The 288,358-nt window shown below is 42.8% G+C and overlaps 7 protein-coding genes and 1 long non-coding RNA gene across 15 annotated transcripts; 3 read left to right on the top strand and 5 right to left on the bottom strand.

Moving 5' to 3' along the window:
• Positions 1–23,421: 23,421 nt before the first annotated feature.
• On the top strand, positions 23,422–61,857 carry CREB1 (cAMP responsive element binding protein 1). Of its 2 annotated transcripts, XM_032693404.1 has the most exons (8): positions 23,422–23,707; positions 40,806–40,927; positions 44,255–44,401; positions 46,308–46,408; positions 49,178–49,320; positions 50,687–50,869; positions 52,234–52,384; positions 55,311–61,857. In XM_032693404.1, the coding sequence occupies exons 2-8, from the start codon at positions 40,814–40,816 to the stop codon at positions 55,453–55,455; spliced, it is 984 nt and encodes a 327-aa protein (XP_032549295.1). In that variant the 5' UTR covers positions 23,422–23,707; positions 40,806–40,813; the 3' UTR covers positions 55,456–61,857. The 2 variants fall into 2 exon arrangements, with proteins under 2 accessions (XP_032549295.1, XP_032549296.1); XM_032693405.1 differs by lacking the exon at positions 40,806–40,927 and having other exon boundaries at positions 23,496–23,707.
• A 4,165-nt stretch (positions 61,858–66,022) lies between these two features.
• Positions 66,023–69,025, bottom strand: METTL21A (methyltransferase like 21A). The gene is made up of 3 exons (XM_032693406.1): positions 68,790–69,025; positions 67,508–67,619; positions 66,023–66,502 (listed from the first exon to the last, which is right to left on the bottom strand). The coding sequence occupies exons 1-3, from the start codon at positions 68,934–68,936 to the stop codon at positions 66,105–66,107; spliced, it is 657 nt and encodes a 218-aa protein (XP_032549297.1). The 5' UTR covers positions 68,937–69,025; the 3' UTR covers positions 66,023–66,104.
• Positions 69,026–79,216: 10,191 nt separating this feature from the next.
• CCNYL1 (cyclin Y like 1) lies at positions 79,217–112,880 on the top strand. Its single transcript, XM_032693403.1, has 10 exons — positions 79,217–79,665; positions 92,463–92,537; positions 94,780–94,814; positions 96,481–96,581; positions 98,002–98,037; positions 98,741–98,792; positions 101,346–101,465; positions 103,487–103,653; positions 108,161–108,323; positions 111,125–112,880. The coding sequence occupies exons 1-10, from the start codon at positions 79,428–79,430 to the stop codon at positions 111,239–111,241; spliced, it is 1,104 nt and encodes a 367-aa protein (XP_032549294.1). The 5' UTR covers positions 79,217–79,427; the 3' UTR covers positions 111,242–112,880.
• LOC116789509 lies at positions 101,621–135,416 on the bottom strand. The gene is made up of 4 exons (XR_004358064.1): positions 135,307–135,416; positions 123,381–123,563; positions 105,068–105,309; positions 101,621–101,763 (listed from the first exon to the last, which is right to left on the bottom strand). It is a non-coding gene; the product is annotated as an uncharacterized LOC116789509 (long non-coding RNA).
• Positions 116,202–120,748, bottom strand: FZD5 (frizzled class receptor 5). Its single transcript, XM_032693402.1, has one exon. It carries the CDS (start codon positions 120,712–120,714, stop codon positions 118,984–118,986), a length of 1,731 nt encoding a protein of 576 aa, XP_032549293.1. The 5' UTR covers positions 120,715–120,748; the 3' UTR covers positions 116,202–118,983.
• Positions 135,417–136,932: 1,516 nt separating the features above from the next.
• On the bottom strand, positions 136,933–223,741 carry PLEKHM3 (pleckstrin homology domain containing M3). Its single transcript, XM_032694070.1, has 8 exons — positions 223,377–223,741; positions 213,294–214,157; positions 200,703–201,638; positions 188,579–188,724; positions 184,034–184,227; positions 172,224–172,287; positions 155,043–155,200; positions 136,933–142,740 (listed from the first exon to the last, which is right to left on the bottom strand). Exons 2-8 carry the CDS (start codon positions 213,898–213,900, stop codon positions 142,563–142,565), a joined length of 2,283 nt encoding a protein of 760 aa, XP_032549961.1. The 5' UTR covers positions 213,901–214,157; positions 223,377–223,741; the 3' UTR covers positions 136,933–142,562.
• A 25,861-nt stretch (positions 223,742–249,602) lies between these two features.
• CARF (calcium responsive transcription factor) lies at positions 249,603–286,724 on the bottom strand. Of its 7 annotated transcripts, none has more exons than XM_032694072.1 (16): positions 286,577–286,724; positions 279,053–279,134; positions 273,328–273,449; positions 271,535–271,801; positions 270,301–270,421; positions 267,962–268,091; positions 266,283–266,367; positions 262,128–262,317; positions 259,087–259,207; positions 258,030–258,173; positions 257,345–257,578; positions 256,784–256,946; positions 255,729–255,804; positions 253,399–253,529; positions 252,058–252,421; positions 249,603–249,738 (listed from the first exon to the last, which is right to left on the bottom strand). In XM_032694072.1, exons 4-16 carry the CDS (start codon positions 271,748–271,750, stop codon positions 249,623–249,625), a joined length of 2,091 nt encoding a protein of 696 aa, XP_032549963.1. In that variant the 5' UTR covers positions 271,751–271,801; positions 273,328–273,449; positions 279,053–279,134; positions 286,577–286,724; the 3' UTR covers positions 249,603–249,622. The 7 variants fall into 7 exon arrangements, with proteins under 7 accessions (XP_032549963.1, XP_032549968.1, XP_032549966.1 ...); XM_032694077.1 differs by lacking the exons at positions 279,053–279,134; positions 286,577–286,724 and adding an exon at positions 276,125–276,170 and having other exon boundaries at positions 252,058–252,277; positions 252,365–252,421; XM_032694075.1 differs by lacking the exons at positions 279,053–279,134; positions 286,577–286,724 and adding exons at positions 274,350–274,468; positions 276,125–276,143.
• On the top strand, positions 276,214–285,614 carry WDR12 (WD repeat domain 12). The gene is made up of 13 exons (XM_032694078.1): positions 276,214–276,386; positions 276,469–276,563; positions 277,658–277,752; positions 278,397–278,503; positions 279,287–279,402; positions 279,787–279,941; positions 280,609–280,654; positions 280,819–280,904; positions 281,085–281,225; positions 281,337–281,442; positions 282,558–282,690; positions 283,487–283,559; positions 284,292–285,614. The coding sequence occupies exons 1-13, from the start codon at positions 276,346–276,348 to the stop codon at positions 284,367–284,369; spliced, it is 1,272 nt and encodes a 423-aa protein (XP_032549969.1). The 5' UTR covers positions 276,214–276,345; the 3' UTR covers positions 284,370–285,614.
• Positions 286,725–288,358: the final 1,634 nt, after the last annotated feature.

Below are 288,358 nucleotides of genomic sequence, written 5' to 3'. Positions count from 1 at the left end.
TCAGTCCCCCAGTGAAGCAAGATTGCCAAAAAGGGGGTTTCAGGATGGAGTAAAGCCCATCTGTGTCTCTCTGGGTGTTAGTTGCTCGAGGCAAATTCAGTAGGACTGTTCCCTGTGTACTAAAATACAGAGAGCATGGAAAGGAGCCTGGTTCATTACTAAATACATGGCAGGCATCAGTCCATCAGGAGGGATGCCTGTAGCCTTCAGCTGATTTTCCATCTCCTCAGACCACCAGTCATCAATATTCAGAGGTAAAGACAGCTGCCTCTGCCCCATGGCTAGCAGTGATCCCCCTCTTCACAGAGCTCGAGCTACCTGACCCCAGCACTGGCACACAGACTTCCTCACCTCTCTCCCTTTCTTCTGCCACCTCCCACCCTCTCCTCCCATCCCCTCCCTCTGGCCCAAGGACCCTTTGCTGCCCCTCTTTGCCACCCTGGAGCCCCATCCCCCAGCAGCGCCCACGGGCTGGCACCTGCCATGGCCATGCAGAGGCTTTGGTTTTGCAGGGGATCAGCCCCGCTTGCCCACACCTATGCACCGAGGAAGAGGCAAAAATCCCATTGCCTGCAGAAGTGCCATTGATACCTGCCCTAAGGGGGCACCGAGGTCATCTCTGCCCTGTCCCTGGGACACTGCCAGGGCTGTGCTGGGGCCTGCTGGAGGGGTTGGGCAGCACATGCAGCTACATGCCTGCACCCATGATGCAGCACAGAGCAGAGAGGAGCACTGCACACCTGTGCCCAGCATACAGTGCTCAAGACAGACAGATGGACAGGTGGATGCTCAGGTACAGCATCCCAAAACCTTTTTGTCCTGCAGGCTGTAAAAGCAGAGGAAGGACTTGTTCTCTGGCAAGGGCAGAATGGCAAAATTGTCCTGTAACAGCCCATTTTGGCCATCATGTTGAATGGTGGGAGGCACTGGTTCATTTGTTCCAATCCCCTCAAATACCCCCAGCCTCCCCTCCTCTGGGGCCAGCGCTGCCCAGCAGGGTCTGCACCTCCAGGTCGCACCCTGTACCTGGGGGTACTGGGCTACCCTCTGGCCTGACCCCCCTGCAAACAAGGAGGCATGTGCTTCAGTTTAGCAGCACGAGGAGTCCCACTGGGGCTAATTATAACTCCTAGGATTTTATCAACAATTAGCTCAGCACGGATGGTCACATATCTGCACAGTGCCAGCTGTTATTATCGGCTGGGCTGGTAGTAATGCTGGCTTCTAATTTTCCCAAGCATTTCCCATCATAAAGCCTTGCTTTTGGTCACTCACAGTGTTGCCAAACTTTTAACTGTGTACACAGACATTCTCCATCCCAAGAATCTGCCTTCAAGGAGGTTTTATTTATGTTTGGAAAGATCTGATTCAGTCTAAGAGAAAGAAATGGCTTTGCTAATGGAAAGCGTGCTCTGATTTTAGGCAGCTCTGGTCTTTCCCTACTTTGGCAACTGGATACTTTGTAAATGTGGTTTTTAGAGTGTGTAGCCCATGTAACTCACTGCTGAGCAATCTCATGGCTCAGAGGAACTTTGTTTTGTTCCCTGACAGAGCAGGAGGTGGTCACAGTGTCAGGTCACCATGACTTCTGGCTTGTTGCTTCTCTCTGGAGCCACCAGCACATGAGGTTTGCAGTCATTAACTGCTGTAATGCCTGGCTGCTTTTTTCCAGAACAGACTATACTGAGACAAACCCACCCCTGCAGTTCAGTGTTCTTATCTTGGGGGTCTGTACACTGCTAACGCAGGAGGAAATGCTGGCAAGGATGCTTCCTCTGTAAGAGCAGTGAGACACAGGAGCACCACAGGAGGTGTGCTGCAAAGCCCAGCGGCACTAAGGCAGAGCAGCTCTGGCTGGGGGGTCCACAGTAATCTCTGGGTGACGGGACTGGACAGACTATGAGGATGAGGGGAGCTTGGGCAGGGATGGGGGGTTGAGTTTCCACAGGGGAATTGCCTCCCCCGAAAGGTGTCAGGGAGAAAGCGGAGTATTTGGGCTGAGCAGAGATGAAGAGCGGTGCATTTCTTGGCACCACATCACTGCAAGCACCTCCTTGGAGCAAAGGGGTGAAGATGCAGAGAAAATTGGGAAAGAAAAGGGAAGAATTGATGGGGGAGAGCTAGCAAGGAATGAAAGGACAGGGTGGAGACATAGGGCTGGCAGGATGATTAGCACCAGATGGCAGGTATCAATTATTTACCATTTATGTACAGTAAAAAAATACAATTTAACGATGGGAAGAGCACGAAACAAGCTCAGTAGCGATTCAAAAGCATATGGAAATAAAATGCAGCAAATTAAGGGGTTGTAATAAATGTGCATCGTTGGTTGTAATGCCCCTGCAAGAATTACAAATGTGAAGCCTTTGTGAATTACACTTAAAAATAAATGTAACATAAAAAAGGAATTAGGTACACAAATAACTTTACATTCAGGCATTTATAAAATAAAATCTGTTTGCAGCAGCTAATTAGAAAAAGGGCTCTAATGAGCCTCACTCTTCTTTACCTTAGAGAAAAGGCTGAGATGTTAAAAGTGGATATATGTATGGTGGGTGCCATTAAAAACTCAACTTCCCTAACTTTCCAATCATTTCAGAGATGAGATATCTCTTTTCCAAAGGCAGGAGCTGAAACTGTGGTGCCATTAAATCTCTGCTGTGTCTGGAGAGGCCATCTGTACCTCCCTGCAGATGCCTTGGTGCTGGCACCGCCTTCCTTTAGTATTACCACTATTACTCAATCACTGTATTAATAAATTAATATTGACTGGTGGCAAAAGACATGACCATGTGTTGCTATAAGTGGTATTTTTTGGTTTACCATAGAATGGGTACTGTTGAAGTTGGCTGAGTGATCTTAGCACAGTAAGCAGGGCCAGGGCCACACAAACCACACGCTTTGTGTAAAACAATATGTCAGAAACAAAACAAGGTCAAAACAGATTACTCATTTCTAGTGGATTAGAAATTCTGCTTCAAAATATCATTAAACTGATCACTTCCCACAGAGCATTTGCTTGTCACTAAACAGCACTTTCCAACAGCTGTACAATGAAGGCAAATCAGCCCTGCTTTTTGGTTTGCTCCCCCCCCCCAAACTATTGGCAACCACTTCAAAGTTCTCCAAAAATAATGTTTTCAGGGCAGAGGCCTGGGGAAGGTTTGTTCATCACTTAAATTGCATTTTCCACCCTTCTTTCCTAAGGAGCACTGGTATCAAAGCAAGCAATTACCAAAAGGGGGCGGCCTCATGCCCTGAAGTTTGTCTGGTAGAAAATCATTTGGAAAGCAGGAACATGTCCCAGAGAGGCTGTGGGCAGCGATGCTGATAGGCAGGATGGTGGGCACAGTGATGGGCAGGGTGGCTGCTCCCAGCCTGGAGAAGCCTTACCAGGTGAGATGGCAGCAGCCAGGCTGCAGGACAGCAGTGTGGGCCACAACCTGACCCCGTGGATGGATCAGAGAGACACCACTTACCCTAAAGTTCTTGCATTCGCCTTGCACACCAGCATCACTTCCATATTTTTAAATATTTAATCTTTTCAGTCTGGTTGCCATGGGAACCTTCATGTAGAAATCTGACTTTGGGTTAATCAGAAGGATCCTTTCCACAGCTGGGAAGCCGGGTTTCCCCCCAGTGAGGTGCCAGCATGGCACTGTCCCTTGCCGAAGGGATTGGCTCTGCCCTGCTCAAGGGTATTTTAGTATTAGCCTCTAATACACTGTCACTGAAGCCTTGGAAAATTCTCTCCCTAACACACAAATAATTCCTACTGGAAGTCATGGGCTGACTCAGAGGACTTATTTTGGAAAAAGCTCTTTTCCACAAGCAGTCTAGGAAACATCTGTGGCAATTGGTCAGACACCATGGGATGGCTCTGGTTCCCCCTGCACATGCTGCTGAGCAAGAGAGCAGAGACCAGAGCAGCCTTTCACCTGCCAGAAGAAAAGGGCTCTGAATTCTCATGATGGGCTGAAGGCAATCATTCACTTGCTCATTTCCACACCTCTGTGAGCAGCAGAGGCTTGGGCTGAGAACACATAATAAAGCATGCAGGTTATCAGCAGGGCTCAGCCTCTCCAATTTGGCCAACATACACTGGTGTGTGTGAGAAGACAAGCCCAATTAGGAATTTTGTAATCCTTTCACAGATCACCTTTTTTGCCTTTCTTTATTTTCTGGTTTGTGGTGGAAAGTGCTCAGCGTGCTGCAAAGCACAAGCAACTGCACCTCCTGCACACTGGCAGTGAAATGCTTCCCTCTATTTGAGCCCCCTCCAGCAGACTGCTGTTCCCACACGACTCCCATGATTCATCTTCCCGCCGAGCTACTGGGAACTACAGTGTGACCAAAGTACAGACTTCGCATCCCATACAGCTGTCACAGATACCCCCCCAAACAGTCCATCAGCCACAGGAGGTGTCCAAGAGTGGGAGATGCTGGTGGAAACACAGCATTGGCCATGGCCACAGTGCCCAGGGCACAAGGTTTGATGGAGCAGAAACAAGCGTTACACAGTGTTTTACTGCTCATAATGACCAGTCCTTATGACCTCATCCCAAGCTTTTCATTTGGCATGGAGGATTTTACACTACTAAACCCTAACTGGGAGACAACTGGTGGCTCTTGCTCTATTTTCCTGGCCACTTTACCCTTGTGTCACCCAGGGAAGGCAAGGTGTGTCCGGTCACCCCTGCGCCCGACCTCTGACAGTGGTGGAGAGGAGGAGAGGGCTCCCTCTGCACTGCCGGCACTGCTCTTCCTGCCCTTCTATTTTTAGACATCTCCTCCCCCTCTTGTTTAAATATATTACCTAGATCTATAATATTTGCCAGCTGGGGGTAGTAACGCTGGCTCCCAAGATGCCTGCGGCATTTACACAAAATTAGGCAATGGAAGAAAACCATCTCAGCAATTACGTGAGAGATGATGGTGAGCCAAAAAGAAAAATGTGTGCAAAAGGTGTGCTCTCCTGCCAACAAATTAGTACTAAATTACAGAGTCCGTGAGTCTTCAAATAAGTTAAACATTGTATTACAAATTTAGTTTAAATTAATAGATTCAATAGGAAAACAAGCTTATTGCCTAGCAGCTATGGCAGGAGGCAAACAGTGATGACCTTCTCTCCTGTCACCAAACTACACAGGTAAAAAGAAAAACCAAATTAAACCTATTTCCTCAGTGGTCTCACTTTTCAGCCCTCCTCTGTTCCAAGTTGGCCCAGGTGCTGGGGCCAGCCAGTGGTGGGTGAAAGCCATACAAGCCTCTTCCCAGCTCCCGTGCAGCCCTGCCTGAGCCTTGGCACATACTGGTTATTCCATGACCTCCATGCCTCCTGACCAGGGCCAAGACCCAGCCGTGCTCAGCTCCACCACGGCCACTTTCAAGCATGGTGGCTGCAGGGAGCGAGGCCAGAGCCCCCAGGTTGGGTGCCGTGACCAGCAGGAACAGGTCCGCCCCGCTGTGTCCCCTCCGACAGTGTTTCAGCAAACAACTCGCTGCCGACTGCCCTTTTTTATTACTTTACTGCACAGTTTTTCCTCAAATTTTATGGCATTTCATTAGAGCCGCCAGAAGGTGATACTGCCCCCTTTCCAGAAGTGAAATAAATTCAAGTTTTATCGCTTCTGGAAATGCTGGAACAGCTGTCAGGACATTTGATAGATTTTCTCAATTACAGGACTTGTGGAGCATTTTATACTTACATCCACACCCAAGACTAATATACTGTACAAGATGTTTGTTTCCCCCCCCCTTATCTCTTTGCATCTCCCTTACTAATAATGGTCAACTTGTTATTTTTCTCCCAATTCCTTTCTTTACTGTAACCCTTTTCCCTCCCCAGTAATCATGTAGCATTTTCCTTTTTATTTCTCAATAACACTTAACTTCTCTATACAAGCAGGCAGTGACCCCAGATCTGGCAAATGCCCCTGTGGCAGCTTAATCAAGAGAGCACTCCCCCCCAGTTTTGTCAGCTTTCGTGTTGGATGTCATAGGGACAGAGGCTGAGTGAGGAGGACTGACTCTCTGGGCTGCCCTGTGCCTTCTGGTCACAATTTCCTTGGAAATAAATCCCCTATCTACCTTATTGATTTTGGAGCTTCCTGGTGCAGGCAACACTCCACGTGCAGAGACCCATTCCTGTCTGCAGGTTTTCCCTGTCTGGGCCAGGGAATGCAGAAGGCAGCCCGTGGCTGTCTCCACCTCCTGAAGACATCCCTGGCAGATGAACGTTCATTTCCCAGCACTCTCAAGGGACCCCTTCTCATCTGGGTTGCTCTGGGGACTGTTTTCCAAGTGGTCTACAAGAAGTAATTTCTCAGGCTCTTCTCCACCCTGTCGTGTATCTGACAGGCCGTATCAGCTCACGCGCCATCACGAACGCATCCTGTATTGATGGGGGCATTATCTCCTTGCTACATCTTTCGACCAGGATGCCCCACCAAGGCCCAGGGATTGATGGACATACATATTTTGCCAAGGTAAAATTATCTAGGCTCACCAATGAAATGCACACGGATGCCAAATTACACCTTTCCCTTCCTTCTGTCCGTAACCCAAAGTGGAGCAGCAACTCAAGGTCTGCAGCTCCCTGAGACAGTGAGCAGCACAGGGGTTTGGACAGGAAGATCCCCTTAAGTCCTGCCCCCAAAGTGAGGAGAGGGTTGGGGGCAGCAGAGCCAAACACTGTTGAAAAAGGCTACTACTGCTTTGTGTCATTTAAAATAAGTATTTTAAATCCGTGCCTTCCTCTGAGGCACAGGGAGAGGAAATCCTGCAGAAGCAAGTGCCCCAGCACTATGTGTACTGCTATAAAAAGTTTCAATGGTCAAAAAAGGCACATGTGTGTTTTGAGATTGACCTCATTTAACCCAAAACCTCATCTCTTTGAGAAGATGGGGGGAGCCAGGGTGAAGGAGGTGTCCACTCACTGTAGGAGCAGGAGCGAAATAGAGTTGAGATGAAGATGTAACCCATCCTAGAGGAAGTCCAGCATTCATACTCTCTCGTTGCAGAGATCAGGCACCACCTGGGTTTTCCACTTCCCCCATCCCCTGCCATCCCATCCATGAGAACTGACAGAAATCTGAAAGAGTGACTCCTTTAGAACACCACAGATCCACAGCAAATTTCCACAAGCCAAGGTGTGATCCCAGATTTATTCAAATTGGAACAATAAAGGCAATTAAAGGCAAAGAAGTGCTTGGGGAAGAGGGGAATCTACTACCAAACAGAATTGCTATTACAGTCTATCAAACTGACACAAAAAGATTAAAAAGCTGATTTACATTTAAAAAAAAAAAAAGAAGAAGAAGAATAAAAAGACTACTGTTCCCTAAAATAGATAACACATCCTGCTGAGAAAATCACTCCACACATACAAGAGAAGCAAAGGTGATTATATATAACAAAACTAATCTTCTCTATTGCTTTAATCACCTCAGACCATTTCACCTGCTTATTTGGAAACTGTTAAACCAAGGAAAAAATTATCGTGAGAACATCCTCATTTCCAGCGCTGTGCTCGAATGGGCTTGTTTTCCTAGATATCCACCCCTGGAGTCTTTAACAACAGCCATTGCTCTGCAAGATAAATGTTTGTTTAAGACTATTCTGTAGTTAATACATATATTCATGACTCCAGTGAAATGCAGCAAGGAAAGAGAATACTGGGAAGCCATGAGTGACCCACCACGGTCATGGCAGGAATCTGTCCTGCTGCTGCCAACAGCCAGCATAAAATTTTACCCAAATTTTACAGGTGCGTAGTCTGGGGGCCTGGGGGCTGGCCTGGGCACAGAGTGCACAAAGGCAGCCCTGCATGTTTTCTTTCCAAAATCCTGACTGACAAGGTCAGGATGGAGCTTACCCAGGGCTGTTCACAGAGCTAGAGATATGAGTGGAATGAACAAGAATGAGCTCTGGAATGAGCAAGATGAGAGGTCATTATCCCTCCTTTCATGGGACGCCTTCCACCCAGCAGCTCTGGGAGCTCCTTGCATGCCAAAACCACCATCCTTGGGACCCGCAGCTGGTCAGCACCTCATGCCCAGCACCAGAGAGGGTGAGTATTGCATGTGGTGAACAGTAAGAGAGGCCTTAGGTTGGCAGAGCAGATTTAGCCCCGCAGTGCTGTCAGCCGAGGTCAGTTCAGAGCAGCAGTGTTTGCGCACACCCGTGTGCACACGTGTAGATGTGTGTGACCCACAGCAGTGCCCAGGGGAGCGCAGAGCCCCTGTGTGCCCATGGCTGACCCCTTGCCCTGCACACCAGACCGACACACAGCCTGCAAGCAGCTGTGGCACAGCTGATGTTGACCTGGCAGCCAGGAGCTGGGGACTCGCTGCTGCATTCCAGGGGGTGGGAAATTGCAGTGACCAGCACAGGCAAAGGGTAAGATGTGATGTTAGAGCAAATGAATTTCATATGTTGATGCTCTGGCTTCTAGATGGGGTGAGCTGGGAAGAGCCCCAGCTTTCAGGTCCACACAGTTTATCGAGGCTGCCACCTCTGCACTGGCAGCAGGAGCTGTAGCACCTCACCAGGCTATGGGAACCTCAACACACTGTGTCCACAAAGATGAACGTGTTGACCCTCTACCACATGTGCATGGTTATCTTGATATTAATCGTTTTTGATACTGGGATGCAACACCTCTTTTGCCAAATCAGACATAGCACATTAGGTGACGGCTCTTTCTTTGCCCAAGTAGCAGCTTGGGAGATTTTACAGACAGTTTATTGTTATGTGTCAGATCTTCGGTCCCACTGAAACCCATGGAAACTCACCGACACAGCAGGTTTTTTGTCAGAGCTACAGCGAGTAAATAAACATGTGGACAGGAGGCTTCCAAGCAGCAGCAGCCTGGGCTGACACGGGGTGCTGCCACCCTCACTGGCAGCTCTGTGTTGTGGCGGTAAATTCTTGCAGGTCTCCATAACTCATCCCAAATGCCTCACTCGTTTTTCTAACAAATGCAGTTCCACCATGATCTCCAAATTCAGGGCTGGCATGAGTGATACGTGTTATCCTGGGATGTCAGCAAGGACAGGTAAAAAAATTCCCTCTTCCAGTTACTGCTTTACAAATCAGCTCAGGCAGGAAATATGTGCACTGCCCTTTCAGAAACTCATTACCTCCAAAACCTGGGATATTCAGAAGAGGAGAAGACATCCAGCCCGGGTGCACAGAGGGAATGGGAGAACAGCGAGCATCCTCCTCCGAGCCGTAAATCACAGAAATCAAATTAGATCATCTCAAATTGAGGGACAAAAAGCCAGTTATAGATCCATTTTGCAATGCCAGCCGACATGGCTTCCATTTGTGACTCGCTGAGTGACATTACTTATCCTGAGTGCTCCTCTGACAATATAAGCTCTTAATGTGAACACATGTGTAAAATTACAGCAAAATGAATGAAACCCAGGAAATTATGTAAAGTTTACGGGGTTGGGGTTTTTTTGCTTTTTTTTTGCTTTTTTGAGGCATCCTCTCAATTTCTGCATTCTAAATGAGGGTCTGGGCAATGCATCAGTTGACAGTGCCTGCCTAGAGCAACGGGCTTTTCTACTTTTGATGCATCTAAGCAACTTGAAACTAATACCAGCGTGCACTGTACAGCAAATAGACCTTCATGTTGACGAGTCAAGTCCTGCAGCACTTAAAAGCAATCTATGCTGAAGTGTCCTATGTATCTCCATCTTCAAAGTGCAGCACACTTATGGAAATTGCAGCTGCTGTGGTGCTATTTGTCTGGAAGGAGACATTACAGGTGACATATGAACCTGATTTCTCAAACAGATGAGGTCTGTGAGAGGATTAAGGAAACATCAATAAATTAAGATGCAGAATAAAGTTCCTGCTGTCTTCCTTGGCCTCTTTCTCATTGGCTTGAGAGTCAAGTGCTCACGACTGCGTACTTGGCAGAGCACCAGGCATCCCTCTCTTACCTACTGCTATAATGTAGGCAGATCTTATGTCATGATTCCCCTTCAGTAGAGCAGGCAAACCCCAGTCCCCAGGGCTCTCGGCAGTGACCCCTCCCCAGCCACCTGCCGCCAGATCCTGTGACCATGGCATCCAGCATGCAAAATGCAGATTTTTCTTGAAGGTTTTTTTCTGTTCTAGCTGTGCACTGCAAACTCACATGGTGCCTGTTCCTGAAATCCATCAGAGATAGCATGGAGATGTCAGTCTGTCCAGGAGCACAGGCATGCAGGCAGCTCCTCGGTCTTGGGGTACAGCCTGTGTCCCCATACCAAATGGGGGATCCCTAGGGAAGGCAGTCACCTCAGGTCAAGACCCACACGTAGATTTCTGTGTTTCTACAGCATTCTTTGTGCATGAAACAGAGTTAAATGAAAGGTGAGAAAAGTTTCTTTCTCTGCAGTGACCCCAGGAGCGATGTAATTAAACCTGTATCGAAGCCCCATTTGCAGTAGCCCCTCTCACAGCTGCACTTCCCAAAGAAACAAAATAGGGGAAGGGAAACCAAATTCCTGCTGCCATCTTCAGCTCTGCCCTGATAATGCATGTGCAGCAGGGCTGTGCGGGGACATGCTGGGTAACCCACAGCCCCCAAAACTCCCGCAGGCAGATCGCCATCCTGGCAGCCCTACAGGAGGAGCACCTCACACTGTGTCTGGAGTGGGTGCTGGCTGCCAAACCAGGGACCTGCACCAGACAGACACCACTCCAAAATCAGCACCCAAGAAAAAAATTGTTTGAATGAATCTCAGGAAGCTTTGCAGTGACAGAGCAAGGCATCAAAATATCTCAATTTTCTTAAAAACAGATTTTTTCGTAGTTGCATTGGATATAAATGGAATTTTTTTAGAAAGGGTGAAAAACCCCCAAGCCATGAGGATCTGTACCAGCCAAACAATCTGGACTGATCTGAACTACTTTTTCCTGACTTGGTCAGAAAATGCACTGTCGTGTGACTCCACAGACTGCAAGGGAAAAAACACACAGTAAGAAATTACTGGGGTTTTTATGAGCACAAATCCGGATGGAGAAGGTCAAGGGTAGGAAGGCAAATGAAGGGGACCTGGTCTGACCAAGGTTACAGCAGATGCTATCACCAGTACCCACGTTTGGTTGAAGCAGTTGGCCAGTGCTATCACCTCAGGACAGGACGATAAGACACCAGGAGTTAGGAAGGAGCAGGAGGTGAAGAAGGAGCAAGAGGTAAAGGAGCTTGCCTCTGCCTTTAGGCCTTCACCTTTCCTCACTGCAGTGAAAGCAGGACAGCAGTGCCTAGGCCCCAGAGAGCAGCCTCTGGGAAGTGTGCAGGCTGTGCTAGCAGCGTGAATCCCACACCAGAGCAGGCTGCAAGCCATTTTCCTTTTTGTGAGCACAGTCTGCTTCACGGGAACAAGGGAAATCTCCAAACCTGGAACACAACAAAGGCATCAAGCAAAGACACAAAAGTATTTCCATTTATTTCATTGCAGATAATGGGTAGCAGCTACCACTCTGAGATCAAGTCTTGCTCTGCTGAAGACCTCCAGCTGACACATCACCAGTCATTTTGCAGCCTGCCATTGAACATATACGGTCATTATACCTCTTTTCTCTGCTATTTGCAGCCTTAGGACTTTTTGCTTAGGCTGCACATAAGTTCTTGTTTGGAAGATTTAAAAGGAGAAAAAAAAAAACAATCTTGATCTCCCAGAAGCTGCCTCAGTGCTGGGGAGAGAGACTGTGCTGGTGCCCCAGCAGGGTGCACACTTAAAGAGAATTATCAGTGTAACTCAAGGTCATGCATAGTACACATGCTGGTGTTCCAAACCCCAGATACCTATCTCACCCTATGTACTTCCAGGCATGGTACTCCATTATTTCTGTTGCATCTTACATTAAGCCCATCTTAAGCAGGACTCAAAGAGTCTGATTTTACTTGCAGGTAGTCCTAGGAAAATCTAGTGATTAACCAAACCTTTTTTCATAGTAGTTTTTCTTACCTGTAGCAATAACACCTGTGTTTCTGTAGCTATGAAATATGTAATCCCAGAGGCACTACCAACCGTTGCTGATGGGCTCAGCTTTGGCTATAGTCAGGTCTGTCTTGGAGCTAACTGGCATTGGCTCCATCGGACACTGGGGAAGCCTCTGGCAGCTTCTCACAAAAGCCACCCTTGTAGCCCCCTACTACCAAGACCTTGCCATGCAAACCCTCTCTTCGCTCCAAAAGGCAGGACCAGATCTGCAGGGAAAGGTGACCCCTGCTGTGGTAAAAGCTGACAGAAGAGTTTTGGGACCGCTGGTGTTCCACAGACCACTCGGCAGCCACCTCTGCCCCGCACTGCACAGCAGCATGGAGGAGAGCTTGACCCAAAGTCTGCCTTTTTCCAATTGTATCCTTTGTTCAGATCAGAAATATCACCTCTCCCTACAAACTTTTCACCCCTTGAGACACCTTCCCACAGACATGTCATGAGAGAAATGATGGGGAAAGGAATGATCAAAGAACACTATTACCAGGATTTTTGGCTGCTGAGCTATCATTCCAAGTGGCAGACACTGCTCTGAAGCACCAATGGGCTCATGGCAGCATAGCAGCTCACGCTGGGTGGGATGTCCTTAGCAAGCAGAGATCCTGCACAAAGAAACCAGTGCTGGGAAAAAATAAATTTCCCCCCCCCAAATGTGTCTGACCTGGGGTAGTTCATGTGAGCCAGCCTAACAGAGCAGACACCATTGCCCAAATTTTTAACTTGGTTAAGTAACTGGCATCCAGCCCACTACCCTCTGCAGATGAAGCTAACCCCAGGTTATCTGGCTTCACAGCTGTTTAACCTGAGGTTATTCCTCTTGGACTGAGGTTTGCATGCTCTAATAGAGCTCTGGCTGTGCTTACAGAAACAGCATGTTTCTGTTAACTAGGTGTTAGTGCTGTAGAATGGTGCTTTCTCTTGCATTTTCGGTTTTCTGTGGCTCCCACTCTTCTGCCTTGCTGCGATTTTTGTGTCAGCCAACTCATGAAAATCTGGCACTAAAATGGTACTGTGTTACATTGTTTTCTCACTCTATAGTTCATGATCCCTCCTGTTCTTCTCAAATCACCGTTACCATAAGGGCTGCCAAGCCTCAAAGACAAAAGCAGCTTTGGGATATTTATCCCACCTTCTTGTTTGACATGTAGTTGATATTGTAGCCATGACAGAAGTGGCAGTGAATGCAAGCCCAGAGAATGAGAGAAGGATGCAATTAATTGCTTAGGAATACAAAAACTTCTGTAACTCGGGGCAGGTCTCATGTCCACCATGAGAACCTGTGGTGGGAGACATCAGGAGCAAGGTCAGACCTGGCTATGGCTTTGCAAAGGACGAAGTTCCTACTGTATCTCCATTTTGCAGAAATCAAGATTGATCCAGATGCAGTTCACCAGAAACTCTGTATTGCAGCAAGAAACTTCAATAGGCAGTGCCCAATTTGTTCCTTCTCTGCTAAAAGCATCCACAAATGAAATCAAATTGGATCTTTACATTGGTTTTAATTGTTTGCTTATGCTCTCAAAATAGCTAAATATATTTGGCAGACTGAGACAGGTGTGGTAGGCACAGGGCTAGAGATCACCCATGCCCCAGAGCTAAATAAACATGAGGAAATATTATCCACTAAGCACCCTCAGGTGCCCACATGCTGCATCCAAATGCAGCAGCATTCTTGCTGCTGTTCTACTTAATCTCTTCCTACAGATAGAAATGGGCAGGAGAGTTCCTCTCCTGGAATAACTTACTCTCCAGTCAGAGCAGACTCTTTCCAAGGTGACGCTATTCAAATTAAACCACAAATCTTCTCTTCTAGGAATAACACTCTGATGCCTTCCCAAACTTGTTCTCATTTTCTTTTGACATTTTGACACCATTAGCCTTCCACAAGCACTAGCACACACAGAGAGATAATTCTGTTAATTTTATCGTTCTTGGAAAGGCACAGAACAACCTAAACTCAGCCAAATGCTTGGCTTTGCCTTTTCCCCATCACATAATATCCTTTTGTATATAGCTCTGCATGGTAACTCATTTATATCAAATCTTACCAGTTAAGGGAGAGGGTAAAGGGAGGTAATCAATAGTTATCTTACCAAGGAGATCTGCAATCTGTAGCCTCCAGGTTTGCTGCGCGCAAGGCCAGCTCACAGCTCTGCCTGCTGCCTGGCCAGGGCACTGCTGAGGAGCCCAGGGCTCTGCACCCACCATCGGGCAGCAGGGACGGCCCACATGGACAGACAGACACCTGTGGAGCACCTCACAGCCAGCTTGGCTCTCTGAGCACCACCAGCATCGCGGGGCTGCTGGTGGTGGGTGGGTGTTTGGATACACAAAACCTTCATACCCTTGGGATTAGGGGGACTGCAGAATGGGAGGGAAGCATGTATTTCCACAGCTGCATGAACAGGGGCTTTCAAAAAAAAAAGGATGCTTTGTATTTAAGCTGAAGTGAGGAGCTGCTCTTCAGACACTAATTTCTCGTGCATATTTTCATGCAGACAGTCCCAGGGCCATTTCCCCAGCCCTCAGCAGCAGCTCACTGGGGCTGGCTGGGAGCAGCCGACAAGGCAGGTAAACATCGCAGCATCAGGAGCCCCTGGGCAACGCTGAAAATGCTGTTGAGCATGTTCCCAGCAGTGGCATGTGAGGGTCTCTTCAGTGGGACTGGGGGTCATCATCCCAAAGAGGGGGACACCAGGTCAGACAGGGACCTTGGGGCTGGCTGGAGGCCACTTCCCACATCAGCCCTCACCTACCCCCTGAGGATCACCCCCAGAGAGAGAGGCAGAGGGACAAAGCAAACATTTGTACCCCAATTAACTGACTAAGATTTTTTAAACTAGCAGATCCCTTCTCTACACACAGTTTTTTCTTCAAGTACGGTGTAGAAAAAAATCGATTTGTTTTTCTCAGTCCAATTCCCTTCTGTCTAATAGGTCTGTTGTAAACGCCAATTTTACTGTCATTTACACTGTGCCCATCTGAGCTATTTTATCAATAGTTAAATAAGAATACTTTAAAGTAATGTGATTTTTTATTTGAATTCCAATTTATGTTCAGATGGTTTGACACAAATCTAGTGAGGAAGGCTCACTATTTTCGTAGAAAAAATTAAATTATATGTTATATAGCCACACAAGTAAATATGTTACATCATTAGATAAATAAATACTTGTGATCAGATACAGTATCTCATTCTTACCTAACACATAATAGCAAGGCTATTGGAAGTATTGTACAAATCACTATGCTTTAATAGTTAGCAGTCCATGAAAATCAACCTGAAAGACAATAGGCAAGAAAAAGCACACACAAAAAAAAAGCTGAACCTCGTTGTCTGGACCAAGACTTCCTGCTTGCTGGTTTATCTCTGATTCAAAGCAGCTTAGACTCATTTTCACTTAAGCCAGTGCCTGTGGGCAGAGAGGTTAAAGTGTAATTAGTTGTGCAGAAGATGGCGGAGGTGGATAAAATGTGATGATGGACCCTGCTGGTGGAATGGATGATGGGGATGGAGATGGACAATGGCAGTGTGCCACCAGAAACTGGGTACAGTTAAAGCTGCAGAGCCCAAATTAGTACCTGGACAATCAAATGGCCAAAATCACCCATTTGCAGGGAGTTTGGGAGAGAGCATTGATCTCAGTTCAAGTTGTCAGATAACGCTTTCCTTCTGACTGTGGAAGAGAAAATCAGTTCTTTTTAAGCTGATAAACACAGCCCAGCTGGGACCCAATTTGTTGTTTGGATATTACAGGCTGAGAGACAGACTGGAGTCCTGGTATGTTTTAAAGAAATTGTGGCTTCCTCATGCAGCTAAATTAGTAATAGATAGCACACGCCTGTGATGGAAACCAAAGAGGGCTAATGGTAATCCTTCTTCTCTTCCACCCACTGTCTTTTTTTCCCCTCATTTTGCTTCTGATTACTGCAGTCTGCATTACTTTTTAAATGTTTTTACTCTTTTTTTTTCTTTTCTGAACAACCTCTTCCTCCTTCCCATAACTCTTGCAACATGAGTTTATAGTAAGCTGCTGAATGTACCCGGACATTTGTTAAACCAAGACTGTGAGATAGTGATCCTGAAACCAAGCACCACACACAGGCTCTCCTCTTTCTGCCACCACCAAAATTATTCACCAAATTAGTGTTTGCTAGCCTCTTGATGTGTAAGACTTATTTTTTCAAAGGTGCAAGTCAGTCTAAATAATATTTTCTATATGATAGGAACTGACTCAAATCCAGCAGGCTGTGCTGATAGAAATGGGCTATTTACCAGCAGAGTAATGTAGAATATACCACCCTCAACAGCCATCTTTGAGCTAAAATGTAGGCACTCAGCACCAAAGTTGAGGGTATTTCCAGGAATTATTCTATAACAATTTACCCTTCTCCTCCCTTTTCACTCTGATACCCTTTACTGTATTTGGTTTTGTTTCTCATTTCAGCTTTGATTTCTACTGTGCCTCATCCAACAGCTTTTTTCTCCATGTGCAGCAGATGAAATCCCGTTCCATTTTGAAAGGAAAAGATCTCCAACTGGTGGGTTACTGGCAAGCCCCAACTCCTCCTGCCTTATTCGGGGCCAATGTGGCCTCGTGACAGCAATTGCTTCATGGCATGCAGGGTCCCAGGTATATCACAACACCAGATCAGTATCCCATTCATATTATATTTGCCATGTCTGGTACTTTACTGAATGCTAACAATACCAGTCATCATTTTTTTCTAGCTCTTGAAGCAACGGAAAGTTTTTAAGTGTAGCTGGGCCCACAAGCCAGGAAGTATGTGATAAAAGGGCTTAATAGACATGAAAACAGTCACCACTGTTTGGAGCATTACCAGGTATTTACAGCATGTCTAAGCTCCTCTCTGGTCACCAATTCATTTCAGTTCTCCCTTCTGTGTGACAGTCTGTCACATGAAAACACAAGATGCTCTTCAAAGCTTATGTGACCTTTAGAGGTTCAGCCCAAAGCAGTTTTGCTGACATCTGGCACATGAGGGACTTTCCATGAGGTGGGATAACAATAATAACCATGTTTCTGCAGGGCCAGCATCTGTGGATCCTAAGGTAGGGAAAACTGCACAGAGGAGGGAGGCAGACAGGCCGTACCTGAGCTGGCACTGCAGACCTGAAGCTAAGTCACACCTTTGCCAAGTCACAGAGAGGACAAACATAGGGGCAAAGGAGGCAGCCTGATGGGAAGGAGGTTTAGTGAGAACACAATTCTTCATTTATCTTTGGATAAGGAGTGGGGGCCCCCAGAAGCCTGGGACTACGTGAGCCAGGGTGTCGCAACGAGAAGACACTGTGTGAATAATTTGCTCTAAATTCTCAGAACAAAGTAACCAAAATGAGAAATGGTTAAGCAGGGCTCGAGCACAGTGAGAAGGAATTCAGCTTAATGAGGAAGGCAAAGAAAAGTGAAGCTAAGTGGCAAGAAAACAATTACTTCCAGGAGGCACCTCTCAAGGATAAAAGGGAAAGCCTAGACTTTTCCCTGGTCTGCATGGAGCTGTTCAGACAGTGGGCTAGGCTGGGCTTGCGGCAGTGTGCTCAAGGAGCCAGAAGATTTATTTTACTGGCTATCCTCAGAAAACACAGCACATTGTCAAAGTGTCAAAAAGCTGCTTGTGCTCATCTGTTCCTACACTCCTGTCCTTGAAACATCTCCTCTGCTTCTGGGAGGGATGATATTTGATAACTCAGAAATGGGCTGTTACTTAGCACAGAACGTAACCAAAAGCCTTTGGAGCTCAGAAATTAATTGCTTCACTGGCCAGAGCGGGCAAGCCCTGCTGCAGCAACCTGCAAGCTGGGGAAGCTCCTCTGCTCCACACAAGGAGAGGTATGGTGGGGAACGACTGAGTCCCTGGCTCTGGACAGAGGATTTCCCTTCCCCAGCTGCTCCGTCAGTGGAAGGAACGTGATGCTGCTCCAGCAGGATGGTGCAGCAGCGGGGCTCCATATTTCAAACAGCAGGAGTTGAGCAAAGCGACCAATTTCCTTGGGCTAATTGAGCATGCAATCTGCCTGCTTGTAAAGCCTGTATTTGGCCAGGAAGATTTATTACTTTTAGCAATGATGAATGTCCAAGAGCAGTGAGGGCAGACCTGAGCTGCAGATCATTAGTGTTAAGTGGGATGATGTTGAAAAACCATTTCTATTTTCAGTTACTTTGTTCTGAGTTACCCGGGAATTTAGATCTACTTCTGTAATAAAGTGCTCAGGGAGTCCAGTGAATCTTGTTTTCTGTGGCAGATACTGAACCTGTAGGGTTCTGTCCATATCCTGATGAGTAAGCAGTTGTAGCTAGTCCTGAGAGGCTATGAAATGATAGAAGACTGCTCTGCATGGGAGTTTGAAGTTAAGTCTCCATCTATCTCAGAAGCAGAGACCGAAATGGAGGACTGACATGCCTTTGTCATTGGGTTTCAGAATAACACCTCTTTATTATCTTCATTGTCCTCAGAAAGTCATCACCGGTTCAGAGCTTTGTCTATGCTACTGAATAGCCACATCCATCACAGGAGTATGGAAGCACCCCCTGCCTTCTCCTACATCTGCTTTAAAATCAGTTGCTCAGTTCGTATAGGATGGAAATTGCAATGGAATACTCTGTACACTGAAAAGTGTTGGAAGCTTTATTGTCTAATGTAACATCTGTCCCACTCCACTTTCATTTTTTGCAAATATTCTCCCTTTCCTTGGGAGAATATCCATCAGTGAATGCAGCTGCAAAACCCCAGAGCACTGGGGTGCTGCCTTCTTTTCTCCCCAGCAATGCTTGTGCTTAATGTCATATCTGTACAAAACATACTCTCTGTGTCCCTGCTCTGTCAGACCACACTGGCCCTCTAGAAATTGTCAGCGAGTGTCTGATGCTGAAAGATTATTTTGTTATAAATCATTCCCAAAGATGGCCATGGCCTGTATAAAACTACTTTTGTGTTGCTATTTTTGAAGCTGTATGTAGACTGAAAATACATGTGTCTGTGTTTTCACAACAAATATTATCTTGCATGCTACCAGTGCCAGCAGCGTTGACTGCTCCAGACTAACTCATGTACACTGTGGCTCTGCCACACCGCACAGCCAAGCACAAACCTTCCTTGATCTACATGTCACTCGTGAGCCTCTACAAAGCCTGGGCCACGGGCAATAAACTGCAATGCTGTATGCACACCCACTACCCAGGGTAACCAACCTGGAGGCTGCAAAATTAATGAATTTGTCTCTGAGGTTTAATCGTAAGAAAAGTAATTAATCTTGCTGGGTTTCACTCATCATCAAGCAAACTTGCGCTGAAAAATGAGAGAACTGCTGAGCATTCCAATTCACTCCCCAAGTCAGCCTCTTCCTGTTGGGTTTTGTGGGTAATTAGCACACTGTTACTTTCCCATTTTCTAGATTCCCCAAGACACAATCCAAAAGGAAGGTGTCGATGTCAGGGAAGGGGGTTTTGCAGCTTAGGCTTTCACTCCCACTCCCAAAGAAGCTCCAGATTTGCTTAGTGCCCTAGTTTTGCTCAGAAGGGAAGAAGGAATATGCAAAACAGCTGTCAGAAGGTTTCACAGCAGTTGTCTATGAGATGTTCACCCAGCCCTCCCGCTGAGCAAGTATGAGTCAAGGATGAATCCAGTTTCCATCCATCTATGGTCTAAGCCTCAGTGATGGCACAAGAGGTGGAGATACCAAAGACACACAACATAGGGTGTAATCTCAAATCCCTTTAAGACATCTCACCTATCTGAGGCACCTGTTCTAGTCTGAGACAAATTGCTTTCTTGAGTAACTGTCTGTTACGTGGGGAGCCTACACTGGCTGGCAGAGAAGTAGCCACCGCTCAAGATGCCCTTTGCAAATTCATCGGTGGGCTGACAGACTTTCAGAGAAGTGCTGAGGAGTCGGCCAGGGAGCTGTGAGTGAGAGAAGAGCTGGCAAGAGTAAGCAGGGCACCAGAGCATCAGCCCTAAACAGGCAGCAGGATCAGAGCTGCACAAGGAGCTGTGTAGGTACATAAAGGCAGTCCTGGGGGCCTGGGGGACCACCAACGCCACTCTCATCACTCAGGCCAAGAGTGTTGCCCAGGTTTCTGATGGAAGCCATTCGCTGAAGCCCAGTTAGTGCACTTTGGTCTTTTTGAGGACCAGAGTTTATTCCCTTAAAGATTTGCTGTGATTCTTGCACAAGGGCAAGCAATCCAGTTCTGGGAAACATGCATGGGTGGAGAATAAACATGATTTTGCTCATTTATGGGAGCAAAAAAAAGCTGATGCATTAACACAAAGAGTGAGGAGAAGGATAGGAAAACAAACAAAGAAAACCGTGAGTCAAGCAAGACACTCAGATGGCTACATTTGTTCTTCTCATTATAAATATTTTCTCCCAGAAAGTACTTTACTCCTCCTAAAAGGAGCAAAAAGGCTGAATCATTACATTTTGGTCTCAGAATCACTCCTTGAAACACAGAAGTTTTAGCAAAATGTCCTAATTTAGATTAATTAGAACATATTTTTAATTACCTAGTTCAATTTATGTGTGTACACGGTAACAAAATGTATAGAAGATACTTTATTAAACATACATTACAATATTAAAATCCTGTGCAATGTGGCTGGAGTTCAAATGTCAAAACACTATCAAAAACAACCCTCTATCTCAGTATCTAGTGAAATGACAAGGACATGATGGTGACACAAACCTTTTGCACCTCTTCTGATGATTTGAAGTGAGAAGCTTTTCCATTCACCATCAATGAATAGACCAAGTTAGGAACACTGATTTTAGATTTCTCTCCTGTCTCAAAGGTTTAAATGGTAGAAACATTCTGCTCCCAATAGCAGTTGCGAAAGACTTATTTAGTGGATGGAGATTTTCATATCCTAGCAGAGTCAAAAAGGGAAATTAATTTCCAAAAATTATACCAGCTGTACACTGCAGACGGGATTTGGTCTGAGCCAAAGGCATGGCACAGGTCCACAACACCCGGGAGGAGAAGCGGATGGCAGCCAAGACTACACCGTGCTGCAACCTTGGAGCTCCCCTATCTGCAGGAAGGGCCGAGAGAAACAGTACAGCTGAAGCAGAAAATGAGCTGTGGCCCAAGCCATAGCATGTGTTGTCAATGAAACAATGTTTTAGCTGTTTCATCTGAGCTACCTTTTTTTTTTTTTTAAATATGAAAAGTGGAGTCTTTTCAATTTATTTTAGAATAACTGTAATCAACAAAATCAAAGGCAAAGTAAAGCTGTAATTGCTCTCTGTGCTATCTCTTGTAATTTTTGGTGGAGATAGTTGACACTCAGCATAAGTGAAATCAGTTCAATGTTCTTGAGAAAACAAGACTTGACATGAACTGAACTAAACAGCACACCAGTGCCACGTGACACGGTGCACCTGGCACCGGTGCAGTGCCAGGCCAGCTGCAAAAATGAACCAGATTTAGAGCTTCAAATCTTGTTATGTAGTGCCATCTTGAGGTCTTGTGAAATGAAAAGCAGCTTCTTTGGATATGGGTAGTTTTTATCTGATTGTAGTTAGGGCAGTCCATTCTTCAGAGTGTATGATCAAGTGCATTCAACTGTGTTTGTGAACTGGAGAAGACTGGGATGGACTCACCCAGCTGGAGCACCACTGGTTCTTTCCCTGCTCCCTGGTGGCCTCAACTATTTGAAAAACCTTTCCTAGAAACAGTTCACCTACCCAATGTTTAAAACCCCCACAACAGATATCACGCTGGCATTGCAGATGAGACTGAAGACCACAGCTCCTTTTCTCTGACAAGACACAAACCCATACCACGTCCCTTGCCCCGTGGTGACAACCTCTGTCTCTCCTAAGAGGTGACAAAGCAGAGGGCTGGTGCCAAGTGTGCAAACTGCCACCTCAGCCACAGAGAAGGGATGGGGTGGTTGGGTCTTGGGATGACACTGGGGGCCAAGGAAAGGGGTCTTCTCCAGCAGTGGGGCACCACAAGAGGGGATCCCCTTGGGCCTGGGGCAGCGGGTCCCCCGTGTTGCCAGTGTGTGTGTGCAGGGACATGCCAGGTCCTTTGACATCATTTCCCACAGCATACTCCTGGAAAAGCTGGTAGCCCACAGCTTGGACTGGTGCACTCTTTGCTGGGTTAAGAGCTGGATGGATGGCTGGGTCCAGAGAGTGGTGGTGAATGATACTGCATCCGGTTGGTGGCCAGTCACTAGGGATGTCCCCCAGGATCAGTGTTGGGCTCAGTCCTATTCAGTGTCTTTATTGATGATGTGGATCAGGGCATTGAGTGTGCCATTAGCAACTCACACCACCACCAAGTTAGGTGGGAGTGTCAATCTGCTGGAGGATAGGAAGGCTCTGCAGAGGGATCTGAACAGGCTGGATTAGTGGGCCAAGACCAAAGGCATAAAGTTCAATGAGACTGAGTGCTGGGTCCTGCACTTGGGTCACAATAACCCAGGTAGTGCTACAGGATGGGGGCAGAGTGGCTGGAAGACTGCCTGGAAGAAAAGGACCATGAGGTTTTGGTTGACAGTAGCTGAATATGAGCCAGCAGTGTGTCCAGGTGGCCAAGAAGGCCAGTGGCATCCTGGCCTGTATCAGGAATAGTGTGGCCAGCAGGACCAGGGCAAATATTGTCACCCTGCCCTCGGCACTGGTGAGGCCACACCTTGAGTACTGTGTCCGGTTCTGGGCCCCTCAATTCTGGAAGGATATTGAGGTGCTGGAGCGGGTCCGGAGAAGGGCAATGGAACTAGTGAAGGGTCTGGAGCACAAGTCCTATGAGGAGCGGCTGAGGGAGCTGGAGTTGTTTAGCCTGGAGAAGACGAGGCTCAGGGGGGGCCTTATCACCCCCTACAACTACCTGAAATGTTATAGCCAGGTGGGGGTCAGCCTCTTCTCCCAGGTAACAAGTGACAGGAGGACACAGTCTTAAGCTGCACCAGGGGAGGTTTAGGTTGGACATTAGGAAGAATTTCTTCACAGAAAGGGTGATCAGACATTGGAACAGACTATCCAGGAGGGTGGTGGAGCCACCAGCCCTGAAGTGTTTGAAGGAAGACCGGATGCGGCACTCAGTGCCACGATCCGGTTGACAGGGTCGTGTTCGGCCGTGGGTTGGACTCGACGATCTCGGAGATCTCTTCCAACCTAACCGATCCTGTGATTCCGTGGTGAACAGGGGCGGGGGGGCCGCGTCCCCGGAGGTCCGAGGGGAGCCGGGCGCGCGCTCGAGACGCTTCGGCCGCGCGCGCGCGCCCGGCGGGGACGCCCCCGCAGAGCCCCGCTCAGCGCTTCCCGCGTGGGGCCGCCCCGGGGCGGAAGCGCCGCTCGCGCCTTCCCGCCGCCCGCTCGGCTCTTTCCGCCTCCCCCTCCGGGGCGCTTCGTTCGTTTCCGCGGCCGCTCGGCTGTTTCCGCGGGGGCCGGCGTCGCGCTCGGCCGTTCCCGCCGCCTGCCGGGCGCTCGGTGCTTTCCGTGAGCGCTCGGCGGTTTCCGTGCGGGGCCGGGCGCGCTCGGCGCTTGCTCCCTGGCTGGCGCTCCTCAGTCGGCCGCTGCCTGCCTGTCGCCGGGCTGGGAGCGCCTGTGTGTGTGAGTGACGCGGCGGAGGTGTAGTTTGACGCGGTGTGTTACGTGGGGGAGAGAATAAAACTGCGGCGAGATCCCAGGCGCGAACGAAAGCAGTGACGGAGCAGCCTGGTAACCGGTAAGAGGAGGACGGCGCCCAGCAAACAGGGGCGGGGGGGAGGGAAGGAAATGGAGCCCGACGGGGACCAGGGGAGCCGCCGGGCGGCAGGACGCGGGGGCCCGGCCGCGCACCGCCCGCGGGAGGGGCGCCCGCCTTAAAGATGGAGCCGAGCCCTGCAACATCCCCGCCGCCGCCGCGCCGCGAACAAAGGATAATGGCGGATGGGAGCCGGCCCGGCGGCGGCCGCCACGGCCGGGCGGCGGCTCTGCCGGCAGCCAGCGGCGGCGCTCAGCGCGGCGGGGAAGGGGCGCCGCGCCCCCCGGCCCCCGGAGGAGGCGGCGGAGGACGACGACGAGGGGGAGCGGCGGCGGGGGGCGGCCGCGCTCCCGCCCGCGCCCCCTCCCCGCCCCGCCGGCTGCGCTCCGGCTCCCGCTCCCCCGCGGCCGCCCCCCGGCCCCGCCGGGCTCCGGGGACCCTCCCGCGGGGCCGCCGCGGGCCCCCCGCGCCCGCCGGAGCTCCGCTCGCCCCACGCCCTGAGCGCGCCGCACGGATAAACAAACAGACTCCCGCCGCGATGGACACGAGGGCGCGGGGCGCTCCCCGGCGCTGTGACGAGAAGCCTTTAATAAAATCTGTGCTCGGAAGCTGGGGCAGCGCTTGGTCTGGTGGTTCGCTGTTACTCCGTCTCCGGGAGGCCGCGCCGGGCAGCAGGGCTCGGTCACCCAACACCGCGCTCCGGGCAGGACCCACGGGCACAGCCCGAGCCCGGCGCGCAGGTCACGTATCAGGGATACGGTTCCCTCCGGCCGCGCCGCTTCTCCCCTGTCAGTATTTTTAACCCAAAGTGAACTTGAGCCTGGCCGCGGCTGGTAAATCTCGGTTTGGGATTTGCTTTTGCCAGTTTTCCACAGACTCGGGTGCTGCACAGCGAGCAGGATTTGACCTCTATCCCAGCTTTAGTAGCAAATGTCAGCTCAGCTGCCTTTTTCCACCTTACACCAGGCTTGCCTTGCTGCAGCTGTGGGGCCTTTTTTCCCATTTTCTTGCCTAGAGTAGAAGACAGTGTTTTGACTTTATTTCTACTTTCAAATCCTGGATGTCTGCATTTTTGTGTACTGTAGTAAGTAAAGACGACATGGCAGTCTTAAAAAGTTTTTAAGCAAAAGTTATTACACCTCTTAAACTTATACAAGGACAACAAATTTTTATTGGTAATATGACTTTTCTTCTTGAAACTTTTTTTAAATTTTTGTTTCTCCCTCTTAAATATTGAAATGCCTGCACATAATCTGCTTCTGGAATAACACCTGTCTTTTTTTTTTTTTTTTTCCTGGGGTTAGAAATGAGTTCCCTAGTTCTTAAATAAAGGATCAGAGACTTATTTAGGAATATCACATATCTCTGTTTAGTCACATTGTGACCACTAACCACTGTTTCAGAATACAGGAATTTTGAGACCCTACTTGCATCCTTTCCCTGGATCAACAAATGTGGATTTATGCAGTAAAATACAAAGTCACTGAAATAGGTTTTTATTCAGAATGAATATTTGTGATTCACATGTGTAGATAGGTCCATTTTCTTTGTATGTGAAATTCTATTTTCTTTCACTGCTTCTTTTGAAGTGAAGGCCAAAAGTGCTCTACATCACTCTGAATAATACCAACATGAGAAGAGGGTTTCTAAGTTGTAATTGATTAATAGACATCTAATGACTTTAGTAAGCAATATAGCTGTTTATAATGATTAAAGAGAGTATAAGCATTGATGTATTTCATTCATTCTTGGTTTGATGGATGCACTACATTTTAAATACAAAAATGGGACAGAAAATCCTTGGGTTTTTGTATTTTTAGAAACACAACATTTTATTTTATTTCGTAATTGAGAGGAAGACTCAGATCCCTATTTTCTACAGACACAGATCTCTGCATTTCCTCACCAGCTTTGTAACCTCACAGGTCAGAGAGAAAAGGGAACAGAGACTTGGTTGTGTATGTATGTGCTAAGTATCACTTACAGGTGACCTAAAATGAAATAGTTGCATGTGGGGAAGAAGAATGTAATGATTTTTAATGCTTTCATTTAGTTGATATAGCACCAGTCTTCAGATTACCACTCTCAGCATGGTGTCTGGATCTGTAATAAATGGTCTACATCTGATTTTTTTTTCCTCCCATACTTCTGGTCATTAAAAAAGAAAGAAACTAGCAAAAACAACAACAACAAAAAACCAAACCCAATGGTCTGAAAGGGGAGAGGAGTTTGCTGATATAGAAAATTTAGAAACATCTCATTTAGACTGTCAAGTCATCGAACTATCTGTTTCTTGGAAACCTGCACCAGTGTAGCTATTGCTGGTACTGATGTCAAATATAAAATATTCTGTAGATCTTATTCTGCAAAGTAACTGTTCTGCTGCAGTAAGAAGCAAACAGCCTCTTCATGCCTAAGTGCAGCTACAGCTCTGTAGGTGCGGATTTTGATAGCAGACCAGGCCCTCACTAGGAATTTCTGTTGGCACCCTTTTGAAACAAATGGGGTATTCACACTTCACCTCTATTTTCGGATCTCTGGAAGCAAGTGGAGATCAGTTACTCATGCCACACTTCTCAAGGCTTTTGTGCAGTGAGAAGGCCGTGCTAGCTTTCTGCCACTGATCTAACTAAAGTTAGTTTCATGGGACGTGACAGCGATCCTCATCTACAGAAACAACCCTACTGAATTTGGTTTGAGCTCCCAGGTACCCTGCCTACATACAGTTAAGGTTTCATGACTAGGCAGTGATTTTATTTTTTTTTTCCTCTGAATCAAAAATTGTGTTGATTCATCTGCAGTCTGTGAGGTCATATTTCTTGGTGATTATGAAACCTGAGCAGCCTGCCATTAATGATCTATGTACATCTCCCAACATTAAGACATTGATACCTATTTTGTTCTTTAGAACTTTTAAATCACTTGATTGTGCTGCCATTAAAAAGGTGAGTGAGAACAAATACAGCACCTTCCATTTTTCCACGTTTCTAAAACAGCCATATCAACTGTGCAGGAGGTGAAGATGTGCCAGGCTCTAGTTGGTAAAACAAGCACTTGAAAACAGCCAAGGATTTTCTCTTTCTTTTTTTCCTGCTGAATTTAGAGTATTATGTGTGAAGTGGAAAGAATAGAAAACTAGGCGGTGTAAGAGCCACTTAAAGGTGAGAGGGTAAAGAATTTGGAGGAAGCATGTTCGTGTTTGGGTGCATATATATGGTTTATGTAACATATAAACATACACATACATACAGGTTTAAAGCAGCACAGATGGTTGTTGGGTACTCACAGTGATTCTGAGCAAAATGTAGAGGGGTACAGGAGAGATTGTCTTAAGATAGTAAGCATTCCTATTTTTCTCCTGAGAATATTGTGAGATTTTATATTTGTCGTAAATTGAGGCCGTTAAGTGAAAGATGGAAAAATAGTTCCAAAGATAGGAAGGTCCTGCCAGTTGCTGTTCTAGATTTTGTTGCTTTTCAGTTGTTCTCTGACAGAGACTACAATAGCTACTTTAGACACAGTTGCAGGAAGCTTTATTTATAATAAACTACTTTGAAGCTACACGCATGCAGGAAACTGAAACAAAAATGTCTACCCTTGATGTTTTCACACTTTTTGGAGGGAAGAGTTCAAATGATATGTAAAAATCTCTGAGCCTGTAAGTGTTGTTCCGTTGGCCTGTTTGGTCAATGAGATTATTAGGAAACCTTTTTTCCCCTGCATTTGGAAGAGTTAAAGCTGGGTTGTATCTTCCTCTTTTGACAGAAACTTTTTCAGATAGATTTCTAAACTTAGAAAAGAGCAGGTAGACTGAGAAATCCAGGAATTTTTGATGCTTATCTACTGCCTGATGAACTGAAACCACAGTTCTATGTAAGATTTTTTGGCAGTAATATTGGCCAAAGGCATCATCCGTGTCTTTTCCATTGGACTGGCACAAATGCTTGGACTACTGCAAGGGGAAATGATGCAGCCGGGTGAGGGGTACAGAGCCTGGTTCTATTTCACTTGGATCATTCCCTCCTGTCATGCTGCATGGGTGTACAGTAGCTGTACCAGCATAATCAGGGAAAGGGATGGGGTGAATCAGCGGGGAGATAAGGGCAGCTCAAACAGATGTGCTGCTAAATGAGAAAATGCAGCCTACATCAAAATTTTTAAATTATTGCTGTGTTAATAACTAAGCTGAATGGCAGCAGATCCTGCTGTGGTGGCTCTTGCTGCAGAGCTGGATCATTCAGCTAAGTTTAAGATTTTACATGTGCTATCTATGAGCAACAGCTTCTCCCAAACTTTAATATCATATATTCATACTGTTCATTGTGCTACTTATTTACTTGGCTTAAGCACCAAACCTGTGGGGTTTTTTTTTTAGCAACTGCTATGTGAACTTCCTTTTTTTTATTCTTCACATTTTTTTTATTGTTCTCCAGCTGCTGTTCTCTGCAGCTCTTTGCTGCAATATTTTAGTCATCTCTTCAGAAACTACAACCTCCTGTGACATTTTGACTCCAGTATTTCATGCACTTTTCTGGTAGATGCTACCCTAAATCTCTTGGTCTCTACTGCTATTCTAATATCAATTGCATTTTGCTTTCCCTTGCATCTTTCCTAGGGCTTGAGTGTAAAATCTCATCAGGTTTGTCTTTTATATACCTCATGGAATAATGGATGGGAAGCGTTATTTTCTTGCCTTTTTTCTAATGACACTTTGGCTCTGTGTAGCTGGCCTGGCCTCAAACTCCGCTGGGCTCTGTCCGTTTCTCTAAGTGGCATGCAATATGAGCAGGATTTCTAAATTTATGCCTTTGTAGATTTTAGAGATATTTCTCTTGGAAAAAAAAGCTTAGGGCATTACTGTAGATGGAGTACCCCTGCCTGCTTTGTGAAACTCATCCAAATTTTTCTCTTGTGCTGATAGGAAAATTCTGGGGCATGCAAAGGGAGGGAAGATGTGAAAAGGGGCACTATTGCCACGGCATAATATCAACGAAAGTAGTCTGTTGCTGTGGTTTCATCTGAGCTGATAAAACTGTACGTAGGTCTCCAAGACAGACATCTTGGTCTCCTCTTCTGCTCCTAGTTGTGTGGTATTCAACCATCCCTCATGTTGGCCATAGTGTTGGTTGTACGTAAGATCTAGTGAGCCGGTTCAAATCACTAACCCAGGAGAGAACTGTGCTTTTTTGTTAGGTTAGTTTTCTTCTGAGTGAACTGAATTGGTTGGTGACTGAGTTGCTGTTAGCGCCAACACTAGTGCAAATTCACAGAGGGACTGTAGAAAAAGGAAGGATGGGGACACAACTTTCTCCCTTCAGCAGCAGAGAGCCGAGTCAGGAGACCCATCTTGGGGAACTGCAGCACCTCCAGGATTTGGAATGAAAGAAGAAAGAGTTGGGCTCTGCCCGTGGTGATCAGAGCCACATCAATTTGTCTTTGCAGCTAGGAAGCCTAGAACACAGTAAGTGTTTCAGTTGAAGAAAAAACAACAAAAGAAGTGAAAGGAAACACCCAAGTGAAAGGAAAGTTTCATTTTTTAAAAGCCTGGTAACATCTGTGTGGTTGCACTATCTCCTCCTTATCAGAGGCAGGTTTCAGTCTTGTGAAGAGGTTGGGTCAGTGTACCTGTACTTTTCGTTATGAGGAGCCCAGTCAACTGGGGAGAATTATGTAATATATATCTTAAACCAAGCCCAATTTAAATAAGAAGCTCCAGAAGGGGTCCAAGTCCAACGCTTTGGTGTAAATCCTGTCAGTCTGCCCAAGGCCCCTAGTCGGTGAGCTCACTGTAGTTTCACTGTTACTACAAACTGATAAATGCCTTGGCCTGTGTTCTGGATTTTGAAATAATAGTGGTGGCTGAAACTACAAGCAGGAAGGTTGTAGCGTAAGGTTAATGTGGTGTGTTTAACCAGTGCACATTATCCTGGGCTGGGTGGAGGAAGAAGTATGTTACTTGCTGCAAACAGCTGCTTTGTCAGCATTGTGGCTATCTGAAAAATGCATCTCTCTGCCCAATCCTCAGAAAGCTAATGTTGACTACATAAAAAATAATCATCTTAATTCCAGCCTCCCACTCTAAAGCAGAGTCATTGATACAACAATAATAATCAAATTACAGAATATAGGTGTTTTCCTCAGCATCTCTGTTGGCTTCCCCCAGCCTTGTGACACGGATACCCATGATTTGATCTACTTTGCTTTCATTGTCAGGCCTGGCTGCAGCAGGGTAGTCTCTGCCAGCCTTCCCCGTTCCCGCTCTTTTGCCAGTAGCACCAGTACAGCTGTCTGTGAGTTGGATTGGAGAGCTGGTCCGGGCTAGAAATCTGTTGAGTTTCCTTGTCTGCAGTGCACGTTGGTTGCCCAGTCCCATTTACTAGGCAGCCTCACAGACAGCTGTAAAGGTGTAAATAGGAAAGAGTTTAGAGGGAAGCAGAGCCTGAATTGGCAGCGCTGCCAGCAGAAATGCTTGCAAGACTGTAGTTGCAAGAAAGCAAAATGGAGATTTTCTTTTGTGTGCAACACAATGATGTAAAACATGGGTTCTGTTTCTTTCTCTGGCCCTTTCTGGTGCATCAGTGGCTCCTGTTACTCAGGGTCATTGCTAACCTTCAGCATTACCAGCAAATCACATCCCTGTTCTGTGGAGACAGATGTGCTGCCCACAGGTAAAACAGGTCTTAAACTCCAGTTAAGTATTTGAGAAACAAGTTATTCTGTGTTTGGAGCTGATGCTTTTGCAGAGTAGGTCTGCCTACCAGGCATATGAGAGATTTTTTCTCCTTTAATTGGCTCTCCTGCACCATCCAGGCAAATAAAAAAATACATGAAAAATAAACCAAAATCCACTCAGTTCATAAAATTAGTCAAAATTATTTTAATACAAAATTTGATCACTTTCGTTTCAGGTGTTTAGGGAGCGCGTGGGTCATAGATTTAATTGTGGTGCATTGAGCAAGATAATGTCTGCTATTGCTTCAAGACCGGTGCTAATTGACCAAGCAACGATGTTTTCAATATAACTAGTAAAGCCAGAGCAATTTTAGGATTTAAAAGTATTTCCAAGTCTGAGCCATGGTTTAAGACCCAAATCTTCTGGTTTTAATGTTGCAATCAATTTTGTGAGTAGGATGCATTCAGAAATTGGACAAGAGCAAGGTTTGTAAGGAGGTGCTGTTTTTCTTGTGCATACCTGGGCATACTCTACTGTAGCGCTCCAGCTGCAGAAAGAATTCAAAGGTCTTTACTTCCTTGAGAGCACTGAAGCAAAAAATAGTCTATCCTGCCTGTTCAAAAAGAAACAAAGCTATTAAATCATAACAAAACGTGTTGCTTGTACAGATACAGGTTATTTTGAATTTTTTCCAGACATTTGACTTGATATCTGGTAATTTGCAGCTTTGTATAAATAATTCAGTCTATCTTACTTTCAGGTGACTATTTCTAAAGATACTCTATTAATAAAGCAGTGAAAGCATTGGTCTGAAACACTTATTTTATTGTGTTTTCTTTCTGAACTCGTTAAAGTGTTCTGCTTTTTTAAACAAGACTTTCCAATATTTACCAAGTTACATAACTTCATACTCTTATGCTATGGGTTTAACTCTAGAGATACCACATATGTTCCAAGCATCAAACAGAATTGAGCAGTGTTTGGTTGAATAGTTTATACCTATAAAGCTTGCAGCGTAAATATGTGAAGTGACGTTTTTTATGAATTAGTACTTTAGCATTAATGCTTCTGACATTCAGAAGTGGGTTAGAAACAGCAATGGCACTGTCTCTTCTCGCCAACAGACAAAATCTCAACGCAGACAGACAAAATTCTACCAAAAATTCTCTTGTCAAGTTTAACTTGCAGCTGATAAACAACTAAAACTCCATGCTTGCCCTGAATTCTTTAACTGATTTGATAGTTCTCTGAAACAGAAGAATGATGTGAAAACAAGTGTGATCTGTGTCACTTTGGGGTTCTAGCATCTAACCCTTTTTAGTGTGAAGTGTTTTGCTGAGGTGACCTACAGTATTTAAACCTCAGAATACTTCTTTTATTATTTTTACATGAACAAAACAAATGGATGATGAAATTCAGATATCTAATTTAACATTTTAGACCATACAAAGAACTTCAGGTATTGACAGTTGCTCTCCCTCATTTTAGGGTGGAAAAGGAAACATTTACTTTAGTCATGGGAAAGTCACCTGAATATCTGGGACTTCCCAGAAGACTGATTTTCAGAATATAAATTTACATTCATATGACTTTAGAATGTCATCTTTAATCAGTGTAGTCCCTAAGAACCTTCAGTACAGTCTTAACAGTACCCTATTCTGACAAATTACTTTGGAATAGAAAGATTTCAGGTAATAATAAACATGTTTATGTGGTTGTCTGTCTTTATCACCTTCTTGCATATGCTTCCATTAAATCATACCTGGTATCTAACTTAAATTATACAATTAGGGAAACACCTGTATGGAGGTGATGGTTCCTTTCTCTGTATTTTTTGAGGGGTTACCTTTATTTAATACAAATGTGTAGACACTCTCCCTGCAGCTGCAGGCTGCCCCAGGTTTGGGATTGCAGCAGTTCCTCCTGCTGATGCCTCAGACCTGGGATGTTCAAAAGTTGCTTGGCAAGTGGACAAAGATTTTTACAACATGTCAAAAGGTTGTCAAATATTTGGGTGGTCCATATTCTGCCAGAATGAATGATGGAGCAGTAAAGGACCATAAAACATAGACACGCATATGGAGTAGAACAAATATGATGTGATCCATCGGAATGACTCAGGCAGGTTAAGCTCTGACAGCTCTAACCAGTGGAAAAAGGTAACACATGCACCTTCTTAGATCTTAACCTTGCTAACTTGATATCATTTTCTGCTTCAAATACTCCTTTAATTGTAGTGACACGGTCCTCTTTTGTCTCTGTCAGTGGGGAAGGAGAAGGTCTCTGACTGCTTGTGGAATTCTCTCTCCTTTCTGTCACTCTGGGCTGTCTTAGCTCTTCTGCTGCAACACCTTCACAGGGCAATGTGTGCTGTGAAGGGAAGTGGTTCAAAATGTTCTGCTTGTTGACCAGCACAGCAGGATAAATTATTTATTTGGATAGCTGGGTGGTACCAGAGAACTGCTCCTCACTGTGCCAGGTACAACCTACCTCCTTACACAGCTGCTCTGGTGTGGTGCTGAGCCCGACCTAACAACCCGTACTAAGAGGGAGGGTGTACCAGCTCGGGCACAGGGCCTCGTTAGCAGAAAAGATGCTAGTTTATTGTACCCATCACTGTACTCACCTGGGTTCCAGCTGCATTACTAGGCTTTTAGATGGGTGCTGGTTCACACCCAGAAGCTTTCACCATGGGCTGAGCAGGACCCCCTCTCTTGTTGTAGTACAGGTGTAATTATGTCATCCTTCGTGAAATAAAGACTGCCATCAAAATAAAGAGTGCCATCACTTTTAGCACCCAAGTTAAAAGGGCAGATATGTGAGAAGTGGGTGACTTCAGGTCACTGCTGTCGGTTGGGCTGAGGTCAGCTTCAGATCCCTGGAGTGGGAGCCACAGATTCCTCACTTTACCCACTGCTGTTCCAGTCAAAGGTAAAAGAATTTGACTAGGGGCAGAAATTAAAGCTCGTCGTGAGCGGCTGTGCTGATTACTGACTTGCTAGGCCTGTACCAGTTGCAGAGAGCTTGTTCCTGGAGTGTGCAGTGTATTCAGCAGGAGCATTAGCTCCCAAGTGGCATCATAAAAAATCATTTGGTGCCCATATTTTATGTTGTGTTAAAGGAGTCTGCCTACAGATGATACTGTTCAGATACACTGTTGTGATGGGGTTTATTAAGTAATCATCAGCTACACACGGTGAGGTGAGCCACAGTACTTTCAGCAGACAGGCAGAGAAAAAAAGGCATGTATTTGAACAATTTCATGTGGTTTCATTTTTGTGAAAGGAAAGCTTCCACAGTTAGTAGGAATTGCAAGAAATCAGCATAGGTTGAAAATTAGGTGCTTGTTATGTTCCAAAAGTAATGTCAGAGAACAGATGGTACGTAGTAAAGGGCGGTCAGTTTATATGTAAATGGACTGCATAAATATGATATTGGCTTCATATGTGTTAAGAACTACAAAATGGGCTGAATTCTCAGAAGTCTTTCTAAATATATTGAATATATTGCCCAGGACATCCTTAAAAATCTCTTCTTTCTCTAAAATTCAGTTTGCAGATAAATTTGGTGTGATTTGGTTTGTTTGGTTTATTACTACACATAAAGATGGTCATGAGTAATTTTCACAATTCTGTTCTGCATGCTAAGGATCACAGGCTTTCAATCATGTGAATTAGTCTTTTAATACCCTAAGTGCCTTTAATAGGAGCACAGAGCATTTATAAATAGAACATACTTATAGATTATGTTTTTAGTAATCATAATAGTTACCTAATGACTTTGTAACCTTTCTAGGATTTATTTTGATGTTTTGTTAGGTGTAAATGAAGTCTGACAGTATTTTGGAGGCATTTCTGAATGGGAAGGGGATAAGACAGTGGAAAGGCATTTGTTTGCTTTTCGTTGTTAATGCCTTAGGATGCATTAACAAATGCTTGTTCTGGTCTCTACCCTTAGGCAGAACTCATGTATTTACATAAGACCTATCCCAACTATTAGATAAGGTTAGGAAAAAGGTGTTTGGGGGTTTTTTTCAATATATACGTTATCAATAGAATTAAAATATGTAGTTTGGGGTTTTTTAAGCTGTGCAGGAGGGTTCACCCCTGTTTTTAGTGCCCAATTCACGGTCTAAAAGGGAAAGGCTGCAATTCAGTTAGGTCCCTTGATTCTATATTGAATCAGAAAAGGCAGTATAGATTAAACTTTAATTAAATTATGTGTATGTACCAAGTGCTTGCTGGATGCTCTTGTATTTATTCATGTAATCTGTGATACAAGAAACTAATTGCAGTTAATTGCTGTCAAAGTCTCTTTTCCTTTTAAAAAGCTTGAAGGCAGAACCACTAGATACTAGCACAATGCCAAAAGTGTGGAGTCAAATCAGGAAGATCTAGCAGCGAAGAGCGTTCAAGCAACTTTCACACACACACCTTACCTGTGCCTACTGATTCACCATCTGCCTGGTAAATGTCAGCTTGCTTGGGTTATGCTAACAAAACAATCTAGAGATCACTGATTCGGGTGCTCACTGCTGTAGCTGTGAGATTACATTTTTGGTCTGCTGCCCTTGTTTTAAAATCTGCCACTGCTTTTTGTTTAGTGAAAGGGAGGTTGAGCATGCAACACCAATAATTTCCAATACTTCCACCATTCACACATCTAAATCTGTTAAGTTTGAAATTTTCACCAACTTTGGAAGTACACTACAAGTTTTGTTGAAAAAGTCATGAGTCAGAAACATTTGTTACGTTTAATCAAGGCTTCTGGTTGCGTTTCTTCTGTGATCTCTGTGAAAATACTGCCTTGTTCACCTCTCTTGCAGTGGCTGTTACAGCATGTGTTCAGTCAGCAAAGAGTTTTCAGACACTGCTCCAAGTGTCATATTAATGGAGACAGAAGTGGGGCTACAGATATTACATTCAGCTGATGGAATGATTCTGCTTTGTGCAAGATATTTTTACAGTAAGACTAAATTTTTCTTGTATGTTCAAGATCAAACACCTTAATAACTTCAGTGACAAGAATTTTTCCAGCTTTTTATTCTTCAGTTTGTCAGATTGCCTGTCAGATTGCTCTGGGTGAACACAATCTGAAGACTCTTCTCCATTTTTGGCATTTTTAGTGGAGTTGGTTGTTGAGGCCATTCTCTTACCTGCACTTCCACAGCCCGCCCTTTGGGTTGCCCTGACCCAGAAGTGATCTTCAAATGGCTTTGTGGTGAACCCGTTCAGTGAAGTGATGAAAGGTAGATTTAAAGATGAAGCAGCAAATGTAGGTTGTGTTCTCAGTATGACGCACAGTCTTGTCACCGGAGGGAGAGGACAGGAGGAGCAAATGCCCAGGAGCAGTGGTAGGGACAGTGCCAGCTTGGGATGACAAAGAAGCCGTGGTGTAAATTACAATTCCTGAGCCAACCCTCTGTAGTCATTAGTGACAGAGGGAGATAATTATGGGCCTGTCTTGTCCTGTTAAGCATTTATTACTGGTTATTTGAGGTCCCGTGTGTGTGCTGTAAATAAAATTATTTTTCTCTGAACATTTTCAGTCTGGCAGCCACTGAATGGAGTTCATAAAGTGGCTGTTGAGCTGTGGCTGAAAGGGCTGCCACGCTGCAAGGTGACAGTGGAAATGTTTACAGATTGCATGTGAATGTTCTCAGTACTTATGATGGAGAAGTAAAAACAATAGTGTACCAGAGTGGTGTTTGATGACCTTCTCAGTGCTTTCATGGTGGATCTGTGGCTTTATAAAGCCACATGCAGTTAATATGGAATGAGTCAAATTCCTGGAACAATACAGGGCTTGGGAAACAGGCATTGCCTCAATTTCCCTTTCAGCTACCCTGATCCTTTGCTGCCATGAGCATCTGGGTGACTGGATATTGAACTGGATCAGGAACTTAATGTGCCGGTAAAGGTGGCCCCTGCAAGTATTGGCTGAGCGAATGTGTTACTGAATGTGGTATAAGTAAGGCTCAAAATGGACATGGGTTTGCTGGGTCTCTGCTCTGTGCTGGTTTTGGAGGATGTAATGGGTTTTTTTTCAAAATCTGGGTGTACTTCATTAAAATAAATCCAAAAGTCAGAGGAGGAGACTTTAAACATGTAACTTGGTAAAGCTGTGCTTGCTTGCGAGCAGGTGTGATAATAGTATGTCTGAGGCACAGAGTGAACCGTACTGCCTCAAGGTGTAGTTATATTGCATGGCCAGTAACTGTCAGTGTAAGCATTAACTTCTGACAGTGAATTGTCACCATAATGTTACTAAAGACAGAGAAGCAAGGCTTGCAGGGAGAGGTGGTGTGTTTTACTGTGGCAGCTGTACAACTGCAAAACATAGAAATCTTTGGGGCGTTCAGGACCTTCACGTATGAAAGTGGATGGGAAGTTTTATCTGCTGTAACAACCACAGCGTGGTATTTTGGTTCTGGGATTTAATGGTGTTTGGGAAAGGATCTCCACCTTTTTTAGTTGCTCCAGTCTGCCTTGGGAGACAAAAAGCAACCTGTCTGCAGGGCAGGAAAGCTCCACAGCTTGTGTGAGCAAGAAGAAACCAGGGAGCAGAGTCTAACCTTTAGGAGATGCTGGAATTCATGGGGGTGTTTTGGGCAGGAGACAGAAAAAGAAGTAAGAAAGTGAGATAGAGCGGGGAGACCACAGACATATCAATGAGTGGGTACTAAAGAGTGAAGAAGATGAGATGAAAGCTGCGGGAAGACAGAATTATATTTTTTCCTGGCTCTGTAAGCAGGTGGGAGGGGAAGTAACTAGCTGCTCATGCTCTGACTATACAGCATTGATGCTCACTTTAATTAACAGGGAGTGCAGTACTTAGCATTACCTGTAGCACCTTGTTCAGCATCCTGTCTTTAAGATAATGAAGATCAGTGGGTACCTCAAAAGACTACTGGAGCTTGCAAAAATTACAAAAATGCGACATGATCACGTGTGACTCTTCATGAAAATCTTTATTTGAGTTTTTAAAGATTAGAGATCAAATTTAAATCCTGACTCATGAGGGTTTTATCTTTCAGCTCTGCACTTTTTTTTGTACTAAATAACTGCACTAATTCAGGATATTCTTGGATATTCTTGTTGTCAAAGTGCATGTCTAACCCCCGTTTGAATCCTGTTAAATTTCTTATCATGAGTAGCATGATTGCTCTATTTATGCAGTACATTATATATCAATTTTCATAATTTTAATAGATATTTTTAATTTTTCATTTCTATACTTCTCAATCTGATATATTCGAGCTTAGCTGTTTTTATAGTCAGTGCATGTTTCTAGTTTACTTACTGTGTTAATAATTTAAATATATTTTCTAGTGTTTGAAGCATTTCTCTCCTTTCTGGGGTAAATAATAAAAATCTGTCTAGTCTCTTCATACAACAGGTTTTCATGGCCCTAAATACTTGCTTTCTCTGAACATCCAAATTCCATAGAACCCATTTTTAAGATGAATTCCCAACCTCTGCACTGTAACCCAGCTAATGTATAGGGTCCAGCTATACAAATTTAGTAAAGATTATCCTGTCTCTTATTATTGTTGTAGTCCAACACTTCAGCTTTTCTTATCATAGATGCCCGTTAAGCAGAAATCTGAAGTGATCTATCTGCAGTAGTCCTTAAGGACCCTTTCCTCCAGCTAAGGAGACAGGTTTATTTGGATTTTTCTGCAGTGTGCGTAGTTCAGTTTCCCTGCATTCTGCAACTGCTTGTGTTTATTCTGTCTTCTGCTGTCACAGTGTAAATTCAGCTGGTACAGTTAGTTATCTTCTGCTGAACTCTTTTTCTTCCAGTCCTGGTTTAGCTAAAATAAGTTACTGTGTGTCAGCTGAATGTTTCTCTATTTGGCTCTTCACCTCCAGAGTTTCAGATCGTTCGTAATTATGTTATTAATAAAAAGTATTAGTAAGTATAATACTGCCCCTTTTGAACTAATAGGGAAAATTGTGTATTACGTAAGTCATGAGTTAAACCGTCTCTAACCAGGTAGTGTCACCAGTTTTCTTTGCTGGTGTTCAGCATTCATAGCCAGGATGTTTTAGGCAAGCAGTCTCTGGTTTTCCAGCTCTGGTTGTTAAGATCTAACTGTTTTTTCAGTTAGTTTCATTTAGAATAACTTGGTTCAACTAGAGCAATTACTGATCTTTTCTCGAAGTGTGTGTGGGGAGGTGTCCTCTCTTGACAAGATGGAAAGTAGTGGGGAAGCAAGGAGAAATGAAAAGTGTGCTCCCTTTGCTCCCATATGCTGTCCATGCCCTGGACACTTGTTCCCCACCAAGACACTTTCAGATCACCGTCTCCAATTCATAACTCCTGGTGTGGTGGCTGCCAGGGAAATCAGTGCCAGGGTGGGACACTGCAGATGGGGCAGGAGGAGTAAAAGGATGGGACGGCAGGGTAGGCCTGAGCACCCACAAGAACAGGAAGACAATGGGGTACTGGTCAGCAAAGCTTGTCTAGACTAGGGGTATGAGGGCTTAGAACGGAGGTGTGAAGGTTGGCATCCATTTGTATGTGTGGGGAGGTTTCAAACCAAAGATATTTTCATCTGTTACACTGTAAATTGCAAGGACTAATAGGAATTGACAACCTTAATTTCAGCCATCGTGGTCTTACCTGTGCACAAAACTTAGTAAGTGGTTTATGTTCTAGGTGCATGGTCCTGTACGTCTTGGCAATCTTGATCATACCCAAACATAAAATAATGCAATCACCAGTGTATCTGGAATATGATACCATGATGCTCCAAAATCCAATTCCTCCTTTTTCTCACAAATTACTGTAAAAGGTAGTAATGAAGATGTTAGAATACAAATACTGTGATGTACAAGTGCATGGTAAATTGAAACAAGTTCAGGAGTACTTAGAACAGTCACTTTGAATACTAAATATACAGATTTTGATTTGTATACATTGACTGGCTTTCTTTTGATGTAGGATGCTGCTACTACTTTGAAACACTGTTTTAGCTTTGTTGATTAGCAATCCTTTACTGTAAGACAGACATTTCATGTTATGCTCAGGGTTGAGGTGTGACTACTGCTTTAGGCAGTATAAAGGGTGTTCTCTTACCTGTAATACTGAAGCATTGCATGGAAATGGCAGTACCCCTGACTTTGTGTTTGAAATTAAATGTCTTGAGTGCAGACATGATGCCACCAACTGCGTTGACACTTTTAAGTCTTTTGCTCGGTGGGGCCAGTAAAGCTGAGAGGGGCATTTCCGCTTCTTTCCATCTTTCTTCTGATCTGAGCATCCTCTGCCTCCAGGCCCTTTCCCAAAGCAGAAATGTTCTACCAGTTGTTTTACACCAGCTCCAAAGAGAGGTGTGCTGCCTTAAGGTAGGCAGAGGCCTGAGCAGGTTGGCAGCACAGGGTGGTACACAGAATTAGTGTTGTGGCTATGGAGGTAATACTCATTCTTAATATTTGGTATTTGGAGTTCTGTATATTACAGTGGTATTATTATATCACCATTGGGAACATTTCCTTGTATTTTGAAGGGGTTTTTTTATATCAAATGCTTCCATATAAGTAGTCAAAGAGGAACTGAAAAGTGATGTTCGCAGATCAGTGCAGAATTTTAACAGTCATTGCACTCTGCCTACATGCATGGATTTCAAAGTTATGCAACCTCTTTTTATAGAATTTTGTGTTCTGGTGATCTAGGTTTGCTAAGTTACTGCTTAGAAATATAAGCATATTAGGAGCTATAACTGATACAGAACTTAGGTCATGGCAAACTACTGTGTACCTCTAAAGATAAAAACATTTGCAGTAAAGTTCAAGTAGAAGTGGCTTCCATCTGTATGTATACTGACTTCAAAACTACTGGGTAGAAAAGGCTGAGTTGCTGTGATGTAGAGCCATACGCACTCTGGTGTGTATGGCATGGAGATGTTGCATATTTAGTTCAGACAGAAGGAAGACTGAAAACTGAGTGCCCAACACAGCAGCAATTGCTATTGGTGACCTGCAGACTGCAGCTGGGGCAAGAGGGAGGGCTGTAGCAGGGCATTATTGTCACCTTGGCACTGAGGGCGTGCCCTTCCTGACACACTGCCGGTCGTATTCCAAATTGCAGAGGTGCTAGGTCATCACAGTGTCATTGCTCAAGCAGGTTTTTTAGGATGAGCAAAACGCATTTTTTCTGATCTCATGGTTGGAGGAGACTGGGCCTGTTTTTTCAGAAACATTATACACAGAAAAATCAACCTGAGGCAGACACCTGGCATGAAAAATATTTGCCTCAATGCTAACAGTTTGGCAAGATTTAATAAGCAAATTAAAACAGCGTGTAGTGATGGGAATTCAGCTGCAGTGATTGCTACCAGATCCACCAAGAATAATGGACTTGCATACCAACCCAGACTTACAACAAATATTGTGATTGTAGGTAACTAAATGACCATGGAATCTGGAGCAGAGAACCAGCAGAGTGGAGATGCAGCCGGTACAGAGGCAGAAACCCAACAGATGACAGTACAGGCACAACCACAGATTGCAACGTTAGCCCAGGTATAAAAATCATATGGTGTAATAGTTTTACCTAATGGATAATATTTTTAAGAGGGATAATGTCTGCACACGGGCCTGAGAGAAGATTCCTTTGATACCATTCTGAAACAGGTGCGATGTATGGTTCCTTTAATATTTGTCTTCATATTTTTAAAGCAGTAGAGATTTTTAACTTCCCATCACACTAGGCTGTATTAGTTCTGAAGAACTGTGTGTGTGTAAATTGTGTAAATGTTAACACAATAACGAATGAAAATATTTCTAGAATTCTTTACCACAACCACTCCACTGAAAGGTATTTTTTTCAATTCATGTAATTTATTGTCTTTTTTATAGTGACTGGATTGTCTTGCTGTTATGTTTTCTGTTAAAAGCTTGTCTATAGTAGTGAGTTTAATTCTGAAGAAAACAAACTGAAAATACAGATAAGTAATGTAACAAGTACGACATCTTATCAGATAGGATAAGCATTATAATAAAGTGGAACAACCTGGCATTTGACAGCTCATGTTATCCTGTTGTCTCCAGAATTTTACAGAACTGTTGGCTTTTTAGAGGTACAGAAGTAGATCATTTGTTATCCCCAACTTATTTTGGAGAGACAATAAATGCAATCCCAGCTACATCTGTGATTCTGAAACCTAGTTTCATTTGTGGATACACTGATGGTTGGCAGAAGCAACTCCATTGTATAAATGAGTGCAAAATCTATTTGGCTCTTTTCTGTAACCGTTTAATTTTAAAACTATTTATAGTCTGCAGAGAACAAACAGGTATTTTAGATCTCATAGTTTGCAGAACTGGGTGTCTTTTAAGTGTCATAAATGTTAAATCACTTATCGTTTTATAAATTATTAGTGTCTTTTTAAAGTTATTACACCTTTTGGTAATCCAGAGATCGTACACTTCCATTCAAATGATAGTGTAGGGATTGGAGCTGTTAAAATGCACAGGGTGATTTTGTTGGGTGAAGCTGTAGTGTGAATTTACAAGCCACCAGCTGCCCTCCACCAGCTTGCCTCTTTGGGCAGTTTTCTCACTGTCTAACTTAGGCACAGGATGTAGGTGGTGTGAATAACACTTCAGTGTGAACTGAGTGGAAGTAGTTTATTTCTCTTGCAAAACCAGTAAACTGCTTCTCACTTGATATGCTTTGAGTCCAGAGAAGTAAGAATGTTTTAAATTTGTATGCTAACATACTAACCTCCAGGGAGCTGAACTTACAAGTATGTACTGGCTTGAATGCACTTTACTTGGAAAAAATTACCCCAGTACTTGAATGAGAATTTTTTCCAAGTAAGAAAAAGCTATACAAGTATGGTTAAAATCCATGTGAACCACTATGTTGTCATTCACTGTACTATTTGCACCTCAGTGTCTCCCCAGTTGTTTGTGGAGGTGATACAACAGTCTAAATGTAATTCCTTGTGTTGTTCACATCAGTGTTACATTATTATATTTTTAATATATGAAATGGAAGTGTTTGCCCTTAGGGAGCGCCCTCAGAGGCTTAGCCAAATCTAAATAACTAATTATGTCAATTTAATTCCTTCATTATCTCTTGTAAGGTCACCCCTCTTGGAAGCTTAGTTTAATTGCTGCATTTTCAGTGAGTTCAGCGTAGTTTCAGAGTCAAAAGGAAACTCGTCCCAGTTCCACAAGGTATGAGTCAGAGACATCTGCGGAAGTTACACTCTGCTGTGGGCTTAATCCAACCGCATTGGCCTCCCGTTGATCAGCTTTGCCAAGGACTGTTTAGTCAGACAAGCATTATTAAAAAGGTTGCTTGCTAAAGGAATATAATTTGCCAGAGGAAAGTGCTCGTGTTAATCCCAGCCCTGGTTTCTCTCAGATGTGAGTTAAGTACCACCATGTAATGCTGCAGCTGTTCTCCTGAAAAAGGAAGGTAAAAGCAAACGAAAATTGGTGGATTAGGGAGACATCTGTGGAGGAGAGAGGTCTACATGTAATTCCCTTTAATTTTGTTGTTAAACAAGATTTCATTGTAAGTGGTGAATGTTTATGGAAATTCAGATATCAGCTGTTGCAGCTTTTTGAGAACCATGTATTCACAGGGACAGCAGAGGATTTCCTTCTGCATTCAGTACATAGCAGCTATCCCTTTGAGATTAGGTAGGACAGCAGTGCAGCTCCTTCTCGCGCTGGAGCTACAGGGATTGAATATTTTTAAAACGCTGTTGAACCCTGGAGGATTGTTAAATTTTCCAAACTTGGGTGTCTAGAAGGCGGCTGGCAAGTCAGTGACCCGTGACGTGGCTGGGGCCTGCCAGAGCAGCTCCCACTTGCCTGCAGTCCTTCCCTGAGGGCTGCGATGTGTGAGGGTACGGCAGCCCTGGCACCCTCCTGTCCTTCAGGAGCCCCCAGCCCTGAACACGTGCATCATGGCACCAGACAGTTGCTCAGTACTGCATGTGCTGAGCAGTGGGCAGTGGTCCAGCCATGCAGCAGCCTTGGTGCATGGCACTCCAGCTGCCCATGATGGTACTTGTGACCTGCCAGAGTGAGACATGAACAGCTTTGTGTGGGTACCGCTGTGCTCGGAGTCCGAGCCCCTGCGCAGGACATGCTCACCTACCATGCTGAAGTCATTGGTGTATCCCTGTTGGCAGAGCTGCTATGGCTGCGGGTCTGTGCTGGAGAAACACAGTTGTGTTCAAGAACTGAGAGTTTAAAACATGGGCAATTCTTCATCAAACTCTTAAGACTAGAATTTGTATTGATCTGTTGCGCTGAATCACAATAACTGCCTACAAAATACTTCTTTCCACTGCAAACTCACGGGCTTTCTGTCTGAACACATGGTCGCTTTTCTTCATTTAAATGGACTTTACCAGCTAATCAATGCAGTTTAGTCTGTTGGAAGTCTGAAACGTACGATTCCCTAAAAATTTTAACTTCTGACATCTGGCAGACACTTCTCATTTTCTTGAGGGAGAACTTAAAATACCTCCACTCCCATATGTTTCTGCCTTTGACTCAGCAGTGTCTGTAGGAGTACACCCAAGTCCTAGCAGAATCCAGCTGAAGTAAATGGAAGATAATAATGTGTTTGTTTCAGGTTACCTGAAGATAGAAGCAGTCAGTGATTTTACAAATGATGTTTTAAGCCTGCAGAAATTCTGCATTAGATTAATTTGTAAAGTAGGTCAGGTGTTGGGCTTAGGCAGTTCAGGGGGTTTTATATTATGCTGAAACATTTGGGTCATCTAACTGGGGTCTAGAAGAGACAGTTTTTCACCAGAACATGTACTGAAATAAAGAGATTTTGCAATAACCTAATTTATGCTCAATGTCTCCTCTTTGCAGGTATCTATGCCAGCAGCTCACGCAACGTCTTCTGCGCCCACAGTGACCTTAGTTCAGCTGCCCAATGGGCAGACGGTTCAAGTGCATGGAGTAATTCAGGCTGCCCAGCCATCAGTTATTCAGTCTCCACAGGTCCAGACAGTTCAGGTACTGACTGAAGAAATTCCTAGTACGTGAATAGGGCCTTTGGAATAGTCCTGTCATTGCTCTGGTTTCTAATGTGTTTGTGTCCTGGATTGTGTTTTTGCTTATATAAAATTTAAGAGCATGTTGAAGGCGAAATCTGTACAGTTTTTGCTGCTCTGTGACTTTTTTCCTGTTCTGGTTTAAGCACTTTTCACTGTCAAACATTGCTGAGTTTCATTTATCTCTAGAATTTGTTTGGTGAGTTTAACAGCTTCATGGTTTTTCTTACAGTATTACTCTACTTTTTCTCTCTATTGTATTTTCATACAGCTTTATTGAGTAAAAGTTCATACTACTCTGAAGTGAACAACAGCATGGCATTTTTTTTTTTTTCATAATATAATCTTTAATCATTAATGAGGCTGGTATTCTGGGATGAGAGTCTTTGCTACACAGAAAATATTTGCATTGGTCTACAAAACAGATGTCTGTATGTTCATGGTGCTTAAAATACACCTATCAGTCCTTACATAGAAATGGTTTTAAAATGTGCCTGTTAAGCGTTTTGTGCTTTGTAAAGTCTTTTCCCTCTGGAAAGCAAGGCAGGTGATGCAATATGATGAAGTAACTTGAAGACATAAGAGACAAGTAGTCTGAAATCTTTAAAATCTCTAACTTTCTTTTTAACCACTTGAAGCTCAGTGTTACTGAATGCAGAAATTGTTTGGCATATAGCAGGTACACAGGGCAAGTGTTCATTTGCTATTAGTACACTGAGCTCAAAAAATGATTAAAGAGCAGACATTGTGACTTTTTGATACAGGTATTCAGCTGGGTATATTTGAAAAAATAAGGCATGCATAATTTAAAGCTAGGCCATTCTGATAATAATCTTTGTTTTTCCTTATCACCTTCAGTGCTGAGTTTGTGGCAGGCTCTACCCTCCTCAGCCATTGCAGTCAAAAGTTTAGAGTTCTAACCTATCAGAGGTGAGCAGTTTTTAGATAAGTGCAAATGTTACTAGCCCAGAGGTGGAAGATAAGAGACTGACAATGAAACAATGCTGGGAACTCACCTGGTTCAATGCAAATCTATCATGTTTTGATACTCAGAGCCCAGTAGTTCACAGTCAGCCTTGGACCTGTTCAGGCCTTCTATCTGATAACTGAGATGTGGGTGCCAGCAAGATTTTTGAGCCTCTAGGAATCTTCTCTACAGTGCATAAAATGTCAGGCTGCAAGCTCTGTTTCTCACACAGGCATCACTAGCTTTGTCACATGACTGTGGTCTTTTAGAAAACAGTATCTGTTTTTAGGTATTGGAGGTGGTTTTATACTTCTGGCACACTTTGAACTTAAAATTATTTAAATATGATTGATATAAACATTTTAGCTTTCTTGCATTAACATTTCTCCTTTTTCTTAGCACAGATGTTTAGAATTGCAGCACTACATTATTTTTTAGCATCAAGTATGACATTTTCCTGACAATTTCCCCCCCAAAAGGCAGTCTTTCTCTAAGATATATACCCCATTATTTATAATTTATGTTTCTCAACTTCAGTATTTGTTTCCAAACATTTCTGCTCTCTTAATTTGATTTTGGTTATTATCTTCCTAAATTTCTTTACTTACAATGGATGGAAACAAAGAATCATGGAAGGCAAAAAATGTATGGTATTACTTTTTCTATTTTCTTATTGGAGTATTTAAATTATAAAGGACATTCTCATGGGTAGATGACTGACTGACTGTGGTCATCCTTTACTGGATCTGTTACTAAGCCGTGTGTTCTTTATGTTCATTGCCTAGATAGAAGCACTGTAGGATTACTTGCATTGTAGTGTTTTTCACAGGATGTCGACATTTCCTTGATATAAAGACATTGGAAGTGTCTTGTTAAATTTGATTGCTGTTCTTATTTACAGATCTCCACTATAGCAGAAAGTGAAGATTCACAGGAATCAGTAGACAGTGTCACAGACTCACAGAAACGAAGAGAAATTCTTTCCAGACGACCCTCCTACAGGTACAGAGGTTAAAGCAGAAGCGTTTTGCTTGATGGGTGTGTTCACATGGGGAGACAAATGGTGTGATTATATGAATATTTTTAGGTTGACCATGTAACTGAAATCTTCTAAATATCTCCTGCAATGTCTTGGAATTGGAGTATGGAATATGTCCATGGAATAGGATGTAAAGAGATCAGCAGATAGAAGGAGGAGGAAGAAACCTCAGGTGGCACACTTAGTTAAGGCAGAAGTGAGCTGAGAATATGCTATTGCCACATTTGGGGAACACTGAAGTATCATTGTGCTAGGTGCCTTAGAGATAGCTTTAATGAGTACTTAATACATGAAATACACCAAAGCTTTGCAAGAAGTGGCTTCTGTATAATCTCTAGTCTGCAGAAAATCAACTTATTGTTGAAGTGCTAGGAGCAGTCAAACTTAGTTCCTTTCTTCCATGAGACTTTCAATGAACATGTCATGTTCTGTGTCTCAGAGAGAATTTCTGCTTGAGCAAAATTGTTTGTGTTTAAAGTTTAAGAAGTCGGGGTATGAGTTGAATGTAGTGATAGGCATCTAGTGTCTTTAGTTATCATGGCAAATACCTCTGCAGCAAAACCAACTGAGGTGCTCCTTCACATGGTTTTAGTCATATGTTACTTTATTAATTAAGTCTTTGTACAGCTTTTTGGGCCTGTACTAAATCCCATTTTCATTATTAAAATATGCTAAATAGCATTAAGGAACAACTCTGGAGTTCAGTAGGTTTTAAATGACCTGTGGATTCTTGCTGCTTCAGAAAACTCAGATGCTTCTTTTTTCTTTCTGAGCGTAGCCTTATAAAGTACAAACTAGGCTCTAGGCCTGAGCATATCTCAACCATGATATTTTTTTAGCACTTGGAGATTATTTTCTATCTTCTCCGGCTGTCTTCAAGGCTGTTCTGCTGAAGGTAGTGAAAATAATTGCTGAAGATCCCTAACCATGATGGATCTGGGAAAATATTTTTATTTGTGAGGACCAGTGTTGCTAACTTCAAGGCTGCCATAGACTCCCTGCAGTCTATTTCTTCAAGGAGACACTTGTTTTTACTATATATGGAAGAATGGCTGTATATGGTGAGACAACAGAGCTAAGTAAACAAGCAGCAAAACTGAGAAGAGGGTACTTGTGCCTGGTGACTTCTCTTTGAAATGGACTCCTTTGCATGCACTGATACCACAGCACAGCCTTTGTCTTCCAACCAGATCCTGGTGATCAGCAAAACTTTGTGACTGTAATATTTGTATAGACAGCTCAGACTCTGGCCTGGTGTAGGTCAAGTCAGAAAGGCTGATCCAGATCACTGCTGTGATCAAGCTGCTGGCCCAGAGGCAACATAGGTGCAAATATTCTCACAGAATTGAAAGCTGTATATACCTCTTCCTCAGAAACTTCACTGTGATTTTGCTACTAAAGCACATCATGTGTTCCCCGTGTCAGTTCATAGCTGCTATATTTTTAAAGCAGCCACCTTACCATTTGTCTAAATCCATCTTTATGATGGCAAAGGTAGGTTTTAACTACCAGGTCACACTGACATGAGCTTAAAAAGTGATTTTTTATCTTTTGAGGGTTTATTCTGCATCATCCCTGTTTGCTCCATATTTTTTCCTCTGATTCACTAGATTTTCTGGTCTAACACCTAGATTGCAAACTCTTCTGGGTGGGAATTTTTTATTTGTCCAAGTGGTGCTTGGCATAGTGGAGTCTTTGTGCAGTGCTGGGGTTCTTGCATGTACTTGCCACTTTTGCAGTGGCAAAGCTCTGTTTGTCAAGCTGCTTAGCAGAGTGACTGCTCTCCCCAGATAGCTCTGTACAGATGTTCTGGCTCCCACAGCTTTAGAAGCTGTATATAAGAAATTAGTGTTGTCTTGGAACTTGAGGTCTACAGCTGTGTTTGCTTCATCCCACTGTGAGTTCTAGTGACAATCCACTGGAAAACATATGAGGAGCCCTTTACCTAAGCAGCAGTTTGGCAGTGACATAATAGAAAATGCCAGCAGTGAAGAGGGCTTGACAGTCCTCTGAGGAGGGACAGTGTCTGATCTCAATGATGCAAATTGCAGTAACTGCTATGGTCAGTATACAGTCACGTTCAGTAGGGCTTGCAGCAGTGATGTTTTAGCAGTTTTGGCTTTGGATGATGAACTCATGGAAGTAATTAAACAGCATTTTTCTTTTCTTTACCCATGCTAATCTCAGAACTTTCTCAGGCAGGACACCTGTGAACATAACTGCATAACTGTGTGACTGGGTATTGTCTCCCAGGCAGGTGTTATTATGAACTGGTTGCTCACTATAAGCATTTTGCTACCTTCCTTTGTACTCAACTCTCTGGCTGAGGCATTTACTGTCTCTAAAATGGAGCAGTTCCCCTAATGTAAGTGAGGAGACAGGATTTTATGTATTTTTGCTTTCTTTAGATCTTTATGTAGCTAAAATCAGGAAACAAGTAAAAATGGATCAGAGAAACATATTTTTAAGAAAAAGGTAAGATTGTGATAGCTGTATCTTGGGGTTTGAGAAGCACAGCTGTTCTGTGCTGGCTCCCTTGCCCATCTGTGTTTGGCACTTTGAAAAATCCTCTCCAATAAGAATTTGAAGGCAGTGTGTGTTTTTCATTGTGCACCCATGTTTTCCTTGCTGGCTTACTGCACTTTACAGTTTTCTCCAGCATTGTATATCAATTAGAATATTTTTTTCTCCCGATTTTTATTAAAATCTCTACAACACACTGTCTTTGCCAGAAAAATTTTGAATGACTTGTCCTCAGACGCCCCAGGAGTGCCAAGGATTGAAGAAGAAAAGTCTGAAGAGGAAACAGCAGCACCTGCCATCGCCACTGTTACGGTGCCAACTCCCATTTACCAAACCAGCAGTGGGCAGTACAGTATGTAGTCTGAATTTCTCAGTGGTGCTAGTAAGTGGGGATGAGAAGATGAAGAACTATTATTTCTATAACTGTTTGGACTAGGAAAAAGCAGGAGGTGAAAAAAAGATGACTTGACTTTGACTGATAACCATGCCTTTTAAACACATTCCTATTGTAAGTATTTGAAAGGTTCAGTTAACATTCTGGGACTGTTTGCCACTTCGTGCAGCTAATGCATCCTGAAGCAAAATAGGAACTAACCATAATGCTATTATAAACTTCTTCACTTCGGGAACTAGATGAGCTTATTCAGAAATTTCTTTTTTTTTCTTTGCAGATTATTAATACTTGTTCACAAAACTATAACCTCATTAATAGAAATGGCATTACAGTCTGTAATTACATTTTTAGAAAGTCCTGAAAAAATAAGAACTTCAACAACTTTATTTGAAATATGTAATGAACGTACATTCTATGTTTTCTTTATTCAGTGGATTTAATAAAGATAGTACCTTTACCTAAAGGGTTGAGGATACATCAGTAAAGACAGAAGTCATGTGCTGTCTCACACAAACACCTACAGTATTAAATAGACAACAAGGAGGAAGAACTACTTGTTTCTATCTTTCTCTTAAAATATCTTTAAATTTTTCTATCTCTCTTTACTGCTTCACCACTTTGCCTAGTACCCTGCTTTATTTTATTGAAATTGATTTGGTTAATTCTAGATCCTGTAACTGTAATAGTTACAGTTAATTGTGCAGACACTGGAGATTTTGGTGTGTGTGTGTATATAGGAATACAGTGAAATTCTTTGGAATCACAAATGAGTGGTGATGTCCCAGTATACCTGCATATAACAGGATTGGGGAAAAGAAAAGAAAAAAAACCAGCAAAGTAAGACTGCTTGAAGGAAACTGGACCTTTAGGAATGAAAAAACTGATAAGGAGGGCCTGAGGAGCTTGTAGAGAAGGGGGGATGCAATCAGAAGAAAAAAAAATGACAAAGCAAGAAGAAAGTGAAACACGAGATGGGTAGCAATATCAGCAGGGGAGACAGAAGGGCATAAAGCATGGAAGAGGAGAGGAATTTCAGATGAGAATAAAAAAGTAAGAAATGAGAAAAAGACCTAAACCAACCAAGAAGAAAATCTTAACTAACAAATTAAAAAGTATTCCCTGGGGGAGGGTTGTAGGCTCACAAAAAATTGGAAACTTACTTTCAAAGCGTGATTTTTTTAATTAAAGCCATGTGTGTGATTTCAGGGTGTATAAGTGTTCAAGGGGTTTAACTCAGATCAGTATTCTTCCATATCTAGGTTTAATACTGTAAGTTAATGAGTAAATTAGTGTCTTAAATGCTGTGTTGATTTTTTGTCTGCAGTTGCTATTACCCAAGGAGGAGCAATACAGTTGTCTAACAATGGCACAGATGGAGTACAAGGTCTCCAGACATTGACAATGACCAATGCAGCTGCAACCCAACCTGGCACCACCATTTTACAATATGCACAGACCACAGACGGACAACAGATACTTGTACCCAGCAACCAGGTTGTTGTACAAGGTGAGAAACTTCACAGCCAGTCATTCTGTATAACATTTTCTCCATGCTGATACAAGTTGCCAACTTAACTCCTTCAAATGTGTCAGGAAGCAGATTTAACAGCTTTGACACGATAAGTCTCCAAAATTATTAAAGGAAATTCTGGACAAAGCTCTTTGTCACATTTTCTTGGAGCCTTTCCCTTTATATTGATAAAATTGTAGATATTTTGTGTTTACTTTTTCTAACAATATATTTATTTTGGGGGTTCCATGCTGTATTTCCTGTATTTTTTTATGTTCTGCAAAAACTGATACAGCTCTGAGTTCTCCCATGTCTGCAACAACAGGAAATTTAAAGTAAAGCATTAAAGATAGGAAAGAAGGTTGTTTGATTCTAAACTTAAATTTATTAGTAATTTTTTCCCCTTTTCAATTACAAGTCATACTTTCTTCCTATTGGGACTTTTGTAACTAGTCACCAAGTAGTTAATCAGTGAGTCTTGGAATCATATAACAATTCAGAAAAGTGCCTTGAGTGATCATTTGGTCTAGCCCTTCATTTGTCAGGGCTACTTTAACTTAGATTAAGTTGTGGGGTTTTACTGTGTTAAAATATATGGTTTGGTTTATTAAAAACAGGAGAGTTATTAAAATTTTTTAATTGAAAATAACAGAGAAAGTGTACCCCTGCTTTTATGATTGTAAAGCAGTTGATTTGAAAGTTATCCAGTGAAGAGTTTTCCAGGCATCAGTGAAAACAGCAGAGAGAAATACTATTGTTGCATTGATCTTCTGGGTTTTTGTGTTTTTAAGGACATGCGATTTCTTTAGGTGTTATCGTGGGTTTTTATGAGCTCAGGCAAAATTAACACATTCCTAGATTACAATAAAGAAAAAAAAGAGAAGCCCAAGACCTTATTCATTCTAGAGAAGTAGTGAAATTGAGTGCATTCAACTCTGTTGGGAGTAAATGCTACATTCCCCACCCATTTTTCTGTGCCAAATACTTACACATGCAGTTTCTCCTTTTGCAGATAGACATTTATAGCATAGCTAGAAATAGTGTTTACACCATTCTTCACTGGAACTGCCCGAAAACCAGAGAAGTAAAAAGAAATACACTAAGGGAGAAAGAAGCACAGCTATATACAGCCAGACAAAGCAAGTTATCAAGCACAAGTGAGGACTTCTTCAGCAGGAATGCCCAAAACCTTGCCTTTGTTAATAAGCTAAGACTGAGGCAGCAGTGATCACCCAGATGGTGGCCACCCCTCCTGTGCTGTGGCCCAGAGCGCTCAGTTGGATTGATGACGAGGTGCTGTTCGCACCACATGTGACAGTGCTGTCACCAAACTGACATCACGTTTCCCTGTGTCCCTTCAGCTGCCTCAGGAGACGTGCAGACCTACCAGATCCGCACCGCCCCCACCAGCACCATTGCACCCGGCGTGGTCATGGCGTCCTCCCCAGCGCTCCCGACGCAGCCGGCAGAGGAGGCCGCACGGAAGAGAGAAGTGCGCCTAATGAAGAACAGGCATGTACATTTAGATCACTTCCTTTTTTCCAGTCAGCTCTGCACAGAACTAGTGTCGAGCTCTAAGAGTCCCGATCTTTCTTAGTCGAATCATTTCTGAAGAATTTGCATTTATTTTAAGATGCAAAGCAAAGAGACACACATCAGCTAATGCTGTGTGTTGTGACTATGAAACCTTGACTAAAGGTGTCAGACTCATTCTGTGAGGTGTGTGAACTTTTTGTTGCGAAGGGAAAAAAGTAATTAGTGAGAGACCTGTACAACTGCAGATATGTTCTTACAAACACCAAGGTGAGTTGATTTTTTTTTAGTTAATACGTTAATGTAGTTTCCTCTCCTGGATTCTTTCCCTTAGCCTTCTGCATGCATTGTCCTTGTTGCCGGCCCACCTGTGCTCTTTGTGTTTTCTTGATGGTCTCACTTGTTCTCTTTAGCTCTTGCCCTTTAGGTTTTCTCCTCTAAGGCCAGAAAGGCTCAAGAAAAGGCTAAACGAGCAGCTACTCGCTTCTCCTTTTGACTGAAGTCTTGTGGAGCCAGTAGTGCAGCAGAGGAGCTGAGAGACAGAGACTTGCTTCTGTAGGATTTAATGTGTTAGGAGGAACAGCTAAGCTTATAGAGCTGAGAGTTGGTGGAAATAGCAAAGGAAGGGAGCAGTAGAGAGAAGTTGGGCATGATGCTCCTTAGGCCTGCTGTTATGGGACAGGGAAGGGATGGGCCTGAGCTTGAACAGTTCACAGCAAGCTTGAACTCTTATCCACAGAGCACAGATTTGAGCCTGTATGTCACACTGTGACACTGGGAATTGAGTGCTTCCCTCCCTTCTGAGGAGGGGAAGCCCCATTCAAGCCTTGTAAACTTCATCTGTCAGACTGAAAAAGCCCTATGGTGTTGTACAGGTTCGTTTATCTTCTGTAGATTGCTGTCCTGTGAACACAATAGAAACTTGCATGAGCAGTCCCAGTGCTTATATGCGGGGCTTTAATGAAGTAAATAATGCTGAACAGCAGAGTTCACTTTTTTAAAAGGTTTTTGTACAGATACTGATACCAGTGAATAGTAGATATCACCCTTTCAGGCTCTGCATTTGAGAAAAATTTAATTAGAATCACAGAATATCCTCATTTAGTCAGCAGTCTTATTCCATTAAAAGAAAGCTTTTGTGTTGGTGAAAGCCAAGAAAAACAATGGGGAATTACCCCACTTGAGTTAAATTGACAGCTTTTGCAACAGTATCACGTTGCATGTGGTGCTTTTAGCCTGCCTGCGTAATAGATCCTTGCAAATCTAGGCTCCATAGCAAAGCAGGGAAAAGAGATAGAGAGGCAGATGGTGAGGTGGCACTTATTGAAGGATTATAGTGTAAATATTCATAGATATTATTGTGCAAATTTTCTGTATAAATTTTACATTTTTAAAGCTCTCTTGTAATTCATTATAACTCTGGCTGTTCATAATGAACCACACAGCCTTGAGGTGGCTTAATACACAGACTAAGCTGGCACAAAAATCACAAAAAGAAAGAAAATGTTGTCACCCAAGGAGGCATGTTAATAGTTTGCAGTGTAAGGCAATTCCTGATACAGTAGTACTTAATCTTTTGGTAACAGCCCAACAGTACTTGAATTCTAAATATTACACATGACCCACTGAAGCATTGCAAGCATGTGAAATTGTATTTGTAGGAGTGACAAATGGATACCTGAATACTTTCAAGGCTTACAAACTGTGTTTTCTTCATCTTGTCTCATTTGTGGAGCTGAATTTCAAAAATTGCTTTAGAGGTTTCTTACCAGTTAGGTCCTGGAACACATTCTTTTTACCTACTAGTACCTAGTACTACAGCTACTGTTTATCTCATAAGGAGAAGAACTGGGTTCAGTTTTGTCCTCTCATTTCCCAGAACACTGACTGTATCAGTGTTTGCAATGAAGGGACACGCTGACTCTGATTTTGAAGCTGTTCTGCTTTGCACCTAAAGGTTCAGGGCAAACAAGTGTGTACATTTTCCTGTGTCTGCAGTGTGCTGCTTGAACAAGCAGCACTGCAGGAAGAGAGCCTTCTGTCTGGGCTTCCATCTGCCTGTGGTGTTTAGCCGTGTGCTTGCTTTGCACGTTGGTTTGCTGTTGCTGTGCAGGATAGCTCCTCCTTGGTGTTCCTGCCTTCAGGATGCTCAGCAGCGCATTAATACCTTTCAGCTGTTTTCCACTGGTGTTCTTAGTATGTTATCAAGTTACCTACAGGCAACTCGGTCTTTACAAGCAAGGCTTAAAAGTTTGACTTGAGATCTTGAGATCTGCTTTAGCACATTACCACTGCCATGTTCTTGGAACAGCCAACAAGGACTAAAGAATTATATGGTTCCTAGTGACTGGTTATTTTGTGATATTTTTATTTGAGTCTTTTATAATGCCATTGCAGTGATGCAGACATTATGATTAAAATGAAATCATTGCTCAAGAGCAAATACATGAATATTCTAAATACAGTGCTTTTTTACACCAGTTGAACATCCTGTTGGACTACAGCAAAGGGGGGAAGAGTTAAAGACTGTAAAAAGAATAATAGATGATAATAAAATCAATTAAATTATTGCAGCAGCAATTTGACTAGCCTAAAGGCTCTAATGTAGATCCTACAAGCAGAATTTTGTCATTGAGTAGGATCCTTTTCTCACAGAAACAGAATTTTATTGGTGCTGTCTCACTGGGATCTGCATGATGGAATGATATGTGAAGCTGGATTGTACGTGATTTGTGAGGAGCAATTGTTATGAGTTCAGTGTTTTTTCCTCACTTGCATTTCTGTATGCAGTACCTCCATATTCTGAAAATGGCACTACTAGGTAAAGGTTTGACCTGAAAACAGTTAAGTAGCTCATGTCTGCAAATGATTGTTCTGGATTTGAATGGCCTTTTTTGCTTTGCAGAGAGGCAGCACGTGAATGTCGCAGGAAGAAAAAGGAGTATGTGAAATGTCTAGAAAATCGAGTGGCTGTGCTTGAAAACCAAAACAAGACACTGATTGAGGAGTTGAAAGCACTTAAGGACCTTTACTGCCACAAATCAGATTAATTTTGGATTCTCATTTTCACTTGTCCAGAATGGGATAGAGACTGGTTCTGGCTATACCCAGAAAGACAAAGTAAACTTTTTATTTTCTAAACATTTCTTTTTTTCTATGCGCAAAACTGCCTGAAGCAACTACAGAATATACTTCATCTGTGCTTTGCATCAAACTGTGAATGTTCAAGTACTTGCCTCCACTTCTCCCCTTACAAGATGAATTTCATCATCAATCTCAGCGTGAAGAAGAAGAACAGGCGTCTTTCTCGTCTCCCCATCCTCTTCAAGGAGTAACAGTGGTCCCTTGGGAAGTTACTGTGGGGAGGGTCCTTTTGTAGTGATGTCAAGAATTTGTGCTGAGCTCTTTCCATTGCCTTAGAGACAGAACCACCCCAGCCTCCTGGTCCAGCACTCATGGTGCAAGTAATAAGCAATGGTTGCCAAATTGGTTTCACACACTCATTATGAACTACACAAATACACGGCTAAGCAGCATGCCAAATGAAAGGCTTCACTGGCACATACTTAGTGTGGAGATAACACCTTTTTCAAACTAGCCCAGGAGGGGGTTTGATTTGTAATCTGTTAAGCCCTCCTGGACTAGTAAAACCTTCTCCAGACCTCGGTAACAAATGCATTGAAATGAGCTTCACTGGTCGGTTGTTGCTTCTCATAGCTTATGTGTGCAAGTGTGTTCAGCATTCTGAATGCACAAAAAGCAGAAACCGACTCCATAGGATATAGGTTGGAAGATGATATTTGAATGGGAAAGGAATTCAGAATAAAAAAGATACAATAGTGATGTTCTGAAAACAGTAAGCAAGTGTAGCACATGGAAGCACTACCTATTTGTATGCAGAACAACTAAGAAGTTGAAGCCAACTCTACATAAATACTCCCTGATGACAGTATGGTCTGTGTCCCAAGTCCTCTCAAGCAATGAGGTTGTTTCTATTTCCCTAGCACTGTCTTATGTAATGGAAATTATTGTACTCGATGGAAACATCAGCCTGGTTTCCTAAATTCTTTTTCAAACTTGGAGGCTGCCTTCCATACGTAAATTAAATTGTGGTTATGACAACTACTGAGAAAACCTCAAATACTGAAGAGGACTTTAAACACAAATATTCATGCTTCACAAGGGACAATACTGATTCTTCTAACCTGGCCAGATTAGCTAAATTCTTAATTCATTCAGGGTGTTTTTTCATGTAAAGGGTCCGATTTACCGAGTAATTTATTCCTGCAACTAAAATTACTCGTGTGCCTCAGATGTTTGCAAGATCAGGGTTTTTGTGTGCACTGAGGAACTGTGATCTTTCCCAGATTTATGTTGCTAAAAAAGGTAGTTCATGTTTAAAAACAACTGTGTACTGAGCATTAGGACTTCAAAAGAATCATGCTCATAAAGAACCAAAAAAGAACGTCAAGAAGTTGTCAAAAAGAATGTGTAAAACAGAATCATGTGCAGTTGTTTACTGGGCCTTTGAAGCCAGTCTCTTGATATGTTAACTTGGGTCATTTGATGGAGTAAGTTTATTTTGCGCTTCTGGTCAAACTGTTATGTATAGAAACGTATGAATAAGGCTCTGGTCTGTACTAATGCCTTGCCTAACAGAGTATTAGTTAATATTTTTACCCATTCACTCTGTTTTTAAGTTAAATTTCACACACAAGCTTCTAAAAGGTTATACAATCAGTGTAATGTTATAAGAAAAATATTTGGAAGGCTCTGGGCAGTTGAGTCTCAAACACCTAAGCAGTATTAAAAGTTGATGATTTCTCATTTGAGAGCATTCCGTTTCAAAGAGACTTAATTTAAAAGGAGCAAGGTTAAACTTACAGCATTATTGTTAACTTCAGAGTTATCAAGAGTTTCAAATTAAATTTGTATTTCAAGAAGAGAACATAAGTATCAGAAATATGAAAGAATTCATTTTCATAGGTTTTGAGGTGTTTATAAATGGTCTATTTTTATCTGCCATAGAGAGTTGATTTTCATGTTTTTATTTAATGGGAGATAAATTTATTAGTTTAGCAATGCAAATTTAAGGAAGACCCCGAATTCTCAGCAATGCTTGTATAAAAATGATCTGATTCCTAAAGTGATCGAATAGAAATACATGCAACGGTTACATTTTCCAGAAATAGTGCTGAAGTAGAAATGTTGATAATGCAGGAGTCATTCTTCTAAAACATGAAGGTCACGGTGGCCTCATTTACAATTACGTGGAATGATTCCTCCAGCTTTAAGAAACGTGGAAAAGGCCGTACGTGTCCACATTAAGGCTGGGGTTTTTTTGTAGAACATCTGTTTGCAAAAACGTGAGGTTTCGCTGTGAACGGGAATGAGGCGAGCTGTGATCTGAGAGCTGTGTCTGGTGGGTAATGGACTCTGTCTAGTGCTTGCTGATGGTCACTGGGAGCTGAATGGACATGAGAGCCTAAAACGGTACCCAGATGGAGTTCTCCTAATACAGGGTTGGTGCAAATTTGTGCAGCAGTGAGAGGAGAACCGTGTTACCCATTCGTCTGTGTGTGTTCTGCCAGTGGCCTGTAGAGATATTAGTCTAGACCTCATTAGCAAATAATGTTTCACTAAGAAAAAGATGTTATTTTCAAGTACATAGGGATCTGCTGGAATCATTATTTTTATTTATGCTGCACTGAGGATTTAGGGATGTAAATTTATTTAAAGGAAATTTTAAGTGACAATAATAAAAAATTTATTAGACCAAGTACAGGGCTGGCTAGGCTACCCCCATACATGCTTTACTGTTTATATTGACTCAAAAAGGGAAAGAATATGACACAGGAATCCATTCCTATGTTATTTACCAAGTAGTGAGGTTGGGGTAATAAGCTTCTATAAACTAAGGCCATTTGGAAGTTTTGGAAGACGGAAATTATGCTGGCAGGGGGGAAGGGTTAGTTTTATATCTCACGATTGTGAGTTTTCAAGAACTGATAGCCTGTTTTACCTGAAGAGAGGGTTAGAAAGGGCTAGATCCATTATGTTCATAATAAACAAGAATTGGTTTGAAATATAGTTTTTGTAATGTCATTATTTTGCAAAACAACAGCACCAGTCAGGCAGTTAAGATATTGTCAAAGGTGCTCTTTTAATTTAGATATTCTTGGAAAATACATATGTATAATATATGTACATATATATATATATATACACAGTATATAATCTACAGCTCTGAGAGCTTTTAAGTCAGGAATGCTGAGTATTATAGTATATGGAGGTCAGAAAAAAATTTTTACTTTTCTGTGTGTGTCTGGGTGTGTGTGGATGATGTGTGCGCGTGTGTGAAAGCCTCCCCCACCCCAGGAGCTCTGGGCTGCGTTATTCTAGCGCTTATTACTGATCTGTTTTGTTCTGTTTCTCAGTTACCCATTATCAAGAATTTTATTTCATCTTTCATGGCTTTTGTGAGGTTTGTTTTTTTTATTGATGGAGATTTTTGAAATTATGTAAACAGTTGTTCCACAACAAGCACCACCACCCCCCCAGAATAATTCGCTTTTGTGCTTTTTCTCTTCGGCAGCTATATATCAAAGGCAAAACATTTGGAGAGGTTATTAAGGTGTTATTTTCTAAAGGAACCACTGGTAAGACTTCTGTTTTCCTCCCGAGGGTAGTGGCGATGCATTTTTATTTAAGCAGCAATTTCACCAGCATCGGTAGTTGCCGGCACCGTGGCTTGTACCCAAAAGCACAATTTTAGCCTGTCATGCTCGTCAGGACTGTACAGACACACCTGTAGGTTCTGGCTGTCCTGTAGTTGGCGTTTGCATTGTAGACCACTCTCTACTCCGGTACTTGTAAGTTGGTCAGAAAATTGGAGGGGTGTTTGGAACCATTAAGAGGCTCAGGAAAAAAAAAAAAAAAAGATTTACTAAGGAAAAACAGCCCTGATAATTTCTGACCTAAACTTGTACCACAGGTTTGTTTTTTTTAAATCTGGGCTTCCAGTAAACTGCAGCTGCAAGTAGTCATCTGTTAGCTAAAACTGGCCCCTGGTTTTTTATTTTGTTCGGGTTTTTTTTAATTTACAACAGATAGACAGTGCTTTTTGTGGGTTAAAAGACAAGTCTCCCCATCAAAGCAAGTTCAGTATCAGTGGTTGCAAGTCTGTGACAATTCGTAGAGGATTTCATTGGTTTTCTTAGATCTTGTTTTTATTATTTTTTCTTCACCTGAAGCTGGTTAGTGATGTAACATTTGCCAATGATCCAACCAAAAGGTCATGTATTTATTTTTGTTACACTATGTTCTTTGTAAATGTTTAATTAAAATGTGCACTTTTTAAAAACGAAACAAACCACAGAGAACAACAGAAAAAAATTGAGATCAATTGGGTTTGCTTGAGAAGCTTCCTGGCATAATTGGGCTGCCTGCACACAATTCACTCCCCTCCCCACAGCAGTTGACTCCTTGGCTAATTTAACTTGCGGATCAGCACCTGGTGCCCAGCAGGCATTGCTTCAGAATGGCAGCAGACCCGAAGGGGCAGCACTGAAGGCTGGAAAGAATCAAGTGTGTGGTGTCTCAGAGCAGTATGCACAGGATGGATGTGGAATTCTTTTTAGAGTAGAACTAGTTCAGTGATCCCATGTGGGAAAGGGAGGTTAATTTGGAAGAAAAGCTAAACTGTTTTTCAGCAACTTTATTCCCCTTTTCTTAATTTGAGATTTGTCTGCAGATTTCACAAGCTGCATTCCAAGAAAATAAATTGAAAGGCTTTCCAGTTCTCTGACACCAGGAAGTAAAGGTACATTGACAGTGTCACTCTGCTTTAAAAGAAAAGCAAAGCACACGCACCTTTCTTTTGCAGGAATGATGATAATTTAGCTGTAACCCTGAAATCTGTCACTGTGAACAGGCTTTAAAAAGCATACAGTACATTGATGGTTCTCTGTAGTCTGCCTGGAAACTCTTTTTCCTGAGCTGTGTAATTTGCTAGCTGTAAAAGACAATGATTTTGCAAAAGCCTGAATGTATCATGAAGCTCAGTTGGTCCGGAAGGAGCCAGACTAATGAAGAGAGGGTGCTGAAATCTACCTGCTGTGTGCTTGTGACAGATTCAGGTCTGTGGATGGATACGGCTTAAGTCTGTACATCTCTGGGGAAAAGGGACCAGATCCATTTGGTCAAGAGGGCTTGCATTTCAAGTGTTTTGCCTTGGAATGTGTTGTTTAAATATATTTAAGCTGTGGCCTGCAAAGAGGTGTGCTTGGACTACTTTGCATGGCACATATTGAAGATAGTGACCTGTTTGCTCTCTGGCACTGCAGGTGCAGGTTTGTGATTTGCTGTGTGGTGAGTTCAGGGTTTGCTTTCCCCAGGGAAGGGCAGGAGCTGTCCTGGCATCTGTGTGCTGGCAGGGCAGGGGACAGGGACAGGCTGTAATGACCCACGGTTGGTGCACTCCATAAGCTGAGCATTTACCGTGCTCATGACTTGGAAGCAGTTGTTTCACTCAACCTCGGCTGTGTATTTCTCTAAATTAGGGGATAACTGAGTGAGAGCACGGGGAAGGAAGGTCTTGAGACAGTTGTCTGAAAATCGCTGCTCTTAAGAACTAAGGATGTTCAGATGCTCTCCACAAGTTGTGTTTTAGCCAGGTGCCACTCCATTTTTTTTGTGTGTGTGTAATTACATTTATTTATATTAAAACATTAATTTTAAAAAGTTCCAGAACTTCAAGTTTGAATGAGATTTGAAACTGTGCTGCTTCTATGGACTTCTTGGGATGGGGAACAGGGCAGGAAGAGGTGCTTGTTGGCAGCCAACCCCTCCATAGACTTGTTCTCAGATCGGTTTTTCACTTCAAAAATGAGTTTTTTCTACTCTGGATTTATAATTTGAAATCGTTTTGGAACAGTGTTTTTCAGGGAAGCTTCCAGAGCGAGGGTTATTATTCTCCCTTTGTAATGTAAGCTGGAAAGAGTAAGTTCACCTCATCTGCATTTCTGATTCTTTACCCAGACCATGTCAGCACAGAACAGGGTATTTGAGCTTGACTCCCACATACTTGTGGAAGTTAAAAGACTAAATGAAAATCCATTATTGGGGGAAGACAAATTCTTTTTTACATCTCCCCAGAAACATCCCTGTTGTGTTCTGTTTTTGGTTTTTTTTACTTATTTTTTTGTGCTTTATCTGTGTTTAAAAAAAATTGTACTGGGTTATAATGCATTTTATTAACACTATGTACATATTAGCTGCTTTGTGTTTCAGAATGGTAGTAATTGCTTTGTATATTAAAGTGATTCTTGTGAATTTGTGAATTGTCATAAAGAAGTGCTTTTTCTTACTGTAACCTTTGTGGTATAAACTGTCATAACTCCCTTTTTACACAAACATTTATGTGCAGTCACATAAACATGCTTTAAAAAAACTCTACAAAGTCTCTTTTTTGAGCAGGGTGTTCTATTTACACTAACTTAGTGGCAAGTGGTAGCTAGATAGGGATGTGGTGTCCTTTCATGATCTGTGGCCTGTTCTAAGTATTCGTGAGGTATTCTCCCCAGGGAGAAGGCTTTTTTAATCTTGACTGAATTAGATGAGTGAGAGGTTAAGTCCTAAAAAACAAAGTTTCTCTTCCACTTCTGATATTTTTAAACCTGCTTTTAGGCATCCATGCTGGTGGCAGTTAGTTCTGTTGTTTAGTAAAGTCCGAAAGACGTACGCCTTTCACAGTTAAAATATGCTGCATTTCTCACTTTTAAGCGTTCCTGTAAACCATGCACTACTGATGTTAAGAACAGAACAGAAACAGAAGGCAGCAAAGATTGCAAGGATCGCAGCCCACTTATGTAATCTGCAAGGCTGGATCCAAACACTGGGATGAAAGCCAGGAGAACAAATTCAGCACTGAGGTAAACACACCTCCAGTGAAATCAAGGGGAAAGCGGTAAGGTCGGCTCATTACAGCTGGGATTTTGTGGTTTTCACAACTGAGCGTTTTCATAATGCCATTCACGTACTTGCTCAGAAATCTACACCTCAGTAATGAGGGAGAATCCCATACAGGGGTTAGTCCATGAGATAAAAATGCAGATTAGCTTGAATTTTGCACTGAAAACTGGGTAACACAGATCCCTGTGCAGTCAGTAGGTCAGCTGCTAAACCTGAGCCTTCTGACACTGCTGCACCTCAGAGTTCTTGGTCAGTAAGATACAGAGCTGAATCTCATACCATGTATCTTAATCAAACATTATTTTAGTTGCAATGAAATTTTAGAAAAATTTGTTCCCTGCAAAATGGCATGTTTCAGGGATGGTTTCTCAGTCTCACAGCATGTTCATGTCTTGTCTGGTCCTTCTCATTTGGCTTGAATCCACTCCCTAGAGTGAGTAAATTTCTCAAGAGACTTATTTAGTGTGTCACCCAGGGACCAGTGCCCAAACACATCCTCCCTATAGATGAGCTAACATCATCTGCTACCAAACAGGACCAATGCAATGGAACCACCAAAGGAGAGTGTGATTCTTGAGCACTGGGGTGAACAGGGTGACAGAAAGTGCTTGGGCAGGGTGTTGGTGTAGTTGCCAAACAGCCACTTGAGCATCGTCTCACATTAGAGCAGGAGCTCACCTGGTACCAGTGGGTTGGGACACCAGAGTTTGCAGGTGTCACTGCAGAGGGCTGCTCTCTGTGCTCACTCCCCAGCTGTTACGGTTCTGCTACTTCTGTCCTGCACCTCTGGCATGATTCAATCCCGGCCTGACTGACTCCTGACCTCTCCCTGAAGCTGAGTGTGATGGGAAATCAAAATGCCTGTGAAGTGCATCCTGGAACAACAGAAGGCACTGCTGGGTGCCTGGTACAGGTGAGTGTTAGCACTGCCCAGCCAGAATGGACATCAGGTTTCAGCTGAGTTACGTTCTCATGGTTGGTGCCTCCCCCTAAACACTAGCTTTAAAAGCAGCCTCAACTGATATGCACCCTCAACTGATATGCACGTGGTGGTGGCCTAAATGCAGTATTCCTGGATCTGGTCTCCTAAGTTTAGTGGAGCACCTGCACCCCAGTAGCAGAGGAGAAGGTGTCCCCTTGCAGAGGGTGCCACTTGCTGAGCTGGGAAGGGGCCACCGAGAGCTCAGCTCTGCAGGTCAGGGGCAAGGCACTCACCTGAGCTGCCAGTGTCATCTCATGCTTTTCTCCCCAAGTCTTCATTTATGGGCAGTAGCATTGCTTCAGCCTTCAAACATACTCCCTTGGGTTTGCATACAGCTGCTGTGTAACAGCAGCACAGCAAAAGAAGGCAAGCCTGGTCTCTATATGCCTGCTCTGTCAAGAAGGCTGTGGGTAAGAGGAGCCATGGAAGCAACAGGAAATCTGACACTGAAAGCTTAACTGAACAATCAGAAAGAGATGGAATTAAACTGATTTGTTTTAAAAGTACAAAACTAATCCTATTGTCAAAGAAAGGCCTAGGGCAAAGCCCCCTTCTTAAAAGCGTGTAGGTTGCTGCACTAGGCTTTATTCTGTGCTATTTAATCAGTCTTTTTAGCATGTCCCTACTATGGCAACAGGACAAGCTGTTACAGCTGTCACTACTGCAAGCTGCAGCCTCTTGTGAGGGCCAACCACTGCCACGTTCCCCATGGACCAAGTCCTGGGCACTCACAAGCCCAAGCACCAGCACACTGCTTTCTGGCAGCTCCAGCCCAGGGGGAGCCTACTGTACAGACAGGCCTAATGCCTAATCAGAGACGAGCTTGGAGACAAGGAAACACCAGTGGGGAGGAAAAGGAAGAGGAGTGGCAAGAATTTAGAGCCACACTCTAAAAACTAGAGCCAGAGAGAGTGGGGAGAGCTCATAATTCTTTTAAACCATTGCTCACCCAGCTCATAGGACAAAAAAAGCCACGCCTGGCACATTAAAGCTCATATCATGTTCTGTTTTAAGTCAAGGGTGCTGTCTCCCTTCCCTCAGACTTCAACTCTAGTTTCAGGCTGCAAATTCCCAGCCAGCTGTGTAAGTACTGTTTTAGTGACACCATGTGGCTTCTGAGGATACTGTTGTGTTTCAGAGCAGCAACTCTGAGGCCAAGTCCAGAGCCAAGCAAGGAACTTCGCTGAAAACATGCCAGAGATGTGCCAGGGATGAGGCACAAACCTTCGAGCCTCGTTCATCACAGCAGTGATGACAGATGTGTCATTTACAGATCACAGCACCTCTGGACCACTGACCCTCTGCATCTTTTGCAGTTAGGAAGTATGATGGAAGCAGAAGTGATAAAAAGCTCCAAAATGTCCGTAGCCCAAAGCAGCTGCTGGTTTTTGCTTTTGCCAATGCCAAAGACAAGCATATGCTTAAAGCCTGAACCTGACCTGAGGCTTTGTGAGTTTAAGTTTAAAGTAAAAGTTCCACATCCACCAGAAAAAAAAAAAAAAAGTAGTAAAGCAATTCCTGCATTTAGAAGTGTAGCTGTCTTCTGTTAGCCCATTGTTTTCATCAGTTTTATTCTTCCACCACTAGAAAGAGAAGGAAGTCTGCTGCTGGTGCAAGCAGGATTACAGGCTGCAGCACTTTCGCATAGAATCTTGTGGCATAAACACACAAACATGTTTTACAAGCTCAAGGTATGAAATCAGTTACTTAGAACAGTGTCTAACAACCACTGTGCACTGAAAGCACACTGAAATCTAGACACTGCCCCAAGGTCCCAAGTAATACAAGAATAACTATTTCCCTTGCTACAAAGACTTTACAGCAGCACCCTCCTCTCCTAAATAACAACTCTCAGAGACAGAGGGGGCACAAGCGAATGTAGAAAGCAGAAGATTATTTAGCAGTACTTTGAGAGTCAAGGACTGATTTGATATTTAAAGAACAGTTTGAATCTCCATGTTTCGCTTTCATGTGCATGTGTATCTCCTCCAAGGAGCCTTTATCTGTGTGGGGGAGACTTGCTAAGGACAACCCGTGAACCACAACTGCTTTGGTACTGCTTTGGTACTGCAGGCGTAGTCTGCAAGTCAGGTAAAAATACCACTGATTTCTAAGTTGGCTTACTTGGCAACCTTGATTCCCAGCCCCCTGATCCAGATCTTGTTCTTTGTTTCCCTATTCTTCAATTCAGCAGTGACAGCAATAGAACAACTTTATGGCAGCTGCCTTTGTTTCTTTTTGCCCTTTAAGTGGCTTCTTTTACAACCGCTTTTAAGACACAAAGGCCTGAAGAGTTAAAGCATTTAGAGCTGGAGGATTAGCTTCTATTTCATCCACTTTTACTTTTCAGAGTTAAGGAAGTGATAAGAGGAAAAAACCCCACTGTAACATATATGTTTCCCACAGGAACTAAGTGTGGGTTGATTTTAAACAACAGATAATAATAATTTGATAATAATTTTGATGCCTGGAGATTTCTGCAGCTTAAATCAGTTTCAAAAATTACATTTGATAAAAAGTCAGTGGAAGACCCTATACAACTGTATTCCGAAATGAAGCAGAGGTTCCATATGCAGAACAGAAGTGCAGCCCTTGCTGTGCCAAACCAAGTTATCAGACAAGACCATCAGAACAAGAAGCCACTGAAATAACACAACTGCAACTTTATGCTTAGGAATGAATGTATTGAGTAGAAACAAAGGGGAGAACTGAACAGCAGCAGTGGTTTACTAACAAAGCGTAGAGTCAAAAGTCATCCTTGTGACTACTCCTCTGTGCTTTGTAGATATGAACATCCTTACTGGAATCATAGTGGACCTCATACACGGAGAAACGGTCTCTCAGCATCTTCAAGAACTTGTGATCCCGTTCATAGCGGATACGACAGGCAAGAAGAATCACAGTTTGCTCTGAGCACAGGTGCTCCAGCGTCTGAAGCAGCTCTGCAAAAGTTTCTTCCAGATAAACGATGTCTGCACCCAGGACGAAGTCAAATGCTCCTGGAGGGAAGTTATCCAGGTCTTTTCCCCAAGTCAGCTCCTTCACCACAGCTCTCGGACGTAGTTCAGAGGGTAAATTAGCCTGTACGTTTGACTCCAGGAATTCCAGTGCTGCCTCCCTGTCTGTCATAGTAACACGAGCACCTAAGCAGTACAGTACATGGCTCAAACAGTCAGAGTCCATAAATACAGCACGCAGAATACAACGCTTTAAGTCGAGCAGGCTCCTTGTTAAACATTAACAATTCCCCTGAACTGCCTGATTAAAAACAAACAAACAAAAGAACAAAACAAGCAAAACCCCCACTATCTACATACCCTTCATCAGTCACTTAAGAATATACAGTGCAGATTAAGTTGGGTAGGGAAGAGAAAGTGTTTTCTAGTGCTTTTTCTTAGTGCATGAAAGTCACGGGAGTTACCTTCTGTCTTTCCATAGGCAACAAAAGAATGAATTAGAGGGGTTGTTACCATTAACCTGCTTCAATCCCGTATTTTTCAGTAGGAGACAGGCAGCTAGAGAGCCTCTTTCACAGGTCAGACAAAGTTTTGCCTGTGTGATTTTGCATGGCATGACTGTATTTTGTCAAAGGCTCTGTTTCTATTATTTCAGTAGGCACCTTGCACAGCCACTAGAGTTTTGAATTACAAAGTTAACCTGGGACAGGTAGCACAAATTTAACATAATACCCAGTCCCTGCTTCAGCCACAGACAGATCACCGGCAAATCACTTTATTTCTCCAGACCTTGGCTTGCCTGTCTGCAAGACAGGCTAACACAGCTTACACAGGCTCAGAGCCGTTTCTGTCTGTAGCTTTATCCGCATACGAGGACATGTGGAAGACGGGAAGCTCAGCACTTGTTCCCTGGGGGAGAATAGCTGCAGAGCTGACTGCTGCTGAGCTTCCTGCCATGGTAACAGGCATCAGCCTTAACAGGGTCCCGCCATAAAGTAAACTGCAGTGGCACTATCACTACAACAAATATCGCAGCAGGCTCTCAAGTCTAACGAGAAAGGAAGATGACTCAGAGAGGAACCATCAGAGTTCACATATGCAGCTTTGGTGCTCACACTATACCAGATGTAAAAGCACTAGTTTTACTACAGTTGTAAAGTGTTTTAAATGAGCAAACAAAAAAGCCCTTACCTAATAATGTGGCCACTATTCCCAACAATCCAGTCCCAGCTCCCAGCTCAATCACAGACCGATCCCTGAGATCAATGCCTTCCATCTCCAGATAAGCACACAGGACAACAGCCTAAGCCAAGAGACAAAGACAATTTAGCACAGGGCTCATTTCAGTCATACCAAACACAGGGTTTCTGGCTTAACCCAAGAGAAGATTATGGGAAGAGTCAGGCACTTCAGGTCTGCAGCAAGACTTCGTTCAGCCCTTCTCTGCCTCCTGTGTGCACATGTGGTCTTTTTATGAGTTTTATGGAAGGCTCTTGCTGGCAGAAAGAAAAAGGAACCATAGAGGTTACAACTCAGATGTGGTAAGTGCTTCATGAATCCCCAAACATAACAGGAGGTAGAAGGAGTTGCATTTGGAAAGGAAAAGCTGAAGTGGTGTCAAACACTAGTGAATGAACACAGTATTGCAAAAGACAAGAATAAGGCTTCATAATCTCTTATATGGTATTTCAAAAGGTTTCTGCACAACACTGGCATGCCATCAGGAAGGACAACAGGGAATGTAAAGAAATAACTCTTCTATCTGGTTGTATCTAATGTGTTGTATTTTATATCAACCTTGACAAGGAGCTCTCTCCAGAGCAAGTTCTGTCAAAGCTGATGTCCGGAAAGACCAACAGCCCTGTACACCAATTCATTTGAGGAGTTTGCTAAAACTGCTATGCTTGTTCTTCTAAACTAGAGGTGAAAGAGCAATTTGTGTGTGGACCTGAGACCCGGCTGACGGGAAGCCCTTGGATTTCTACAGTGGTGCTGTGAGCGACTGCCCTGCAGCTTTGGGCCTGCCACAAACCCCTCTGTTTTGGACTGTTCCTATCCCCAAGATAAAGTCTACCAGCAGTCCTCCTGGAGGCTACAAGCAGCGATCCATGCCGTGCTCTGAAGGGTGCCAAACAAACATCACCAGCAATTGTTAAGAAACGGGTGAGAGTTCTGTGAGTTATCCGGGATATTTCCTGTATTTGGCAATGGCCGTGCAAAATTTAGGTGGCCCATTTCCCTTGAAGTCCTTCAGGATCTCTTATGAGGGAAGAAAAAAAAAAAAGGTAAAGCAGAGTTTAATATTTTCTATCCAGGAGAAGGAAATAAAAAAAGAAAAGAGAAAAGAAAAAGGAAAAAAGCCTTCCCTTTACATTTTAACGTTAAATAATTTTATAAGGTGATCCTGAAAGCTCGGCAAGCGCCACAGGCAGCCGCGGAGCGCAGGAAAGCTCCGCTCGGCGTGAACACCTACCGCGTCCCAGACCACGGCCGCCACCCCCAGCCGCCGCCAGTCCTGCTGCAGGCGGATGGTGCGGCTGGCGAAGTGGAAGGTGGCCGAAGGGCTGTGCAGCTGCCGCGCTCCCCAGCCGGCTCCCTCCTCGTAGGGCACCAGGGCCATCCCGCCGCCGGCGACTGCAGGCCCCGGCTGGCCGCGGCCTCGGCCGCCGGCCGGGCCCTGCCCGAGCCCCGCGCTCCCCGAGCCGCGGGCAGGGGGTGGCCCGGGGCAGCCACCGGCAGAGCCCCGGGCCCTCGCCTGGGCCCGACCCGCTCCTCCCGAACCGCAGCCCCGGCGCTGCCGCAGAGCGCCCGGCCCGGCCCCCAGCGCCGCAGCCCGGGGCGGGCGCGGCCTCCTCGCACCGCCCGGACGGGAACGGCGGCGCCGAGCGGCCGAGCCGGGGGGCGATCACAGCCCGGGCACAGCGGGCTGCGCTGGGCTGGGCTGGGCGGGAGGGTCTCCGGAGCGCTCCTGCCCCTCAGACGCGACGGGAGCGGGCCGGGGGACAGGACGGAAGACGACCCGGGGGTGGTGCGGGGCTGTGCCCGTGGCCGGGGCTGTGCCCGTGGCCGGCGCTGGGGAGAAGCCGCGCGGTGCCTCCTGCGGGAGGCTGGGCCGGGAGGGGCTCCCGCGGACCTACTGCCACGCCACAAGGTACGGGGGGAAAAGGTCCCACGCCCTGTGGGACATTGCCAATGTCCCCGCAGCCTCCCTGCGGTGCCAGCCTTTGGCTTTTGTTTCGGGAGTCTTTGGAAGGCAGTGCAAAGGAAGGCGTTTGTCCAGCCCACCGGCCTCGTCCTCCATTGCTGGCACGGAGACCATTATCTCTGCAAGTGCTCATCACCAGCCTGGAAGCGCTCCCTGGGACTGGGTAACCATGGCAAAAACAGAGCAGTTCTTCTGCATCTCAGTGGAGCACTGACCAAGGCAGCACAGGCAAAGCTGCTCTGGGCTGGCGGTGCTCCCAGGTAATGCTCCTGTGGCGCTGTTTGTGCATGGGCTTCTCTTCACCTTTGGCTCCATTTAATCTCTCGTTTGGCAAAACAACACAGTGCTCCTCTCCTTTGTTACTTGAACTAGCTCCAAAGACTGCTAAAGGCCATGGGAGAACCAGGGAAGTGTCCTGGCAGCCCTTGCACTCTGGCTGCCCAGAGCAGTGCTGCAGGTACTCCATAGAAAGGCTCAGTGCCTCTAGCTGTGCTCCTCAGCCCCTGGGAGCAGGGCAGGGGAGCAGCACACCTTCTCTGCACCCATCTCCAGAGGCTCTGTGGCACCGTGGTATATCCCAGTGACACCACCGATGGGGCAAGGCCAGCCCTTCGAAGCTGGGGAGCCTAACAAGCTCCAGAAGACATCCTCACTCTTTCCCACAGGGAGCAGCAAATCTGACTGGCAGACAAAAGCAAATGTGGTTACATCTAAATACTGGCAATTTCCACAGAGTGGGTCAGGATTCGTGAAAATCTTAGTCAAGAATCATTACAGGCTGCATGGGGGTAACAGGAAATAAAGCTTGTCTTTAGGGTTCTGCTACTGTAGGAGAATGGAAACCAAAATTTCACTTGCCCCAAACCAGTTCATACTTGAATTATGGCAACTCAGACTTCTCCTCATAAACATGCCAGAACGAGTGTGATGATTCAGCTTACTGTGGTTTTATGTCCTAAAGTACTGGTCCCTTGCCACTATTGCTTTTGAGTTTGAAATTGCTTGTGCTATTATCTCGATTATTTTTTTAATTATTTATATAGGCAGTGTGGGAAAAGCAATGAGAGTGATTACACTTGAAATGAGAACTCTGAATGAGTTTTTGAGTCACGCTATGCCTAAACTACACCATCAGGCAAATAGAGGAAAACTCCCAAATGGCACAAAGCTTTGGCCTCTACCTCCAGAACCACGTCAGCCCTGGGATCTCCAACCAAAATGTGCAGGAGTGTGGTAGGGCTCCAGTGCTCCCAACTGCCTCCTTTCTGCCTCCAGATCAGTTTTCTTCCCCTGCAGTCATAAGACCAAGGGTCTGGCTGAAGAGCAACTGGAGTGAAAAGCTGTATGTGAAAATTTATACATTTGTTCTCAAAGATGACAATGCAGCAAGTGTTTTTATCCCAATAATGTGGGTTTGTTAGGATGCCCTGAATGTCTTTGGAGCCCAGCAGGTTCTCTACTGATCCTACCCTGCTTCCAGAAGTATTTCCCCTTCTTCCCTGATAAAGTTGCTTTGGCACTGACTTCCACGAACCTTAGACCGGAGATCAGAAATTACTTTCCAGATCATAACTGGATAGTGAAGCTTTAAAAGAGAACCAAGTCCACTAGAATTTCAGTCTGGGCCCCAATTCCCCATATTCATTCTAAGCCTACATCTACCTGCTCTTCCCTTTTCCGTATCCATTTTCTAAGAAGATGCAGCAGCTGGGTATTACAGTGGCAGAGAAAGACACTTGGTTTCTTCTACCTTTCCTGACAATAGAAGGATAAGAAAAACTCAACAACACAGAATTATGGCTAAAACAGATGCCCAGAACTGAAATGCTTTTTCTCCCAGCAGGGCTAAAGCTCAGCACAACAGTAAAATTGCGAGAGCATAGCCTGGTTCAGCTTTTAAGCACTGCAGAGGGCTATAAGGATACCTAAGCTGCACATAATCTTGCAAAGTAGGAAACAGCTGACTTTAAGGTAAGCAAGAATGAGTTAAAGTTTAAAGAAACACTGATTCAAGTCCATTCTTACCTAATTCAACTACTTGGTAGAGCAGGCATAATGTAGCCAACTATAAGTAAATCCTGCCACCTCAGATTCGAGTAAGCTGCCCAGGGTAATTAAGACAAGGTGTTTAAGAGTGATGGTCCTTGTAATACTTAGAAGATCAAAGAATCAAGTAGAAAAGATAGAAACGAGTACAAATTACTTTGAATCTTTACTAATATAACTCCCTTTCTGAAATCTTCTCTTTGCTGCTTAATATGTAAAATCCTCTCTTAGAAATGAATGTGACAGTTCTTGTGATAGTTCTGCAGACGCTGGATGTAGCGCATGGCTGCGCATGGATTTTGGAGACATCCATGGTGGGAAAATACTGCATCTCTCATGCAGTCTCTGGTTACCAAGGCAAACGCAGGTATAAATAGAAACAATCTAGGGTTTTTTTTTAAACTCTATCTAGAAACCTGTGTTGTTGATAACCCTCTAACAGCAACGCCTTATTCCAAATGGTTCTGTTCCACATTTGTGTGGAAACTTCTGGTCATACACATTTAATCCTTTCTTCCCTAAATTAATGGCAGCTGCTTCTGGTTGTCATTCCACTCAGATATAAAAATTGTCATTGAAGTAAAGTTTGTACAAATATCTGTTTTGCTAAAAGCTTTCATCAACCAAATGAACAAGAGCTAACACAAAGCTTGGAGGAAAACCCAGAAAAGAAAGAGGTCTTTCTCCCTAAGTATCACCATTAAGTGGCCGTTCAAATGACTAGCACTGAAATGATTTAACACTTTTTACATTTTCATCTTCACCAGTAGCTTCCAGATTCTCCACACCCATGAGATAGATGGGGTGGTGAATAACTTGCTGTTAAATACAAGGGGAATAAGCAGAGATTAATTTGGCTGATGACAGCTTGCAGTTGCAGAATAAAGACAGCCTCATCTTGAACTGATTTGGATCATCTTTGAAACCAATGGGGTGAATTAAAAATAAAAATTTAAGTTTCTGCAGAAACTGATGGGTTATCAGTAGACCTTACAACTTGCTGCTTCAGCAAGATCCTTGCAATAAATGTTACATATTGAAATAAATGTATGATTTGGTTTAGCGTGTCGTCTCTGTTACACACAGAGTTGCATTAAACAATGGAAGTAATGATCAAAAGTATGAAGATGTATAATTTCATAAGTGCTTGAGCTGAAACACAGGAATTTTCTGCAACCTCTGAAGAGGGAATTATTCCCATCAGTAACATTACATTCACTCCTTCAACCTTGCATCTTGATAAAGTGTCGTATATAATCATCACGTTTATTAAAATGTCTTCTTGCGGAAAGATCACTTAGCTTTTAGTGAAATTATGTGACTGAGCTCTCAAAGGCCTTGCAGGTCTGAAAACTGACATTACTCAGTATTTTTAGTTAAGGCACAAAAAGCAAAATGAGTAAGTTGTTCTTCACAAGCAACCACTGCATTCCCAGCTGCACTTCATTTGCTGGAAACCTCCTCCACTTACCACTGCGCTTTCAGATGTCCACAGACCTACAGCCTTACCGACATCTCCAGCGGCTGGACTTCCAGGCCTTGAGATGCCATATGTTGGGTCTTGTGACAGAAGAGTTCATAATCCACTGGAGCAAGGCTGACCCGTGAGCAGACACGGGTGCACACAGGGAAGGGCTGCTCCAGCAGACGTGGATGCACATATGGAAGAGCTGCTCCAGCAGTGCTCCCATGAGCATAGGGCTGTGGTAGGAAAGCAGCTAGGCAGGGCTGTGATTGCCCTCCTTTCCCAGCAGCTTCTGTACCCATCTCAGCTGGCTGATGGTTGTAGGCCAGAGTAACATGCATCTGGTGTGTGGGATACTGGAAAAATGCTGCAACCCCTCCCTTTTTTGGGGTCTGAGTATGGATCTAGAGGCTTAACATTAGGTGGCCAAATTTATGATGTGTTGTATAGGTGCAGTGTTATGTAACTGGAGAGGAAATTACAGTGCAAATAATGCACTGTATTAATTTAGGACTAGTTAACAGCAACTAATTTAAAACAATTATATGGACAGGCAGACATCAGCTATAGCATTTATATAGATGCAAAGACATCTGCCTCAGTGCAGGGGTTACCCTTTTAAAAACAGGAAGAATCCAAGTTTATGAAAGACGGGATGGGGAGTGTTAGTGTTATTTGTAATGGCATTGTCAGTGTTTCTTGTCTCAAGTTCTTAGAAAGAAAATTCTTCAGACAATAGAGAAGATGGAAGAGTCAACTCTAAGCAATTCCAGGTACCTTAAAGCTAACAGGAAGGGCCCCTCAGCGCTGCTTTCCGGCCTTTGGTGGCCCAAGGTTGGAATTAAACGTGCAGAAGTTTACCCTAAACAAACTTGCTGCAGGGCTTACACATGCACAGTTAGACTTTTCTGAATAAAGTCACCATTCACGTTAATGTTTGTGTTAAAATACTGACAAGCATTTTCCTTTTCCTCGAAGGAAATTTGAATCCATGACCTGCAGTAAGAGGTATTTCTAATGCTTGATACATCACAATGGTTCTGCCAGCCCTCTGCCTAACAGTGCACAAAGTACAGCTTTGCAGGCCTCTGTCCTTCTTGGTCCCAGCACATTTCAAATTCTCTTCCAGGCACTAAGTCTCCATGAACTCTACTTTAGTCTTTTATAACTTTATTTTACCTTAAGACAAAACCAAGGCAGGAGCAGAAAAGAGAAGCTAAGGTAGAGAAACATTAACTCCCACATGCTGGTGCTGTTGCTATCCCTGCAGTGATCCAGATGCTGTTGTGCCAGCCAAGCAGCCTCTGCATTGCCTGCAATGACATCTTAGATTGCGGCACAGGCAAAAGGACGGATTTGATCAATGACAGCAGCATTGCAGTCTGTCCTTACACTCTGAAACACAGGCTCCCAGCCCTGGTTTGCATGTATTCACTGCTAGCCAGGAGATTTAAAAGTGTGAAAATTTAGGGCTACTAAAAATCTACCTTGTGTGTTCTGAACAACCTCCCTGGTTACTGTTTTTCCCCCAAACATTGGAATATTCTATTTCCCTAACTACAGTTTTGCTGCATGCTTTTTCATTTAAATGGCTGCAGTCTTATGTTACTTGTCAGCTTCAGGAGACAATCACACATGCAACATTTTTGTCCTGTCAGCTGGTAGTGGTTTTCAAAACAGGATGCCTGTTTTTCCCCCCATTATTTGCAACAGTGAGACACAGAAGTCTGAGCTTTTGTTTTCAGTTGGTTATGCAGGTTCAACCTGGTGAATCATTCTTCCTGCAGCTACATTTCCAGGAAAAGACAAAGGCCTGGCTCTTCTCCAAGTTATCCAAGTCAGATCAGAAAGCACTCCTTCTCCCACAGCTGGGACACTTTCTAAGAAGGGAGAAATTGATAAAACACATCCCAGAGCTGGTGTCATCACCCTGCAGACAGGCAAGGAGGTGCATGGCCTTGGAAAGGCATGTACAGTACTAAGTCAGGGTGAAGATAATAGCAGAGTTTACTGGATTTAAGATTCTTGGCCCTGTGAAACACAAGCATGTGCAAGGAGCCATTCTCCATTTCTGGGACTGATGGTTACTGTGAAGCTGGATGGTTTCCGGAAAATCCTACAATTTAATTTCGAGCATTTTAGACTCTCATCTTGTTGCAGTTGGTGTGGACAAGAACATAGCCTTGGAGTTGGGAATTTTTCAAGAGCTGTTATTCAGATAGAAGCTGGTAACTATGGTTTCAGACGTCTCCTCTCAGGGATACTGCTGCTCACAGATGAAGGGAGGACTGGTTTTTCATGATGAGGCAAAGGGCTACGGGCTTGTGTGGTTGTGAATGCAAGCACTGAGCTTTCAGAGAGGGAGTTAAATAAAAACATGCTCAAATCTGCCTACACGTAACCATTGCAGGAAATGTGAAGACTTGTCTGAGAAGTGGAGTTCCTTTGAATGCATGCAGACACTGGCTCATATGTACTGGGCAAATGGGCCAAGTGAAGAGACAGAATTACCTTACCTTTAAGCCCACAAGCCAAAACACAGCTGGTAGCACTAATATTAGTCCTGTCAAGCCTGGCAGTCTTCATTTGTTATGCATCCTGCAAATAATTATACATATAGTTAAGCTTACAGCTCAGAAAGCTGCATTCAGTAGTTGGCAGGGCATGTTCCTCGCTAGTATTGCTCCTCTGACCTCATCAGACATGAGGAATGAATCTTTTTAATCTCTGCATATTGGGAATATAGGTTGCTACTCCTTTGGTCGTCATTGAAATCTGAGTTAGGGTTTGTTCCAGGATCCTGCCTGGCCTTCCTTAAAGGCTGTGTAGATTTCTCCTGGAGATTACAGCAACTTCCCCAGAGGGCTTGAATTAGAATTTGCTTCCCACATTTTGGAAAGTTGCTTTCCCTTTTGTGAAAATTAAAGCACCTGTGAGCGAGGAGGGGTTGCTGCCCACTGGCTGCCCTGCTCAGAGAGAAGGGGTGGTAACTGAGGGTCCCACGGCACAGACCGTTCTTCCTTGAGCTGAATGAAAAGGGCTTGGATCCCAGCAGTCTGTAGTAAGCTATTTTCAGCTCATGCATTCATTATTGCCGAGATCCACCATCCAAAATGCCTACTTAAGTAAAATGTGGAACTAGGTACGTGCTGCCCATTGTACACCAAAGTAATTGATTTTTTTAATAATGGAAACTGTCTGATGATTCACTGGGGTAAATCAAGCAAAACAGTAGGAAGATGAGACAGAAAATAGGACGAGAACCAGGACCAGTAATAAATCATGATAGATGGTATTCAGTATATTGCTGTAGCAGTAAGTCAATAGAATGCCAAGCTGCATAAATAAAAGAGAATGTGTTTCATCTCTGCAGGGTGTTGCTTAGGCTACACCTATTAACAGGATCGCCTGGTTCTGCAGACAATACACACAGCAACAGGTTTTGTCATATTATCCTGATAAATCAGATCTGTATTAAGATGTTAAGGGTTACTTTGCCAAAATGAAGGGGGAAATGAATATTCCTCATTAAGGCAGCTAAAGAAAAACATGCACAGATATGAAAAATTACTCTTTAATGGTGTACTGAGGTATGTGGAAGCGGAAGCTTAACTTCTTCTGGAATGACGTGGAGGTGGAAGAGTTTGCTGTTTCTGTGATTTCCAGGGATTAAAGTCAGCTTCCTCTTGCTTAAGACCTACAGGAATAAGGCTACACAGGGAAAGAGACTACTGATTTCTTTCCTCCCTCTGCACGTTTTTATAAATGCTGATACTCACCAACAGTGCTAGCGCAGGGCAAGAGCAACCTTCGTCTCTTCCCCTTTGCAGCATTACACACCAAGAACAAGTATGAGACCCATGGGAAACTTCAGCCTCTGGGAGGCAGAGGAACCACAACCTTCACACTCACACGTGTCTCACAGCAGTGAGACACGTCATGAACTCCAGCCCCTCCAAGTTCCCAGCACTTTTTATCTATCGGCACAAGTATGTGGGGTTTTGGCTGTTGCCCTCGATGGCTGGGCCCTGGTGCTCAGCTGCCTGGTGAGCCACTCTTGCTCTCTTCTTCACCCTTCAACAAGGATTTTCCACTGCCTAAAACCACAGCTTAGGCAAAGGACTCCCTTGAGGCTGCTTCAAAGCCGAGAGTTAGCAGAGGTCCCAGCTTGCTGCTGGGATCCCACCGGGCACTTGCTGTGGCTGAACCTCCCTCCACTGAATCTGGGCAGCCCCACTGCACTTGCTGGCATGGCTGGCATGGCTGCAAGGAACAGATCAGACGTGGTTTTAGGCATGGACACTCAGCATGGCAACTGTCTGGCTGAGATGTGTAGTTTGCCTGTGACTCCCACCACTGCTCTGGATGGAGCAGCTCACCTTTGCTGGCATTGAGTCACTGGAAGGGGCCCAGCAGTGCAGCAGGAGTGCAGCTTTCTCAGCCGCTGCTGCTCTTTAAAATAGTCAGCCAGGTGCAAACAAGGGAGGGTATCACTCTTCTGGTGTAAGAGTGAATTACGCCAGTTTTCATAGTACATAGTGCAGATGCAAGCCAGCTCTTATTCTTGCTTGGGAATTAACTTCACTAAACCACACCAACCCTGTAGCTTCTTCTCTTTCCCCACCATCCTCACCAAAAATCAGTGGGTGCAATGCCAGAGGGAAGAAAACACCTACTTGTGAATGGCTATTTTGTGTGAAGCCCCTTTTTCCCTCCCTGACTCCGGTCAGTTTCCTGTTCCACCCAATGGTTAGCCCCTGGCCCTTCTCAGAACTGGGAGCAAGACAGGACACACCATCCTACAGTTTTCCAAGCAGAGTGCAGAGGCTGTAGAAGGATATTGGGCTGAAGTGGTTCATAAAGCACTGAAAGCAAATATTTTCCAAGGCCCTCCTGTAATCCAGAGTGAGGTCAGATTTCTCTGAAGTAACAGGGCTTTGCAAACTGCCAGTAGCGTGTAGAGAGGCTTAGCTAACACAGTTCAGAGAACTTGCTGGCAAGTGAAAAGGTGTAATTCATCAGTTTGAGGGAATAATCCTCATATAAGATTATAAATCATTTGGTTCGTCCCTTTATTGTGCCTGGGATTAAGTGGCACAGGTTCTGGAAACACAGCATCTATGACTTCCTCTCTTCAAAGAAACTAAGCATGGTTTGCCTGAAAATTCTGCGTCTGTGATCACATGGGAGAGCCAACATTAGGATTTGTCCTACAAAATGGAGTAAAACCCTGACTCTGCCTATCTTTGGAATACCTGCCAGTGTGATAGCAGCGTTTTGTAATACTTTTGTGTGTTCTTAAGTCTTCTGCAGAGCCACTCTTCTTATCAGGGGCCAGAGTTAAATTTTTGTAGCAATAGGGAGGTGATGCATTGCAGAACGATGCACGTTCTGTGTTTATCAGGGCCTCTGACTGTTGTGGGTATCTCGCCCTCTAATCCATCTTCCCTGGAGTGTATTTGAACATTCCAGTCCTCTGAGAAGCTCTCAGGTAGCTGAGAGTCACTAGGCGAAAACGCGGCTTCTGAGGACTCTCCATACAGCCTCTGGGAATCTCAGCAGCCATGTGGAATGCCTCCTTCCCAGGTGCCCGGAGGTAACGCGCACAGCAGCACATGGTGAGTGAGCCCTGAGCACCGCTTGTGCTGCGCTCCGCGAGGGACAGAACCGCTCAAGCCCTCGAAAAGGGGCGACGCGGAGCCCGCACAGCGCGGGGAAGACTCGCAGGGGCAGCGCCGACGCTGCCCGAGGCCCCCCCACTGCTGCGCGGGGGCAGCGCGAAGTAGCGGCAGGCACAGCACTCCTGTTATCACTCCTGTTGCTGCAGTCCGCAGTCGCTCCCCGCGCTGTCCCGGCCCCGTCCGTGTGTCACTGTCACTGTTCCGTCCCACCACTCCCGCAGCACGTGCCCGTGCGGGCAGCGCGCGCCCCCCCGGGGGGGGGGGGGGGAGCCAGGCGGGTGGTGACGAGCAGGGGGCGGGGCCGGGGGCGGGGCCGCGGCCGGCGCTGCGTGTGCGGGTGCGCGTGGGGCAGGCGGGGGAGGCAGGGCCTGGGGGGCGCGGCGGCGGCGGTGGGCGCGTGACGATCCCCGCGCCCATTGGCGGAGCGGCCGTCACGCGGCGCCGCGGCGGGCGGTGATTGGGCGGGCGCGGGGCGGGGCGCGGCCTCCCCTCCGCCCCCCCCCGGCGGCCGCTCGCGCGAGGCCCGCCGGTGTCCGCGCGCAGGAGGCGGCGCGGGGGTCGCGCGGCCGTCGGGGCGGGCGGGGCCGCGCGCGGCCGGGGCGGGGGCGGCGGCGCTGAGCCCGCCCCGCGCTCCGACCCGCCCTCGCCCGGCTCCCCTCCCCCGGCCCAGCCCGGACCGCGCAGCCGGGGCCCGGCGGGGGAGCGCCGAGCTCCATGGGCAACACCGTCACCTGCTGCGTATCCCCGGACGCCAGCCCCAAGCTCAGCCGGGCTCGCGGCGGCGGCGGCGGGGCAGCGCCGGGGCCCGATCGCTGGGCGGACGCGTACCAGGCGGCGGGGGCGGCGGCGGGCGGCGGCGGCTCGGGGGCGGCGGAGGCCGAGTCGGGGGACTCGGATCCCGGCGGCGGCGGCCCCCACCTCCAGCACATCAGCGACCGGGAGTTCCCGGATGGTGAGCGGCGGGGCCCGGCGGGCGGGCGGGAGCGCCGGGCCCCGCATCGCTGTGCCCGTGGTGCCCCCGCTCCGCCGGGGGGGTGCCGGGGGTCACGGACGGCCCGGGGCGCGGCCCCTTTGTCCCGGCGGCGGGGGCAGCGCGGCCCCGCGGGCTCGGCCCGCGCCGCGCCCCAGGCAAAGTTCCCGCGGCTGTCACGGCGCTGGCACAGCCCCGGCGGGTCCGGGACCTCCACCCGCCGGACGAGCCCGGGGCCTCTCGGCGGGTCCTCCCGGGGCGAGGAGCGCCTGCCCTGCCCTGGGAGCGCTTCCCTGCCGGGTCCCCGGGGAGCGGGTCCGCGAGTCCGGAGGGAACGTGGCGGAGCCCCCGGGCGCTCCCGGCTAAGGGGAAGAAGTCTGGCTGCTCCTTTCTGTTTAACTAGGGAGTCGTGACTCAGTCGCAGTGTTCGGGCAGATCGCAAAAACTGCTGCATTTCCAGTCTCTGTTGAACAGGAGGAAGGAAGAGGGTGTGTGGGGAGCAAGGGAATTAGGAATTACAGAGATTGTGCATATGACATCACCGTGGCTGGACGTGGGTAATTTATACTCTGGCTGTGCAGGGCGCTCGGTTATAGCTGCGGACTCATTACAGCGCTGTTCCCTGTCGCGTAGCTCTCGGTGTGCCCGATTTGCTTTCCTTGGGCTCATGGGAAAGTGCGCGTTTGCTGCTCAGATTGCTCCCAGTTACACCTGGGGCACTGGTGCCACACAGACTCGCTCTGTAATGCATCTCCTCCCCAGACGTGCCTCGAGAGAGCTGGCAGGGCTGTGCTGTGCTGTGGGGAGTTACCAGACCTGTAACAGGTTAGGGGTGCTCCTGTCTGGCCGTGTGTTCACGTGGTGCTGTACCCGTACAGGGTAACAGCTTATGATATTCAAAACTTAGTTTAATTAACAAGCGTCTTGCTGTTCCACTTCGTAATTATAACCACACCTATATGATGTCTGTTCAGTTGAAAAAAGGTAGCCCGCCTGGCATCTTTTGTGTACGATGCATACAATAACAGTAATCACTGTCATCCATACCTGAACTGAAGAAAAAATTTTTTGCTGTCAAACTGGCAGCAGCAGAGTGTGAGGAAGCCTTTGGAAATGGAATTATTAAACTTGCCTTTTTCTGCACAGCACCATATGGTGCAGCTGTTCCAGAAATGAGATGGAACAGTCAGCCCCTTGGATCTCTTCTGAGACAGCTGTGCAGTGCAGCAGTAGGAGAAATTATGTTTGCCATCTAGGAGAAATAAACCTTTATTTCTGCAAGAAGATATTACAGAAATCTCTAAACTCGTTAGGGGAGGAGGAGCTAAACTCTGTAAAGATTCTAGTAAGCCAAGCAAAAATGTCTAAGCTTACCAAATCTGCTCAGGAATAAGGGTTCTATTTGTTTGAATCTTTAGTATGTGATCATGTCAGCAGTGCTAAGTAACTAGACTTAATGGTGAATTCATCCAGGTGTCAGAACTGGCCTTGAAGTAGGGAAGTATTTAATTTTTTTGAATTTGCAAACCTGAATAAGAGTGTATAGTCCAAGAATAAGATAGCAGCTGTCTATCACAAATTTTACTTTTCTGGCTATGGAATCTTTAGTCTTGAGGCAGGAGATTATCCTAAAATTAGAACTGCATAAGTAGTCTGTGTTTTGGGTGATTTTAAAGATTACTTTAACAGTGGTGTGTGGTTCACTGTTGTCCTCACAAGTAGATCTGCTACAAGTGACAGATGCTGCTCACATTTCTCTGATTGATACTTTTTGCACCCCTAAAGAGTTACATCAAAGTTTGATGTCTTTATTAAAATACTGTTATGGATGGCCAATATTAAAAGTAAAGCTTCTTGTGTTCATTTTTGAATGTTATAAAGCACTGCCTGGATAGGGTTGAAGCAGTTAACTTCAGAATGTGAAGCATTATTTGTGAAGTCTGAAATCAAGTGGTACGAAACAGGCCTTATAAAGAAGTTTTAAGTGATACTGCTGTTAAATTTAATACCTTCTATGAAATAATAGATCTGTAATATACCGGATAGCTATGCCTATTCCTCAAACTCTAGGATGTAAAAAGTGTCAGCATACCCTAACCATAAAAGCAGCCTACATGTTTCTTTGCTGTTAACTACTACAAAGCATTAGTTTATTGCTACACTGGTAATAATCCAGTGGTTTCATTTGGGGGATAAAATTTACTTCCATAATTGATTAATCTGTAATTTCACAGGCTAGCTAAAATGTGAATTTAGGCTATAATGGAAGGCTGGGAACCTACTGCCTGCCCTTTTCTTGAATGCTTTTGGCAGGGAGAAAAGAGAAAGCTGCAAGGAAAAAAAGTCAAGATAATTTTGGCTATTTTTGTTCCATGCTACTCAGTTCTAGCAGTTTCTAAGAAAACAGCTAAATATATCAGAAAACTAGCATCCAAATGTGATGGAGATGTTTCATTCCTTAAATTTCTACCTCTGAGTTGTTTGTTGTTCTTGAGTCTGTCATAGTACTTTTGCATTTGTTTTGCTAAAATTTAATGTTTTGGTTGTATCAGGAATGCAGAAGTTACCAACTGAGCTTGAACTTTTTGGTTTGTGTTGTTTCGTAGCTTTTTCATGGCAAGTGGAATGTGGTCCTTGCAGGTCTGTGCTCTTAAATGAGAATTATTCCGTAGCTTCTCCAGCACAGTACTTAGCAGGCACTGCTTTCCAGTCAGCCTGTTGTCTGTATCAGATCAGAATTAAACAAGAAAAATCTCACTTTCTCAGAATGGGCAGATTATCAAGTGGTATTTATGTAAGACAGAAAAGGAGTGGTAAGTGAAATGGAGATAAAACACACAGTGAAACTGAAAGTTTAAAGTTTCAACAAAAGTTAATTCAAATGGGAAAGATTTGTCCGATCCACTACTACCAGAAAGTATGAAGGATGACTTCTGTGATTTTATGGTTATCAAGATCTTGAGCTATAACCTGTTCTGTGCACATTTTTTCAGAATGAGAAATAAGCCTGTATTTGTGGTTCAATATGCTAAGCCAAGTTGTCTTAAGTAAATACAGCATCTGCTAACCTTTATTTTGAGCTTTTTTTTTTTTCTGTGAGTTTTTGCTGGTTATTTGGGGGTGAACTTCTTATGGCTGACACTTTCTTGCCAGATCCCTATGTTTAAACATAGATCTATTTTTTCATAAATTCTTTGATCCTTGGATAAAACTAGAACAAGACCTTGCTTGGCAGACGTATCTCACTTATATTTGAAAACATTATCACCCTCCAGCATTGCTGTTTACAGAGTCCAGCAGTTTTGAGCAGAGGTTTGCCTGATTCCCTTGAACTAAGGGGAAGAATGTTGACCTACTGAAGTGGTGGGACAAAGTGACCTGGTTCCCTCATCTGAATAACAGGGATGGAGAATGACAAGGGAAAAGACAGTCAGGGATGAGGGGGAACAAAAAATGGGATCAGAGTGGAGATGAGTGGGAAGTGGTCCTCACAGAGGTTAGATGGGAAAGCAAATGGAAGGGGACTTTGAAGAAGAGAGATAAAGTAAGTGAGATTTACTTGACCGGGCTCAGACTAGTGCCTAGAGTAACTCTTGAGGCAACTGTGAGCCAGTGTTTTCTTTTTCAACAGCCCCTTTGCTCCCTAGAGGCTGAACAGGGAAAGCTTCAGGCTTCCTGCATGCTGCAGTTACTAAACAGTGTTGAAGATGAACAGATATTTGGCTATATTGATTGTCTGTGATCTGGTTTCACTAACAGCTTGTCTGTAAACCTCCTCAGAAAGTCTAAATACTGTTCATTTGTTCCTCTTATATAATTTCAGCTTCAAGCATGTGGGTGGAGGGTTTTTTCCTGGATTTTTTTTTTTTTTTTAGTTTGGGGTTTTTTGTTGTTTGGATTTCCTTTTTTTTTTTTTTAAAGTCCTAGTTAAAATGTTAGTAAGTTAAAACACTTTGGTGCAAGGAATCAGCTTTTTGATGCCAGCAGTTTTCACCACAGGAAAGGCTTAACCATCTTGTGTTGGGTTTTGTGCCTCTGTATTTGAAGGTCTGTAGCTGCATAGGCTGACAAATACCATTGACTAGTATGAAGCTGGGGGTGAAAACCAGATGATGCTTTGGTACCTTTTCTAGTGTTCCCTCTCTTTCCCTTGTAGTCACCGCGGTTTTTACCTAACTTACTCTTCTTTCCCCATAACTGTCAATATCTCTTTTCTAAAACTGACTAGACATTAATTACAAAGGTATTTGTAGCAGTTACAGATAGTCTGTGATCTTGACAAGTGTGAAATAATTGACTTCTGTAAGCCTGAAACACCTTTCATGTTGTTGTCTTAAGCAGCCTGATATCATGACCTTTAGAAATGATCTGTGAAGTACCTGTAGTGGAAATGACTGAATCACTAAGTCGTCCAGAAACAGGAAATTGATGTACAAATTTGGGAATTGGAAATAAAATAATTCATTGCTGTACTATAGTATTTGTGTTTCTCTTCTTAAGCTTGGATACCGCTGGCAACTAAGGAGTCCTCTATCCTTTTCTCTCTTCACTAAATCTTGGAGGCTTCTGCAGCAAGTAAATTTCTGTAAGCGTTAGGTTTTTAAGATTACTTGATGTGGAACATACATACATGAAGCTCATATGGAGGGAGACTGATGTGGTTTTTTAGTGTGTTTCTTCAGGCTTCCAGCATAACAGCTATTATAACTGAGAGATTTTCATAAAGTGGGAAATATTGAAAGGAAATGTATGGCTAACCTGAGGGGTTTGATGAAACTTATAGAACTAAGGAAACCGAATTAATTTTCATCTTGACTTTTTTTTTTTTTTTTTAAACTGTTTCCATGTAACTTATCTCTAGGATCCTTTTCCTCTTCTGGCTTTCTTTAGGAGATTTGCTGTTTTCCCTCCTACCTGTCAGGGTAGATGTTGTAGAACAATAGAAGTTCTGTGGCTAGATGTATCTGTTCTCTCAAGTGTGATCACTGGTGAGGTCATACCGAAAAGCTGACTAACAGGGGAATGAACTCTTGCTCAGCCAACAAAACACAAAAACCTGCTCCTCCCAGATTCGCATTACACATTAAATTAACATTTCTAGCAGTGTTTCTTCCACATACAAGGAGAAGGAAGAAGTTACTGTGGGTGGCAGAAGGAAAATTCTACCAAACATTAAGAACCCAGACCTTGCACAGTAGATCCTTGCCAGCAAGCTCATGTTGAGATTTATAGATCTATTTCTTTTTAATTAATTACAGCTAGAGTTTGAATGTGCACTTTTATTTCACTCACTACAAGAATAATGTTTTCAAAAGAAAACTCCGAATGTTTTGATTTCAAGAGACAAAGGAGGATGCTACTGACTTAAAAGAAACTCAGTGCTATTTATTTAAATGTGTAGTAAAGCCAGATGAATAAAACTGAAGATCATACTTGCAGGTGATGCAAATACCAGGATTACCTTAACAGCTTACACCACCACCCCCCCCCCCAGTCAGCCAGGTAGCATTCTGCAGTGTTTGATGAGCTGTGTGTGCATAGCACAGCTTTGCTTCTGTTTGGAGTTCTGAAAGGGTCTTGAGTCATTGCAGTAATCAAACACAGTTGATTTTTTTTCCAGTGTGAAAACTAACACTGGCTTGCCATCAAATGTGTCAATCAGGCTCAGATTATAAACTCTTGAATGCAGATGTCTTTCGAAGACCAAAAAAGCTTTTCTGAAAAACTCTTGGACATGTTTTGTTATGCAGATAGTTATTTTTCTTTTATAGAAAAAACTGCAGGTAAGCTGAGAGTCCCCAAAGCTGCTGTAAAGAGTGACTGTGTTTGAGCTTGTGCCTAAAATGGCACAAAACTTGATGACACTGCTAACTTTCATAAAAACCCAAACTTTACTTGAAGTTTGCACATGTGAGCAATTGGAAGAGGAGAATAAACTTAACATGTCAGTCCATCCAGTGGCATATGACACCTGGCACACAGTACAGGGCATCATATTTTGGTTATCTGCAGATGCCAAGTGAGACTGGAGTTCCTGGTACTCACCTATTTTTCTTTCTGAACCAGATCTTGTAAGTAAGGCAGAGAACGTGAGGAATTGTTATGGGAAGGCTTTCCTTACACTTGCTGTTGTCAGCATGGATCTAGGATTCTAAAATTTGGTTACCCCTTGATGTGTACAGTTGGAAATCTTTGTTTTGGCTTATCAGTTAGAAAATTAGAGCTGTGGAGTTCTGCTTTAGCTTCTGATGGTAGTGAATTGTCTTATGTGTGAAAGTCAGTGTGGAGAATAGAAGGTGGAACCAGTTGTTTCTCCTCCTCCTTTAAATGGCCCTACATTAAATGGAGTACAGGAACACGTCTCTAACAAAGTGTTAGTTGCTTCCAAGACCAAGCTTGCGAGCTACTGTTTTCCATCTAGTTCCAAGATAAAATCCTAGGGTCATCTTGTTTACCACCGTTTTAATTTGTCCTGCTTTCGATGTGGAATTTGGGGCACTCCTGACACCCTGCCTTGCTAAAATCTGTGGAAGTGCTTATAACTCTGGCAGATACATCATGAAACACATGGAAGCCTCCTTGACTCCAGTCCCAGCAAGGCTGGGTGTTGCGTTGAGTGGAACAAATCTCTTGGCCATGTTTCCCCAGCAGGGACTAGGGACAGGGTGCAATAGGATCATGCTGGAATGTCCTCTGGAGGCCAAATATAGTGGCGTGGATCCTCCTGCACTTTAAGAAATGAAAGATCACATATTAATACTGTACTGGCTTTTTTCTTAAACCACAGAAATTAGTAGATAACTTAACCCATGGGTAGTTCACAGTATTTAATAGATGGTCTGCAGTTTTGTTTTCTAAATTCTTCTGATTTTAGTAGCAAATTTAAAATGTTTGCTGTGGCAGTTTCATGTTGAACTAGTCCAACTCTGGAGTGTGGTGTAAAGGAGCAAATAATTCCTTTTTAATTAAGAGAGCTTGTTGTATATTGAAGTAATTTCTGTATCCTTTTAAAACGTCAGAGTGCACTTAGATATGTGCTGGGTATTGGTAACAATATTACCGTTCCTGTAGTAGTGCCATAAAGATCAACTGACAGATTTTAAATAGCTTTAAAACATCCTTCTCAGTGTATTCTGTAAACTCACGATATTTAGAAATAGTCTTTTAGCAATGAGAGTGGTCACACATTGGCACAGTGGAGATATCTCAGTGGAGATATTCAGAAGCTGGCTGACACATCCCAGACACTCTGCTCTGGCTGGGGCTGGGGCTTGAGCTGGGGCTTAGACTTAGCTGATCTCAAGAGGTCCCATCCAACCTCAGCACTTCTGTCTTTCTGTGAACAATGGCCAGCTGTGTGTATTATTTCTGTTTGCTTTCCTTTTTAAATAGTTGATTTCCTCTGGGAAGTTAGGAGTGTTTTTAAGGGACCTACGCATATGCAAATGTTGGTTTCTCCTAGACTCTCTCTCACAATAGAGCTCCTCTCTGAAAACTGGTTGAGTTTGAAAGCACTTCGTTATACAACTGATCCAGTCCTTTATGTTTTCAAATTTGCTCTTATTAGTTATGAAAACAAGTTTTGTATCTTTGGAGTCCATTTCAGCATGGAAGAGAGATGTGTTCTGTTGAAGATGAATAATCAGGAGATCAAAGTGCTTTCATTCAGTCCAGATCTGGGGAAGGAGCCATCCATGGAGGGTTAAAATTATAGACTAATCTGTGTGTAACTGAGGACATAACAGGAGAAGGCAAATGGAAAACAACGTATGTGAGCTGGTTTCTGTGGTGTGTTTGGTGTGGCTGGGACAAATAAACAAATCAGGTTGAATTTAGAAACCAGAGATGTATCTTTTCTGAAAGTTTTTAGGAGTAGAATTAGAATAGCATAATTTGAAGGACAAATAATTTTAATGAAGTTTTTGTTAGGAATAACAGACTTTCTGAAATGGATTGGCAAATTTGCTAGTCTGATATAATTTTTACATCTTTATTGGGAGTGTTAAGTGACCTGCATATTTCACACTGTAAGGTAATGAGATACAAACTCAAGCATCAGTCAAAGCTAGTAATCCACTGAACGAGTGAAGAAGCTCAGTTTACAGCAAAGAGATGATTTTATCATTTAATGCTTTAAATATGTGCTGTAACAAAATGTTACTGCTCTCTGGTAAAGCAGAGGATGGAGCTAAAACTGTTAAAGGAAACGCAATAGTTTGTTGTTCTAAAGTAGTGAAATTGTCAAAGGGCTGCTGTTTAGTGACATATTTGACTGTCTCTTTGTTCATAGGATAATATATGTAGCACAATGCAATGTGTAAAATGTGTTTGTAATAGTTAGAAGTCACCTGTGGTGATGTGTAAACCAGTAGATAAGTAGCTGACATCATAAATTCCTAAACCCCACACACCTTCTTATATGGCACAGATGAGTAAAAGTAGAGTCTTATGCGGATTTTCTTGAGGAAAGGACATAAGATCTTGAGCTGGGGGCAGAGGATTACTCTTAAAAGTAATGTGATCTGCCCCGTGGGGGACTGTGCACTCACAGCACATGGCGCACACGGCAGCAGCGGACCGAGATTGTCAGAAGGGCGAGCAAGCTGCCAGGCATTCCTCAAAGGGAGAATGGTGGCAGAGGGAAGCAAGTTCAGGCTTCTCTCTGCTCCAGTCAGAGACAGGGTTGATCTGACAAGCTTGGTAGTACACGTGAGTAAATGGCACTGAGAGATGCAGGTTTTAATACAGACGGCCCTTGTGTGGTAACGTCACTGTGCCGCTCCCATGGACTTAATTTCTGGTGGGCATCTTCCCTTCTCACCTCTTTATCACTAAATACAAAGGTCAGGTAGGAAGTGTGTTTTGACTTGTACTGAGCTGATAGTCTCTAGAACAAAAATGTGCCAGAGTTGTTTTCATGTTTTTTTTTTTTTTTAAATCCTGTTGCTTCTCTCACTTCTCTCATTCTTGTTTCTGCATTTTTTAATAATTTTTTAATGATTATTTCTGATTATCCTGTGGCATAAATGCTTCTTCCTTTTTTCTGTTAACTTTCTGTGAATCTTGAGCTTTCTGTAATATGCATTGTGATGTAGCTCCTAATCAAGATTTACCCTTATTTTCAGGACTAGATATTTTAGTTTTGGACTTGTAAGGGCTACCAGGATGAAGTATGGGGAGTTATGCTTCGTCCTGAGTCAAATTGTTTGCAGACAGATTTATCTCTTCCTCTGGCTTTTCTTTTGCTGTTTCCCATTACATTTTACCCCTGCTCATATTCTTATCTGCCTCTTGCCTTGTGCTTCCTTCATCAGCTGTATTGCTGTTGCTTTTTGGTATTTCGTGAGTAACACTTGCAGTTTAGGATGAGCAGATCACATGACAAATCTTTCCATTGCTTAGAAAAAAGCATTGGCCAGGGATATCAGCATGGACAGGATGATTAAAATGTCTGCTTAGAAGGGGAAGGCTACAAGGAGTGGTCTACTAAATGCATCTTTCTTTCTTTCTTTCTTTGCAGTCTCTTGCAAGACAAAACAGTTGCACTGTTTCTGCTAATACCGTGTTATTCTGGCATAAGAAGCCCAGCCACAGTTGGTCTTGATCACTTCTGGTGGGGTTTTGTATGAGGGGCTGTGCAGTGTGTCTTGGACTTTATTAGTACCTTAGCTCTGTTGTATTACCTGTGTTGTGGATTTAATGTGCTGTGGGTGCTGACTTTGTCCAGCAGAAAGCACCTTATGTCTGGCAGCACCACCATGGAACTGGAGTCAGTAAGTCTATTATCCTTCCAGTGCTGTTCCTCTCCTTAGATGTGTGGGTCTGCTTGGCTCAGGGGGCACATTTGACCTGTGTCACTCAGTGCATGCTGCAGTGCTGTGGATCTTCTTGTCTGGAATGACAAGAAGACATTCCAGACACTTCTTGTCTGGAATAAAAGTTTCTTATATTCATTCTTATATTCAGACCTTATATTCTTATATTCAGACCTGATTTCTAACATATAAGAAGCCTGGATATAGGGACTGGCAGAACACAAGAACAGGCAAAAACAGTGTAAGAAGTGAGCCTTTACAAGTCATATGGTTTCAAAGTAAATCAAAACCTTAGGGAAGTCAAGGTACTAGTGTTTTGGGTTTTTTTATGAGGTGAGGGAGGACAAGTGCTATCCTGTACTGTCTTTCCCTGGAAAAAAATGCATCTGTGCTGTTTAACGTCTATCAGTGACCTGGAGGAAGCAATGGAGTACACCCAAATTGCAGATGACAGCCAGTTGGGCAACAGTCAATATGCTGGAGGCTGCTCATTCCCAGGGACCCAGACAGGCTGGAGGATTGGGCCAACACCAACCCTCTGAAATTCATCAAGGAGAAACAGGGATTTCTGTTAGGAGGTACTGAATTCTCTAGCCCTTTTCCCTCTGTTGTCCTATGCTTATTCCTTCACAATCTTCCTTTCTGCCTTGTCCTAAATATGACACAAATCTTGTACAGTCCTACATGCTCTTTCCTACCATTCCATAGTGAGTCTCATAGCCCTGTAGGCATTAGTCCCCCTGGGTGGGAAAGGTGGTGTAGGCTCTGTGGATCCTCATTGGAGGTTTTCAAGGCTCAACTCAGTAAAGCCTTGACCAGCCTCATGTTCTACCTAAAGCTGATTCTGTTTTCACAAGAGGTTGAACTGGAGACCTCTGAGGTCCTTTCTAACCTGACTTAGCCAGTTATTCTAAAAGTTGTTGCTGAACTGTAAGTTAAATAAATTCTGAGTTGTTTACATTGTTACTTGCTGATAATAGCCTGTATTTTAAGTCTGCATATTGCATATCTTGTTCTGTCTGTTGATGATACTTCAGTTATTTGGTAGACTAGCTGAAAACTTCCATTTCTAGAACACTGTTGGGGTTTTGTTTGGTTTTGTTAATGCAGCGCTAGCATTAGAAACTATGTACTATCTCTTAAAAGTGAGTTTGCTAAGTCACTGTTAGGAACCTGTCAAACTTGTAACATTTTAAGTAAGTTACTGTTTTGTTGAGATGTTACAAATGGTACTTAAAATGTGCCAGTAAGTATGGCGTGCTGTTGTGTGCTGGATCTTTTTTTTCAGATAATCAAATGTGTATTTAGTAGTACCTGAGGTATGAGCTGTAAGGCAAATTCCATTCTAGGGCTTCTAAGACAGGACTTCTTACATTTTAACTGAATGATTAAATTCAGGTATCTGTTCACTGTGTGCTGTGATTGAGCATGGTAAGGTGAGAATAGAAATACTGATTTTGTAAATTAGCTTTTAAAGACTTCACAAGATGGGTCTGACTGACTGACTGACTCTGGCTGACCTTTTTTGAGAGGAGGGGGAAATTCCTGACTGAACAGTCTTTGTGTTCCTAAACACATGTTGGCTGCCTTAGTTATACACTGAGATTCAGAATTACAGTGGTCTGCATCCTGGACCAGTGTCAGAGCAATACTGTTGGAAATAAGGTCAGTGATGTAAGCCAAGGACTTGGAAAACATGGAGATCTGAGTACCAATGCTGTGCCCCAGTGGGAATCTGGAATGAGAAGTCTTGGGAATGTGTACTTTTCGAATTCCATTCACTCGCTGACACAGGAGGGCTGTGGCTGTGCTGAGGGGTAGGTGCTGTAGCACGAACATTCTTAGTTAAGACTTTCAGCACCCAGACAGTTTGTTCCTACTTTGGCTACTGTTTAACCAGAGGTCTGTTGGTTGGGTGCATAAAAGATTGAGAGATTGAGGGTTTTTTTTAGCTGAAAGTTGATGGTAATTCTTAGATGACTGTTTTTTAGGGTGTGGCAGCTGTGTTGGCATTCCACCTTGGACACTGACGTGCAAGTGTGTGAGCACTGTATGGTTGGGATGGCATAAGGAGCACACAGGAAGATCAGAATGACAAATGTCAGTGGATGCAAAACTGCTCTTTTCAGGACTTACAGGATCACAGTACTAGATTGTTGTGTTCATGTGTTCACATAACTCAGTGTGTCTGTAGCATGACTTCCTCAGAACAGCTGTTTCTTCTGTCAAAGCTAACGCAGCTCAGAATTTCATCATGGTGTCCACAGTGTCATCAACAAACTTCTGTGATTGCTTCCATCTTAATCTAAGGCAGTAATACATCCTCTTTCTAATACCATCACTGGTTTGTTGTGGCAAAGGATTAAAGTAATTTTGTTCTTCAGTAAATGTATATTAGCTGTACATGGTTTAACTTGAAATTTCAAAAGAACAGAATAGCGTAAGTTCCGTGTTTTGATATTTATCAGCACTGTAAACGTTACTTATTAGGTTCTTTTGTAAGGCCATGGAGATTGTTTCCTGCTGTATTTGGTGCGTAAAGCATAGAGTGATCAGCAGTGTTATTTTTTTTGCTGTTTTGGTGGGGCATTTTTAATTATTGTCTTGATAAAGTCAAGAAACATTTTGTGCCTGCTACTGAACACAGGCCCCCACACCCAGCTACTCAAACACACAGGAGCACAGATTGACTTCTGAAGATACATGTTGTTTTTTGATATTTCCCTTTCCAGATTTTGTTTTCATGGAAACCATAAGCTAATTCACGGTTCACAGCAGTAGGAATAAGTCCACAGGCTTTTTTTCAGAGGGAAAAATAACGTTTTTATTTGTCTTGGCAAAAGTAAGGTTTTGATCTTGTCTCCATCATTTATTCTTGAGCATTTTAAGGCTGGGTGGGAACTGTTGCAATCATCATCATCTTTTATTAAAGATATCTCCTTTTTTTGGTCCTTTCTGTTTCAGATTTAGCCTTGGAATCTAATCCATCCGATCATCCCAGAGCAAGCACAATTTTCCTGAGCAAGTCACAAACAGATGGTAAGCTAAGTTTTTTCCAATTTAACAAAAGGCAGGAGAAAAACTGGGAAAATGATGGCCTATTTTAATTATACAGCTTGAGAACGCTGTGCTTGCATTCTTTCAAGCATAGGGATTAGTAATTTGCGTATTTACACAGAAATATGTTTGTAGACCATTTTACTTAACACTGACAACGAGTTGTTCTTCAAAATGCTTAAATATCAGATTTTTTGCAGTGCGGATCCCAGTAGTCTGAAGGAGCACAGCTTTCTTCACTAGTGTAATTCAAGCTTCCAGCAGTGGTGGGTTTTTTTATGACTAAGGGCTGTTTTAAAAGTTGTTTTAAATTATAAAGAAAAAAGTCAGTGTTGTGTGAGAAATAATAAGCCTAAGCCATCAATCTATATCAGTTGCTTTTTTGTTGTTTTAAACTGTTTGAATAGTTTCAGAGGATAATTATTCTTGAATCCTGGTTTTAATAATAAGTATGTGTTGGGATTTTCAGTTTCTTTGCAGAGCCCGTGTTTACTTAATAAAAGTCAATTTCGAAAAATTACTATGATTCGTGCATTCCAAAATACTGTTAAAGAGTGGAGTTGCACAAATAAAAACAAATTCTGACAACAGCACATTTTGAAGTTGCAACTAATAAAAAGTTCAAGATAGTCTTATTAAAATGCTTCTGTTTCTGTTTTAGCTGGTTCTTGTTTGAAGCACTGTTTTTCTGAGAAAGTGTTGTACTTGAGGTTGGATGTGTTGATGGAAAGCTGCAGTGTGTCTTTTACCTTGGCATAGCTTTGCCACAGAGAAGTAGAATTATTTTGACAGGTCTGTCAGTTGCTGTCCTGCTATTCAGAGTCTTATGACAAGTGGTAAAATTGTCAGTTTTATCAAGTTTGCAGTGCTCAGATAGTCTGGGAGCAGTGGGAACAAGCACTGCATGGTTCTCCAGAGGGGATGATACCAAGGAAATATAGAAACTTCTTTCCTTGGGACCTCTAAGGTCAGCCTTGATCCAGCCAGAGGCTCTGACCTGCACACTTCAAACACCTGTTAGATGAGGGATGCTGAAGTTGCAACTCACAAGTTGACACAGTTCTTGAACACTGTTGTGCAGTTTCACTGTGCAGCCTTTCAGCCTGGCTGCACACGTTCAAAGTACATGAACGTGCTTGTTGGGGGTAGTATTGCTTTTAAACGTGATTTGGTTTTCTTCAAATGTCATATATTGAATTGTGTAGACTTGTGTCCATGTAGAAAAATGGTCTGGTAGGTGAGATAGTAACTATTAAACTATGATCTGAAGTTTGTATTAGTTAGATGAATTGATTTTTATGGAGAAGTTCACCAGAGGAATTTATTTTCTAAATTCCTGGTTCCTCTTTGCTTAACCTTCCACAGAACTAGTAGAATTAATATCCGTAAGTTCTTTCTCATTGAGATGTTGTCAGGATTATGACTTTCATTTATGCTAAAGGACAAAAAAAAATTGTGGATACCCTTTTCCAATTGTCAGTTTTTCTAAATATGTAAGAGAATGTGTCCTGCTAAAGAGTGGTGATGATCTGAGGTTAAAATTTTGGAGAAGTTGGCTATCCAGGCTGGTCACATTTGTATACTTGGTGCATGTGTGCCACTCTCAGCTCTCCTCTAAGAGCACTGTTGTGCTGCTGCTGTCACAGCTGGAAGTTAAACCATGCAATCTTTTTTGAAAGACCGACATAGTTTAAAATTATTAAATAACATGGTTGCAGTTGTATCATAAATAGGTGCATAGCTTGTGTCAGCATCTTCTGTGTAGTGAAATACCTTCTGCAGTCTAATAGGAGAAGAGAGAACATGTAAATAATGCTGGGCACCTCACTTGCTCCTTGTGTCTTCGGCAGGTTCGGTGTGTCCTGGTTTTGCTTCTGGTTGTTGTTGGATATTGGACATTGTCTGTTTGAACTGTCTGAAATCATTCCATTTGTCATGATACGTAGCATCTTTTCAAAGCTGAGACATTTTTCCCCTTAGTGTGATGGAAAGAAGTAGTTTCTAAATGTATATGTGGGTAGTTTGAAGTAGTATGTAGCTTACTAGCTTGATAAAACTTGACATTTTTTCCTCAAACTACTTTTCCAGATGCTTAAACTAAAATTTCAAAATTTTAATACTCACGTACTTTAGAAAACTAGGTTAATAGAATGACTTTTTTGAATGTAAATTGGGATTGTTTTTTAGAAACCTTTCAATTCACATTCTTTCTCCCTCTTTCTAGTGCGAGAGAAGAGGAAGAGTAACCATATCAATCATGTGAGTAAACCAGATTCTATATAGATAATATTAGCATGTTGGGACAAAAACTAATTCAAGGAGACAACTGTAGTAGTTTTGGGTATATAGTCCTACAGGTATATAGTCCTACACATGTTCCAAATCCTGCTTAGCAAGATAAAACTGAATTATTTTTGCCTTTGTCTAAAAAATAAAAAAAAAGGCATAGTTTCACAGAGCATAGAATGGCTGATGTCAAAAGAATAAGAATTCATCTTTTTATTGTATCAGTCTTAAACATTTCAGAACAGTAAAAAAGAAAATACAAGTCAAACTATGGGTTTTTTTAACAGAAATAAAACTACATTAATTTCTCATTGAGTTTTGAATGACTCTCTGTTTGAGTATTGCTACAGGACTTATTGTAAGAAGTGTATCCAGTATGAAAACAGAATGATGAACAAACATCAGCAGCATGATAAACAAGTGATAATCCATTAGTTTTAATATCTGAAAATATGCTCTGAGCTTTTTCTGCAAATATTAGTTGGACACTTGACTTACCAAAAAGAAACCAAGACAAAAAAAGATGCAATGTCATTAATAACTGGATAAAAAATTATTGATTAGTAAAGCTAAGAATGGAAGTTAGTAACACAAAGCTTAGAAAATATGGTGTATCAAAAGTGTAAATGAGAAGGTATTGGTAAGATAATGGTATTTCAAGTCTGTTGTATTTAGTGTGATTATGCAGGGAGTGGGGGTAATTCTTTTTTTTTCTTTCTTTTTTTGTCACAGTTCCAGCTTTAGTCTGCCAGCACCAAGGTGAAGTGTGATTGGACTGGTTTTGCTGGCAAACTTCAGCTGGAATGGGAGATATTCACAGGCAACCATTGAGTTGTGAAGGGTGCCAACATATTCATATGGAGAACTTCCAAGTTTTAGACAAGGCATTTAAAAACATTTTGTCAAAAACTAATGAATCTTGAACTGTTTGATTAAAATTCCTCCCTCAGTTATGATGTCCTATCTCTAGTGCAAGGCATTCTCTAAAAGTACTCAGGGAAGCCTGGCTGTGGGTTATATAGGAAGATTCCTTACAGTATATAATGTACAGGGTTAGGATGGATGATGGAGCGTGTTGCTAGGTCAAAATAATAATAGTAAAAGTCAGGGCAATAGCAGTACTCTAATTCCAGATTCCAGATGCTAACCAAGACATGTGTGAAGTGAGCAATGTCAGGAAGAGGTTTCTTTTTCTTCTAAACTAATAACAAAAACCTCAAGTGCAAAATTGTCTTTACAGGAAGCAATACTGGATAACCACAAACTGTAAAGGTATAGGATATAAAAGAAGGGAGATGATGATTAATAAAGTACATCACAGAAAGGAAAGACTGAATCACATACTGACAAGAATGGAATGCTAGAGAACTGAGAAAATCAGAGGACTCGCTGCTTTAGCTGCAGCTATTTCTGATGAAAATTATTTATCTAAAAACACCATGCTGTATATTACAACTGATGATTTATAAGCCTATCTTACACAAGGGAACTAGGTTACATTGCAGCAGCAATCTACAAAGACCTCCTGTGCAGTAACCACTTGAGGTGTAAAGCCAGTATTCAGTGTGGTAAACCAAAGCTTACAGAATCCCTCTTGAATGTATTTCACTTCTTTTGTTCTTTTCTTTTCTCCCCCAAGGTTTCTCCTGGGCAGCTTACAAAAAAATACAGTTCATGCTCAACAATATTTATAGATGACAGCACTGTCAGTCAGCCTAACCTTAGAAGCACAATAAAGTGGTAAGAACCGTTTGTCATCAGCGAGGGGCTGAGTGGCACCGTAAGGTTTATTTGGGATTTTTGGGTGTCCTGTCTGTTCCAAAACCAGTTGTGCACTTGAATGAGAGAAGCACAGTGCTGCTTCTTCAGGTCGGTCATGGAAGGGGTGTAGAGGTCTGGTAATTATGACTGCTGGAGTGAGCTTTTGTTTTAGTACTGTCGTATTTCAAAGAAGTTCTCATCGTGCACTTGGGGTAGTGCAGAAGTGTGTCAGCACTTGTGTGCTGGGCGGAGGGGGGAGTTCAATTCACATTGAAAGCCAAATCCAGAAATTCTTCATCTGGGAAAACTTGAAATGGGGTTTGTATGGAGTTGCAGGAAAAGTTGCAGGGCTGTGTTTGCTACTTACCAGTGGAGTTAGTCTGCCCTCTAGTTGTGGAAGACAACGTGTTGCTGACTTGGGTTTTAGTTCTAGCCTTTCTCCTTTTTCTTCAGGTGTTTGTTATTTTAGTAGGTGATAACTGTGTAGTTGCCTCGATTCTCCAGTGCAAATGGCTGTTTGACCTATTTTTTTGGGTACCAGAAAGACAGTTGTTAGCACTTAGACCATGCCAGGTGAGAGTTGAGAAGAGTTTACCTTGCTTGAGGGGAAAGGAGGGCTGACCAGATTGAGTCCCAGAAGGCTTCACTGTTTTAACAGCGCAGTAGAGTTTGGAAATGTATAAGTTGATTCATCATTTTAAAGTTTGGTTTCAAACAAAGCGTGTCACTTCTTTTCTAGAGAAGCAAAAACCTAAAAAATTATGCTTGTGCCATTTTGAAGTGGTGTACAGTTGTCAACAGATCAGAGCTTCCTTGTGATAGATTCCTGTGATGGCAGTGTTGTTGTTGTAAAAAAACTGAAATTTAGCCACAGTAAATGAGCATTAATATGTGAAACCTATTGCCTCACTTAGCAGAGACTGAAGTCTGTTCTTGTCCACTTCTTGGATTATGCTGGCATAGTATCATCTTTATTATTCTCTTTTTCAGTTCCTAAATTACACAACCAGGCATACAGAGTTAAAACATCAGCAGAATCTCTACAACAGTATATGTAACATCAAGTAGAACTTATATTTTAGTTGGGAATACCCCACATTTCCACTTATATTATCTAATCGGGAAATGAAAGTATATATTTAAAATGTTGCTTAACATTTATTTTGTTGCACAAATATCTGTACAATGAATGTAAAAGTAGTTTAGCTAGCAAATTTGATTTAGCCAGTTTCTTTCCAGACAGTTAAACATCAGAAATGAGAGAGTACTTGAGAATGTGAAAGGAAGCCTGTACAAAATAGATTTGTAATATTTTACCCTGAATGACAGCTTTTGCAGTGGAATAGTGTGCATGGAATATGCTTTGTAAATCTTCTTTTTCTTTCTTTCTCTTTTTTAGTGTAACATTAGCAATATTCTACCATATAAAGAACAGGTGAGTGGACTCTTCCTTTGGTGAAATATAATAACTTTCTTTTTGAGCCAGGGATACAAAATTGTGGAATCATTACGGCTGGAAAAAACCTCCTAGATCATTGAGTCAGATATGATCTGGTGAAACTTAAAGGAGCTGAAAAAACTGGCACTTTATGCTATATCTGCTTCCTCTTTGTCCCCCGTCCTGAGCTGCTGTGGAAGGGTCAGTAATACACCCATCCAAACATCAAAACAGGGAGCGAAGAAAACACACTTAACTCATAACAAATCAGCCTTTGGCCTTTGTTTAGCTTTTCCTGAATACAGAGGTACAGATTAGTTTTGATGGGTGAAGGAGGTCTGTCCCATGTACATATAACCCTTGCCATTATAGCTAGTTACAGCATATGCTTCAGAATTATAGCTGACTTTTCGAAGTAAATGCTATTAGTGAGACAGTTCCACACTTTAAGGGAGAACTGTACTAAGCATAATACAAGAACATGGATAGCTGTTCTTTGTTGAGCATCTTAAATATTCAGTTGTAAGGTCTCATCATTAAAGGCTTTGCAAAAATATGGTATTTGCAAAAATATCTCATTCTAGGAAAAGCTGAACTGCAAAATATGTCCCTTTATCCTCTTTGAAGAACAATAATTTTTAGTAGGGCATACCATTACCAATTAACTCTTGTTGCTAAACCAGAGATTTTTGTTTTGTAGAGATTCTGACAGATCATTGGATATTTTTGATGAAAAATCTCATCCTCTTACAGTAAGTGTAACTTTCTGATCCTTTGAATGTGTATCAATGTGCACCTTGATTTGTATTATATAAGTCAGAAAAATGTATTAGCACCAGGTCACAATCAAACTGATCTTAAATTTTACCTTTATATATAATATACAGAGCAAGTAATGACTTTTGATATCAGCTAAATCACAAACAGAACCCAGTCGTTTTAAATGTTGCAAAGTAAGTTTGGTTTTCTATGCTTTGACTGTAAAGAGAAAGCAGCACGTGCCCAGTTCTTCCATATTCCATATCTGAAGTTTCTTGTCTCTCTCTTTTCTTCCCTTCTTTAATACTGCTTTAATTACAAGTCTCTCCTATTTATTTAGGAAGACATGGTTAGTAGGTATGTGCCTACCCTTTTAATGACTGCAAACAGGGGAACGTAATACGTGAAGCATCACATGAAGTAGCCGACAGCGAGTTTGGCCTTTAAAAAACCTGAAGGGCAACATTTTAAAGCAAATATGCCTAAAGCTGCTTGCAGTAACAGCTAGGAGCAATTCAGCATGCAATTTTAATGTGACTGATCCTGGTACACCTTTTTAGACAATCTGTAAGATGCGAAACCTCAGAGTACAGGCAGGTTCAAGACTGGAGCGTGTGCTTTTCACATCCAGTTTGAGCACTCCTAGCTTAATACCTGTCCTACAGAACCACTTCCCTTGTTTTTCATTTGAAATTAACTTAGCGAAGCTCTAGTGGCTTTAACAATTCAGTTTGCTCTGGGACTTACCTGAGTGAACGCAGTTCAACCTATCTCACGGATTTGGCTTGTTAATAAACACTTCCTAATGAACAATTTAGTATTTTAAATTTGTTAGGGTTTCATCCCTAAGCATGATCCATTGTGCTAGGAATTGTACAGTTGAATAAATAGAACTATTTAGCCAATTAAAAAAACCCCAAACAACTTCAGGACAAGAGCTGTATTGAAGGTTTCTTGTATGGACTGTAGCACTTCAAAAGGAAAAGTGTGGTCCAGAACTATTTGAAATGCCCAAATCTGTTGTTTTCCATTGAAAATTATTTATGTAAGATGAACTCCATGAGACAATTTCTTTATTTAACAACCTGACACCCTTTGATCTTTTCATATAGCCTAGCTCCTATTTAATGAGAGGAAAATCATTGTGTCCTTTAGGGAACACTTAAAGGTCTTTTTTATCTTGGTGCAGCATACAGACAGAAATAGAGTTATGGCTGATTGTCATACTTCTGAGGGGAAAGGCACAGATGGCTTGTTAGTTTCTATAGCAATGGCGTTTTGCCTGGGTACCTACTGTTCCTTTAAAAAGGTTAATTAGCTGGAAGAAATCTCTGAACACCTTGTCTTCCAAAGATGCAGTCACAAGGAGTCCAAATCCAGGCTCTGTTGACCCTAATGTGACCCAGTTACCAGTATCATGGGGTTTAGTCACAAATACCAGTCTCAGTGCCTTCCTCCTCAGTTCCAGTCAGCAGAACTGTACTTCCAGATGTGCTTTTGTACTGCTTGTAGCACAGGAGGGGTCCTGCTCATGTTATTCCTCATGTTGCATGCCCACCCTGCAGAGGTAACCGCCACTGGTTAGTGGTGTATTTGAAGACTGTGTGGAGAGGACAAAGTTAACTTACCTCTGCATTTTACTTGACACTGCTACCTGGCTTTTTTAAACTACAAAACACAGGAAAATGCTTGCTGCTTTGCTTACCTTACAGCTACTTGTTTAATGTCAGGCAGGTATGATGTTCTCAGCTACTGTCTTTACCATACTATGGGTCTACCTTGGACTGTAGATAGAAATCAGTATCAGTCTTGCAGAACCGGTGTGCAAAGTTGGAGCTCTTGAAGTTTCATCCCTCCAGGAAGAGTGCTGAATATCACAGTCTCTCTCAAACACTCATATAAGGATTGCTTTTACAGACTTTATTTCTGAGCTTTTTTTCTCCCCTGTATTTAGAAACAGTTTAGCATTGTGTCAGAGTTAAATCTACCTGTTCATTAGTTTTGTTGTCTTTCTGGAGTCTCTCCAGGATGAGTCCTATGAAGACAGTGTAAATTACCTTCCTGTTCTACCTGTGACAGAATTATTGCCATGTGTTCTTCAGCTCTTCCTCAGCTGGAAGAGGAATCTTGTGAAGTCTCTTAATTGCCTTTTGAAGAGCCAGTGTTTCCCTGGTGTGTATATATGTGTGATTTTCTTGCAGGAAGAAGACTCCTTTTTTTTTTTTTTTTTACACCTTTTTCAGTATGTAAAATGTTCTGTGGACAATAGTAAGCATCTGCAATAATGATGGTAGTTCATGCTCTTTCCCATTAGCCTTACAGATCAAAAAAATGTTCAAAACAAAGATACCAGCTACAGCTATTGTGTTTTGTTTGGAATATTTGTGATATCGCAGGGCGGCTTCTTTCAGTATAATTTTGTTCTGTCTCTGTGACAGGAAAGGGTTGTATACACTTTGGTGAGAAGAAATAACCATGTGTGGCTGTTCTTTAGGGTCAGTATTAAATAAGACAGATTTTCAGTAATTCAGAGAACTTTCTTTCAGCGGGAAGAAGTTCCAGATGACTACTACAAGCATGACCCTGATCACAAGCACATATACCGGTTTGTCCGGACACTTTTCAGTGCTGCACAGCTGACAGCTGAATGTGCAATAGTGACACTGGTAAGAGACACCTCATTTCTGAAACTTGAGCTTTTGGAACACTTTCCCTCCCTCCTCAATAAGTGAACTGGGCTGACTTTTAAATAGTTACAGTATCTCGTGAAACCCTGTTAATGAAGACACAGAACAAGTGAGTTCATTAGAGATTTCTAAGTAGTCACAGAATTGATTAACTAAAAAGGAACTTACCTTTTCTATATATGTATATGTAATGCTTAATTACTTGTCCAATCCAAAACTGCTTGTTCCATAATATATATTTGCTGAAGGAGCTTGAGAAGAGCAGAACAACAGGGCACTGTAAACAGTGGGATGTAATAAGATCAGACTCAAAGACATCTTTTATTTCAGTTGTGTGGAGGGGAAAGTGTGAGTTCTGAGATCATATTAACCAAAACAGTGCAAGTAATATTGCCTTAAGGGGATTAATCCTATAGGAACTCTAGGAGATGAACTTTCTCATTATATCCTTCAATCATTGCCACCTTTCTATCAAACTTCTTTTTAAATTAAACTGAAGAGGCTACAACTTTTTTTCCCCAGGTGACATGGAGATACTTAGAACCTAAGAACAAGATAATAATCTCATTACAGTTTGTTGTTTGATTTCAGAAAGCATGATGGATATAAAAAATTGTCAACAGTACTGATTTTTATATATATATACATATATATGTGTGTGTGTGTATATATGAAGGGAAATAAAAACCCCACAACTTATATAATTGCTACATTAGACAGTCTCTCAGACTACACTTTGTTGCACACTAGATTTCAGTCTTCATTGTGTCTTCTTTCTGAAAAACAGTGTGAAAGGAAAACAGAACTGTCACCAAAAGACAGTGTAGCAATTAAGGAACCTTTGCTCAAAGGACTCTCTTTAATATGGAAATGAGTAATTAAAAAGGCTGGATAGTTAGAGCTATTGAAACTCAAGGTTTTTGCTTTTCCAAAGACAGGCAAGCAATTTTGACAGAACAAGATGACAGCTAACCCTAGGCAAACTAGCTGAAGTATTTACAAAATATGGAGTTAGTTTTTAAAGTTCATTTTACCACTAGATGGCCCTGTTATTATAGGAACACCTTTAGGCCATTTGAGGGCTACAAGCAAAGGATGGGAAGAAAGTGTGAGGAGATCTCAGTGACAAAGATTAATCCCGCCCTTAGACCTTAGTAGGTGCAGCTTCCTGTACCCACTTGGTAATCTGAGGTTTCATTAGAACTGTGGATTTAGGTGAGGGAATAGAACATTAAAAACAATCTGTATTCAAATTTGAAAATGAAAATTACTTGTTACATGGATCATTATAGGACTGTGAAATAGTAGAAAACTTTTAAGGAAGGGACAGACTTGACATCCTGGAGTTGGTTTGAGATTTTATAGGAGGAATGAGTGGAAGACCAAGACACATCTTTGGACTTGTGTATCTTTCTAAGGAGTTGTTGATGTAGATGAAGGGACCAAAGACTTCTTTACAGAGTAAAACAGAAATAGCACTAGAACACCTTTCATTGTGGAAAGATAGCGATTAACACACCTTTGTCCCATCACTAGAGATCACAGCACAGGTTTTTAGCACTTCCTGTTCAGCTACAAGTGCTGAACCTTAACCATGATGAAAGGCTAAAGTGATGTTGAGTGATTTGCTGTCCCACATAGGCCCTAATGAGAACCTGTCTGGGATGTGTGACTGTGACAGAACGAGCTGTAGCAGTTTCCCTGAAACAGCAATTGCTGATAGAAATGAACAGGACTGATACTTCACTATCTTGATTGTATACCCTGGTGGTCCAGTTCTTGTGTATAATAAAAAAGGAACCTGTAACTCCTGAAAATTTGAATTCTTAAGTGTAAGTAGTAATCATTAATACTTATTTTGACACACTTAATGGTAATAAATAGTCATATGGGACTGGCATGTTTGCTTCTCAGAACTCAGCTCCAGGTCTTAATTACACACACTGAAAAAAAAATACAGTTGTTGGAGTTTTGTTTGTTTTTTTAACTTCTTTCTATAGGTTTATTTGGAAAGGCTTTTAACCTATGCAGAGATTGACATATGTCCTAGTAACTGGAAGAGGATAGTCCTAGGAGCTATTCTGCTGGCTTCTAAAGTCTGGGATGATCAGGCTGTGTGGAATGTGGATTATTGCCAAATACTGAAGGACATTACTGTTGAGGACATGTAAGTTGCAAGGTTTGGCTAATCTACAGTGGTGGGGTTTTTGGGGGGGTGGGGGGTGTTTGTGGTGGCTTTTTGTTTGTGTGTGGGCTTTTTTAATGGCATTTGGTGTGATCATACTGAAAAATGTCTGTCTCTGTTGCTATGATCTATGTACATGGTGTATATCTGGTGTCTGGCCTAGTTCCCTTTTTTAACTCAAGAAACTTTGGATGATTACCCTACTTTGAGACAAGTCTGTACCAATAATTCTAATGACTTGGGTGAGCAACTTCGAAGTTAGTTTTCTTTACCTTCTTTCTCACAGTGATGAGCCATGGAACTAAAGTCCCCAGTTTATAGTCTTATCAAAAGATTTGTTTTGGAAGGAAAAAAATTAACTAAATTTGTTCCCGGCCTTTTCTGTTTTAGAACTTGGAAAATGGCAAGGTAAACTCTAACTTGTGCCTTATGTGTGTGTTCGTGTATCCAGCTAAGGCCTAGATATCTCAAGGTGTGAATTTCTAGCTGCTGCTGCTGCTGGCAGGTGTTGTTTGTGTGGGTATCTGTGGTTGCAGGTGTTAAACACAGCTACTGCTACAGCTTATCCTCTTCGGCAGAGTTCTTAGACATGCCTACAGTGCTGAGAACAAAATCTTCAGTCTTACTACTGCTTGTTTATGTAAGGCTGTTCCTTGGATATATTTTTGTCTTGGATGTAGATTTCAGTTTTTCAGAAATTTTGAATCTGCTGTCTTTTCTTGGTGCACTCAGATTTAATCCCTACAGATTTCGCAGTACTGGAAGATGTTTGTCCTTGTGGCTCCAGGCTCATGCCATGGGCTGGAGGTGTGTTTATGTGGAGAGTATTTGGCTCATTAGGTGTTCTGTTAAATTCCTTCTCATAAAGTTCTATCTAAGAGCTTTGAAATGTCAACATTATTGTTTTAATTCTATTTGACAGCTTGCTCCCCTATTATTGCTTGTTCCACTATTATTATCACAGTGGTAGAAATGCTACAAGGCCAGCTTAAAACACCAGGCTTTCTGGCTGTAGTAAATCTCATGACATGCTTTGTGTGTGAGTTTTATCACACTGCTGTGCCCTGAGCATGTGTCCAGGCTTGTGTAGTAAGAGCCAGTCCTAGCACAGGAGCAGACTGAGGTGGTAGAGTTTTGCACACAGCAGTGGGAGGCTGCCTGTGTGATGGGAGAGTCTGCTCTTGCCCCAAGCTCTTTTCCCTGGATTCAGCCCAAAGCTAATGTTTAAAATACAGTAATTATTCATTTGGGAGGAATACCTAGTTTTCTTCCTTTTAGGTTGGGGGTGGCATTTCTAAAATTGAGGGAGTTTTCTCCACCAAAACAATTTTTATTATTCAAGTTATTTCACATGTCAAACAACAACAGTTAATGCAGTTATTTGTTTTATACATACCCCTTGCCTGGGAGTTCTTTGTCTCAAAATGCAGGGCTGTGCCAGCCCTGCTTTCAGGAAAGCATAATTAGTGATTTTATACAATGTACATCTTCACTCAATCTGGCCTGGAGTGCTCATCTATCTGAGGAACATACTTGAAGCATTGCTGCAAATAACTCTGAGATGGCTGAAGTGGGGTCAGCGAAGAAAGGAGTGCTGGAGTATACATCTTGCTCTTTTTGATGTCTCCTCTTCTAGCCCTATTTGGAACAAATCAAATTGATAGCACTGGAAATATCTATAACAAGCAGGATGTTTATTCTCTATTGCTGATGCTGGGTCTCCTGAAATTGTCAATGCTTCCATTTTCAAAGCAGTGATGATGGTAAGGAAAATAGATGGAATTTAGGTATGTTTTTTCCTCCCAGTTTGAAGATGGGATTTTTGTAATCCCATCTCATTTGAAGTGACTTAGACCTTTGGATTTAGGTACAGGCAGAAACTGTACAACCACTTCCTCAACAGTGGTCGAGGGTGCTCATCCCAGGCTCTGCACTGCTGCAGCTTGGCAGACTTCACTGCTCCTTGGTTGGATAACATCACCATAATAGGGACCTTGGAAAACTGCCTAAAATAGTCAGGAAAATTATTTTAAGTTTAGAAGTTTACTTTCAGTTAATAGTTGGTGCTATAGTTAATTGTGAGATTTAGTAGTTCCAGTACTTTTTTAAACCAATAATTTGATAGTAAGTATTAGCTATTTGAAATACAAGTGTTAGTGAGAGAAAAAAATCGGCAAAGGATTTCAGGCACAACTGCATTTTAATGTTGGTGATGGCTGGTGATGCTGCCAAAAAATGCACCTAAAATCCCAGCAGCTCTCCAGCTAAAGATTGCTTGGCAGGACTCTACCAGGGTTGCTCACTGGGTGGGCCATTCTTGTGCAGTAAAGGCCTATCTGCAAGAACTGGCGGCAAGTTTTGTTTGTGTACTTTCTGTGAATTTTCCTCTTGGCTGTGTGGATCTAGAATGACCTCACTAACCTGACAGACACCCTTGTTGAGCCACTGCAAGCCAAGCAAGGGAGCTACACCGCTCTGGAACTGGCAAAATGTCGTGTGTCTGATTTAGTGCACCCAATTTGCAAATCTCGTGTGTGTGTGTGTGTGTGCGTGTGTGTGTGTGTGTGTGTGTGTGTGCAGGCACCTCTTCTGAAGGCAGTGTAGGTGCATCTCTTCCCCAGCAAACACTCCTTACTGCTCAGGACACATGCTGGCAGCCCCACCCCACAGCTCCATTGGCAGCAGGAGCTGGGTGGCTCTTCCAGAAACCGCCAGCAGGTCACAGGTTGTGAAGGGATACATGGTCCAGGCCTGGCAACTGGCAGATGTGCTCATTTGTCTTAGCCTCTTCCTACTCAACATGGGTGAAGTGTTCATCTTATTTTTTCTATCACAAGCCCTTTTTTATGTGACCAAAACACAGGTGGTTATTTTTAGTGAAAAGAGTTTTTCTTTGGGGTTTTGGGAGGTCAGGTTTTTTTGTTTTGTTTTACTTATTTCTAATGGTGGAAAAAAAATCAAAGGAAATTAAATTAATATTCGGAAGTCATCCTTTGTCAGAACTTGCTTGCTTTGATGAGAGCAAATCCATAATCACTGAAAAATTAACTGTGCAGCTGCTAATCTTGCCATGATTGTTTGTAAGGGGACACATGCTGTTCACTCTTTAGGCTACATATATTTGTAAATAAGGCACAGAAAACACATGGGCATTATCCTTTCCCAGGTTTTAAACCACTGTTAATAGACTTGTTAATCCAATGAAGAATTGTATTTTTACAGAATTAAAATGTATTAGCCTAGTGAGTACAAAAGGGGAAGTGAAGAGCATTTATTCAACAGGGTAAATCAAGCTCTGATCAGCTGATCATCAAAACATTATCTGATTTACATTTCTATAGGCTTATGACCATATGAACAGGAAATTAATTTTGGCACTAGGTTCAATGATACTCAAGCCAGAAACAAGCACAAAGCTGCTATTCATATTGAGACTCGCCATCCAGTACAGGACAACCTGGATGATTCCTTGATTTATTTGCCCCCCTCTGATAGGTAGAGCGTCCATTTTGAAAGCTCCCAAAAAGCAGTAACAACCTTGGCACTGACTTTGTGCAGCTTACCTTATGGTGTTATCACAGTTGGCCTGCACAGCTGCTAAATTCTCTTGAGACAGGTCTGCTACCAGTAGGAACAATTGTTGAGTTAGTGTTGAACTGAATTGCTTGTTTTGGGTACCACCAGTTTCTTTTTAGGTTAATTTATAAAACGTTGTTTTTTCTCTATAGAACATCTCTGCTTCAGCTGACCACAGTACAGTAGCTGAAGCAGCCTTTTTCATGTCATGGCACTCTCCCCGCTTTCCTCCAAGTATTTTGCCCAGTGAAAACAGACAAGAGAGTAAAAACTGGACAGTGCCCTTTGACACAGTACTTTGTTATCCTGCCTAATGCTATTGAGGAGAAAATTCCTTCTCCCACCTAATGCTGCTTATTTATTTATTTATTGGAGATGAATCCATGTTGCTTCAAGAGGCTTTTTTCTGTGAGATAATAGCAGCAGCTCTTCATAGATCCATTTGTTGCCGTGGTGATCTGCCTACTCCTTTTGTTAGTCCGCCTCTACTTCAATAAACCCCCTTCCTGTTATCAGCCTGGTGAAAATGTCTGCAAGTTCTTCAGAGCTAATAAACAGCATACATCACTCCTTTCATCTGATCACTATAGTGTGGGGCCGTATGAGAGTGAGAATGGCGCATGAATTGTACAGCTGCACTAATGGAACTCCGAAGAATGAACCTCCCCAGTCAGCCGAGCGAGTGCACGACAGGGCACTACCTTCCTCTCTGAGCCGGAGGTGCCAGGACTCAAAAGCTGCACCTTGTTTTGAGCACCAGGGAATGACCTGTCTCTCAAAACTAATAATGCAGAGCTCTTGATGACTGTTTCAGAGTCGCTGGTTTTAAAACAAGCTTGAGGTCTCTTCAGTGTTTTCAGCCAGCTAAAACTATCTTTTTTTTCCTTTGTCTTCTGTCCCTTGTGCCTCCTAGGAACGAGATGGAAAGACACTTCTTGGAGCTACTGCAGTTTAACATCAATGTTCCTGCCAGTGTTTACGCCAAATACTACTTTGATCTTCGCTCTCTAGCAGATGACAATAACCTGAGCTTTCTGCTGGAGCCTCTCAGTAAAGAGAGAGCACAGAAGCTGGAGGTAATGCTCTGAGAGTGGCTGAGCAGGGGACTCTGTCTGTATGTGTAGTAAGAGCATCTGTTGCTAATCATGTTAAGTGGTGGTTAGAAAAAGTAAAAAGCTTTTAGATTAGTGTATTACAGGGTAATTTAACCCCTTTATAACTACAGTTAGCATGTCTAAAACCATGCCTGGGCTAAGCTAGTATTCTGAGGAAAGGAAGGGTTTCAGAAGAGATTACAGAAGTCCTGCAGATCGCAAAATAAAATGGATATTATTTTGGGAACCATAGCTCAGCTAGGCTACTTACGATTGAAAGGATTAGTGTCATATGTAATGGATTGTCTGTCCTTCCCTAGTCACAGTCTGTATTCCAAGCACCTAGAGACAGTCACACTCAGCCCTTTCTAAATACTACCAGCTGAAGGTTTCCCACTGCATCCCACTGCACAGCTGCTTTTAGAGGGAGCACTCTTACTGCTCTCATGGTTTAATAAACCATTTGTCTGGGGACAGCTGCAGAAATAATATGCTTCTTTTCATAACTTGTAGAACCTCACCTTTCCAAAGAAATGTTGCTTTAAGATAAACTTTTGGAATAGCCTCTTCTTGGGAATCCTTCAGAATGCCCAGAGGAATGTAAATGCAGATAACTGGCTCCTTCTGCCCTTCTGTGAGTCCCTGCTGCCTTCTTGGTGTGAAGGCACATTTTAAAAAACTTGAACTTTTGCAGAGTCAGTCTTCCTAGCTGATGGAGATGTCTAAGGCATTTTGAAAATTACCTGGGTTCCCAGGGAAATTTTCTTGTTGGATCAATGCAACCTTTCATCTGTCCAGGTTTAATTGATGACTCTGCATGTTATTTTGTTGACCTTTCAACAAAGGCATTACCACAGGCCCTGTGTACACTGATACCATAGCCCCTTTCAAGAGGGTTGTGCTACGGTATTCTTGGCTTATATTGTTCTGTTGTCCACCCCCAATAATTCTGCCAAGTCCTAGGGTTTTTTATTTTGTCCCAGAAGTGGCTGAACTTTGGAAATAAGTGTGATCCCTCCTGGTCTTTTGGAATGATAGGTATGATATGCCAATGAATTCCTCTATTTAAAGTTAAGCAATGCAACTCTTCTGCTTTGTCTCACCCTTGTTACTTGCACTTTAAGCTAACACTGTCACTAATTGTAAATGTGGTTGTAGGGCAGTTCATAGTCCACAGGAAATTGTTTACTGAACTGCTCAGTGCCCAGGCATAAGTGGATGATTTACAGATTGAGAGCCTGTTTTGTTTCTTCTTTCTTAGCATTTGGGGGCTTGGTATTTAAAACCAGAGTAATTTTCAGTACAGTATGTGATTTACCCTAATGTATTACTTATGCATCTATATAGGACATTTTGGGATTTGATTCTAAAATGTGATAAATATTTAAACCATTTGCTAAAATTTTTAATTCCACCTTTTGGTTTGAAGCACATGAGCAGTTGATAGAGCCTGTATAAAGTGGTGAATTAGTGAATTCCAGAGACTGAAAACTGATTTACACCATATGGGCAGCTGGGGCTAAATATGTCAACACAGGTTGCTTTATGATTGATGTGCCAGCATTAAAGCAGGATGGAGAGTCTGTCTGGTCTTGCAGCAGGAGCTCATGCCGCCAGTGTCTCAAAGAATGCCACTCTTGAGCCAAATGCATGCCTCCAGAAGGTCAGCAGGAATAAATGTAAATAATTATTTTAAAACACACTTAGAACTTTATTCATGCTCAGAGTGCTTTTCACCTTTTGAACTTCCAGAACATAGGGCTGTGCTGAATGGGTGCTGCCTTAAAGGGAAGGTGTAGGCTTGTAGCTGATCGCAGGACTCTGAGAGTTCATCTGGTGATAGGTAGTAAATTATTAATGGAAGTAAATGTTCAGGACTGACATTCAGTTCAGCCTTTTAATACAGGTATCCCTATTAATTAATTTGCATTGATAATGCCTGAAGGCTCCAATCAGAAATAGGCCTTGCAGGGGAGGACACACTGTTTTTTGGACAATTGTGTTATTAGGATTTTAAATAAAAAAATTTGTTACTAGAATAGCTGCACCAGAATAAAGGCCTCTTGACTAGCTAGATGAGCATGACAGAGGCAAGCCAATAAATGGATGAAAAAGCAGTTTAACAGTTAAACACTAGGCTGTCCACATGTGCTAATATTTAATTGCTGTAATAAAGTGCCATGGCTGCCCCCCCTTCTCAGACCTCTTCCAGGACATGATCGTTTGGGTGATCCTGGTAAGACCATATTGGGGTAAGGATGTAGAGAAGGTAAAGGCAAAACAGACATCGTAGTAGAACTTCATTTCCTAGGCTCACTTTCACTGAGTGGCCAAAGGCAAGATGCCTGAGGGAGTGCAGAGACCTTTTTAGGTTGAACGTTTTTCTCATAGAAATGCCTGTGCACATACCTGTGCACTGTTAAAATAGAGGGTTTTGTGCTGCTGTGTACACCAGACCCAGCTACCAGGTGCAGTTTTCAACACAACTTCCTCAAACTTTTAAGTCTGAAATGGATCCAAGTTTTCCATTAGATAGTGAGACTAGTAAAAGAAAGGAGATACTTAGAAACCACTCCCCTTCTTTAGGTCTTACTTTCTGATGGCTGGGGTTCATGTTAGCATGGGGACAGACCCCTTTAATATTTTCCCTCCAAAGTCGTTCTTTGCAGCATCACTGCTGCAGAGCACCTGTGCTGTTGGTATTACAGTTGTAAAACCTCCCTTGAAATGTTCGAACTTTTCTAATGTGTACTTTTCATTTTGTCTCTAAACGTGGTATCCAGGCTATCTCCCGGCTGTGTGAAGACAAATACAAAGACTTGTCAAAAGCTGCTATGAGACGATCTTTCAGTGCTGATAACTTAGTTGGTATCCGCCGTTCTAATGCCATCCTCTCCTGAGGAGAGAGAAAAGTGCAGCACCATGAACCAGCATCCATATGAATCGGAGGAATACCACCACTCCATGCACACAAGCCAGCAGTGATGGTGTCTTCCAGCAAGAGGAGGAGAGGAAGGTAAATTAGCCAAGAGAGCCCAGAGCTTGAGGAGCATACTTGGTGCAAAAATCAAGATCTTTGTCAAACCAACTCTCTCCTCCTTCTAATGTATCCAGAGGTGCAAAAACAAACTTATCTCCTTCTCTCCCCCACAGATGTTTGCTTACTATGTAGGCCTATAGCTGTGAACTCTTGAGGTTTTTAATAATAAGTAGTTTTAAATTTTAGAATTTAAACACTAACCACATGACTATAGTTACAATGTTCTTCCCTCCTCTCCCCTGTAATCCAGAGTCTCACTGCATTTGTATTTCAGGTCAATGCAGTGTTAACAAAAACAACACAAAACATGGGACTCTTAAAGTATAAAGCCACTCTGGAGCTGAAAACAGTAGCATAGACACGTGTTGATGGTTTTTCCCTGGTTTGGCTACTAAAAGCTGCTATTATTGGTGATGTGTTCATGCCAAGAAGCTGCCCAGCAGGAAGGAATTCCAACTCTGCACCCACAACTTCACTCCAGTAGAGATTGTCAAAAGACTTTGAATGTTTTGACTGGGGGCAGAGATATGGTTTTATGTATTGTTAAAATGTATAGGGTCCATGCTGCATTTCTTGTGAATTATGGTGCTTCTCTCATTTTCTAATACTTATATTGCTCTGGAAGAGATGTAATCTGTGTATTTTTCTGAGGCATTGAATGAAAAAGTTGGTCTGGAAACATCATCACCATCCCAAACAGTGTAGCAATCCAGTGGTGAATGGCGTGTGTGCAGCACTGCTTCTCTGAGTTCTACTGCAGATCTCTTGTGCTATATACAGTGGAGTTCCTAAAGCTGATATTGTGCATCCATCTGGCTCTCCTTGGGTTTCAGTTTCCTGGGAGGGATTTACATTCATAATGAGACAATAATGAGTTTGAGAATCCTGGACTACCTAAGAAGGTAGATGAAAAAAATATTGTGTTCAATTGAGAATTATCAAAAAGCTTTCTACAAAACCTATTTTTTTTTCCCAAAGTGAATTTTATCTTGTGCAACTGCTCTAGAGGCTTGGGGTTTGCTCTTTCTGAGACTTTGGAACAGCGCTTACTTTCAGGCTCTGAAACTGAACTCTAAACAGGATAAGTATTATTAGACTCTTCCTGTTACAAGTCTTTGTAGTATCTTCCCTTCTTGGATCCAAATAGGTTCTAGGCAGTGTGTCCTAGGAGCAGACTTCCCTCCAAATGACATGGGTTTTGTGCACTTCCTCATACAGCCAAGGCCCAGAAACTTAAACTGAGTAACAAGTCCATGTGCCTTTGGGAGTGGGGCTGTCTGAGTGCCATCCTCAGTTTGGCTGCACTCAGCTGTTAAAATGATGCATACAGCCTTTTGCAGTATGCAAATATGCCAGGCCCTGGCTCCCAAATCCATGGAACTTGGCACTTCAGGTATTGATCACTAGTTCAATTTTGAAAATAACACTACATCTTCAGGTGGTTTTCCTTTCTCATGTTTGTATTAAAAGAAAAGCTAATAAACTCTATTTTAATTAAAGTTAAATGTGAACGGTGTGTTCTGTACAGGTGTTGAATTCCATTGCCCCGCAGGAGTATTTGGTGCTGTGCAGCTTCTCTCAAGTAGGAAAAAAAAAGAAAAACCCCAGTGGTGTGTGTTAAGGCCCCTCCATTCCCCATATCAGCCCCTGGCCTTCATTTTATCCCAGTGAGTCGGGAATGTCTGGGAGCAGGCAGCAGGGGTCATGTGGCAGCTGTGAGTGGCGCTGGGCAGCCGGAGGCCTGGTGGGTGCAGTCCTGCGTGGCTGCCCAGCTGTTCCCACATGGCGTTTGGGCTGCTCCAATAACCACTCACTAACAGTTTCTTTGCACTTAAATGGCCTTTAAGGAGAGGCAGTCTCTCTGGAGGGGACCTGATGTTTTTTAAGTCCTCCCTTAAAGAGCAGTAAATTGGAAGCTACAAGTGACCACCTCCTGGATTGACTTGTGACCTAATTGCTAAGGAGCTTTGCTTCCCTCAGCACTGCCAGGTGCCTTCAACTGTGTGGGATCGGTCTGGTGCACTTGGCTGTGGGCTGGTGTGCTCACTGTGAGGGGCTCAGCAGAGACTGGGGGCACTCACTTCCCTTTTTTTGCCAAATGATCTTCCTGCTGATCAGGATGTCAGGTGAATGACAACTCAAGCTGATGGCTGCTTCTGCAATATATCCTGCAGGAGACTGCTAATCCAAATTTAATTTTGCTTTGAATCTTACCTGGACTTAGTTTTACTGTAGCCCAGAGCACATTCTCAATGGGATTTTGATCTGTTCAGCTGACACTAAACAGACCTGAACTACAACTCGACTTCTTAAGAGTGAAAAAGTCACAATTCCATGTAATGTTCTCGTCCCTCTGAAAGAGTTAAATTCTGGAAAACACAACTAGTGTATTTCTTAGCTAAACATTAAAAAATAAACCATACAGCTCCCTTTTGAAGGAATGAACAGAGATAGTGTTTCAGAAGGAATTATATTTAGGTGGTTCTGCGGGACAATGAACTGTGGGAGGGGGTACCCTCCAACTTGCACTATTCTTAATATATTGGCAGCGCTTCTCTCAAAGAGGCAAAAGAAAAATTACCTTCGTGGTTAGAAAACTGAATTACAGAGACTGTTACCTACCTCTACTGCCAGGGAAGGGCAACCACCTACAGAATCAATGTACCTTGTTTTTCTTAACCCAACAGTGTAATAATATTTAATTTACATTGGGGTGACCGCTGCCTGCTTTCAGTTCCAGGGCAGCAATCCCCCTCTGGCACTAAATGCTGTTTGCAGAGACAATAGCTGTGCTGTGGCCCAGAAGGAGAAACGTGAGCACTAACAAGAATAACAGGAGCAGCATGTTGGCGGTCAGCAGGGGCAGGAAGCCATGGAGGTGTTTGCGGGCTGCATGATGCCCTTGGGCTTCAGCAGCCCTTTCCCTTTGTGTACAGGGACTGTGTATTTTGTTTCCAAGGGAATTTTATGAGAACTACTTCACCATGGGTTTGGCAATTAAGAGGACAGGCACTTGAGGGAGGGAATAAATGTCAAGACCATTGCTTCTGGATAAGAGTAGAGGCATCAAGCATAACCTGAGCAAGCAGAAGAGGACAGAAGAGCAGTTGAGGCAAGAGCTTGCACAAGGGGTTGGCAGGCATGCCCGGGGCAAGGTGAACTACTGAGTTCAGAGCTCAGCACTGGGCAGGCTGCAGCCCCTGTCCTGTGCTCGGATTTCCCACAGCACAGTAGTGCAAGAGCGTTACACAGGACTGGCATTCCGTATTGTTATCTGGGAAAACTACACTTGCACCAAATAAGTTGTTTGACAACATAAAGTGAATTACAGGGTGCTGCCGAAGTGACTGTAGTGCACTCACTCACACCTACCCCCTCTCAACTGACTAGCTAGCAAAAGAGCACTTACCTGGCTGAGCATGGGCCTGTTTGTTTTAGAATTAGAAAAGTCAGGCTGCCTTCATAGACAAGGCATTTTCTAGGTGAAATAACTACTTGGGCTTCTGCTTTATAATATTAAAACCTATTTGAAAAGCCACATGGTCCCCATGCCATCCCAGCCTGAAATTGTGCTACATTTGCACTGCTGAACCACAGGGAAGGCAGTGACTACCTTGAGGCTGGCCTAAGTTGACCAAGTGGAACATGAAAGCACAGGAGAGACACGGCAGCACAAACATTAGGCTGGGCTGTGCTCGATCACGCAGGTGCTCAAAGGAACAGAGTCCTGCAGGTGAGTCACACGGCTCCCTACAGGAAAGGCCCTTCCCTTGCTGGGAAACCGTGGCTTAAGGTAGGCGGTGCATGGCAGCACTGCCAAACTCCTGTTTACTGAGGAGCTGAGGACACAACAGCTTCCTGGGAGGCAGCAATGACAAGGCTGCCAGCAAGGTGATGGAAGCAGGCAGCAAGTGTCCACAATATGTTGGGAAGAACCTGATGCTGAAATGGTGCGTGTTCCCTCTACACCCCAAAACTGTTGCCCTTCAAGTGATAGGATTAGCCCCAACAGTGTGTTTTGCCTGCACTTGAGCACAGGGGGGGCAGATCCCTGAGGAATCAGGTGAGTCAAGCTGTGGGGCTGCTTCCAATAAGAGATCCTATCTAGTGGGACCTGGTGTGTGCCTACACACCTAACTAGATAGCAGTCCTGCACCATTAGTCACTGTGGAGCCAACCTTAACCCCTTGCTCTCACTCCTAAAGTGCTCCTCCCAACAGGAGGGATTGCACAGCAGATGGCAACAAGAACACCCACATTGGCACACAGCATCCTGCTTGGCTAAGAACTGTCATCTGCTTGGCCTGAAGAGTATCAAAGGGCACCTCTTCAGGGCCTGATCTCAGCACAGGGCGAGGGACTGATACTGTGCAAACTGCAGAACGCCAATAAAAGTTGATAGTTAACCCTCTTTTACCAGCAAGGTGTGACCTTGGCCTGTCAGGGAAAGGCGCTGTTGGTGAGGTCATGGGCACAGCCAACAGCACAGCCACCACAGCCCCCCTGGGGATGAGCCCGGCTCAGTGCAGATCCAGGCTGGGACCTCGGTGCTGTGGTGGGCCACAGCATGCCAGTGCTGAGGGCACGGGTGTGTGACATCCTCTGTGCCAAGGGCAGCCGTGCGTGGGGTTTGTGCACATGGAACATGCTATTCCTGTGCCAAGCAAGTGTAGTTGCCTCACCAGTTCCCTGTGATCCCCAGTAATAAGAACCCTGCACAGCCCCTCCACCACATGCCTCCCAGTCCCCCCCCACAGCTAAGTTTTTAAGGTCATTAATATTCTAACAGAAGCAAAAGAAAAGAAAACAACACACACTGATTTTTTTTTTTGTCCTCATAAATAACTAATCTTGATACTTCTCTTTGAATAAAATTTCTTCAGTTTTTCACAAAATATAGTACAGTAATTTAGACATTGAACAGCATCAGTAACGAAAGAGGCAAAACCCGACATGTAAATTGGCTACAGCAGACAGGGCACACAGCAACAGCTCCTTCCCCACTCCTGCCACTTGTTGCTGAGAAGCCAGCAACGCGGACACGAGTTTGTATTACCCTACCAAAGGATCAAAGCTGAAATGCTCTTGCATTTTTCAACAGGCAACAGTTTGTAGCTAATCTTGGATTTCTTTACACAGTCAGTTGCACTTTGGAAAAAAACAAAAACAACAAAATACCACCTTTGACATGGTTTTGTTCATTGTATTGCATGATGTGTGTTTAGCTGTATCTACAAAAGGCACTATAGAAAGAGAGGAGTCCAGCAAGGTGGACTGGAGCAGGCTGGAATCATTTAATGCCCTGGATTACAACACGAGACTATCCACAGCGTCTCTGTACCTGACCTGCCTCACTGCTGAGAACACACCTGTCCCTAACCCGTATCAAAGGTCACTACGGCTCCTGTATGTACAAGCTAGGCTATAATACAATTTACAGTCTGTATCACAACATGGTGCAATTCTGTCTGCGATAAAGTACTGCAACACACTGGAGGGAGCGAGCCCTGTCACAAGAGTGCAGATATGTGCAGCTGAACAGTCCCTGCTGTGCCTCCAGTCCCTGCACTGTTGGCTCCTCTGGCCTGGAAGCCCCAGAGACACTCATGTGGTACCTTAGCAGTACCTTTATCAAGAGATGTGCCACTTGAGTGTCTCCTCACTTCCCAGGCTTTGGTTTTAAAGTGAGGTGGAAACCTTTTTGACTGAAATGGTCCAAGGGTGTTGAGAACAGCCTCAGATCCTTGCACTCCTGTGGGAGCAAAGCCAGCAGTTGTTCTCCAGTGCTTGAGCAGCCGGGTCACAGTGCCATGCTTGAAGGAGGACAAAAAGGATTTGAGTAATGGCTGGACGGTTACACACTACTTAGGGCAGGGAAAAAAGAAATAAGTTAAAAACTGGGTGCTTTCCCAAGTGGCCTGAAGCCAGAAGCAGCCACTTCTTGCCAGCTGTGCCTCATCCCATGCCACAGCTGGAGCCCCTTGCCCTTGCTCTGTTTAGTGACATTGTCAACAGGGCCCCCCCCCATTATTCTACTTATTGACACCCAGCTGTCACCACTGCTTCATGCCAGGCACTGGTTCTGTCAGTGCTCAGCTCCTGCCCGATCAGGGGAAGGGAAGAAGGCTCGGGAAGTTGGAAGTAAAGAAGCTCGAGCGTTTAGCTAAATCTTCCCAAATTAACTGCACACTCTTAAACCTGGCACTATTTCCGGCAGACGCACAGCTTTGAAAAAAGGAGCAAGACACATTGAAGCCGACTGGCTGGAAAACCCAGCTGCTGCTCAGGAGACACAGCCTGGCTCAGAAACACGCCCCGTGCAGACACTACTCTCTGCAGGGACGCAACCCCCCTTTTAGGGTTGGTTGTGCCACACTCAGCTGCTGTGCCACATGCCACAGCCAGCAAGCTGGTAGGCAGGGCACCAGGCCTGCTCACCTCACCCCAGGTAACCCACACAGCACGAGGGAGACATGAGAAACTCATCCCACTGCAGAGGTGAGAGGTGCGGAGCAGCACCAGTCCCTTCCCAGAGCACACGGCAGCTCAGGAGAATGCTGCTCTTGGAGCCAGAGCTGGTGCTGCCCAGGGCTCCTTTTGAGCCCCGTGCTGGGACAGCAACCTCATCACCCGTGCAGCCCCACGGCTCTCCGGGGCTGCTCCATGGGCAGTGGAGCTGCCCATCAAAAGGGACGAGCAGGGAGTCGCTTCCGCGGAGCTGAGCCCCACCAGCACCAGCTCCTGCCCGGCCCTGAGCCCCTTGCATGGAGGGGAGCTGGTACATGCTTGCCCAGGGCAGAAGGGACCATGGGGGGTCACCTGGTCCCCGCCTGCGCTGCAGACAGTTGGGACCCTGTCCCTGCCTGCCTTGAGGGCTGCGTGACAGATCCTCTCCACGGCCCCTTCCTCCTGCACCACCACCACCTGCGAAGCCCCCGGCCCGCGCAGCTCCTTCCCTCCCTCTCAGCCTGAGCTGCTGCCCGGGTGGGGCCAGCAGCCGCCTCACGCCAGGGGCCCTCAGCCCTCTCCTATGCAGTACACAGCTGTCCCTGGGGGCTCCGGGGGTCCTGGGGGCACCAGGGGGGCAGCCCCCCTGCCAGCTCTCCCCGGCACCCTCACACCCTCCAGGCTCTGGTGAGCGGCTCAGTGCCAGTGCCAGCACCACCTGGGGTTGGGGGCCACCATCCACCCTGCCTGCTGCAGCTCTGCCCCTCAGCCTGGCACCAGCAAGACCTGCCCAGAGGCTTGTTGTGAGATACAAATTAATGCTCGAGGGATACCTGCCACCAGATTGGCCCACAGGCAGCAGCACCCCAGGACCCCAGCCAGGGTGTTGGACTCCCAAATGGCACGTACATGGCAGTGCCAGGCTCCAGGCATCCCTGGCCCTCTGCCCCCACATCGCTGGCAGCACCTCTCCCTGCCCTGCCTGGGGCCGCGGCTGCTCCGTGACCCGTGGGCGCATACACTTGGTCCCAGGCAGCACTGCTACAGTGGGGCTGAGGGTGCCAGGGCTGGCCCAGCTCTCACTCCCTCTTCTGTGGCCCGGGGTCTTTGCAACCCTCTCCTCCCTGTGGCTGGGGTCACTGAGGCTCCCTCCGGTCACACGTGGGACAGTGGGACCTGCTTGTGGTAGGAGGCCATGCTGGGCAGCACCGTCCTGCCCGCCAGTGCCGGGCTGGCCTCACCATACACAGAGGCGCCCACAGGCTTTCTAGCCCGGCAGCACCGGGCAGTGAAGCGCCTCCAGGACTCGAGTGTCTTCCCAGACCAGATCCAAACACCGGAGGTGATGCCCACCACAAGGCACATGAAGTACTTGAGCATGAAGACGGCATAGTCAGGCTTGGGGCGGTGAGGGTCCCCTGGGCAGGAGCAGTTCTGCGCCTGCTCCCACGCCTCCCGGTTGTGCTGCTCGTAGATGTAGCAGGCGATGACGATGGTGGCGGGCACAGTGTAGAGCACGGTGAAGATGCCGATGCGGATCATCAGCTTCTCCAGCTTGTCAGTTTTGGTGCCGCCCTGCTTGATCACACTGCGGATGCGGAAGAGTGAGACAAAACCAGCCAGCAGGAAGAGGCTGCCAGTGAAGAGATAAACCACTAGTGGTGCCAACACAAACCCCCGCAGGTTCTCCAGGCTCTGGTTGCCCACATAGCAAACCCCAGCCACCGGGTCACCATCCACAGAGCTGAGTGCCAGTACAGCAATGGATTTGGCGCTGGGGATGAGCCAGGCAGCCAGGTGGAAGTACTGTGAGTAGCCAGCAATAGCCTCATTGCCCCACTTCATGCCAGCTGCCAGGAACCAGGTGAGGGACAGGATGACCCACCAGATGGAGCTGGCCATGCCGAAAAAGTAGAGGAGAAGGAAAACCACGGTGCAGAGAGCAGGGCCCGTGGTCTCATAATGGATGTGGTGGTGCTCCGGGTTGCAAGCCACGTTGGCATGCCCTGCCACCAGACGCACGATGTAGCCCACGGAGACGAAGAGGTAGCAAGCAGAGAGAAAGATGATGGGGCGCTCAGGGTACTTGAAGCGCTCCATGTCAATAAGGAAGGTGGCCACAGTGGTGGAGGTGGAGAGGAAGCAGAGGATGGACCAGAGGCCGATCCAGAAGGTGGCGAAGGTCTTCTCATCCTGGGTAAAGTAGGGCTGGTAGCAGGGGATGGCACAGTTGAGTACCTTCCCAGTCCTGATGCGGTTGTACAGCGGATGGGACTCCTTGGAGATGGGGATCAGGGGCGCTTTGCACTTGCAAGTCTGACCACAGTCCAGCCCCGAGGGCCGCTGCCCATCGAGCGGTGTCAGGTTTTTGGCCACGTCCTTGGCAGGGCGCGTGGGCTTCCCGAAGAAAGGTGGCAGGGTGGTGGCTTCCGTGTGGTTGTACCCCATGCAGAGCACCTCGGAGTCCCCCAGAACAGGCAGGCTGTCGCAGCTCATCCTCTCGGGCCAGGCGAAGCCGTACTGCTGCATGATGGGCGAGCAGCCGGCCTTGGCCCGCTCGCAGACGGAGCGGCAGGGAGGCAGCGGCTTGGTGTAGTCGGACAGGCAGATGGGGGTGTACATGCTGCAGAGGAAGAAGCGCAGGTCCGGGGAGCACTGGATCTCCACCAGCGGCCAGAACTGGTGCACCTCCAGCCCGGCCTCGTCCTGCGTGTCGTGGTTGAACTGGTTGGGCATGTAGGTGAGGTTGTAGCCGATGCCCTTGCACATTGGCACCGTGATCTCCTGGCACACCAGCGCCTTGGAGGCGGCGCGCCCCGCCGCCGGCAGCCCCAGCAGCAGCGGCAGCCCCAGCAGCAGCGGCACCGGCAGCCGCCGGCCGCCCATCGCCGCCGCGCGTCCTACCGCCGCCGCATGTCCGGGCACCTGCCGCCGCCGCGCCGGGAGCGGGGCCCCGCCGGGAGCGGGACCGGCACCGCCGCCGCCGCCGCCGCCACCTGCGCTCTGGGGCGGGCGGGCGCCCCCGCGCCGCGCCGCGCCCGCGCCCCGCCCTCGGGAACGCCCCGGGAACGCCCCCGCCGCTGGCCCCGCCCCGCCGGGGCTCCCCGGGGCCGCCCCCGCCCGGGGCACCGAGTGCGGGGGCGGCGGAACGGGGCGTCCCGCCGGGACACTGCTCTGCCCCGGCCCCCCCGCCCCGCCTGCTGGGCGCGTCCCGCCGTCACCCCCCGCCGGCGGCCCGGGAGCGGGCGGCGAAGTGAGAAGGTGGCGGTGCTGCCAAACCGCGACCGCTCCGCCCCCGGCTCCGTGTCTGTGCAGGGATGCCAAACTGCTTCCCCTCTTGTCCGCCGGGCCCCTCCCGAGGCCTGGGACCCCCTGCTCGCCCCAGCGGCTTCGCTGGGCAAGAAGAGCCCAGCGGGCCGCGGCGGGAGGAGGAGGGCAGGCGGTGCCTGCGGTGCCGCTGCCGCTTCGCCCCCTCCTCCTCGGGCCCTTCAGCCCCTCTCCGCGGGAGGGGGCCAGAGCCTCGCCCCGCCACAACGGGACTGGGACGAACGGGGGCAAATTCTGGGCGGCGGAAGGGAAGGGTGCAGAGGTCGTGCCTGCGTTTGCTTTGCTCCGGCAATGGTACATCAAGCCGGGTACAAGTGGGGCACGGCAGCATCTACCGCCGATGCCTCCCGCCGCTGCCCGCTCCCAGCTGCCCGGCGGGGCAGCGCTCCCGGCTCCCGGGAAGCTGAGCCTCGGCGGGAAGAGAAACTGTCCCTGCCCGGCTGCAGCAGCTGTGCTGCCACATTCCTGGCCGGGACTCCGGTCGCCCGCCGCTCCGCCTCAGAGCCGCGTTCCCAGCCCCTTCCTTCCCTCTCAGGCGGGGGCAGGCGCTGGGGCGCAGCGCGACCGAACGACGAGACCGTGCCAGGGCAGAGGTCCCTGCCCGGCGCCCTGGGGACCGCGGACTCCTGCCAGGACCACCGCGGTGGTCACGCTCAGCTGCCTGACTGTAAGGAATTCCAATCCTCCAATCCATGCATTCGCAAACACCTAAATTACCACCCTGGTTTTCAGCGGCTTCCCCTGAAAGCCCTGAAGCCCACGGCATGTTCTGGGCACACAGGAGAACAGACCCATTTCAGAAGCCAGACTGGGGGGGTCACAGGCTGCAGCTGCTGTGGCAGAGCCTGTTTTCTGGCCAAGGCAGAAGGCTGCTCCCAAGCCCTTGCACAGGAGCTCCTCACTCCTCCTCAGTGGATGTGGATGGGAGGGCAACGTGGACCAAAAGTACTTCGCATCCAGCCCTTGACGTGCTAGTCAAGACATACCCACAGTACATCACAGACACAGACAGCTCACATTTGAATGCTGAGGAACACCAACACCCAATATCTTACACATCCAAAATACCCCTAACTGCATCCAGAGCCCACAAAGCAAAGATTCAAAACATGACTTAGCTCCTGCCTTCTTCCCAGAGGTAAATCTGGCTTGCCTGTTGCTCTGTGGCCAGTGGGTGATGTACATATGGACAGAGCACTGACAGTATGGTATGCTGCTACCATACACCAGTCCTCAGGGATTTTAAAGCCATCCCTGAAATCCTTTGTGTCCACACATCCACCCATCCTAGGCATGCATATGATTTGGCACTGTTAACTTGATGCTTAACAACTTTAAAAAAAAAAAATCTCAAATTTAGAGCTTTACACGCTAAGCTTTACATGTAATAAAGCTATATGTAAGAGAATTATAAGTCACATGTTCCTTTGGAAGACAGTGGCATATCCATGTAGCAGGAGTCATAACTTTTAATTCTCCCCAACAATGAGTTTCTGCGAACTAGCAGCCCAGCAGAAAGCAATCACAGACAGTTTCATTATGGCTTTCAGTTGATTATCCAAATTATAGCTGAGAGCAAAGGGCAGCCTTTTTATTATCATCATTGCTGTACAATTAGAAAATGCTGATGAAGCTCCACAAGAGCAGAAATTCACTTTTTTGATGGCATTTTTCATTTTTATAAGCGTTCCCTTGGGCAATATCTTGGTTCGATCTGACACACAATGGGGAACAGGTACATAGGTGGGAAGGGAGAAGATGAGAAGAGGAAAATGGAGCAGCTCTTCATTTCAGTTAATCTATCAGCTCCTGAAGCCTGGTTCAGGTTTTGCCACTCCTCCAGATGTATCTAATTCTTAGAGCCTGGCTGTAAATAATGCTGTATTTGCTACACTGGGGACACATAAAATCCAATTAAGAGCCAGGTAGACATCTGTTGGCTTGCTCTGTGCTTCTGTTTCCTTTTTGTTTTTTATGAATACGTAGCAGAGCAACCAGAACAGGATTAAATATGGTATAAGCGCAAGTACAGTTGATAGGCTTGTTACTCATCTCTTCAGTACAGTATGAGAATACAGTGCATTCAGCGCTATTAGTGACAGAAGCTGTGTCTGCACAAAATTTACTGTGCCAAACCCTGGACACAAGAAAAAAAAAGTGTTTCCTGCCCCTAAGAAATCGCTTTTGTTGTTAAAAAACTCTTAAATTATTAGAAATCACTTTACCTTTAATCCATGTGCAGAAGTGTCCATGAAGCTCCACCATACTAGACAGGTCTGCTTGGGAGTTCAGCTAATCCCTGATCCTGGCTCCAGCCCAGAGGATATGGGCACGGGCTGACAATATGTGTGTCATTGCAGATATACCTTCCACCTGTTGAGGCATTTTCAGCTGGGATGCAGTGGTTCCTGATAGAAGCAGAAAGTAAAAAGGTGATAAATATTTCTGTACTTGGTTCTTTCACTGCTGATTGTCAGCATATACTGTTTACCTGGACAAACTGCCTTTGTAAAGGATACCATGACTTTAGAAACTTTAGAAAAGGACTGAGTTTCCTTTGTAAAGACTGGCTGTTGCCCTTGCCCTTGTTAGAGGACTCAGCAGACTTTTGCAAAGAGCTTTTCACCCCAGGCTCTGGGCAGGACAAAGCCAGAGAGCATTGATCTCACTCTTAGCTTTGCCAGTACCAAAGCAGAGCAGGAACCTCCTGCCCCTCTTGTTATAGGACCAGCACACCACCCTAGCCCTCGACCCTTTCTGCTTCAAGCAGCAAATCCCAGTTTTAGCTGCACTGCTGATAAGTCTCCAGCTCCCCAGGAAGGGAGCTGTGGGGGCCCAGCGCAGGTGACTCTGGTCTCCTGATGCTGGTGGGCAGTCTGACAGTCACTCCAGCTGGAGGTTGTGCTACCTCAGGCACTGCCCAAATTAGTAGTGACCTCTGATAACAAACTGCTTGAGTGAAGGGGTGCTGAGGACCACAAGGTGGTTTGCAGCAGAACAAGACTGTGCCTTACTACCTGTCATGAGTGCAGGGACAGACAGCCATCACATTTGGCATCATGAAGCAGCCCCCAGCCAGCTCCAGCACAGCAGACCCACTGTGTACTGGTACAAAAGGAGATCACTGTTTCCCCCACACGGAGGACAGAGCTGCACCAAGACAGTGTGCTTCTGCTTCCACCCATGGCAAGTGTTTGCCTTCCCACCTGAGAGTTGCAAGGCTGCAGGCTGCCCATGCTGCAAACCCCAGCACCAACACTGACCTCCTGAAACAGGACCTGGAGGGGAGGGGTCCTAAATAAGAGACCAAGGTTCTTACTGACACACAGGAAGGAGGGACCCAGCAGGCAGGGAGTCAGAGGGGCTCTTAGCTCTTTGTGAGCAGGCAGGGCAGCGTGAGAATCACTGCAGGCATTTGCAGAGAGACCCTGGCACCCAAATCCTACCGAAGTGTAACAGCAGCAGGGGCAAACATTTTCTCATGTGCCCAGATGATTTAAAGGCTGGGGACAGGAATTCAGATTTAAATCACTTGAATGCTTTTCACCATGTTGAAATTCCCTTGAAAATCCTAGCTTACATCAATACAATTTGGTTTTATATTTACCTGTACAATTACACACCTTAACATATTGCAGGAAAACAAAGCCATGCCAAACTCTAGTCATATCCAAATTGCTACATGGAACTAGACAACTTCTGAATGAATTAATCCTGAGTGAATTTAATTAAAGTGACACAGACTTTAGCAACACCTGACACAAGTGCTGCAGTTTGTTAAGTGCTACCAGAAGTTCAGGTAAGACCAAAGTAAAATTAGGAAGAGTGTCTGCATTTAAAACTAATCTTGCCAGACTCATCAGTTATTACTTAATGATATTTGTACATATAAGTGTACATAAAATGTACATAATTAGTTTTCTTTGGTGTCCCCAGGCACTGGGACCCCTTTCCATGAGGTACGATTGATATACCAAAAGGATGTTCCTGTCCTGAGGTGCCACTACCACAGCAGGCAAAGGCAGGATCAGGGCCCTGGCCCAAAGGTGCAGGAGGGTTGTGGGGGGATGAGGACAGGTTTCTACCATGCCCCAGCCATGGCTGATCTTCAAATCTCCTTGCTGTGATTCACACAATGCTGAGATAATGAGAAAGCAGTGAAATTCCTCACATTTTATTTTCTTGGGGGGCATAGCGCAGCCTGAAATGTCTGAAACGTTTCAGATGTGTAGTTTTTTAAACACATCACATTATGCTTTTTCTTTGCTTTTTCTTTTTTTTCTCCACAGGCTCTTGAAAAGAAAACAGTCCCCATAGTGAAGTTGACATGATAAATTAGTATGGCCCTGGCAAAGCCCTCACTCTTCATTGGGCAAATACTTATTTATGGACTTTCAAATTGTGGCTTATGTAACAACAGGGTGAGTGACTTTCAAAAAACCTCCACCATGTATTGACCTGATAGAGCCTAATGGGTCCTTCAGAGCAATTAGGATTTATTGTGTTAGCGTCTATTGTGTATAGAGACCATTTTAAAAACATGCGTTATTTACCCAGAAAGCAGTAATGACTGTTTAAATACAGTTTAGATTGTTTCTGAAACTCTTGCTGCTCTATACATTGCAAAGAAGTTACTCCAAGCATTGTTCAGAGCTAAATACTTTGCTCCACTGGGATTTCCAAGCATGGTAACTGTATCGCACATATATTTGTATGCTTGTAGCTGTAAGTAAAACGAGTTCTCTGTAAAGCTACAAAATGAGCAGCCTCAAAGCATGGAATCTGAGATTTTTTTTCTTGCCACTCTAGTGGTCTGAGCAGCTTAGGCCTTTTCCTAGCTGAGAGAGCAGGGCATTTCCCATGAATCCCACAAGTTTTGCCCTTTCTGATCTGAAACTCCAGTAAAAGTGACCTTAACAGCCAGGAAGCTGTGGTTTGCCCCACGGCACATCTAACCCTCTACGTGCACTGAGGTGGGACCATCACCACATCTCTGTAACCTCCTGGGGGCCAGCATGCAAAAACACAAGTGTTGGCTTCTGAAGACTGGTGGAGACTTGAGAAGCCTAACCCCTGGCCAGGCTCCTGACTTCACCAGCTCTGACTCTGACCTCATGACTAAAACAAAACTCCAACTCATACATGTGAGCTATCAAGTGCCTCTACAAAATAATAATAATATAGACTAATTACTCCTTGATTTATCTTCAGACCAATGCTGTTTTGATCAACACTATCTCTCAATAGGTATTTCCTTTTTCTGCCCTTTTCCTGCACTCTCCTTTGCTGTGAGAGACCTTCAGGGTGAAACTGCTGAAAGCAGTTCAGCTTTGGCAAAATGCTTTCTCCGCCCTGCTTCAGGTCACAACCTCTCAAAGCTTATTTGTATTTGCTTGTTTTACACCAAAATTAAAATATTATCTGTTACAATTGCATTACTTTATTGCCAGAGACAGAAGTACTACGCAGTTTTCCATTCCAGCAAAAAGACGGACAGTTTAGAGGAACCTCTAGCTGAAAAGGCTGTGGCAAATATTTCTAAGTTAGGATGCAAGTTTGTAATGGCCAACGTGCAAAATCCTCTGGAGAACAGAGTCAAGCTGCCTGGATTGAAGCTGGCTGAAACTTGAAATTTCTGTTTTATGGAAAATCTGAACATTAAAAAAAAAAATTAAAAAAAAATTAAAAAAAAAAAATTAAAAATACACCAATTTGTTCCAAACAGGCAACCTGCCCATACTTCTGAGAAATCCTGCAGCATCACGAAGAGCTAGGAGGTTTCTTGTCACAAAGTGTGCAAGTCCTAGAAGCCCCCTGCACAGGGAGGCCTTGGGAGCACAGGATGGGGGAGGTTCTGGGACATGGAAATCCTGGGGTGTCAGGATCTTGCTGGGAAGCCGGTCAGAATTCAGCCAGGAATCTGCCGGGTGAGCATTTGTTCCTTAGGTCCTGCCTGGCTTTCAGGGAAAGTTGGTCAGTCAAAACAGAAATGTTTCCAAGAAAGTTTCTGTCTCTGCTGAACTGGCACTTTACAAAGAAACTACTCTCAGTTTGAACATCTGCAGTTATGAGTGGTCTTTCCTGGCCTTAAAATTCTATGATTGGTGCAAAACGTATGATAACAACTGTCGTTGTTAAAAGCAACTTCAGTCTGTGTTGAGAATAGTTCAAGTTCAGTCTGGCCTTTCCTGAAAATACAGAGCTTCATATAATCAAAACAGATTTCAAACACATAAGCCTGTTTGACTGCATTTCTTTGCTAACCTCTCAAGATGCTGTGATCAAGATTTTTCAGATGCAGTGACTCTGGACTCTCTTGAAGCAATCTCAAGGGATCTTTATTTCCAGAAACTGGACTCCTTTACAACATGCCACATTGCTCACTCAAGATCAGAAGCAATTAAAAACCACACATTTGAAACTTTAGCCCGTATGTGTACTTATATACAGTACCCTAGAAGGAGAATGCTCATATACAATACACACAACCTGTGTTTTCATGTTTCCATGAACCAGAAAGTATCAACGCCAGAGACCTCCTGAAACAATGTCCTCTCCCTGACCTTTTAGGCATTCTTGCTAAGATCAGGCACTTCAGATTTTCCCTATCTGCTTTTGACATCCTTTAAGTGCTTGACACAGGGCTGGAGGAATACTTGGAGCTAAGATTTAGCGTCATGTCATTCACATGAAATGAACCAAATTATGTTGAAATACATATTTAAATCCCTACATAATCAACATTTATTGGACACAAATAAAAAGAGCCAGAAACAGATGAAAAGGCAATTAGCACTAGCTGGAACTACACACATTTTGATTACTTCCTTCTGCAAGTCATTAATGGGATAATGTAATACACAGGTCAAAGTGATTTTGGAAAGGATGTTGTTAGCAACATTCACATTCAGGTATTAGTTAGATGTGAAGAATTAACACATGCAAGTGACCCTTATGTGCTCTAGTGGAACAGAAACAGGGAGCAGTGTCTGCAGCAGGAGCCAGAATGGTCTTTTTCCAGCTCAAGACTGAGGGGTTGATTTCCCAGCTCTCAATGACCATAAGGGCAGGGAGTAGTGTCACAGAATTGGAGTGCATCAAGAGATTTGCTGGGCAAAAGAAGGAATCCATCCTCTAAATCCTGTACTGCACTGCCATGCGCAGCAACCTCAAGGACGCAATGACATTACCCTGCTTGGGATATGTCCCGGTGATGCAAGAAAGTGCTTCAAAATATTCCACAAGTGAGTTGCTAAAAATATTTGATGACCAGGTTGTGAAGTCCTCTTACAGGCCCTTTTAACCAAACTCATACAATCAAACTGATCTTGTATAAGCAACAAGCTGACAAAAAAGTGGTGCAGCTGCTCCAAAGATGGGGTTCACACAGGCCAGCATCTTCATTATGGCACGAAAACAGTGGAGTAGTTTGGTTCAGCTTTTTGCTCAGAGAAGCCTGTCCAGCTGCAGGAGAATTCATGCTGCATTTACTTCCCTTATGCTGGTGAATTTAACTGTTCCACTATTTGGGGCAAAGGAGCAGCTGAGCCCTTCTCCAGGCCTCCCACAGACTGGCACTGCTAGACCCCCAGCCATTACACTGTCACAAGGCAGACAGGATTCCACCGCGTGCACTGAGAGAAACTACTGTGCAAGCTTCCACCTGTGCCAGGTGCTGAATGTACCTGCAGTACAAACTGCTCTTGGGCTGAGCAGCCAAGGAACACAAAAAGTGGGAGAAAGGATAGGTAATTCTCCTTGCTTTCGCAGACAGAAAAGTTCTGTGATTTGCCCTTATGGCCACAGAGAGATGGGAAGTCAACCACAGTCCTGAGCTGGAAAAAGACCATTCTGGCTCCTGCTGCACACACTGCTCCCTGTTTCTGTTCCACTAGAGCACGAGACTGACAGTCTCTGGCATTATGCTACAGGGATGCAAGGCTGCAGGCACCTTCAATCAGGGCCAGACTGATTGTCTTGGCAACAAAACCTCCTTCTGATAGACAGGCAGTTTGGAGGGGAACAAGGCAGATTCCTTAACTGGGCTAGCCAGGCTGCATCCGGACAGGACTAAACATCCCTCTTTGGAGGAGGAAGGGAGAATGCAAGGTGAGAAGACAGAGTAATTCTTTCAGCTGAGACTCTGCCAGGGGTGTTGCTAATTAGCAGAGAGAGGATGTGTTGTGGTTGGTGAGAGACAAACACGTTCTGTGTTGCGAGACAGTGCCTTCAACCAGCTCTGTCTGTGAGACACATACACTGAGAGCTCCCTGATCGTGTTTGTATTGCAGGAGCCATCCCAGCAACACCAGCTGAGTCCTTGATGCCCGCTGTGCTGCCCACAGCCTCATGTGAAACCCATGATGGGATTCTGGACAGACAAAAAGTCTTGGTTGTGAATCTTATTTTCACTGCTCTAATACAAGCAAACCTATTTTGTATAGACATACAGAGTGGCTGTGGCTTCTAGGTCATGGAAAAAGACTAGTACTGCAGCAGCATCTGCATTTCCTAAGCTTGCTCAGGTATCTAAGAGATAGAGACTGTTGTAGCTAACAAAGGAAACAAGGAGGTATTTTCACTCTCTACCAGAAGCGAGATCATGGTCCAGAACTCAATGTGTGTGTGTGTGTGTGTGTGTGTGTGTATGTATCTCATGTGCTGCAATTTGGAAACATTTCCAGCTGAGACTACTAAATTTGGCCAGTTGGTGTCTGCTCTAATTTATATTGAGCTGAATCTGCAAGAGCCTAGTTTAAATTTCTAGGATTCTGTGTGGTTTGCTCGAGATGAGCATCTGTTCCAACATCCCTGTATCCAAGGACAGCTGAAAAGCACATCCATTATCTGAGAAGAACCAACAAACTCACGATCAGGCCCTGCAGCTTTCTTCCACAGATTTTATTTAGATTCCCTGACAACATAAAAGGAATGATTCTTAATTTTGTGTCTCTTTGTACTTTCCATTTGGGCTAAGATGCCCCGAATTTCTCCTCAATATTAAAGGATGTTTATGTGAGGTCAAACCTGACTTATGGCTCTTTTAACTTCGCATATTCCCAAGACATGGCTGACTCTCTTGGGCACATAAGCTGCTGACTAAACCTAGTATGGGCAGTTCAGGAGATGATCTGAGATTGATAATAACAAGTTGATCTCTACAGAAGTAGAGATTAAACATATTCGGCTGCACACTACTGCAGCTACCCAAGACAATCCCAAGGTGTGTTGGGCCAAAATGGGCTTTAAGAACTTCTGTATCTATCAACGAAGGCCTTAGCCTGACTGAGAGCTGGCATAGATATAAGGGGAGAGAGGTGGAAGCAAGTGTTGTTTCCACTGTGCAGACTTTTGCGGAAAAGGGTGGGCAAGGTTTGGTCTTCAGTCTGAGCAGATTCCTCACCACTACTAAGCTGACAGTTGCAGGTGATTATTTTATGAGCAAAGAGGGAAACAGAAGCAAAAGAGAACAACAGCAGTGACCTCCAAGTCTCTGCTGGGGGAAGAGGGACAGACCACAGACAAACACAGCCCAGCCTCAAGGTATGTCATGCCAGGCTGCAAAAAGGGACAGGACTGCTTTAAAGGTCCTTGACATGGGCGCGGTGCTGACTCCAAAACCATACCCCTGCCCTGGCTGCAAAGTACCTCCTGTAATTGGCTACGAGCTTTAGAGAATGAAATCCAATTTACCTGCCACAAAGAAAAGCTAGATGAGGCCTCCCCAGAGCCGGTGGGTAAAGGAGGGCTGCCAGTTCCCACTCCCGAGCTGCTCCCCTCCCAGCCAGACCGGAGGGAAGGGGGAAGGGGCAGCAATGGCAGTAAGTGCAGGAACAATTCACTGGAGAGCCACGGTGCTCTTTGCAGTTTGCCCACTAATTACTATTAAGCCCTGGTTCCTTTTTGTGTTCCAAGGGGCGGCTTCAATGTGGCACTGCTTCTTGGGCCTTTCATGCGGCTGGGCTAACCCCTGAATAGCAGGCTCACCCCCCTCGCTGCCTCTCTCTCCTTCTTTATTTCCCCCTTTTGCTTTTCTGATAGTATTTTCTGTCCATGTTGTGTAAGGCCCTAAATGAATCTTGACTGCCCCTACAGCCGACTGGAGACGCACAAAAGCGGCCCATTCCAGTGGCCACAGCGCCATTGTGTGCCCTAACAATGCACTAATTGGCGGTGACAATTGTGCGGCTGGGGAAGAAGAGGGGGCCGGGGGGCGAAGAGGGGGGGCTGGGGGTGGAACACGGGACATGGGTCCTTTCCAATCACTGAGGCGGGTCAGTAAGAAAAAGAGAAGCGTGAGGAGCGAGAAACACGCTCTGCTCCGCGTTTCTCCTGCCTGCACGTCCCTGCCAGTCCCAAGCAGTTTGCTGCTCCAAGGACCCCGGAAATTCCTACAGAGAAGGGTAAAACGAATAATTTTAAATGCGTGGGTCTGCAGAGAAAGAGATGTGAAAACTAGAAGGGTCATCTCAATCTCCCAGGCTTTCTCACCATCCCAGAGGCTGAAGAGCTCGTGTGATGAGGACACCACTGAGATATTCATAGGAAAAGATCACACAAAAAGCCCAGAAGATGCTCGTGCTGCAGCATTCTGCTCTGGGTACACGTGGGAGAGAGAGTGCTCACCTCTTACTGAATGGAGCTCAGCATACCCTTGTTTTGCATGAGGACAGTGGGATGCAAGGACAGGGTGTCCTGCAGCACTCTGCAGGGGTAGGTGGTGGCCCTGTGGAGTAGGAGCCTGTGGTGCTGTTGGGAGCAGGGGAATTAACTTGGCCGACATCTCCAGCAATAGTGAATCGGAGGAACTGGAGGAATGAAAGGAACAACAGATGCCATGGGACTGAGATGTTTATTGCCACTGTGACACCTCCCAGTAGGGACCAACCCAGTCTGAAATTCGGCAGGGGTGAGCCCACAGACTCTGAGAGCTGCCCCAGTATTAAGTTAACCCTGGCGTTTTGAGTCTGATGTAACTGACAAGTGAGGGACAGATTTCAACTTTATTCGTTGGCTTTTAAGATAAAATCTGGGACAGAAAATTGGCATGGACAATGCTTTTGAGAAAGAAGTATGGAAGGCTCATCCAGTTGCCTAGGCTCTAAATTAATTCAGACAGTTAACAGACATGGGGTCAGATGCTGAAGTGCTCAACACCTACCATGCGTTTTCCAAACAGCTCGTGTCAGCTCCCTCAGAGAACAGCGTGTTCAGCAGGTGTGGAGCTCTGGTTCCTGACAGGGAAAGCAAGGCAACCCAGAGTAGCAGCAACAGACAGGTTTATGAAGGGCTTTGAAATGTCCCTTCTCACAGAGATACTTCTCTTATTTGAAGCTGACTGATTTTTGAGATGCATTGTCCAGAGCAGGGTCAGGAAGCAGGAATTCTCCTACCCCTTGCAGGACAGATGTGGGACTGCTATGATGGGGAACACTTCTGCTAAATGCCTTGATGAAAAAGAATTACCTCCTGCATTTGGAAGGAAGTGGGAAAACACTTTCCCATACAGTGGCATCTAACCAGGGAACAACTACATAGGAACCACCTCTATTGGAAGACCATTACTTTTCCACAAGACTAACAAGTCCCATATATTGGCATGGCTTGGAGAAGAAACCTTGCCCTAACCTCATGAAAAGCAGAGATAAAGAGCAGGGAGGACAAACTGGAGGCCCAGGGACAGGCAGGCACCATGCCTGGATCTAAACTCCCTGTTGCTCTGACTGAGAATGGCATTTCAGTTTGGTCCAGTACATATAAACACTGAGCTCAGCTGAGAAGTCTGGTCCTGCAGCCAGAATGTGGAGGGGAAGCCTACTGTGAGCCCAGTATGAGAAGCAGACCTGCAACAGCCTAGAGCTGGCAGTCTGCAGAGTCCAGGGTATGCTGTGTAGAAACTGGACTCTTGCCCTTTTCACCTCATGGCCACCCTAAGCACAGTATTTTTCTTAATGTAATCTCTCAGATTTTATGGGTCCTTGTCAGCATTTCTGTGGAACAACAGAGGACATCCCTGCTGCTGGGAAGAACCCCCACCTCTCTCCACTCATTGCAAGGTAGACTTATCAGCTGTGTTAGGCTCCTATAATGTGGTGGTGGCGATATCCTCCCTGAGACAAAATCACTAGTTACCTGCTTTCAACATAGTAAATGTGCTTCTGCTTGCCCTCCCCTAGCAGGCCTCCACACAACTCCTGCCGACAGCTATGGAAACATTCCCATGGATTACCACGGATGCTGGAGGAGGGCCTTATATAGTGAGACTTCTCCACCTCCCCTTTGCCCTAAGCCCTTCACAGAAGTACTTTATTGTTTTATGACAGCGCAGTAACACTTGACATAAATCTCTAAGCACAGCTAACAATGTCAATACTGTGTAAATACCTACAGTAGAGACCTGTATTTTATTATGTTTTCACCCTCTTTTACCTGTTATCACCCAGGGTTAACTCTGTGCTAGATGCACGTGTATTTCACAAGGAATCTGCCAATTTTATAGACCGTCACAGCTTATGTCTCTGAACACTGAGATCCCAGCTCTGGTTCTTTCACAAACTGCAGCTCTCATTGGAGTCAACAGAGCTTGGATCTGCTTAAAGGATTGATCATGTTGTCTGTTAAATCAGAGACAAGTGCCCCTCAGAAGTGCAGAGTCCAACGCAGAGCAGGACATTTTGCAATATGTACACAACAAACAATATTCACCAGTGTCACAGGCAACTGTGTGCCGATGTCTGATGACAGAATGGTGCTGGGGTCTGTTTTCCATCCTATCCTTGCTCCCATGAGAGTCTGTACCCCCTGCTCTTAGAAATCAGTGGGATCACTTACAGGTGAAGGTATAAGTCAGTGGAGAGACATTCCTCATGGTTCATAACTTAGTTGCTGCACTTCAGGTATTTGCCTGCAGTGTCAGTCAGAAATGAGATTGATTTATAATTTTTACTGCTAGGAAAGCACTTTGGACTGAAATGCTCCATGCACACTGATTACATCTATTACTTTCTTACACAGATTCAGTAATTTGCACTTTATTTTTAAGCAATACCTAACTTTATTAACAGTTCCTTCTTAGTCACTCACTTCTAAATACATAATATTGTACCTGCATGCTAAATACCCCTGAACTTTCAAGCCAATGAAAATTCAGCCCTTAACACAAGCTCCTATCTGACTTCTCTTGCTTTTCAGATGAGCCTTACAACTTCTTTTTTATTATCTAAATGAATGCTAATCCTTCAAACTCAATTATAGAAAATCCAAAGTCACTTACTATAAACAAGTGACTGACTTTTTAGCATGTTTACAGCCTCAATGCCAAGTTTTATACATATCTACACTTAAAATGCATGGAATTTACTCCTGCTTGCCCTGTAGACTTTGTCTGGTTTTAATTGTGACACTTGATTATCTGAGATGCTTTTCACCACCTTCTCATACTGGTAATATTCAGGCCTCTAGATGGGACCACTATTTTGGAGAGTATTTAGTTAAAGAAGAACTCTTTTAACGAGACAGTCCAGAGCTATGTACACACACTCCCAGAATATCTTCACTTGCCCTCAGCGTGCTGTCACTGAAAAAGTATGGTAAGCCTCAGACCTGGAAGGTCCCTCTCAGTCCTTAAACAAAGGAGGATGCTAGCTCCACTTGGGTTATTCTATTACTGTACTGTAATCAGGATTTTATCATACCTGGATACAGGCATGATGTTACGGAAAAGGTTAAAATAAAAAAAAGATTTGTTTACTTAAGCCTAGAGCAAAGTTCTGGTCAAGGAGCTGGTACTATTTCATTTATTTTAGACAGTGTCCTCAGGACTTCATAAACCTGCAGACACTGTCACTTATTCCCAAAAGAAGAGCTGCATTCCAGTTCCGCCACCTTTTAGAAAACCAGTCAACTTCATGTATTAAACCAAATACTATTAATTTTGGTCTAAGAGCTTGAAGGGTAGCTTTTAAAAAATGAACTGCCCTGACCTTTCAGAGAAGAGCTAGAGCTGCAGTTGGCATGCTCTTCCCAGGGCTCCCTAGTCCCCATGGTCTCTGCTCTGTGTGGATGCTTTTTCCCACCACCTCTTACAGGGTGAAGTGAGGAGGGAAGGTGGCAGTGAAAGGGGAAGGAGATGTCATAATAGAATTTGCTCACCTTGTAAAGCAAATAAGGAGGAAGAGAAGGCCTTGCACATGGTTTTCTTGTGCAGCTTGTGTGATCTTCGTCAAACATTAACTCCCTGCTTGTAGCTGATAAGTCCAAAGGTTCCTGCAGGAGAGAGGATTGACATTCCTGATGGACCCCTGGTCTTTCTGACGAGGGGCAGGAGGACAGTGAGGGAGGGGATATATCCTCCTCTTTGAAAACTGCTGGAGCATAGGGCTGGGTGTGGATTTCTCTGGGGGCTCTCAGGCAGGGGGTTTAGGCCTGTGAGCTCCACCATGGCTCGGTGCTGCAATCCTTAATGACCAAATTCATGGCTTCAGGGAGTTGAAGCAACCGAGAACAGCAGGAATCATGGCTGCTCCTACATCCATTGGGGGGAGAACCCTTATGACATGGGCAAAATCCTGCCCTTACAGGCCCCTAGTGGCCCCTTCAGTCCAGCTGGGAGATGCCTCCCTTACTTAGGATTTAAGGCCCCGAGCTTGGACCCTTCTGGCAGAGGTTCATGTGCCAGCCATGCAGTGGGGAATCTGCCACCTGCATACCTCCCAGGAGCTCTGAATCCAAAGGTGCCTGAAAGCCACAGCTTCCAGTAAGCTCCCCTGGGAGCTTTTGAGGGGGTCAGCACCATTAAAAATCCAGGAATTTGTGCCTTCCCAAAAACACTTCACAAATTTAACTGGGAATCCAAACCCACAGAGCCCAATACAGACATCAACAGTAATTCTAGAGACCTGGCTGAGACCCAGGAACAGTGAGTATCATAATTGTCTTAGATTTGGAAGACTTTCACGGGCCTCATTAGCCTTTCTAAGAAAACTATCACTCTTTCAAAGCTTGCTCTACCTATGGCACAGCACTCACCGGAAGGCAAATTAAAAAGGACGAGTAACTTTTTTTTAGTGTTTATTGAGAATTGCCTTTATACACGAGGGACTGGTGCTCTGATGCTGTCGCAAGTGAACCCAAATAAACCCTGCTCAAGTGTCAACAAGCAATTCAACTCAGTGAATTTATAACATTATTACACATCAATAATAAATTAAGACTATTGCCTAAAAGTTGCAGATAATTTAAAAAAATCTTTGTCAAAAGTAAAAAAAACCCAAAACAACAATGCAAACACAAGAATAAGGGAGCACACGTAACGATGTCGCAAATAAATTAACAGAGTAGCGCACACACACATAATGGTTTTCAAAAAACTCAGAGTGCACTGCCAGCAATGCTAAAACTCACTAAAAATGCTGCAGGTGAGCTGGTGCTCTGGCAGGAAGGAAAGCCCAGACTGCCAAGGACCGCATCAGCCACTGCGCTCTGCTGCTCATGCCTGGCTTTCCCTGGCTTTTAACTGCCTCGACTGAACTAAAGTTGATTTGGAAGCTGCCTTTATCACTTAATACCTGTCAAACACACATTTTGCTCATGACTTACTTTTGCTTAGCTCAAGTATAGCAGGAACTGGTATAAGCTAAGTTGGTATCACAGGTATTGATGCCATTAAAAATCAGCCTGAAAGCACACTTTAGTTTAAGCAAAATCGACTTGGTAAACAAGTGCATAAGCAAAACTAAACCAAATCCTTTTTCCACCAAAACAATGCTGTGTATTCAAGGATTTACACTGGTTTAACATGTGAATTAGACAGGAATAAATAAATAATTGAGCCACTGACACGTGTGCACACAGACAAAATCTACTACACTTTGGTCCTAGACAGCTGATAGTTCTCCAGGCCTGGATACCTCTGATGCTGACCACAAGTGGCACCTTTGCAATTTCAATTAATGACCACTCTAACTGGCATTTTAAGATATGAATCAGGCCAGCATGGGCACACCAGGGTTTTCAAGTAAAGAAGGACTTTGCACATTATCATCCAGGCTGTCTCCTCACTGTACTGCTAAAATGCAGCAACAGCACTGCTGATGTCAAATGGGATTCGGGCTATTGGCATCAAATGTGGACTTGTAAGATCACAGTCAGCATGGACATGTGCCCCAGGCTGACACATGCCACAAACTTTAGCAAATAATGCTAAAATTTAAACGGGTTAACCCTCTCTCTAAAGTAGGGCTGATCAAACCCTGACTGGGTTAGCCTTCAGGGAACCAGGGTGCATTAAAATTGAGCTTTGAGGAAATAAATGCCTTCACTCCCACAGCACTAGATCCAGCTGTGCATGTGAGTAGGGAGTGCCATATGGGAGTCCCTCGCCATGTGGTGTGGACTGGTATGTGACCTGACCCTGTTTAAATTCCCAGTACTTGCCATTATTATATATGTGCCTCTTCCGAAGGACTCGCATATGCACAACTGCATTTCTGGCTGAGAAGCACAGGCAGTCCCAAAAATATAGATAATAAAAACCAACACCATCTCCATGCTATCCTCTCTCATACTGCCCTCTCAAAGCATAGATAGTAAACAAATTTTATGGTTATCATTCCTAGCAAGATGGAAACTGTCATGAGCAAGGGTTTCAAACTCCAATGCCAAACACACTGCATCATGGCAGAGCATTTCTAACAAAATTATTCACTTTTGAAAATTTAAGGCACCAAAAATGAGCAAACGTGAGGAGTTCCCATGCAGCTTGGTGTCTTCAGAGCTGGTGTATGCAGCCTGTAGAGCTCATTTCATGAGGGCAGAACAACCAAACTGAATTACTCAGCTGCTCCTGCAAAAGAGCAGGCAAAGCCATGGGAGAGTTTCAGTTTAAGCCTACAAGTTAATTGAACAGCAGATGCAATCAGGAAATCCAAAACAGGAAGATAGAGGCTAATATACAGTACTGTAAGGCACTCCTACTGGGAAGGGAAAATTGAAAGGAAAATTACGAAGGAGAGAATGATTGGACTCAACTGATTCAAAAACAACACGATGAGCTATGAAGCTCCAAGTCTGGCTGTAGACTCAGCACTGGGAGTAGAGACAGGGACAGAGACAATGAGAGAGGAGAGACTGGCTTGCAGCTGAGCAGCAGGAAAAAAAAGTGAGAAGATTATGATGATTATTTAATTTCTTTTATACAGATCCACAGTAAGCTGCAATCCAGGCAGTGGCTTTGGGAAGCCTGCTAAACGTGGTTGCTACAGGGAAAAAGCAAAATTCAACTGTGCAGCTTCCCCATTTCATTGTAAACAGATATCCTCTGCTTTTTTAAAAAAATCATTCAGGGCATTATCATCAATCCCTTATAATACATCATACACACCATCCTGATTATTAGAGAAGCCTTGACAAGAAGAGCTCTAGAAGTACCCTGATGATTCGCTCCTAACAGGGCCATCAGAGCCTGTGGAGTACTGTGAAAAACTGGAGTTCCTCACCAAAAAGTACCTTTCCTCACAACTGCCAATTCCTATTATCCCAGCAGTGAGCCCTATTGGTATGTGCCAGCCAGGATATTTTGTCACATCACAAACCCATCACTTTCCACAACCTAAGAAAAAAAAAAGGCAAGAGAAAGATTTCTACACAAGAAATACAAGTTTCTCTTTTTACAGGTTGATAATATAAAAAAGCTGGAGTTTGCATACCCTTCTGCCCATTAAAGGAAAGGTAGACGGTCAGGGTAAAGAGGAAAAGAAACTTGAATAAGGATCTCTATAGTGTCCTAGATTAAAATAATCTTAAACTAACAAATATAAATACCTGTAGAGTGTGAAGCTATAGTCCACTGCAGTGAAGCATCCTATTTCTACACTGATTACAAGTTTTATACAAAGCAAAAGCAGTAACTGGATTACAGATCAATTCCTCCTCGGTCGGCTATGAAAGCATCTTCTCTTTGAAGGAGACAAATGGCACATTTTATTCTTGACTCACAATGAAATGGCATTGTTCAAATTTATTTCATGCATGGGTAGGACAATACTAGAAGTACCAATACATAATTTCACCTGGGGGGGGGGGCAAGAGAGTAGTGCAATCTACAAAGACCCCAGGAACTTTTCCAGGTGATGCTCATCCAGAATTCTGCAGAGCAGAGCCACGTGCAGGCTGAGGGCTGCAGGGTGGGTAGAGCAGCAGTGGGGACCAGCACGCAGCACTGTTAGTACAGCAGAGACAACCATGCGCAGGTACAGCATCGTCTGAAACCCAAACCATCTACAGAACCCCAGGCTGAGTGTCCTGCTTGCAGATGGCTCTTCCAAGAAAACGTCCCTTTTAGAGCTGGGTCTTTTGAGAGTTAATAATGTGAGCAGTAATTTCAATTTATTCTCTTGCCTTGCAGTCCTGAAAAATTAATAGGGCTTCTTCCTACTGCATCGGCACCTTCTGAGGGCAGGATCAAGCCTTCTATTACGCTTACAAAAAGCAGGGACAAAAGATTTGTCTTGCCCATTTATATAGAATAACATTTTTTGGATAGGAGCTGGGCATCCCTGAGAGGACAGCATCTTCCACATTATGGTCTGCTCCTATAACTACCATGAAGCCGTATTATTTTTCCAAAGTAGAAATGAATGTGTATTCATTTTTAGGAACCAGCTGGTTTACAACAACATTGGATTTTAAAGCAATTAATCTGATCTGTATTGTACAGTATCCTTTTACACAGCGCTCTGGGCACTGACAGCATATTGTAACAACATGCTTTTGCTCTTTATCATTAGTAATGGCAGTGGTTTCAGGTTCATGACTAATTCTAGCAGTTTTGCCAACATCAAACTTTTTTTTTTATTCTCTGTAACTCTCTGTTAGCAAAGAAACTGTTCTGTAATACCTGTACAAACCCAGAGCAACTCCAATGCTGTCTATGTTTTTATTCCAGAATTCAGTTCCAACATCTAACCACACACACAACTGGTACTTTGGGGATCAGGACATCTGTCAAAGTAACTAATAGTTTGCAATGTCTGAACCTTGATTCCTTGACTCGATATGGTTTTTGACAGTGCACACAAGCAGCCTTCTCTAAACTGAGCTGGACATGAACCAGCAATGTAAGGTATCTTAAATACCAGAGCATGATGATGATATGAAAAACATTTTCGTTTTTTCTTTAATCACCTAACATTATGTCCACAGATAATTCAAAATAGTACCTGCCAGCTTCTGACAGTTTCAGAGCTACTGGCTTTGCCACAGGACTAGTTGTAGTGACACATGCTGAGAAACATGGGAGCGTACTGTTTATTCAGCCAGTACCAGTGCAGTTCCTGTTTGCATGACTAATTCCACAATACTTCCCCAGTGTTTGCATTTCTGAACACGCAGGGAATTCTTCGAGTGGGAATGGATTTGCAAGGAACATTACACCTTTAAAGGTGATAGCCAAAAGCAACTCATTTCACATAAGGAACAGTGAGCCCAGACGAGATACCACTGTGTACGGGAAGTATTAATTTTAGTGACAAAGGTGCACGATTCACCAGGTTTATTAAACATGGGAATCCTTACAGTACTTTGCCAAGAACACAGTAAACCCCTCACTTCCTTCTAAAGAATCCCACTGAGAGAAGGACTCCTGGAAAAGAAAGGCACTGGTTGTCTAATGTATACAAGATATAAACATGCTTCTATATATATAGTAGTTGCACTCAATCTGAGAAAGCCCAGATTCAGCTACTTTTTCTTTGACTGGAGGCTGGAAAAGGTAACCACCTATACTCCAGTACAAGGCAACTCACTGTAGCATTTTACTTTTTAACGTAAGAACAATGTACCCTGTTCTTTTATTTAAAATACTTCAGCGATTAGTGAGATGCTTTGATGATCAAGACTGCTTTCTGCCTTGAATACAACAGTCTGAAGATTATATAGGAAGCAAAGATCAGTATTTCACACTTCCACAAACCTGTGTGAGAGGAAAAATACATGCAACTGGCTTTTTTCATCTGAAACTGTATTTGCTTTCTGTATATAGATGTGTGTGTGTATATATATATATGTGACTGCTTTCATATGTATATAATACACACATCACTGCAGGGTGTGGAAAAAGAGTTAAGAATGTGGACTGGAGGGAGGACAATAACTGCTCACTGGAGGTGAACTCACAATGAATTAAACATATTGCCAGTGATGACACAGATCTCCCCAGTTAAATCCATCATGTACTTCCCTTTCACAATAGAATTCACTGTGGTTAATACTTCCTGTGTTCCAGGTGTGTGGAGTAGAGTCATACCTCGAGGAACTTCGCTCTCCACCACTGAAGTCATTTCAGAAGTATAAAATGCCTTGAAGCTCAAAGAGAATGCAGGACATAAGTTGCATATGAAAACAGCAAAGTAGTGTTTCACAATTTTGGAGGTATTTTCTAACTACAACGGGCAAGATGACTTTCCTGACTATCAGTTTATCAGGTTCAGGTTAGAAAAACATTTAAAATAAACTTCATGAAATAAAAAGAAAACCAATGTGGGCACTTAAAATGCCTTAAGTGTGAAACTAGAAGGAGGTCAGAGCCAACATCATGTTACTGGAGATGAGGACATGGCCTTCCACAGATTAAGAATAACGAGCATAAAACTGCACAGACTTCAGTGACTGAGCTTAACCAATATAGCCAGCCTGAACAAAAAGCGTAGGAAGTCCCCTGCTTATCTGAATATGAAATAGTTCACTGGGGTGGTTATGAATATATAAACATAAGTTAAGGAATTCTGCGTCTTATGTTTGTAAGCACCTCCAATAAGGTTTGATGGGAGATCCTTTTCTTTCCTTGGCAAGCAGATCCTTTAAAATGTAAATGCACTGGCCTTTCAAAATAGTTCTCTGAAAACACGAGGAAATGGAACCACATGTGTGTATCAGGAGGAGACAGTGGATTTAAAGTAATTCCTGCTCTACTGGGTTCTGTGAAACACTCCATCAGACCCTCTGCCAAGGTTACTAATAAATAAATAATACACATAAATAAGTTGATGATTCAGCAATTCTAAATGAAAAACATAAAAAATAATGTGGTCATGGCGGCAAATATTTTCTGCCTTGAGAAAAAGTCTTCTCCAGAGGTGGAAAAGAAAGTCAGGTGCTTAATTACCTAGACCTAAAGCATTTCAGGTAAACCACATTTTGTATGAGAGCTAGTGGCTGGACTTCAATGCAGTTTAGCCATTGGTATTTCAAAGCTGACAAGGCTTTATAGCCAATTTGGCAGCTGTTATTCACAGATGAAGAAGGTCAGATAATACTTTTCGAAAAAATTTCTGCCTGGCTAAGCTGAGAATTTGCTTAAGCTGGCAGCTGGGAAAGGGATTCTCTTCAGGTTGGCCCCAGCCTTAAGGAACTCATGTGTTCTGGTATGACAATTCAAACATGTTGCAAGACTCTTCAAAGTTCTCGTCCATATTCAGTTGCCTCCAGAAGGATTTCTGCTTCTTCTGCAATTCTTTACGCACACACCTGGGGCATGGCACAGCCTTCACTTTGCACTCAGAATGGAAGACAGCACCACAGCTTTCACACCTGCAAACACAAATTAGTGTCAAAATTGAATCACAAAATAGGACCACGGCATGCAATGGGCTTCATGTGGACTATAGGCAGCAGACATTCCTTGAAACCATTCTGGTAGCTCGAAGAGCATTATGTTTCAAAAGAGTGACTTTGTAAAAGACACTTTGTATGCCCACACCTCTGCTGGTGTAAAGCTACTCAGGACCACTAAAATAAGTTGACTTGAATCCATCTGCAGTTGCTGAGAATCTGTTCCAGCACTTCTGCTTCACGGATAGAAATTTTTAGAAGGATTAATACTTTTCTTCTTAGTAAAAGATGTATCACAGAATAGACATCAACTTTGTTTTATGCAAGACAAGCTTGTTGCTTTGGTTTGTAAATGAAGAGTTACAATATTATTTTCCAATAAGATATATTTCAGCATTTGCAGAAACAGATTCTGTGATTTGCAACAGCCACAATATGACATTTTCCTCATTGAAGTTCCAGTGGTCAGCTGTCCTGGAAAGAGTGAAAAACAGTCCACTTCAACAGCAGGAGAAGTTGTCATTTCACAAAGTAAAATCTGAAACAGAGGTAGGTGATATTGTCTGTTCTGTGTCCTGTGGAAGATTGGACTAGATCAACACAATTATAGCTTCTGGCATTCAAAGCTGTGTTATTCTGTTCTCAAATGTGACATTGAGACTTCAAACAAATCAGCTGCTCAAACAAGATGACTGGATTACTTTTGGGGCACTGTGAAGCAATGGACATTATGTCACAGCAGATCAAGCCCCGGTTCCAGATGGCTGTGGAGCAATGAAACATCTGGTGATCATGAATGGGTACAACTAAAGAGTTGGACATTCTCAGCCTTTAAATGCAAGTAACTATCTGTAGTAATGAGTTAAGTCGCTGCAGCTTTGTAGTCGAAGAAAAAACTAAAAGGATGACAGTGAAAGAGTAAAAAGTCTTAGATTCCAGTTGGATAATCAAATAATAAAAGCAACAAAACATAAAACTTTAGAGCAATCCTGAAATACAAATGAGGGACGCTGGTCACCCTGGTGATTCTGTGGGACATCTTGCAATGCCCTGCACTTTTCCTTCTCGCAGCTATTGTAGTCAAATTACTATATGTGAATCCAAATGTCCATTGTTATAACCTTAGTGGGGTTTTTTGTTTGCTTGCTTTGAACTTATTTCTCACAGAAATAAGGTTCTTGTCTTCAAGACTGTGAAGAAAAATTGAAAACGTGAAGAAAAATTGAAAACATGAAGAAACAAACCCCAAATACTGAGAAGCCATAAGGCAAACTGCAGTACTTGGCATGTGGTCTGGCAATACTGAGATAAGTCCGTGAGCTAACACAACCCCTTAGCTGTATCAGCTGTGTCTGCATCTCACCTGGAACTTTCTAAAACTGTTCCTGATCTGGCTGCACTTGAAGTTTTATGCACAAGTCCAAACATGGCCTAAATTTTAGTAACTGCAGAGCTTTGAGAAGGCTATGCAGAGATTTAGAGAGGCACATTTCTAGCTAGCATAATCTGATAAAACTCAAATAACAAGCAAGAAAAGGAAGGTGAAAGAGGCTAATGCATCTATTAGCTTCCATGCTCTTGTGCAGTAAAACTTGACTGTCACATTTCTAAGTACAGTTATGGAGCCTAAATCTGGTTTTGAATCAAGAAACTAGCTTACACAGAGATATTTACAATTTTTGTGCTCAGAGAGTGTGTGTTATGGCCCTGATCCACTGAAGCACATAAACACATGCATAGGGCTCATATCCCACTGATTTCCTTGGGATTACTGATCTGCCTCCAACAAAGCATTTGCTTACGTGCTTTGCTGGTTTGAGATCCACAGGAACATTAATGGATGAGGAAGAGACAGAGAGCAGTGTCTTTAAAACTTTACACCACTCTGACCTGACACTAATGGTGATTTTATCAAGCTAATTCTCCCTTGTTAATCAGCAATTTACAGTGCCCTGGAAGTTGCTAGAGGGTAATGATTGATGAGGAGTGTAATTTTGTGCTCTTGCATTGCCACTCCCCGTGCTAGCCCAATATTTCTGCACAGCACACATGGAAGTGACAAAACCTATCAGAAATTGCTGCTGAAAGGGATGGAGTAGAATGAGAGAGGAGCCAGCACACCTGCTCTCTCAAGTCAAAGGCCATCAGCAAAGCAAACAAAGACTGATGGTGTTTAAATTAATATGAATTCATTTTTCAGAAATGAGCTCAGTGGAAAAATTAAAAAACTTCTTTCACATCCCTCAGAATCAAAAGAGAGAAAAAAAAATGTATGAACTGTTATTTATCAGAGCTGGTGCAATAGCTGAGGCTCTGACCAGGACCCCACATGGCCAGGCACTCAGTAGAGGCAGCACAAACAGCCAGCCCTGGATCTCACAGTACTGGCAGCCACTGTTGCCATCGTCACTCCATTCTGGTGCCCCCACCCCTGACTGCTGCTCTGAAGAACTATTTTCTGCCTTCTCTGGTGAAGGTCGATGTACTCCCAGCCCCAATCAAGGTGTGCAGATGACAACAAAGCAGCAGACTGGAGGAAAGGTGCTCTGAGTTGGAAAACAAAGTTGTCTCTCGCTCTCCATAGGGACAGGTAGAGAGCATACCTGCATCAGCACACCTGTATCCCCCCCTTCACTGCCAAAGGAAGTGAGTCACCAGGAGAGGAGGGTAATGCTGACCTTGCTCTGCCTTTGTGCAAGCTACTCCCTTTAGGTGATGGAGCTATACTACCCCAAGCCATCTACAGCTTTGCTTTTCATCATATCAAATACAGTCAGTCTTAACGGTCCTGGAATGTCAACTGGTTGACCATTTGTAATCTCACTGCAAGAAATTCTCCAGTGATACCAAAACCCCTATCAACTTTATATTCCTTCTTAGAATATTACAAACAGAGTGCTTCTTAATCTCCACATTGAGATTCACAGGGGTTTTTTACTGTTGTTTTCAAGCCTCAGTATTTCAAAATTATTTTATTTCTCTGGAGAAATAAAATATATTTTGCAGCCTATAAAAGGCTCACTTAATAGTTCACTACACTTACTTATCTTTCCCTTAACCCTTGTTGTTGTCATAGGTAATTCACAGTTCAGGTATTATTTCTGACTCCTGACTTCTTCTTTGTCTAGAGGCCAAAAAGTCCCTCCATCTTTTGTGAGAATTCTATACACTCCTGATAATAAGCTGATGAGCCCGTAGCCATTCAGGCCTTTCATGTTTCCTTCTTTAATGAATGATATTGTGATACTGCACATTAATAGCATCTTCCTATTTTTCAAACAGTATTTGAAGAATTAGTGAACATTGCACGTTGTTTTCATACAGACTTCAGTCTTCTAAGAAGGCAGCTGAAATAGATTCCTCTCTATTTTGGTGTTTTCTCTCTTTTTTCTCTCTTTCCTGACCTAACTCAATTTCTGTTGAGACTTATGTTTTAAGGATGTTCTACTTGTTTGAACACCAGAGTAACAAAAATGCAGAGAATTATTCAATCCTCTAAATAATTTCTATTACACTGGAAAGCATAAGAGAAAGGGCAAAGCTGTCCACAGCCAGACAGGCATTATAATGCTCTTATTATTATCATTACTAGTTACAAAAGAAAAGCCTTTCTACATTAAAAGCATATAATCATTCCTTGTATGCTGAGGAAGTGCCGATGTTAGTATCTTCCATCAAGTCTGAGCATTTGAAATATATACATAACAATATTTTGTAAATTGAATTCTGGTATGTTGTTTTCATGCTTTCCATGTATGTTTCACAGGATTATGGCTCAAGTAATTCTAGATGCTGTACAACCAATTGATTATACTCATATTTCTCCTCTGTACTGTACCACCACATAAGCGCCCATGGGCAGGATCAGGTGCCCAAAGAGAGGGGTGCAACACAAAGAAGCTTCAAAGACCTTTCACCAAAGCAGAGATGATCAACAGATGGCCCAGGATGTCATCTGAAAGACAGGATTTTTGTCTCCTAGGAACGTTACCTGTTGACAGACTGATCAGTGTGACTGTGTTCGGATGAAGCTACTGAGACTAACAAGGTTTATTAGGACACCTTCGGTACCATGCACATGGGCTGTACCTGTCTGGCTTCCACACACCAATTAGGGAATCAAAGCAGTTCATAGTTATGCTGCTCATTCCTGAAATGAACAAACAGTGAATGGCAAATACAGCACCATTCCTACCTCACAAATGAGAAGTGAGAGGTGAACTGGCTTGCTCAAGGTCAGGTACAAGCTCTTAGCAGAGCTGAGAAAGGCAAAGAGCTGCCCTGTCTCACTGCAGTGCCATATTCACCCACCACCCTTTCTCTTGTAATTTTATATATTAACTTTCATTTTTTCATTTAAAAAACCCACTTGCTTTGTGCCAGACTTTGCACACATTTGGTCAAGCGAGCGATCCCTTGAAATTAATTTCAGTAATCAAATCCCTTCACTGACTAGAACTCTTCAGTTTTTTCTTTCCTTCCATGCAGAGTAAAAGCAAGATAAAATGGTGTTGTTCATTCATTTTCCTTAGAGGATGCTAAATATTCATCAAGCATCCAAAATACTGAAATCCCTGTAACTTGGCTATTAAAAAACCCCAAAAAGAGCAAGCCACAGTAGCTGAGGTAAGCCTTGCCTAGGGATTCCAGCGTGATCACCATCCCACACTATGCACATGTGCCTGTCTGCAAGTATTTCTGAATTGCTCAGCTGTGAATATCACAGACGTGCCCTTCAAAACTCTCAGAGACTTTAGCAGAACACAAAGAAAAGGAAAATGGACTAGCCTGTGTTCACTTACAACACAAAAAAAGCCCCAAAGGCAATCAATGCCTGACACACACGTGCAGCAGTATTATTCCAGTTGCCTAGGAACCAATGCAAGGAGCCTGCCTAGGGAGGGACGCCCACCTAGTAAATGAATGGAAGCAAGTTGGCACTAATATGACATTGATTTGTCCCTATAAGGAGCTTGTTAAGATAATGCCTTGTATGACACATGGTCTTCACCAGACACGGTTGTGGGGTTTTTTTAATATACTATACTTAAAAACTATTAATACTTCAGACTTGTTTTTGAAAACTTTGCCTCTGAAGATGAAACAAAAAAGGGCCCACTACCCAGTCCCTCAAATTATTATATATCTGAAATTCCCTCTAAATTCAGTGTTCAAGGAACCAGCAGTGATTCAAAGCACAATCACAGTTTTCCTTTCCGTACACCTGTTCATCAGAAGGGGTTACCCTTGATAAGCCAGCAGAGCCTGAAGACACTCCTCATTTATAATGGCACGGCTGGGTCCTGGGCTGGCCCCGGAGGATGCAGAAACAATGGAAAGAGCTGTGATTGTGAAGCATTGGTGCAGCTCCTGTGCTGGGGGAACCAACGCAGAGGGGTGAGCTGGTTATAGAGATGGCAGCCAGCAAGGGGTGTACAGTGACCTCCAGCCTGCACTGATGGGGCTCCTAACTACAGCAGCCATGGCTTGCACTCTAGAACAGCTGCAGGGGCCAGCCTAAACACAGCCTGACACAACATCTATTAACACCAACCACTGCTGCTGCTTTAATAATGCCACCCCAGGGTGGCTGAACAACACACTACCCAGTGTCCCTGCATGAAAACTGCTGGACCAGGGTCTGCTCCTTTTTACCCAGCACAGGTTAGACTGAGGTGCTGGAGAAGCACTCCAGGCAGTAGGGAGGATGAGTGAATAAGCCCCTATCTTGGCTCACCCGTCTGTGCTGTCTCTTGCCCCTCATCCTGTCATGCCAGCACTCACTGCTAAGGTCAATTGCACCCAGTGGATGAGCAAAGCAGACAGAGATTTATTAAAGCCTCACAAATGAGGAGAAAAGCGGGCAGCTCACTGGAGGGGAGGGAAAACCACCAGTGCTGCACCAGTGGAGGGGACCTTCAATGTCAACTTCTCCATTGCTACCTCCAGAGAAACCCCAGAGCAGGCCTTCATTTTGGGTGCTCCAAGAACAATTTGCTACAGGCTACAGCTGAACAAGAACAGCTTGAATTAACCACGTGCTCTTCTCCCGTGTGTAGTGGGTTTGTGGAGCTAAATAACTACACAGTTGTGTACACAGGCTGAGGTACTGCACTGCAGCATGGCAGCAGGGTCAAGCAGGAACAATGGGAACTGCAGCTCCCAGACCCCTCTTCGCAGAGCTGCGTCACTCCTGACCAAGGAGGGAAGCATGTCCCCAGCTTCTCCCCAGCTGTGGCTTCCAGGATTTATGCCATACTTATCTACATATATTTCCATATTTTTATCCAAGCAGAACTAAGGACTCCTGTTGACCTCAGCACTGTGCTTTGCTAGTTGTTTAATAAAGCTCAGAGATCCCAAGCCAAGTAATGCGGCCTGTAAACAGCAGCTCCCAAGAAATCAATAAAGGGACATAAAAATCAGTATTAAAACTCTTAAGCTGAAAGTCATACGATTACACTTCAGTCAGTGAAGCTAATTTACTTTGGAAAGGGGAAAAGCCCTACATATGATAGATCCATTACCTGTAAACCACTGGAGAGGCTGAAAAGCCACAGAGATTCACATGTTTACATTACTCAGGCATATATTCTCTGCCTCTGCTGGCTGCCACATCAAGAACTGGACTTCGCCCCTCTACCTCTCCTGTTATCAATGAATTCACATTCACAAAGTGGTGGTTGAAGATCTAAATGCAATACTATTAACAGTAATATTAACATACTGCCCTCAACTATTATAATTTTTTTGCATGATTCTATTATTTTGCATTTTTCTGTCAGCCTCAAGTCTAAAAGTCCCGCGACTAAGCCAGGATTTTGCTTTCAATAAAAGAGAAAGGCAAAGGCAACCAGACTTCATAACTCTTCATTAATGCTGAAGGCATGTCTACCTGGACCCAAGATGGAAAAAAGAAACTTAACATTTAAAGAAATAAATACATAAACAACAAATTCCCAAGGTAATCTTAGAATTTCTGAGCACTTAAGAATTGACAGTATTTGCTTTCATGAGCTAAAAAGCAATTGAAAAGCTGTCACCTGGTCTACAAGGAACCACATTTAGGAGATGGAGAAGTCTATCTTAAAAGGGGAATTTGCATGAGAAAGGAGGAGAAAGAATTAAAAGGTCTTGACTGGCAAGATGGAAATATCTAGAGTGAGGAAGAAGGCACAGCAGGGAAGCTGCAAAATAGAAACTGAAAACAAGATGGTTGCCATGGCCAGCCAGGGGAGAAGAGCATAAGGCAGCACTGCAGAGACCTTTGTACTTGAAATAAGTATCTGCCTTTAGACTGAATGTTCTACTTAAAAAACACTCTGACACGAGGCAGGAAAAACCAACCTCTAAACTAATTCAGTTGCCAAACACAATGCTTGATGAAAAAGCCAGTATATTTTATCACTTTCTTTTTACATATTCCAGAAAACATTACTGTGCTACCCTGCACAAATAAAAATAAGATTATGTGGGCCAGAAAATTTTGACCCGTTTTGACATATTCGGCTGAAATTAAATTACCAAGAGAACATCTACTTAGACACCTATGTTTCTTTAAAGAAAGTGCTGAGCAGATCACTTCAGGGTGCTTTGAACCAACTACTAACATCCGATTAGCTAAAAAATTAGGTACTAAACCACTAGCACAACTCAGGTGAACTGGGCTTGGGGAAAGGCTTTCTAGCATAAGACAAACTAATCAAAGCAAGAGGGAAAATGACATGATGCCTTTGGCCTGTGCCAAGGTACTTCCTGGAAATGCTCTATTTCAGTCTCTCCACCTAATATTTATCTTTAACGTTCTCCCAATTGCTCAAAGCTGCTTCTGTCCAGTGACAAAGCATTCATAACACAGAGAGCTGTAACCTTGCAAAGACTTGGGCATGCACAGCCTCAGAGCCTTTAGTAAGACTTGTCACTATGTGCAAAGTTAAGTACATTCATAGGTCTTATCAGGATGGTGGCCAAAGATTATAGAGGCATCCAAGCTGGTTGATACAGTCAAGCCTGTTCTGTGGCACGTCTATTTTAAACTTGGGCCTTCTGGTTTGTATCTTAAAAGGTCTACACGTCTTAACTGATCTGCAGAACAAATTAACTTAGCAAAGTGAAAACAGTTTAGCCTTGATAAATGAATACGAACACAAAAGAGCGACTCTCCATGGTTCACGTACATCGACAGTCAGCACATAAAAGGCAAGGAATGGACTAAATTGTTCTTAACCAAGCAAGTAGCTTTACCAGCAAAACACAACAAATTGCCTGTCAAAGTAGTTACTAGCATGACAACACTCAGACAAGACCAAAACTTTATTAACTGGGTAACACATAATAATCTTAATCAGAACTATAATTGCTTAATTATCTAATGGGACAGAAAATGCTTCTTAATGAGCTTTTATTCTCATTCCAAAGATAATTTTCTCAGTATTCTCTAAGATTTAAAGTTGTTAAAAATTGTTCTAAGTTGTAAAACAAAACTAGCCATATATTATAGACAACAGTGCCACTACACAGACCTTGTCTTTTTACTTCTGTTGTTTTGGTTTTTTGTTTTAATTTTAGGATGAAAAACCAAAAACTTTTCACCACATTAATGAAGAATAAGCAATATGAGAACAACTTGAGGGGAAGTGCCTGGTTGCTAACTAATGGGCAAGGATAGTTCTAACAAGCCCATTTAGAGCCACGGATATTTAAAGTCATTTCACAACACTTGTAAATATAAAATAAGTGATATAATAGAATAATTTTATATGTTTATTCGCTAAATTTAAGCCCAGGGCAAATTCAGTCCTAGAAATAAATAGAAGGTAGATGCTCATAGATGTTCGTTTAAGTTGCCAGGGCTGCAGCAAAAGCAGAGCTGTGGGAGTTTACATTAGCTGGCAATTTGCTCCGTGAAATGTGCAATTAACTCAGGAGGCTTTAAATATAGTTCTCACGATTTAAAGGCCTTCCAATAGATGGTGAAATTGTGAAATTTAGAAAGAACCCTGATTAAGATTTATATAAATATGGGTAAGACAGAAAAGAGGGAAACGGAGGACCGAACAATCAACCTGACTGGAAGAGACATCAAAAACATGAGACAATTTTTAAGAAACTGTTTAACTACCGAGTCACAGCTTTCATTAAGATCTCTGCAGAATGGCCACCTCCCAAGAAAAGCCACAGAAAGGAAATATCATTAGAAAGCTTATGACTTTGTGAGCCCACCCTTACATTCAAGGCAGCAAACTGTTGTGCTGTATTGTTGAGCAGGATGTAAAGAGCCTGCCAAGCACAGCCCACAGACCCGCTAATTAAATGAACTGATTGTGTTTGTTTTGGAACCGTTTGCCAACAAAGGAATGTGTCACACTGATTAGTGAGAGAAGGGTATGTAATATATGTGTATTCAAGCCCTGAGGAGTGCATAACCCAGGTATTCACTCTGTTTGCCCAAGGACTGACAAAAATGACTCAAGCAAATAACCAGACCAAAGAGAAACTCCAGCCCTCAAGAGGGGCCCTCTTTTTCTCTCAGCTGCATCTATCTAGAGAAGACCCATCCTTCATAAATTCCTACTGAAGACTGATCCAGAAACTCCTGAGAATATTTTGGAGAGAAACAATCTCTTCACCTCAAAGCTGACCTAAGAGATTATGAAGATGAAAAGTTAACAGCCAGCTGAGAAACACCTTGGAATTGCACTGACCACTCTGACAGCTGTCACTCTTCTCTCCAAAGAGCAGGAAAGGTCAGGGAGGTAGCCAGAAAAACAAATGCCACCTCAACACAGACATAGACACACACTCTCCATACAAGGAGGCTTCACTTTTCAAATATTCAGTAAAGAGCTGAAGTCTGCAAAATCTGTCACGCACCCACTTTTGAATATTTCTAACCCTACAGCCCAGTTTGCTGGTAGAGTTAATAGCATGTTCAAAAGTGAACAAGCATCATTTAAAAGCAAGGAAAAACTGCCTTCAGAGCTCAACTGCTCTTCCCTCCTTAACTCAGCAGCTTCAGCCAGGGTACTTTGGCAGTCTAGTATTGAGCACAAAATGTGAATACTGTGCTGTAGACAGCAATTCCAGAAAACCAGGATGGAGAAAGGGAGTTGTAGTCAATTCTCACTGTACATTCAGGACTCAGAGTAGTACAACTAAATCACAAATCTGAGCTGTTTACTCAGAGCTCTGTACGACACTTAATTGGCAAGGAAAGCTGAACATGTCACCAGAATTTTCAGGTATAATTGCAAGTCTTCACATGAACCTTTTGCAGCTTGCCATTCCATCTGCCACAGGTTACTCTGTACATTACCTGTTTCTAATTAGCCTCCTCACCCTACACCTGTCTTAGGTCAGCACACCTACCTCAGAAACCTCCCTCATCTTCAAGAGACAGAAGCAAACAAAAAACCCCTCTACCTGGCATTCTCCCTCACTGCTTTGCAGCTGATGCAGCTGCACAGTAAAACATACAAACTCCTCTGTTGGCATAACTTGTCTCCAGAGCAAAAATATGGAACAGAAATAATCTGCTTAGTTTCACATAGGTGCACGTGCACACACGAGTAGTAATGCGATAAGAAAACTAACGAGGAAGGCAAATGGAAAATGCTGGGGAAAAAAACAAGTTCTAGTGATAAGGAGTACAAAAGGAGTAAGCAGGATGATCTCTGACAAAATCAGAAAGAGAAATATTGGAAAACCTGTCATGCTGATTGTGTTTTAATTAAAATCATTAACAAAGACTGCTGTCTTTGGCATGACATGAACCACAACTTCACATTTGTGAAACATGAACAAAAGTCCTTTCTGACTTCTAATTCACATAAAAGCAGGAACTAGAGCAGCTTCTGTTGGCTTGAACTGCTGACAAATACTATTTGATTCCAGAAGGTTTTAAACTCTGTAATTGCAAGGTATGTCTGATCTCAGCTGAAGGGCGGGACCCAACAATTTTTTTGGGAACAAAAATCCCCCAGACAAATCAAATTCTAAAGTAAACCTGTCTTCCCAAATGTTCTTACACATTCTCATCAATCTTTTGGGAATATTTTCAATCGCCTTTTATACAGTCTCAACAGACATCTTATGTTTTATGCTATCTTAGTCTCTTTCTTTTTAACTCAGCCTATCTTGCCATGCACCCTAGATACATTCTTTCTTAAAATTGTTTATAGAGCTCAGCTGCACACCTTGTCTAGTTTATGTCCACTGCTTTGTCAGTGCATTCTTTAGAATAAGACTCTGGAAATAAAATGGGCAAACAGTCTTTGAAACTCAGATTAGACTGAAAAATCCTTGAAGAGTATTTCTTGGTTACTTGTAATTTAACATCTTTGCACACACAGGGGAATCAGATTCTTAATAAACCCTTTTAACAGGTTGGTCCTGATTGTTTCCAGTTTTCAATTGGAAAAAATGTTTTCAATTTTTTTTCCTTCAAATGAACTCTGGAGAAAACTACTATATTTGAAACAGCCAAAAAGTACTTATCTGTGGAGGAATGCTGTGCTGTCAGATACACTGTCTTTCTGTTAAGGGTGAAAAACCCCATCTCTTTTATTCAAAATCCAAGACACTATTGAAAAAGAGTAGTAACATTGCTGTTTCCAAGTCTATTTTGGTTTCCTGCATCTTGCTTTTAGGTTTTTCATGTGACTCCTGTCCCTGACCTGGCATCCAGCACTCTACATAATGTGAAATAAAGGTTCTTCTGTATAGTTTAGGACTGGCATACAGTTATACTTACTTTGTAGCCACCTGAGAATAGCAATGTCATTAAAAAAAAATTAAATCTTGCATACACAGGCACAGAGGAGTAAGCATATGGAGACAGCAGAGCATTAGCTATAACATTTCATGGAGGGAACATTTCAGAACAGATGGTGATCGTTTTATAATGGACAATCCCAGTACATTATGGGCCCAGTGATACCAGAGACCAAAAAGATGTCTGTGATCACTCCAGAGAAGCCATTTGGCTTTTCAGGACACTCTGCAAACTCAGAAGACTTTTGGATAAATCACGCTGTGTGATGCTACTGGGACTCTTCCCCTTTTGAAGAGCTGTTCTGAGACCTACAGGGCTTCTCATTTATTTCCAGGTCTGCTCAAGGTGGCCTCCCTGGACCAGTGATCCGCTGCACCTGCCCAGGAATGTGCCCCAGTGGAATCCAGTCCCTAGTTATCTACGTATCAGGTCAGGAGGCCAAGAATCCGCAAGGGTTTGATGCATAAGGTGAATCAAGTGTATGATTGACACCACTGCAGTAGAGTACCTGCTTGTAGAAATGTCCTCAAAGGGGTAAAGGATTTCTCCATTGTTGCAAATCTCACAGATGAAACCCTTTTGGCTACAAAGGCTGCAGCTGTACACATGAGAGGTGGCAAACTTGATCACCTTCCCCAAGAAAGGAGCCAGCTTTCCTTCAATAACCTGGAATGAGAAGACAGTATTGAATGAACCCCCCAAAAATTACTAGAATGCCCTGAAGGACTGAGACAATATTTATTTTTATAGAAATTATAGGTGATGCTCGCAAAAACAATAGGAAAGTTACTTCCCAACAATTACAGCTCCACGAAATCACAAGTGATAATAGTAGCCAATGAACCTGCAATGATCTGAACATGAAAACTAATTTACAATCTCTTTTAAAGTCTCTACATGGCAATAACATAAAATATTAGTAGTCATTTTAAGTACAACAACAGATTCATATAATAAGGCACAAAGAAGTAAACAGGAAAAGAGTTTAAGGCTTCCCCATTATCTCTAACTGACAGATATGAGAATACTGCCTTACATTTACCATTTGCACTTCTTTTATTTTTTATGCACAGATGGCAGTTTTGTCTTTGTTTCTTTTCCTCCAAAGCACAAGTTTTTTGCATATATTTTGTGAACAGAACCCTGGTTTTCCTCCTTTAGTAGGACTGTGTTTCCCTTTGAAAATCATTCAAATACAACATTCTGTTCCTTGCCAAAAGGAATAAATTCTCAGTTAAAGTCTTGAAGAGGAAGTGGGTTTTTTTCCCTTCAGTGTCCAGCTCTCAAATCGAGAAGTCCCTCACTGCCAGACAACCCTGGCTAGACCATTAGAAGTGATTAGCACTCCCCGTGTTGGTGTGAAAAAAACCAGCCAAGCCATATAGATTAAACTGCTAGCCACAACACTCATCTAAATTTGTGACTTGGTGACAATGCCTCAATAAGGGGTGCTATTCAGGCAAAATACTTTCCATTCAGATCAAACTTCTAGAGACTTTAAGGAATTCTGCAGCTATAGGGAATAATGAACATGGAATAAGGCCCTAAGTGTATATTCTTCTCTCCTGGGCTTCCTGTGGTCTGAATGGCAGCTTGCCAGATTAGTGATAGAAATGTGTCACTGGATTTGACAGCAAACTCCTGTAAAAAGGAAAAAGAATGCACTAATTGCTGACTGAAGACTTGCACAAGGCTGTGCCTTGAAACCTAAGAGAGGGGAGATTTACACTTAAATATGTGCCAGATTCAGTGCAGGCACCCCTTCCCTAAATATGGTAATACACCACATGTAATTTGGATTTAGTGTAAACAAATCTAGAGAAAGCACAGAGGTCAAGGCAGAGAAGAACAACAGAGTTTGGAAACAAATGTACGATAGAAAGGAAATAAATTTGTGTTCCAGGAAAACTCCCTGCCTGCTACATAAGATAGTCACTGCTAAAGAGTACACCTGGAAAAGGAGGTGCACAGGTAGCACTGGCGTTGATGGCACTGAATGGCACTGGCTGAAATGTGCCCCCTCTTTGCCTTCAGCTCCAGCCTGCTAACAACACCTGCAACAACAGGAAGCAGCAATGTTATTGCTAGTACTGCAGATAGGACATCTGCTCATGTCAGAGGAAAAATGACGTTCCTATTGCATCCTGGTATAGGAAGATCCCCTTCAACCACAATATAAACAATGCAGAGAAGCTGCTGCGTGAAATACGAAAGTGAAGCCATAGTTCAAGGCAGTGGTATTACTAACCTTCTAACAGATGGTCAGAAGCTAATTTAGCTCCTCTATGCTGGGTTTTGTTTTTCATTTTGAAGGAAGAAATTTTTTGCTTGCAGACTCCTGAATTAGAGAGGGTCTGAAAGCCAAACAAGTTGGGAGCAGGGGAAAGACACAAAAGCTGCCAGTATTCAATAAACAGGAAGAAAGAAACAGTGAAGCCACACAGGTAGTGACACTGCTATAGTCACCCTCCAAAAATCCATTTAGCACTAACAGATGAAATACTCATACAAAGATAAATAAATCACAATACATACATATTTTCCAAAGAATTTTCATGCTACAGCAGCCACCTCAGGCCACAAGTGCTCAGCTTAAAATGCCAGACTGAAGACACAGCTGCAAACAAACTCTACAAGTCTGTACTAATGTCACTGTCAGCAAAGATTTAAAAGTCACTGAGCTGAAATAGCATTTTATATAATGTAACAAACAAAATTAACATGATCTATTCCTTCCTAAGCACCGTGGGTGAATTTAAGACTGTGTGAGGCACAAAAGGTTTCCTATGCTGAAGAGTTCACAACCTAAGCAAGATATATTGAGTGGACAGCTGCCCTTGAAGAGCTGGTGTTATTTGCCCCTGGTTATTTATTTGTATGGCTTGTCGTAGCACTCTCGTGGGTGGGCTTGTAACTCTGGCCACTGCAGACATACAGCGAAGATGATACCTTCAAAGAGCCATGCATGCCAATTTTGCAATGTGAATTACAGGCTATTTTACTGTATTATAGAAGGAAGACACGATGTAGCATCAAACCAATGTTATCACTGTTTTTAGCATCTGTAAATTTTGTGCTATTTTGTTTCATCAGAGACCTCAAGGCTGTGCACAGGATATGACTTTTCCTTGCAGTCTTCTCTCATTCGTGTTTGCAGCTGATAAGGATAAAATCCTCATCTCCATTGACCCTGGGAAAGCAGAAAGGAAGATATCTACTTGCTGTCCCCAGTAGGAGTTTCATGGTAAGAGTTCCACAGTGAGTGTTCTCTGGCTTGGGAAAAGGAGCATAGGGCATGTAATTAAAGCTGTCAGAACTTCTCCTGTGACAGCCAGGGGCCGAGGGTCAGTCAGTTTAGACATCCCAGAACCACAGTGGAAGACCCTCAGGATGTTCTCCCAGCTGATGCTAGAATCTGATGTTAAGTTTCAAGGAAACACAAGCGATTAAAAGAATAGAAGAGTGTTAATCAAATTATCCAAATATCATGGAAATTATCTGAGGAAACAAAAAGACCTCAAGAGGCCATCTTGGCAGAGCCAGTAATATTTTTGTCATTCTTTACAGCTGTACCTGTTACTAAGGCCTTTCAGTGACTGAGATTTCACAGCCCCCATGCAGTCTAATCCAGCATACGTCTGTTCTCACTGCTGGAGTCACTCCTAAGCTTTGACCTGAACCTTTCCTAAGGACATTTCAGTTTACAAAATAAACTTACAAAATAAGTTTACAAAATAGAGAAACTGTGAAATCACACACTATGAGCTGCAGAAGAATACATCACATTTCAGAAGAAATGTGGTAATTTAGGACAAAACTAAGTTAAGAGTATGCCAGAGGAAAAGAAACCAAAAATTTCACCATTGACTTATCCCAGTAATATAATACAGCCTCAGCATGCATCTAACAAAGGCTTAAAAATATATTCCTATCTCTCAAAAAAAAGGCATGAAGCTTAAAACAAATTAAAATTTTGCTGAGTTCAGATTCTCTTCTACTACAGCACACATGAAGAGCAAGGTCTGTTTTCTAATCCAAAGTCTTTGTAGTGCAAGCAATTGTTTTGTTGTCAAAAATTAAGGATGAGGGGTGATTAATGATGGCATCCTAGTCATCAATTGATGAAGGGTACAATGCAGCTTTCTCTTCCTAAACTGATCAAGGAACACATCCCAACATAATTTTGGACACAGAGCCATGTTCCTACAGTTAGCTTATCACTGCTGCACCTGGAATATATTGGGGTGCACTACCCAGTGATAACAAAAGGAAAACAGTTGTGTCCAGAGGTCCAAAGCAAGCTGTGTTTCTTAATAGTCCCAGTGTTCAGATCAGAATCATTGTCCATCTCTCTGTATCTGGAAAAACACTTCTCTGAGCTACCACAGGACAGAAAGCCATGGCTTTGCACGCTGCAGCTCCTAACTGTGTGTCTCATGTTAAGAACTGTATAAAAATACACACCCACATGTACACACATAAAAGCCAGGCCCTGCCCTCAAAGCACTTACAATTTAAACCATAAAACAAACACTGCTTTTTACAGTAACTGCCACATATCCCCCACCTTAAATGGGACAAACTGTGTTCTGGAGGAGCCTCCCACACCGGCTCCCTGCCCACACTGCAGAGAGCATCTGTGTCCTGGGCTGCCAGGGAAGGGAGAGGAGAAACTAGGAAATCCAGCAGCAGCAGCCACCTGCCCCACTGCCCAGCCTCCTGCACCTGGCTTGGGAAAGCTGAAGTTGTATTGAAGAGCAAGAGGGGAAGGCAGACTTGTCTGCAGCACTGGGAGAAACTAAAGGAGTATTTGAAGTAAAGTATCTGAACACATGCCAAAGGGGTATTGGGACAATTATTTTACATGCTTTCTAGAACAGAGGCTTTTCATACAAGTCAAAGTTATGAATAAAGGTAAATCAAACTTTCTTCTCAGTATATCTTTGTGCTACTGTTGAGTTGGGGAGTAGTATAATTCCAAAGAAACAAGTATGCTCTGAATGAGCGAGGTGTGTGTGGGGGGAAATACAGGAACTGCTGAACACCAGAGGACAAGCCAATGTTAGCAAAGGCTGCAAGAGGCTTGTGCAGTGGGAAGACAGGACACACATGCACTGGGTTATGTTTTTCCTGATCCAGCAGGAAGACAGAGAAGCTAAAAGGAAGGAGCAGGGGCTAGGGTACAAGTCGAAATCTCTTTGATACATGATATTAATATGATTATGAGGGCAATGTGTGATCAGTCAAAGTTTAACTACTTGTCAGGAGGGCTGCTGGCCCCCAGAGGTTTTGTGATCCTTCTATTTAAAGTTACTCATAGTTACTCTATCAAGGGGATGTTTTCAGAAACAAGCGGGCAGCCATCTGTCTCCAGAGAATAAGAACTGGAAAGGCCATAGACCTCCAAGCCGGAGAAATCCTCCTCAGTGGCCCACTATGCACAAAACAGGGCCATTATTCACAGACAGGTTCCAGAAGCAGCAGGTGTTGCCCAGGGGACTCTCACTAGTATCCCTGTGTCCTACCTTCACAACACATTTCTGAGCCCATGACACTGCCCAGCACTGGAGGAGAGGCAGTCCCCTCATACTGAGGGGACTGAGTCCAACACATACTGAGGTACAGCTCTGTCCTGACTCCATCTCTCATCCCAGCTCTCCAGGCCAAGCACAATGCTGATCGAAGTCCACCTCTGAAGGCCTCCACTTCCCAGCCCTTGCCTTGCCACTGTGCAGCACAAACCCCCAGCCCAATACACACAGCAGAGAAGTCAAGTCACTTTGTCTTTTCTTTACAGTCAACAAGGACTCCTTGTATGAGAACCTACTTACCAGCACGAAGGAGGGTTGCACAAACCAGTCCCATGGGAGAGCGATGTAGTGAACATGGTGTTGCAAAATATGTTTTCATATTAAAAACCAAACTAGAAAAGTGGCCAAGGGAACAGTGGCAGAACTTCTGAAGTCTGTTGAGAATTTTAACCCAGAAAGATGGTAACCTAAAGGCTTGTAATAGCTTTCTGTTTGGAAAACAGAGCAAGATCAAAAACCAGGCATGAAAAAACCTTATTACAGAATTAGTTAGAGTTTGTTCCAGTCCCTGACAGTTGTTCAAATTAGAAAGACATTAATAGAAGCCTCTGACCATGCCTAACCGAAAAGCAATCAAATATTGATTAGACAAGGTAAGCACAGAAGTCCCCTCCAAACTCACACTGTGTCATTTCCAAAGAGATAATATCACAACTTTAGGGGGAACTAGAGGAGAGATGTGTAGAAAAAGGACAAATTAGTTAGCTGTAACCCACTATTACTTCAATTAACACCTCCATAGCCTTCTGCCCACCTATTAGATCAGGTCCACAGAAATACCCAACCTCTGCATCATGGTCACATAAATCAATACTGAAATCTATCAGATGTGATGAACTTTCTGGACAGGAGAGAAAAAACAGTACAGTTTTCAGACATTTCTCAGGGCAGTGAGTGTTTGTTTTGAGGGCAGGGCTCCTGCCAGCAATACTAGCTAAGATGCAAAAGGTAATGAGTAAGATCTCCATCCCTGCAGGAGTCTATGTTGTGAATTTGAGTGAGAATCATCAAATCTCCTACCCTGTCTGTGCATTTTTACCAACTTCTAAAAGTGCAGTAGATGTTTACGTAGCATGGAGATCATAAATACCTTTGATCACCTACATCAGGACTGTCAAGACAGACAGTAAAGGGAATATGCCTTGTTGAGCTTTTGGATACACTGTTCTGCTCGATGAGAAACTGCCAAGGTTAAGAAGTCTAAATTCTGAACAGTGTCACAGTATGTTAAAACCACATAAACGGTTTCTCGATTAAAATAACTTTTGGATTAAATTTGCTAGTCTGAGTAATTTGTACCATATAATGAATGTACAATCTGACACAGTTTTAAAAAAAAAAATCCTTATAAGATCCAAGAATCAACAGATGAAGGATATTTTAACAGAAGCTATACAGAATCTAAGAAAAGGAAGATAAATCTGCACACATCTGTGGGTAGATATTCTGCCAGCTACGGCACAAGGGCCAGTCAACAACCATAGGCATCATGTAACAGTGTGTCTAGGAACACTGTCATTTCACTGTGGCTACATGATCAGGGAATAAACACTGAGAGGGGAACTAGAAATGTCCCTGATGCTTCTGAATCCTTAGACTGGGACCTGTACTTTCCTCATGTATCAGAAGCACTGTAGGAAACGCCAGTTATTATCCTCATAAAGGAGCACCTGCTCCTACTGCTCTGCTTAAGAGCCTGGCCACCAGCGTTAAGTATTCCAGGTAAAGTGGTGAAAATACTGTAAAATTCAGGTTTTGTATCACTGCCACTGTGAGACAAGCTAAATTTGCCAAATGGCTTTGTGACCCCACCCTTGTAAATCAGCTTGTTAATCATTATCGTCATAGAGGCGATAAAGTTGTTTTATGAGCCAACACTGAAGCAGTAACATTAACTACTTATGCAGGGGCTGGTGTATTTCTCTGCAGATAACATTTATTAGAAGGCACTCTCTTTAAAGACACAGGTTTACCTCATAACCTTCTTCTGAAGCACTAAGCAACCTGTTCCTCTTATTCCTCCAGTCTGATTTACATGTCAGACACAAGTGACGCCTGGAGGGGATGGGTTAAGTGATATGAAATCCCTAAAACACCTTGAACTACAGGTTCAAATCTCAACTAGATTGGCCTGGCCTCTCCTCCTGACAGAACAAAATTTATGATTATTTCTCAAGGCCAGACGTACACTTGGCTCTATCTGAGAGGCAGACACAGACAGAATTTGCCAGGAGGCACTGACGCAATGCCGAAGAGACATGAAAAGGCCAAGAGGCACTGAGAAAATAGAAGGGGTGGTAGACATGAAACTCATTCACCATCCCCAATTATGTACATTGAAGAGGTAGAAAGTACTTTAATTATCAGGAATAATGTCACAAGCACGTCTGGCAGAAGGAAGCTATCTGAAGAAGCAGTCAACAATCATGCACAGCTTTCCACCATCCTCTAAAGACAAGGCTTCTGCCTCCTCTCAGTTGTTTTCTTCCTACCTGTCCAGAAACAGCTAGTCTGAATCAGGCCTTTTGCTAACAAGTTCAGAAGTAAGCTCCAGGTTTGCCTAGATTTCAGAGCACCACAGAAAATATGCTTCCTGGATTGAATGAAATGGCAAATAAAATATCCTGAACAGACTGTCTTGGATTCACCACTTGGATGCTCACTACCCTCCAAATTCCACTAGTGGAAGCTTTGTGGAGGAGGACTAATTGTTTCATAATCTTTCTTCACCTCCAGGACAGATGAGAAATATGTTTTTGAAGGAACTACCAATGACCTAAGAAAATAGGGATAGAAAAAACACCTTTAGAAATCTCCAGTTTGTTCCTCACCCTGCAGCACAACCAACTGAGAAACGACTGTCTGACTTGCTTTAAAACCTCTCACCACAGAGATCCTACAACAGTCCAGTGCTCAGAACAACTGGAAAGTTGTTCCTAAAGCCTACCTTAGATCTCTTTTGCTACAGTCAGCTATCTTTGTTTTACACTCAACTTCCTATCCTTACATTGCACCACCTGTTTCAGAAACCATTTTCTGACAAATTCTCTTCTCTGTCACAGGTGATCTGTGTCACAAGCCAGAAAGAGCAAAAGCAGGTTGGGGTGCAGGAAAGATACAACGGTTGCCTTTACCTATTTGTTCACTGGAGAACAAGCAGGTATTTTTTGCATTCATTAAATGTGGAAATTAGGCACTTAAGTGCAAAGGGTAAATGGAATCTCTGCCCCATGACAGATTTCAGCGGGGTCAGGATTTCTGTGATGAAAACAGACTTGGAGGTGAGCATGCTACAATATGCTTAGCTAAGGATAATGCAAGTTGCAGAGAAAATAGAGGGAAAACATTCCCTGGCTGGGAAGTTCCTAGTCATTTATATCTAGGGAACAGACAATGCCTGTGGACTGCTAATTTCCTTGAGGATTTTTTCTCTTCCGTTGGCCAGATTCTTAACACCACGAATACTTGTTATGATTTCAATGCACAATTAATCTTTAGTTCAGAGGAAAGGGAAATGGAAGAAGGAAGGATGATCATGAGGTAAAAGTCCCAGGGAGGCAGATATCAGATCTCAGGTCTGCCCCATCTTTTGAGCAGTATACTGGTCTGCTCAGCTTTCCTTGCTCCATTTTGACTCCCAGTCATCCCTTTCAGATTGCCTGTCTTGTTTGTTTAAATTGCAAGTGACTTAAGGGAAGAATGTTCTCTTATTACTTGTGTGCACACACACTAGAATCGGTCACTGTGCATTGCTGCTGTAAAACAAATTAAAAAAGAACAAAGCAGTTAATTTCATAAGAGCTCCACCTTTTGTTGTGATAGGAATGCTATGGGCCACAATCCCAGCTCTCAGCATCAAGGGTGATACCACCCCACCCTCTCCCTCCTCTTCCCTTTACACCCTTTGCAGGTCCCCAGCTGTCCCAAAGCCTGTTCAGCCTGTGCTACAGTGACACTGGGGTGGGCAGGAGCAGGCAAGGCCAGGGACTCCCCTCACCCTCTGCTGACACCAGCACAGGGTGCTGGCTCTGACACCACTTGGCCATCACTGCCCTTGGCACAGACAAAGCAACACCATGCAGCCTCACATTGTGCTGTGCTAACTCATCACCCACACAGGGCAGAGAACAACCCGAACGGAAACCCTGCGGATAAACACTGCAAAGAACGAAAAAACACCCACAAAACCAACCACCAAATAAGTCAAACTAAAGCAGAAACGAGTGAGAGTTTGAATAAACAGAAATCAGAAGCTCCCTTTGGCTTGTTTGCACCAGGCAGTCTGCACTGACGGCAGAGCCATTTGATGTTCATGTTCCTTCCAAACGAAACCCTTCAATAAGCTGCACTTTAATTTAGTATTAAACAGATATTCCACAAATTAGCCACTAACTACAATAGGTACTGGGAAGAGGAGGAAAAATAAGGTCAAGAGCAAATGCTGCTAATCTGTGACAAGCACACATTGACGGGGGCAAGGTGAAAATGGAGTTTTACATTGGCTGGGGGAGAGGAAAAACAACGTGGTGACAGTTCAAGTGAATTTATAGCAGGAGACAGAGAGGATGACAAGGTCCCTCCAAGCCCTCCCCCACTCTTTTCACTGAAATGAAGAAATGCCAGAAATTTCAGCAGGTCTCGGGATGCAAGCTGCCACAAGTGAGAAAGAGATGGAATTGTCTCAGTATAAAGAACACACCTGGAAATCACCTGTGCCAGCTTCACAGCCAGCTCTGCAACAAGACTCACACTCACTGCGTTTCAGTCGTCTTTCCTCTTTCTCCTTCCCCCAAGGTTTCCAGGCAGCTACATGTCAATTTTGTCACACCCCAAGTTCTCCTAATCTTGTTGCAGGGATGAATTATAGGTTGTTTTAAGAAAAAGGTATTCAAGCAAAGGTTAAAGGCTGTTTTAATCAAACAAGGTTGAAAGAGTACCAGGAATTTGGCTGGTAGAGAACAGAAAGCACTTTACTTAGCTCAAGAACATACGTGATTCTAAATATACAAGCATGCAAGCAAATATGCATTCAGGCAGAGAGTATATATACGCTCTTTTTTTTAAAGATTAGGCAGGCAATTGCATGCAGAGATATTAACTGACTCCACATGCCCACTGAGCAAGATGTTATTTCATGAGAGATACCACAAAATCAGAAACTTTCCTGCCTTGCATAGGACTGGATCAGAGCACTTTGAGGAGTCCTCTGAAGGATTTTAGAACAAGAAAGTAACATACCAAGAAAATGGCTACAGTTACTCTGAAAAAAACCTCTGTGAGTACTAAGTATATTTTAAAAAATTCTAAAAAAAATTTTCTTCTCTCATCCAAGCACGTAGCCCTGAGACAGTATTTTGCTTCTTGGGAAATTTGATTCCTTGGGATGTTATTCCTTAAGATATATGCAGCTGCCTCTCCTGAATCATCATTTTATGTGAAGTACAGCAACAAGTTCAGAACCCAATCTTTCACACTGCTAACCTTCATCTCCAGTACTGGACCTTTCATTCTGCACAGCAAAAATAATAACAAAAGAAACCTGCTTAGCACAAAGCACTAGAAAAGAGCTAACTTATATTGTTACTGCTTCTTCTAGGGGCTGAAAAAATTAAAACATCTCTGGAGATCTCAACTCAAAAGCTCCTACGAACCACTGGCACGGCTACCAGGTTGTTTGAAACAGTTTCATTCTAAAAAACCACACTTACCTCAAGTGGCCCAGATTACATATGCACATGGAAATGCACCACATGTATTTAATTTGAAAATTTTGGTTTCAAGAAGCACAAAAACCAGTCCTGCTATTAAAAATACCTACTAACAATCTTGTTAGATCTCTAGACTTTGCCTGCAATACTTAAACACACACCTAACTCAGATGAACTTGTCTTCCTGGCTGTCACTTGCCAAAATACCCATGAGCAGCTCTTCACCCCTGGCTGGCTCTGCATGCTCTCTGCCTGACCATGAGCCATTCTGAATGACAGCAACTCCCTTCTCCAGCAGAGCTGAGGTAAAAAGGAAACACCAGTAAGATCTTTGCCATTGCCACTAATTGTAATCAGAGCCATCAGCACTTTGGGGAATTACACACACATGGAATATCAGTGAATCTGAAGTTTCCCGTTCTGTTGAAAGGTAGCTCAGTGTTAGCAAACTCCAGGAAGTGATAGAAATAATTGAAGTGCAATGTGCTCTGGGATGAACCTGTTTGACAGGGAGGTTGTACCACATGACCTTCTGTGGCCTCTTCCAACCTCACCCATTCTGTGATAAAGGAGCCATAGCCACAGGAAAGTAGATAAGCCGTTTAACTGCTGCTTTGCTATCAGATCTTTTTTAATATTTATGAAGATTTATATTGTGTGGTTTTCCTATCCTTGAACTATTTTCATATTCTTCTGCTAATATAGTTACTACTGATAATCAGGCACAGGTGATAAAGCTGGGACATAAGAATGGCTTTCAGCATTATGTCATGGTCCAAGAAGCATCTTTATATAGTTCCTGTACAGAATTATCTGGTATTATTATGCTGGTAGTAACACACTGCAGGACTTGCATCTCTGTCACACACGCTGTGTCAACGCTTGCTTGGCAGGCTGGGGATGTAAATCAATGTTCTTACCACAGTGCTGAACTCTGAACTGTGGAAGGCATGGCACAGATGTGCCTGGCATTTTGCTACCCTTGTTGAGCACAGTGAATTCCCACAGAGAACTGCGACAGACAAATCTTCGGTCATCTCAGCACAGTCAGGCCTGCCAAGAACCTAATTCTTCTTCTCATTTGTCACCTCCTGCCCCTCAAGCAAAAAAAGGGCTTGCCTAAAATTAAAAGGATCTGCTGGTACAGCTACATGGGTAAACCTCTTCGGTAAATACAACTTTAAGCTGGTACAGCTTATATCGGATCACCGAATGAAACAAATGACAGCATCAGACTTTCCCATTGATATAACTGAATTTGCACTGATGCTTTTACAGGCACAGCTATATCCACTAAGAGCAGGGGCGTGTTTGTCATGTACCTAACCCAGTAACACTTCTAAACCTAGAGCAAGCCCAAAGTATGTTAGCCAAACCCCGTTTTTTTCAATCAGTACAGCCACATGCACTCTACTGGCTTTCACCAGCACAAGCATGTGGGTTAGATGCTACATCCCATCCTTTCCATGAACGAATAAAAAGCAACTGCTGGGCAAGGCAACCACCACTGATGGGCTCGGAATTCATGAGGATGTATATTATAAACCTAAACTGAGCACTTCTCAGTAATTGTATAAGGACTGAGTTACCAGAAAAGAGGTTTTACTTCTGAAAAAAACCAGCAAGCGAAAAGCAAAAAAAGCCTGCATCTCCTTGCATTCTTTGCTATTATTGGAACAGATAAACAACCGTCTAAATCAACATAAAGTTTTGCATACACTAGAAACAGCATTTCCAATCACCTCCTTCATCTCAATCGAGGAGGTGCAATGAAAGTACAGAATGGGTTAAAAGCCTGGAAAAGTGAAGGAGACCTAACAATTTCTTTGTTCTTGTAAGGCATTCTGATCTACAATATACTAGGCTCAAATTAGGCAGAACTTTTGTTTCATTGAAGTTTATTTTTATTCTCCACATCTTTGTTAGGGAGCCTTACATGCGCAAGAACTTGAACAGAAACACTGAGATTCTCCTATGAGGAATGCTTCTGCTAGACTGACAGTCCACTAGCCCAAAATGCTATCAGAGGCTGTAATCAGTGCTACATACATCAGAGGAAGATGAAATCATTGATCCGTCTGTCAACAGGGGAGAGATCTTCCTAATCCCCTCAGTATAATATGTCTATTCTGAAATCTTATAATCTCTTTATTTTATGTAGTGTAACTGTGGACATTCTTATTATGGATACTTAATCCTCTCAAAGATTATAAACTTCTGGCCTCAGTGACATTACTGTGGCATTAAGTTCCTCAAGCTCACTGTGTTCTGCAAAGAAGCATTTCCATTAAGGTTTTTTATGTGTATCTCATATTCACTAAATGACCTGTGCCACATTATTGTGAGAACAGGGCTCTCCTGTTCATCCTTTCTCTGTGCTGTTCTTCACATTATTTGTAGGCTGATCTGCAGAAAGATAGTCAGGAAAGCTGATTTGAAGTAAATAAAAGTTTTAGCTAAATTTTAATAGATTAGTTTATCTACAATGTTAAAATGAATAAATTATACTACATTAAATCCCTGTACAGGATTCACATTCAGAATGAAAATGATCTTAATACAATTTACCTCACTTTGCTTCCAAAGTAAATGGAGATAAACCAAATGAAAGCCACTTATATTTTGAATAACAGCATTTACACAGTGATTCAATGTAATTCAACTCAGCCTTTTAAATTCCCATATTTTGTCACTTCATTATTTTTCCCTGCGTGTTCGTATGTAAACAGGTGTTCAAATCATTGCCTTTTTAAATCTCCTATCTTGCTCACAATTTCCATCCTTAACATCCACTCATTTTTGCCCTTATGTAGATCCTTTTTATTTTACTGTATCTTTTGGAGTCGGTATAACCAGGATGAAATAATTGCCATGATTAAGAGTGTTTCTACATTAAAGACCATCACAGAATCACAGAATGGGTGAGGCTGGAAGGGACCACAGTGGGTCATCTGGTCCAAACTCCCTGCTCACGCAGGATCGTCCACGAGCACATTGCACAGGATTAAGTCCAGACAGTTCTGGAATATCTCCAATGAGGGAGACTCCACAACCTCTCTGGGCAATCTGTTCCAGTGCATGGTCACTGCACAGTAAAGAAGGTCTTCCTCATGTTCAGCTGGAACTTTCTGGTCATCACTGCAATAATTTTTGTACACTCATATATATCCTGCTATTTAACATAAAAATCAGGCAAGACATTAATTAACTCTGTGCGGATGAAACATCTGAATTTTGAAATTGTCACAATAGCCACTTCAAATCTTTCAATTCGAAAGCTCCCATTAATATGTTACCTGCTGTAAGTAGCAAGAATTACTTTTCCTAAGAAATGGAAGAGTCTTGTCTGAGTCAACTTATGTCCAAACAAATTGTCAGTCTCAACCAAAGCAGCCCCATAGTCACATCTGTTGAATCTGAATGGATAGCTTTTAACTTCAACTTGCATGAACCGTGTCCACATGTGCACAAAACCAGTGACATGTCCATTAGGAATGTCAGCAGAGAGTTCACACCTCTAGCAGGTTTAGGATGAAACTACCCTGGACTGTGACAGCACCATGAGGGTCTATACTGTACATAAGAGTAATCCATCTTTCCATTGTACTATGTCTGCTAAGACCAGCAAATTCAAGAGTGAATACTTGCTTCCTAACAAGCTGCTTAACAGAGCAGTGGTGTTCTGGGGGATGCACAGCAGATGACTCACTGGGCAGATGACACCAGAGAGTGTTGGAAAGAAAAGCAAGTGTAGCCAGCAAGGCAGAAGAGGCAAGTTGTCACAGTGTTTCTGCCTGTTAAATCTGAATGCAACTAATTAGTTATCTCCTCTGCTAACACCTCCAACAACACCAGGATTCTAAGAACATGTACCCCACAGGAATGCACATAGACAGACTTGCAAACTTTGTTGTAGTCTCTGGGGCCCTGGTCTGCAGTGAAACCTTCTGGGGTACATGTAGGCATCTGTGTGCACATACAAATACCATCGCTTGCTGCCTCTGGTTAAAGGTCAGGCCCACTCACATCTGCATTACAAGCATTTGTTAATGACCCAAGTACTAGCAACCACTACCTCACCAGGATTTGGTAGGTTTCCAAAATTAAGGCCATTTTGTTTCAATTCTTAATTTACTCTTCTTTCAACCTCACAGTTGAAGTCTTCCCTACCAGCGCCCAAAAGGATTCCAAGTGACAACCATTCCCAGACCAGCCATTAGCCCAAGTATATACTCTGCTGCATTCACAATATCTAGGCTCTGTTAAGCCTGAAAAGAGATTTAAATTGGATTTCATTTCAGAATAGTGTTATAAGATGCTTCATCTACTGGCAAACAGGCATTTCAATCTTTCTGCCCCTAAGAACAGATACTCACACCACATTCTTGAAACTTGGCTGCTTGGTAGGAAACAAACCATGTTTTCTAGAACCTTTAAAGGGAACTTGGCTAGGAAATAAATCAGAATTCAGCTAGGACTAACCAGGGTAAAGGTTGCTTATATCTGCAGATTACCCCTCTCTGCTTTTCTAATTCACTCACTATGCCTTATCTTTCCATTAATCTTTAATAAACCTTCTAGCTAATTCCCCAAACACACACAATCTACATGACAGCAGGATACAGTGCAAAAGCAGTCCATGGATATGAGGAAATAGGTAGCAGAGGAAAACAAAAGAAGTGAAACTTTTAGGATTAAAAATACCCAAACTGCAGGTCAGTGGAAAGTGATGAGCAATCAGGAGAAAGAAGCAGTAAGGGGAAAAGCAGGGAGGAGGAAGAGGGCTGTTTAGAGTACTAGTATTTATCTGGTTGTTGGATTTTCTCAATGGGGCCCTCCTCTCTTTTCCACTCTGGTTCCACTTTGACAAAAACAGGCAATCTGATGTCAAACTTGGGACCTCTGAAATGTGGAAAACCCTCTCCATGCTGACAACACAATATAGCTAGACTAAAAGGTAAATGTAATTTAACCCACCCCAGCAGAAATGGTAATCAAATTATATTGCCTGTAAATATGATAAGTTTGGGACTGGAGCCCTCAGGGGAAGAGAAGGTGTCTTGCAAACACAAATACAAAGAAACATGTCAAAGGGAACTGCTAAATCAATGCATGAGTTGTGACTTCAACACTCCCTCCCTCCCCCAGGGTGCTTGATAAGCTGCTGATTGCTTCTGAAATATCTACTACCAATGTTAGGAACTGATTAAGCAGCTTACAAAGCACTGGGGGCTAATAGACAGGCCCACCAGGGAGACTGCAGCTCTGGAGTTAAGTAGGTTGCTTTTTCATGGCTTGATTATTAAGGATGAGATAGCAGAACATGCTGAAAAGCTGTGGAAACAGTTTTAGACCTCAGGCGACTGGCCTTTTTATTTTATATATGGCATCATTTCTACTCTGTGCCTTCACCAGCCAACAAAAGCCATGTTTCCTGTTGTTCTGTAGTCCCCATCTCCGAGGGGCATGTGAACTACTTCGAATTAATGTGTCAGCTGAACGTCCAGAACTATGCTACCCTTATTCTGCAGAAAAGGCACCACTAGAGAAGGGAAATATAGGTGAAAGAAGCTTAAAATACTGTGTTTTACATGTCACTGGCAATAGCTTTAGAGTGTGAACACAGATGTCCCCATGTCAGCCAGCACATCTCACCTCATTGCTTCCTCCGTTGTCATTTGAGCACTGCAGCACATTCACCTGAGATTCCCTATCCTCTGTTTTCAGCTCTTTATTCCAAATCCTTCTTATTTAATCTGTTACATAATAAAATTCTTACATTCAGACGTACTGAAAGGTCCTTGCTTAGTTAATCAATATCAATGCAAAGACACATTTTGCTGGCACATTACCTCTCCCATGGTCACATCTGTCATGGTAACACTGCATAGCTTAACTCTGTGTAGCAGGCTTGCTGAGGTTTTTGAGGTTCTTGGGGGGGAAGTTGGTTCCTGCCCCCCCCCTTGTGGCAACGCCCAGCACACTTTGTAAATAATCATGTTGCACTTGGGACTGTACAAATTCATAAATTCCTGAATAAGTACTCTTTCAAGCAAAGAGATAAATACTACTTGTCACCTGCAGGCTGAGACTTAGATGAGAATTCATTGATCAGATGAAAATTTCTCAGAGCAAAGCTCTCTTTGCAGACTACAGTTTTCTTTCAGAGTCTCTTCCCAACCCCATTTGAAACTGATGCTCTAGGCTTTCTCTCTTTCATCCCTAACCAATGTCCCTGTTAACTCATTTTATACTAAGCTATAAACGACAGGGGTGACTTGGAAGTACAGCTATTTATGCCACGATTAGCTAGAAGAGGAATGTACAATTAGCACTGAAGGTGAGAACAGGTTTGATGTGTAACAGGTAGAATTAATTGAGGACACTTACCTGCTGAAGGTCTGCAAGAGAGTAAAGATGGATTTGCTGGAGAAGATACTCTCTGGGAAAGATCCTGGAAAAGAGAAAAATGGATGTGTGTCACCTTTTTGACTGGGAAACTCAGAAGTTTCCTCTCCCCACCAAATAGCTGCAGAACAATGGTGCTGGACAGAGAGCTTGTCAGAAACTGGAATTATGTCACCCTTTAAGCATCAGCTGCTATTACAGCATTCCACATGGGCACAACAGTTCCACAATAAGAATAAATGCTGTACCAGTGTCATTCTCCAATTGTCAGGTCATGTACAGTGACGTTTAGAGCCACTGAAAGCTCTTCCTCAGCACAGATGGTGTTTCTTTAAACAATCCAGCAATAAAACCAAATAACTCATTTAAAGTATTGAAAGTATTAATTAAAACTATTTCTTATGCATTTTAGTACAAGATTCCTGGTCTGCTACAAAGATGTAATAGTTAGTTTCAGACATGATTTATGGCTTTGTAACTGAAATAACTATATTGGGAAAAAGGTCATGCAGAGACTGTTCTTGCAACATGAAGTTGATTGATATCAATTACCTTTTGTATACAGAAATATATGTATTGGTGTAGTCTTTGTAATGACTTATTTGAGAAAGCACTATTTACCTTAAAATAAGCAAAGGTTTCAGGCAAGACCATTGCTTATGCACTGACAGATCTATTCAGTAAAGCTAAATTACGGAAACCTGAACAGGGAAGAGATATCCTAATGAGAGTGACTGGCAATAAAATGAAAAACTGGGTTAAAGTAACATCACAGAGAAAAAAAAGGACATTGTAAAGGCAAGTGGATATCAGCTTAAAAAGTTTATGAAAACCTATGTATCTGCCATAAAGATGTAAGGAAGAGAAAAAGTACATCTAATTAAAACATCTATCTTCATATGCACACACAGAGAAACAACCACCTGACCAACTTTTATTTTTCCATTCACACAGAACAAATACACCACACTAAGGTATTTTGGGGAGTGGAGAGTCACATCACTTCTGCAAATAAAGCAACCAAGTATCTCAAGAGGTGAAACTATTTCACACTACATGTGTGCTCTCTTGTGAACTCTGTTCCTACATAACAATCAGGTAGTTTTAAGGCAATACGGAAATTAAATTCTTGATATTATTAAATGCACGAATGAAACTCTGGAAAAGACTGGTTTGTAATGGTAGAACTGAATGGCAGAGAACAGAGAGATCACTGGGTATGTTCAAAAAACCCCCAAAGATACTGAAAGGCCAATATGAACTTACATGATCACGATGTGAGACTAATGAGAAAGCACATAGCAAACTCACTGAAAATATTTTAGAAGTTGCAACAACATAATCAGCTGAAACACTGATCAACAGGGCTAAGACTACCAACTGCAGTGTTTCCACAGAACACTGAAAATCTAAGAAATAATGAAAACACCTCAGTTCCTTGTACTCCACTAGTTGTCTTAAGCAACCACCTTAAACTGATGCTTTCAAAGCTGTCTTGAAGGGCCTAGGACTTCCCATCGCTGTTAAGGTGAGTGGTACAAAGTCTCATAAGTCCTTTTGTACTCTTGAAAAAATATTAAGCTTTATTGGGGTGGAAGGAGAAAAGTTCTGCAAGCAAGGCACTGACAACAGAGTACTGCCCATCTTAGGCACTCTTCTGGACTGTGCCCTTGCACCTTTTCACCCACCAAGCACATTCACTCTGCCCACCCAATTCTCAGCTGCAGTCTCCCTAGGATACTGCCATTTCTCCCTTTCCCCTCCCTAGGATACTGCCATTTTCCCCTTTCAGCTCTGTTGGTGATATCCATTGCTCCTTTTACAGGTGAATGTGTTTCAGTGGTTCTGCTGCATCACACCTTCATAATACATTTGGCACAATGTCAAAGACCACTCGAAAACAGTCAAAATCCAGATATCAGACAACATATGACACTGGGTTTCCTCATTTGCATATGGCAGATTTATTAAAACTGATTGCTAATGAGTCAACTCTGAACAGCATTTTGAAGCATTAGTATTTTTTCAGCTCAGATAGAATTTCTTTCATTAAAATTTCCCCTGATCACACAGACAGGGACTAAGCAGTGGTGCAGCTTTGCCAGGAACTGCATTATTTGCTGATGCCCTTACAGCACTGCTAAGGAAAACAATTAGCTAATGAAAGATTTCCTTTTTCAGGAAATTGCCTGAATAGCCCATAAAGCAGAAACTGTCAACGACTTAGTATCGATGACTAACATCACATTCCCCTGCCTTCAAGGACAGCATTTTATTTCCTGCAAGTTCTAGCTCCTAATAAAAAGTGTGCAGATGAAAAGCAAACTCATGAATTCCCTTGTGAGTCTCAGCCAGTATAGGCCCTAATGACAAACATCCTATCCCTGTACCTGTCCCCTTCCCTAAGACATGTTAGTTTGCAGCAACAGCTCTGCAGAGCAGGCATCCAACACACCTCCTCCTTTCCAAATCTATTTCCAGGAAAAGAATTAGGTACTGCCCTCCCAGTCTTATGCAAGACATATATATACACACACATGCTTGGCACTCAAGTGAGAGGAGTGATTATTTCCATTGCTATGGAAACTGAGGCATAAAAAAACCCTCAGTAAGACTGGTCCAGCTTTGGATTTCCAGTTCTTCTATTGGCTCGAAAAATTAAAATTGTCCCCAGAGAAACAGCTGAGCAGCCAAAGCTCACAAATACAACAGCATTTACAAAACTTCTTATGAAGCAACCAGATCAGTTCCTGTATGATTTCCAATACACGTAGAGGTGCAAACCACGCCTTCAACACTTGCCCACAACACCAGAGGTGGAAAGCATACAGCCCCACAACTGTGAAATTCTGAAACTGCCTAAAAGGAGGACGCTCGGCCCCCAGTCATATAAATTGTCTTCACCACACCTGTGGTGAACTGAGCAACTGCTTCAAAAACACATCTTGCTGTGCTGCATGTCTGCAGTTAAGATCTTATCCAGAAAATTTCTATTAGTCCCATTTAGAAGGAAAAACCAAAACTCAAGAGCTACCTGAATGTAACCGGCGAAGCCACCTCCCAAAACCTCATCTGTTCATTGCCAGGTTTTGTGAGCCTCTAGTGGGTGGGTAACAAGAATATAACAGACACCGAAATATCCAACTTAAACACATTTTCAAAAAAAATTCATCATAAAATGCAAGCAAATCAGTTGGGGCAGGACATCCACACAGACCAAGTAGTCCAGTGAGCAAGAAAATGACTGATGGCTCATTTCCGACGTCTTGCTTGCCTGCACAGGTTCTCTGAGCCTAATGAGGTCATGGCTTATATAAAGTCTTTTTCAGTAGTAGGCACACAGGACTAATTCAGAGCCTCTTGCTTCTCAACCCGCACACCTCCTCTCATGTAACTAGTAGGAAAGTAGAGTCTATGCCCTCTCCAACCCTCTGTCATCTGCAACTGAAATTGGCCAGAGGAAACCAAAGTCAGTAGAGAACAGCAGGTGAGATGAGGCTCACACAAACACCATGCCATTGCATTAGTGTCCAGACAAAGTATTTCAAGGCATCCAGATCAACCTAAAATCACATTAATTTCAAAAATCTCACACAGACTACACAACAGGCTAAGATAACTACACTTAGAAACACTTTACTAGAAAATATTTATTTACTTTCTGCATGAGGTTTGCATCATGAGCTTTGAGCGTGCTTGGGTTAATACAAGACCTTGATCCAAAAAGACCAAAACATGTGCCTGCCTTTTATTTTTCCCTTGATATAAAGGTCCTTTATAAACACCAAATGGGAAATCTCTGATTAGTTATTTGAAAGCAAAATAATAGACATCAGTTTTGTAAATCTCTTGATCGATGTGCTACAACTAACTAGATTTTTTTTAAAGTTGGTCAATTAAAAGCATTCAGTAAATGCTTTTATTCCTTTCAGTCAAACCTTAACACAGAAAAAAACTGGAATGAGCTAAACAGAGGTCAAACGCAAGATGTTAAGACTTATCACAATAAAAACTCAAACCTCTGCTGCTTCAGAGTGTGACCTGTGACCCTGGAGAGGCAAATGGTATCAAGAGCACATCGCGCTAAAAGCACCTTCTAAGCCTTCACAGTTTGGAAACTCCTGGACCAGTTTCACCATTGATGAGTCACAGGATTGAAGTCCTGTAAGCCCTGGCTCCTAGTCAGGTTTTAGGTGAAGTGAACAAACCAACTTCAATGTTAAACAGCCCTCTAGCTTTGCCAGTTCCCGGGAACAATGAAATCCAAAGTCCTACTGGTTAAAGGTCTCTAAATTGCTTTATTGTTATGTCCTAGATATAAACGCAATCAATGCAAGCAGGAAAGAAACCCACCATCAGAGACTTTTGGTCCAAATAAAAGAGAGAATTGAGCATTCTTAGTTTGTGATTATTACTCTTTTTTTGTTTGATACTTTGTAATCTGAAATATAACTTTCAGTCAAGACAGAACCAGAAATTTCATCTGTTCCCTTTTGGATGATCTTATCAGGTAAGTATTTGCACAAACAAAGGTTATCGTTTAGTGTCCTCCTGCAAACAGAACCACTGATAAGACTTTGCTTTTTGCATTTGGACAAAGTGTGTAGTCATGGTGCTTTGTTAGCACTAAGTAATTGCTCTGCATTTAAAGCCTGTTTATCATCAGCTTAGGTAATTTTTCTTCAACGGGTTAAATACCCTGACAGCTCTGCTAAAGCTACAACCTATTAATCTGTCCATGCCTGACACTATAACCAAAGTACAAACGTGATAAGCAGGAGGAACTCTTCTTTTTACAAAGCAATCAAAAGCAATCAAGTTTGCTGGCAGGTGGGCACAACCAAATCTCCTTTGTACTAAAAGGCCTGTTGAAACCTAGGATGGGAGGGGAAGCTGGCACCACCATTTCATGTGCCAGCCAGGAGTGTCTTGTTTGACCAGGCTGGGAACTGTATGACTGAGCTCTGACTCACAGGGGACGCAGATGCACCAGTCTAGCACACTGCCACCTCTCCACCTCTCTGCAGGAAGCTGCTACACCCACAGCTGGCAGAGCACCATGGGTACTAAGTCCATTTCCTCAAACAGCACAGTTCATTCCCTGGCACTGTAACTTACAGCACCAACAGCTCACTTTGGAGCTACTGCCCCACGCTGCAAACCAAAGCAGGTGACAGGCCAGCACACGCTGATTACTGCTGTTCCTGTATATTTTGCCCCTAGACAAGGAGTGAGATGCCCTCTGAGGTCTCTCCCCGTGCACCTCCACCAGCTGCGGTCGCATGTGGAGCAGACGGGTAGGACCTGCATGTGCCCAGATCTCACTGACAGCTCCAACTTCTCAGGGTTACACTTCGGTTTTAAAAGCACAGAGGGGTATCAGTGAATTGCCAGTTATCCCAAATACACATGGCAGGGTAAATAATATCTCTTGCAATACATTTGATATGGGTGCTGTTAATTTAAGTAGAGAACGGAATCACAGGTGAGGGGAAAAGGTAGGATTTTTTGGCAGTGTTTCTAATTGCCATCGTTATGTTCAGGCTTTTGATTTTGTATTTCCTTGGAAATCTTAGCTCTTGGAAGTTTGTTGGGAGAGTAGATCCCAAACTTTCCAACCAACAAAAGTTACTCAGGAAAGCAGGGCCCTGGGAAACTCTGTGATTTTTTAAAGTCAAAAGATATTAATAAATGGATGAATTTAAAGCGAAACGTCCCACTGCTTATTTATTTAATTCTCATGGTATTATAACAGATTAATACTTTTTTTCTAATTCTATGGATTTGTCTAAAAATGTGTTTGTGAATCGTTTCACATTCAAGAGGTATGAACACTCTTCTGGTTATGCTCTGGGAACAGTCATTCCTACATATCTTCAGCCCACACTAAGTGCTAGATTTATTAGCGAGCATGTCCAGGTAAAGTGTTATTTCATCCTGTCAGGAAATTCCCCATGAGCATCCCAATATTAAAACAGTTACTCTCATCATCCATCAGCAATCCCAAACCAGTATATAAACTTTTAACTAAAATGCAGTACCTCAACCCTCCTTTCTCTGTGGTTTCTTGAGCAAGGTTATGGGAACATTGTGAAAGACAAGAATTAATACAAATCAAACTTAGGAATCAAGTAACACTGTTACTAAAAGCAGAATGCAGAGAATTAGACGCACACAGTTTCATTTTGAAATCAAAATACCTTACATACTCCAATTAACTTGAATTTAAGAATAAGAAAATGCTCTTTGATTTTGTCAGGCACTTTTGAATCCTTGCAGTTTGCTGCTGGAAGTTCTGATATAAAAACATTGGGATAAAAATGGCACAAGTCATACTTAACACGGTGTCCACATCTAACAGGAACTTATTTTTAAATCATTACCTTTTTTTTAAAGCAAACCTAGTCTCAAAAAGTGAATGGAAACTACCCTTGTGAAAGGGATGTAATATTACTCATCTCTTTGACAAGGAGATGCAGGTGTGCCCCTAGACTGGAAAATGCTACTGTGAACTGAAAGACCTACCTGTCCTCTCGAAGACTTACGATGGAAAACCCTAGCATGCTGTATGCTTATCATGGTAGAGCACTGGCCTGTGCTTTTAGCCCTCCACTGATGTGAACAGACAGCAGTATTGCCTCCACCCTGGCTGCTCTGGCACACATCTCATTGCTCCAGCTCTGTTTGTTACCTCCAGTTGAAATGAAAGCTCAAATTCCACCTTAACACCATCCCCTCAGTTTGAGCCAAGGACTTTTTAAGATGTTGACTTGCAAGAACTCTGGATACATAGTTACTTCATCCAAGAGTTGAAACGAAGAGATGGAGGTGGTCTGTTTGTAGGAACTCCATCAACTGGCATGCTTTATTTCAGCCACTGCAACAACTACACGCATGCAGGACCTATACAAAACAAATGGCTTGTGCATACTTCTCTGCATTTATTTTCTCACCTTTCCTCACTTTCACAGAATACTCTAAGTTGGAAGGGACCCACCAGTATCATCGTGTCCAACTCTTAAGTGAATAGACTTTAGGATGTTGTTTTGTCTTAACACTGGCTCCTCTTAGGACAACCAGATATCCTCTTTGAATTGAGTTTCTCTCTTATCCTCTTTCCAATCACCCATGCAATAATGGCAAGACCAATAGAAGTAGAAAATTTATCTCAGAGCCCCAAGTGCTATGAAACCATATCCTTCTCTTCCTTTCCTGCTCAGACTTTCTTTTCGCAGTTTACTGCTTTCACAAATTGTGTCTTTGTTCTCCTACTGTGGAATTTTCCACTCTCCAGATGGCCTAACCATTGCAAAGAAAATGGAGAAAACAGTCTCCTTTGACAGTCTGGACATGACTTAGTGACCTTCTATTGTCCTTGGTCTGAAAGATGACATAGCCCCAGCTTCACACACGTGAGGTATTTGGTGGTATAGCGATTGCATAAGATCAGTCAGGATTCCTGCAATGTGTTTAGACAGGTTCCCCAATTGCCACACAAATATTTTGAAAGTAATCTACTCCTGTGTCAGATGCAATATGTCTAAGGCCTCACTGTAGGAAGTGACAGGACTCTATTGTTCAGCATTACTGAATTTGGGCTTGTTTCACTTCGTGCTGACAGGCTCAGCCAGGACCACAGGTCTGCAGCACTGGAGGTGTGCCTTTAACCTCCTGCAGCAACAGCAAGCTCTAATTTGGTCTTCCTGTAAGATGCTAAGTAATGTATCCAGCACTGAAGTTTTGCTAAGGTAAAACTGACGCATTGCTGTTCTGGAGCTGACAGACAAATGGTATCAGGCAGAGATGAGTAACAAGTGGGAAATTTTTCCATTTAGTTTCTCACCACCATTCAGATTCACTTACAGAACTAGGGCACTGCAACAAGCACTAATGCATAGAGGAATGTGCTACAGAACATTTACCTTGTGTCACTGTCATTGGCCTAAAGTATCTGGGCTAGCAGCACCTGAACTGCAAGTTTAGATAGCTGAGAGATAGCTGAGAGAGCAGAGAGCCCAGAGGGCTCCCCAGAGCCAAGGTTGACCTGGGTTACCCTACAGGAGAAATGGAGGTACTTGGAGACATCCAAAAAAATCATTGTGACAGTTCCTTGACCTGAAGGACTTTCAATCACAACAGGAACAAAGCAAACCCAGAAGAGAACTTGCATCATTCACCACGGTTTCACAGAATACCCTCCTAATTTAATTGACTTGGAGATTCTCACTGTTTCCTGGCCATCAATTTCATTGAATCCGTCACGTTTGCCTGTGCCATTCATTTACCATCTCACAATCTGCAGGTGGTGGTGGGATCTGTACAGTTCCACTTGTACTAATTCTGTGTTGGCTCTAGGTTTCAGTCTTGTATGTTTTTGCCTGAACAGCATCCACACAAGCAAAGCTATCAAAACAAGTGAGAACTTGTTGAGTAAAGATGTTTGAGGCAAATAATGTGTGTTGCAATACGGAGGTGACAGTTACACTAGTTTGCACTAGGCATAACAACATCCCTTGTAAAACAGGGAGCTCAGCAACAGGGCCAGTCTCATCTGGCTAATATTAGAGGAACACTGCAGATACATGCTGGTGAAGGGCCTTATTTCACCTCCCAGCCAAGTCCAGGTTCCTTATTTTTTCACCTTGCAAATATAAAAAGAGCTTAGAATACAGTGGAGCAATAGGTGAGAATAAATCACTAGAACTGATGAGACCATTTTTATTGCGAGCCTTCTAGTTACTTTTAGGATTTCTTCTGTGTCTTTTCCTTTCTTCCTTCCTTCTTTTCTACTTAGTCACTTGTTTCTTGAAAGTTCACAATGTGGTATTAGCCCAGAGTTCTCTGCTAGATGCCAAGTTTCAAAGTTCTTAAAGTACCTATGTACCCCAAACAATATAAATAACATGTCCACATTTAAACCAACTGGATCCTGAGCTAACCTGGTTTATAGCCATCTGGAAGTCTTCAGAAAAAGTGACTGTAAGCACTGTAAACAGTTTTGTCTTCACAGAGGACACCAAGAGTTTCCAACTTCATTGCCGTCTTCACTTTGTGATCTGGGCTGAAGAGCAGGGTGTAGATTTAAAGTAGATGATAATGCAAATAGTATTAATAAAAGAAACCTCAGAGTGATCTGCTTTTCCCTAATAAGGCAGGTTCTATCAGTGTCCCAGAGGCAGCAAGGTGCCAATACAATTAATCAGTCTGTTTTTAGTTCTCTGTAGACAGCAATATTAACAGTTTGTTTCAATCTGTTTATATGGGTCTGACAGGTCTTCAAGATGCTGTGTTCACTTTCTTGTGATTAATAGTTATTCACATATTAAGGTGAAGACCAAGGAGAAAAAGAATGTTTTTAGAGCAGGACAGATAACTGGATTCTCTCTCCCAGTTTTTAATTTCTAATTAGGAAAGAGTACTAAGTTTAGGAATGCTGTCTCACCATACTGTTTAAACTCCTCCTTGTCTTGCAACTTGTCCATGTGATGAACCAAAGGAAAATTTAAATCACATATTTTCTTTGTTTACTTTTTAGCTCTGCTCTATAAAATCATCACATTGATAGTGAATGTCTGCACACTGGGATACTAGATGAAGAATGCAAAACCATTGGGAGCACTTTGAGCAAGGAATAACTCCTTCTGGGTAAAGAAATTTTCTTTCTTTTCATATCTTCAAACCTCTTCAGAGAGGTCTGAGGGAGCAGTTGACCACCAAATCCACTTCACAGACCAAGAAGGGGCTGGACTCTAAGGTCTGTTTTGTACATTCCTTAAGTGCCTTTTACACTTTTAATAAGTCCTGGAGATGCTTCCCTAGTACAAAACCAAACCCCTCCTGGGCTGGGGGTCCTTCCATCTACCACAGAGAGTTTTAATTGGAGACAGTGCAAAGGAAACCTTAGATAAGAAACATTTGAAGTATTTTTTCCCAGTTTCCCCATCTGCCATTCTGGGTGTTTCATTTTGATACAGGGACATTTTCTCTCTCTTCCCTGCTCCAAGAAAAGACCATGCTCACATTTCTGTGATAATTTTTGTCCATTCTCTCTTCTGCCCATTTCCTCAGTATTTGTCATCTCTCCTTTTTGGAGGTAGGTTTTGGGGTTCCCCCTTTACCCTGGTTTCTTCATTAATTCTTAATTTTCTGAGATCCCTTCCCTCTTTGAATCTCCTTCTCCTGGGTTTCTCTTATCCTCCCCCCTTTTTTTTTCTCTAGTTTATTGATTTCTCTGCTTAGGTCTCATTTGAACTCTCTTCTTTTACTCTCTTAACCAAGTCCATTCAGTTTCCTGCCTTCTTCTCTATTTTAACCAGAGAAGGAGGTTCTTCAACATTATTTTTATTTTCTTCAACATTAATCAGAAAGCATCACTTCCTTTTTGCCACTTCTTCTGAACAGCAGCCTTCACAAATCTTATTTTCCTTTTAGGTTTATCACTGCTGGAGGGGATGGCATAGAAAAGTTATTATAGCTGAACAGGAAAACAGCTTTGCAAGATAATTCCATCCTCTAGAATAAAAGAAGAACCATCCTAAATTTTAAAATGTAAGCTGCCCTAACAAATAATAGAAATTGAGTAGTAAAACACAAGCACATATTAAGTGGGTCTGACACAAGAACTCTCCAGAAACCTGTTGCTGTATCCTTCTCTTACTTGTTCTAGGTAGTTCACCAAAGCAATGACATAGGTTATGTACCAAATGGCAGACCAGCTCTCCTCACCTGGGATAAAGGCACCAGTGCAGCTTCCTCCTCCTTCCAGAGAATTCAGGTCCCTAAAACACCATGCTCAAAATACAGTCACTGATGCCACCTGCTTTCTTGCCCTTCAGCATCTCACAATTTCAAAGCAGTGGTTTTCCTACTTGCAAGTCTTGTCTTAAAAACTGAGGTATACAAATGCTTACAGATGCATCAGGTCAGCTGCATGTGCCCAGAGCTACTCACCTCACAGTACAGCATGACAGACATCTCCCCATCTCTTTTGGAGATCCACAACAAAAGTTATTTGGCTTTTTAAGGTCACAACTGTGGCTTGATGGTTTTAAAAAGATTGATAATTTTTAGCTTGTTAGAAAAATACAGAAGTAGCTGAATGGACTAAGATACAGCACTTCTAAAATGAAGTTCACTTTTTATAGAACTACCATTTCCATCACAGCAAATGCAATACAAAACACTTTTTGCTGTGCTATGACCATGTGTTTTCCAATAAACAAAACATTCAGCACAGCCATGTCATGGATACTGACTGAGAAAGAGCCCAACTGCTCTGGTGTCACATAAATCACATGCTGGGTCATGTGCTGGGGGACTACATCTGGCCTCTGCCTCTGGGTGAGGTCATCTCACAGAAGAAGTCAGAAGCACTGGACAGGTGGTTGACTCTGGTCCCTCTCATGCTTTGCCACAGTGTGAGGTGTTTCAAAGGTCCCAACAGTGGCTACTACACTGTGATGCCACAGCAAGGAGCATGAGATATCTCAGCTGACTCAAAATAATCACACACAGCCAGGAAGCCCGAGGAGGAGCAAAAGATATTCACCACAGTGTGTGACCCCCTGGACTGACAGCTGTCAAGAACAACTTTGGATATTCAGAACCTATAAAATCATTTTCTTTGCCATAGGATAACCCAGCTGCTCAGGGAAGTCAGATACAAACACACCACCTTTCTAAATGCCTAACACCTTCAGAACTAGACTGTGAGAAAAAACAAAAAGTGTGGGGGGGAAGCAACATGACAAGGAAACTACATCCTTGTGCTGTATGCTGTCTATGGTTCTTACCTTCTACGCAGATCTTCAGCCACTGCAGCTCTGCAGCTGAACAAGTAGGCTCGGAGAGATTTTAGCTGCTGTCTCAGCCGGACAACAGTTGCCAGAGGTTCAACATGCTTGTACAGCATGGGATTTTCCTGCTGGATATCAATCAATGGCTCCTCATAAACATATTCCAGGAACTCTTTGGCTTGCTTTGATACCTGAAAAATAAAGTAGTTTAGTTAGGCTTTCCTCCCAGCTCTTTTTAAGAAGATCTTCCCCTCTGTGATCTGAGTTATTCTATGCACCTGAAAACTTACTATGTTATCAGTTACAAACGAAGACAGAGCTGAGAGAGATCCAACTCTCTCTGCTTATAGCCAAATCAAACGTGATCAAATACCTCAAAATTGAGGCATTTGAGATAAGTGCTTACTCACCCAATGTAGAGTGATATCTGCAGCCACACAAGCTTTTGCTGCAGAGTAACACAGCTTACTAGATGTTTTTCAAGTCTAAAATCCGATTACCAAGTTTCTTCCCTGCTAGTATTTTTCTGTTTGTTTGCTGATTTCTTTTTGGCAAGAAGCAATTTGTTGTGTTTCTTAAAATGCAGATAAATAAAACTGAATTTTGTTGGTATTACTCATTCCCAGTGTTTCATCTGCAAGAAGTTTTTCTTATGCCTTTTTCATTATAGTGCCCTGTTCTATCTCCACCTGCAAAGAGCTACTTGTAATCTTGATAAATTCATGGGATTTCTGTTCCACTAGAAAAAATACTCCTGTTTCTGAGGTGAGAAGACCAAATTCCCTCTCGTTCCTTATTTCTGCATTTTGTCACAGGGATTACCTTAAATGAGCTGCAAATCACTTGAAACTGTGCTACAGAAATACTATTGGCTCCACAATTCAATTAGTCGTCCTGGGCCTTTAAATCAGTGTTTACATTGAGTGGAGGAAGGGATGAATTAAGCTAACAAAAGTAGAAAGGGCACAGCACTACTAAACTGCAGCCTCTTGAGATTTAGGAAGTTATTTCCCTTCTGGGGCAGTAAGGTAAGAAGTAGGTAAAAAAGCAATACACACTCTTATAAACAGCAGCACTTCCAAAACCCAGCACTAGTTACTAGCTACTGACAGGGAAAGCCAGCCCCAAATGTAACCTTTTCACAATGCATAATAAATATGTAAGAAATAATGCTAAGGCCAGCCTTCCCATCAATAACTACAGAGATAACACAATGTGTAATTTTAAATACAGCAGGTTTCCCAGGCCCTGAAGCTATATTAAATATCTCACCAATTTATATTAAACATCTCACTAATTTCTTTTTTTTTCTTTTTTTATTTTTTAAGTATTCTGCACGTACAAGGAACTGTGCTGAGTGGAATCAGAAGTAATATGAAGCAACACAAGCAACTTGGACTTTGCAGGAAAAAATTCTACAAACTCCAAATATATCAAGTTTTCTAACACTAGCAATGTTGATACTTTATTATGTTTACTGAAGTGAATAAAAGAGATTGCATTAAACAACCTGCTTTTACAATTATTAAACCATTTGACTGCAATATTTCAGCAATCCCCTGACAACTGCTGTATCTATAGCAAATATTAGTCCTCTTCCACCAACTAGCAAATTAAGCTATGTATTCAGTGATTCCCTAGGAGGCATGTGAACGCTTGGTACAATGACTAGCACCTCAGACCAGGAGGACCTCGTGCTCAGTGATGTCTTTGTCTATCTTCTTGCTCTAAATCTCTGCTGAAGTGATGGACTCCTCATCCACCTGCCCTGCTGTCTTGGGAACTGAAGAGCAGTTACTGTCCAAGTACTACACCCACACCTGTGCACACCTGTACCCTGTGTGGGGCGTCCCTCCTGAGGCATTAAGAGTACAGAAACAAAAAGATGCCACAACTGAGGTCCCCTGAGTGACTGTGCCATACATGTGCACTATGATGACAAAGCATTACTGTGCAGCTCTGGTGCTGTATGGTCTGAATTCAGCCTTTGAGGAGAGAGCCACAAAGCAAGGCTTTCTCTCTCCTTGCCAATACAATGTACCCCTGGAATTCTGATTGCAGGAAAAGTAGCTTTGCCCAGCATCACTGGCTGACAGATAGGTGTCAGTTCACTCTGCACACCTGACACAGGCACACGTCTTGCAAAACATTAACTCACATTGCCAACCATAGCAAAGTTATAAGAAGCTGAAATGCAGTCTTAAAATGGGAAGGGTCAGGTAGTCGTAGTAATTCAGCTTGCTACCAGCCAATATTCTAGCATATGTCCTAGCATACTCACAGTCCCCCAGTTTTACTGGGCAGACAAGACAATCCTATTAAATCAGCCAGAAGGATTGAGAAGATGCAAAGGGCAACAGGGGTTTAGCTTTAAATGTCATACAAGGATGGATGCTAACATTTTCCAGACCTTTCCTTTCTAGAGCCTGCAAACTTACAGTTCAGAATTCAATTACCAGAAGTCAGCCTCCCTTGAAGCCTTCTGGCACAGGGAGTTCATTTCCTGCTGTGTTTGTCTGGCATTTTGCTCAGGTTGAAAACCACCTGAACCAAACTGCAATACTTAGTGAGTTTTGTGTGCAAACAGGCCTAAGTAAAAGGAAGAAAGGGTGTTCACAAGATCACCTCTTTTCTCTTCCCTTCTACCAAACACACGAAAAACACAAATATGAAGACAGTAGGGGAAAAAAGCGAACTTGGGGACTGAGTTGCTGCTTTGGTTATGACAGAAGAAACATGCCTAACTGCCAAGTCCTTTCAAAGAGCTTCTATTGCAGCCAAGAGGATTTTTTTTTTCCTATACATGTGCTTCCAGGTGTTAAGTGTATTTGTTGTTTTTCAAAATCCTGGGTTATGGGAAGAGACAACTCTACAGATTTTTATTGCTTCTGTTCTTTCATGACGTATTTTGTCAAAAGCAGACAAGAACCTCTCAATTTCAAAACTTATTTAATTGATGTAACAGTTTACAGCTGCTGCTCAGATGCTGAGTCCATGAAATTTGAAAGAGAAATGTGCCCAATTACACTGTAAAAGCTCATGTCCTACAGTACCTACTGGTGTTTGCTTTGCCAGAAACAGAAAGGACAGACCCCGGAAACCCCTATGGAGGCAGGGAAAAGGTGGCAGTGGGAAGGAGTGCAGGTTTACAAACTCTTCATTCAACTTTGCTTCCATTTGGTGGATTGACTGGCACCTTTCAGACTGTGTAAAACAGTGTAAAAAAATCTTAAAAGTCTCATTTTCTTTTGTGCTTCAGCTGCCTATACAAAGACCACAGGAAACAGTGCATAGAGCATAGTTTTTACCCTGTAGGTTTAGAAAAAAACCAGTTAATTTTCTTGGCAGTATTAATGACAGTTTGACATGAGATCTGTGCCTTACCATTTAATAGCCCCTTATCAGGGCTACCTATACTACCATGGGTTAGCAAGTTTAGTCCTTGGTTAAAGCATCCAAAGAAAGAACTTTTAAATATTTATTCCTAACTTCTAGGCATGGGAGGGCTTTTTGTCTCCACACATAGCAGCTTTGTAACTCTGAAGAATCTTGCATTTCACAGCACAAAACTGTCATTTTCCTGATGGCAGGCTCTGGCTACCTTTTAATAATCTCCCTGTCTGACAAATTTTCTTCAAGAGAGATCTGCTTTTCCTCTAATAGGGCATTTACCGGTTATTTTTTCCTTTTCAAATAGCACATAATAATAATATTTGCAGACACAAAACATCAAACAACCTCTCCTAACAGTGGCTGCTAGGTCTGAAGCTCTAGCATGGTCTGGATTCCTTATGAATTTGTTATTCTTTCAGCATATACTGCCTAAGATGGCAAAACAACACTGCTACTGTGTTTGCTGGCATAGTGCTTTGAGGTATGTAATCAGTTGCCCCTATCTAGCAATCAGCCACCGAGGCAGCAGCAAATAGCATATTACAAAAGTTTTAGAAAAGCTCTTGTGTGGCAAGTGAACAACTGTAGAATTTTCTCCTTATGTTACTTTTGTCTGTCTGGTCCAACCGAGCTCTACAGCAATGTCCTCCTAGTGTCCTCGAAATGTTCCTGCCAGGAGAGAGGGCATTCTGCACCCCACAAACACTGCATTTGGGTAAGCCAGTTTCCTGTGGGCATTTCCACAACTTAGCATCCACCACTAAGCGGTGCCAATCCTTAGCCCCTGGTGCTCACGAAACAGGTACTCCTCAAGGGCCCCAATAACTGCAAAGATTAGGACTAAAAGAGAGGCTGCAGTGTGGTGCCTCTCCCTGTCTCTTGAACAACCAGGTAAGCAATGATGAAAAAGATGCCACCAAGAAAGAGGAGCATGGCTACTCCTGTGGAGGAACACCTTAGGCCTGGCTAAGGAAACTGTGATTAAAACATCTGTCTTGCTGAGAGAGTGTGGCTCATTCTGACAAGAGGGACAAAGAAGACAGTATTAGCAGTCAATGCCAGTAACCTCCAGGCTGCTGAAATGTCTATGTTTCTATCTAAAGAGAAATTCAGTTCACTTGCTAGCAAACCAACCTGCAGGGAGATTACCTTGTATTTGGAAGTGTCCCAGTTATGAACCAGCCGTGCAGGGATGAGGAAGCTGTCATCCACGTGGCAGGTGCTGCAGTAATACCATCCACTGTAGCTGCACACCTTGGCTTTTCCATTGGACAAACCTATGGAGCGCTGACAGCCTAGAGAAGAGAGAAGGAGAAAAGTCTGGGTTTGAACATTGTGCCAGAGGTACACACTCAGGATGGAGTCAGAAAAGTAATTATTCCTTCATCTGAGACCCTTTTAAAATTTCATTTATTTTAGCAATGAGATATTTCTCATTCCCTAAAAAATAAAGGAATAAATATCAGTATTCTTAAACTAGTGCTGAAAAAGCACACACTAACTAACTTGGGCATCTTGACAAAGAGTTCAGACAGCAGTCAAAGGACACTTACCAATTCTCAAGAAACAAAGGCACAAGACTTACTTTGAGACATTGGGCATTTAAAAGCCGTGGCCATCTGAAAGCCATGCCCTGAAGCTTAGATAGAAAACAGCAGACCACAGAAGTATTATGAGCTTGCTCCAGAGAGCTCCCATTTTCCCCACAACAGAATGGGCCAGCACTGCCTGCATGGAGGAGCGCAAGCCAGCTCCTGCTGACAGCCGGGGGGGATGCTGACTTGGCAGGTAGGATTCAGCCACACAATTAGCACAGCCAAGGCAAACCACAGTCAGACCATGAATAATAACTGTGAGCAGCAGTCACATTGAGAATGAGTAGTTCTTGACTAGCAGCAGTGACACAGTTCAGTTTCCAGCAGGGTTTTTTTTTTCTGTACGATTGGATTACCCTGTGTCTTACAAGGTCTGAGGTCTGCCTGTACTTTTTTCACAGCTGGATCCCTTGCCTCTTCCCATGCCCTCTTGTGTGGAGTCCCTGGGGTAAAACAATGTATTCAAAAGCTGCTGCTTTAGTTGGAAAGAACTAATGCAGAGCTCTCCTTCACCTGACCACCTGTTTTCACAAAACACATAAAAACCGAATGTGCTTGACACCTCTGTCTTTCAATAGTGACTAAAATGAGCCAACAGGTTCAATTAATATTAGAGCGGATGGTTAAAGACAGACAGCACAGTCACATTAAACAATCTGCTCAGGAAGTGAGGCTAAAAGTGTTTGAGTAAGATAAAAGATGTCTATGGTTGTTAACAACACCTCTTTGATACACCACACGTGATGGTATTTTTGCTTTTCCTTCAAATGCCAGTGTTCCCATATTACATTTACAGCTACAGCCACAGCTCTAAAGCTCTGCTGCAGCAAGTGCTGTATGCTCAGATGGTCTCTGCTGCAGCTGGTCAGAAATGCTGATTAGCAGAATCCTTGTACATCACTTTTATAGAAAAAGTATTAGTTAAACAGAATTTTTCAGGTAGAAGTCAACTGACGACTGCTTTTGTCAATATAACTGATTTAGTGTAATTATGTAACTTGTCCCATTGAAGGCATCTTTTCTCCCCAGTAGAAGTTACCCTGATTTGAGGAAAGATTGCAGCTCAGATACTCTAGGCATACACTGAACTCCTCCTTCCTCACATCGACCGATGTTACCATGCCCCCTCTGCTCTAATCAAAATAATTACAATAATCTAACCAATACAATTAGCTCACTTCCTCCTCTTCCACACTCCAGAGCCATTTGGCTACTGATTCTCTGCAATACGCACTATCAAGTGAATCAGTGTGGGACATGTCCTGTGCTCATCTCTCTCTTCCCCTCTCCCCTTTTTTTTGAAGTGAGGATAAGCAGTTTCTTGAAAAAGGCAAATATATAAACAGGTCAGTTGATGAAAGAGATAATTATGTTAAATGTCTCCTCCTTTACCCTTCATAAGACCAAAGCATAAGTATAAACATGTATCTTAAGTGGCATAACTCAACATACATAATGCAAACATGTGATCTCAGCTAATAATCAAACAGAAAACACGAACATTATTAAAGTAAACTGTTATCATTGTAGAAATACTTTTTTGTATGGTAAATATTAGCAGCACTTTTTGCAAAGCACTATTTTAGGGCAGAAAGAATGCAAGTATCACTTTTATAAGGGTAAAGTAAATTCAAGTAATTCAGCAGCGTGTTACCAAAAAAAAAGATGACCTATGACTGTGGCTTGGGATCAGAACTTAGAAGCCTACAACTTCATATTTTCCTCAGTGCAAAACATGCGTTTTCCTATTTTTTCTGTCACATTCTTTTCTTCTTTTTAAAAAAAAGTAGTTTCCTCAGTGGTCAGTTAAGAGTTTCCACGCAGTCCTGTTCCACTATGGTGTTATGAACTCAGCTGGCACACCTGTTAGTAAGCCCAGTATCAGTACTATGTGGTACATGTAGAACTATTTTTTTTTCATGTTTTTAAATGCATTTATACATAGAGGTGAAGGTTTTGAACAGCTGACGAGACATGAAATACCAGTCCTGTTTGTCTGACTCCAGACTCATCTGACTAGTAGCCCTGGAAGATGCTTGCAGAAGATACTGAAACTGTTGCTAAGGAGCCCATGTTTTTTAAAGCACAACAGAGGTAAATCTTGCCCCTCTGTAAAGGAAACATTCCCCTTTCCCAAACTAAATGGGAACAAGCCCTCAGAAAGGGTGTTTGTGTTAGCAATATCTCAGTACAGCATGTTCTTCTGCATCAGCCTTGCTAAAAGAAGTGAAGGGTTTGAATCTTTCTCCTTACTAGCTGCCTCCGAATTTCCTATCACCAAAAAAACACTGAAGCATCTGCCTGTATATATCAAATAGCTCCAGTCTGAGCTTTCCTTACATACAGCCATTACCTCACCTTGGATGAAACAGAGACTACTAAATGACATGTATTTTCTAGCTCAGTGTGTTTGGACCAGTTAGGAAGTACTAGTGGTAAAGCTGTGTCTGAATGCAAATGAAGTCTCCCAACTCAGTGTCACTGAAACCTTTATAAACATTCCCCACTAGCCAACACTTACTTGTCTGGGTATGAGGATGGATTTTACCTATCACTGTGCACCCTCTGAGACTCCACAAGCTGATAGTTTGTCTCAATGCCCTAACTCCTATGTGTTGGACTGAAGGCAAGAATAAACTAAAGTTCAATTTGAATTGCCAATATCCTAAACTAAAACAAACAATTACAGTTGAGAAGTCACCATTTTAAGGCCTAATTTCTTGCAGTCTCTTAGAGCCAGCAACTCATTCCAGTCCACGGAGAGTTTTCTCAGGAGAGGAATGACAAAGCACAGAAGTGCTGGGGGCGAGGGGGGCTTTCTCTCCTCCTCCCTATGTCCAGCCTATAAGAACTGAAAGAAGGTCTCTGGGGTAGAAGGGTCTCAGCAAGCAATCTGGGATGCCCTTCATCTTCAGGAAGGGTAGTTCTATGAAGAGGACTAAGTGGAAGAAATTCTTACCCAAGCAGCACACATTGCTTTCTCCCTCGTTACAGCCCTTTCCTGAGCCCACATGTGTTTCCTTGCTCCTCAGAAACACAATTTTTACACAGTGTTTCTCATTCCTCTTCATACCCTCAAGAAATCATATTCTGTAAAGCTACATACAGTTGTATGGTTGGGGTTTTTTTAGATGAGAATGTGGCACTGGCACCCATCTTACATTTTCCCCTACCTTACAAGCTTTGCTATTTGAAAATCACCATCTTTTCCATGCCTATCTACTGTGATTCATAATGATGGCTATTTCTACAACCCTTTCAAATCAAGTTATCAAAGCACTGATTTTCTTTGAAGTTATGCAGTTCAAAGAGATGTAGTGTGACAAACATATTTCTGTGGCATAGACCACTTACAGTACTTTGTTTTTTTAAGATGGAAAAAACCAGAGCAAGAATGAGAGAAAAGGAAGAGGAAGAAGGCATTGGCTTATTGCCCTTGGGAATCCTGCATCTGGACATTCAGGTACATAAACTGCCATCATGTTTACCAGAAGCAAAGCTAGTACTGATTCCTGGCTTTAAACTCTTGAGCACCTCTCCCAACAGGATAATCAGAAGTAGCTGATCATCTCAGAGATCAGTAACACAATTCAATAAATAGTTTAGGGTTCGGGAAGGGACCATGTTTACAGACAAAACACTTATTTGCCTATATAACTAAAGAAAGCACCTTCCACAGGATGGGAGGAAAAAAAGCAGCACAGCTTTCACCAAGCATCTCTCACCTATTCCTAATGCTCACACAGAATATTATCTACATAACACCTGTACAAAGGTCTGGCAAACCCTGAGTCTAATGCAAAGAGAATACCACAATATTTACTGGTACCCAAAATCATCCCTACATAAAGGATGTTATAGAGTAAGCTACAAAGGGAAGAAGTGCAGTTTTTGGTATATTGTTAGCAAAGTGAGGGAAGGAGTAATCCCAAACCTTTTATCACAGAAAATATAACAAAACAGCCTTGGAATCAAGGAAAGAAAATAGGGGTTAGGAAAAATAACAGCAAGAAAGTGCTGTTGGACACAGATGAACCTCTCTCAACAACATGTCTGTGAGCAGAGCAGGAGTATTAATATCAAGAGGCTCATGTCCAAGTGAGAAGACTTCAGGAAGAAAGTAGTACAGAAGATAAGGTTAAAAAGTTATAACAAGACTCTCTCCTTGACTTAAGGTGGTGGTCTATTATGGAGGAGGAATCCAAGACACTTGAATATAATTCCTCTTCTGTGAAGTGCAGGAAACAATTTCTGCCACTTTCAGGGTGTTGCATATTCTTGTGGTCAGAAGACACACACGCAACCACTCTTTTTATCCAGAGACCTTTTCTTTAATCTTTTAGTAAGCAAAGACTGCAGTAGCTCCACAATGAAACAGAGAAACTGGAAGATCAAATTAGAATCAAGTACACAACTGTTTTCCTTATTGAATAAAGTTCCTTGCTCGGTATCAGGAAAAAGCAAGTCCCTTGTGATTGTGTGCTATAATTAAATCTGTGACAGATTAGCTTAGAAGCTAATTCATTTAGAAACAACATACAATATGAAGAAAAGAAAATGACCCACAGACTTCAAAAGGCTTTCAGCTTGATAAAGGCATAAAGCAAACTAAGCAGAAGGAGCACAGCAACAAATTTTCAGTGTTAGATCAGACATACAACATTGCTCTATCTGCTCAGCACAAACAGAAGGTGAGAATTATTTCTGTTGCTTGCCTTGTGTTTCTGTGCATCTATTCCAATTCACTCCACCATGGGAAAACTCAGATTCCCAAGGAAGACACATTAACAATCCAGCTTAGTTCTCCCTCACGTCTACCCATGTTTGAATTTTCATTACCCTTTGTCCTTTTTCCACCATTACTTTCTTTCTAAAGCAATTTTATTTCTAAAGAAATAATTAAAAACTTATAAACCTCCAAGCAATGTCTGACACTTTACTCCACTTGCCTGTATTTTTTTTGTGAGCTTCTTACAAACTTTAAAAGACAACAAAACCTGAACAGATAAAAGTCGGAAATTTTTCCGTGTTGAAACCATGTGGGTTTGACCTTATCAAGTTATAATTACATAAGCAACATATAAACCCCATATGATTAGGAATGTACAAATCCCACTTTAATTGTAAACCAGATCAGCTTCTCCAGAAATACGGAAGGGTTCACCAGTCCGCAACTCCCAGACTCTTTTTTTTTTAAAAAATTGACTCCAAAGGACGGACCAACCATTTCAAGTCAATGAAACTTTGACTACTAGTTGTAGCTCAGAACTCTACTGTAAGCTCTAAAATAACAGACCTCCCGACTTCATTAGTGCCATTTGAAGATACAATGCATAGCCCTGTCTTTCCTGTCTTACACATTCCAGCTCAGCTGACTTCGCATACCCAGCGTAGGTTTGGTGGCTACAGGCTCTAGACTTCACTGGGGAGACTGGCCACTCCAGAGTGACCCATCCCACCCTGCTAGAGATGTCTCACAGGCACACTGCCTCAGAGCACCTCTCCAAGGCAGATGAGATTAATCATTCCCCAGGCACCCAGGCTTTCTTCCAATCAGCAAAGATTGGATTAGTGTAGACATCCAATATTTAGAAGGCTGGGAGCAGGTGAAGTAAACAATCCCCTTTACATCAGTCACACTGAACACACAGAGCTGTGACTTTTGCTAAGAAGATGAACAATCAAGAAAAAAAAAAATCACTGTTGGAAACAAGGTGATAGCACATATGTGTGCATACACAACATTCTGCATGTCTGTATTTTCCTTTCTAGAAGACAGCATACAAGCATGCTGTAGGTTACACAGCTAAATTCTGCCTTCCCAATAAAACTAATAGAAGTTAAGCCTGCAAATGTAACACCAAAAAAACCCCTAAAAGTCAAAGCGTAAGCTTGCACTTCACATATATGTCAAGAACAACATTTCATCAATAAATGAGGACTAAAAATCCTAGCTGTGTGTCACATGGCAGTAACAAAATTACACATTTGGACACTAGCTTCTTATTTGGTTGGATTTCTCCAACTGAATTTCACCAGGATTTTACTTTTATCATTAGTGTCAAATTCTGAGAAGGGACAAAATTACATTTTTCCCAGAGAACTTGCTCTGAGGAAATTACAAACAACTATGAAGACATGCTTCACACATAGTTAAAGTCTGTGACTCTTTTAACACATGGCCAGTTTACATTCTCCTGCTGCATGCTTCCAAATCTTTTCTCTGGATTCCCAGGACAACAGCAGAGGAAGAATACCATACACCTCAAGCTAATTTGGTATTCTTTCCCCCATGCCCTTATAGGATCATTCTCTGCAGTATCTGGTGCCTTGCTGATATTCTGAAGTGCTGCCTGACAGAAGTGAATGGGATGACTTGGAATGACTTATTGGCAGGATTCAGTAATTCACCAGCTCTTTAGTCAGAAATGGGAACTGAACACACTCTCTGGGCCAGCTCTTGAAGTCTGCTTGCCAGCTAGGAGTAAAGAGATAATGTGACCATAATTAATAATGGTATTCCCATTCCTACAGTTGATTACTCTCATGCTTGATTCGATATACTGAGAAGGTAGACCAGAGAACAGAGCAAAGTGCAGGCCAGTCTTTTGTGTGATCAGATCCTCAGCTGTGGCCAGCTCATTTAGCAAAAAGAGTCTCTACCTAACTCAGTATTCATTTCTGCTCCACAGTTAGTTTGAAGGCCACTTACCCCTGCACCACTCACTCGTTTACTTATATTGAAAGCTACCTGGCTTGCCAAGTTTCATTTATTTGATAGAGCACTCACATACCTAGAAACAGCAGCTCTGTGTCTGTTTGAATACACAACTGGTTTTGTATCTCCTTGTAACACAAGGAACAACTGCACAGCAAGTATGTTTACGCATTTTTGCCAATGCTACTTTGGCTGAATTTCTTCTTGGTCACTCGTCACTACCACAGCCCTACCATGGGCATGTGAACTATTCAGATTTACACAGCACATGTACGTGTCAGAGACTACAGACATTGGAGAAGGCCAGACAGAGAAGCTAAACCATTCCCACCAGTTACACTCTGGCTGGTTCTGCAATTTCTTTTACATTGCCCCTGATTCAATCCACAGGTAATAGTTTTGCCAGTAATACACTGCTTTGGCACGTGACAGAAGGGGGGGAGCCCTGCCAACACACAAACAAATGTCCTAGTTCTACAGCAGTGGACCCTCAAGCAGACATTTTCCTTCTGTATGTGTCCCTCAAGGTTGCACATCTGCATGGATGCTCTGATGCCAAGCAAATGCACAGTGCACATTCCAGGTTTTTTCCCAGAGTAGCACATTTTTTTCTGCTCAGTTGGTTCTGGCTACCAAAGAATGAGTTTAGAAATACCACTGTTAGCAGTGGAAGTTATACTTTTGAATTAATTGAAACAGGGCCTGAAAGTCACATACAAGACTGGAAGACTGTGGTCTAAAGTGAAGATACTTAAACAATAAAACTTTTACAGTGCAAAACACATTCTTAAGGGATTTTACAGAGTCTCAAATAAAGGGAAGGTAAAAAGCTGCTGAAGCCTTGGAACAAAGAGATCAATTGAAATGAAACCAAGCACAAAACAAATACAGCACTTAGAAAAGGTACCATCCTAAAAGCCCTGGACAGGTGAGAACAACTGTTATTTGGGACTGAAAATGTGACAACAGTGCTGACAGCCTTCCAAAGGACCTTATGGTATTTTATTATTGTGATACATTTTCTAAGATTTGTCCCCTAAGTATTTTTATTTCAGTGATGTGTAACAAATAAGTGGGTGTGATGACAGTTCACAAAGTATTTCCTAAATTCAAGGATGTTTCTCAACTATCTGTATTTGAGAAGTTTCAACTATATGGTTTTTTGAGAAGTTGAACAAAGTCAATATTGCACCTGGCTACTTTGGCTTTTTTTTTTTTTTTAAATCACACTTGTTGGCTTTGCAAGCTATTAGGAAAATACTTTTCATTGAAGGGAAAAAAAATAAATTTACTTTTACTGCAGTGGGGGTTGATTTCAAAATAATGGCGTGAGCTAGAGCAGAGGTTGCATGAGCTGAGCACGTTGCACTGGACTGTCCCCCAACCACACATATTATCACAGCACTAAATGCAGAATGACTCCTTGAAGGACAACAGCTTTCCACCTGCTGCTCCATTTGACAGGGCTGCAAGCTCAGGAAGTAGCCCATTTACTAACCTTGGCTTCTCTGCACCTAGCGTTCAGCTCAGCCAGGCAAGTCAGTGGAGCTCTAATAGCAGTATTTATCCTTTTGGCAACTGCAGAGACATGGAGAAAGCAGGGAGGAAAAGACAGAAGGCACCCCAGAAGAGGAGCAAGGAAAGCCACACAGACAAATGAAAGGGTACAGAGCACATTTTGCAGAAGGTAGAAATTCCCATATCCATTGGGACTTGCTGTCTAAGTAAAAAGAGTTCCTGGAAGACACGACCGACTTCTCTGGAAAAAGTGTTTGTTTTAATAAAGGACAGGGAGAAAAAAAAAAAAAGGTGAAACGAGAGATATCTAAAGAACAAGAGCTATGCAAAAACAGGAGGCAAAGGGCAGAGGCCATTTGTCTTCCCAAACTATGGAAAAGTGAAGGCACATGACACAGAAATAGAGACCTCCAGGAGAGTTCCTCCAGGAGAAATGCCTACCTTTCCCCAGAAGCCCATAGATGGCCTAACAGGGAGACAGGACAGTCACTGAAGTACTCACAAGCAGCTACTGGTGTCTACAAGACGCTGCATGTGCCAAAGACATGCTTTCGTGGAAGCTTCCTGATCCCAAATTTAGGACAACAGTTCAGGGATTTCTCTTAATCCAGGTGAAATAAAGATATCAAAAATAATAAATTCCCCTCCAACAAATCATCCTAATGTGATGCATGTCTCATTTCCTACACAACAAAGAACAAATCATGAAACCTGATATTTACGAGTTTGGACTTGCAAGCAACTTTCACTTCACATCCCTTTGAAGATGAGGGGTAGGTCCCTTCAAAGTCTCACCTGAGCAGCTCAGTGCTCTCAGGTGCTACTCTTGCTCAGAGCCCCAAACACTTCCCACAGGAATGCTGCTGTACTCCAGCATCAGGGCAAGATCAAGCCCGCAGTTATATGAACATGCGAAGGACAAAGGACGCTGCCACTGAAGTGCCAGAAGTTAACTGCACATTCCAAAACGCATTGCTGTGCAAAGCCAAAAATACAAGTAACGGCTGCAAACGTAAAAGCATTTATAAAAAACCGGTCTCTCCACTGTTAATCAGTGGCCTATTTGTCCATTTTCTGAGAAATAATGCCCTGCCCTCTGCAGTAAGAGTAAGAAATGTGGGAAAAGCTTTTGTATCTGCTGATCAAGCAAAAGAAAACTTTTTTCAAGCTGCCCTTCTGACTCCAGTGTATCAACAGTTTGTCCCCCCTGCCCCATGACTACATCTGACACCACCACCCTGGCTTATATCACAAGTTGAAAAGTGCTAGTCAGACTCCAAGATAAACTTGTCAATAGCGAGGCACAGACATTCACATTCTTCCCTACCTGCTTGTCAGCTGTTTGTCTGGGAGCAATTCCTTGAAAAGCTTTTACTGAGAGAGAAAAGGAAAGGGGGATGCAGAGAGCATTTCAAACAGAAAAAAAAAAAAATCAGGGAGGGGAACCCCACAAAGACTGCAAAGAAAAAAATAAATTAAAAAAAGCCTGTCCCCATCAGGTCCTTCTAGCAACCTTCTTTATCAGGGGTTCATTGTCAATCAATTAGCCAAGGCAGCAGGGGTCTGTAGGAAGGGGGGTAGCTCGAGAGACAATGGTCTGCCCTGTTGTATTACTATTTAATCACTTTTCCTAAATAAATAAAGCAGCCCAGAGGTGCTGTCATGTCAAGGGAATTTATAACAAAAAAACCCTTCATTTTTCATTGGTCATTACTTTTCCTTCCCTCCCACCCCTGCAGGACTAGAGAGGGTTATTACTGTAGCCTTAAGTTCCATCTTTGTGTTGCTTGCCTTTGATTCCCACTCGGACCTTGCCACTTTCTGGCACTAATTTGTCAGGCTGAACAAAGGAGGGATTTGTACCTCCTGTAAGGTCTCAATTAGGAAAGGCTTCTGCGGTATTATGTGCCATTGGGACAGGACACAAAGACGGTAATTACAGGAATTTGCACTAAATGGCTGAAGAATTCACAGCAAAACTTTTCTTCCTCCCCCCTCCTCATCTTTATCCAAGCTTACCCCTCCCAGCAGCCCTGGGGAAAACTGGTCTCGGTGCCTGCAAGCTGTAATTACCACCAGCAGGCCCCTTGGGTTAAACAGCAGCCCACACCGGGAACGGTGCAAAAATGTTCACTTGAAACTCTCCTGGACCTCTGTCAGAGAATGAAGCAAAATTTAAAAAATTTTCCTCTAGTGAGCTTTGAATTAAAAGAAATTAAGAGAAAGGAATATAGGTTTACCATCACCTGGGACACTACCTTAAAATGAGGCAGTTAATTCTGCTGTCTTCTGGAGTTTCACAGGGCTGTCTCTTGAGTACACACTGGGCTGGACCTATCTCGGGGATAGTTATTCGAGTCATTCCCAGAGTCTCCCTGCAGTTTTCAGTCTCACAACTATCCTTAAAGTTAAGACATGACCATTGCCCAGTAGTGTTCAGGTAATCAAGAGTTAGCACAGGACCCAGGCACCTTCAGTTTCAGCAGCAGTTTGGCACATAAATACTCCTAGAAAAAACTGACATAAAGTCATGCAAATGTGGCCAAGAACAGACCTGAATTCAGGCAGAAGCCCAACTACTGTGACCAAATCAATAACTGCAATGAGGCTGAGGTCAACCTTCGGGATGCTCTGACTGCCAGGTGGGTGCTGTGCACTGTAGAGAGATGAGCAGGAACATGACCTGCTGGGGACTACCAGAGGGATGAACCCAGTTGCACCCACAGCCAGTTCTGAGGGCACTCCAGTACATCTGGGGCTCAGCCAGCAGGTCCTGGGCTCATCCAGACATCCCCAGAGTCACGTGTGGTTCCAGAGCAACAGGAGACCCCCCACCCCAGAACAGAGTGGGGAGGAGGCAGGACCCTCGCAGCTCCCATATCACAAGAGAAAAACTCTCCAAAAGAGCAGTTTCTAATAGAGTGGACAATTTTTAAGGGAGTGTAACTAAAGCGAGTCAAAGACTATAGTTTAGGCATAAGGTGCCCAAATTTGCTCCACACAGGTGCTCTTGCTAAAGTAAAATGACAATGAGTTGCATTCGCACAGGTCCTCTCTATTTTCACTTCATTCCCAAACTGGATAAAATCATGATCTTGCCTAGGACTAGAGTCAGATGACAAGTTTACAGTGATTCTGGACCACCTTTACAGTGTCCTGAATCAAGAAAACAGCTCAGCCACCCTGTAAGGCAGCCCTAGCCTATGTAGTGCTTTATGCGCAGCATCTAACTTTTCAGCATTAGTCTTCAAAAGCAGATGAACCTCTGAATATCCCATAGGTTTTTATCCACATTTTACAGAGAGCAAAGAAAGGCTAACTATGGCCACAGTGAGAGGCAGGGAACAGCTGTGTGCTGCTAGAACATATAAATGCTCTTTCAAGTGATTTTCTTTTCCTGCAGAAGGGGAGTAGGTGCAGATGCTGCAGCCTGGTTGCTTACCTGCACACTTGAAGCTCTGAACTGTGAGCCCTCTCTCTAGAGACAGCGTGGTCAGGATGCTGAGGAAGCTGGTGGTCACAGACTGGCGCTTGCTCTTTCTAAGGTCCCTTCCCAAGGGCCGATCTCCAGGTTTGTTCCTAAGTGTGACCTGTGGGTTCTGAGTTAAACTTCTAGTAGCATTGGCTGCTGCTTTCAATGCCTCCATCCACTCCTGGGCCCTCTGACGAGTCTCTGCACGCAGGCGCAGGACATCTTGGGGGAAAATGACCTGAAAGCAAGAGTCACAGTCATCCTGAGTATCCGTCTGCACCGACAGGCACACATCGACATTGTAGCTCAGCAGAGGATCTTCATCAAGCCTACCGGGTTGGAATGCCATGAGATAAGACCTGTTCAAGACAAAAGTAAATGCCTTCCAGTTATTCTGGACAGTTAACCTGTAAAGAGTCCCTGATTTGAGAATATTTTGAAACTCTTTAGTGTTTTCAGTCAAATTCATGGACAGGAAGAGCTCCATAGGCTTCTCTAATAATCCATTGGTTTGAGAAAGGTCACTGTTATTTTCAGGCTTTGGCATATTCTCCAGTTTCTCCTGCTGTCTCGTGAAAGCAGGCACAGAAGCACGCACTGCTTCCCAGAGTTTCTGCCCCCAATCCAGCGTCTCCCACGAGGACTCTGCCTTCAGCTGTAGCTGTGAGCTGTCTGACAGGACAGTGTCCACCACCTTGGTTTCAATGCCACCAGTAACAGTGACCCTTTGAAAACGCATGAGTGGATACACGGTGGGAAGAGTCTGGTTGCCACTGCTGTCCAAGCAATACAGGTACAGTTTGTATGGGGAGAGCTCAGCGTAACAGGTTTGCCAGTAGCTGTCATTGTCTCTTCTAACTTCTAAGTATCCCTTCTTCAGGAGATTTGGGAACACTGGCTTGTGTTCTGGAAGAAACAAAATGAGAACATTACCATTAATTATTTTTTTAATAGTCTCAAATCGCTACATCATTCTGGCTTACACACCTCTCTTACCTATATAAGGCATATCCAAGGATAGGATCACAGATTCAGCCTTCATCTAACAGGTTGTAATTATCAAACACAAGCACTAACTCTACATTTGAGCCAAAGATAATACAGCACTTTTTTACCCAGAGGTACCAAAACACTCTACAAAAAGGGAACAGAGAAACATAAGGACAGAGAAACAAAGCCATTTTCTTGAGATTATCCAGGAGAATAGTAACAGAGCAACAAAACACTGCAAGTCTCCCAGAACCTAGTCCAGAAGTGGACAATACTATCAAGTAATCTATTGCCAGGTAAAATAGACTTCAACAGTAAGAAACACATACAAATTAAAACACCCTCTCTTCCTGCTACTTCCCAGGCTCAACTTCATATTTTCACACATACCTCCTCTGCCTCCCCACCTGTTCCAGCCAGCATAGGCAGAAGGGGAATAGCAGTATCTGGTCAGCATCTCTCTGCTGCTGCCTCCTTCTCACATCTTTCCCCTGCTCCAGCATGGGTCCTCTCCAGGAGCTGTGGTAGCTGCAGTCCTTCATATTAAACCTGCTCCTGCACAAGTTCTCCATGGCCACTGCTCCTTCAGGAAATCTCCACATTCTCCAGCATGGGGTCCCACATGGGACTGCAGGGAGATCCTGCTCCACAATGATCTCCCCAGGGACTGCAGCACCTTCTCTTCCTCTGACCCTCAGCTACTCCCCACCTCGCTGTGCAGTCCTCTGCCCTTTCTGAGATGCACACAGCCAGAATGGCCCCACCTGTGGCTGATGGGTACAGCTGTGCCCTGTGGTGGGGCTGCTGGAACCACCTGGAACAACCCCATTGCCAGCACCTGGGTACAACTCCTGGCACCTGGACTGACCCAGGTCACAGGGAATGGAGAACTGTGCCCAACATAGCAGTTTGTTACCACATTTCAGCACGACCTGGGACCAGAACATTTTGCACAGCTCTGTTTACTTCTGAGGAGCTTTGCTGATTTATGAGAATCAGGCTCAGGAGCAGCAGAAAGGACCAAAAATGAAAAGTAAGAGGCTGCCCAGACAGACTAAAACACATACACCTGAGCATCTCAACATGTCAGGTGTTTTGGAGCAGACTCTTTCACAAACCCCAGCCCAAGGCAAAGTCAAGGGGAATTTTCTTCATCGCCAGAAAACCAGCCATACCCAAAGTCACTCCAGGCACTAAAGTGATACAAATTTAAAGGACTTATCTAAAGCATTTCTGAGTTTTAAAAAAAGGTTTCCATGCAAAAGTTGTTCCAATCTGATTTGCACCATCAGCCACCATAGACGCAAGCATCATATTAACCTTGGGCTGGACATGGCCCTATGCAATTTTTTATGGTCCCTGTATAATTCAGTGGCATTCATTGTTATGCTGTCATACGAACTATAGCACTTGGCACCCCAAAACAACCTAAGCTTGAGGAAAAAATTCTTGCTCCTATCTGAGTTCTGCTTCACCTTTCCAGTAAGTGTGATGGGTCTTGACTTACACACAGTGGCAGAATTAGCAGACACAGGTAGAGGTTTCTGCCTCCTGTTGTCCATCTCCCTTGGAGACTGCTATTCCAGACACAAGAGAAAGGTAGCAACCTGGAAACAGCTCCTCACCCACTCCCCAGCATAATCACATCACAACAAAATCAGCATCAACTGACCTTAACACACAGCATTACAAACTGCAAGATACAGGAGCTCTTTCACTGGAGGTTTTTGCCTTGGGGCTGACAGCTTTTGCAAGAGAGATAGGGCAGACAGCTGGAGGCATAAAACATTTTCAGCATCTCAGCTTAGCCAGTTACAGTAAAGTTAACAGGCTACGCTTTAACCAGCTTTAGACATGATAACCTCAGACTACACCAAGGATGTCCTCAACACACAGCTATGAGAACAGAAGCATCTAGACCTGACGAAGCTTGGAAACAAAGAGCCAAAAACAAGACTACATAGAAACTACCGCACCCCCATCTGTACTGGACTTCCCAGGTATTATGGCCAAGATTGCTGGCCAAGCTGCTCTCACCACTGCTGGCTAATGGGTGTGTCTGTTTACTCTCCAGGGCACAAGCAGTCAGGGACTATGAGTATTTGAGGGACCCAGTTACCGTCCAGGGGTTTCTGATACCAGTTGGTGAGAAAGCAGAACTTATGGTAAGGAGATACTCCCACCCGTGGCTGAATGCAGTGCTATAGCTGATTGTGAGTTTTGTCCATGGGCAGGAGGAGGATTCAGAACAGCAACAGTGTAAAAGCTTTTTGTAGCTCTTCAATGAAAACCAACTTTAAGCATTTATAAGGATTAAGTACACAAGTTTCAGTTAAATCTATTGAACATACATGAAAATTAATTGTTTGATTTACTTGATGTGAGTATGCAAATCTCGTGCGGGTTAAAAAAAGGGGGAAGGATGCTACTTCCCACCTACACGAACTAAAAGATGCACTAAAAAGGATGCACTTAGGTTTTGCCTTGCCAGCTCAGCCTTAGCTTCCCCATATACTCAGAATGGAGCCTGCTTTTAACACCATGCTCAAAGCACTCCATCTACAAAGATTTCCTGCAGATGTGGCTAAAACCACAACAACAATTTAAAAAATTGCTACTTTGGCACTAGGTCTAAAAAGGTGAGTATAACTATACCTTGCAAACCAACAAACTACGTGAGAGTATTTCAGCTAAATGTGAAAACTGAAAGCCTAATCTATAACTCAAAATGGTAGTGAAAAAGCACACTTTGATAGACCAAATGGACAGATACACATGCACATGCACAAACTAAAAGAGAACCAATTTTGTTCACTGTACATCTCTGGCCCTGACATTCATTAGTATTTCTGCGCTAACTCAAAAGCCATTAATTTCTCTGAAACCCACACTAATCCCTTTGTAGTGCAGATAATGGGCAGCCATTCTAGAGTCATCTTCCCTTTCTATTAATCCAATCAGGGAGGCAGTGCTTCTGCAGCTCCAACTGCAATCTCTCTCGCTTCCATCAAGTACAGATGACAGTTCAAGCTTCTCCATAATAAGACAACTCGTAACCTTCCCCCAGCCACCCCTCCTTCAGCTGCACACAGGTTTGCTTGTCTTTTGTTGAGTTAGAGAAAGGCTATCTCTCCCTGCCTTTTACAGAAGCACCCCCCCTCTCCCTCCTTCACCCCACTCCTTCCCTTCAAGCTCCCATGAATTGGCTCCAATGGCTCTTGCTCTAACTGGGACAGAACCAGCAGCCAACTTGATTAACATTCAAATGCCTCACATTGTTTAGGTCAGGGCAATAGATGCTGGCAGAGATACGTTGAATCCATATACCACACATATACACACACCTTTATCTCCCTGACTTGCAGTGTGCCAGATAATACCTTTCCATTCAGAGAGCAAATGGTACCATTTCTTCATCCACCTTCCAAACAGAAACTACATCTCTTTTCCTCCTTACAGAGACAAGGAGAGTAAATTGAGGAAGAGTGAAAAAAGGCAAATAATCACAGAAAATGGCCCATGCCTGAGCCATTTGGAGTTATAATTTCAAGGGAAGAGGGGGAAGAAGGCAGAGGAAAACAAAGAGAGACTCAGCAGCTGGGGACAGAGCAGTAATTTCCTCAGCATCTCTCCTCCCCCCTGGGAACTGCCCACTACTCCTGGCTAGGAACCCCACACCTAGCACACACCTACCCCTCTCCACACTCGGGGCAGCTGGTGCAACCAGCACCACTGGAGAGGGAGCCCAAATGTTGTCTCAGCAAGTCCAGAAGATATGTGCTCCTGAACAACTGACTGCACTTGCATCTCTCTTGGCATGGCAGGAAAACTTGTCCTGTTTTCCACCACCAAAGCATTTCTGATGACAGATGAAGCAACTTGGAAAACAGCAGAAGCAGAGATACCTAGTCTCTGGGGAGTTTGTCTCTTGAGGTGGCACTCCTCTCTGAATTCTCTAATGCTTAGTGAGTGATGGGCATAAGTTACAGAGTTTTTGTCAATAGTCCTCCCCTCTGATTTTCACAAAACTTAGCAGACACCTTGGAGACCCAGAATGCTCTCAAATTGGGTTGGGCTAGTCCCCTGTTTGCTGGGGTTTGCTAGATCAGGAATGAACTGTGCCTCAGCCAGTATGACTCAGATCCACAATGTCCACTATTTTCCTACTTAAAAAACAGTCTTTTCTTCCCACCTATTTTCCCACCTGGCTCTGCAGATATGTATCTTTCAGGCAAGTTTATATAATTCCACTTGGTCCTGAAATAATGGCATTGACATTTAGCCACAGATTTCCAGCAGATGGCTGTTCTGAAGCCAAATCAGGCATCTTCTCTCAATGACACCTCTTTTCAGGGGACTACTACAGCAGTGGGACGTATAACTAGGTAGTGGTCTGCATTAATCTATATAAAGTAACAGCATCACTCCCCACCAGAAGGCCATTCACTCTTTTTCATCTTCCCTAGGCTTAAAGAAAGCAAAACCTGCTTTGAAAATGTTGATCTTGCAAAAACTCTTAATTTTATATTTATGTATTGTCAGAGAGGTTGGTTTAGCTGTTCACCAAAAATAAGCTTCTCACTGAATAAATTCCCTAAACAGGTGGATAAAGAACCCAAACAAAACACTCTTTACGTCTTGCCCTTCAGGTGTGGCATTGTATGAAAAACGTAAGAGAAACTCTGATGAAGTCTACAGGATCCCTGCTGCCCCACCACTCCATCCAACCCTTTTTGCTCCTCAGCAGTAAGTTGAACACTTGTATAGTGCTTGCTGAGGAGACGACCAGCACCCTGTGCATACTGACACAGTGCCTGCACCAGCAGGGCAGTGGAGAAGGAGGCTGGATTCAGTCAAAGTGCAAGACCAATCCAGAAAGGACTCAACTCTGGCAGAGACAGAAGTATAAGTTGAAAGAGATGGTTACCTACTATCAGCTAGGAGATATATGAAACAGCAGCACTTGCAAAAGTGAGAACATAAAATGGAGATGGGTTTGCTGATTTTTTTATAAATCACTCAATTCAGCTTCAAAAAGGAGGATAGGATAAAGTGACTGTCAAAGCTACGAAAACAGGGTCAGTTCACATTAGGAAAGTCAGCTGACACCGCTAAGGGAATTATAGCAACTAACCTGAAAATTCAGTTATGAAAGTCATCACATCATCACTGGAAGCAATCAGCACTGCCCCAGGAGATGAAAACTCCGTTCATTAGCTTTATGGAGTGTTGTAACTCCTGAGCAAAAATCTCCATAAAGAATAAACCTTCCAACCAGAACAGCTTCACCACCTAACTCATCAGTGCTGTTTACTGTAATCCTCCTGCACTATGAATTTATCCACTGTATGGGAACCTCTCCCATTGCCTCCCACCACACTCTCCTCTCCATCACTCTGCACACTCCTACAGCCTCCCAGGCAAGGGAGTGGAGTAGGTCACATTTCCCTCCACTTGAGGCAGCTGCCCAGCCCAGCTGCTGCTGCTCTCTGTCAGCCTCCATGGCCCTTCCAGCTTGGAGGGTGCCCAAGTCCAAGGAGTAATCAGGAGTGAGCCTGCAGTTAAGCTCTTAGAGAGCGTCCAAAGGAGGGCAACAAGGACGGTGAAGGACCTTGAGGGGAAGCCAGATGAGGAGAGGCTGAGGGCACTTGGTCTGCTCAACCTGGAGAAGAGGAGATGGAGGGGAGACCTCACTGCAGTTACAACTTCCTTGTGAGGGGAAGGGGGGGGCAGGCACTGATCTTTTCTCTGTGGTGACCAGAAACAGGACCCGAGGGAATGGTCTGAAGTTGTGTCAGAGGAGGCTTAGATCCGATATTAGAAAAAAGTTCTTAACCCAGAGGGTGGTTGGGCACTGGAACAGGCTCTCCAGGAAGTGGTCACAGCACCAAACCTGACAGAGTTCACAAAGCGTTTGGACAGTGCTCTCAGGCTCATGGTGTGACTCTTGGGGACAGTCCTGTGCAGAGCTAAGAGCTGGACTTGATGATCCTTGTGGGTCCCTTCCAACTCAGCATATTCTGTGATTCTGTGAAGTGATGCCCACCTCAATTTATCCAGGGGGGTTAGTGGGGAAGTACCATTCAGCAGATGAGCCGAAGTCAGGTGATCTAAATTACACTCCCATTTGATCTTGGGCGAAGCACTCACCTATCTTTGTCCCTGCTCACACTCCTTATCCTTACTGTGTGGTGTATTTAAGCTGTAATCTCCTGGGAGAAGGGACTGTCCCTTGCTGGATGCACAGAACTTATGGCACTTATGGACCCCTGCAGTGAAGGGCATCCAACTCGCACTCTATTTTAAACATTTTTGCCTCTTTAAGTCTTGAAAGGTCCCAAATCTCTGCAGTACAGCTATCCTTTCTTGACTACCTTTTAATGCTGAAAATAAATTGGCCACGGGGGGGGGGGGGAACACCAGTTCTCCAACAGGCTTGATACCTCTGGGATTATTTCCAAGTGGTTTGAGGCTTACTGCTTGCTCTCCAGAGGGGAAAGTGCAGAAGTGTTATTTCTGCACATCTGCCTCTCAGATGGCAGCACCGTTATCTTTTGCACAACACCACAGTCCTATAATGTTCTGCCATCCCAGTGACAATTAATGGCCTATTTTTCTGCCCTGGCTATGTAGCTTCTTACCTACCACAGACAAAGGACAGTGCTACAGGGGTGTTTTGCAAAATCACAAAAAAAATTAGGCTTCAGAAACTTCCCTGGCAGATGGGTTAGGAGCTAGGCCTTACCCAGCCATCATGGGAGGGGAAGCATTAAGGTTGTATGTCACACCTCTGGTATTTCACATCACTCAGGATCTCTGGCTGTCTCCACCTGTGCAGCAGCTCCTGTACCTGCCACATCTCCCCTTTCCAGTCAGCTGTCTTTGCAGCTCCTCCCTGAGTGGGACAGCAACAGTGGCAACTGACTGTCTGCTGCTCTGTGACCCAGCACCACAAACCTGCTCATCACACTCAGATCTGTCACTAAATACTGCGTGAGCCAATGTCACAGGCACAGAGCGAGTACCAGTCACCACTTCTGCTTGAAGGTGAGGATATCTGGCAAACAAAAAAAGCTTCATAAAGTCTTGTGTGGTTGCCAGAGTTGCAGTGCTGTAAAATGACCCCTCAGAACTCAAGGATCACCCCCAGTCCCCAACCTGTGAATCAGTGATGCACTGCTCATGAATGCAGATTTAGATGTCTTACCTCTACACAAACACACTAGAGAAGTATGTAATACGTAAAAGAGCTGCATGAAGAGGGGGCCAAGCCTCTCATAATATCCCCTGCACAAACTCTGAGTACAAGATCATACCTTGGACTCGATGATCTTAGAGGTCTCTTCCACTCTAAATGACTCCATGATTCTATAAAAAAGCAAGTAGCAGGAACAGATAAGCTCATAATAACAGAAATACTATGAAGATAAGGAAAAAAAAGTGAAGAGTTAATCTATGCAGCAACTGGGACAGCCTTGGAGGACTGGGAGACCTCTGCAGGCTCCAGAGGGAAGTCCTTTACTGAGGTGAGGACTGACAGGACTGGCTGAAGCCGCTCTCAGTATCTCATAGCATTCATTTAATTTGGATTAAAGCCCTGGAAAAGGATGTCTCCACAGGCTGCAGGGACTATGACCCCCTTCAACCACCACAGCAGGTTTTAGCCAACTTCAAAATACATTTTTTGGTCTATTCTGGAGAACAATTACTAGTCACAGATACACATATCTGCAAAACCTACTTTCTTGCTTTTGTGTTTCTCTTTTCAGCTCAGCTCACAGTAGCAGCAAACTTTATGGCAGCCTCTCTTGTAAATACAGAGGGAAGAAATAGCATGGCTACCTTGTAAAACCTGCACAGGAGCCGAACAGGTAAAGAAAACAGGTTAAAAGACTGCATCTTCAGAGCACAGAAGCTCTCCTTCCTCAAAGAAGGTATCCCTGCCTTCGAACATCCCATGCAGAAAGGTTCTTGGAGAGCACACAGCAAGCACTGACAAACCTGGCAAGTGGGCCCATAGGATTCTCATGTGGTTTAACAAGACCAAGTGCAAGGTGCCACACCTGGGTTGGGATACAGGCTGGGGAATGAACAGATCCAGTCCTGCAGAGAAGCACTTGGGGGTTCTGGTGGATCAGAGGCTGGACATGAGCCAGCAACGTGCACTCGAAGCCCAGAAAGCCAAGTATGTCCTGAGCTGCATCAAAAGCAGAGTGGGCAGCAGGTCCCGGGAGGGGATTCTGCCCCTCTGTGTCCAGCTCCCGGGTCCTCAGCAAGGAAGGACATTGACCTGTTGCAGCGAGTCCAGAGGAGGCCATCAAGATGATTAGAGGGATAGAGCACCTCTCCTATGAGGAAAGGTTAAGAAAATTGGGATTGTTCAGACTGGAAAACGGAAGGCTTCGGGGTGACCTAAATGCAGCCTTTCAGTACCTGAAGAGAGACAAGAGGTAAGATGGAAAGGAACTATGTACAAGAGCCTGGAGTGACAGGACAAGAGGGAATGGATTCAAACTTAAAGAAAGTTGGTTTAGAACAGATATTAGGAAGAAATTCTTCACTGTGAGGGTGGTGAGGCACTGGAATAGGTTGCTCGGAGAAGTTGTGGATGCCCCATCCCTGAAAGTGTTCAAAGCCAGGTTGGATGGAGTTCTGATCAACCTGTTCTAGTTAAAAGATGTCCCTGCTCACAGCAGGGTTGCTGGAACTAGATGATCTTTAAGGTTCCTTCCAACCCAGGCCATTGCATGATTCTATGAAATACCCTGCACCATTGCAAAACACAATTAAAAAGTGTGGGCTGAGCACCTTAGAGACTCTGACTGCTACTGGGCCACAGGTAACTAGTGGAAGAGGTTCTTCAGCCACTCTTACTAATTAATTTCCTTTCCTAGCTCGATTCACTTGAGGTCCCATAACTTGGCCATACTGAGTTTCTTCTGTAAAAAGCCATTTTGAAGAGACCTACACTGCTGGCAGCAGTGCACACAAGAACAGGATTTGTTCTTGGTACAACAGAGAAACTGTGGAAGAGATGGGCTGTAAGATACCTGGCACTCTTGCAGACAGCCTAAACCCAAGCTTTTTCTTCATGGGAATCTGTCAATTTCTGGGTTTTTTTGAAGAGTGCTAATATTGCTACACTTCACAAAACTACTTACAGATGCAACTTCTTCACAGCTATAAGTCGCTGTTTAACATGAAATCATAATGATAGAGTTTATCACACGCTAACACAAGTTGTTCACTTTTTCTGTATGGAGAAAAAATTCATTGGATTAAGCATTTAAAGAGTGTAAGTGGCTGCTGCAGGGCTGGCAACAGTGCAATTGAACTCCACTGCTACTGTCAAAGCAGCACACCTTGGGTACAAACAGTGATGGGGTGACTGAATTCCGGGCACAACCAGGCTTAAGGAATCCTATGCTTAGATTCACCTGCACACAAAGCACATTTCTTGCCTTTTCCTTTCAAGGAAGGTTTTCTTATCAAGTTGTTCTCGACACAGGTTTGAAGTCCTGCTATAGAGTTGACTCTGGATACAGCAAGGCCCTTTCAGGGCTTCCAGAGGGTTAATGCATCTCTCCCTTAGGTCTGTTGTCTGTAAGCAAAGTGGACTGGAACAACTGAAGTGAAAGGCAGGGTTGAAGGAGGACAACACTGTAGACAACCCAGTTTCTGAAAGTACAGAGACTCTCATCCAGGAGAGGGGAGAGAATGCAGTTTGTGGTCCCTGACTTCAGAAGCAATGGTGTCCCAGCTCTGCAGTTCTGAATAAAATTCCTTTGTTTGTCATCATTTTGCTTCCTTCTGTGAACAGTTGCACCAGACTGTCCTGCATCTTTGTGTAAGGGAGACAGCAATGTAATTTGCTTCACCCCAGACAGAGTTGCAATGCATCAGGGAGCATCCCAATGTACTCTTGCTGCCTGAGCCCTGGACTGACAGAAGGGAGACCACCTTGGTCTCAGATTCTGCTGCTCAGCACCAGTTGGATTGGTGATTTAGTTCTTGCAGGTTGGGTATCTAGGGGCAGTTTGAAACAACTCTCACCGAATAAGTACACAAACAGGTCTTTAAATACAAAATGACTTAGGTATTTCTTACTATAAACAGTATAAGTAACAGAACCCCTCTCTTTTTCTGAGGGCCGTATGGGGAAATTGGGCCAAAAATATTTAGCTTAGAACACTATCAGGGGTGTATATGACCTTTAATAGCTAGATTTTAATGGAGTTTCTGTGGGCATATAAAGGTGTTACATGTTAAGTTAAACCCATGAGATGCCCAAGATACAGCTGACAAAAACTAAGAGCTCTGTCTCCAGAGTTCTAGGTGCTTTTCTGTACTCCATTCCTTCTATGAAAAGGACACAGAACAGAGACCCCACTGAAGGAATATATCTCCCTAAACAAAAATAACAGCAGGCATACTTGCCTTTGTCAGCCAAGAGCACCCTTCTTTGGGATACAGCAACTATGTCACAATACAACACAATAACCTATGTGTTTGTGTATGTATGTACACTTATATATGCACACATCTCCCCAAACACAAACATTTAGGTACTTGCTTTTCATGCTCCAAAATAGCTGATTTATCTGGAAAACCTAACACAAAAAGCTTGGTTTAACCCTAAACAGATCACCTATTCATAATTGGAGTCATTCCACCATATGCGTACATGCACAATTTCACAGCCCTTTGAGTTTTAAATTCCGTTGTTAAGCCCTGCCTTTATTTAGATTATAAAAATCTTTGTGGCACTAGCTGCTTTTCTTCTCCACAAGTGCCTAGTCCACTTCTGGCATCTACAAAATAAATTGCGGAGATGGAAACACCACGTGAGTGTTTCCGAAGCTCTGAGCACACCCTCTTTCAGTGCAGTGCTTGAGAGGAAAAGGAAAAAATATCACTTGCTGAAACACGGCTTCACACAACTCACTGGAGACCTGCCTCAACCTGATAACAACCCTTCCCTACCCCACACAAAGCTAGCAGGGATGCCTTCATATTGACAACCACAAATCGTGTGCTTGAGTGGCTGTTAATTGTTTATGGACTGAACAATCATCATTTCCTAAAGAAAGAGAGCAGAGATTTCAACCCTCACAGTAAAGTTCTGTATGCCCTCTTTTTAACGGCCACTCTTTATGAAAACTGCTCTTGTTTGGATTTGCCATTCTCCCAATAGCTTTAGCATTCAAAATTATTTTTAGTTTGGGAAGACCAGGTAAGAAAATTATCAGAAATACATAACAATAAATCATTTTCCTCAATCAAACTGAACAAAATAGAAGAAAAAAGTAAAACAAGCTTAGTTTTTCATACCATGAGAGGATCAGAAGTCAAGATTAGTTTAAAAACTGATTCTTAGGCAGGCAAAAAGACAGAGCCACATTAAAGACGACAGAGCCATACTGATTTCTCTCCTTTTAAGAGTTACCTAAAATTTGCTTCTTGGGTATTTTGTTTGTGTTTTTTAAGATGGAGCTCCTCTTTCAAGACAAATCTTAAAAACAAATAGGAAACTGCCCATATCAACACAAACAATAAAGCACTGGTACAAACCTGTGTTTCCTTGGATGTCCTCTCCCTTGGTTAACGCCAGGTAAGAGAGCAGAGTGCAGTTATTGTCCTGACCGGGTGCAGGCGGCTGCTGCTGCAGGGACGTGCCTGTGAAGACCACTCCCCACTTCACGTGGCTGATATCGGAGCGTGACCTGTTGTGTCCTGGTTTGAACCTGGAGGCTTCCTCGTTCTGTACCAGGATGTCATTCACTGAGCGAGGCCTGTCTCTCCTCCGCTGGCAGATCCTGAAGATGTTAAAAGCTGTGGTCTCCCCTTCCCCTGCCCAAGCAAGGTTGTCAGCAGTTGTTCCCCTCTGCACCATGTGTTGGTCTTTGGCAGGAAATGCTGTCTGAGCTTTGGTTTCCAAGAGGCCATTTTTGCAGTGATCCCAGATGAGGCTACTTTTGGCTAAGGAGGCGACATTCCTCAGATTCCTGCTCTCTGTTATATGATCAAATACCTCGTGCCCGACCAGCTCAGGGACCTCCTGCACACCATACACCTCAGAGGGCTGCACAATCTTTTCAAGCTTAGTATCAAAACCGTTGAAAAAGTCTTCAGTCACTTCCAAGGCAGGGCTGATGTCATCAACTTCGAGAGCCTCCATATCCTGTGCTGCCGGTGGGCCCGAGGCGTTGTGATGCGTTAAGAGGATACCACATCAATATCGAGAGAAAGAGCTGCTTCACATCTGTCCCTGGCACTGCATTAACTTGGAGGTGGTGGGGCAAATACAATCACCAGCCACAGTCCCTGGTGGTAGGAAGTAACCAAATCAACCTGTCTTCAGATGAAAGACCAACATCCACTGATCAAGTGGGCTACGGCCTCTCTATGAATTAAACTCATAGCGATGAAGAGTACCTGTAAAGCAAAGCAAAACATCACATCAGTAAGGGACTTTTCTCAGATAAATATGTTTAATCACATCACTCCTTTGACAGCCACAGTCCCCTTCATTTAACTTCCTCTTTCAACTGGCACCAACATTATTGTGTATGAAGAAACCCTTTGTGGTTTCTGTTGTTCACTGTGTGTGAACTCTGTGTATAATCACTTCTGGAACTGGAACCTGCAGAGAGCAGGATGGGGCACCAGATGACAGGAGACCAAAGTGATACTATTTATTAACCAAGCTTTACAAAGCTGCATTGAGAGGCAGTACTGATTAAAATCACAAATGCAGCCACCTAGGGAATGTTTCACACAGTTTCCCTTGGGGTTCTAGAAAAAGTTAGGAAATTAAGTGCTACTAAAATAGGCCAACTAGCCTCAAATAGTTTGCCTTTTGTCCTAGATTGCTTGCACTACCAATTTTAGGAGACCAAGATGAGTTTTACAGCAGCTACTTTCCCTACCTGTCTGCATTAACAAAACTGTGATATTTGCCCAAAAAATCAATTCTATGAGGATGCTGCAGAGCACTGCACACAGTTTTTCTTAGAACATCACTGGGAAGCCAAGTGAAACTATGTGGCAACCTAAGTCCCGAAAAGACAATGCATCCTAACAGCAAAACAAAATATACTGCACTGTTGCAAATCCACAGATCTTTACTTTCAAGCTGTTGACTCACTGGGCAAAACCTAAGAACAGCAAGGAGCTTTAAGACTAGAACTATTGCAGAGCTGCACTGACCCACCTGAGCCCACACCTGTGAGGAGGAAGGATGGGGGGGGTCCATTTCCTGTTGTGCAATAAGGGGGTGTCTCATTGCTGACTTCTTGTCACACCAAGCCTGCTGCCTTCTAATCTCTCCCTCTCAAAGCTCCATCCACAGTGCTGTCACGCTCAAGGGGAATGCATTGTAGGCATGTTTAAATTGAGGTAATCTGTCAAATATCTGCAAGTCCTTCAGACCTGAAGACTGGGCATTTGTGCTAAAAGGAAAACAGCCCTCACATCTGCCAGGACAAACCACAGTACCCAGAGCCTGCACATGCAGCCTAAAGTCAGAGTTTTGACCACATCAGCTCAAGTCCTAGAAGCAGCAAAGCTACATTAACTCAGAGCTCTGCCTACATTAATACACTCTTAACAGAACTAATTAGCCTGGGCTGGGCTGATAATTAGCAGCTCATTAGCTTGTGAACGCTGCTGAAGTGCTACCAGGACCCATGAAGATTTACACTCAGCAGGAAAAAACATCCATTAAAAAGCATCAAACACAGATAATACTTCTATTTAAGGTTCTTTTTTTTTTTTTTAATCCAGAATAGTCTATTAGCCTAAATTCTATAAGGAAACCTGCTTAAATAGGCACCCTATCCTGTAGCAAGCCAGAGGAAGGAGGCCAGCAGCCCCCCAAGAAGGGGACACAGAATCCTGTAGCAGAAACCAACCTCCCATCCCAAATCTCCTCCTGGCTTCCTCCCATCCCTGCTTCTGTTTGGCCAGCCATGACACAGCTGTGCTCAAAAGCAGCAGCTCACCCTCTCTCCTAACAGATCTGCAGTTCAGACTATGATCTCCAGAAAGACACTCCAAGTAAAGAACTTTCAAAAGCAATTACTAATCACATACACAACTCTGGAAATGTCAAGCCTTTACACTTAGATCTTTCTCCCCTTAGCTCTTTGCAAGGATTCACTTAGGCTCATAGTGAACCAGGACTAGGATCAGCTTCAACAAGTAAATGTAGAATAAGACTGAAGGAGAGCCAAAACCACAACCATAGGGCTGAGCAATACAGATCTGGATTTATTTCAAATGAGAACACTATGGGAACAGACTTTTTGCAAAGCTGTGCAACTGTGCCAGTTGACAGCAGCAGGAAATAAAGTCATCCTGCATCATCAGCTTAATGCAGTATGGAGCTCACTCTTGAAGCTCATTCCTGCCAGCAGCCCCAAAACAGTGTTCTGTTCCCTGGTACAACAGAGCTCCAGGAACAGGTTAAGTCCAGTGTCACATGAGACCTTCTGGAGCAGCAATCACTCCAGAAGGGGCTTGTGACATGCCACTGAAGCATTCCAGTGGTAGTAGATACCATGTTGCTCTGTTCTTTATTTTAAATCATTAGGAAAGGTGGAAAGCAAGGGTGAAAAATGACACTTACATTTAACAGGTTCATTTACAAATGCTGGAAGCTTCAAGTGGCTGCATGTTTCTCTGGATCCTGTGAGACTGAAGCTATCCAGCAGCCAAGTATGGTGATGCCAAACTAAACTGACCTCATATCCAGTAGGATGCTGAATCACAAGGTCATGAGAAGATGACAAGCCCCTGCAAACTGCAGCATTCATACCTTCCAAAGTAGTCTGTTTGCCCTGCTCCATAAAGATGTGAAAGGTGACCTCAATGGTGGCAGGCTCATCCTTCCCTATGCCACCAGAAGAGCTGCGCCAGTAATTCCCACTTGTGTTGGGATTCTGCAATTACATATCCTCCATAAACACAATTTGGTATTTTCTGACAGAGGCATTCAATAAAAATTTAATTCAGATGTCTGCATGGATTTGGTGCCAAGTGAAAGCAAACTTTGACATGGCAGGGTCCATCAGAATCCCCTCCAGGAGGGAAAGCAGCGAAAACCACTTCCTTCATGTAAAGGGGAAAAAAAGGCAAACATTGGGATAAGTTAAACTCCTTTTAAGTTACTATAAAATGTATTGTCTTATGTATTGTTTCTCGAAATACCTGAGATTACCCAAAGACATTCAGTCTAAGGCAGTGAATATGAGAGGAAGAGAGAAGCTATTGAAGACCACCAAAGCTATAGGGAACTATAAGGACAGATTTGTGCTCATCCAGCCCCTGGGAACTTGTCTTACTGAAAAAAGGGTGAAGGAACATGCCACATTGTACTCAGAAAAAAATGCTGGACACGGACTGCAGCAGCTGAAAACCAGCTTTTCTTTATGTTTGCCTAGGACTGATACAGTTTTCATCCATGAACATGCAGCAGTCAGATAATTAATGTACACTTACGAGATAAGTAAAGTCATTATTATCACAAGAGGTAAACAGCAAGGATTACTGGTCATGGCACATGAGGCACTGACGCTCAGTTTAGTCAAGATTACCTTCCTTGGAGAAGCCACACGGACCTAACCTAGGTGTCAGCACAGTGTGAAACAAAGAAAAATCAGGGATGACAAATGCCAAGGAACATACACTGGAAGAGATCATTTAACTTCCTCATGTGTTTTTCTGGATCCGCATGGGCCAAGGAAAATATCCATGCATTGCATGGTAAAACTTAAAAAGCACAGAAAACACCAGGGTAGAGAGTAATCTTGTAGGTGATATGTACCACCACAACAGGCACCTGCTGTGCACCCCCAGCTTATGCATCATGTACAGGACTGTTCATTCAAGCTCAGGCAGGAGGGAAAGCTAGAACCAGCGTGTGCTTAAGCACCAGTGACTGATCCATTTAGCTCACCAATCCATCCAAAAAGTAAATTTAAAAGAAAAACTTTTCAGTTTGGTTTTCTAAGGAAAGTTTGTGCAACCATCCTGCAATCAGCCAGTTATTCTTCTTCTCTCTCTTTCTTTTGAACTGCACAATAACTTCAACTAGATGTGACAAAGCAGCAGTGTCCTTAAAGATGCAGTTCTTAAACCGCTCAACACTGGACAGGAAACAAGTCCAAAGTTACCCTGCTGCTAACGAAGAAGCAGGCAAAACTCAGTCCCTTCTTCTCTCTAGGAGCCCAGTTCCACCACATGGGTCTCTCTAAATTAGCCACGGCACAAGTGACTAATGAGAGATGAATCTGAAAGCACTGGGAAGCAAAGGGGGAAAGCAGGAAGAAAGAACAGGAGGCATCACCCAACTTGATAAGCTATCTTGTTGGTTTTGGTACTCAGAGGACTTCCTCTTCAGTACACAGGTAAGAGAGATGTACAACACAACAGATAAATAGGGACTTCCCCTTTTCTCTTGTATTTGGAAAGAAAATTAGAAAGCAACAATCAATGATGTTCACAAGCAAAGTGTTCTGGAGGAAATGCATAAATGACAGGAGCTCTCAGCAAGCAAAAGATAGCAAAAGGCAGGTTCTATTAAAAGTTCCCCAAGTCTCATTGATTCTTAATGACTCTTGGACTCAAATTCCTGGCAAAGATTCGGGTTTCTGAGAATTTTATCTCAAGAGCTCAAGAGGAGTTTTACAAGTTACCTGTAATCAAACAGAGAGCAGGGGTGCCTCAGCCACCACAGAGCTTGCCCTATTCCCTTCTCAACACCCTGGAACCTGCTGTGGGAACCAGCTCTGCTTATCTCATGCTGCATTACAACTGGGGGCTGAAATGGGCTCCAATGCCAACAAGGAAAACAGAAGGAGAAATTCAATTGAGTAACAACTGGATAGCAGAGCAAATTCAAGCAGCTTCAGGGACATTTATTTCTGTTACGTCGCAGGCCTGGGCCACTACAGTCCAGTTTAAGGGCTGTGACAAACCTGGTCTGAAGAACAGGTCATCTGAAGAAAAGATGGATGCACAGATGTATTTGAATACAACCCACTGGGGCTGGAGCAGATAGTACCTAATGAGCTTTTCTGCCTGTCAGTCTCAGCAACCTCAGACAGTGACCTGAATGTCTTCCAGTGGCACCTTGAAAAATTACAGCTTATTAGTTTTGCCACTTAGAAGGATTTCTGACTTGCTCTGTAAGTCACATCAGCCAAGTACTGCCCAGAATCTAAAGAGCACACACTTAGGTCAATGACAGTCCTTAAAAACCAGGCTCTGCTGTGCGGAATCCCTGAAAAAGAAACTATGAAGCTGAAGACTTAGGTGCTACCTCCTAGTTAGGAAGTTGAGCTGTATTTGTCACACGGGCACACCTGAGTGGGCAGAGGAGAGAAGGAGGATGCACAGATGGCTGACTGTCACACACACAGGCTTTACCATTGCCTGTGCAGTTCTACACATCGCTGGCACAGACCGCTCGCACAAAGAGCTGAAGAGCTGTCAGGGGCAGGTACTGCAGAGTGCCCGCTTTTCAGCACCCCCCTGCTGTAACTGGATGACAGATGATGCTTTCTCTATTTACAGTATAGCAAAGCCTACCCTGCAAACACCCAGATGTAATCAAAGAACAGTCCTGTTCACTTACACACTAAGTGCTTATAAATCCCAGGCAATACAGTGGCCAGTTCTCTGAGCAGCAACTGAAAACTGCACTCCTGCTTGCCTCTCATACTCACCTTGGAGCTATCACATTCTCTTGTATCCTGGCTGTATTTTTTTCCCTCAGCACAAGGCAAGCCTTCTTCCCACGTGATTCCAAAACCTCAGGTGACCTACTGCTGTGTACATCAGGTGAGCAACAGAGCACACGAGCTTGCTGGATTCATCATTAAATGGCTGGATTAAATCTACAGTGCATTGCAAGAAACTTTTCATATAGGGGAGATGACAGTTTCAAAGAAATTGCCATATGGTTGTCACTGGTTGGTTCGACATGACCTGGATAATTGTCTTGAGATCACACATTTAAAGCCCCTCTTCAAATGCCTCTTCTCCCAACAGACAAACCAAAATTATTTGCTTAAAATTTTCAGAATATCCCAGCTTTAAAGTGTCTCACAAAAATATCTTTTGACTCACATTCCTGCACAAGCCCACCAACACTATTCAGGAAAGACTCACAAAAACTGGAGTAGGAGACTCTCTGGTCAGGAATGCTTGACTACAGGGCCAGGCTCTAGAGAGGGTAACTGTGAACTTAAGCATAACCATTTCTATGTTGCAAACCCCCCCTGTCTGCCACAGTCTCGTTGCCCTTAAGGATGAAATCGACTGCCAACTTTTATCAGTGAAGAAGAGCTCCCATATCCTGTCTGCTAGACCCAGGGAGAGGCAAAGAGCAGGAAGAGCTGCAATTAACTTGGTGCCTAATTACAGTCAAGCTAAAAGACAGCAGTGATCTCTCTTCTACACTCCAGAAAACAAAACAAAAATAAACAACTGAGAAATGATGAATTGAAGAAAGAGGTGAAACCAGGAAGGAAGAAGAATGCCATATTCTGCGAGGGGAGGCAGACCCTTAGTGAGGATACATGAGTCTCACTCTGCGAAGCACAGATTTTCCCCAGCTGCTGATCTGACCCAGTGCCTTTAACAAGGAAGCATCCTCCTCGCATGGGTAACTAACACATCACAGCTACAGAACAGCTCATCCAGTGATGAGTACACAGCAATGAATAATAAAAAGTACTTAGAATATACATTAATTTTAACTGCACTTTGGAAGCAGTGATTAAAACACAAGAAACACTAGGCTGAAAAGTTGCACAGCAGCTGCACCAGAACAAGGTGAGTCTGGAGGATGAGAAGGACACAGTTGTGGAGGAAGATGGATCACAGGAAGCTTTTCTTTTCCAGAAACTGAGGGTTGTACAGCTCTCCAGAGATCTTTATCACTGACTCCTTTGCCTTGAAGCCATCTGACACACATCCCTCCTGGCTGGGGAGCAGCCCCAAGTAATGAAGGGCTGTATCACTTCCTGTGGCTGAGTAACCATTTGAAATCTCAGCAGATGGATTCCGGAAAGGAAGAAGGACCCTTAGCAAGGAAAGGGACAGAAAGCCAAGCAGACTGACCAGAGGGGTGTTAGCTGACGGTGACACACAGCCCAGCCTCAGGCCAGCCAAACCCATCAGCATGTGGGCACCTTCTTAGGTTACATCAGCCTGAAATCCAGCCTACCCCTGTGCGTGCGGCCTGCTGGCTGTCTGACCTCACAGGGAGGGGTGCCAGGTGTAGGCAAGGAGAGGCTCTCCTGAGCCCTGGCACTGTCCCTGCAGATTGTCTGGATGCAAACACCTCAAACCCACACTTAGGCACAAAATCCACACGGACAAACAGAACAAAGCAGGGCAGTGATCTGGCCTGAGACATGGATGTGTGGTCTTAAACACACTTGTAGTCTCAAATAACAACTCAAGGGACAGTGAATGATTTCTATGATTATACTCATTTGCTTTGTGTGTACAGGTTTGTCTAAAGTATAACTTCTATTTTACATGCTGCCCTTTACTGCAAGAACAGTGCCTGTTCTCCAGACACACAGACACCACAAAACAGCCTGTTACCTCCTGAATTCAGCACAGAGTACAGAAATTGTCAGGGAACAGGGTCTCCTAGAGGGGCCATACAAACCTCCTCCACTACACGAGGAAACATGTTGAACTAGACACTCAAGAAACAACAAACAACATGACTCATTTCTAATTGTATCTGCCACTCTATGTACCAGCTTGGCTCCTGCTACGATATGGGGCAACTTTGTATATGTCAGTTGAAACAAAAAAATTTTTTTTGTTAAAAAACAAACATTTCTACTCAATGCCAACTGAAATTTTACAAGTATTTTCTCACTCCCCATTTTCTAGGACTATGTTGAAGGGAAAAGACAGACATTAAATGCTTGAATTGGTTTTTTCTTTAAAGATCAGAAATTAAGATATTTTCAGTTTGTCCTTGTTGAGCTATGAACAGAAATAAAAGGCACAGCTGGGAACAACAGCTTCCATTGCCCCAGAGACCAAAAGGAAGGGTAAGAAACACAGCACCTCCCAAAAGAACACAGGAGACATTTCTTCCCTGAGGTCATGGCACAGCTATAAGAAAACACACCTGACATCCAAATCTGTCCAGCACACAGCTTTCTGAGTAGCCCTGACCTGCAGCTGTAGGTAACTCCTCTCTCCAACTGTGGAACACAAAGAACTCAGCTGGGACAGTCCAAGCCCTTATACAGTGAGATCTGGATCTCCTGGAACTACTAGGGGTTGCATGTTGACATGAACGGAAATGCAGTGCTTAATATCAAACTCATTTCAAGCTTCAGACCAAGCCCTTCTCTTGCCTTTCAAACAGCCATGACCACAGTGGGTTTTCACATTAATGGTCAGGAAAAGAGGGGCAAGAGAAGGAAAAGAAGCAATGATCCAAATAATGCTGAAGTTCAGCAACCTACCACAGCAACCCAAACACTCAGGAACTGGCAGCACTGTCACAACAGCTGACGCTGTAACCAAAAGTACCAATACAGGGTTGTATGACAACTCAGCACACAAATGCTTGCTGTTTTCTAAGCTGAACTACATCTTCATTAGAGAAAATCTTAGCACAAGCCCAGCAGAAACCTCAAGACATCTGACGACACTGAAATGTTAACACACGATGTGACTTCAGTCTGATAAGGTTCTGCAGGAACGATGTATCTGGTTCCTGTAGACTGATAAGAACTTTCATTCCACTATATAGTGCCCTGTTTCGCATTCTAGATTTCTGATTTTTTTTTAATCCCAAATTTAATGCACTAACTTTGGATAAACAAGCCTTAAAAGCGTCAAGATGAAAACTACTGCTGCTTAAAGTATATGGGCATTGGTCCCACTAAGATGCTTTCTTATTCTTACATACTGTGGCTTTTGGTAGTCACTTAGTGGGGTTATGCAGTGACAAAAATTAGATTTGTCTGTACAGCCCTGTGGGATCAGGGCCAAACGTGCATATTTGCAGAACAGATCAGGAGCAAGTCATGGTTCCTTACACAAACGCACATTGGAGTTTCTTCCCTTCCCTCACTTTGCAAGGCAGTGAGCCTAGCACTTCTGTGGGTACTCCAGCTAGCACAAGTTCATTACCATGTAACAGAAACTCTCCTGTCAGGCCTATTTGATTCCAGAAGGTATAACTCTACTGGCTGTGTCTGAGTGCTTGCTCAATAAAAGCAGCAATTTTACTGCAATGTAAGAAGATCATGGCATTATGTCATACTTTGGGCTATTTCAATAGAGAGGGATGTCAGCACCCTGTGCCTACACATCCTGAAGTTTGACTCTACCGACTGGGAGCACCCAAATTCCCGCTGACACCGGCAGCCGGGTGGGGAAAACGAAAGCACAGGGCAGAGGGGAACGTGTATTTCCAGACGGGCACATGACTGCAGGCGTGTTTGTGCTGTAAATGCCAGCGCGGCCGCGCCCGGGCCCTCGCACAACAGCCCCGCAGAGCTGCGGGAAGCCCGGCCCGGCCCGGCCGCCCCGGAGGGGCTGGGGAGCCTGGCAGCCCCCTGCGGCCCCGCCCCGCCCGCGGCCCCCGGCAGTGTCCGCATTTACCTGCCTGCCCGCTCCGGGAGGGCCCCGCCGGCGCCCAGCGCGCCCCTCCTGCCGCCGCGTCCTGCCGCAAAGCCGTCCCGGCCGCCGCGGGAAACGGCTCCGCCGCAACAAGGTTCCTGCCGCCGCCGGGAGCCCCGGGAGCGCCGGCGGAGCGCGGCCTCGAGCCGGCCCTGGGAACGGCGGGGCACCGGCTCGGCCGCCGCCGCCTGGCCCTGCAACCCGCCGGGGGCTTACTTCCCCTAAAAATATAGTAATAGGAACACCCGCGCGTTTTCCTATATAAGCACTAGGGGTATAATTGCGCCTTTCCAAGTTTAAAGCAGCCGAGATTCTCGGGGAGCTGACACTTGACTTCAGGAGGGATGGGAAACGCAAAATACTGGCCGGACTTTAACAGTCCCTAGTGCAAGCACGCTTACCTAGGCGCGAAGGCTGCGGGGAGCAGCACGGCGTGTGGATCCACATCGCCACAGGGCAGCAAAAGGATCACTGGCAGAACCTGTTACCCAAGGAAAACAAAGAATTACAAGACAATTACAAATGGCTTATTTCATCAGTCTGTAGCATGGCACCCCACCCGGCAATACAGGTCCTGTAAAAATAACCTCATGGCAAGAAACAGCCATGTGTGGATGAGAGGTGTACCTCAGTTTTGGCGTTTGGTACGTGCAGAGCAGTCCTGGGTAGCACCGTGCACACGTTTAAACCCACGGGCGCAGTGGTGTTTCACTGGCTGCATCCCAGGGGAGTCGGCGGTGCTGGGCTGAGCAGCAGAGATGAGGTTAGTGCTGAAATGTAACTGCATGAAGATGTGGTGCTGAACGGAATCCATGAAGAGGATTCACATTCCACAGCAAAAGGCAGGTGTTAGGTCAGCTTGAATCAGTAGTTTTTCTTCTCATCCTCGCACACCAACCACTTAGTGTCTACTGCTAAATCCAACTGGCACAATTAACAAAGTTGCATTTGTACGGGTTATCTCGTTTCAGTGACAGCAAGGAGGAATGAGAGCCTTTGAAACAAAAAAATACCAGTTCATCTGAATGAAAATTAATTAATCTTGGCCTTTACAAATAATATATTAGTAGACCACTACACATTTCAAGTCCTGCTCCTAAAGATGAATGGCTTCTTCACTGGGTAAAAGACAAGGACCGATCTTTTTATTCCAATTCAACTGTATGCACTGAGATCCCACAAAGGACAAGGCAGTATCATTACCTGCCATGTTACTTATCACCATTCAGCCTTCTCTCAAATGCTACTGAGACATTTATCTCGAGGGCTCCTCAGAAGGAAAGAGACTCTCTAGGCCTCTTGGGTCTGATGTTGTTTGAGAACTTTGTCTCTCTGCCAGATACGAACTAAAAGTTTCCATTCCGGTCTAACAAAATCTTGCAGAGGGTGTGCTGGTCCATCACCTGTGGGGACACAAATGCCAGAGGAGGAGAGCAGGCAGGACGTGTGTGCTCTATAGAAATCCATCCTTCCCTTGGTTCTGATTTCACTGTTGTGTTGGAGAGAAAGTGCCTCTGTTTAACATTACACTCAGAGAGTTTTCTTGGAAGCGGCCCATATATCATTTTCCACCTGTAGTGAAAAAGTAATTTCATGCTACAGAAAAGCATAGATGTCATTGGTTTTTAGAGGAGGACAGCAGAGAAGCCTTCTTCGAGATCACTCACTCTTCTGCTCAAAAACAGACTCCCAGAGTCACTTGACAGCCATAAATCTGGAAGGACAGCAACCATGTATGCTGGATTCAGAACAATCCCAGTTGCCTTGACAGCCAAGTCAAGCCCCAGACTTTCAGTGCAGTCAGGCACTATTCCTGACCCCTCTCTTTCCTACAGCCCTAGTATGTCCCCCTGCCCCACAACTCCCAGGTCTGCAGGGAACACTGTGTTCCCCCAAGAAAGGAGGGGAACACACAGAGAAAATGGTTGATACCAGTCTCTTAATTCTGTCCTTCTCAGCCCCCTAAAGAGCACTTTTGCCAGTTCTAGATATTCCTATTTCTGTTCTTAAGTGCTGGAAAGCCTTTGCAAAGGTATTGGGATGGGTAACATGTTCCATTTCCTAGGTAAAATACAATTACCATGCACCTTTCTTACAATGGCTGCTGGAGAACAGTTTGGGTTCAAGTTTTTAATTTTCCATTCTGTCTGAGAAGCACTTTATAAACAATTGCCACCATTTTATTGACAAGAGAAAGAGATTCCATCCCCTTTCTAAATCATATTTAAATATCTGTGATCCACCATATATCCCTCTATCACAGCCTAAACCAACCGAATCTGAGAACAGGTAACTACGTTTCCTCCTTCTAATCTGGTACAGATTTCTCTTCCTGCAGTCTGTGTGCCAATTAAAAAAAAACAATTACCAACATTATCCTTCAAAGTTAGAATAACACTAATTCTGAAGAAATTTCACTTTGAAATTGTTTTGTTGTTATTTATATCTACATATCTATAAATATATATAGACATCTTCAAGAATGCAAGTTCCAGATTTTGCAATTTTCATTGCTTAAGTATATCTCTGTCGTACAGAAATCATGAGCTGTTTCCAACAAGATATACTGGTTAAAGACATGGTGGTGGCTATCTATCAGAATCTTCCATACAGCTTGACTTCCAGCTTTGTCCTCCTCGTTCGCAAACCATCAGCACCTGACCCCGCACTGAACAGAGTGCACGGAGCCAATTGTAGGAGTGAACAAACTGTGCCCTATTTGTCCATATGACGAAGACATAAAGGAACTCATCTTCCTGCTACTTGCAATGTCTCAAGTGTCAGCTTTTCACTAGTTTTTAGATCATGGTTCTGCAAGTCTAGACAGTTAACACCGAAAGAGGGAGAAAATTACTCTCTGCTTACACTAGAAACTTAACTTATCTGCTTTCCTTGTAGGAGAGTTTGCAGGACCAGGAGTTCTTCAGATCTGAACATCTTCCATAACTACTGCAGAATTATCTTCCGAAGACCAGATCATTGTACCATGTATTTCTGAGCTTGTTAATAAGAACCCAACCATCTTTCTCAAACTGGGAAACTCTTAAGAACCTTTGGGCACATCCTTTGCTGGCATAATGTGAAAGGAGCAATGCCCATTTATTGTGGCCATAACAAACTTGCCAGCTCATACCAGCTGAGCATTAAACCCACTGTCTTCCACCGCTGCCTCTGAAGAAGTGGCCTTTTTTCACACGTTTTAATTACTGACTTCCTACATAGAAGCTATTACCTCACAGAAAGGCCATTAACTGGCACGTTCAGCACAAGATGAAGCCTTTCTGATAATTGTTCCTTGAGTTCACACTTGTGAAAATAAATATCATCAGATGATTAAATTAAACACTGCAGCCAGCCCAGCTATACACTATTTTCACTTATGATGCAGAAGGGGAGATCAAAGAGAAAGGCCCAGGTAGAGTTATCCCAACTCCTCCAAGTTTGGTTGATAGCTAGCTATTGAACATGCTAATTAGATTCCTGCTTGGGGTGTGCAGCAGAAAATTAACCCTTCCAAAATTGGGTGGTATGGCCATTTTCATGCCCTGTAGTCATCTGGATGCAGAGGGATAACTGTCTCGTCTCCTCGTATAATAAAGCAGCACACAGTCTGATTCCGATTATGGAGACTCTTGGGCCTCCATCCCCTTTGGGATCTTGTGTGGGCGCGAGGAGAGTTGTGCCTGGGGAACATGAGGAAAGGCTGGAGGCATTCCAGTCCTGCGGGGTTTCTGCCTCCAGATCTTCCCTTCCCTTTTGGTGAGCAGACATGCCTGTCTCTGCGCTCCTGCAGCGAGCAGCAAGCTCTCTTAAGCGCCCTGGCACGGGCACTGTTTAAATAAGCAGTTTGTTTCCGAGATGCAGTTTCGCCCAACACTTCCCCGCTTTGCTTCCTTGGGCCGTGGAGGGCAGGAGAGGCGAGCGAAGCAGTGGGCAGCGTAGTCTGTTCCCACTGCGAGCCCGCTGTCCTCCCGTGAGCGCACACACCCACACAACCAGAAAGCTCTGCTATTCTTCTGCTAATGGGATTGGCACCGCTTAAAGCAGTCTGCGAGGGTATTGTCTGCAACCACAGCAAGAGAAACATTATTCAAAGGCTATTCAGGCCCCAAAAGAAGCGGCAGAGCAGAGTAATTATCGGAGACTCTCCATTAACGAGGGCATCTTTGCTCTTTGTCTGTGTTGGTTTAATAAGGGCCACTAATGGGGCCGGGGGAGGGGCGCACTAATGCTTCTAAACAAACCTCCTTCCCTTCCCCACCCCCGCACTGTGAGGAGAGCTGCCTTTATGGGCACTGACAGCCGGGCTGGGAGTTACCATATTGCAGAGTGACCTTCGGGAAAACTTGGTGTGAACCCAGCCGCTTGCAGCCCCATCCCCACCGAGCCGCTGGGAGCATCGTTTGGGTAGCTGTTCTCTTTATAGCCTTTCCATATTTCCCGGTGCTTGCCAGACCGTTTTGTACACCCCCCGCCCGACCTCTCTCATGTCATCTTGTGACCCTTCATGGCTGGACACGACGGCACTGAGTGGCAGTAATGAGGGACGACAGTGCAGATTAAGTTCTCGCAGAAAAACCTGGGGCTGCTGTCCATTATCCAGCAGCTGTGACTGGGAGATGCTGCTGGGAAGGCAGGACTGGAGCCACTTCCCCTTCCCACACTCCTGGAGAAGGCAGGCTGGCATGTCTCCTACCTTCTGGCTGTGGGCACTTTTCTGGTGATGAAGAGATGGACGGAGGCGAAAGTGAGCATGAACCCCTATCCCGAGATTCCTCAGAGCCACTTTCAGGAGAATACAGCTAAAATTCTTCTGGGACTCCTAGACTGTCCCCATCTTCAACCACCCGTTGTAAGGGGCCAGTTTTTGAGTTTGCAATATTACAGGGTCCAATGAGGAATCTAAGGAACAATAAAAGGAAATTATTCCCCCAAATTTGGGCAGGTCTTTTACTGAAGCCAAGCCCTGGGTACTGTGCTATTCTACAAACGATGCACTCCTAATAGATGTTTGTACCATGCAACCAGTCCATGTACTGCAGAACAAAGCAGTGCCTGTGTACCTGGATGTGTGCAGGGCAGCAGTCTCAGGAACCTCACTGATGAGCCTCTTTTGATTTTATTCCACTGAGGTATGGAATGACAAAACTCTCTGTACAGGCACCCACGCAGTCCTCTCCACTTAGACAAATGTCCTGGTGCTAAAGGTTTATCACAAGCAGAGGAAGAAAGACATGTGGAAACTCCTCACTGCTTAAACCACAAGACTCTGGTTTGAAGAAACAGACTCCACACAGCATTTCACCCTTCTTTCCTCACGGCTTGGTAGTTTTGAAGTTTTCAGGATTTTGGCCTTTTCCTTTCAACATTTCACCAGTAACTGCATCTCTTGTAACAAAAGCAACTTTTCATATGTGCTCCTCTGACTCATCTCTATAGGATCAAAACATCTCAGAACAATCTTGCAAGTCAAACAAAGAGCAATCACCCTTTACACACAGAGAGCTGTCATAGTGAAATTAAATAATACCTGAGGTCATTCTTGCCATGGTAGAACTAGGAAGTGAATACAGTTCTATCTCCAGAGTCTTACTGTAGTGTACCAAGATCAGTGGTATTTCTTCTCTCTCTTTTGAAATGTCTGGAGGATTACACTCCTGAAACAGAAAATCCGTCCTATTTTCAGTATTTCATTCTTAATGTTAATCAGTTTTTGTTCATTTTCTTTTTTTCTTTTTAGAAGAATAATCATTAAACATACATAAAGCAAAGGATTACTAGGAGCACACGACCTGGGCTCTGGTTGGTGTGGGTTTTGCTTTGTAAGTGTTTTTAAAAGTCCTCCTTTGCCACCAGCAGATAATACTGTCAGCTTTGTTGCAGATGAAGACAATATTTGAACAAAAACAAAATAGCAACTCAGAAGGGAGAACTGAGGTTTCACTAATACCCAAATCAAGGGCAAATGAATGGAAAGATGAAAAAAAAAGTTGGCTTCTAACTTAGAAGAAATGGGTGCCACAGAAAAAGTCATTGCAGCACGTAAAGGAGGGACGGCCATGGCAGACAGAGATTTGTCATGAGAAAGGGCAGTTTTGAGACCCGGCTGCTCAGTGAGCAGCTTGTGCATGGCAGGCTGAAATGAGATGGTCCTGTAGAAGGGAAGAGACCTTGCAGTCTCCTGTCTCCCAGTGACAGAGATAGGATGGGCAGTGAGAGGGTGGTGGATCTATTTCTTGGAACTTCAGCCAGAACAGTACAGCTGAAGATGAGGCATCAAGTACGAAAGACATGGAAAGAGAGCAAGTAAGGTCTTGGAAGCAAAGCTTCAGTCTAAGAGCCATCACCTTGCCCATAAGTCTTTGCCCGATCTATTCTCCTCCAGGTATAGTTCCTGCAGTGAGCAGGGAACGACTACACTGGACCTCATCAAGCCAGTTCTATTTAGATTTGTTCTTTAACACCTATAGTTTAATACAAAGATATTTCTTCCCTAGTTTTCTTTTTTTTTTTAATTATTATTAATTCTACTAGCATTTGAGGCCAACAGACAATGACTGTAAGTGGATTCCTTCGAGGTTGCTCTACTTCACTCTACTGCCATTAACCCACCACACTTTATCTAACTGGGATCTGATCTGAATCTCACTAAAACAATGAAAAGGCCTGCACTGGCTGTGCAGTTTTGGATTGTGCCCTGAATTGTGTTTGAACTCATTTAATGTAGATTTGAGCCATTTATTCAATTTCACCTGTACCTTGAAACCCAGGGGAAATTGAACAGAAAGAGGAATAAAAGATGCATTTCCAGAAAATCTTTTATGTGTGTTTGCAAGCAGAAGACGTATTGAAATACGGGACAGGAAGCAGCTATTAATCTCTGCAAGTACATCCCGCTTTAGTTCAATGCAACTTCCCTGCTTTGTCTTCGTATCCTTTGAGCTTTTCTTTCTCTACAAAGCAGGCCTTGCTTTGCCAGCTCAGCAAAAACCTGTCCCTCTAATGCCCTCAACTGGTTCTTCCTGCTCCTTCCCTCTCCTTTTCGTTTCTGCAGGCCATCGTCCTGGCCAGCAGAAGTAGTACAGAGAGGTACTCACTCACTTAGCAGCCGGGCAGAGCAAGGCCCCCCAAGAACAGGGGGGACAGTAGCAATTATGTGATATTTTTGCCTGTCCAAGCAGCTGCATTTGGGAGGGTTTAAAGGCGGGAATGCCAGATTAGGATGGTGACTTTCTGCTTTTACTCCTCAGGTATGCCATAGGCTTCCTGTGTGAGTTTAAGCAAGCTGCTTTTGTCTCCACATCTCCACTTCCCTTTTCAGAAAGAGGAATGTTGCTGTAAGGGTACATTTAAAAACACAAACTTTACATTGATAGGGACCGAGAAATTAAGCTGTTCATGAACTCATGTACTGACCAGTCTGATGTGGCTTCTGTATCCAAACAATCAAAGGACTGCAATCACCACTGCTCAGCCTCCCCATCTTATGGGTGTATAGGCAGCCTTAAGGGATGCAGTTGAATGTTCATTTCCTGACATGTCTTCTGCGCTGCTCCACCTGCCTACAAACTCTCCCTGCCTGCCTTTGCTCCAGGCCCATCTTTCTCCTTGTCCCAGCCCCACCCAGTTTCTTGGCCTTTTGTGGCCTGTTTTGGTGCACTCCATGGTTTCTCCAGCTTCCCAGTCATAGGCATTGACCTTATTCTGGTGTCAGGACACTGCTCACTCTCCCTGTGAAGTCTTTAATACAGAAGACGAGAGGAATATCTATGACTAGGAGAGGCAGCTCAGAGATTCCCCTATCCAGCATCAATCCTGCCAGCTTTGGGACTGGGAGTAATAGTGACACCTCAGTGCTGAGCAACACTGCACTCACCTGCCTGTGGCACCATGCCAGCAGCCATCCTGCACCCACAGCCTAGAACAGTCCCTCTGCAGAGCAGCACAACTACGTGGAGCCTCCAGCCAATTCAAGGGTCTCTCACACGACACTGTTTGCCTGTAATGTGGATACAGCCTATGCGAGCTCCTTGCTGGGCAGAAAACGCTGTGGGAACAAAATACTGAAGCTGGAGTGAGATCAGTGAACAGATGTTATACAGCATTAACTTCCACTCCAATTTCCCTGGAAAGGTTTGGACAGAGAGTCCTGACACTGATCACACCTAGAAGTAGTCTGAGATGCTAAAGCTTTCACAAATGTAATTTGCTGACCCTACCGTAAAAAAAAGTCTGTAACCACTGACCATTTATAGTTGTTGCTGATAGAAACTTAACTCATTTTCTCCTCAGAAGTTACAGCCAGACTTTCAGTGTCTGCCTTTGCTACAGTGACTCTTCACCTTAATGCTAATTTAATTAGCAAGTAGCAGAGGGGGGAAAGAAGCAAGATTTCATTGCTGCTGCATTCCTGAGATCTCTGGCTGATGTTTTAGCCTTTCAGTTAGATATTTAGCTGCAGTTAGATATAAGTTAAAGCAGCCTCAGGGTTCTTTTTCTCTCTGGTATGAGGAACAAGAGCATAAATGTGACCATAAATGTGTGTATACTTTCCCCGTAGCTTGCAACTCCTCTACTGTCCTGAGAGCTAAAATCCTCTTTACTTCATGTATCCATCACTGTACTCATGTTCCAAGTACATCCAAGAACATGGTCAACCTGAATAGTACGTGTTATAATAGCCTCAGCCGTTTTCACTTTAACTTCTAAAGCTAGGGTATAAATAAAAAGAAGGAAAAACCACTGGACAGAATTAACAGGGACTCCAGCTAAATAAAAATGATGCATTCGTGTTAATGGGGATGAACCTCTTAGGTGATTAAGGAACATAAGTTTGCCTTGGCCAGAGGAGTCTCTATAGTGTCGCCTATAAGGGAATAAGTAACAGCTTTTTTGGTACTTGTTGCATCTTATAAGAGCAAAACCCAGGCAATCTAGCTTTATGCAACTGTTACAAGATACCAAGAGAAAAACTTCACCCTCTGTACCCAATTATATCTTGAAGAGGGCTGCAGGATCTTCTATTGCACAAATTAGACTGAGCTGCAAATCAACACTTAATGTTGGGAAAACTGTAGTACTTAAAGCGTAGGAATCTGTGAAGTCAATGCTGTTGTAATGCCTTCCCATCTTTGGCCCTTTGCAAGAGCCCCCTTGTATGGCTTCCTGAACAGCATCTATTCCAGCAGGACAGCATGTTTCTGGCAGTAATATTCCACTGAAATACTGTGACTTGCATTTGAGTGATTATTTTGTGTCATATCTAATATCCACCTGTCTATATGGTCCTTCCTATCTGACATATAGACAGGGTTGCTACAATATTGTACTTTCCCTACCATGGCTATTCTGGTGAAGAATAGGCTAAAGGCTTTACTTTGATGCTGGCCTGACAGCACCCAAAAGCCCCTTGGAAGGTCCAGCCCCTTGCTGGTCCCTCCTTGCTCATGTGGAAGTAAAGAGAAAAATCATGACACTGGACGCTTCTCACCCCTGAACTGGAGAGGGTCAAAAAAGCCTCACACTTCCATCCAGTAGTGTTGCACTTGTTCATCTTGCATTAAACACTTCGCATTTACAATAAACTGCGTTAGAAGCAGAATAGTTCAGTGTGTGCAGCTGGTGGTTAGAAGCCCGCGTTGGTTCCAGCCCCAGCTCCCCTTGCCGGAGAGTGGCCGGGAATCACTGCCCTCTCCCGGGCAGAGCTGCCCCCACACAAACACCGAGCCCCGTTTGCCAAAACTCTGCACAGCAAGTAAGGCACCAGAGGAGCAACTCGGGCACCGGAGGAGTACGATTGTCCACTTACCGTTGCCCTGACAATTGAAATAACCTCACTGAGCATCACAGTGACAGCTGAGCTACCTCTGAAGGAATAAGGATTTGTTGAAATATAATTAAACAGGATATAGGTAGTGCTCACTAGGATTTGTAATCCACACATCAAGAACTCTGAGTGATGAAATGGCTGTAATGTAAATTAAAATTTGCTCTGATTATGCACAGTTATCTTAACTAATATATTTAAGCTAGCTCATTTCAAATGTAGCTGCATTTCAGCCTCCGAAGACCCCAGCTTCTGGCTCATGTGCTTTCATCTGCCCTGTCACAGTGACAGATCCCCAGTGCAGAAAAACAAGGAGATGGCAAAAGAGTCAGCCAACACGTTTCATGATGTTTCCTCGTGCTTTCAAGTCACCTCCTGGCTGCTTTGGAAAATTTCCCTTAGAATACTACTTTGTGCATACATACATACACACACACACACACACATGTATACACGCACATCCACAAGGGCTCCCAGTGTTACAGCTCTCATGTATTCACAGCGATACGAGAGCTTATTTCCTCCAAGGAAGTTGGGGAAAAAATCCAGCCATGACAGAGGTGCTCAGATATAGAACAAATTACAGCTACAGCATTTCATTATCTGAGTGTCTCTGAAAGCCATGTGTAATTTCCTAAGACGATACATTCAGCCCTCCTAATATTGCCAGTGATGGAAAAAGGTGCATTATAGTCATCAATGGCACTTTACTTCCCCATCTGTGTTTCCTCAAGAATTGTCCAAGATATCATGATTCACTCTGGCTGCTTAAGCCATGAGCTCCCTCTAGTATCAAAAAGGATTAATGCAGTTGGTACCTTTGTCATGCAAAAGGAACAGAGAGCAAATGTAAGGAAGTATCAGTAAGATGAAGGAAGTCTGACCCTTTTCTTCATTTTTGACAACAAACCTCAAATTAAAACAAAAACCCCTCGAAGTTATTTCTGTGCACATAACTAAACACTGTCACCTTAAGAACAATGAGGCAAACACACCCACAGGACAGGAAAAGGCATATTTTACATCTTCATCCAGCAAACATGGGTACAGATTGTAGAAGTGCACTCTGGTCATCAGCTTTCACAGGAGAGCAGTATAAGCTGGCAAGATGATGATTCTGGCTTTAGAGATGTGCTCGTTGCTTAAGAGAGCATTGTCACCAAAAAGGAAACAATAGAACAGAAAAGAATGAACCTGGATAATAGGTAGCTCAGGCCACAATATTCAGGTTGGGTTTTTAGACATTATCTAGTAATTACTTCCATTTTATAGCATTTGGGAGCAAAGCAGAGGATTATTTTAGTGGTGTTAAGAGCTCCCCTTCCCCAAGAGTACCAAAATGCTGTCCCTTGAATAAATCATGTGAGTGAGAAAGGGCTCCCCTGCTATGGTTTAGATCTTTCATCTAGAGTGTGTTGGCAAGTCTTCTTTCCCACACAGAGGGGAAGAAGACGAGATGTAGCCAACATCTTTTTTTGCTGGCATTTGGGAGTGGTTTTAGAGGTGGTAAGCACAAACATATGCTAAAGCCTATGTCCCTGCTCCATTGACTACAGTATTTGTGCTGTGCTAGGGGCCCAGGAAGCCTGTCCCTGTGGCACAGCAATTCTCTCAAAACACAGAGGGAGCAAAGAATGACCAACAGAATAAGGCAAAACTCCTGATGGAAGTGAGACACCAAATAGATCTGATGCTACACATAATTACTGGACAAAACTGCAAGACAAAATAACGTGTAGAAGCAACACCAGCTAGTGCTCAGTAGTTAAGAGAGAGCCTTCTCCCATTTTCAGGAGAAAGCCACAACTCTGTAGCCCAGGCAGGCACTTTAAATTTCAGTTGTTTGTGACATTCCTGATGACTCCTCTGCATTAGTGTCTGCTGCCCTGTCTTTGACATCACAGGTCCATCAGTGAAAGAGGACTCCTTCATGCTACCAATATTCCCGAAAGATCTCCTCTCATAATCTGTTGGCTTAAGTAGCTATCACCCCTCCCAAAGATAAGAACTAGATAGCCTGACATAGAACTTACTCCTTCCAAAATACCTGAAGGAGGACTGGGAAAGCATCTTACCACTTCAAATGCTACAGAAATAGCTGGATCACTTAGTGGAGTTCAACCAGCTGCCATCACAAAGCTCCCAAGCACTTTCTCTGCAGTGCTGCTCATTCGTTCTCCTAGAAATCTTTTGATCTGATATGGGAACAACCAGAAAAAAAACCAGGGCTCGTGTCCATTCTCTATTTTGTTCCTTTTTCTCTCACCTGCTGGGTATAGGGATGATGGCTGTGTCCCCTGCCAACACTCAATAACTCTGTAGCTATTGTTTTCCAAACAGCACCACCCTCAGCCTATCTTTTTTGCTTGACCCTGTAGACGACAAAAAATTTTCATCAGGGCACAGACTTTCCAAGGAAAGAGTGGGGTCTTAAAGATCATATAATTATTATTGTCAGTTATCTACTGCCACTCAAAGCCAATAAAAATTTGATAATAGCCAGTAGAAATAGTTTTGGATACCTCATTCTGTGCCAATTCTCTAATCCTGTCTGACACTGCTTGTCCCTGTATAAGTAATAACGTCATAACATGGGTTAGAACTTCAAGATGTAAATTAGCAATGAGAATCCCCAATCGAAAAATCAAAAAATTACCTGCTTTCTTCATGCAATATATTAAAACATCAAGTTAAGTAAGTAAGTATAAAGATAAAAAATTAAAAAATAAATTAAAACCCCCAAAAGAATAGTACTTTTCACCCCAGTGGTTTAAGTCAATATGAGTACTCCTTTCTGGCACAAATTAATCAGACTATTACCTATTAGAGTAAGTAGCAATAGTCAAGCAAATATTATTTCCCCTCAGTCTCCCTTCTAATGGAAAACAGGAACTACTAATTTGAAGACATATTTATTTTTTTAATTTATACTTTTAAAAAATGGAGTGCCAGTTTTTGCCTGCATCATTTGTTTCAGACTGCTTTCTCAAGCAACCCATTTAAACTAGGTTGTGGTAAAATGACACTATAAATTGCCTTTAACTCAGTATGTGGCCTACCTAGAGACTCCTTTCCTGGCTTGGGGTGAACAGGAACAAATTTGTGTGGGCTGCTGAGAGGGTTTGGGAGGTTTGTGATAGCGTGTGCTCAGGTCTACAATACCAGCTTAGTTCAAGCTCCAGGATTTAAGATCATGTTCTATGGGTTTTTCAAAAACAGGAGTTAGTTTTGGTGCACATTTTCTTTGTGATACAGACTTTGTTAGGCCTTTCTTCAATATTTTCCACTGCTTCTCTTTTAGAAATTTCTGACACAGCTCATTATCACCTAGAAGACTGCTAAAATATTTGGTTGTGACACTGCACTGCACTTCTCATGTAGCCAAAGGTTAACCATTAATTCTAAAATACCAAGAAGGAATCTGAGTAAGTGCTGGTCAAGTAGTGAATAACCTGGTTCAGTTCTTACTCTGTGGGCAAAGATGGTAAACTCTTGATGACCCATGCAAAGGAAGTACTGCTTCAGGTATCAGCCTTGGTGAATTCAGCTAAGATTCAATAATGGTAACAGCAAAAAACTGTTCTCCTCCAATTCCTCAAAATGTCAGTACTCACCATATTATGTCAATGTTGTCTTCCCAGCAGCCTTAAATAAGTCCATCTCTGGAAAACTAGTTTTTATGTAGACAGCCAACTCTATTAACCTTTCTGTCAATCACCTAAGTAATGGAAAAGAATTTTTTTTCTAAGTTAGTAAACAAGACTACTTCACATACCAGAGACAGCACGCCACTGGAATGTATGGACAAAAATTCCCTGAAGAAATTAAGTGACAGCAATTGGAAATCTGAAAAAGGCACCCAAATGGCAGTATTATCTATTTGTAATATTATTAGCACTATATCCTGGGTCCTAGAAAACTCTCCAAATAAGCTTAATATATTATCTTTTGTTACCAGACAGCGTTACAGAGAAAAAAAAAAACAACACAACAGTTTTTTTACTCCTCAAGCATCTCAAGACACTTACCCATGTACAAATTTAAAATATGCCAGGGGTTGCCTCTGTTTCTGGACTTAAAACATTTATTGTGCACTCTCTTCTTTTTATCATCTCAATGGTATGTCAGCAGCAAGACACTAAATAATGAACACAAAGTATTTTTAGGCATCTCATAAAAAAGCAGAAAGCATTGCTGCCTCACAGCATACTATATTTGTCTATGATGCCAGTCAAACCTCTCTGGAAACCTTTGTTGATCTTTATAATGTTATGCCCAAAAGGTAATGTTTCTCTGAGTGCAGAGGTGGCTTCAGTGCTTATTCTCTTCAGAAATTCTGGCCACTCAAAATTAAATATGATTTCAGTTTCCTTATCTGAAGGCATTTTTGCTGCAGTTTGGAACCTATAGTTCATTTCAAAATAGTCACTTCATTGCTAACAACTGCTAACAACTCTTAAAGAAATGGGAATTCATCAATTCCAAAAGTAAAACACAGATAAAAGAGTGAATACAGAATGTGAAGCTTCTCTCAAACGTCTTCTGATAATTATCAATAATATTCAAACACTTCTACTATTTCCGTTAGAAAATACATGAAATATCATATATCTTGCCGTGAAGAACTTGTGTATTATGCTCTGTGCATTAACTATTAACTTATTTTAACTTACTCTACATAAGAGATCAAATAAATCAGACCCCACATTGGGTACACAAAGGAGCTGAACACCAAGTAAAAGCTTGACAAAGCCAACAGAAACCAAACCCACCACAGACTGGTGTTTTACAAAGTGCTTTATTTCCCAGTTCTTTCTGCAATGGCTCATAATCTTTATTTTTGTTTGTAAGGTCAGGATAAACATGAGCATACCACCAAAAGTATTAGCCTGTGGCTAATCTCTGAAAGATCCTACCTTACTAATGTTAATTATGCTGGCTGACTATCTTTTGTTACCACCCGTCCACAGGGAAACTTTTCCATTTTTGCAGTTATTAGCTAATCTCTCATTTTGCAAAGGAGCTCAGAAGTCTGAAATAAAAGGAATGGAGACGCACTTTTTTTTCCCAGATTGAACTAGCTGAACAAAACTATGTTTCACTATGAAAACATTGGTCTTTTTAAAATTGCAACCAATAAACCCTAGGCCACAGCTCCTGAAGATGCCAAATTTGGTTCTAGTGTAGTCTGTTTCTTCAAAGATGTCACACTCACTTTGCCTGATCCAAGTTCACAAATTTATGGAGTACTTCAGTGCAGAAGATTTTTTGGTGGCTATGGAACCCAGATAACCATGGACTCTTCCAGAGCAGCTGGTGGCTAAGCAAGCAGGGCTGTCCTCGAGAGCTGCACAATGAGGAATTCCTTTCCTTTCCATAAAACTTCAAGAGAAAAGAGAAGTGCCACATGTATTACTTCTATGGCCTTGACACAGCCAAAAAAGCCTAATGAGTAAATGATACAGTAAATAAACCGTAAGACAATAATCAACAGTGTGTGATATCACTGGAAGACATCACTTGATGAAGTTATAATGACAGTGCAATTCTTTCTGAAGCTCATCTAATTTATTATCAAAGAAGTCTTTTTTATCCACCACAAACAGCTTTGTATCCTCCAGACAGACAACTAACAATTCACCATCTTCCTTTTAACAGAGAATCTTCCTTTCACAGTGAGATGTGAAAAGAGGGGGAAAAACAGATTAACTGAGCTAATGTTAGGAAGCTATCCGTAAATTTTGTATTCCATACAGTGCCCCCAAGAGAAACCATTAAGTGTGTCATGTCAGCTAGTACCCTGTCTAGTACTGGACTTGGTGTCCAGTGCCAGGTATTTTTCACAGGTGGAGTTAAGAACACACATATAAAATCTACCCTCTAAAGGAAGTTCCCTTCTCATTCAGGAAAATAACCTCTGAAAAGCACGACAGTAGAAATCTCAATCCCAAGGTCTGTTTATTTCTTTTCCCAAAGTTAACAGTACTTTCACCAAGGATGCTGCTTCACTGCAAACTTTGCCCCATTCTGAAGCACAAACACAATGCTGTGAAGATGCCACATCCTTAACATCTGTAAGAACAGCACTACCAAAGTTACCATAAAGTAGAATCCATGATGCAGCATCCTCTCCTCAGAATGAGTCTTCCATGCTCAAACCTGTAAAAATATGGCTGGTATTCTTTTCCAGCTGAAATGTAATGGATTGGACCTGTTCCTGAGTTAATTCTCCATCTGAGCTTTACTCTAGTGAAGAGGTGAACCAGCAGAACTTGAAAGGCCTAACCAGAATACATCCAGAAATGCAACTTCTGATTCAAACAAGTTACACTCCTTCCTACACACAAAATGAATCCTTAAAATCCTTAAGAATTGTCTTACTTAAAAAATTAAAAGCAAAAGTGACCTGCAGTGATCAAACAGAAATCAGTAAGCATTTTCCACTGAGTCCAGATGTAAATTTCAATATTTGATTCAATGTGAGAAAAAATAATTTATTGCCAGTTAAAATAGATTAAATCAGAGAAACAAATGCAAATTAAATCAGCACCTTCCCTTCATGGTCCCCTCTTTCCTCAGACTCAACTTCACACTTTCGACCCCCAATTTCTCTGCCTCCCTCTGTCCAAAGCAGCACAGGGCAAAGTGGAACGGGGAAGTTGCAGTCAGTCTGTAACAGCTCCTTTCTATCACTCCATCCTCACACTCTTCCCTTGCTCCATCATGGGTCCTCTCCACAGGCTGCAGTTGTTCAGCATAAGCCTGCTTCCATACAGGCTCTCCACAGGCTGGAGTCCTTCGGCATAAGCCTGCTCTGGCATGGCTCCTCTCCATGGACTGCAGTTCCTTCAGAAAAATCTCCACCTGCTCTGGCACGTGATCCTCCATGGTCTGCAGGGAAATGCACACTTCAGCACCTGAAGCAATTCCTCCCTCTCCTTCTCTGACCTTGGTGTTCAGAGGACTGTTTTTCTCACCTTCTTCCTCATTCCTCTCTGCCATGCAGCATTTTGCCCTGTCTTAAATACACTTCCACAGAGGTGCCAGCAGCTTCACCAGTGTGCTCAGCTGTGCCCCGCGGTGGGTCCATTGCAGAGCTGTCTGGAACCAGCTGCGTCCTGCACAGGGTCACCCGCACCTGGGCACCTGCACCCACTACAGAAGTACAAACTACAAGCTGGAGACTAAGAACTTCCTCACCCTCTCCTCTGCTCTCTTTCAAGCTGTGCTCAAAGAGTCATTTGTGGGGGCACAGTGGGCCAGACCCTCAGACTGATCCGGATTCGAAACAACGTAAGGGGGAGACGGACAGTTCTTTGTACTGATAACGTGCTGGTGCACACAGTGCACAACAGTGCTCTCATCAGCACAGCTCTGCAGTTGTGCTGGCCTGTGTGGAGATGCAGAAGCAGAACCTGTGGCAGGTGCTTCCTGTGAGAACTTCTGGAGTGAAGGGGGCAGCAGAATTCACCCCAGTATCTCTCCCTCCTTAAGCAAAACATAATGGCATCTTACATTTCAGTCATGTAAGGAATCAACCTCCAGCACAGTACGGCAGAGAGGAAATTTATCCCCAAGTGTGGGAAACTGAGGATAGTGCAGTTTTTTAAAATGAGAAATTTGTTTCTGTACTGCTCTAGAGAGGAGAAAGAAGCAATAGGAGAAAGGCAGAAAAGCGAAAGATGAGAACATCTAAAACACTTCTCCCACTCCCAAAAAGCACCAAGTCTGAGTACAGTGACAGGACACAAGAAACCCCAATATGGGTAGGCCAGCAAGAGGTAATTTTATGGCTTGTATTACGTACAGAGTTAGACATGCATCAGCACCTGACATGAAAAATCTGTACACCCACCAAATTATTGTGAAGATATTGATTTAAAACTGGTAAAGCCCTCTTTCCAAGGATCATCTGTTCTCAGTAGAAGTAAGAAGGTTAAGAAAGTTCCCACTTTCTCCATCTCCTTCCATGGACAAAACACCTCAGATGTGGTAACTTTTAGCTTTGTCAACAGTCAAGAACATGGAGTTGTCAGATCAGCTTGCATTCAGAAGATAACTACTGCACTGAAGATAAAAGCAAACATACATGATTACCCTTCTAGCTTTTATTAGATGTGATCTTCGAGAATAAATAATAACAAAATCAATGACTAAGAAGTTGTATATTAAAAAAACATTTACCATCTACAGTGAGCCATTTCAGCCAGAAGAAAATGCAATCTTTATCTGTAACTTTGAGAGCTTTCTATCTCCTGTAAGCAGCTTGTTGCAAACTTCCCTTCCTCTTCTGTTCTGTGCTCTGGTCTCTTGACAGTTATCTGGAGTACTCTCAGAGGTAAGTGATCCTGAGAAAACATCCAAAACATAGTGAACTAAGAGAGAAAAGTGGAAGCCAAGGAAGAAACACCTGCACACTTAAGAAAACTGAAAAGTGTCATCTGTAATAAACATAAATAATTAATTTCCAATTCTCTCTCCCATTTAATTTTAGCTTTAAGAGAATAGCTGTGAGAAAAAGTTAAATTTACGTAATTTAACAGCAACCTGACAAAGCAAAACTGAATTAGATCCAGGAGAGATTTTGAGGCCAAACTTGTGATTAATTTGCAAAAGCACTGTTAAACTCAAAGAAATTGAGATTAGTTTTCCTCCCACTGCTGGCCAGTGTTCTCAAGATGTTTAAGGAAACATATTGTGTAAGGGCGGTACTATATAAAGAGCAAGAATCCCTGCTTTTACCATTATATTCTTCAGTTGCTTATTCCTCCTATCAGCTCCCATTCCTAAATTACAGCATGCTTGAGGGTGACTGTCACAGGTGCTCTAACTCTCTGTGTACATTGTCCATCAAGTTTTCATATACAGAGATCTTTAGCTTCCCTTAAGCTGGAAAGCAGAATTCCATGAGCCATCCTTCAAAAGATTAATATGAGCAGCAGCTTTGCATCAGGCAGAAAGACAAGTGCAGCTGTTCCTGGGAGCCAGAAAGTTTGTCTTATGCTCAACAAGCAGTGCAGAACACAGGGGCATAGCCTCAGAATTTGTCCGTAGCTCAGACTAAGATCAAATTCACAGCCAAAGGCTCTCAGTTCACAAGATCTGACCATTTTTGACACCCATCGGTTTCACTGAACCAATGTGAATTCCATGCACAAAGAAAATTTGCCACAGCTAGAACTGATGTGACATGGATGTTAATAAACAGACTATAGTTTGCAGATATTGTTACTGCCATGCTGCCAAGTGACCAGATACATTACACAAACAAAAAAGTGCCCTCATGTGATGGGAGAAGTTAAGTGTGGATTCTGGTGTCATGCCTGTTTCCCACTCCACCCCTTCTGTTGTGCAAGTTTCATTCTGTAGCTGCTGATCTTTTTTTGTTGAAGACACTGAACAGAGTGATAATTATAGCACAGATGGAAGATCACCTACAGAGGAAGAAAAGTGCCAAACCTTTCAGGCTCGATTTTGAGGTGCAGTCTGGAATGTTTCATGTTCTGGATAAAAAGAAAAAAACTATTAAAAAGGCTTAGGTTATTTTAGGTTATTTCAGGGCTAGAAGTATATAACATTATTCATTTAAAGTTAAAGCTTACTCTGTAAAAAACGTATCTCTGAAAGGACTTCAGACAAAACCTCTACACTGCTTCTTTATTAAACAACCTTTCATTTACTTTAAGAAAATGTACACAGACAATAAAAAGATTAGGAGGTGCCACTGGCCTACAATTTCACTATGACTTGCAAAGATGGCAATGCATGGATGAGTATTCATTAGCACTTTGGTACATACTCATAAAAACATAAACACTGAGATCTGTCCAAATGCTGGGCATCTTGTCAAGCCGATCAGACACAGGAATACTAATATTTCTGAAAAGGAAGATTTACTTTTATTTTCTATTGAAAAATCCTCTTCCTCCCACCAAAGAATGTGGGTTAAACAGAAGTTATGCCATCAAACTTTAATCCTCTTCCTCCCACCAAAGAATGTGGGTTAAACAGAAGTTATGCCATCAAACTTTAATCTCCTCTGTTCCATTCATGCTGGTCCTCTCGTAAAATCTTACACACCTTCTTCATGCTCTCCATGTCCCTTGCAGGCTTGTAGAACTTCTTGAGTGGGCAAGAACAGCTATGTCAGCACACAAAGACAAATCATTGTTTCTGAAGGGTGCATTCAGGACTAGCACAGAGAGTGTTAGGCTGGCATGAGGACACTGGAACCAAACTTCTCTCTCTCTCTTACTGATCTGCCAACAAGTACCTCTGTTCCTGGCTCTCCTACTGCCATTTGACTGCCACAGCTAATTACATTTTAAATAGTATCTAAAGACAAAGACTGTTCTGCAAAATGCAGAAGCAAGTCTGTGATCCTTCCTGAAGCCACTAACTATCAACATTTCAACAAAGGACAGAGTTAAAATTTTAACAGTATTTTAGTGGTAATTTATGCTGTAGTGACACTGTCCTGCTATAGCAATCCAAGTACATTAGAAAAATGTCCAAATGGCAGATCAAATAGCTCTCTAGCTCCTTCACAGTGAGGACCCAGAAATCAACTCTTATGAAAGCACTATACGACAAACAGATTTCCATCCTCTGATGAGCCTTATCAATCCCTATTAGAAAAAAGATCGGGAAGAGAGACAAATTTAATTTGCTTAGAACAGCATGGTCTTGTTTAAACAGGCAGAATGTCATTAACAGAAGCCAGTACATGCCAAATGACCAACTGAGCTGCGCTGCAGAGAGCTAAGGATGGTTGTAGTAAAAACATGAATTCCAATTATCCACATCTGATTACATGTCCCCTAAAATATCTGCATCATTTAACCACAGCTAGGTGTAATTAAAGCTGTATTAAAGACCTACATGCAAACAATTATAGTTCTGTCTGCATTTTATTTTTTTTAAGATACATACAACCCTCTATGCATATATAATTCAAAACTCTATTAAGTATCCAAAGGTAACTTCCATAAAGAGGCTCTCATATACACTCTTTTTGCAAAGTTCTTCTATCTAGCAGAGGCTAACAGACTACTGATGAGAATAACTCCTACAGCTCCTATTCTTCTGTCCAGGGAAGACTCCTTAGGACAAGGACATACTCAGTTTCATACTCAGAAAGCTTTCCATGCTTTTAAACCCCCTTCTGTACAGGATGGGGTCCTAGATGACAAACACACACTGATACTTCGCATGATACAGCAGTACTATTTATGATCACTCTTTTGAAGTCTCTCCAGAAAACACATCAAATCCCTCCAGAAAATAAACATGTCATTTGTCATGTGCATTAGAAATGGAATGAGATATTAGACGTAAGAGCTTACATTGGAAAAAACCCAAATGCACGCACATACACTCCTGTTAGGTGGCGAGATTTTTGCTTTCCCCTCCTTCTCCCCTCAAATCATACCTTAGTTGCTGCTGTTGGATAGACCACCTGGATAGCTTCTGGCCTAAAAAATCAACACAGCCTGTTTTACATAATGCTTGTTTCATTCATTAATGAGGTGCACTGTTGCTGGGAGAAGATAATTGTTACTGATGGCACAGGCTCTGAAGTCTATTCCTAAGAAAGCTTTGTTCAGAAGGGCAGGGCAGATCAAAGACAATTTTCTCATCAGAGATCCGTGAAGAGCAATAACTTTTCACAGCACCATCCTCAGCTATATCACACTTTCTATCCCTAATGGAACAGATTTTTCCTGCCTAGACATCTGAGAATATATCTGCTTGGATAGGCTTAAGAGAGAAAATTGTAAGTTTGCCAACAGACAGGCAAGTTAACAGGCAGCTACTATCCACAGCCAGAATCAGGAATTCAAGTGGTATGAAAGAGCCCAGGCCTAACAGCTGGCAGAAACCATCCTTTCCCTCCTTGTTTTATGAAATCTTTCAGTTGCTATGAATGTAATGATGTCCTGTGAAATGTGGGTCCCTGATATTCATCCAGGTAATGAAGATGACCCCCAGAGCAAGCAAGGAAAAAAATAAATGGAATTAGAAGGAACGTATGGACGTAGGATTCTGGGGAAACAGAAGAAAAACTGACAGGGGCAAATCTCACCACTATTTAATTGTGCAGGGAACTCAGCAGCTGCTTCAACAGTCCAGCAGCGAAACATTGAGATTAGAGGACCTGAGGGATGGGATTTCTATGGAAGCCTTAGTAAGTGTGAAGAAAGAGACATTTTGCTGGATACTGAGTATGCCTGAGGTAGACAGAGCTGCAGTCAGATGGATGAGGAGAGCAGCAAGTTAATTCAGTTGGGAAGAAAAGCTTTGTTTTCCTTGGTATCATGTAAAAGAGTCTACGGTCCTGGGTTAAAGCTCCAAGAGAAGTTTCTTCTTCATATTATAAGCTAAGAATGGGCATCTCAGACTATGGGAAGTCACTCATCTGCCTCCAGTACTCACCAGAAGTCAAGCAGCTTCATTGGTTTTGAGGGCAGGACATGCTTCCCTTTTCTTCCATACCTTTAAGTTCCTACCATGAACTCAGACTATGCACAACCGGCATAGACAGGACTGTGGACAGACTCAGGAGCTGCACCGAACCTTTGTGATGGGTTCTCAACCCCAGAGCCCACCCCTACCACTGGGGCCCCATCAGCCCTCCCTGTAGAACCCTTGCTTTTCACACACCTTCAGAAACTTCTTCCACCTGATCTCCCTGGAGCTGTCCTACTTGTGCTCCACCATACCCAAAATTCACAGCGCTAAAGTAGCTCTTGCATTTCTCCCCATGAGCCCCCATAACGACAATATAGACTATACTTTAAAAGAAAAATTAGTTTACATTTGAATAGGAATATTATACATTAAGTTACTATATAAAAATATATATATACACACACATACATATACAGACATCTGTGTCTCTAAATTTTGTACAAACTGCGACAATCTTTATACAACAAAAAGGACTCTAACACTACTGGTTCCATCCAAAAGGCTGCCAGCCTTGAGTGAGAGCTCTGGTTGAGTGCTTTTTTAAGCATTCTCTACATATTACCAAAAAGTTATTTTTGCATACACATACAGAAGCACAGCCCTTCTTGTAAAGCAACTGAACGCTATTATGGGTAACCAACAACGAGAATAAACGGAGAATAATTTGTTCAATTACAGTACTGTTGAAACTCAGGGTCTCCAGGTTTGCAAAACAAATGCTTGAACATAACCACAAGAAAACATAGTCAACATCAGAAAAGCATCTACAATTCCAACACAAAGTAATAACCAACTACTTTGCACGAAGCTACACAGCTTTCTCTGAAAAATCAGCCTTGCGTATACTATTCAAACAAATTCAACTGCATTGAAAGTGGTAATGTTTACTTCTGATCTTTTTCACACACATAACAATCTTCTCTGTAAAATTTAGGTGGACATTAGTGAAAAAAGATATTAAGTTGAGTACAGAGACCGGATATGGGTGATGAGTTCATGTTGTCCCACTAGCAACATGCACAAAACAAATGTAAACATATTCTTTGAAAAAGAAAGGTTAAATTAAATTAAAAAGCAACACAGTAATAAACTGAAATATGTATTTGAAAGACAAAGAATTGAGATTCTGTGAAAATGAAGAAAACGGAAACCAAAAATGTGAATATTGGCTGAAGACGCATTTCAAATAAATTTTTCGATGAACAGAACTACAAGTCTAATCCCCAGCTTTTAAAACCAACTAATTCCTTACTGCTTCTTTAAATTTCTTCCAACTTTTTCTTCTATTGTTTTCAGAATGCCATGCAAATCAGGGTAGAATTATTTTTGCAGCCTGCAATTCAAGATGGACTAAAAGAGTATTTCCTCCAGCTGTGAGCACTAAGCCAAAAATAGAAGTACTGTCAGAAATATTGTTCAGCACAGGATGAGGCTGTAGCTTATGGTGGAAAGAACAGTGACTGTTAAAGAACAGAAATGTTAATGAAGGAACTAAGCAAGAACTGATGGAAATGTAACTTCTCTTTCCTTAAGTTTTTACTCCAACCATAAACGTCTTGTTTGCTTTGAAGAGAACTAAAACTGAAATAACATCTTGCTGGTAATCTTTGGCTGTAGTTTATACTTTTGAGAATAAGTATTCTAAAAAAATGAGGAAAAATTCTCAAAAAAAATGAGCAATATAACATATGAGAAAGATAAGATAGTCTGGAATGCACTAGTTTAAACTCTAAGAAAAACCAAAGGTGATGGAATCATTGAATACAGCAACACAGAAGGAGGTACCTGTTCTGGTATGCAGTTACTGAGTTGGAAAAGAAAAGGTGACTGCTACCTGAGCGCTCCAGAACTATGACTGCAGCAGAGGACATCCATTTTTTTGGACAAATTTTCACAATTAACAACAACAACCACCAAACCAACCAAACCCAACCAAACAAAAATCAAAAAAAACCCCAGGTGCATCTTGTGAAATTGTCCTTAGCCAGAAACGAGTAGGATATACCACAAAACAATTCAGTGTAGAAACTAAATATGAGAGGCTCAAAAAAACCTGAGATTTTTTTATGCACTTGCATGATAAAATACTGGCTCTTATTTAATAAGAGCATGATCCTGTAGGAAAGTTCTAATGGGAGCTAACCCATAAACATTAGCTTTAAGCAAAGAGCATTCACAATGCCAGTTAACCTCACAGAACTTAATGTATGTTAAGACTAAGACATAGCACCTACCTAACAAATGCTGCACATTTGGAACACAAGTTCAGTGTAAGATTTTTGAAAGTTTTAGTTTCAATGCTCAAAAGAAAATGAAAAAATAATTTTAAATGTCCACTATTTAGATGATGTTTGTGAATGCTTGAATGTAAGTTAGTAAATGTAACAATTTTAAAATGTAAATATTTCGGTTCACATAATATTTGCAATACTTTCTACTCTACATAAACAAACTAATCATTTTCCTGGTGTTTTTTGTTTGTTTGTTTTCAAGTCTAAGAAACAGAAAAGTTCTCAGACTGCATTCTTCCACAGCATACAGAAAAAAACCTCGTAATTTTATGATCAAGCTCTCAACCACTAAGTAGGAACTAATAACGGAACTGCTCCTATTGCTGTATACGAAGTACTCTGAATATTGCTCTCGGAATTCATCATCTGAAGCAAACAATGTAATTGTTTACCTTGATATCTATGTTGGTATCAGTTTAATTTCATTTAGGGCTTTAAATTGACATGTCTGCCCAAAGAAACATAAAGAAACACGTCTGTCACAGATTACACAACTCACTGCTTGTCACTTATTATGGCTTTGACTTAAATATTGCTAAAAGATAATTTTTTTATCACATTCAATTTCTAAAGATTCCTACTAATTATTTTAATGACATGGACCATTTTAGTCTTAGAAGATGTCACTGTTGAAAAAGATGAGTTGGTTTTCTGAATGTTATAGTGACAGCACATTTCGGCATATTGCTTGGATTTATATCACTTGCTTTGTTTTCTTGGGCTTGTTAGGAATGCCTACATTACAAGCCCTACATCATGAACAGCAGCAGGTTAAATCACATTTATCTGAGCTGGTAGCTTTAAGTGCATAAAGCAAACGACAGGTAAGCTGAAATGGCAGCATCCATCATTCTCCATGAGACAAGACTCCTGCATTTAGTTGTTACGACCAACTGTAATACAGTACCACTGCAAAGGAAGGCTGCACGCAGCAATGAACCTCATCATAAAGCCAGAACACAAGTTCAAAGATGTCAAAGTTGAAAACATTCACCGTTACAATTCACACCCTTTTCTTCATCACACAACCTTACATTCACCTGGCAGCCTCACCTTTCTCCGCTCCTTGATCTTCACACCATTAACATTATGATCAGGTTGAAGTTGCATTTTCTTAAGCATCCATGTTCTTTATCACTTTGCAGTTTAGCATCCTGGACCTTCATTTTGTCACAAAATCACTGCCATACTGATCAACTTTGCCACTGGATTCTGGGATCTTGGAGCTGACAGATTCTACGGTCTCTGTAGTGCAACAACAGTCGAGGGTCTCAAGGAGAAAAAGCAAAACCAGCATTGTGATCCACACTCTAAAGCTAAGGAATTAAACTGTGGAAGACCTTCAGAAACATTAACCAAAATGGGCCATTTGGATAGCACCCAAATTACTCAAAGCTTGAAACAGAAGAGAGAGGTGGTGTTCCACAGGGCAACTGAATGACCTGGAATTGGCAGTGAGCCACATCAGTCAAATCAAAACAGCTTTCTGCCAGAACAACTCTAAAGTATGCTTAGTCTGAATATCACAATACAATTAAAAAAGAATGGCAGGACTTTGAGAGCACCTGCCTTTCCTTCCAAGACATTAGAGTTCTCCAATTTGAAAAATCCTTTCAGGCTTTACAGGTGAAGGTGAAGAACTATGGTGAGGAACTATTGCAGTCTCTGATTTTATCTGGCTCCACAGACAACGCTTTTTCTCTTGGCTCTTGTTTAACTTGGCTCTCACAGGTAATACCCTCTGTATTTTCTTCAGCTTAAAAACAAAACAAAAATCAAACACTGAAGTTCAAACTCCACTGACAATGCTTCAGCCCCAATAACTGTATGCATTTAAAAGAAAAGCATTTCAGGAACTCAAGCTAATAGGCAAGGCATATATGAAGTTAACTGCTGTTTAGCTTGACAGCCAGTTACATCACCTACTGTGCTCTAAGACATTGCAAGTTGACATGAATTTACTACAGTAAGGCCCCCCTTGAGTAACAATAGTTAAAACATCTTATTAAAAAATGTTTGGAGATATAAAATCACTTTCACACAAAATGTCTTTTCTCTTTCCCATGGAAAAAACAAAGCTACCATCTTAATTCCTGGGGTTTGCTGTGAGGTTCTTTTCCACAGAGAAATGGAGGTGCTATTGCTGAAAAAATTAACTCCAAAGCATGTTGATTTAGAGAATGACTTACACTTCAGGCACAACTGGCCATTTCTCAATGGCTGCACACCCATTTTAGCAGGAAATAGCCTACTCTTAAGCTAGCACTTAGAAATGAGAAAACCCAGAACACAGAGGATAATTTTAACCAAGTCCACGTGTGCATAAGTGTAAGCAGACATGGAGGAGAGAAAAAAAATCTTGAAATACACATTGACTGAAATGCTAAGTTCAAGTTTATAGTGTTTCCTCCTGCAGCATTATTCCCCCTTCAGTCTAGGCTCGTTTTTGACCTGCTCACCAAAGAATTTGTCTCTGGGGGGAAAAAACCCCAAACAAAAACCCCCCAAAAATTTCATAGGCAATTCCTCCACTGACTTAGAAAAGGCACCGATATTCTTGCAACTTCCAGATTCAAGCTGGTGAGGACAGTTTGAGACCTTCAGCAGAGAAAAAAGGAAAGCCCAAAAGAACAGGGAGTTTAGTTCTTGCAGTTATATAATTTTATATTTGATTACATTTCTTTATGAGTAAAATAATGTTTCTTCTGAAAATTAACTTACAACACTTGTCACATACAAAAATTTTTGAGATGCATCAACATCTAGACTGAGCAAATTGGTTAAACATTTGATAACATCTCTGAAATTATTTTACCCTGAAAAAAAAAGAATTTCTCAGGAGAGAAGTCCAATTTTAAAAGGGAAAACAACCGGTTACACAAGCCCTTGAGTACAACAGGCAGAAAATCTCTTAAATTTAACTTTGACAATACTGCCACAGTAAAATAACCCATTATCACTTCAACACATGCGAATTTCAGTATATTTCCTCATGTACCCTTAATTTATATTAAATTACATAATATTCTGAAAATGAAAAGATAAGAATACATGAAGAAATAAAAAGGAAATAAAGTTTTGCTGACCCGCAGAAGTCATTGGTACGTATGGAGACAATTATCATTACGTCATTATGAAGGTGTAGCTCTGATCTAGCACATCTTTAGCCAGATGTTCCTGCAGAACTACTCGAGTCATCTTTCTAAAAGTCACAGATGACAAGAAAAGATAATACAGAAATAATAAAGCATTGCACAGCTAATGTTTCAGACTCTCCAGGTAGTCAAAAGACCACGTTGTGCTGATCTATGTGTGGTTCACATCTAATAGGTTTTCGTCACCCAAAATTAAAAATCAGTCCATGGGAATGCAAGCTTCCATTCTCAATCAGGTTCCATGGCAGAGAATTCAAAGGCTATTGATATTTGTTAGCAGTGGTTTTAAGGAGCCTTCAATTTTGATAGGAAGTTATTTACAGGATTTATTGCGTATTTTTTAAAAACTGTTTTCAAAGAGTAGTTTGAAATTCCAAGCAATTACATACAACTCCATCTGACCATTTCTAAAGCATATTGATGACCACAGAATTTTAGTAAAACATTATTAAAAATTTTCAGAAATCTGCTGGGATGGTGTAAACAAAGAAGTCATCAAAATCCCCATATTTCTTTCCAAAGAGTTATAACTAGATTCAGTATTGCTTATTTCCTATTTTTATTTTTCCCCAAAAAAAATTTTGAAGATCATAATTATAGCTAAATATTAGAATTTTTGGCAAAAACATTGTGTTTAACAAATAAGTTGGTATTTGGTCAAAGAAACTGACAAGTGTCTTTTTGAAGCAAAAGATAAGTTTGGGGCTTTTTTTGGTGGTTTTTGTTTTTTTGGGGCTGCTTTTTTTGTGGTTTTTGTTTGTTTCTTTCTTTTTAATACAGTAAAAACTAATTAGAATCAGCTGAAAGAAGTCTATGCTGGAGTTCCCTGTTATCAACACATTTCTCTCCTTTCAAGCCACACAGAACAAAATCCACTTTATTTTCTATATTTACATTTTACGGAGAAAACTGCGACTTACTAAGTGCTGGGTGGTTGTCCACAATCTGAACTGGAATAGTCTGTACATCTCCCAAGAGAATCTGATGGACTCCTTCCAGGCTTCTGGAGTCATTTACGCCTCCAGCTGGTACCAATTGGCCCATGGTGGCCAGACTTTGATCAGAGCCAGGTGGAGTCCCAAAAGCAGAGGCAGCAGCACCGTGCTGTGTTGGGCCAGCACCTGCTTGCAGGTTATGTCCCTGATTACGTGGTAGAGAATGGCTGGTTATTGCACTCCCTAGGGAATCCAGGAGACTTGCAGGGCTGGGAGGGGAATGGTTATTTACAGCTATCAGGGCAGTTGATCCATTTGTGGAGGTAAATGCTGACTGCAGCTGTAATCCCTGTGAAAGAGAAGGCAGAAGTACTAACATATATTTTTATTTATAGCAGAAGGAGTTTGCATTTAACAGTACATATTTTGCAGTGCTGGAAGTGGATAGCTTCCAACTTCCTACACACAGTCTCTTTTGAATAGTCAATCCCAGCAACCCTAGGCTCAAAATGTATTTAAAAACAATTAGGACAATGGTATCTAACAGCATCTAGAAGACTGCTTATGACCACGAAGCTCTAATTTTGGATTGATACTCAGTTTCAAACCATTCCCCAATACTGCCCATTCCAACAAGACGTGGGTAATCTATGCTAAGCATACTGCTTTAAAAAAAACACCAGTATGAGGTGGAGCCAGGCTGTCTTCAGAAAGAGAGGGAAACCCCAAGTAGAACAGCATCTTAGTGCAGACTGTATTTCTAGGGAAAATATTGTGCATTTCACTGGGGCTCAGGAAGTATGAAAGTAGCTTTTCAAAGCAGCTAGGGAAGAAAGCTAAGAGAGCCAGCTTTGAAGGTAAATGAGCTTTAGAAGAAGCTCTTTTAGCATGACATTCTTATCTCCACCCTTTAGCCTTTCAACCCGGACGTTTACAGATCTGAGCTAGGAGCAGTTTTAGGACTTCAATATATTTTCTTAAGAGGCTGGAGAAGGATTTAAATGGAATAAATAAGACTGACCTATCTCCCCTCAGTTTTGCAGCATTTTCATTATGAAATGACTGGACCATATGGAAAATGAACAGGCACTGGGTTTGAAGCAGAAACCCACTACCTTCATCTTCTTGGTTTTGCCTTCACAAGAGACCCGAACTTCAAAGTGTTGGCAGCCGGTAGTGGGATCCCCTGCACCACAGCTACATGTGACATGCCCGAGTTCACAGCCCTGAGTTACCTAGATAGTGTTTGGGATTAGCTGAGAGGGAACTTGCTGTTCTCAGCCGACCCTCAGCACTTCCAGCACAGCGTTCTGTAAACGACTGTACCTGAAGTTGTGCAAATATCTTGGGCTGAAGTGAAGACAGTGAAGACAACAGCTGGGCTGTTTCTGGTGGCAAGGACTCCCCACTCTGGTTGGATTCTGCTTTGGTGATGACTGACTCCCCTCCTGAGCTCCCTACAGTGCCAAAGAGAGGAAGCAGACAGTTAGGCCAAATTTCTTCTTCCCGTTTAATAAAAGCTTCCCTTGCAAACCAAACAAACCCCTTCAATCTCAATATAGATACACAGAAGGCATATATATACATAAATGCTGTTTTCTTTGCAGAACCTGGATGCTAAAGAAAAAAGATTGTGTATGAGAAAAAAACCAATACTGTAGGAAGATTGTATGTATCTACACAGAGCAAAAACCAGAAGCACCAATAAATCTGTTCTTGAGAGCAAAGTAATTGCACCCTACACTGTGCTTTGAATTTGTAGTTACAGAACAAAGGCTGAAACATTTCTAGCAAAGCAGCAAACAAATAATTTGACAACATCTACACCTCAGTAAGGGCTCAGTAACAGACAGGTATCAAAAAAAAAAGGGGCTGTCTTCCAAAAAAAAAAAAACTACACAGGAAATTTTCTGTCTCACCACTCCCTTCCAATCTTGTTCCAATCTTAGCATAACTTCTATGCAATATCATCAAAAGTCCATTTATCTGGAGGCCTTTCAGCCTACAGATTACATCATATCCTCAAAATTCTTATTTAGTGTAAGAATGATGGACTTCATTTCCTGAAGGCTTGTAAAAACTGAGATTCACTTGTAGCAATCTCTGCAAGAAAACTTCTCATGGGATCATTTCATTTCCTGTTTGAGCCACCCAGAATATTCTGGTTAAGATTTATGCAGACACAAGTAGACATTGCTCAGCCTTTTATTTAGGAGTTTCACTGTTATAACAGCAAAAGAAGAGCTTGCCCTGTGAATGCAGACTAGTCTGGTAAATGGCAAAAATTGAGAATGGTCAATTGCAAAATGCTTTCTTATCAGAAAATCACAGAAAAAGTTTCAGCAATCTGAGGGGAGATCCATTTTTCAACATACATACTGATCTGCAAACTCTTAACTCTTTATCACAACTGACCACAAGATACTCTGTATAAATCTCCTTGAACACAACTACTTCAAATATTCAGGCTCTTTTTAATATCCATATGCATATGTGAATGTTCATATGCAGGAAGAGATGGTAGTTCTTTCCTTAGGTTGTATTTTACAGCAACATGCCCAGGAATAAAGCTAATAGTTCAACTCCTGATATACCTGCTGCAGAGGAAGTTGTATCCCATGGAGATATGGAGTTCTGCACAAGAAGTTCCGTTATTGCCTGATTTCTTAAATGTAAAGTCGTCCCCATTTGGCACAAGTTGAAATTTAAAAAAAGCCATATACAAAGAGTAGTCATGAAAGTCAATGTTGTTTTCCCTTGCTACCACTTCACAAACATTAATAAGAGCTCATTTTTAGAAAGTCAGGCTTCTTTTTTTCCTTAGACTTGTAATACAATTATAAACATGTGTTTGATATATGTACAAACACATACCCACACATATAAAGGAAGACAAGACATGCTGCAATTAGAGTATCTGCTTATTTTCACTGAGTTGGTGCACATGTGCATAAAACTAAACAAAACCAACTCTCTGGCTTCCTGTAAAATTCAGTATGTCACTGGATGGATGTTTACACATTTGATAGGCTACTTTGTCTTAGAGAATTATCTGTGTAAAACAAAGAAACCAAGAATTAGTCTCTTCCTGAACCTTCTCCAGCACTCAGTTCATACCAAAAGTCATCCTGCTGAGCTCTGTCACAGCTGTTGAGGGCACAACTATTCTGTGTTTCTCCATAAGAGCACAGTAATAGCAATATTAACACAGGCATGAAAGCTTAACTGCAGTAAGTCTGCTCACATTGCAAATTTCTTTTTTCCTAAAAAACAAGACTTTCTTAAAAAAGAGGGACACTGTTCAAGCTGAGTCTAATTTAATTCTCTTGACAGGTGTTATTAGCATCTTCATTCAAGATAAAATGTTCTTTTCACACAACCATCCCATTAAAATTTTTAATTGCTTGAGGCTGCTAAATAAAAGCCAAATTCATTATTTTAGTACTTCTTCCAACAACATCATGACTACATATTTTTCCACACACGCAGTCAAATAGTTAAAAAAAGCAAATGAAAATAGTTATGACAAAATAATCCTTCTTAAGTTCAGCTGAGTGACAGAACATGGCAGCAATTTCTCTGGAATAAAACTGAACTTCTGTGACATAGCTAATAAAACACATTTGAAGACAGCTAGGTTATCCATACAGTCCTACCATCTGAAGGTGGTGAGGCAAACGTAACAGTCACTGTTTCTGTGAGGACATTCCCACTGTCTGTGGTCCATTGCAGCTGAAAGGAAAAAGATCTCAGTTCTCAGAAAGGGTACAAGCTTGTCTACTGCAGGAACACAGGCTCAATACAGGACCTGTAAGAAAACAATGTCTAAAACTACACTTCCTTATTTTCTTATACCTATGCGTTTTGGGAGCTCTTGATTTACCAAAAAAAAAAAAAAAATATTGTGAACATTACACTATATCAGGAAGGCTGAAGTCTGCTCATGACAGTTTAAAGACTTTAAAATAGAAAACAGCCAAACCATTTGGCTAACCAACAAGAACACTCACTCACCTGGGCCACAGCAGTATAGGGAGAAGGAAAAGACTGATGACACAGCATGATTTAACAGAAGAGTTTGTCAAAGCTGATTTTAAATCAGCAGTTTCTTAGTAGTCACACTCATAACTGGGAAAACTAGGATCACTGTGTATCCTTTATGAGTCAATACGTGGAAGAAAATTAAGAAACATCTGAGAGTTACTGAGCATTCAGAAGTATTGACTTCAAGCTTACTTCACTTGCTATAAAGAGCGTTTACTAACGTTTACACATTCAAAATGTCATGTAAGCCCTAATTTCGACTGCACCTCAGACACACCTCACCCCCATTTTTTCAGATACGGAAAAGTAGTAGTAACTTCTTCAAAACAGATGATGACAAAGACATGAATAAAATTTTCTGCCATAAGCCAATTTTTCTACACCACATGGCTTCCGGTTCATGGGCATTATGAAGTGCTAGTATTGTATAATTTGTCAATCAAATAAGAGCAATCTAATGCTGATGAGATAAATACTGAAGAAGGTCAGAAGGTTTTATTCACATTTAATCCAACTGTGCTCAGCCAGAGATTCCAGTGAAAATATTGCTGCTGGAAATATAAAGTCATAGAGAATTTTTAAAGAAATACAGCAAAATGGTACAAATTAAAAACAACACTTCTAGTATAACTCCAATAATCAAAAAGATACACAAAGGCTAACATACCATTGCTGGGATACTTTCTGAATTATACACCATCTCTCCATTCCTTAGAGACTTCTGTACTTCATGAATGTGGTTCTTGATGTCATTCACAGTGGGGAAGAAGGACAGATTATGTCTTTCTGGCACTTCATCAGGCGTGAATAACTCTCTTTCCACATACTTTCTGTCACATGTGAAAGGACATTCAAATATGCATATTTAAATACATTGTGCTATTTCCCTCTGTTAGAGACACCACTACCTTCTCCCTCCCCTTGTTGCAATGACAAGACAAAAGCAAGCTAGATGATCTTCTGCCAGTTCCTTGTGCATCTGCTACAGAGTTTGGAATTTAAAATCCCCATTTATTTAAGTATATTTAAAGAGTACAGCAGCTCTTGGTGGCTACCAACAACACTACGGAAAGAGAAGATAAAAGCTGGGAAAAACAGTCTCATGACACCTGGGAAATACACCCAGTGGTGCAGCAGCATTTGCAACCATTTAGTTGCAAACCAAATTAATCAAACGCAAGAGTAGATACAGCACTACAGACTGAGAGCATTCCAGACAGTTCTGTACCTTAGTTGCTTCCTCACTGCATAGACCTGCTCTATCCCCTGAGACACCAGTTCTCGGATCTTGTCTGCCACTTGAGGATGAAGTCGAGAAGGCAGAGCACAGTTCTCATCTCTAACAACCTCCTCCTCCTCCTCAGGAGAAGACACAGGAAAATGGGAGGGTGAAGGAGGGAGGCAGGATGTTTCCATTTCATGGTATTGGTGAGCTTGCTGAGTGGGTAACTGTACATACCACCTGGCAAGAAGGAAAGAGTTTAAACACACAATTCTCAAGCAAAGGCAAAAAATTTGGTGTCTTAGGGGAACAGTCTGACAACCACAAACAACCTAGTTAGAGCAATGTTAAGTTTTGACGCTTTCAGAACTCAGGGCCCTAATGTCTTTCACAACTCACAGTCCTCTCACACCTTTCAATGCAAAATAAACTAGCTCAAACCCTCCAATAATACAACTGTTTCTATCTGCATGAAAACACCTGCTGAAGTTCCACCACTTGGTGCTTAACACATTTACCAAATGAATACTTCAGAGCTACAGGAGTCTTACTGACATTGTGGGATTTTTTTACTATTGATTTTAATCAAAAGCCTTAATAAGTGACTAAGTAAAAAATAAAGCAAACCTAGCAAAACATTGCTCTTTTTTGATTCATTTGTGAAAATAAAGAAAAAAAGTGGAAGTTTCACCTGAGGATACCACCAGCATCTATCAAGTTCTTCTTCAGAATGTTGAATGCTTTCTCCTGCTCCATTCTTATGATTTTCTTGTCAATTTTAGGATCAGTAGGAACCCTGTATTCTGGAAACTTCTGAACCTTTTTAATATAGATTCTTCCAAGGGGGAAGGCAGGGGGAATAAAAAAAAAATTCTCCATCAGTATACTTTGTCCTTGGGAGGGGAAAGGCAAAATCCCCATCTTCATATCAGACACTAGAATAGAAGTTTGAGCAGAGTGATGCAGGGAGGAAGGAGCCTCTAAAATAACTGTAGAATTCTTAAAGACACTTCAATAGAGGTGGATGCATACAGACACACTTCTGTTCTGGTCTGGCAGCCGCTCAGTCAGTGTGATTTTGCTCCTCAGAAAAAACCCTCTGTCTCTCAGCATAGTAAAAGCACACACCATTTGTGAACAGACTGCAGTTCACCCAGCTGTGCAGAATTGAGCACATACATACTTAGCTACAACTGTTGAGGTGAACACACTCTTAGATCAGTAAAAACTGAACGAGCACCCAGGAGGACGCTCAAGGATTAGGGAAAAAACCATTAGTGCTGGATAAGGGGAAACTCCTCAGTGAACAGGAAGAACTGTAATGTCTTCAGCACACAGGACATGTGCTAAACTAGGCTGATTGACTGATATCAATGCAATTAAAAGCCTGAAGAAAAAACAATAAATAATATGACAAAGTTTTATGACCCGAAATGCTTGCTAAAGGACATCACAATAACTTACTAATGCTCAGGTAGATAATGATTCTTATTTCTATTTCATATAGTGATGTGCTGCTACTTTGCATCCAGGCAATCTATCAGATCTCAGCCTTATTGAGTCAAACAGGACAGCATTTCCTCCTTCTCTCTAAATGAGTATTGACCTCAAGTTCCCAAGGAGATGAAGCAAGAGCTACAGCAGAGAGTATCAGCTACCACCCCAAAAGAGTGCTCTGTCCCAACTCACAGAAAGAACACTTTCTTAGGATGCTGAGTCACTCTTACAGCTTTATAGATAATTCATACCTTGCTGGACAAGTGGCTTTGTACAGATGGCCAGAGGTGCTTTCCTGCTCACCAGCTTTTTTGGGCTGGAAACCTTTCCTCCTTGGCCCATATTGACACTCCATTACAATGGCTCTGCTTCCTGGAAACAGAAAGCAATTCACTCTATATTTATTCCAGCAATAACTGAATTTTTTACAGTAAAACAGTAACTACAGAAGAGATGAGAGTTCTGAAACAGAACATTTCTGTTTGCCATCGGACTGTTCAGAAGACAGAACGCTTAGGTGTAGCAAGCAAATACAGTGCAAATGCTTCTCTGAGCATTTACTATGCATTTCTCAAACCTGTTACACCTCATAACACTCCTGCAACATATGTGAAGGCAAAATATGAGATTCTGCCCTAGTGAACACCAATACTTTATAAGATGAGAAAATTACCAAAGGAGCACAATGCTGGTAATAAACATAAAAGAAGCAGAATCCCCAAAATAACAGAGAAAATTCACAGCTGAAATCAAATGTGTGCTGGTTTTGGCTGGGACTGAGTTTTAATTTTCTTCACAGTAGCCAGTATGAGGCTGTGTTTTGGATTTGTGCTGAAAACAGTGCTGATAACATGGGGATGTTTAGTTACTGCTGAGCAGGGCTTACACTGAGTCAAGGTCTTTGCTGCCTCTCACTGCACCCCACAGGTAAGGAGGCTGAGGGGCACAAGAAACTGGGAGGGGACACAGCCAGGACAGCTGTCTCAAACTGACCAAAGTCATGGAATATGGGATGGAATATACCATATGGCCTCATGTTCAGCGTACAGAGCTGGGGGAAGAAGGAGGAAGAGGCGGGCATTCAGAGGTATAGTATTTGTCTTTCCAAGTCAGCATTAGAGGTGATGGAGCCCCGCTTTCCTAGGGATGGCTGGACACACACCTGATGACGGGAAGTTATGAGTGAATTCCTTATTTTGCTTTGCTTGTGTGCACAGTTTTTCCTTAACCTTCTAAACTGCCTTTATCTCAACCCACGAGTTTTCTCACTTCTACCCTTCAGATCCTCTCCCCCATCCCACCAGGAGGAAAGAACGAATGGCTCTGTGGTTGTTTCCAGCTGGGGTTAAACCACGACAGCAGGTTAGCAGCCATTTCCAGCCCCCTGGCTTAAATCAACACTTCAGACCAGTCTGTCCCATAAATTCTTAACTGCAAGTCAGAGCTATCTTAACTGCCAAATAACAGAGTTTCAGTGCAGCATACCCACACAAAACTAGACAGGCTTAAACAAACGCAGCTTTGCTCTAAACCTGAAGTAAGTGAATTGCAATCAGACCTCTAAAAAAAGAGGTAACAAGCAAAGCATTAACGTAGTCAAGAAGGGAACGTTTTCCAAATTTCTTCCATGTCATGTTTAATTACCTTTTATTTGTCAGGCAAGCAGTTGCCTATACCACAAGTGACATAACCAAAACCTTTTTAAGTATTACAACAGGAACATAATCTGCTTCCATAAGATATCAAATGATTTATTGCCTCAGGGCAATAAATGACATTAAAAAAATAATGAAAAAAAATCTAATTATGTATAACAAACATGTCTCATTTTTAACAATCAAACATTAACAAACATTTTAACATACAAACTTAAAATGTAAATTTCAGGATTGAAAAGACTTCAACAGCTTTAAACCAGTCTTTGCTAAACTGAATCTCAAAACCAGTTTGATAGGGACCTTGTTTAACAAAAGCTTCAACTATCCAAAATTCTCACTAAAAATAACAATCAAGATTTTGATGATTAGTGAATGCTTTATACCATGGGGAGCTACCCAGCTTCTCTCTATTTCCCCATAGCTGCAGAAGCACAGCAAGAAAGCTATTACAGATTAGATCCACTTTTGCAGAAAGGATAAATTCCTCAAGAACAACACTTTGTCCTGCACAGTTTAGAATTCAGTTATATGGGATCTGAAGTGCAGTTCAGTAAATCATATTTACAGCCTCTGCTCTATAGGTGAAAAGGATTTTAATGAATGTTTTTCATAGACGAGTTATAAACCAAACCTAAATGCACTGGAAAGACAACACATTAGAAACATAAATGTCTGTTTGGGGGTCTGAGCAAAGCAAAAAATATTACAGTTTAATAATCTGAGTTTCCATTAGCCTACATCTTTTAAAAAAAAAAGTGTGTGTTTTTTTACTGTAAATATTTTCCTGCGGGGCAACTCATTTATCAGGCAGATCTTACAGGAAACTAAAGATGTCTCATATGCATGTTGGGGAAAAAAAAGTGTGAGTTGCTTTGACTTTGTTTTCTTTTACCTCACAGTTTATGGCTGGAGCTTTAAAACTGGTGCTAACACTTCACTTTTTCAGTAACTTTCAGGGGAAAAAAAAAAAAAAAGAAAAAACCCAAGCACATAACCTACATTCCTGCCAATCATTTACTCTATGTAACAATTAAACCCCATTCATTTTATATCCAAATTAACTCTTAGTAACACATAACATTGCATGAGCTAAATATGTAATTACCAACCTATGAAGTCTTCATGTTCATTTAAAAAAAAAAAATCTGTCTGCTGAGGCATGTTCATGTTTGTTTGGTTGTTTTTTAAAATTTATTTACTTTTTTTAAAGGTTGCAACTTAAATAGTTTCTTGACTCCTGAGGAACAAACTCTTCAAAGGATCTTCAAGTTAGGCAAGAATAAGTGAACAAGCTCTTACCCTTATGAGCATTTTCATGTCCTAATAGAGCAGATGGGACCTCTACCTAAAGATTTCATCACATGAACCCCCATCAAACAGTACTTAACTAATTCCTAAAGGACAAAAGGAAATAATCACAACGAAACATAAAAAAACCCAAAAAACATGTTTCCTCTTGTTTCAGAAAACAAGCTCCTTCAGACTGTGTCACAGAAATGCCCAAGCTGCTAATTTTTTATGTTTATGCCTTGACTTCATCAACACTAAGGAACAACATAAAGACTCCTCTTTATGGCCAGTTGGAAGCTAAGGTTGAAATTTTGAAAGCAGTTATTAAAATAAAAGTTAGTTACCTGCATTGACAAAGGGGATCCCATCATATGGGACATACTGAGATTTCCACATCAACCGTGTGGCGGGTTTGGCTGGGCTTGGAGACTGGCGTGTCCCCCAGACACTTTGTGTTTGCTGCTTGTGTAGCGTTAGAACACTCTCTAATTCTGTCTCACTCACACAATAGCCGCGGTACGAGTCCCCAATTTTCTGCATGGAAAGGAGGTGAAATAATAGGATTATTCACCCAGCTGACTGCTGAACATTACACAAGAAAACAAAAGCAGTCAGGGACTCTGGCAGGTGAGAACACAGGCCCAGATTTTTGGTGTTTCATGTTTTTTGTCCCCACACTAGTACCTCACAGAGATTTAACGTAGGATCTAACACCAGAGCGGTCTCCACTGAGGTCAGGAGTTTCTCAGCCACCCAAGACCCTAAGAACACCAAGAACCCCTGACACAGTTACAGTTACTGCCAACTCTGATTTCCATAGGACAACTTCACTCCTGTGGTTTCCCCCCAGTACACACTTTGGGTACAGTCACCACCTACACAAATTTGCCTTAGATGAAGTTTTTCACTTGACAGCCACAGAGAACCTCTGAACCACTAATAATTGTCTATGCATGTACTGCAACACACACATGCTCCACTGCACTGGAGCAGAATACACCCACTTATACCACCAGTAACTGTCTCACCCACTTAGTGCACTAACTTTGAATGGAATGTCCCACATAATATCTCTCCCAGCCTTCAATGCACTCTTGATTCTCAACATTACACAGAAACATACTATACCAGATCTGCCATGTGCAAACTGATGATGGTTGCAATGAACTCTGCTACAATCTTGGCAACTCCACAAAAACTGCATCTAACTAGACTCCAAGTAGTTATCCAGCTACTCAGTGCCATCACAGCTGGTTCAGTGCTGGTCTACCAGGGCCAGCCAGCTATCAGCAAAACTACTGGGACAGAGAACTTTCCACCCAAACTCAGAATGCCATGCTTCCTTCCGTTCATATGCAGCTCAGGGACAGGTTGGGCAACCGGCTGTATGTAACACCCAGAGTAGTTTGCCAGCTCAGTCTGTGGGACAAACACACTCCGAATGAGTACCAAAGTCTGATGGAACTCTTTTGCCACCTTCAGTGACAGAGCAGACAGATGTTTAAGTAATACTGACAAAAAAAGCAGCAATGGTGTCTCTTCAAAATTGTTATCGCACAGATACTTTAGTGACATCTGCCTAAAACCTGCCTCAGTCATCTAAGAAAACCAAAATGTCTGTGCAAAACCTAAATCAACCAAGAACCAACAAAGATCTTGTGCATGAACTGGGCCAGCACAGTGTTGCTGCGAGCACAGGGCCAGACACTGAGGGCTGTGTGTCCACTGCATGTGAGTCACTCGGAGCCACAAGGTGCTGACACTTCAGCACCCCCTGCTCTGCCAGCACACTGCTCCAGCAGTTAAAGTCTGCACAGGCCGCACCCACACAGCTGTGCAGAGCTAGAGAGGTCGGCAATCGTTTACTTAGAAGTTAAAAATAACATTTCTGTCCAAAACTTAGTCTGAAAAATCCAGGAGAAGCAAAGCAGTCTGAGAAGTACCAGAACTACCTTCCTTACAGAAACCTGGGATGCTGCCTTTCACAACAGGGATTACAGCACCAGTCCACACAATAAATACTGCACAACCAGGTTTTTTTTAATGTTATCTTACACTTGTCACTATAAATAGGACATTGACCTTATTCTAAGGAGATGAGAAGACTGATAAAACTGTTGTGCCAGAAAAGTAGCAATAACAGTTAAGGTACTGTCTCCTATTCTGGTTTTACTTTTGCACAAGTTAGATCATTTTCCCTAAACTGGTGACGGGGAGGAGGAGGACAAGAAGAAAATCATAAGCACATAAGATCCCTGCTCTCTGTGAGCCTCGCAAGTAGGGAAAAAAATCAACAAATGAGACCATCTGCTTCAGACAAATAAATTAACTTAGCTTTGTAGAGTTAATTAATGCAGTTTATAATTACACTTTATTTCAGTATGCTGTTACATGCTGGAAATGCGTTCTGATCACACCATTGAAAACTAAGTAGGTTATTGAAAATAGCTGGTTTTAAATTCACTTTTTATTAACAAAGTAATTACCTTGAAGTAATCAGATACTCTCCAACCCTTTCACTCCGAGGTTCAAACCCAAAAAAAGGAGCAATTCCTGTTCTCTCCTCTGGCCTCATCTCAGCAAAGGTACATAAAAGCTTACACTAAAGTACATAGACCAAAACTGCAGTTTCCTTGAGTGAACTAACAGCAGCAGGGTACCAGAGGCATTATGCTGCCTAGACACAGCAAGTGTAAGCTGAACATTTCAAGGCAGTCAGGGAATCGACATCAAACACAGAGCTTAGTGTTAATTTGGATAACTGTAGCTTTTACTCTCTGTGTTTACCTGCAGTACTAACTACCAAAGAAGTCACTGCCCTTTAGGGTGCAGTGGCTTCACCTGCTGACATCTTCTGTGAAAGTCACACAGACCTCAGCACTGTTTGTCTCTATTCTGGCAAGCAATTGCAAGAGTGGAACTGTGAGTTGACAGATTTATCAGCACCCCTCCAAGTTCCAGTAGGACTCCACAATTCTGTCACTGGTAACAGAATAATATGTAAGACAGTCACACCTGAAAGATAAATGACAGCCCAAAATCCCATTGTCTCTCGTCTGTGCCCATGGAAAGGTACATACATCCTAGCAGTCTCCAGTGGATCAGGGAGGATTAGTGCATACAGGCAACAGTTCTGCTGAACAGCAGAAGCAGATGTTTATGTCCTCAGAACACTTCAAACAGATAATATTTCTATTTCCTGTTCTATAAAAATAAGAACTCTCCTATAAATGCTGCTGTGAATTTTAAATAGAGCAAGTGAAATTTCTTGTAATAGACAAAGTAGATCATAATACAAGTCCTCCTATAAAATGAAAACAATAATAAATGATTCAGATAAGTCATATGGATGGTAAGATAAGAAAGTATGCACCACATAGTGCTAAAAACACAGTTTAGTGAACTTTACCAACTAACTGGCCAGCTGAATTAAGAGACTGATTCTACGAAAATGGTGTCTCCACCACGGAAGAATTCCTGCTAATAACTCTCTGATCTCTTAACATTTAAGTGGATATAAGAGTGGACAGTACCATTTGTATGAAATATATGGCATATAAAAAGAGGAAGAGATTAATACATTTAAAAATTATTTCTAATTGGATACTTAGAAAGAAATTCGATTTCTAAGTCCCTGCAATGGTAATTTCCAGTTATCAGTGGCCAAGTCGATAGGAAAAAACTCAAGTGGTAGAGATATCTAAAGAGATGAAGCAGCTAGAGAGTATAAGATTTCCTATTAAAAAGTACTAAGAGAAAGTGAAATAAACATCTATCAGGAAGAGTCTGGTAGCAGGAGGAAGGGGTAGTTGAACTCTTTCAAGAGTCTTCCCTTCTCCCCTCCCTTCCTTTTAAGTGACTTAGGATACATTCTAGCTGTTGATAGGATCCAGTCATCAGGACAGTTCTGCAGACACCTAACAGTATGCAAATAAAGGAAAAGTTCTGTTTAGGTCAAAAGCCATCACGGGGAATAACTTTTTAACAAAAGAGAAAACAAGTACAGGTAACCTAACCTGCTGGGACAAAAAAGAAAAAAAAAAGACATAGAATATATAAACCAGAAATCCTTAATAAAATATTGACGTTAAGGTGCTTTAAGTCTCAGACTTGACACTGGCCAGTCACACGGATTTTCATTTCTGTGTGGTAACACAAACTAGCATGAATAATTGCAGAGGTCAGCAAAGTTTGCCCTGTAGTTCAAAAGCAAGTCCTTACATGGTGCACAATGATTCTTCCCAGCACTGTAAGGCATCAGGTTTTCAGCAGCACATTTTTTGCTTCAGAAGCTGTTGATGGTCAGTTATTCTAACATTCTCAAAATAGAAAAGGATTCCACAGCATTTTATGTGTTTAACTGTGTTAGCAGTACCACTACTATATACCAGGAAGCTTGAACACAACTTCTACAACTATGAATTATTCCTTTCATGGAATAGGATCACTATCTTAGATCTAGATAATAAAACACCAAGTCAGAATTCTTTGTGGCCCACCTCACAGTTCCTGAGACAGCGTGCCCATGCAGGGGTATTTAGTGGCAAAGGCTGGTGAGGGATGTGAAAAGGATCTTCCACTACCCTGAAAAAGCAAAAAAAAATATAATAGAAGACTTTACAGACATTCAGGAAAGCAACAATTTAGTCTGAACTACAGGTAACACCAAATCAGTGTATTATGTATAACCCTAGAGCATATGATCCAACCATGGATATTGTACCAACACGCCTTAAAAACCTGGGCTTCCTTTTCTTCATATTCTATTTCATTGTTAAAATAATTTACAATAAATGTAAGTATTTAAAAAAACACACTGTTTTCTACATTCAAGACCTGCAAACGTTCAGTATTCTTAGTAGTGCTGTTGACAACAACAGACAAAACACAGTGAAATAGACCAGTTGATTGTCTTGATAATTTTCTTACGCAGACTGATGGTAAAATGCTAAAGACTGAGCCCAATATCAAACACTGCACATTTTAATATATTTTAAATTACTGAAAAACAACTCCAATAACTATTTTAAGTACACACCTAGTTTCTCCATTCCTTAAATCCTGGGCCAGAAACAATGCCTACTCAATGTTTATTATTCCAAAACAGGTGCATCACCTCCTGTCTATAAAAATATGCCTCCTTTCCAGGATTATTTTTCTGGCATGTACAGACTGTGTTCTCAACATCCATTCACAAACTGTTTCTCTTCATTTTACATGTTTCTTGAACACATATAATTTGTGTTGGAGTGAGATTACTCTGATCTTTTCCACATTTCAATTTCTGAAGAGCATAAACCAGTGCAAAGCCAGCCTACAGTCCACAGAGCAAACACCTTCTTTGGGAGTTTTTCTGTTGTAATTGGGGGAGGGTTTGGTTGTTTTGTTTTGTTTTGTTTGTGGGGTTTTTTTGCTGCTGTTGCTCTATTTGGTTGGTTTGAGGTTTTGAGGGTTTTTTAAAGCAAAAAAGAATTCCAAAGTATTCAGGAATTAAAATAGTAGGCAACATTTAGCATAGGGAGAGAATCAGGTGGATATCAAGTTAAAAAAACCTAACAACTAATTAACTTCAGAAGCTTTGTTAATCAATGTGCCTGTCTAAGTGTTTCACCAAAATACACTGTTACCAGCTACTTTCTCATATTTTACCAAAGGAAACCAAAGAAATTATCCAGAGAACAAAGACCAGGCTCTCGACAACTACTGAAACCTCTATCTAAAAAATTAATCTCTACAATCAACTGTTCTTGAGGTAGGATGGTTTATATAGGTTTTAGTACACTCCTACAAGAAACTTTGCTCCCTCAAACATCAACTTTCCCTGCAGTTCCCTCACTGGATCACATTCAACTCTTGGTTGGCAGTAACAGCGTTTATTGAAAGTAATTTCAGTAATTTGCACTGTGTTACTTTAAATGACCACCAGCACTCCAGTCGGAATATATTCAATTATGTCTGGAATACAGGGAATAGAATACAGGTACTTTAATTGCTTTTTCCACTGCTCTGGCTGCTTGAAAACCCAGTTAGCTATACATCATTCCCTAACACTAAGGGTTTGTAACCTCCATTCCATGGTAATTTTGTGATAACCATTGCAAAATCAAAACTGCAAGAAAAAAAGACAGTGCTAACAGTGAATCGAAGCGACTGTTCATCCTTTTAACTCCTGACCTACCTGGTGGTTGTTTTTTTCGATACAGTGAGAGATGCCTGTGGATGCAGAATGTAACTGCTTGCACTGTCTGCTATAGCAGCCACCACCACAGTCTGCAGGTTCCCGTCACCACAGTTCTCTTCCGAAGCATCTTTACAAAAATAAAACAGTCTTCTGGTTAATAACTGAACAAAGAATGGGGAAACAAGCAGCTATGACTAAACCTCATGTTTGGAAAAGCAAGCCTTTTGACATATGAAAGAAGTTTCATGGATGATAAAGTAGTTGAATAGTTGTGAATCAGTACTCTAACTCCAGGCACACGTATGCAGATACACTTGATAAGGCTGCTTGTATTCAAGGACTTTGGTAATCACACTACTGCTAATTAATCCTTCCACAGCAAAGCAAATAATCAGAACAACTTGTGAATTACTCTGCTTTACATTTCCACGAATCCATACAGGATTGCACAACTATTTTGCTCAGCTGCAAATCGCACACTGGCTGCTTTTAAAATAAGAAAAAATGAGGCAATGATACTGCTTTGTACTTAGTGAAGAACACTTAAACAAGAAAAACAGGCCTCTTATAATTGAATCTGACATGCTGTTGGAGCAAATGTTTTAGCCTTTCTTGGTAATAAGGACGAATCCATAAGCCAAAAATTACTGTTAGACTGAAGCCTGTGTGTACAGTTAAACAAAAACATAATGGAAAACTGTGAAAGTAGACAGTCGATATTTTGGTCTCAACAAAAACCCACAAGGTCTCTTTAGATGAGGGATTTTTGCCCTTTCAGTTAGGAAAGCCTCTTTCCCCCATCCCAAGAGACAGTGATAAGCTATTGACAGAGCACAGAAATGGCTCCACTAGAAAGCTCTATGAGAAGATTTGTACGTGTGCACTCAGATTACCACCACTCCGGTTCAAAGCAGTGCTTCCTCCTACACAGACATGCCCTTAAGACACTACAGGCTACACTGAAGCCATTTCATGCATTACCACCATGTGCAGACAAGAGAAACTCAAGGGCTGACAGGCCATTCTCCTTGCCCTTTAATCTCCACAGTAAACCACTGACAAGTCTTCCTAACTGTCTGCTAAAGATCAAATAACTACAAAGTCTTTTATACAGTAAGGCTCTAGGAAAAACAAAACAAACCAAAAAAATCCCACCCAAACCCCCTGTACCACTATTGTAGAGCGTGTATTCACACACTATGACACAGAGCCCCATGTAGGATGAACAATGGCAACACAAAGATACTATTCAGCATTGCAACATAGTGCTTACAAACAGTAGCAGCAATTGTTTCAGCACTAAAGGCTCACAGTCAGCTTTATAGTAATATAAGATTGTGCTGTAACCAAACAGTGGTCTTATCCCTGCAGGAGCAGGAAAGGGAGGGAAGGTTGAGCATTAGGGCAGGAACAAGCCTTTCAATGCAAGGTCATGGAACTACACACCAACTGTAAGTGAAAAGGGCTGGATCATGACTTGAATCCCAGATCTTCTATCCACCCAGCATCAGGACTCTAGTCCTACCTTTCAGCTATCATTCCATAGGAGCACTTAACTACTGCTCGGATTTTGAGAATTTCATAGAGAGAATGAAAAAAGTTTAAAAAGCCTTTGAGAGTTTAACAAAACGTGACCACCTAGTTCTCAGTCTTTGCATTCTCACCTCTGTGAATGCAAACTAGTACACAGCATTTTGCCATCCAGCAAGGCTTGGAGATAATCAATACTTTCAGATCATTTTCTACAGAAACCTTAAAATGTGCACTTCTAGTTGTACATCTCCCCTCATACTTAAAATGTGACAGTTATCATATTGCAACAAAGTGAAAGTTACATCTCATTTTCCTTCACTGGGAACTGAATTTCTACCAGGCAATTCACTCCTGGCTTCACAAAAGATGCATCATCACCAGTGATTTCTGGAACAGAAGAATTAATGTCATCCTGGCCTTTCTGCACTACACAAATTAACTACTTCACTCAAAATGAAGTGAACAGACAGTGAAAATTTGAAGCTGATAGTACAGCTGTCTGACAGCATAAACATCCTTATCAATGCTAAATAAGGCAAGAAACAACTCTGCTTGATATCCCAATCTACCCATCACATATCCTTCTGAAAGGGGACATAATAGCTCTTTTTTCATAAGGCTTTTGCCCAACAGAAAATGTGGTGTGTGGCGTGCCAGATTCATAATCAGAAAGCAGATTCAGGATGTATTTTGTCTCACAGCTGACTAAGGAAAGGAAACATACACAAAAAAGGCGCTCAAAAAGAGATCATGAAGGATGTACTCAGGAATTCACACCCTCAAGTCCCACAGGTTACACTCACCCTGTGTGCTGGTCACATCCAGAAGCCGACCTTGAGGAATAATCACTTGGGTCACTCCTGGCTGAGCAGAAGGAATGACATGCAGCACCTGTCCATTTTCTGACTGGCTGGCAACAATCATCTGTAAGGCAATCACATAAAAGCAGGAATGGCACTTGTTTGTATGGCAATCATGCAACATGACTGGATTTGATTATCACCAGTACAGGAAACATTTTGGTTGGAATTAGGGCCTATAAATTAACTTCGTTTCACATGATAAGAAAACTGCCTATTTACTGTCAATTTCTTAAAATTACTTTCCCTTTTTAAAATAACCCTTTAACTGAATTAAGGAAAGGAAAAAACCCACCACCTTACATGATTCTACAATGAATTACACATTTATTTGAAATTTACACTACTATTAATAAAGCTATGAAAAACCTGAAAGCCATTCATAGTTGGATTCACTGTAACCCCTTTCACAGACTAGCAAAATTAATCATAATATGTAAAAATTTTGACCTTTACTTCTGAGAAACTGACCTCTCTGGGCAGTATTTCATGCAAAAGCAGATAGAAGAAAAGCTCCAGGACTTGCAAAAATACAAATTAAATTACCTAGAATTTTGAAAAACGTAACTCCTTATGATGTTAACTATAAAGGACTTGTTCCCAACAATGTTACAAAACCTAGAGTAACATAAAACATCATCTTGTTTCTGATTAATTACACTTTAAATGGGTGAAGTGTCTTTAGTGACAGCACAATACATGCCAACCAAGGCCTCTAGGTAAGAGTTACCTTTTTACAAAACAGCTGTTACGAATTACAAAGCAATGTTTTAAGCAAATTAATTGTGGGGTGAGGGTGAATGTGAAATATAATGGGTTAGCTTATTGCTAATGTTCCGATCCCTCAAGAAAAAACAAAGAGAAAGACTTATCCAGGGAATATAGAGAATGCAGCAGCAGTAGAAGTATAAGATCTCATACACAACAGCATCCAGGTTTGATAATGGCAAAAGACGTTAAGTTGTTGTTTATTATTAGTAATGGCTGAAGAGCATGAAGGATTTGCCTACCTGAGGGGGGGAAACTGAAGCATGAACTGAACCACTGAAAAGTTTCACCTTGTTGCTAAAGTCTGAATCAGCTGTTGCTACAACAAATGAGCACCATGTAAGAGAGTTCTTCAAAGGGCTCCCTCGTCTGTGAACACACCACCAGCCCTGTTTTCAGACACACTCACCATGGGTGCACTGGGCCCTCCTGGGGGCTGCAGCTCACAGAGAGGCTGCCTGGTTTGGTCTGCCAGCTGGAACTCCTCTGCAGAGGGAGCCCGTGGCTGGAGTGACCGCGCCGGCACAGCCGAGGATGCAGAACTGCCTAAGAGGTGGACTGTGATGGGCAGGGCAGCAGGAGAGTCACTCTGGCCAAACAATGGATCCCTGGAATCCATGCACATTAAATGCCTTCACAGAGGAGAAACGGTAAAATGTACTTTGAGTAGCAACTTCTATTAGGAAACAAAAAAAAAAAAGAAAGGGAAAAGAACATTTAAAAGCAGTGTGCTGTGTTGTATACTTGGAGGGAGTTTTTGTCCTTCTGATCAAGAGGCTAACACTAGCAGTTCTACTTCTGATTTCCATTTCCAAGCTGAAAAAGTATTCATATTCCTGCTTCCCAGAACAAGCCCTCTCTACTAAGGGCAGAGTAAACCCTTTCTGCTCGAAATCTGCTCCCCAAAACCACTTATCACTTTAAAATACCTCAAGTCTACGCAGAAACTGAGAGAACTTGCACCAAAAATGAAACTGTAAAACATTCACCAACTTGATTTCACTCGAAAAGAAATCCTAGATACTATTCTACTTGGCCTTTAGATACATGCATTTAGCTACGAAGACAAAAATCTCTATACATTTTTGTAATTCTTTACCACAGAAGAAGCACAATCAATACAACCTCCAGTTCAAGTCCAAGAATTGTACAGCACAAGGCCAAGAATCCGATTTTCAAATTCTCAAAAAAATAAAGATTATTCTTATCAAGTTTGCAGAATGAAATAATAAGTCCCATTTTTTTTTTAAATTTAAGTGCATGGGCTCAGATATCTGTCTTGTTGAAACTCTAACAACATAAAAATTAAGCATATAAAAATAATGGAAAACAGGCAGCCCTTATGTACAACAACATGTCATGCTGTCATTTGGCCAATGCAAGAAGGGCTGCAATTTGTTATATCTCTTGCAGTAATTGCACAAAGAACTCTGACGTTCCCATTACAAATATTTACACACTACAAATCAAAGAATGGAGAAAAATGTTTCTAAATTTTATATAAAAGTCAGATTTGCGCCAAATAATCCTGTCAAAAAATCTGCAGGTATAAATCTCCTGTGCTGAAACTGTAAAATACACCAGAAAAGTAGCAACAAATACATGACACTACTTGTATTAAAGACATTGTGCAGAGACCATAAGCACACTACTAAATCGCTACCTGAATGATATTTTATGTTAACAGAATATTCTGCAGAAGAACATTCACGCACAGAAATCTCCTTGAATAGGAATATCTGGCAATATTTGATAATACATAGCTAAATAAAAGATTCCCCTTCTCCAATACCTACACAGATGTCCTGTGTCCCTGGACTCTTATTTGACACATCTGGTCACTAAGCAACTTGACTGGATTTTCGAGTGTTCTGAACCTCTCCTATTCTAAGACATGTCATCAAGTATTCTTTTTTTGAAGGATTTTGTTAACACAACAGAACATATCTTTCTTCAGCACTTTAACAGGATCTATTAATACAATTACTGACGGTTGCCATTACGTGAAACATCTGGATACTCATCAGTTCAAAACTGAATGGCACAAGAATCAAAGGGAAGGAACTTCTGTACTTTTTTAAAAGACACAATGTATTACCATAAAGCATAAAACCCCCAGTGCATTGATGAAATAGAACACTTTAAGTTCATCAGAGAGGATGTAATGGAAGCATCTACAAGGACAAAGCATTCGTACCTCACCTGGAAAACCGGATCATTTGTCTCGGACTCTCCTGCACCATCGCAGTTGCCTACGAACAAATCGTTAGGTCCTTCCATAGCAATGTCATGGTCAGCTCCGTTTTCTTTCATTACAGCGTGACCTGAAAAAGCCCAGAAGTTTAGTTCAACCTTCTGCCAAGACATTGCTGCAGGTGTTTTCTTTGCCATTGCAATCTAACAGCAAAGCCCTCAAGAAATCCTTGCCCCTTTATTACTCACTGCAGAAAAACTTCAGTGTGTTGCTCCAGGAGTACAGTTTAGCCTTTTATATGAGACAATTTGCTTGACTTGTCATTGCACACACAGACACAAAACACATATACACCCTCCCATCATTTTCATCTAAATATTTCCATAAGCACTGAACTAACAACCATACACATCCAGAGAACACTCGATATTTAAACACATGCCAGCACTGCACACAAATACATTATTCACCTACTTCCATAATCAAAAGACAGAATTTGCATGATACAACTCCATCATGCATAACATTTTGAAGTAAATTGCATTTGTTTTAAAGGGTTATAAAACAACATATAAATGAAATAAAAGTACTATTATTAGTCTACAGCAGTATGCTTTGGGCAGGAAAACACCTAAATTGAAGCAAAATTTGGCATTAATCCAGTGATGAAAGACAAAAAGACAGAGCTACCAGCACTTCAGAGATGTACCTCCTATCCCAAAGAAAGCTTTAAGGAACTCAGTTGCCCACTACAAACCTTCAAGCAAACAGAGAATATTGGACAGCGAATGGCCACATCCACAGAATGATGCTTTCAGGTACACAATACACCCTTTAAAGCAGTGACCAATCCCAAATACTCACAAGCAATGAGACAAGATGACAACTAACTTGGCCCCTACGTTAGAAGTGTACTAATATATTAGACTACACACATAATACGCCCAAATGAATAGAAGAAAACTTAATTCCTGCAGTTTGGGATGAAGGAGAGGGAAAGGTGTCCAAGATTCTTCCCTTCAGTACTTACTTTAAAGACAGGCTGTGTTATATTAGCACATGATTCCTACCAGCTTCTTCTTCACCACACCACGCAAGTAAATTCCCCAAGATCGACCTTCTTGGCTGTGGTATTTCAACCATTTACAGCTTTAGTAAGGAGAATGTAAAAGGCAAGAGAGTAACTTGAAAGGAACCGTATAACTCTGAAAGCACAAATTTATGCTGCTTTGCAAAGGCATAAAGGACACAGGCAAAGTAAATCTTCATCTCCTTGGCTTTTGAAGCTGAATACAAACAACATCCTGCTGATACAAACAACATTGAGAAGTTAAGCTGCTCATATGCTCAATATATTAATACTTTAATCTAAAGCAGATTTATTTTTCCATTGAATTTTCAAGTGATGACACTCCAAATCAAGTTCCAAGTGAAGTTACTTCATGCTTACCAAATATTTTGGAGCTTTGGATCTGGGAAAAATTATGAGGTGTTTCAGTTACAATGCCTGAAGCATGTCAGCAGCAAATGAAAAAAAAAACCCAGAAGACTAGATTTCATCATCATTCAACCATTTCCTCTCGGTGTGAAGATGTAAAGAAGACATGGCAGCTTTGCTAAAGCAGCACATTTAGTTCTTTGAGATAAACTAATGGCATATACTTTGAGCATGCTGGAACCTGGCAACAGAACACAAGGACAGCTGTATTGGGACATACCAATGATCCAAGCAGCCCAATATCCTCTATCTATTATGGTTAATAACAAAGCTCAGGAGAAAAAATACAGCACTAGGGTAAATATATAATGATATTTATCCAGTTTCTTTTTATAAGCAGTCAAGTTTTATACAGTCAAACAGGCTCTCTGAAAAAGTTCCCTCTAAGGGCATCCACCACTCTCCAACCATGGCACAAATTCACGGGGGCATGAATTACATATCAGGGAGGAAATTAGGGCATAGTTGATACTCTTAAGTAAAGGAGTTACAATTAGCTTTATATTAACTTGTACCAGGTTTGAGATCTAGCTTATCTCTGTCATGGAAGAGCAGGTAGATGCTGTTAAGAAGAATTGGGGGCTTCCACTTAAAAGCTTTCTCAAGAGATTTTTGTGTAGATAACACCAGTAACTGGAAGATGCACCCTTATCACTTATGCTGACCACGTCAGATCTTTTAAGTATAGTTAAGAAATATAGGAGATATCAGAGTCTCACAAAACAAGAACCAACACCTGCCCACTTCAACAAGCGGAGTCCCCACAACCCGAGTCACCACCGGGTAAAGCCCAGCTGTTCACCAGAGGCCACGAACGACTGTCAAAAAGGTGGGAAAAAATGTACGCGTAACCCAAGCACACCTCAGGTCCTCACACAAGCAGCCTTCTCCCAAAACACAAACTCACTTAGAGCTTCTTTTAAAGCCCACCGCGCCTTGGGTTTGTTACTTTCAGCAGGCACTTTATAGTGGGTGTGTCGCTCGACATGCACAGAAACACAACCCGAGTTACTCCAAGCAGAGACCACCACTCCAGCGCCCCTCAGCGCCACACGAGGAGCTGCCCCCGCCGCCCGCCCGGGGCCGAGAGCGCCGCTGAGGGGCGGCCACGGGAGCCCTTCCAGCGCCTGCCAGCGACCCCCGGAACGCGCCCCCCGCGCCCCAGCCCTGAGGAGCGCAGTGGGCGCCTCCCCCCTCGGCCCGCGCCCGTCACACCGCTCCGCCGCGCGGCCCCGGGCGGGGATGGCGGGACAGCCGGGCCCGGAGCCGCCGCGCCGGGGGCAGGTGCGGGGGGCGCGTTCCCCCACCTGGGCTCGGCTCCCGCCGCAGCTCCGCCATGCGCGCCGCCGCTCCGCGCACGCGCGCCCGCCCTCGGCACGGAGCGGGGCGGGGGCGCGCGGGGGGCGCCGGGAAGGCGGCGGCGCGCGCGGCGTCTCGGGAGCGCGGCAGGCGCGCGGCCGCGTGGGGCTGGGAGGGGGCTCGTCACGACACGTGGTCGGTGTCGGCGACAGCGGCGACAGCAGCGGCGATGGCGCAGCTCACGGCGCGGTTCCGCACCGAAAACCGCAGGTGAGGGGCCGCCCCTCGCGGGCCGGGGGTGGGTTCGGGGCGCGGGTAACGCGGAGGCGGTAACGGCGCGCTGTGCCCGCAGGTTCGCCGTGGAGGATGTGCCCTTCTCGGTGCCCGCGGCCTCCGAGACCACCGACCTCAGCCAGCTCATCAACAAGCTGCTGGCGGCAGCGCACGGTGGGTACCGCGGCGGGGGCGGCCCCTCGGAGCCCCCCGGTGTCCCCCGTGTCCGGCCGGGCCGGGCCGGGCAGCGCCGGTGCCGCCGCAGAACCCCGGGCTGTCACAGTCGGGGCACCCGGGGACCCTCGGCGGGGACGGCGTCAGCCTGAGCCCGCCCTGCCCGGCTGTCTGGGCCTGGCTGCCCAGTTAGGCACTCCTGGAACTCCATCTGAAACCACGCAGGTCCCGGGGCTGGACGGCAGTCCCGGGAGAGATGCTCCAGAGGCTGGGATAGTGTGTGCCCAGCGCCACGGGCCAGGCTGCCACAGCAGATGGGAGTGGAAGCGCTGCCCAAAACCTGGCACAAGAACTGATGAAACCAAAGGTTTGGGTTTTATGAAAGCCTTTGAGAAAAGCTTAGCCACTCTGTCAGTGCCAGCTGAAATGGGCCTGACTGACTCGAAAGATTTTCTGGGGAAAGACACCTGTGCAATGCTGTTGAAAAATCCCGTGTTCTATAAGAAACTGGACCAATGGTATCTTCTTGAGTCTTCTGCAAGTTGCTTTTAACCCATGAAGTTGCAAACAACCTTGAACAGAAAGCTAGTGCACAGTGCAGTGCTTCTGCCAAAATGTGGGGCCTGTGTCAACTATGCCATTACAGAGGGAGAAGCGTGAACCAAAAGTTCGCAGGATTTTCATTTTGCTGCCACAAATACAGGGTAACAAAGATGTGGACTAGCAGTGGCAAGACCCATACAGAACAGTATGGAAGCACCACTGGGGTTTGATTACACGTAGCTACAGAAAAATTACAATAAGAGTTGAACTTAACTCTTTGAACCCCAACAGCAAATTTTCCATCCTCTGAAATAATCCACTGGGATTCATGGGCTGCCCACTTAAAACTGGGAGAAGAAACTAACTGATTTGGTTGGGGGTTTTTTTCTGTCATTTTTGGTTGGTTTGGGGGTTTTTGTTTAGTTTTGTTTTGGTCTTTTTTTAACCTCTTCCTGTCTCCTTCTCCTGTACTAGCCACAAAATGATGCTGTTCTTGATGGTATCAAATAAATAGTGACACCTGAACATGGATTTTTCCTAATTTGTTTTAGAGGATCACAAATATGTGGAATTTGATTTCCTTATCAATGGCCAGTTCTTGCGAGTGCCGCTGGTCACACACATGGAAATGGAAAATATCTCCACAGTAAGTCATACTCAATTTGTCCCCTTCTTGGGCAGCAGAACAGACGTAGCCAGTTTACTTCAATCTGCTTTAGGTATTACACTATCATCCTGACTAGGTAGATTTCCTTGCTCAGTTTTACTTCTTTTATGACTTTCCCAGGAGAATTCCATGTATTTTTAAATCCATTCTGAACTGCAAAGTGATTAGAGACTATGGGACTGAGCAGTGCAAGGAACATCATTACCCATTCTTTTGTCTGTATACAGTCCAGAGGGAAAATTCTTGTTCTATTCAGGTCATCATTAATATGTTTTTGTCTCTTACTTTGGGGGATAATGGGGAAGGTTAATATTACTTCTAGAGAAACGTTGTGAGGTTCTGTAGACACCAGTTTTGTATGGTAAATACAGAAGAGAATTCAAGAAGAGCAAAATTACTTGCTTTTGCTTCCAGCTTGCTATTAATAGTAACTTGATAAAAATATGGAAAGCAATATAATTCACACTTTTTTTCTAAAGACTTTAGTTCCACTATTGTGGCAAAGGACTTGGATACCAAGATCTTTGCTTTTGTGTCTTTGTACCACACTACAGTTAAATTTTATTGTTATTGATTAAAAAAACCGAAACCTCACTAAGTAAGTATTTTTTCTGTGAGCTCAGGAAGAAGTGGTGGAAATAGAGTATGTGGAGAAATATATGGCCCCTCAGCCAGAAGAATGCATCTTCCACGATGACTGGATCAGTTCTGTTCAAGGCACTGAAGAATGGTACCACACTAAGCCAATTCTAAGTTTTGTCTTGCTTATCCCTGTTCCTCCGTAGTGTTAAATGGGTGGAGTTTTTTCCCTTCTTTGCTCTGTTTCTGTTTTATTTTTTTTAACCTGGCAAGTCAATCAGCTACTTGCTTTTGTAAGCAGTTCACTGACAATAACTATAACACAAGTAGAAAAAAGCCAGAGTCACTGAACATGAGGTATTGCTAATATAAACAAACAAACCAAATGCTGTTTACTATCCTTTCTCTTAAAGGACAGCGATATTTCCTCATCTCTTTTGCTTAAACCCTTGACTTCCAATGTGATGCTCATTAGCAACAAATAGAATAGTGTAACTTTATGCAGACTTTATCTTTAAAAAAAGCCAAACAGCCATAATTGTCTTTTTCTACTGTGTTTTCACATTCGTTTCCCAGTCAACCAGATGATGTTCATACATTAAGCAATGGTTTGAAAATGCTTTGAGAACCTCTAGTAATATACCAGAAACAACAAATTAAATTTTAAATTATGTAAGTTATATAAGTGCTTTTCACTTACCAGAATATGCAGTACTCTCACTGCTTTTCTTTTTGGCCTGTACTCCTAGCCCCTCGCTTGTAGGCTTTAATGAAGCTTTGCTCTGTAACAAAAAGATTTTTTTATTTTTCCAAGCTATTTCTTTTTAAACCAGTTATTGTCCTAATATTTTTCCAAGTTTCTGGTTGAGGCTTTTTTTCATAAAAACACTGTTGGTCTTAAAGACAATGATGTTTCAAATTCTGTACCCTGTAGGATATTAACTGGCTGCTACGATCAGACTGCTCGAGTCTGGTCTTTGGAAGGAAAATCCATCATGACAATAGCTGGGCATACAGAAGTAGTGAAGGATGTGGCCTGGGTGAAACAAGGTCAGTATATATGTTAGGGGAGTCGTAATACTTTGAGTTACTGGGGGAGAAATGTCAGCATTCCTCAACCGTGAATATTTAATTATCTAAATGCTATAATTATTTCGGTCTCTGTCAGTGGTGTTAGAAATGAAGTCATGGTGTGGGTAAAATAGTTTTTTAACAGCAATGAATATAATTACTTTAACATGTACCTTGTCTATCCACCTTGCAGTCTTCATTAGTAAATAGTGGTAAATATATTAATTGTACTTGCAGGGTAACATGATGTAAACTGAAATACATACGGGTTTCTATCCATCCGCTATTTCTTCTCTGATTAGAATAATTATAAAGTCTTTGGAAGGCTGAGTTGGGTGTGAGCGTAACTTTTTTCTTCCTCAGACAGTTTATCGTGCCTGTTACTCAGTGCTTCTATGGACCAAACTGTCCTGCTGTGGGAGTGGAACGTGGAGAAGAACAAAGTGAAAGCCCTCCACTGCTGCAGGGGACATGCTGGGAGTGTAGACTCCATAGCTGTGGATTGTACGAAAACCAAAGTGAGTGACTCAGGGAAAGAAACCTTTGTATTTTGGGATGTTAGCAGCCCACATCCCAAAAATCGTCTTTTTGTCCCTGCATAGGTACTTGTCATAATGTTTTTCGGACTGACACACTGATAAGTTTCCAGCCTTGTTATAAAGGGGGTTATTGAGAATTTTAGGAGTGCTATATCAATGCTAAGCCATAGAATCATTTAGGTTGGAAAACAAGTTAAATGTTTGTTTTAAGGTATATTTTACTTTAAATGCATGTGAATTTTGTGTTATGGTGAGCTATTTTCAAATTTGACCTAAATTTTCACAGTGGTTTTGGTGGGGAAAAAAACTTCCAGAAAAAGTAGGTGGTAAAGAGGTTCTTTCCCTTCATGCAGGAATTCAGTAGTTACAAGCACTCGCGTCAAAGGTGGAGTTATTGCTCCCAGCTTGACTCAATATCAGACAAGTTAAAGTAAAACCTTTTGGTGCTGAAGGAAATAGATATTTAGTAGATATTTTTCCTACAAAGGAAGGAAAAAGAATAATTTTATCTATGCCAAACATTTGTTTGTTTTAGGATCCCAGCACAGTTCTTCGTGTGTTAGAACCATTGGGTAATTTTTCAAGCAGGTCTCTCTTACAAGGTCTGTCTGGATCAACTTCTAACCAAATATTTTTGTTCATACAGTTCTGCAGTGGATCCTGGGATAAGATGTTAAAGATCTGGTCTGCAGGTAAGATGTAAGCTTGTAAGACTACATTAAGTTACTGGTTGGGTTAATTACACAATTTCCATCTGCATGATATTTGTAGGCACTGTAAATATGGGGGTTTAATTACTTGCATGGAGATGGAATTCAAAAACTTCTGGCTCATGTCTGCCTGTCTTCTGTCACAGTACCTACAGATGAAGAGGATGAAATGGAAGAAGCAGCAAACAGACCACGGAAGAAGCAGAAAACTGAACAGTTGGGACTAACGAGGGTAAGATGAGCTCCAGGTTTGTCCAGGATTTTTCTTTAGAAGTGTGGCCACACAAAATTTCCCATTGTTAAAAATGGCTGTATGAAAACTTCTGATGTGTTCAATCAGACACATTTTTATTTATTGAAAGAATTGATTTTTTGATGGTATTCAATCCAGTCTGTCACCATTAAATTCTAGACTCCCCTGGCAACCTTCTCTGGCCACACAGAAGCTGTCTCCTCTGTGCTGTGGTCAGATGCTGAAGAAATTTGCAGCGCATCGTGGGACCACACCATTAAAATCTGGGATGCTGAGACTGGAGATCTCAAATCTACTTTGGTGAGATCATTATCCTCTGTCTGTAGGTTCAGCTGAAGTCCAGCTAGGAGAAAAAGAAGTTGCACAAAATAGTAGCTCCTCTCTTAGAATTACTGTTTGCTTTTCTGACAGACAGGAAACAAAGTGTTTAATTCTCTCTCCTTCTCACCACTGTGTCGACGGCTGGCATCAGGCAGCACTGACAGACATATAAGGCTATGGGATCCTCGCAGCAAAGGTGAGCTAAAAACATGGTCTCAGAGTTGTTTTTCAAAATCAGAACTTTTTCCTGTTGGGAGACATCTCAAAACTGTTTTCTGGTCCCTCTGCTTGAAACCAGCCACTTAGGGGCTTTTAATAAATACAAAGATTACATGTATTTTCTGTAATCTGGTGTAAGACTTCTTTTGTTTCCTTACATAGTAATTTAGAAATCTAACTGAGCTTAGGTTTTGCTTGGTTTTTTTCTTAAACTTACTAATGTTCAACTGTGCAGTTGCAGGACTGAACCTTTTTATTTTTTTTGTAAGGCTCATACTTAGGTTGGTCAGACCACCATTAAAGTGAAATAGTAGTAACTTAGACATTGTACTCTATATCATAAACAGATAGGATTGTGGATATGATGACTGAGCCTACCAGACTTATTTTCATGGGCACATTTCATAGAATAGAATCATAGAACAGTTTGAGTTGGAAGAGACCTTAAAGATCATCTTGTTCCAAAAGCCCTGCCATGGACAGGGACACCTTCCACTAGACCAGGTTGCTCAGAGCTCCATCCAACCTGGCCTTGACAACTTCAAGGGACCTGTTCCAGTGCCTCACCACCCTCACAGTAAAGAATTTCTTCCTAATATCTGTTCTAAAACTACTGTCAACTCAAAGCCATTCTCCTTTGTGTTGTCACTACACGCTCTTGTAAACAGTCTTTATCTTTCTTGTAGGCTCCCTTCAGGTACTGGGAGGCCACAGTTAGTAAACAATGTTTACTTCTTTAGCTTCTATAAATCTACAGCATCTTATATTTTTGTTAATAAAAGCATTTTTTTGTTTGCCTCGTAGAAAAAACATTGCAGAGAGAGTTTAGTTATGAGAAAATACATCTTGAGTTTTGTTTGGGGTTTTTTTGGTTGGTTGTTGTTAGAGGCTTTTTTCTTCCCCAGAATTTTGTGTGACTTAAATTTTTGTTCTCTTTCTTTAAAGTTCACTTTGATTTTCTAAAGTTACAGTTAGTGGTGGGAGAAACAGTTAACTTGAACACAAGGAAGTTGCTGACTGCTTTTCTCACTGAATGTTGTATGCAGTTGGCATCTGCTGATGTCTGGGGTTTTTTCCTCCTTTTCTGTTCAGATGGCTCCTTGGTTCTGCTGTCTCTGACTTCTCACACAGGCTGGGTGACATGTGTGAAGTGGTCACCTACCCATGAGCATCAGCTGATCTCTGGTTCTCTGGACAACATTGTGAAGCTTTGGGACACGAGGAGGTAACATAAACCTGCATTTTGTTGTTGTTCAATAACAAAAGCAGTCAGAGACATTGATTAGCATCTCCTGTGGCATCTGTGAGAATCCTCTAGGTTTTATGAGTCAGGCATATAATAAAAGAGAGAAAAATACTTTTAGACTGCTAGGGGGCCTGTGGCTTAATATCTGAGGGGGCTGCATGGTGCTCCAGTGGGACTTACCTGGCAGTAACAGCAGCATTTGGTGACATGCAAAAAGCAGCAACCGTAACATTGCCACTGAGATTAGGAACAGCAGGTGGTCTGCTGACCACTATTCTATTTCAAGGAACAAAATAATTCTCTTTCTAAGGAAAGAGCCTAACAGTGTGAAGTTTCACTTGATATGCTTTTCAGATCCTTCGTTACAGGTTTCCAAGCAGTGAAGTGCTTTGCATTCAGAAGGCAGAAATGGCTTTCCTGGAAAATGCACACAGTTGAGCAGCATCCACACATGGAAGAAAGAAACTAAATAATAAACTGTTCCTAAACACTGGTTAAATTTCAGTATCCAGGTAGTTTGCAACTAGATGAAGGATGTTGCTGCTTTGCTCTCTGGGGATGTAGGAGAGGATAATACTAATGTGATCAGCTCTGGGGAAAGCAGTGGAAACATCAGAGATGGTAGATATCTGTACTTTCTTAAAGTATTTATAATTGCTTGATCACATCTGTTTGATAGCTTTGTGATATTATTTCTTCCAGGGACCAATTCTATTTTCTATGATTGCTCATGTAATCTCAAACATGTGACTGTAAATACCTGTTTTTTTACTAGTTGCAAAGCTCCTCTGTATGACTTGGCTGCTCATGAAGACAAAGTTTTGTGTGTGGACTGGACAGAAGCAGGGGTAAGAATCTGAAGAGCAAGTTACTGAATTTATATGAGTGGTGGTTAGTATGAGGGCTAAAAGCAGCCATGGACTGTTATGCTTAAAGATAGAAGAGAACAGGAAGTTTGAGTTGTGCTGTGGTTGATAACCGGGTGTTACTGTCACACACACTGCAGCACGTCCCCACACTCCTGTGCAAAGGAGTAGGGTGGGAGCTGGAGCTCTGTAGCATTAACTCAGTGTTACACTGATATTCCAAACAAGGAGAGTCATGAGAACAGCACTGCACCTCATGGAGAAATAACACGTTCCAGGGCACCATTTTCTGCCAGTGAGACTAAAGTGGCAGCGTGAAGTGGAAGCTTGTGCATGCCAGTACATGTAGAAGGGGGAAACTATATAATCCTCTATAGGAAACTTCCCTGCTACTGTAGTGGTACACGTTTTTAAAATGACCAAAAAAAAAACCATTTTGTTGACATCCCAAGATTCTCATCGTGGCTCCTGTTGTCAGTAAAAGTCAGGAAAAACTTTTAGCAAAGTTCCTACGAAAACTTTACTTGTAATTTTAAGAGGAGGGTAAGAAACAAAGTTGGTTCTGCATATTGATTCTGGGTTTTAGTCATGCATTAACAGTTCATTATTCATTACTTCTTTTTATGTCTTCAAAGGAAAGAAAAATTGAGTTCTCGACTTATGTACTTGTTTTGCTTAGTTCTGATATTAATCACAGCTTTCTTCTCTCATCAGTTGTTATTGAGTGGAGGTGCAGACAACAAACTGTATTGCTACAAATACCCAGCTACAGCCACTGATGTTGGGGCATGAAGGTCAACAGCCAGAAGAGTTTTTTTAAAAAAAAAAAAGGAATTTTGCAGCAGTTGCTCTCTGTTAACGTCCCTACACAATCAACATCTGAAGAATTGACGAGTTTGTTGCTCAGAGAGCTGTTCCTGGTTTTATATTGGTAACCTATACCCATATTTGTCACAGAAAAATAGCAAAAAACAAATAGGATTCATGTGAAGCAAAGCAAAGGGAACTTCCTCCCTTTTTGATAGCTTTGAATTACCATCTTTTAAATGACTATTTGTATAGCCCTTTTAATAAGAAGTAAATTGTTGCCGATACTTACAGAAAAACTACTCACCGACTAAATTATTTTTTGAGTTTACCTGTTTTCCCCTGAAAAAAAAAAATAAAAGATCTTATCAACAGTTCATTGGTTTAGTGCATCATTTCAGAAGAAAATCAGATTTCAGCTTTCCTCTCAACAGGGCTGTTGGCAGTTCTTACAAATAAGTCCTTAATTGATAAACGCAGGGGTTTTTTTTAGGATGAAGATTTGGTATGTTTGCAGTGCAAGGGGCCTGATAAAAAGGAACTTGACAGATTTACTGGCAGATGAAATATTCCAATTTGTTGGAGCTCATATATATGGGCTGTAGATGTCTCTGTAAATGTGCCTGCCTTGTGCCACAGTACATGTTGTGTTGCAGTACAGCTAATGCAGTATCTTGCTTCTAGAAAGCAACAGATGTATTGAAACAAGTGGAGAATCACACAGAGAAGGCAGAAGAATAAGTGATTTGTTCCTAGAGAGTGGATACAAGAAGCTGCAATAGCTTTTAGGTTGATAGAGAGTAAGTACTATCCAAACATGCTCAGTTTCTCTGCTGGTAGTTTTGCTTTTGGTTCAGCATTAAAATGAAAAAGCTATTCCGGCAGCTTGTTAGATGCCATGTGTGTGATGTTAAACCAGCACATAGTTCAGCAGTGTGGAAACCAAACTTGAATAGCCTCACTAATGTCTTGCCTTTCAATAAATATAAGACCTGTACAGAACAGCTAAGTCAAATGTTTTAATTGCAAGATAATTTTCTTTGAAGAGTGACAGCTCTGACCTTCAGGTTTATAAGATAGACAAGTTCTGAGTAAGGAGTTTTAAGAAATACCAGAACAGCAAAACTGTAGTGAAAATGGCAAGGGTGCAGGGGAAGATCTCTGATCCCTTTGGTCTGCAAGTGAAGTACTGCAATTAACAGAATATTAACAAATGCTGCTTACAAGGAATCAGTGTCTTGTCCTTATTATCCATGTGCATGTTCTTAGTACGTGTTTGTCCATTCTAAAGCAATATATGCCATTCATACATTAATATAGCAGCTAATTTTTTTCTTCTTTAAACTTGATTCGTTTAAAACATTGCCTTCTATTTGCCCCACAGACTGGAACTTGCAAATAAGGTCTGAAGAGCTATTTTGTTTTGTATACTTACCAAAAATACAAAGCATCTTTTAAGCAAGAACATGCAGCACTCCCTTGTCCTCACTATTAGAGATGTGTATAATTTCACACTACACTTGTGGATATGCCAGCCTATTGTAGCAATCATTGGTCTACTGTTCATAAGAGTTTAAAAATATCTCTAATAATTTTTTAGTATTTAAACCAAAAAAGAGTAATATCCTCCCTCAGTAATCCTTAATACAGTACACCTGACTTTTGGAGGTCTTAACCAAGTAAAGTTTGCAGATGTTTTTAGTGGAAAGCAAGGCAGTGAAGACACTTAGGAAACTAGTTTGTTTCATTTCTCTTCAAGACTCCCAGTGACAATTCCATGTAAAGTCTTGAGCTATTTTGTGTATTATTACACTCTTTTCAGTTTTTCTTTCAGATAAATTACACCTGAGCATGACTTCTGGAATTGCTGTAGTATTTTGCAGTCAGAGAGCTGTGGAGCACCTCCAGCCAATTAAGTAGCTGATAAAAATAAATGGGTTCCTCTTATATGCATATGTCTAAAGACTCATAAATGTCATAAGGTGACCTTAATATGGTTTCTTGCCTTCCCCAAAAGATTCACAAAATACTTTTTAAAAAGGTCATGTCACTTGAAGTGTTGGCTTAGCTTAGAAAGAATAATATTAGTTTAGACTTTAGAAACCCCAGCTGGCATTAGTTGTTTCACTTGCAAACATTAAATCCATTAGATTTACTACACTTATCACGTGTAATAGATACACAGAACGTACCTTGAAAGGTAGGTTTTGATGGACCACAGTTAGAAGCAGGAGCATTTTTACACCTTCCTCTTGTTTGGAAAAGTACTGTGGCAGACAAAGAAACAATAACTTAAACCATATTAACATGAAGTGATACCAGCATAAGTACAACATAATTTTTGAATGCATCTGTATTAACTCTGTCCATAAATCATCCTAAACCCTGAAAAAATACTTTTTAGACTTAATACTTTTTGACTCGCAGTCCTTTGGATAATCTGTGATCTTAATTAAAATGTTTTATAAGACTCTTCCCTTCCACACAGTTCTTTCATTTAAAATAATGATGTGAAATTACAATGGCCAGCCTGAGTTGATTTTAAAACTGCAAAAGAATTGAGTCAAAAAACAAACTTCGCAATCCAGAATCAAGGCACTGATGGTGATTCTACTCACAAAAATATTTTTTTTCCTCCCCTAAAAACCATTTCTGCATATTCATAATGCCCTGGTAGGATAATATGAAACAGTAAAGAACTTCTATGTACTCTTAATTTCCTTGAACATACTACAAGTGAGGGGAATAAAGACAATGGTCAATTACTGCAACTGACCTATTTTTTTTAATTGATGGGAAGTAGGGGGTAGGCTCGTTTTTGAGAGGCTGTGCAATACACATTGTTCTGTTGCTATTTTTTTCATTCTGCACTGACCTGGCATAAACTGTTCACTTTACTAGCACACGTAAGCTGCCTCTGCAGTTTTCAAACCCCACCATGCATTGACACGCACATTAAAAGCATTAAGACAAAGGTTCACCCACTTGGTCCTTGGTTTAATGTCACACTTGTGTTTTCTGTTCATGTGTTTTCTTTTTCCCAGCTGGTTCTTTCAGCTTTCTTCTTGATTTGAGACTTTGATCTTTGCTTCTGGACGGTTGCCACCCCTTTCCTACAGTCCTGGCAGAGCACTGTATTTTCTCTCTTGTTGGCATTTGGTTTATTTTTTAATCTCAGTCTTCTCTCAACTAAGAGATTGAATTAAAAACAAGGGGAGAGGAAAGGAAACCAAATGTTCCAGTGACCTAAACCAGTGTGTGTGGATAATGCCATCCACTGTGGCACCACCCACAAGATCAGCACCATGATCATGAGAATCCCTACCAGGGAAGGGCACATCAGTTCACCCACAGTACAGATCTTCAGCTGGGCAGCTCTGCCTGTTCCTTTTGACACACAGCCCATAACCTGGTGGTGAGGGTTTTCATTCAGGAAAAAAAAAAAACTTACTGAAGTTTAAATTAATTTTGTATAAGCTGATAAATTTCCAGTATAAACTTAACATACTCCTCTAGATTTATCACACATACCTTAGGAAATAGATCTAACCACATATGCTTAAAGCAACTTTTACAATTTAAACAAAAACATTTCAGAGAGATTGGAAGGAAAAACATGTAGAGAAAGTTTGATGAGGACTCCTGAGTTATGAGGTTTTCTCCTGCATATTCTGACATTTCTGCAGCAGAAAGCACTAGATAGGCACATGCACAGATTCCCCAAAGGAAAAATACATGCTTTTGTTACACTCTCAAGTTGTTTTAAGTCTCATTAATAATCAACTTGTTACTTAAATGTGTAATGGTGGCAGGTTGTGCCCTCTGCACCTCTATATGACAGCTAAATGGCTGAGGAACATGGTTTTTGAGAGAGTAAGGCTGAAGATCGTGCTCTGACAGGCAGAACTACAACCTACCCTTGATTTCTCACCCAACATCTAAGCAGACAGAATGGCTGTTTCTCTGGTTTAGCA

Source organism: Chiroxiphia lanceolata, chromosome 7 (assembly GCF_009829145.1).
Source record: "Chiroxiphia lanceolata isolate bChiLan1 chromosome 7, bChiLan1.pri, whole genome shotgun sequence".
Classification (NCBI taxonomy): domain Eukaryota; kingdom Metazoa; phylum Chordata; class Aves; order Passeriformes; family Pipridae; genus Chiroxiphia; species Chiroxiphia lanceolata.
This window is presented reverse-complemented; position numbering and strand designations above follow the sequence as displayed.

Bases quoted from the DNA above. Each gene is read 5' to 3' on its own strand.
- CREB1 (XM_032693404.1), top strand. From the start codon at position 40,814: ATGACCATGGAATCTGGAGCAGAGAACCAGCAGAGTGGAGATGCAGCC. The intron at 40,928-44,254 runs GTATAAAAATCA...TCCTCTTTGCAG, and splicing joins AGATTGCAACGTTAGCCCAG to GTATCTATGCCAGCAGCTCA. The intron at 44,402-46,307 runs GTACTGACTGAA...TCTTATTTACAG, and splicing joins CACAGGTCCAGACAGTTCAG to ATCTCCACTATAGCAGAAAG.
- METTL21A (XM_032693406.1), bottom strand. From the start codon at position 68,936: ATGGCCCTGGTGCCCTACGAGGAGGGAGCCGGCTGGGGAGCGCGGCAG. The intron at 67,620-68,789 runs GTAGGTGTTCAC...CTCTTGGCTTAG, and splicing joins CGGCCGTGGTCTGGGACGCG to GCTGTTGTCCTGTGTGCTTA. The intron at 66,503-67,507 runs GTAAGGGCTTTT...TGTACTGCTTAG, and splicing joins AATAGTGGCCACATTATTAG to GTGCTCGTGTTACTATGACA.
- CCNYL1 (XM_032693403.1), top strand. From the start codon at position 79,428: ATGGGCAACACCGTCACCTGCTGCGTATCCCCGGACGCCAGCCCCAAG. The intron at 79,666-92,462 runs GTGAGCGGCGGG...TTTCTGTTTCAG, and splicing joins CGACCGGGAGTTCCCGGATG to ATTTAGCCTTGGAATCTAAT. The intron at 103,654-108,160 runs GTAAGTTGCAAG...TGTGCCTCCTAG, and splicing joins GACATTACTGTTGAGGACAT to GAACGAGATGGAAAGACACT.
- FZD5 (XM_032693402.1), bottom strand. From the start codon at position 120,714: ATGGGCGGCCGGCGGCTGCCGGTGCCGCTGCTGCTGGGGCTGCCGCTG.
- PLEKHM3 (XM_032694070.1), bottom strand. From the start codon at position 213,900: ATGGAGGCTCTCGAAGTTGATGACATCAGCCCTGCCTTGGAAGTGACT. The intron at 201,639-213,293 runs GTTTGTACCAGT...TGTTTCTTCCAG, and splicing joins GGACATCCAAGGAAACACAG to AACACAAGCCAGTGTTCCCA. The intron at 155,201-172,223 runs GTAAGTGTCCTC...TTCTCATTCCAG, and splicing joins CTCTTGCAGACCTTCAGCAG to GTTATTGAAGGAAAGCTGGC.
- CARF (XM_032694072.1), bottom strand. From the start codon at position 271,750: ATGTGCATGGATTCCAGGGATCCATTGTTTGGCCAGAGTGACTCTCCT. The intron at 266,368-267,961 runs GTAGGTCAGGAG...TTGCTTTTTCAG, and splicing joins TCGAAAAAAACAACCACCAG to GGTAGTGGAAGATCCTTTTC. The intron at 262,318-266,282 runs GTGGGCCACAAA...CTTTCCATGCAG, and splicing joins GCTGTCTCAGGAACTGTGAG to AAAATTGGGGACTCGTACCG.
- WDR12 (XM_032694078.1), top strand. From the start codon at position 276,346: ATGGCGCAGCTCACGGCGCGGTTCCGCACCGAAAACCGCAG. The intron at 281,226-281,336 runs GTGAGATCATTA...CTTTTCTGACAG, and splicing joins GAGATCTCAAATCTACTTTG to ACAGGAAACAAAGTGTTTAA. The intron at 282,691-283,486 runs GTAACATAAACC...TTTTTTTACTAG, and splicing joins AAGCTTTGGGACACGAGGAG to TTGCAAAGCTCCTCTGTATG.